The 288,358-nt window shown below is 37.1% G+C and overlaps 3 protein-coding genes, 1 long non-coding RNA gene and 3 pseudogenes across 11 annotated transcripts in view; 3 read left to right on the top strand and 4 right to left on the bottom strand.

Annotated features, from left to right (window-relative positions):
• Positions 1 to 14,980: 14,980 nt before the first annotated feature.
• ZBTB44 (zinc finger and BTB domain containing 44) lies at positions 14,981 to 92,390 on the top strand. 8 transcript variants are annotated; one of them, XM_074216294.1, is made up of 7 exons: positions 14,981 to 15,085; positions 17,951 to 18,094; positions 63,204 to 64,277; positions 78,400 to 78,484; positions 79,551 to 79,714; positions 81,063 to 81,363; positions 84,456 to 92,390. In XM_074216294.1, exons 3-7 carry the CDS (start codon positions 63,260 to 63,262, stop codon positions 84,736 to 84,738), a joined length of 1,851 nt encoding a protein of 616 aa, XP_074072395.1. In that variant the 5' UTR covers positions 14,981 to 15,085; positions 17,951 to 18,094; positions 63,204 to 63,259; the 3' UTR covers positions 84,739 to 92,390. The 8 variants fall into 8 exon arrangements, with proteins under 8 accessions (XP_074072395.1, XP_074072396.1, XP_074072397.1 ...); XM_074216293.1 differs by lacking the exon at positions 14,981 to 15,085 and adding an exon at positions 48,947 to 49,023 and having other exon boundaries at positions 15,559 to 18,094; XM_074216295.1 differs by lacking the exon at positions 17,951 to 18,094.
• Positions 18,101 to 51,834, top strand: LOC141508045 (trafficking protein particle complex subunit 6B pseudogene; annotated as a pseudogene).
• Positions 67,436 to 70,280, bottom strand: LOC141508046 (uncharacterized). Its single transcript, XR_012474329.1, has 3 exons — positions 70,077 to 70,280; positions 68,680 to 68,772; positions 67,436 to 67,847 (listed from the first exon to the last, which is right to left on the bottom strand). It is a non-coding gene; the product is annotated as an uncharacterized LOC141508046 (long non-coding RNA).
• Positions 92,391 to 110,060: 17,670 nt separating the features above from the next.
• ST14 (ST14 transmembrane serine protease matriptase) lies at positions 110,061 to 177,336 on the bottom strand. Its single transcript, XM_074216299.1, has 19 exons — positions 177,223 to 177,336; positions 137,835 to 137,994; positions 137,028 to 137,155; positions 136,704 to 136,774; positions 135,292 to 135,449; positions 134,783 to 134,818; positions 128,320 to 128,560; positions 127,288 to 127,427; positions 124,372 to 124,469; positions 123,429 to 123,538; positions 123,009 to 123,139; positions 122,295 to 122,399; positions 121,205 to 121,315; positions 120,701 to 120,814; positions 119,059 to 119,181; positions 118,160 to 118,346; positions 112,611 to 112,885; positions 112,151 to 112,287; positions 110,061 to 111,862 (listed from the first exon to the last, which is right to left on the bottom strand). Exons 1-19 carry the CDS (start codon positions 177,286 to 177,288, stop codon positions 111,701 to 111,703), a joined length of 2,553 nt encoding a protein of 850 aa, XP_074072400.1. The 5' UTR covers positions 177,289 to 177,336; the 3' UTR covers positions 110,061 to 111,700.
• Positions 124,476 to 127,277, bottom strand: LOC141508048 (U2 small nuclear ribonucleoprotein B'' pseudogene; annotated as a pseudogene).
• Positions 177,337 to 182,059: 4,723 nt separating the features above from the next.
• Positions 182,060 to 182,599, top strand: LOC141508049 (large ribosomal subunit protein uL23-like; annotated as a pseudogene).
• Positions 182,600 to 203,179: 20,580 nt separating this feature from the next.
• APLP2 (amyloid beta precursor like protein 2) overlaps positions 203,180 to 288,358 on the bottom strand; it is a 99,088-nt gene continuing 13,909 nt past the window's right edge. Inside the window, exons 2-17 of the mRNA XM_074216300.1 lie at positions 238,845 to 239,018; positions 237,407 to 237,536; positions 226,507 to 226,619; positions 225,020 to 225,210; positions 224,477 to 224,697; positions 223,169 to 223,336; positions 218,811 to 218,941; positions 217,548 to 217,622; positions 216,364 to 216,522; positions 215,523 to 215,651; positions 211,976 to 212,075; positions 211,329 to 211,481; positions 207,546 to 207,628; positions 206,696 to 206,770; positions 206,072 to 206,227; positions 203,180 to 204,685 (exon numbers count right to left, since the gene is read on the bottom strand). Coding sequence (XP_074072401.1) covers positions 204,584 to 204,685; positions 206,072 to 206,227; positions 206,696 to 206,770; positions 207,546 to 207,628; positions 211,329 to 211,481; positions 211,976 to 212,075; positions 215,523 to 215,651; positions 216,364 to 216,522; positions 217,548 to 217,622; positions 218,811 to 218,941; positions 223,169 to 223,336; positions 224,477 to 224,697; positions 225,020 to 225,210; positions 226,507 to 226,619; positions 237,407 to 237,536; positions 238,845 to 239,018 — 2,160 coding nt within the window. The 3' untranslated portion in view covers positions 203,180 to 204,583. The remainder of the gene's footprint in view (positions 204,686 to 206,071; positions 206,228 to 206,695; positions 206,771 to 207,545; positions 207,629 to 211,328; positions 211,482 to 211,975; positions 212,076 to 215,522; positions 215,652 to 216,363; positions 216,523 to 217,547; positions 217,623 to 218,810; positions 218,942 to 223,168; positions 223,337 to 224,476; positions 224,698 to 225,019; positions 225,211 to 226,506; positions 226,620 to 237,406; positions 237,537 to 238,844; positions 239,019 to 288,358) is intronic.

The raw sequence follows: 288,358 nt of genomic DNA on the forward strand, positions 1-288,358 counted from the left end.
TCTTTAAATGGAAATGATTCAGTTTTCTGGCATGATGCCAGATTGTCCAGGGTTCACAGTCATAAAACATTAAGGTCAGCACAATGATTCTGTAGACCTTCAGTTGGGTAGTAAATCAAATTACTCTTTTCTCCCAACTTTTTTTTGGGGGGGGTTATAAGGCAATAGGGTTAAGTGACTTGCCCAAGGTCACACAGCTAAGTAATTATTAAATGTCTGAGACTGGCTTTGAACTCAGGTTCTGATTCCAGGGCTGGTGCTCTATCCACTGAGCCACCTAGCTGTCCCTCTCCCACATTTTCTTTAGGAGTCTCCCAAACACTGATTTAGTTCTGGCAACATGTATGTCAACCTCATTATTAATGCATACCTCCTTGGAAAGTATATTGCCAAGGTAAGTGAACTTAACCACAGCATTCAAAACTTGCTGCAACCAATGACGCCACATATGGAGCACCTGTGTTTTCTTGGCATTGATTGTTAGGCCAAAATTAGCACAAGCAGCAGAGAACTGATTCTATTTTGTTGCATCTCAGCTTCAGAGGCTGTATGCTGTATTGAGTGCACAATCATTTGCAAACAGAAGATCATGGACCAACACTCCTTCCATATAGGTCTTGTAGTCTTTTCAAATTAAAGAATCTACCATCTCTTCATAGTTGACCTTAATGCTATATTAATCCTCAGTGAAGGTGTGGCTGAACACATCATGGAAGCAAGGACCCAGCCTTGGTTTCACTCCATTGTTGACTGGGAAATCAAGAGAGCATGGTGCACTATCCAGAACCTGGGCCAGCATGCTGCCATGAAGCTGACTTACAATACTGATGAACTTCTCTAAGCAACCAAATTTTTATGTAATTTTCAATAAATCCTCACAAATGACAGTATCAAAGGCCTTGGTCAGATCCACAAACATTATACAGATCTGTGAGCTTGACTATTATCCCTAATCAGAATATTTTTCCTTAGCTTCTTTTCTGCCTAAATTTTGTCTCTCAAACCATTTTATGTGGTCCCTTTTCTGAAGTTGAAACAAAACTTCCTGCCTATAATTTGAATTACTCCAAACATATCCCTTGGAATCATCCCCACTGAGTTAATAATTAAAGTTTCCATCACAGAGTCTCTATAGGAACATTTGCTTATTTTATCTTATTAGATTATGGAGACACATAAGTCTTAGGGTAGAGAGGCAATAAAAGGCATATGTATTGTAGTAGCCCAACAGCAGGTCACCACAAGCCCATGGCAGAAGAGTAGAGGCAGGAGAAATGAAAGAAACTTACCCTGCCCTATGCCAAATACAAACAAGAGAGGCTCAAGGCTCACAGGCATCTGTGGTTATGTGCCCTGGTGACTATGGTAATTTATATATGTTAAGGCCCAATAAAAATTGGTTGATTACTAGACTAAGTTAGAGGTGGAGAATAGTAGTAGAGAAAGACAAAACTAAAGGGTAAAGGAGATAAATAGGAGATGAATACTTTAAAATTACAATGAGAAAAAGAGAAAGCTTATAGTGAAAGGATAATTAGAAAGAAAAATAGCTTTATTTTTATTCTGGGTCACTGTCTTGAATTGTAAAATCTGGGGGGGGGCAGAAAAGGAAGATGAAATTTTGTCTGCATTTCAATTAGCACAATACCATGCATAGAAATAATAATAATATTTGTATAGCTCTTTACTGTATATTTAAAGTGAAGAAATCAAAGTGAAAAGAGGTTAGGTGACTTGCCAGGGTCACACAGTTAATAAGTGTCTTCAGAAGGATTTGAACTCAATTCGACCACTTTATTGCCACTTGGCTGCCCCTACACTTGATGGACAATTCAATTAAATTCACTTCAACAAATATTTAATGAGAATTATATACATTCTACTAGGCTGAAGCAGATAAAAACTAATATACTTGTAACGAACCCTTGTCTTCAATGAGTTTATAATCTAACAAGGGAGACCCTCAATTAATTATTCTACTTAAAGATGTAAGGTTTAAGGGAGGCTAGGCTAGGCGGCGTAGTGGATAAAGCACTGGCCTTGGAGTCAGGAGTACCTGGGTTCAAATCCGGTCTCAGACACTTAAGAATTACCTAGCTTTGTGGCCTTGGACAAGCCACTTAATGCCATTTGCCTTGCAAAAACCTAAAAAAAAAAAAAGATGTAAGGTTTGTGAAGTCTTCATATATGATATCTTACTTGATCCTCACACCCTCGGAAATGGGTTCTATTATCATTCCCATTCTAAAAATGAAGAAAACAAAACACAAAGTAAAGGTCTGAGGCAATATTTAAATTGAGGTTTTCCCAACTCCAAGATATATATATTCTCTCTACTATGGGGACAAGTTGTGTCCAAAGGCCATCCTACTTTTAAGGATTCATGAATATAGATATTCCCTCTACTGATACAGATTATGACTCATCCTAAGCAAGTTGCATCCTAATTCTCTTCCTCTGGGTTTAGAAGCTACCCAACACTATTCCCTCACTCTGGATATACATGAGTTGCTTATAGTTCCTTTTTGTGAACCAGACATTTCCTGGATTTAACTAAATCCAACCAGATGCAGTCCTAGGTGATGGGACCAAAACCCAAGGCAAAAAGAGCTGTCCTTCCCTACAGAAACTCAAGTTTTATTGAAGAGATGTGGTTTGAATACAGTATACATAGTCAACAGCTAGAAATCATGGAAGGCTCTAAATGCTTATATGAATAAATTAGAGAAAGAGGAGATCAATGAATCGGGTATGCAGCTAAAAAAGCTAGAAAAAGAACAAATTAAAGATATCCAAATAAATACCAAATTAGAAATTCTGAAAATCAAGAATGAGATTAATAAAATTGAAAGCAAGAAAACCATTGATCTCATAAATAAAACTAAGAGTTGGTTTTAAGAAAAAGTCATTAAAATAGATAAACCTTTGGTTAATTGGATTAAAAAAGAAGACAATCAAATTACCAGTATCAAAAATAAAAAAGGGTAGAATAACCACCAACAAGGAAGAAATTAAAGAGATAATTCAGAGTTGCTTTGCCTAACTGTATGCCAATAAATTTGATAACATGAATGAAATGGGTGAATATTTACAAAAATATAAACTGTCTAGATTAACAGAAGAGGAAATAATATACTTAAATAACCCCATTTCAGAAAAAAGAAATTGAAGAAACCATCAATAAATTCCCTAAGAAAAAGTCTCCAGGTCTAGATGGATTACAAGTGAATTTTACCAAACATTTAAAAAAAATTTTTTTTATTTCTTTAAGGCAATGGGGTTTGAGTGACTTGCCCAAGGTCACACAACTAGGCAATTATTAAGTGTCTGAGGCCACATTTGAATTCAGGTCTTCCTGACTCTCAGGCCAGTGCTCTCTCCACTGTGCCACCTAGCTACCCCATCTACAAACATTTAAGGAATAGTTAATTCCTATTCTACATATACCATTTTTAAAAATAGGAGTTCTATCAAATTTCTTTTATGACACAAACATATGCTGATACCTAAACCAGGAAGAACCAAAATTAGACAAAGAAAATTACAGACCAATCTCCCTAATGAAAATCAATGCAAAATTCTTAAATAAAATTTTAGCAATGAGATTACAGCAAATTATTTCTAGGATAATACATCATGATCAGGTAGGATTTATACCAAGATGGTTCAATATTAGAAAACCCCTCAGTATAACTGAACAACCACAGAAATCATATGATTATCTCAATAGATGCTGAAAAACTTTTTGAAAAAATACAACATCCATTTCTATTAAAAACACCAGATAGTTTAGAAATAAATGGAGTTTTCCTTAAAAATAGTAATTAGTATCTATCTAAAACCATCAAAAATATTATATGTAATGGGTATAAACTCAGAGCATTTCCAATAAGATCAGGGGTGAAATAAGGGTGCCCATTATCACCATTACTATTCAATATAGTTTTAGAAATGTTAGCTCTATCAATAGAGAAGAAAAAAGAAATTGAAGGAATCAGAATTGGCAATGAGGAAGCAAAGTTTTCACTCTTTGCAAATGATATGATAGTATACTTAGGGAACCTGAAGAAAGAATATAAAAAAACTCCTTGAAGCAAAATAGCAGGATATAAAATGAACCCACATAAATCATCAGCATTTCTAGAAATGAACAACAAAGCCCAAGAACAAGAGAAAGAAAGAGAAATTCCATTTAAAGAGACTGTAGACAACATTAAATATTTGGGAATCTACCTCCTAACAAACTCAGAAACTGTATGAACACAATTATAAAGCACATTTCACCCAAGTAAAGTCAGATCTAAATAACTGGAAAAACATCAACTGCTCAGGGTTAGATCAAGTTAATATAATAAAATTGACAATTTTACCCAAATCCAGTGCCATACCCAACAAACTACCAAATAATTATTTTACCAAGCTAGAAAAAAACAGTAACAAAATTCATCTGGAGCAACAAAAGGTCAAGGATATCAAGGGAACTGATAAAAAAAATGCTATAAAGCAAGAGTCATCAAAACTGCCTGGTACTGGTTAAAAAATAAAGTAATGGATCAATAGATTAGGATAGATTCAAAAGAAAACAGTAGTAAATGACTACAGTAATCTTCTGTTTGACAAACCCAAAGACATTAGCCTCTGGGATAAGAAGTCACTATTGACAAAAACTGTTGGGAAAACTGGAAAATAGTATGGCAAAAACTAAGCATAAACCCATATCTCATACCCTATACCAAAATAAGTTAAAAATGGGTATAGGATTTAGACATAAAGGGTGACACCATGAAACTCATAGACCAAGAAATATTCAATCTATCAGATCTATGGAAAGGGGACTGCCAAAATTAGAAAGCAGAAAGCTGAGAAACAATCTTCATAACTGAGGGTTCTGATAAAGGTCTAATTTCTAAATTTTATAGAAAACTGCATCAAATTTATAAGGTTGCAAGTCAGTCCCCAGTTGATAAATGGCTAAAGAATATGAATAGACAGTTTTCAAATGAAGAAATTAAAGCTATATATAGTCATATGAAAAAATGCTCCAAGTCATTATTGATTAGAGAAATGCAACTGAAAACAACAATGAGGTATCACCTCATATCTATCAGGTGACGAAAGGGAAAATGAACAGTGTGGAGAGGTTGAGGGAGGATTGGGACATTGATTCATTGCTGGTGGAGTTGTGAAAGGATCCAACCATTCTGGAGAGCAATATGGAACTATGCCCAAAGAGCAATAAAACTGTTCATACCCTTTGACCCAGCAATTCCAATTCTAGGCCCATATCCAGAAGAAAATCATAAAAAAAAAAAAATGGGAAGTCCCACAAGTTCCAAAATATTCATAGCAGCTCTTTTTGTAGTGGTAAAGAATTGGAAATTGAGGGGATACCCATCAACTGGGGAATGGCGAAATATGATATGTGAATACTATGGTATGTGAATACTATGGAATATCATTGTTCTATAAGAAACCAAAAATAGTTGGACTCTAGAGAAGCATGGAATGAATTACAGAAACACTACATTCACTTTTTTTTTCTTAGGTTTTTGCAAGGCAAATGGGGTTAAGTGGCTTGCCCAAGGCCAAACAGCTAGGTAATTATTAAGTGTCTGAAACCAGATTTGAACCCAGGTACTCCTGACTCCAGGGCTGGTGTTCTATCCACTGCACCACCTAGCTGTCCCCTACATTTACTTTTTAAAAACTGTCTCATGTATTCCTTCCCTTAATCTGAATTCCTCATACCAAAAATGGCTAACCTGTAAATATGCTTAATACAAATGTGTAAGTACAATATCAACCTGTTAGCCACTGAGGAGAGGAAGGTAATTAGAGGGTGGGAAGGGAGGGTGGAAGAAAATTTTGTAACTTAGACATAAGCATATGCATACGGATAAATGTTAAAAAAAAAACTTTCATGACATGTATTAGGAAAAGTAAAATATCAATAAAAAATCAGGGAAGGTTCTCCAGAAGGGGAACTTCCTGCTTTCAAGTCACGCTTAATAACCAGCTATGGACTATTTATACCCATCCAGAGTCTCTAACAAAGATACAAATGACAGTTGCCTTCTGCAAGCAGCCTCTTATATGAGAAGACCTAAGATCACAAGGGAGGACCTTGTGCCTTCCACCTCCCGTGGGGTTCAATGGGTCTGTACCCAAGGGAAAGCTGCAAAGGGCCAGGTGGACTGTCTTCCACTTCCTACAGTCCCCTCATAGCCAGCCTTCTCCTCAAGTGAGATGACCTCAGACTGCAGAGAGGGCCCAGGACCTTCTACCTTCTCCTGGGCTCAGCAAGTCTCTTGAGAGAAGATCATAATCACCTCTTTCATGATTCTCACAGAATGAGATATATATTACATATGTATATAATGTATATATATATATTTATGAATATATACATATTACAATTAAAGATCATAACTGTAAATGGGAATGGAATGAACTCACATAAACAGAAGAGGACAGAATAATGGATTCAAAAGCAGAATCTCATAATATGATGCTTACAAGAAACAAATTTGAAAGATAACGATTTATATAGATAAGGGGCTAAAGAAGAATCCATTATGATTTAGGTAAACTGAAAAAATCAGGGAGTAGAAAATTATGATTTCAGACAAGGCTATATATAGAAAAGAAAGTCAAAATAAAAACATAAACAGAGAAACTACATTATGTTTCAAGACATCACAGATTAGTGATACCAAGTTCAATTAGAAACAGACTACTAATCCATTCAAAAAGATTTCTATAGGCTACATCTTGATTGAATTTTTAAATATAATCATTGTCTGTTTTAATGTATATTTATTATATTAAATACTTCTCATTTAAATTTTAATACGATTTAGACCATATTTTAGCAACCTGAAAGCCATGTTTTGATACCTTTACCATTGATAATAAATCAATACCAATACTTTACATATATGCACTAAAAAGCATAGCATCTAAATACTTAAAATAAAATTAATCAGATTTCATGAAGAAATAGTAAAACCATAAAAGTGGAAGACTTCTAGGTATGTCTTTCAGATTTAGACATATCTAACAACAAAGAAGTTAGGGACCTAAATACAGATTTTCAAAATTAGAGATGATAAATCTCTAGGGATCACTGAATAGAAAGAAGTTTATATATTTCCTCAGACATGTAAGACACTTCTGCAAAAAAAAAATAAAAATAATATATCAAGGTATAAAAATCTTACAATAAATACTGAAAAGCAGAAATACACTTAATAAAGAACTTTTGAAGTAAGAATTGAGAAATGACTACAATGGATAACTTACCAGTATAATAACAATCAAAAATTTATTGTATAGGAGCAGTGCAGTGGACAGAGCACCAGCTCTGGAGTCAGGAGTTCAAATCCAGACTCAGACACTTAATAATTACCTTGCTTTGAGACCTTGGACAAGCCACTTTACCCCACTGCCTTGCAAAAACCTAAAAAAAAAAAAATCATTGTATGTTGGAAGAGAAAGTAATAATGAAATTCACCCAGAGAAACAAAAGGTCAAGAACATCAAGGGAAATTTAAAAAAATGGAAAAGAAGACCTACTAGTATCAAATCTCAAATTATATTACAAAGCAGTAATCTTCATAATTATTTCATATTGGCTAAAAAATAGAGCTCAATCATTAGAACAGATTAGGTGCACAATACACTCAAGCAAACTGAAACTGGAAGCATAATGTATAAAAAAATCCCAAAACCCCAACTCTCAGATTAGAATCTATTATTTGACAAAAATTATTAAGAAAACTGGAAAAGTCTAGCAAAAATGAGATACAGACCATTATCTCACACAATGTAGCAAGATTAATTCCAAATGGATATGTGAATATAAAGTGAACATTTTTTTTAAAACAATTAGTGGAGTAAGGAAGGAATTGCCTTTCAGATCACTAGATACAGGAAGAGCTTGTGACTAGGTAAGGGATAAAATTTATCAGATTAAATTTTTTGCACAAACAAAACAATTGTAGTTCAAATTAGAAGACAAGTAACTGGGGTTTGGGGAGCTTTGTAGGACTTTGTAGCAAATTTCTTTACTAAAGATTTTATTTCCAAGATTTACATAGAACTGATTCAAATTTACAAGAAAAAAGCCATCCCTCAATTGATAAATTAGTAAAACCACAAAGAGGTAATTTTGTAAGGAAAAAATCCAAGCTATCAATAGCCATATGAAAAAAAAAACTTTCCAAATCACTAAGAATTAAAAAAATAAAAATTAAAGTAACTTTGAGGACCTATCTCACACTCTTAAGAGTGGCAAAACAGATAATAACAAATGCTGGAGAAACTTCAAGAAAATAGACACATTAATACATTGTTGAAAATGTCAATTGGTTCAACCATTCTGCAGCAGTAATTTGAAATTATACCCCAAAGTTACCAAGATGTGCATATCCTTTGACCATATTACTAGGCCTATATTCTAAATAAGTCGAAGAAATAAAAGAATTTTTGTGGTTGTAAAGAACTGGAAAATAAGGGAGAATGAATGAAAATACTGTAGTATATAAAGGTAACGGAATACTATAAAATAGGAATGATTTCAGAGAAACCTGGGATCTGACATAAAGTGATATGAATCAAACCAGGAACATTGTACAGGCATACCTCAGAGATATTGTAGGCTGGGCTCCAGACCATCACAATAAAGCAAGTCCCATACTTTTTTTGGTTTTCCAAAGTTATGTTTACACTATACTGTCATCTATTAAGTGTGCAATTGAATTATATCTGAAATACCTTTATTAAAAATACTTTATTCCTAAAAACTGTTAACCATCATCTGAGCTTTCAGTGAGTTTAATCTTTTTGCTGATGGAGGGCCTTGCCTCCATGTTGATGGTTGCTGAGGAAAAAAAAAAGGAGGATAATTAAGATAGCTCTTTTTTAAATGTAGGAACAGAACAGATATAAGGTCAGAAAGAAGCACAGGCAAGTAGGACAACTTTGGGAGTTTTAGGTTGATTTATTATATTTTGTTAGTTGAAATGAACTTATGTGGAAACAATCCTTTAAAAATAATAAAGTTTATTGAAAAGAAAATGTATACATATAGACAATATGTGAATACAAAATATAGTCAGGACTATTCAGCTATCTTATATTATTCTAAAAATAAAGTTTATAGAATAAGAGAACTTACTGGCAACACTGTACACATAAAATAGCAAGAATATCACCTATCAGAATAGTGGGAATTTGTACATCACTTGCTGAGTAATGGGAATTTTATATACCATGCCCTTCATTCCCCCAAATGTACTTCATTCCCCCAAATGTACTTCATTCCCCCCAAAATGTTTTCCAGTAGGTTTCCAAGTTTTAGACTACTGCTAAAACCCTTTATCAGGTGCTCTCACAACTTAAAATTTAAAGCAAATTGAACATAATAAAGATCTACAGTTTTATGTACAATCTTCTTTTTCTGTTAAACTATGTATATGGAAATGTGCATTTTGTTTGATATTTTTTTCCCAATAAAAATAAAATTAAAAAAAACCAAGTGCTTACTATTGTGCTAGATGTTGAGGACTCAAGAGAGGCAGATCAAAAGAAAGTCTAATGTCTAGTTAAAGTGAACTAATTTAAAGTCAACTAATATAAATTCAATAATTTACTAGGTACCTTTCAGTGGGCAAGTATCTTATCTAATGTTCTTTTCAATCTATTTTATTATATATTACATATATATATATATATATATATATATATGTTTGCACATATTTATTCACACACTGCCTCCTCAATTAAAATGTAAGCTTCTGAAGGGAAGGAGGGGATTGGTATTTGCCTTTTTTATATACTCTAATACTTAGCAATATCCCTATTAAGGGATTAATACTTATAATTTAATATTCTTCTGGCAATGTGGTGCTGTGGATCATAGAAACTACAGTTTTCGAAGAATTACATTAAGAATCAATGAGTAGGGGCGGCTAGGTGGTGCAGTGGATAGAGCACTGGCCTTGGAGTCAGGAGTATCTGAGTTTAAATCCAGTCTCAGACACTTCTGTGGCCTTGGGCAAGCCACTTAACCCCGTTGCCTTGCAAAAAAAAACTAAAAAAAAAATCAATAAGTAATGTAGAGTCTTGAGTAGGTAGCAACATAGTACAAAACAGAAATTACTCAGAAAAAGGAGCATAGAGAATGTGCTTGGAGAAATGTATGATGGGGGAAAAAAAAACAAAGGTTGGTCACACAGCTCATTTCTTATTTTCTACATGCTGAGTCTGAGATACTGGTTTGAAGACCAGATGAAAAGATTTAGGATCACCTGCCAATCTCTCTGCCAATAGAGTTGGGTCAATGAATTGATGAGACAAGTAAGAATAATAGAGTGATAGGGAAAAAAAGCACCTCAAAATCAGTTACAGAATCCTAGAGTTGAAATGGACTTCTGTGTCTAAATAAACGGAATCCCCATTATAGCATATTCAACAAAGAGATGTCCTACACCTTCTTGCAGATCTCCTAAAACACCTTTTGGACAGCTCTAGTCACCAGCTTAAACTGATCAGCTTCTCAATTTCTACCCCAGTGTTGCCAGTACAGCTCCCTGGGACCAAACAAAACATTTTATGGTTCTTCTATAGGGTAAGTCTTCTAAATATATGAAGTAGCTATCTTGTCTTCCCTTGGGTCTTCTCCAGGCTAAACATCTCCAGTTACTCATCCTTTCCTCATATGAAATGGACTCAAGGCCCTTCACTATCCTGTGGTTCTCTTTTGAACTCTGTCCTTCTTATTTGTGTTCTTATTTAATTATGGCACCTAGAAATGTAATATTCTAGATGAAGTCCCACAAGGATATAATCCAGAGGGACTATCACCTCCTTATTCCCTGAAACTACATTCCCATTTAATGCCACTCAAGATTATATTAACTATTTTGGTTGCTTGCTGCATTATACTGTTGACTAGTATTGAGCTTCATTCAGTGGACTAAAATCCTTAGTTTCTTGGGGGTGGGGGTGGGGGTGGGTTTCAGAGCTGCTGTCTCACCATCTTATACTTCTGAAGTTTTTTTGATCCAAGGACAAGACTTTACATTTGTGCTTATTCTTAATGTCATAGTCCTCAAAGAGAAAAAAGGAACAACAAGAACAGAATTTTATCTACAATCAAGATCATTCTGTATCTCCTTTCTGGAGTTTGCTATCCCTCCCAGCTTGTGCCATCAGTCAATAAACAAACTCCAATGAAGTGTTTAGCACAGGAGATACAAAATAAGGCAAAAGGCATTCCCTAAACTCAAGGAGTTACAATCTAATGATGGCATCTACAGATTTGAAGTGCATACCATCTAAGTCTTTAAGTTCCTGATTAAAAATAGTAAACAGTACAGAGCTAAACATATCCCTGAGACCTCTGACCCAGGAGACTACCAAGTACTCCTTTAGTCCTGACCATCCAACCAGTTCTGAATTTATCTGATTGTACATTTCTCCTCTTCTCCACAAGAAGAGTGTAAAATACTTCATGAAAAGTTTTACTAAGGGTGGCTAGGTGGTGCAGTGGATAGAGCACCTGCCCTGGAGTCAGGAGTACCTGGGTTCAAATCCGGTCTCAGACACTCAATAATTACCTAGACACTTAATAATTACCTGTGTGGCCTTGGGCAAGCCACTTAACCCCATTGCCCAGCAAAAACCTAAAAAAAAAAGTTTTACTAAAATCTAGGTAAATTAGGGGCAGTTAGGTGGTACAGTGGATAGAGCACCGGCCCTGGAGTCAGGAGTACCTGACTTCAAATCCTGCCTCAGACACAATAATTACCTTGCTGTGTGGCCCTGGGCAAGCCACTTAACCCCACTGTCTTGCAAAAACTAAAAAAAAAAGAAAAAAGAAAAAAATCTAGGTAAATTATATCACAGCACCTTCTAGTCTATGGAAAATTATTTAGGACTGGTAAAAAGTAAGGGACATTGCAGAGGCAGTCTTCTGAAGGAAGAAGAGAACAAATGAGAAGACAATCGATGAGCAGGCTGAGAGATCTTAAAAGAATCTGGGGAAATATCCCAGGTTGCTGGGTTTATATGTTTTTTGAAGAATTTATGGGAAAGAATTGTCCAGGATCATAGGGGGCCTGAAAGCTTCTTGGAGAGGGAAGAAATCAGGGATCCACCAGGAAAGCCAGCTAAGTTTGCTAAAGGCCTAGAGCTGTTAAAATATCAACCCAAATATTTTCAAGGTCAAGACACCAATTTACACAAACACAAAATCCTTTAGAGAAAAACAAACTCATAGTAGACTAGTTCCTGAACAATAGCAGTCAAAGATTTGTAATTTATGGAAGAAATACTAACCCCACCCTACTTCAAAACTAGGGAGGTATCTTTTTCAGGATCAGTTCTGAGGAAAATTAAAACATGTTTACTGTCATCTGACCTAGAGCTGGGAAAACTGGCTAGCTCTATTTCAAGGGAGTTCTTAAGATAACAAGATTCAATTCAATTCAATTCAATTTAACTGGCATTTACTGAAAATTATTTTGAAGAAAGAAAAGGCAGGGAGAGAGGGGGAAAAAAGAAGAGAAAAGGGAGAGAGAGAGAGAAAAAAAAGGAAGGTAGGAATCTATACTGATGAAGGCAAGAGGGAACCTGGATTCTCTGGAAAGTCGGGAATGAATTCCACATACTTTTTTTTTAATGTTTCTGCAAAGGCAAATGGGGTTAAGTGGCTTGCCCAAGGCCACACAGCTAGATAATTATTAAATGTGTGAAGCTGGATTTGAAACTCAGGTACTCCTGACTCCAGGGCCGGTGTTCTATCCACTGTGCCACCTAGCTGCCCCTTGAATTCCACACACTCTTGACTCAGTTATAGGGACATGAAGGCTTAATACATATTACTGTGGCTTAAATCTAATGACAAGTTAAGAAATTAAGCAGTTATAAGGGTAGCTCTCTTAAGGAAATATAGCAAAACTAAGAAAGTAAAGGTAGTTGCAAGATTATTGCATTTGGGTTGATCCCCTGAGGCGATAAGCAGCAGATAGGGAATTTTGTGAAGTAAAGGAAAGTAAGGACAGTTTACAAGAGTGTGGCAACCAGGGGAAATTTAAAAGTTAGAAAAGTTACAGTGATTGCAACTAGGCTGAATCAGGAATCCCTGCTGGAGTAAAGGTAGAGGGGGATCAGTAGTATGGTATAATCGCAGGAAAAGGGTAAGGGAGGAGTTAAGAGTATTTGTATCTGAGAACCCCCTTTTAGATGGGATAGCCTTTGGGGTTAGTTTGGGAAAGGAGCTGGATACTACATCTCAGTACACCTTTTTTGATGGGAGAGACTCTGGGGAGCCAACTTCAAGAATGTTTATCTGGTATCTTATTGTCTGATCTTGCTATTTCTTATACTTTTTGTTTCTTCCTTAAGGATATGATTTCCCTCTCATCACACTCAATTTGGATCAATGTACTACATGGAAACAAAGTAAAGACTGACAAATTGCTTTCTGTGGGGGGGTGGGGGAGGGAAGTAAGATGGGGAAAAATCGTAAAACTCAAAATAAAATCTTTAATAATATGAAAAAAAGAACGTTTATCCGGGTGGGAGAGCCAATCAAGACAGCCTTCCATGTTTGGGTCCAGGGGGGACCGGAGAATGTTTGTCCGTCATGACTCCAGGTAAATAATGGGATGGAAATCAGATGCACACAGGTTGTGCCAGGCCAGCACACAAGCAAATAATATTTGGCATATTATTTTTCTGTATTTAAGATTTCCTCCTAAGTGCCCTCAGTGAACTTACAGATTATTTTTAATTAAAAGTGGGTTTGGGAAGAATAGAAGAAAGCACATATATTTGGCATAGTCTTTTTCCCTATTTAGTATTTCCTCCTAAATACCCTCAATGAACTTACGGCTTATTTTTAGTTAAAAGGGGGAAGAAGAGAAGGAAGCGCATAGCCGGGTCTGGAGTACATTTCTTATTATTCAGGAATGGCACATTCCGCTCATTTACAAGGAAGAATAAACGCGCCTGTTTTCGAGGAACCCGGGCGGCCCAGAACCGTGGAGGTCCAGGGGACTGTGGCTCCCGGGAGGAAGCCCCCTCGAGCGCCCCGACGCAGGTCTCCAGACCCCCCAGAAACGTCCCGGGATTGGAGGCTCCGCTTCGCCTGGCGAGTCCGAAGGCTCGTTTTTTTTTTTTTTAATAAAATCCGTTTAAAAAGTCTTTCCTGCGTTGGCCCAGGTAAGCCGCCCCGCTCGGCACGGGACGCGGCGGGCCGCAGCGACCCCGGCCGCCGCCGCCGCGCTGGGGAGGCCCGGAGAGCGCACGCGGCCCTGCGAGGACACGCCCCCGGGCCCAGGGCGGCCGCTCCCCACGTGACTCCGCGCGAGGCCGGCCGCACGTGTCGGGAAGCGGAGGCGGGAGCAGCCGGCCGCCCCCGCGGCTCCGGCGGCCGGAGCAGCCCGCGGCGCGGCCCCCGAGCCCGAAGCGCCGAGCGGAGCGGCCCGGGCCGGCGCCTGCGCCTGCGCCGTCCCGCCCGCCCCGCCCCCCGGCGGGCCCCGCCCAGCTCCTCCGCCTCCGTCGCTCTCCCCGGCCCAGTCGCCCGCGCGAGGCATTGTGGGACACAAACAAAGTGCCCCCCAAACAAGCCGGAGTGAGCGGAGCAGCGACGGCGGCGGCGGCGGCGGCGGCGCCCGGGCCCCGCACGCGCCGCGACCGCCTCCCCCTCCCCCAACCTCCCCCTCCCCCTCCCCTCGTTCCTCCCCCCTTCCCCCTCCCCACCCCGCCGGGAAAACGCGAGGCGCCTCGGCTCCCCCAGCCGCAGCCGCCCCCCACCGGCCGCCGGCGCGAGCGCGCCGCCGCTCCCGCCGCCGCTCCCGCCGCCGCCGCCGCCGCCCCCCGCCGCCGCTCTTCCGCCCATCCGCCCGGCCGCCGCCGCCATGCCCGAGCCGCAGGCGCTTCACGGGCCTAGGCGCGGCGGCCCGAGATAGGGTCCCCGCCGCCGCCGCCCGGGGGAGGAGAGAGGGAGGGCGAGCCCGCGTGCGCTCCGCCCCCTCCCCCTGGGGCCGTGGCCGCCGCCTCGCCGGGCTCCTCGCAGGTAACGGGGCGGGGGGGAGGGTCGCGGCGGCCCGAGCCGCGTGGGCGCGAGGTGACACCGCGCCGCGCACGGGGGAGGCCTGCAAAATTCCTCCTTTTTTTCGGGGGGCGGGGTGGGGTGCGCCCCCGCCGTCTCCCACGGTCTCGGGTCCCGTCTCACCTGGATGGGGGGGCGCCTTGCCTCCCCCCCGCAAAGGCGCAGCATGGCACTTGTTAAAAACAAACCCCCCGGAAAACGCGCCCCGTGGCCCCTTCCTGCGCACCGGATCGGAGGGCGGCGGTCGATCCCAGCGCCGGGCGGGTCTCCGGGAGCGGCTACCTGGCAGCGCGAGTTGGCACGCGCGCGCCGAGGCGCCCTTCCGGGGGCCCGGCCGGCGCGGGGCCCCATGCCGCCGTGTCATCCGCGGGGTGGGCAGCGCCAGCTCCGGGCCGCCGGCGCCGTGCCCCCGTGGTGGCTGGCGTGCACGGGGCATGCCCTCATCCTAGAGTTCGGAGCGGGGTTTCCGGTGGCCCTCGTCCGTGAAAAGTGGCGAGCAGAAAGCTGTGCCCACCCTGGGTCATCGGCCCCGAGTCCCCGCAGAACTGAGGCACAGGGGCACTCCGCACCTTGGCAGCTCTTGGTGCCCTCACTCGTACCTGGCTTATTTTCACACACCTCCGTTGCGGGGAGATTCTGTTCAGTGGATGAGGATGGCTATTTTTGCAGACTGGTAGGGAACTTCCTTTAAAGCTCTGCAATGGCACAGTGATCTCCCAAGGAGGTGGGGAAGAATGGAAAGGTTATCGACTTCGGAAAATCAGGGATTTTCTTTTTTAACTTCATTAGGTTCAGAAAACTGTACATGCAAATGTAACTTGGAAATCAGTCTTCCTAGAAATATTTGTAGCGTAAGGAGTTTGTGAATTTGTTTACTTATCATAAAGTATAAAACTGACGTGTGTGTTCAGTACAAAGGAGTTGTTACATGATTGATAAACACAGTACAGATGTTTTGATTGTTGGAACTGAGAGAAGGAATTCAAAAATTTGTGGTTCCAAGTGTTGCCTTGGATTTAGGTTTATGAAGCACCTAATATGTGCTAAGTATTGTGCTAAAGGCAAACATTAGCTCGTTTGATCTTCTCAACCCTGAGAGGTAGGTTAAGTTCAAGGGATCAGAGGTTGACCAAAGCAGGCAAAGCCAGCTTAGGCAGTTCATCTGCCTTCAGTTAGCCAGGTGCCAAGAGGCTTAAGGTGTGCCCATATTCTCCCACTGCTTTGGTTCCTTTTATGATGGATAAGGTGCCATTATCTTTTTTGTTTGAAATATAAAGATTGGTGAAAGGAAGCCGGTGAATTAAATACTTAAAACTAATTTTAGGAAATCTATAGTAATAGTGTAGATTACAGTCTGCTAAATTGTAGCCCAAATCCTGTCTTTACCAGACTAAATTACCCTAAGTGTTGTGTTGCCTTTAGTAAGTTATCTACTAACTTGGAGCTACATTTACAAATTATTGCAAAATACATGTTAAGCAAAAGAAGTACTTTACCACTATCTGCCAATTAAAGGCTATTCTAATACCAAACTCTGATGAAGTGCATTTTGCAAACCATAATTCTCATTTTATCATTATTGTTTTGTGAATTGAATGCTTATTTTAGAAGCTGAAGTTAGACACAGATATGCTAGTGACTACCAAACCAGGACAGTAGATAGAGTATTGGGTCTGGAGACTGGAAGACTTATCTTCTCTCATCTGTAAAGAGATCTACAAAAGAAAATGGCAAACTTCTTCAGTATCTTTGCTGGGAAAACCCCAAATTAGTATCACAATGGGCCAGACACAACTGAACCACAAAAAAAAAATGACAAGTCTAGTAGAATCAAGACTATAATGTTATCAATTTTTTAAAAGTTAATATTTTGAAAGAAAAAACTTGGGAATTTTGGAAATTCTGGACCATTTTTTAAATTATCTTTTGTTGTTTAAATCCTTTTCTTCATGAGGCAAACAGGGTTATATTACTTGTCCAGAGTCTCACAGCTGTATTGAACTCAGAAAGATTGAATCTTGCTGATTCCAGGTCTTGCACTCAATTCAAGTGGCCCATCTAGCTGCCTTTTAAATTAATTTGGCAACCAGCAAAATCGAGGTGGGGGAAGAGGGAGGGTGTTTTTTTAGATGGTTCTCAACGACTACTAAACTTGTTGGGAGCTAGCTATTTTGCATGGAAATAGGTTAAGGACATTTTGTAACAAGGTCCACAGAAAGGAGAATTACACAAATTAATTTTTTTTGAGATTTCATTTCTCTTTGGTTTTAGCTTTGTTAATTATGTAAAAGGTGTTAACTGGCAAATATGCAACATGCCAAGTTTCCTATTGAAAACTAAGACTGGAGGCAGCTAGGTGTCCAAGTGGATAGAATATCAGTCTTGGAATCAGAAAGACCCTTCAAATATAGCCCTAAACATTTATTAACTGCTTGACCCTAGGCAAGTCACCTAACCCCAATTGCCCCCCCCAAAAAAAGCTAAATCTTATAGTCTTATTTTCCTAGTAGCAAAATAGTAAAAAGTCACAGAACAACAGAACCTAATTTTTGAACTCACATCATCTAACTATAAATATTAGATCTTCCAAAAGTCTGGTTTTTGTGTCGGTTAATACTTGATTGTTTAAATGTTCAATAGTTAATGAGATAGGAGCTATCTAGGTGGAAACTTAGTAGGAGAAGACCTGAAATCAGATGCTAGCTCAGCCTCTTAATACTTGAGTGGCTTAGACTTATCTCTTAACCTTTCTGGGTTTCAGTTCTTTATGTTTTAAAAATAGGGGGATTGGACCTTCCAACTTTCTTAATTCTTAATCCTAATCCTTAGTTTCAGGAGTTGCAGATTTTGACAACATAAAAAGAAACTTCCTAACAGAACTGCACAAGTAAAATGGGCTGCCTCTGGAAGTATACTGCGGTCTCTTCATTAGAGGTCTTCACAAAAAGATTTGAATGAGGACTTTGTTGTCAGGTATTGTTTTTTAGAGAGAATATTTGTTTAAAAAAAAGTCATTGTCTTCCTGTCTATTTAGATTCTATGATTATAGTTATGAAAACTTGTGATTTGGAAACTCTATGGTCTTTTAAAAATTTCTCAAAACTGGAAAAGTGGTATGGATATGAAATGTAGCCACAAAATTGGTTGTATCAAGCAATACCCAAAGATAACAAATGTTAAATTATGATTACCTTTCAGAAACATTGATAGAAGGGTACAAAGCAATACTCTTCTCAGATAAGAAATAACTACTTTGCTTTTGAAATATTTTATTGGAAGCTTTTTCTCTTTTTACTTCATTTGTTACTTGTCCCTCTCTCTCAACAAACCTTCTTTTGTAACAGTAATTGAAAATTATGCCCCCAAAAATCTACACATTGATTCTATTAATTATCAGTTTCATCCCCAAACTTCCATTCTGCCATCTTTCTGCTGAGGCATGAGACACATTTTTAATGTGAATCTCTAAAGTCATTGAATCATTTCAGACTTAAAATGGAAAGGACCATAGAGATTATTGTAATCCAGAACCTCTCCACTTTAATGATTTGATTAATCCAAAGAGTTGCAGAAGTGTGATTTGAACTGGGTCTTTGATCCAAATCCAGTGATCTTTCCACTACAGTGATCTTTCCACAGTGCTTGCAGCACCGTGGGTTTTTTTTGTTTTTTGTTTTTGTTGTTTCATCATTCTGTAAATTGCCTTAGGCTGCTTACTTTGGTCAGTATTCTCAGAATTCTTATTTCTATTCTGAAAGCCCTTAACTCAGAAAAATTGTCCCATTCAGAAGTCAAAGTTCAAAGGTAGTAATATATTCTTTTTTAATGATGTCTTCAAACATAGATCAGATAACTAACAATAGACAATGGAATTTGATTTTTTAGCTATAAATTGGATTAATTGAACCCACCTCATAAATTTTTGTCTTTTTTTTAAGTTACCTCTCAAGGGGCAGTATTTTTTTTTTCCTGGGCCATGATAAGTTTATTTTTTATTTTTGTTCATAGAACTGATCAGATCATAGAACCTTTTCTTTCATCTTTGTCTCTGTAAGAGATTCTTGCTTCTTTTCTTACCTTGGTTGGAAAAGTCCTTCACTGTGTTGTTTCGATACAAAGAATGTCTGACCAATATATTCAAGTCTTTTTTCCTCTGTATCCTTCCTCTTTTCTGTTTGGTTTTAGTCTCAGGGGCCAGGCTCTCAATGTACTTATATACATGAGTTTTGACAAGTTTTCCTGAATCTGTTTCAAACAGTTGATGAATAATCTCTGGGGGAAGGGAAGGGAGAAAGAAGCTGCTTATTAAAATACTGACAAATGGAAAAATAAAATAAAAAAAATACAATTGCCACCTCAAATAAAACACCAGAACTAGTGATATATCTTTCTTGTTGGAAATTATTAACGACGTTCCGTAGCTTAACAAAAGACTACATTGATTTCTGTATTCTGGAACTTTTTTTTGGGAGGGAGGGGGTATTCCTTCCTTGTATGGGATTATGATTGTAATGGTCTATACTTTGACTAGTTCATTTTTTTCCAAGTCCTATACTTCCAATTAAGTGTCCTTTCCCTAACCTTCTCACTTCAGTGACTGACTTTAAGTGCAAGGGACACCAAAAATCAAAAGTCAAATGTCCTCACCTTTACCAAGTTTACATTCTAACAAGAAGGAATGTAAATCTATGAACATATATAGAGGGTGTACAAAATTAATACTTTATAGTTTGTGGGGGGGAAAGAGACTAGTAGTTGTAGGGAATCTGGAAAGATTTCATGTAGATGATAATACTCCGTTTTGAGGAAAAACAAATTCCAAAGGGTGGAGATGAGGAAAGAGTATGTTCTGGGAATGGAGGCAGGATAGACTGTGGTAATAAAAATAATAACACTTCAAAAAGTGTTTTAAGGTTTATGAAGCACTTTTGCATACTTTAGTTTCTCATTTGATCCTCAGTCATCCTGTGAGGAAGGTGCTGTTAATATTCCCATTTTGCAGATGGGGAAACCAAGACTGCAAAGGTTGAGTGACTTGCCCAGGTCATGAATTTGCCCAAGTATTTGAGGCTAGATTTGAACTCCCAAGTGCAACTGGCTATCCATTGTGATATTTACCTGCCTAGATGAGTACAAAGGAGGTGGCATGCCATGTGTGATGAATAGCAAATGTGTTAAGATGGCTGGATAGGAGAATAACAGTTTTTTAAGAAAATGTAAAGGTAGGAAGGGGCTAGATTGTAAAGAACTTTAAATGCCATATCCTCAAAGTAATATAGAGCCATTGGAATTTATTGAGTAGAAAGGGTGATATGGTCAGACCTGCACTTAAGAAAAATCACTTTGTGATTTGGTGAGTAGAAACTCAAGATCTAGAGAATAAATAGTATAGCTAAGGGGTGATTAGGTAAGTAAGTAAGATAATGACTTGGTGATTACAGAGAAGGGGACAACATTGGGGGAAATCTTATAAAAAGACAAGATTTGGTAAATGATTGGAAATGTGGGGCAGATCAACAGGCAACTTTTAGTTTCCTATATGTCAGGCACTCTCTGCTAGGCAATGGGGATACAAGTTCAGAAAATGAAACAATACTCAATGAGTTTAAAGTCAGGAACCTGGGTGACTTGGAAGGAATGTTGGATTTGAGATGCCTTTATTGGACATCTAGTTCAAATGTCTGGGGTTGATGATCTGGTATTGGACAAGTTTAGGGAAAAGATTAGGACTGAATTTGTAAATCTGAAAGTAATCTACACAGAGATCATAATCAAGTCAACAGAAGCCAATGAGATCATCAGATGTGAGAGTGTTGAGAAGATAGAGCTTTGGAATATGTCCACATTGGGCAGTTTTCACATGGATGATGCTTTTAGAACTGAGAAGGAAGTGTCAAATAAGAATAACAAAAGAGTACAGTATCTTGAAAACTTAAAAGATGAGTTTCTAGGATGAGAAGATGGCTAACGGTATCAAATACTTCTGAACATTCAAAGAAAAAGATTTAGAAAAAAATCATTAGATGTGGCAATTAAGAGACTAACTTTGAAGAGAACCATTTCAGTTTAAGCAATGAAGCCAATCTGAACTTTGGAAGCTAAATTTGTAGACCCAAGAAGGAGAAATGGGGATAGAGAGGGAAGGAATTCAGAAATGAAAATAAAATAAAATGAAATATTTTTTTTTAAGAAAAGGCAATTAATCCTCCAGTGATCAAGACCTACCCCATATTCCCCATTTAGAACTCAGAGAGGGTCTTTGTGCATAGACTGTTCTCAAATATACTTTCTAGTCAACTTCTATCCCTTTGGGGCTTCTGGTTAGCCACATTTGGAAAAATTGACTTCATCCTCATTTGTTTGTTTGTTTTTTTTTGAACAATCCAAAATTTCTCTCTTATGCTGTAGATTTTTTTTTTAATTCCACCCCACTATCTCCCTTCTTTTCTATTATGTTCCCTTACCAGATAACTAGGAATTTTCTCTACTTTGGACTTTAATCTAACATACATTTATTCCATTCCCCTTCTCCTTTGGATGTTCCTTGCCCTTACCTCTGGGCCCCATTGGTTTAAGCATTCTACTTATTACCTTATTCAAATCAGGTCTGGGGTGGTGGTTGTTTTTGGAATCTCTTCCCTAATTGTCTTTCCAATAGGTATTTCTTCAATTTCCAGAAGATGAAACTATATCAGTCACTTTGATTGTTCTTCCTTTGACAGGTCCCTATTCTTTAGGACCTCACAGATTTGCAATATTTGAATAAATACTTAATGAATTTTTTTAGTCTCCATTCCTTAATCTTCCTGGTTCTCCTTTGATATTACTTTAATTTCCACAAAACCTAGAGCTAAATTTTACTATACTATTTTTCTCTTCAGAACTTTATTGAGGTGAGCTTTCTCCTGTTAAGATGAGGACCTGTTATTCTTTTCTGATTTAAAACTTGATTATCCCTATTGTTCTCCCAAGTTATACCTTGAATCCTTAGAGTACTTCCAGGATAGTATGTTCAAATTATACCCTGGGGTTACATGAGCAGGAGAAGGAAATGGCAAACCAGTCCATTATCTCTGCCAAGGAAACCCTAAAGGAGATCACAGAGAGTCAGACATGACTAAAAAAAGACTGACAAACCTAAACTTTTTTTTATTCCTATGTTGTTGCTGCTATCCAGTGGGTCTAGCAACAAGAGAAAATTGTCCTTTTTAAAAGTTTTGTAGAATCTCAGTACTTTAGATATACAGTAAAGGGGTGACTAGGTGGCGCAGTGGATAGAGCACCAGCCCTGGAGTCAGTAGTACCTGAGTTCAAATCCAATCTCAGACACTTAATAATTACCTAGCTGTGTGGCCTTGGGCAAGCCACTTTAACCCCCTTTGCCTTACAAAAACCTAAATAAACAAATAAATAAATAAACTGTAACAAGACAAATTTGATTGCAAGAAGGGACAATGTACTAGAATCTAGTTGCTAGATAGATGGACTCTGTTTTGACTTATTAAAAGTGTTGGGGGGGTTCTCTTCATATCTTGACATTCTGTAGTGTATGCTTTTCATAATTTGATAGGTTGTAATTCAATACCAGGCATATTAAACAAAAATATTACTAGTTCTATGAAATGCCACTTGACCTTAAAAAACAACAGTAGCCTTGCAGGAGGTTACTTTATGGAATACCATTATCAGTATGTTCTGAATTTTGTAAGTTCTGCCTGTAGAAGAAATGGACTTGGAAAAATGTATCAGAGGCCAGAGTACCCCCCAAAAAAATGTAAAAAAAAAGTCAGAGAATTCTACTCCCTTATCTATCCTTTGGATTGTTTTTTTTTCCCCTCCATTTCTATCACAGTACCTGCCCACCAAAAGAGCAACTTACTGAGAAGTTGTCTGCCTTAATGGTTTTTAAGTTGAACATGACCACTTTGGAGTGATCAGATCTTGAATTGACTTTAAGGATAGTTGGAATTTTGTCCTGTTCAGGTCCAATCATTTTCATTCTTGTCAGGGTCTTTGTCCCGTGAACTCACTGCCTTGGCATTAGTATGACTTTTGTTCTGAAATGGAGAACTTTGGGTGCCTCAACTTTTACTGAGTGCCTGAGTATCTAGTCAGAATATTTTCTAGTCATCTTTGGTCTCTATTTTGGGGATTTTAAAAGATGGTTTTAAAAACTATTTTGTTTATTTTCTTTTTTTTTAATATTCTCATTTTGTACAAATAATTTTTTATACATTAATAAAATATTCTTGTTTAAGAGTAAACAAAATACCCCCTCTCCCAAAAAATATAGACTTGCTTGAGCAATAAAGTAAAGGGAAGAGAAAAAAAATTAAAATTAAAAAAAAATAGTAATAATTGTAGGTATGGCCAGGTGACGCAGTGGATGGAGCACCAACCCTGGAGCCAGGAGCACCCGAGCCCATATTTGGCCCCGTACACACAACAATCACCCAGCTGTGTGACATGCAAGCTACCCCAACCCCACTGCCCTGCAAAAACCAAAAAAGAGAAAAAAAAGAACCAAAATAAAATAAAATAGTAATAATAGTAGGGGCAGTTGGGTGGTGGACAGAGCACTGGTCCTTGAGCCTGGAGCACCCAGGTCCAAATCCTGCCTCAGACACCCAAGGATCACCCTGCTATGCGGCCCCAGGCAGGCCACCCAGCCCCATTTGCCCTGCACCCCTCCAAAAAAAAATTATAATAATAAAAAATGTGCTTCAGTCTGTATTTTAATACCACCAACTCTGTCGCAGGTGGATCACATTATTTATGATAAGTCCAGCACAAAAGTTACTTCCATATTTTTCCACCATTGCCATTGCTGATCGCAACTCCCTCCTTTCATATTTCTCCACTACCATGTACTATATTTTCTCTCCTTTCACTCTGACTCTGCTGTAGGGTCGCTTAGTAGCACAGCAGACAGATTCCTGGTCCTGGGGCCAAGAGGCCCTGAGCCCCCATACCACCCCTTAGGCCCAGCTTCCACCCGGCCCTATGGTCCCAGACAGGCCACCCAATCCCAGCCCCTTGCAAGAACTAAAAAAGAAAATGTGTTACATCTGACCACTCCCCCATGGTCCATCCTCGACTCCTTCATTCACATCTCCCCCTTCCCCCTGTCCCCCCCTCTCTCCTTCTTACTCCAGATGCCTATACCCCATTGAGTGTGTGTGTATATGTGTGTGTGTGTATATATGTGTGTGTGTGTGTGTGTGTGTGTGTGTGTGTGTGTATATATATATACACACACACATATATATGTGCTGTTTCCTCTCGTAGCCACCTCTGATGAGAGTGAAGATTCCCTCATTCCCCCTTGCCTTCCCCTTTCCATATTATTGCAATAGCTCATTGTAATAAAGAAAAATCTTATTATATGAAATATCTTAGCCTGTTCCTCCTCTCCTTTTTCTTTCTCCCATTACATTTCCCTTTTATCGATTGATTCCATTTTTACACCACAATATATCTTCAAATTCAGTTTTCTCCTGTGTTTCATCTATAAAAGCTCCCTCTACCTGCTCTGTTAATTAAGAAGGTTCATGTGAGTATTATCAGTGTCATTTTTCTATGCAGGAATACGTGCAGTTCATCCTCATTCAGTCCCTCATATTTCCCCCCTCTCCTCCAATCTCCATGCTTCACCTGAGTCCTGTATCTGAAGATCAAACCTTCTGTTCAGCTCTGGCCATTCCAACAGGAACATTTGAAATTCCCCATGTTCATTGAAAGTCCATCTTTTTCCCTGGAAGAGGACATTCAGTTTTGCTGGGTAGTTGATTCTCAGTTGCATTCTAAGCTCTTTTGCCTTCCGGTATATTATATTCCAAGCCCTACAAGCTTCCAAATGTAGTTCCTGCTAAGTCCTGTGTGATCCTGACTGTAGCTCCATGGTATTTAAATTGTGTCCTTCTGGCTGCTTGAGTTTTTTTTGTTTGTTTTTAGGTTTTTGCAAGGCAAATAGGGTTAAGTGGCTTGCCCAAGGCCACACAGTTAGGTAATTATTAAATGTCTGAGACTGGATTTGAACCCAGGTACTCCTGACTCCAGGGCCGGTGCTTTGTCCACTATGTCACCTAGCGGCCCCTCCTCTGGCTGCTTGTAATATTTTCTCTTTGATTTGGGAGTTCTGGAACTTGGCTGTAATATTCCTAGGGGTTGGTTTTTTGGGATCTCTTTCTCAGGGAGATCAGTGGATTCTCTCCATTTCTATTTTGCCCTCTGCTTCTAGGATATCAGGGCAATTTTCCTGTAGTAATTCTTTGAAAATGATGTCAAGACTCTTTTCCTGATCATGACTTTCAGGCATTCCAATAATTTTTAGATTATCTTTCCTTAAATCTGTTTTCCATATCAGTTGTTTTTTCAATGAGATGTTTCACATTTTCTTCTAATTTTTCATTCTTTTGGTTTTGAAGTATTTGAGTCCTGGTTTCTCGTAAATTCATCAATCTCCCCGAGTTCTATTTGAAGGATTTGTTTTCCTCAGAAAGCTTTCTTATCTCTTTTTCCATCTGGCCAATTTTGCTTTTTAAAGCATTCTTTTCCTCAATAACTTTTTGAACTGTTTTATCCATTTGGTTTTTAGCATGCTATTTTTTTGGATTTCCTTGACTAAGCTGCTGGCTTCATTTTCATGTTTTTCCTGCATCTCTCTCATTTCTTTTCCCAGTTTTTTTTCTATCTCCCTCATTTGATTTTCAGTCTTTTTTGAGCTCTGTCATAGCCTGAGCCCAATTTCTGTTTTTCTTGGAATCTTTAGATGCAGGAGCATGTGCTTCCTCATCTTCAGACTGAGTATTTTGATCCTTCTTGGGCTCATATGCAAAATAATTTCTCGGCGGTGTTCCTCTTTTTTCTCTGCTTACTCATTTTCCCAGCCTTAGCCTGGTTTTGGCGTGCTTCCTGAGCTTTTGGGACACTCCCACAAGGGTCTCAGTGTGTGAGGCTCTGTCCTCCCTCCTGGTCTGTGAATGACCATATGTGCCCCACTCTGCAATGGGGCTGAGGTGGGGGGGGCCCTGCTGTTCTGTGGGGGGGGGGGGCTAGACTGAGATCAGGATCTGAATGTGGTCAGAGCCCCAGAGTTCTGTTCCAGGGGCAGAGGACAGAGCTCTGCAGTCTCTCTCTCCACTCCCCCCCCCCCCCCAACTCAATGGGCTCATGCCCTGGGGGCTCCTGCTTACCAGCTCTGCCTGCTTCTGTTCCTGGATCTGGGGGTGGTCATGCTGCTGGCTGTGTGCCCTGAGGGCTGGGCTTCATGTGCTTGCTCCTCCAGAGGTCCGTCCCCCCCCCCACTGTTTCCCCTATTTGTCCCGTTGCTCCCCGGGTAGTGGCTCAGGAAACTCCCCCGAAGCTGTGAGCTGGGGCTCCCAGTACCCTGGGGCTGCCTCTGGGAGGCTGAAGTTCTTTTGCTCTGGCCGGCCACCCCTCTGACGGGCCACCCCTCCTACCCAGGGGAGCAGAGCATTTCTGATCTTTTCCAGGTTCTTCTCCAGTAGGAGAACTGCCTCACTGGGGCCCTCTGTGAGTTCTGTCTCTCGAAAATTTAAAGTCCTTAGTTTTGAAGTTTCATGAGAGAGCGCCTAAGAGAAGTTCCTCTCTTGTCTTGGCTCCACCCCTTTGTTTATTTTTCTAACTGCATGCAGTGATTGTTTTCAACCATAATTTTTTGCAAGGTTTTAAGTTTTACATTTTTCTCCCTCCCTGCTCCCCCTAACAGAAAACAATCTAATATAGACTATTCTTGTAAAGAAGAAATATTGGTGTTATTTTTTTAAATGTCACTAACTTCCCAGTGATTCTCAGTTTTTCATTCTGCTATAGCCCTCCCCTTTAACAGAGAAGTGCAGTGGAGCAAAACAGATTTTCACATTTAGCCACACTTAAAAAAAATTCAACCTTCCACATCATTTGTCCAGGAGGAAATTTTTTTTAATTTGAGATTTGAGTTTTACAATTTTTCTCCCAATCTTACTTCCCTTCCCCCTATGGAAAGCAATCTGTCAGTCTTTATTTGGTTTCCATGTTGTACATTGATCCAAATTGAGTGTGATGAGAGAGGAATCACATCCTTAAGGAAGAAACAAAAAGTATTCTGTTTTTTGTTTTGTTTTTCTAAATTAAAGGGAATAGCCCTTGAAATTTGTTCAAACTCCACAGCTCTTTCTCTGGATACAGATGGTATTCTCCATTGCAGACAGCCCAAAATGGTCCCTGGTTGTTGCACTGATGGAACGAGAAGTTCATCAAGGTTGATCATCACCCCCATGTTGCTGATAGGGTGTACAGTGTTTTTCTGGTTCTGCTCATCTCACTCAGCATTAGTTCATGCAAATCCCTCCAGGCTTCCCTGAAATCCCAGCCCTCCTGGTTTCTAATAGAAAAATAGTGTTCCATGACATACAATATACCACAGTTTGCTGAGCCATTCCCCAATTGAAGGACAGTTACTTGATTTCTAATTCTTTGCCACCAATAACAGATGCTATGAATGTTTTTGTACAAGTGATGTTTTTACCCTTTTTCATCATCTCTTCAGGGAATAGACCCAGTAGTGGTATTGCTGGATCAAAGGGTATACTCATTTTTGTTGCCCTTTGGGCATAGTTCCAAATTTCTCCAGGAGGAATTCTTAATGACCAGTCTTTTCAACTGGAGTTTGATCCCTGAATTGATAGAATTTTGCTATTTTTCAATAGTTTTTCTTTATACTATTATGTAAATTGCTTTTTGGTTCTGCACATTTTTTTCTGTTCTAAATAAGGTTCTCTGAATTCTTCATAGTTATCACTTTTTTTGTGGGGAGATATTTCATATACTATGACATTCAGACATTCTCCAGTAGATGGCCACTAAGCTTTTTTCTAGTTCTTTGCTATTATTAGGAAATGCTGTTAAATTTTATATGGGATCTTTAGGCTCTTTGATCTTCTGGGATGATAACACTCAAGTAGCAGTCTCTTGTCATTTCTGCCCTTTCTGCTCTCTCCTCCCAACAATTTTTTTCACTTCTTTTGGAAACGGTCATTCTTGTTGACCTCTTCACCTCTTCTCTCTTATAACTAGCCTAAAGACTGATTTGGGTGTTGCCTCAGGTCAAATTGTGACCTAGGAAAGAGACCTTGCTTTTAAAAAGCCAAGGTCTCCTACTGCAACCAAGGTCATCTGAAGACCTGGTGCATGTCTGGCCACTGGACCCAGATGACTCTGGAAGAGAAAGTGAGACTGGTGACTTAGCACAGCCCCCCTCAGTCAAATGCAGTTCATGTGCTTGTCATGACATCACCTTCCTGATGTCATGGTTATTCTTTGAGAATGAATGAACAACATTTAGACTTGCTACCTATATAACATTGCATAAGTCACTTTAGTTCCTTGGGCCTCACATCTATTGCTTAGTTGTAAAATAAGATTAGACCAGATAGTAATACTATAATAATAACAATGAATATTTATATATTAGGAACTGTGCTAAACACTTTATAATTATTGTTATTTTATTTGACCTTACAACAACCCTGGGAGGTAGGTAGGTGCAATTATCCCTCTTTTACAGGTGTAGAAACTGAGGCAAATAGTTTAAGTGACTTTCTTAGAGTCACAAAGCTGGTAACTGTCTGAGGCTACATTTGAATTTTAGTCTTCTTGACTCCATGCCAAGCACTATACTGTACTACCTAGCTGCTTTTAGCTGACTTTTATGGCCCTTTACTGCTCTAAATCTTTGTTGTATAATCACATCATTTGAAAATTCCTGGGTCGACTAGGTGGTGCAGTAGATAGAACACTGGCCCTGGAGTCAGGAGTACCTGAGTTCAAATCCAGCCTCAGACACTTAATAATTACCTAACCCTGTGGCCTTGGCCAAGCCATTTAACCCCATTTGCCTTGCAAAAACCTAAAAAAAAAATAGAAAAAATTTCTCTGAAGTTCATTCACTTAAATGACAGGAATTCTTCAACTCATTGTAGACAGAATAAATAGAGTGATATATCTTTAAAGCTTCTATTCTTGGAATTTAAAAAAATTCATCTAAAATAGTCTTCCATAGGAGGTTAAACTTAACTAGACTTCACCTTAAAGTACTGCTCTTGTTATTAAATAAGTTTTATATAACCACAGACTTTTAGTGTAGAAAAAACAGCTCACTGGATATTGATAATAGTTTTTTAACTGTCAGGTGTGGTCTAGAAGCTAGCTCATCTTTATTTAAAGTGACCTTTTAATAAATTACTGAGTTATGTTATGCCAGAAGCTAATCTTGTAAAATTACAGTGATAATTGACACACTAGCTTTCCATTTTCATACAAAAGCTGTACTGCACCTTCCTTGACCTGACATTCAAATCTTTTTTTTTAAACTTAAACAAAAGACATTTATTTAGATAGCAAAGAAAGACCCATAGCAAAAACCATTCATTGCCCCTGTAAACCTGAGGCACATTATCTCACAAATATAGTGATAGTGAGTACAGTGGGAGCACACACAAGAATACACATAGGAAATACATAAAGTCAAGGTAACTCTTGCCTTCAGCGCTGCAGGATCTCAGTGTCTTTTTTAATTGTCATATGGTCTTCATTCCACTTCACCCTGAGCATTAGAAATCTTTGCTTGGTAGGTTACACACACAACTGGGTTCCCAAGACCTGCCTGCACCTCCTTTAATCTCCCCATGACTTCCAGGGTTAATTTTCTCAGTTAATTTAACCAGTCCATAGCTGGTTCTATTCACTATTTTCAGGGGTTAAATCTGCAAAAATCCTCTGCTAAATTGCTTCCAGTCTGGTAAAAGAGTTTTTAATTGACGTTTTACTTTTCCAAATACATGTTATAAAAGGTTTTTTTAAAACATTTTTCATATGCCTATGCAAATTTCTAAGTTAGAAAATTTCCTTCTCTACCTTCTTCTTACCTCCTTTCCCCTCAAGCAGGAGGTTAATATTGTACTTGGACATTTGCGTTAAACATGTTTACAGGATAGCCATTTTTGGTATGAGGAATTAGGATTAAGGGAAAGAAATGTGTAAGAGACATTTTTTTAAAAAAAGTAAATGTAGTGTTCCCTCAAATTCTGAAGGGTTTGGGGTTTTGGGGGGGGGGTTTGGTTTGGTTTGGGTTTTTTCCTCTGGATAAGGATAGCTTTGTCCATAGCCCTTCTATAATAGCTCTCTGAACTGCTGAGAGCAGATGCATCTATCAGGGTTGATCATCTCACAATGTTTTTGTTAATGTATACATTCTTCTCTTGGTTCTGCTCCCTTCACTCAGCATCAGATCCTGTAATTCATTCCATGCTTCTCTAGGGTCTGCCCATTTATGGTTTCTTACAGAACAGTAGTATTTCATAGTATTCTTGTACTATAACTTGTTTAGCCATTCTCCAATTGATAAAAACATCCCCTCAATTTCCAATTCTTTGCCACTACAAAAGAGCTGCAATGAATATTTTGGAACATGTGGGACTTTTCCCATTTTTTTTTTTTATGATTTTTGACATTCAAATCTTTTTTCTCTTTTTTAATTGTTTTCTAACAAAACTCTACTTTTAGAACTTTTTCCTCAGGAGTGTTTTTGACCCTATTCCCATAAAATAGAACAATGATTGTCAGTGTTTTTGACGTTTTAGATACACTGATTGTATCTAAATTGATTGATAGAAATTAAGAAATTATCTGTTTTTCTGCTCTCCTTTCTAAAATTATTTTTTTTTAAGTATACTAAAATTGGCTAGAGGCATTTTGTAGTAAGGTCATGTCAGAGTTGGAGTGGCCCATTAGTCATACGGTTCACATCATCCTGAAAAAAGAATCCTCCATACCCCCCTCCATACTATACTGAACAGATATTCAGTATTTGCTTGAAAACTTCCAATCAGGGAGAAACTACTATTTCTTGAAATAGCTCCTTACATTTTTGGATAGCTCTAATTGTCATTATGTCTTTTGCAAAATCAAATTTGTTTACCTACTGGCAACTCTGACCCCTTGTTCCTAATTTTACCTTCTACCACAAAGTTGAAAGCCCTTTCAAAAGTATTTTGAAGAATGTTATCTTGCCCTTCCCCCCACGCCCCCCACCCCATTATTTCTCTCCTCTGGGCTGTCTCCAGGTCTTTAACAGATTGGTCCCCCATATGACCTCAAACTAGAAAGCCCTTCCTTCCACATTGTTTACTTTCCTTAATATAGTAATATCTCTGTTCCCTTTCACCTAAATTACCATCTAGCCTTGTTTTCCCATCTTGTCATTATGAAGTTGTTAGTCAATTTTGTTCAACGTTTTAGCCCATCCAGATTTTTTCAGTTTTTCTTATCCAGAGTGTTACCCAATTCTTGGTCTTTTGTGTTGTCTTCAAATTTTAAAGTATACTATCTGTACATTTAGCCTATCATTAATATAAAATGTTAAAAGAACACAGATTTTTGGCACCTCAGGCTGGGCCACGCGTGCGGCTGGGCTCCCGGCCTGGCGCCAGCACCTTAGTGCAGTGAAGCCCACGTCCTGCCCGCGGCGTGGCCCCGGGGGTGCTGCAGACTTGCTGCCATGGCCCGCACCACCGTCCAGGCTCCGCCTTAGGGCCCCGGGGCCCCAGAGAAGCAGGAAATGGCAGATGAGGCGCTCTTCTTGCTTCTACACAATGAGATGGTGACAGGGGTACACAAGTCCACCGATCAGGGGTAGGTGGAAAATGGAAGATGCATAACTAAGTTGGAGAACATGGGTTCTAGAGTGGAACAAGGATTGATAGAAAAGTTTACAAAGGACACTGCAAGATTCAAGGATGAATTAGATATCATGAAGTTCATTTGCAAAGATTTTTGGACCACTGTTTTTAAGAAACAAATTGATAATCTAAGGACAAATCATCAGGGCATCTATGTACTTCAAGACAACAAATTTCAACTCTTGACTCAGATGTCTGCAGGAAAAAAGTATTTAGATCATGCACCGAAGTATTTAGTTAGCATTTACATGTGGCTTAATCAGAGGTGGCTTATCAAATTTGGGGATAAAAAGTATCATAACCGCTGAAGTGTCAGCAATGCCAGCATGTAAATTTCAAGTGATGATAAAGAAGATGTAGCATGCACTCAAATCCTTCTACAATGTAAAGACATTAAATTATTCATTTATAAAGATGTTTGAGTAGTAACTTTTGACTTATTGGCAATGTCATAATTGATTGCATTGATTTGTATAAGCTGTATGTCAATTTAATTTATTAGATGATGTAACTTATAGTCTGTTAAGATTAGTATAACATTAGTATTAGTATATCTATATCATCTGATGGAACAGGAGAGTATGAAAGAAAATTTTACTGAAACACTTAAGCTGTAGCTTTATATTACAATATATTTTATTTCATTTAAAATTTTACTAAATAAGCACAGCAACCAAGTGACAACTTTTTTGTGCTGATCTATTAATTCATGATAATATTTATTTGGCATTAAAAAATTAAAGTCTTAGCAGGCTCAAAGGAAAACAGGCTAGGTTGGATTAAAAAAGTTGGAAGTGTATGTAAAAATGAGCAATTTTCATATTTGTCATGGCACTACAAAAACTAAGACTGAAAAATTTCTGGGATCCACAAGGTTGGGAAAGAAAGGGGATAAATCTTTGAAAGAAAGAAATTAGATGAAGGAAATTAAGTTGATGGGATAGATCCTAGATTAGATACTTAAAGCACTATATCTTTTAAAAATATCCAAGACCCATCAGGATGACTCCTCACATGCAAAGGTTGCTTGTCCGAGTCAGTTTCACTACATTCAATTAATAATTGAGACTGTCCATTCTTCACCCATACTAGACAACAGGAATATTCATTTCCAGTAATTTTAAACATGTCACACATGTTAAAATTTCTTTTATATTAAGTATAATGGGTTTACCAGTGGTATGCAATAAATAGTTTGATTTCCTTAAAAAAAAACACAGATTTTTGGAGAACTCCAGTGGAGATTTACTTCAGGTGAACACTAATGATTATCATATAATCTCTCCTCCCCCACCATAAGGAGGGGAAAAAATGCTTTTCCTCATTTCCAAAGTCAAGATTAGTCATTATTGACTGATATGATTACTTGCCATGCCAGCTCTTGAGATTAAGATTCTTGAGGTGGGTCAGTAGATAAAACTGTTTGTATCCATCTTGTTGTCTCTAAAATTCTGCTTTTAATACTAAGTGTGTGACCTTGACCAAACTACTTAACTGCTCTGGTCTTCAGTATCCTTATCTGAAAAAATGGTTTGGACTCTATGGCTTCTGAGATCTCTTTCAATTTTAAATCTATGATATTTTGCTTCTGTATTGTTATTTATTCCCTCATTCCTTTTCCAGTTCTACAAATAGGCATGTTAATTTCAGATAGCTCGTTTGATCTGTTCTTTTGATAAAACATTCTAGAATTATCAGGAACTAAAGTCAGATCCATTTACCTATCATTCAGCTTTTGAATAAGGTACTGAATTATATTCCAGTTAGAAAATTTATTTCCAGGAAACCTCATGAAATCAAATGACTCTTTGCATTATACTCTTTTAGTTCATCTTGCTTCATAGCATTTTTTTCCCAACTGGCCATATTTTTTTCATTTGTGTACTGGAAAACCAAGGCCAAAGGTTTTTGACTGGTTCCTTCCTTGAATTTTGTCTTTTTATTATTACTCCACCTGATTCTCTCAAAACTTCCCACAGCAACTGTTCTAAAATTGTGTTCTCAAGTCTTCCATATCCCTTATGCTTAACTGAGAAAATAGAAATACTTCTCTATGAGATTCCTTTTCTCCAAATTCTGCTTCTAAAATCCCTTGATTTCATCTCATTTTCTCTTTTATGTCAGTGTCTGGTGAAGAAAAGGCTTTCTTTCCCAAGTCTAGCCCTTCTACTTTATACCCTTTATCTCCCACCCTTCCATAAATTTCCTCCACAATTCATCCCTTTTCTCTAATCCTTCTCTGACTTCTTTCCTACGAGCCTAAGCTCATTTTCTTCATTCTTTAAAGAAACTCATTAGGTGGATCCTTAGCAAGCTGTCATCCTATATTCTTTGCAGTCAAACTCCTTTTAAAAAACTGCCAATATTTATTGCTGTCACTTTTCTCAATTGCTTGATTCTTTCCTTTTTCTTAATGCTATCCTGAAAATATTATCTCCCAAGTTACTAATAATTTTTTTGTTTAAAATTTACTTATATTTTTTCTTAACAAAAATTTATTTTTTCTCTTTTCAACTTCTGAGGTGGAATAAGATGGGGTATGCATAGTCAATCATGCCAGACAAATTCTCACCTCTCATATATCTAAAATGTACGAGAACCTGAGGTGCTGTGGTGGTGGGGGGAGAGTTCTTGTGAAAAAGAACTGAGGGTAACTGAATAGCTACTGAAAACTCAAGAGTAAGACATTGAATTAGGAATCTCTCATTCTGTTTTAGTCAGACAGCATTTATTCTGAATGTACCCCAAAGTCCATTAACCTTAAGATAGTATGCTTCATGGTTGGGGCATTGCATTGATCAAAATTTTTAGTACTTTTAAAGCTTTTTTTTTAAATCAGTGATTTCCTAAAGTACATTGCTTTGTTTAACAAAATGCTCAATACTTCTTTACTGACCAACCTGACAGATAATTCAGTGACCTTTTCTCAAATTATCTTTCTTGACTCTCAGTTATGACTACTACTTCTAGGTTAGAGTTTGGGCTTGCTCTATCTGCTCTCTTGATTACTTTTGCCGTATATGACTATTCTTTTCTTAGTCTCCTTTGCTGAATCATCCATATCCTGTCCTTTTAATATTGTATACTCCAAGACTTTGCTTTGTTCTAGGTTTCTGCACTCTGTTTCAAGACCAAGACGGATCTATACATTTAGCCCTAGTCTTCTGCTGAGCTACAATTTCATATTACTTGTAGATGTCTGCTGGAAATTTTCTACTAGATTTCCTATAGGAATTACAAACTCAGTATATCTTTTTTTAAAAAAGTAACAACACAACTCTTTCCTCTCACTAAAATTCATCATACTTCTCAACTTCCTTTTTAAATGTATAGGATATGAGTATCCTTCTATTTACTCAGGTCTCAAACCTTCAAGTCCACATCAGGACACTCTCACTCCACCTTTTGTAGTCACTTGCCAAGAAACACAAATTTAAGACAAAAATGTACTTAGCATTTACCTAGGCACTGTGCTAAACATTGAAAATGGAGAAAATCACAACCACAGTCTGTGCCTTCTAGTGGTGGACATGGATAGAGATAACATTCACATGGTTGTTTCAATATTTGAAGGTGGAAGGGTGCTGTGACAGCAAAACTCACATTCTGATGGGGGGGGGGAGACAACTACTAACAACCGTGTTCATATAAGATAAATACAGTGCATATGGAAGGTCATCTCAGAGAGAATACACAGTATGTGTTTGGAGAATCCAGGACCAGAAAAGTGTACCCACAAAAGGTGGAATTGAGTTTTGAAAGAAGTCAGGAGAGAGATGAAGTGAGAGATCCTCCAAAGTATGTGGATAGCTGCTATGGTCTCCTACCTGCAGCAATAGATTGCACATCCATATCCCTTCACTCTAGTTCAGGCCATCATTTCTCGGCTAATATGAAATTCTTATATTTTGGTCTACCAACCTCAAATCTCTCTACCTTCTCAATTTTTTTATTTATTTTTTTAAAAAGTTACTTAAGGCAGTTGGATTAAGTGATTTGCCTAAGATCACTCAGCTAGGTAATTAAGTGTCTGAGGTCAGTTTTGAACTCAGGTCCTCCTCACTCCAGGGCAAACTCCTTTTACTTACATAATAATATCAACACACATACATACATTACTGTGTATGTTGCTAAGGTATTAGTAGCAGTATACTATTTGCCAACTGCTCAGGGTGGAATAGTTAATAAAAAAAATCTGCTCTGGGCACATACGTGCTACTAGCCCCTATCTCTGTAAAGATGGTATTGAAGGAGTCATCACCACTCCTCCAAGTCCTGTCATTGGACATGATAATTGGGCTGTATTCTATGCTGTAAGTCAGGTCTATCCAAAATTCAGCTTATGGGCCAATTTTATGCAGCCCCCAGGTTTACTAAATGCTTTAGTAAAAGAAGCTGCAGAGCTCTTGCTAAAATGGCAAATCAAAATATGTTTCAATAAAACTACTGTTTCAATAAAAACTTTAAAAGCAGGACAGCCCTGCTCTGAGCAAAATAATTCACAGTGGGCATTGCCCATATGCATTACAGCCTGGTGGACATAGATAGAGATAATGTTCACATGGTTCTGATATTTGAAGATGGAGGGGTGCTGTTGACAGCACCCTTTTTTTCTTTTTATACATACATATGTTCATACATACATAAATGTAGTAGCAAATCACTTTACGATTTGCATCAAACCAAACTTACCTAAGCTTTTTTCCCCCTCTCATTTAATTTTTAAAATTCTTGCAGGGGATGGTTAGTTTTATCATAACATTAATACATAGAAATTTGTTAAGCCATTCCCTACTCACCAACAGGTATTCTCTCTCCATTAGTTTCCAGTTTAGGAGTTTTACAAGAAGTTATTTATAAATGTTAGTATAAATAGATCCTTTTCCTTTTCTGATTGTCTTTGACCTAGTGTATTTGGTTTTAAAGGGTCAGCACAAAGAATCAGGAGAACATTGTACACAGTGACTGCAACATTGTGCAATGATCACCTGTGATAGACTTAGCTCTTCTTAGCAATTCAGTGATCCAAGACAATTCCAAAAACTCTCATGATGGAAAATGCTATTCATATTCGGTGAAGGAACTATGGAGTCTGAAAGCAGACCAAAGCATACTATTTTCTTTTGAAATAGAGGCAAATGGACATACAGTCACACACACATATATGTGTATGTACATATAAACATATATGTATATAGCTTCATGAGCTTTCTGATGAGACATACTTGATGAGGCAATGAGTTGAAGATTAAATTAGAAGGTATAAAAAGGGTATGTTGATGTACATACATACAGTATCTTCATTTTGTGAGTAGTTTTAATGTGAACTGATGCTGGTAAGGAGAGCTAAGAATAAAAGGAGTGGGGATTTTTTCCTTGATATTTCTGATGATGCAAAAATATTAGTGTGTCTAAGTCTTGAATTCAAGAATGTGTGGAGGAATGAACTGAAATGACCAACTCTTGACTCAGAAGTATTTAGGGACTAAAAGCTTTCTGGTAACAAAGTAAAGGGATTAAACAGTAAAGGAAATTTAATAAAGTAGTTAGGGACTGTTAGAACCATTGACTTATCAGCATCAGCCAGCTAGGGATAAGCAGCATCAAGAGAGCTGCATAAAGAAAGAAATTAGGGATAGTTACAAGGGTGATTGCAACTGGGCTGAATCAGCATCTGTAGGGGATAAGGACAGGGATTACATATTGGGCAGCAGTACTTGATGTAGCGGTAAGGAGGTATTTATATCTAAAGTATTACGGTATTTAGATGTAAAAATTCCCCTTTTTGATGGGAGAGTCTTCAAGTATCTTTATCTGCATATCAAAATATACCAAATTGGAGGTCCTCCCTCTCTAAGTGACATGCTTTCAGTGTTTGGGATCCTGGTAGCTCTACAATGAAAGCTATCTAGATAACTATGGGATGAAAATTATGCATGCACAGGATATGCAAGGCCAGCACAGAAGGGAACTTTGGCATATTATTTTTCTTTAATTAAGGACATATATAATAAGAACGTACCTATTTGCAGTGAGTTCAAGTCACTTAAATGAGTTAAATCTTCCAGAGGCTGGCAAGCTTTTTGTAATAGTTCATTTTATAGATAAATACACACTTTTACTGAAAGGGGTTAGGTCTGGCGGGGGTGGGGGGGGGATTTGGAGGCCATTCATTTACAGGAGGTTTGAATTCTGGTTCAGCCATTTACTGGCCAACAATAGTATTTGGAGTAGTAACTAGCTTGTTGCAAAGCTTATGCAAGAAAATATTAGTTTTTAAAATTAAGTTAAATTTATTTTGTTTTCAAGCAAGAAGTTTCTTCTCACCCTACACTAGAGAATGCCATTCTTCAAACTATATTGCTGTTACTCTAACATTCTCTTGGTTCTGCTTATTTCACTCATTTTATGCAAGTCTTTTCATGTTTTTCTAAAATCAACCTATTCATCAATTCTTACAGTGCAGTAAATATTCCATCACAATATTATCTTTTTTAATGTGACTGTGAACAAGTCAGTGTCGCTTGGGATCCTGATGATAACTTTAGCTGTTACTCCAAACTCTGTGCCATCTGCATATTCAACCAGTGTTTCATCTTTGACTTCAAGTAATGAAAGTGTTGATTGGGAGAGGACCATACATATCACTTCATTTAATCCACAGTTAATACCATGAAACTGGTTTGCCAAAATCTCAGAAATGCTGATGAGCTTTGTCTGGTATATAACCTGTTTATGATGAGTCCGTGGGTTAATGATTACTGCTTCTTTTTTTCTAAATGCTTACAAATCAACTCTTTCAATGGTGTTCCAGGATTTGGCCAAGTTTAGTCACAGATGTAGAATTAGATCAGTCGATCAATAAGCATTTATTAAGGGCCAACTTTATCATAAGACATCTACCTACCTCTTTTGGATTAAGCAGGAAGTGAAAATGATTTTTTTTTTTAAGCAAGTGGATGAGACCTTTGAGATCATCTGGTCCAACTATTTCATTTTATAGTTGAAGTTAAGTGACTTAAGCCCATGGTCACAGTAGTAGAGTAGTCTTGTGACTCCATATCCAATATTCTGAATCACAATACTTAACTGAAAGGTGCCAAAGGAGAGGCAAACCAGCCTAGAAAAGAAATGAAAGTCAATCAGACTGGCCAATATGACTAGAAAGGGCAATGATCAATGTTGGAAGGGATGTGGAAAATCTGGGATACTAATACATTGTTGGTGGAGCTGTGAACTCATCCAACCTTTCTGGAGAGCAATTTGGAATTATGTCCAAAGGGCAACAAAAATGTGTATCCCAGGTGGCTAGGTGGTGCAGTGGGGAACCAGCCCTGGAGTCAGGAGTACGTGAGTTCAAATCAGGCCTCAGACACTTAATAATTACCTAGCCATGTGGCCTTGGGCAAGCCACTTTACCCCATTGCCTTGCAAAAAAAAAAAACCCTAAAAAAAATGTGCATACCATTTGATCCAGCAATACCACTACTGGGTCTATACCCTAAAGAGATGATGAAAAGGGGTAAAAACATCACTTGTACAAAAATATTTATAGCAGCCCTGTTTGTGGTGGCAAGAAAAATTGGAAATTAAGTGAATGTCCTTTAGTTGCAGAATGGCTATGTATGTGATGGAATACTATTGTTCTGTTAGAAACCAGGAGGGATGGGAATTCAGGAAAGCCTGGAAGAATTTGCATGAACTGATGCTGAGTGAGATGAGCAGAACCAGAAAAACACTGTATACCCTAACAGCAACATGGGGGTGATGATCAACCTTGATGGACTTGCTCATTCAACAACCAGGGACAATTTTGGGTTATCTGCAATGGAGAATGCATCTGTATCCAGAGAAAGAATTTTGGACTTTGAACAAAGACCAAAGACTATTACCTTCAAATTAGGGGGGGAAAAAACCCATGTTATTTCATTATATAGTTTTACTATCTCATACTTTATTTTTCTTCCTTAAGGATATGATTTCTCTGTCTTTCAACTGAGATCAATGCATAACATGAAAACAATGTAAAGACTAACAGAATGCCTTCTTGGGGGATGGGGGGAGGGAAACAAGAATGGGGAGAAAATTATAAAACTCAAAATAAATAAAATCTTTCTTAAAGAAAGTCAAAGCTCCTGTGCTAATCAGAGTGGGCCTATGGAATCTAGCCCATCAGTAATCTTTGCTCTTCAAACCTAGACAGAAAAGGCCTCCTCCTTTAGTTCTTCTCTTTGATATTTTTTCCAGTTTATCATGTTATAGAGGGATGTGCTAATGTTTAACATCTCACTCTGGGGATATGTGTGTGGGGAAGAGAGGGGTGTGATAGCACTTTTAAGTTTAATCTGCATTATTAACAGTCAACAAACAAATTCTAATTTGTAGTTTATTGATTTCTGAGGTATAAAGGCATAAAGTGGGTTAAAAAACTAAGTTGAGCTGGCTCAGCTCATCTTTGCCTGCATTTATTTTTTTGCATGTTATCACTCCCTTTAGACTTGGGGGTCCCACTGGTGTTTTGTTTTAGTTTTTGCCTTTCATTGTGTCCTCAACACAATTCTGTGCCTGGTACACAGTAGGACTTAATTGCTTGTTAACTAATTGACCCAACTTGAAAAAATGAAATGTCTGGAAATGATTGTGGAACTCATATTCCTATTATTTATCATTTTGGTCAAACAAAGGAATATCCTGTACATTAATATTAAGTTACCATTAACATGCATTATGTTAACCATTCATTTTACAGATCTATACATAAAGATCTCTATATTTGTTGCTGTGCAGACATACATGTTCAGCTCTTTTGTAACCCCATTTGGGGGTTTTTTGGCAAGGATACTGGAGTGGTTTGCTACTTCCTTCATTTTACTGCTGAGGAACTGAGGCAGACAGATTAAGTGACTTGTCCAGAGTCACACAGCCCCTTAAGTGTGTGAGGCCAAATTTGAATTCAGGAGTGTGTGTGTGTGTGTGTGTGTGTGTGTGTGTGTGTGGTTCATGAGCTTTAAAATGTAGGCATATTAAATATTATACCATGATAATAAGCAGTTATGAAAATTAAAGTTAGTGATACAGTATACACAGGATCGTACAGTAGTGGCTACACAACTTTTTTGTGAAGCTATTGAGAGATGTTTGGACAGTGAATCTCTTTCCTCATACATATGACTATATAGCAAGCAATATTATCCTCATCTTGTCTTAAAACTTTTAAAATCTTGAAGTACCTGAATATCTTTTTTAGTATAAGAAAAAATATATTCAAGTGATAAAAATGCTTCTACCAATTGTTTCATTGTGAACTTCTTGTTTGACAAATCTTCCCTTTCTTTTGCAATCTACTTAGCTAACAACTCAATTAGATATTCATTATTTAAGGATTCTTCACTATTAGACTCAATAAACCCCAATCTGTGAATGCTGAGCCCCACTGAGTTATTGTTGGGACCCTGCTTGGTTCAGAGTGAATATAAATAGCAATAGTTTTGTACCTCAATCACTGAGAAACTTGAGGGTTGGGGTACTTTGTGACTTAGTGGATAGAGCACCAGCCCTGGATTCAAGGAGGACCTGAGTTCAAATCCTTCTCAGACACTTAATAATTACCCAGCTGTGTGACCTTAGACAAGTTTTGTTTTGTTTTGGGGAGGTTTTTTTAGGGTTTTTTTTTTTTTTTTGCAAGGCTGATGCGGTTAAGTGGCTTGCCCAAGGCCACACGGCTAGGTTATTATTAAGTGTCTGAGACCACATTTGACTCCAGGGCCTGTGCTTTTTCCACTGCACCACCTAGCCGCCCCCTTAGACAAGTTATTAATCCCATTATCTTGCAAAAAGAAACCCTGAGGGTCTTGCCCCTCCCTATTTGATTTTTTTTTTTAAGTCTGGCAAACTTGTTCTTTCTTGGCTTCTTACCTTGTCTTAATACCTTAATCTCAAACTGAGATTTGTAAAAGACTTTAACTCAAAAAGGCCAAATGTCTCCCACTGCATCCAGGGTCATCCCCAACTAACTTCATATTTGGCCACTGGGACCCTGTTGGCAGCAAGTGAGACTGTTGACTTTGCACAGCCCCTCCTCATTTAAATTCAGTTTTCTTAAATGTCATGATATCACATTTCTGATATCATGATCTTCTTAGAATGAAGGACAAGCATCAAGCTCCAGGACATCATTCTAATCTACTTCTAACTCCAGTTCTTGTGTTTATTTTATTTACAGTGTTGTTATATCTTCAAATATTTCATCTTTGTCAAATCCATGAAAATGGGGAATGATTTGCAGACACTTTTTTTGCAAACTCTTTTCATACTAAGGGGCAACTAGGATAGAGCACCGATTAGAGTCAGGAGGACCTTAGTTCAAATGTGGCCTCAGACAATTAATAATTACCTGAGAGACCTTGGGCAAGTCATTTAACTCCATTGCCTTGCAAAAAACAAAACCAACCCTCTTCATACTTGTTTCTATTCCACCTTCAGGCCTTAGCAGTATTCCAAATTGCCTGATAGTCTAGGATTTCCAGAAATCTTTCAATATCATCTTATCTTCATCCAAAGCTGCAATTACTCACCCAACAAAGGTTGTAATAATTAGACAGTGTTGAAGGTAACCACTTATACTTTAAAATCTTCTTGTTGGGGAGGATAACTTTTGAGGCATTATCCAAAATAAGTGGAATTGTGAAAGGAATGCTACATTACAAAACTTCTCTGGAATGAAGCCTTGTATAAACTTTTTTTTTTTTAAAGATGATAAGGGTTATTTGTGCCGGAAAGTTAGTGAAATAACACAGGTAATGATGACTTGACGGTTCCTTTCAGTGCTCTGGGATTTTCTGAATGGTGCACAAGAACAGATTTTAATTTGCAAATCCCAGAAGAATTCCCTCCTAGCGGAAGAATTATTGTTTTTTGGACTAGTTTTTCCCTCTACCAAAATGTACATTCACAATGGAAGTTCTTTAATAAAATAGGCCAGTTTCATCTACATTAAACATTAAAAACTTAGTCCAACAAGAAGGGACTTAAATTTTTTTTTGAGTTTTTTTCTGGGAACTTTTTTATGTTTCAGTATCTGCACTAGCAGCCCCTTCTGACACTTGCACATCATGGAAACCCTGCATGATTTTTAAATTGTGCAAGATCAACTGATTGTGCCTGGCTGTTGCACTATTGGTATGGGCAAGTCCATTAATGTTTATCATCACTCCCATGTTGCTGTTAGGGTATATACAATGTTCTGGTTCTGCTCATCTCATTCAGCATCAGTTCATGCAAATCCTTCCAGGCTTCCCTAAATTCCCATCCCTCCTGGTTTCTAATAGAACAATAGTATTCCATCACATACATACACTACAGTTTGTTAAGCCATTCCCCAATTGAAGGGTATTCACTTAATTTCCAATTTTTTTGCCACCACAAACAGGGCTGATTTGAATATTTTTGTACAAGTGATGTTTTTTACCCTTTTTCATCATCTCTTCAGGGTGCAGACCCAGTAGTGGTATTGCTGTTGGATGAGTTCACAGCTCCACCAACAATATATTAGTATGCCAGATTTCCCATATCCCTTCCAACATTGGTCATTGTCCTTTCTGGTCATACTGGCCTGTCTGAGAGGTATGAGGTAGTATCTCAGAGATAGCTTTTAATTTGCATTTCTCTAATAAGTAATGATTTGGAGCAATTTTTCATATGACTATGAATTGCTTTGATTTAAGAATCAAATTATTGAGCACAGGGAAAGGTACAGTATCACTCACTGTCTGCAGACAAGAGAACTTGACTTAGAGATGCTTCTCAACTTCCCATTACCATTTATGCTGCCCACATCATACAGAGTCTTATCTAACAAGTGTCTACTTTGAATAAGAATTTTTTATAATTTTTTTTTGGAATGCAGATTTCTTTCAGAATTCTTCAGTAAAATAGAATTTGCATAATGTGAATTTATGTAAAGTAAGAAAGTTGGTATGATTTAAACACACTTTTTTGTGTGGTGAGTAATTTGGTGTAGTAGTTTGGTACAATTGAAAAAACATTTTTGATTAGAGAACTTGAATTTGAATGCCTTTTACTGGAAATGCAATACTGAACAAGTCATTTAACCTCTATGGGCCTGTATTATCATCTCTAAGATGAGGGGATTAAACTAGCTGACATTAGAGCCTTCCAGCTCTAAATCAAGGTTCTTGTGCTTATAAGCTATATTTTTAGGAAGATTATATGCAGCAGTTTTCATAAGGATACTTGAGACTTTTGTTGATTGTCCAAGCATGAGATATTAAGCATCCAGAACTAGTGCACTGACAGGTAATGAAATGGAAAGGATGTAAGAAACTTGAGGGATGGAAATGGAAAAGAAAGGAACTAATGTGGGAAATCCCTAATTATAAAACTCCCAATCTTGCTATTGAGAGGTTAAATGAGTTGTTCATGGTCTTCTGTTCAGTTCTGAGCTGATAATGAAGATTCTGTCTTCATTCTCTTGTTGTGGGTGTTTGTGTATGCTCATATGGGTGTGTGTTTTTTTTTAAGAAAGATTTTATTTATTTTGAGTTTTACAGTTTTGCCCCCATTCTTGCTTCCCTCCCCTCACCCCCCACAGAAGGCATTCTGTTATTCTTTACATTGGTTCCATGTTATACATTGATCTCAGTTGAATGTGATGACAGAGAAATCAGGGTATGCCTTTTTCAAAGGTATTTGCAACTGTTCAGAGATGGTCCCTTGTGGAGTTCAAATGCCAAGGGGGGGGGCGTAGTGGGAGGGATTCCATCCAACAATCTACACACAAAAAATAAAATAGATGAAGTATGTTTATTGTTCAAAAATTTGAAGTTAGATATAATTTCTCTTTCTCTCATAGTATGGGATCCTTTGAAGTTTCTTATTTTAAGGAATTTCTCCTATTTGAAGTTTGGATTGAATTATCTATGTGATTAAAAGTGTTGTTTCACCAACAATATATAATCAATATAATCAATAAAATCAATAAAATCAATAAACAATTAACACAATGGAATCTTATATTCTTTGCACTTTTTAGTCCATGTGTCATTATAAAGATGTCTTTTAATGAAAGTCTGCCTTTTTACTTTTCATGCCTTCATCAAAGCATGATTTGATAATTGTATAAATTATCTTCAGATAGTTTTTTTTAGCTTTTAGAAAATTAGCTTAACAGCACCCTGATGAGTTTGGTAGTTCAAATACTATTTTCCTCATTTTATAGATTCATAAATTGTGGCCTACACTTGCCCAAGGCTTCACAACTAGTAAATGGAGTCAGGGAAGCAGGACCTTAAACTTAGGGGTGGGGCTTAATTTATGTCTGTTGTTTTCCAGATTTAAAGTGATTTGCTATTTTTGTAACAGCATGGTACATGATTCCCCCTGAAAATTAAAAAAAAGGAGAAAGAAACCATTTTCTAAGCACTGGAGCATTGTGCTGGATACTGAGGGAGAGAGAATTAGATAAGACACCTACTCTCATAGAACTCTTTGGCAAATACTTATTAAGCATCTATTGTCTACTTGCACAAAAATAAAATAGGTATAGATAAGAAACTCATGACACTCCCTAATCTAGTACACGAATAAAGCATACACTTAGTGTTGTGCCCATGGTATATAGAACTCTTAGCCAAATACTGAAAGATAGACAAAAGTCTAAAGAAGCCGCACATTGTTCCTCCAGGGAGTTTTATGGTCTTACAAACCTCGTTGTCTAATATAAAGCAGATTCCATTATTGGTATAGGCTCACCTTTTTTTATTCTTTATTTTTTAGATGTTTTCTAAATACAAGATTTCTGAGTTTTGTTTTTTATCCACTCTTTCAAAAAATTTATTGGAGGGCCGCTAGGTGGTGAAGTGGATCGTGTACCAGCCCTAGAGTCAGGAGGACCTGAGTTCAAATGTGGTCTCAGATACTTAATAATTAGCTAGCTGTATGACCTTGGGAAAGTGACTTTAACCCCATTGCCTTGCAAAAAGAAAAAGAGAAAAAAATTTTTTACTGGATTACTGTTTAATGAAGTTATAGTTATTGGTTATGATTGTCAGGACTCTACTTTCCTCCATTTCTCTATTGATATATTTTGTTTTTCTATCACTGTTATTTTCCAAATACATTCCACCTCTGTCTAAAAATAATGGCAACAGCAGCAACATTTATATAGTGCTTACTATGTGCTAAACTTTTTATAATTATCTCGCTTGATCCTCAAAACAACCCTACAAGGTGGCATATGTTATTGTCCTCATTTTACTTATGAGGAAACTGAAGCAAAAGAAGTTAAGTAACTTGTCCAGTCACATAGCTTTGAAAGTATTCAAGGTCAGATTTGAACACAGGTCTTCCTGCCTGATGCTCTATCCATTTAGGCCACCTATCAAGTAATCTGATGGTAACCAAATATTCCAAAATACAAAGTTTTTTGTTTCTTTTTTTTTTTTTTTGCTTTTGCATATTCTAGTATGCATCAGTTCATTATAAGTGTTCCAGTGCTTCTGAATTTTTCATGTTCATTGTTACTTGTGGAACAATAATATTTAAATACATTTTTGTACAGTTTTTTTAAAGCTGTTCATCAATTTATGGGTATTATTTCTGCTTGTTTGCTACAAGAAAATGCTACTGTGACCATATTGGTACTAGTGTCTTTGGTGCATTTATCCTTAATTATGTCTTTCATTTATTCTATTTATTAAGGAGGAAATCAAGTTTAATAGGTGGTTTCTAGACTCTTTTTCCCCTATAAGAATACAAACTTATCTTTCTCTTTTTAAATGTTATTGATTTTATTTTTGCCGATTACATACAAAGGTAGTTTTAAACATTTATCTTTTTGTAAGCTTTTGAGTTCCACTTTTTTCCTACCACCCCTCCGTCCAACAGCTAATTATTAGTCATGTTGTGAAAGAAGAATCAGAATCAAAGATGGGAAAACCATGAGAAAGGAAAAAAACAACATGTTTTGGGGGATTTCTCGGATTCTTTTTTTATTGATTTTTCCAATTATATGCAATGAACATTTTTCAACATTAATCCACATGCATATTTATGTTACACAATTTTTTTCTACCCTCCCTTCCCATCCATGTTTACATAGTAGTCATTTTCTGTATGAGGAATTAGGATTAAGGGAAAAGGAAAAAAATATCATGGGATAGGAAGGAAAAACATAAGAGAAATGTTTAAAAAGTGAACATAGTGTTCAGCCAGATTCTGTGGTTATTTTATGTTTTGATTTTTTTTCCTTCTTCTGACCATAGATGGTGTTGTCCGTAACAGGTCTTCCAGGGTTGTCCTAACTCTGAAGGAGGAGCTGCATCCATCAAAGTTGATCAGTTCACAATATGTACAATAAAACAAGTTTTAAAAAATGAAAATAGCATGCTTATAAGTTTCTCTAGATGTGGAAGGCATTTTCTGCCACAAGTTTTTTAGAATTGTCTTTGATCACTGAATTGCTGAGAGGACCTAAGACAACTACTATCTGTATCCCAAAGAGATCATAAAAAAAGACCCTCATGTACAAAAATATTTATAGCAGTTCTTTTTGCTGTGGCTAAGAATTGGAAATTGAGGGAATGCTCATTAGTTGGAGAATGACTGAACAAATTGTGGTTTAATAAATGTGATGGAGTACTATTCTGTAAGAAATTATGGGGGGGGGGGGCTAGGTGGTGTAGTGGATAGAGCACTGGCCTTGGAGTCAGGAGGACCTAAATGAAAATCCAGCCTCAGACACTTAATAATGCCTAGCTATGTGACTTAGGCAAATCATTTAATCCTGTTGCCTTAAATGAAAATTTTTAAAAAGAAATGAGCAAATGGACTTTAGAACAGACTTAGATGATCTGATACTGAGTGAAGTGAATAGATCCAGGACAATATTGTATACCTTAACAGCAATATTTTGTGATGGTCTACTGTAATAGTTTTTGACTCTTTGCATTTCTCTAAAAAACATTATGGGTGTTTTTAATTATAAATAGGTTTTGAACTGTTAGAAATCACATTGGAATTATCATACCAATTCTGTATTGATTTTGACCTTTACTTCAAACTCAAGAGATCATAGTTCAGGAATTTCTTCTGTAATATTTATGACAAATGATCATCCAACCTCCATTCAGTAACTAATTCTAGAGTCTCAGCCACTTTATTCTCTTCACTAGCCAGTTAATGTTTAAAAACAGAGAGCTCATTTTGTTGTTTTTAGACAAGTTTCTTTTTTTGTGGTGTATGGTTCTCATCATATCTGGCACCTTGTCTCATTGAAGAAAATATATAAACTTTAATGCCTTTCAGTAGTTTATAGTCATATATCTTTTCATTTATCATTCTCAGATCATGTTTTTTAGCTTAATTTTCACTTTCCACTCTTGTTCTTACCTTTGCATTGAAGTCACCAAATAACACTGTTTGGAAGATGTCAAGTTCTTGGAATTTCTCTACTTTATGATCTGCATCTAATGTTGGAAAATATTCTTTGAATATTCACATAGTGCTTTTATTCCCAACAGTCACCATGAACATTATAAAATGAAATGACTAAATGTTCTCTGAAATGTTTCTTGTTGCTTTTTGTCACATTATGAAATGTGAGTTGAACTTCCATTCATCTGTAACTTATTTATGTTTTCCAAGGTTTCATTAATGGTACAAATCTATATGGATCTGATTCAGTTTCATCTGTAATGTTTGGTTCTTAGACAAAGAACATGCAAATATATATATAGACTGGAATGTTTGTAAAAGGTTTAAGAACTGTGTGTTATAATACTTTTATTTCTTCTTTTCTGCCACCATCATTACAGAGAAGGTCTGTACATGATAGAGGGCCATTTTTTTTATTGTATTGTAGTTTTATATGATTAGATGAGTATTTTTTGTTGTTTTTTTAAAATTGCATCATTTGGGGGCCAGCTTTCTGATGCTGAACTTCTTTGTTACCAAGTAGATTGGTCTTCAGTAGGCTCTTCTGGAAGCCTTTCTGAGGCCATGGAAGCATGATTTTTGGTAATGTGAAAAATGCTACTACTTTATATTTATACATACTATTATCCCATAGGTTTCTTTTATCTCACTTACACAGATGAGGAAACTGAGGCTTAGAAGTGAACAGACTTTCTCAGGGTCTCACAACTGGTAAGTGTCTAGAGGCATATTCCAAGTCTAGTGTGTCCTGATTCCCAATTCTAGCATGCTTTCCTTCTTTACTATGTTTTTTTTGTTTGTTTTTTTGTTTTTTGCCAGAAATGGTTTTGATAATAGTGGGATTTATTGGCTCTGGTAATGGTATTGTGTGGGTGTTTTTTTTTTCCCCAAAACAGTAGTATCAAATTATCCCTAGGTAGCAAACAACAGAATGGGGCTTGTAGAAGCTAGCAGCCTATCCAAGATGGGAAATTCTAGATAGGCATTGTCAAAAAAAACAAAAGAGGCAAGAATAGGTTCAAGAATTCAAGAAACTAGGCAACTGGATGGCCAAATTAAATTGAGCTTGACTCCTTTTCCTATTCCTTCTCCTAATACACATCATCTTTAATTTTCTCAGTGTCTATTGCTTTGTAAAGCTTCCCATTGTTGTTAGGATTTTCCACTTGAATTTCCAAGGACAGCAGCTATATTACAAGTGTGCCTGTGTCTGAGCTGAAACCATGAAACTGAAATGGAGTTTAGATATAAGATCATTCAATAATAAGTACATTAGGGGTGTGTGTGTGTGTGTGTGTGTGTGTGTGTGTGTGTGTAATACATATATATATATATATATATATATATATATATATATATATATATATATATATATATTTTTTTTTTCTGTGTACCAAAGGTTGGAAAGTTGTGGGGATATTACTTCATGTATATCAGGTTTTTAGTATTTTTTAGTATTTTTCATTATTGCAGTAGTTGTGCAGATAATACTACTAAGACTTGACTTGAAAAAAATCTGAGTTTTGCAGATTTTTTGACAATACTTTGTGGCTACATCATTTTGTAGCAAGCAGGACTTGCCTGTTTTTTCATCATTTTGACAACTTAGAATAGTATTTACTATAACAAGTCATAACTTTTTTTCCATCACAGTCTGTTTTAGTTATATAAGAAGAGGTTGTCATTTGTAGTTTAATTTGAACAGATTGCATATGAAGATTAGAAAAATATGTTAAAAATTAGCATGACTGGAAATTTAATTATTTTTACAGTATTATTATTAAATCTAGTTTCACAAAGATACCAATTTGAAATCAGGAAGATTTGGTCATATTTCTCAAATTTTTGTACATATCATGTAGAAGCATTATACTATAGTGAAATAACAGCTCTTCTAGCTCAATAATTTACTTTCTACCTTGGTTTTTCAATTAAGGAGATAGTTCCCCAATTGACAACAATATGCAAGCTAACAAGTAAAAGACAACTTTGTCATTCTTGTTAATAATATGTTGAATGGTAGAATATCAGAGAGGAATGGGCTTTCATTAGGTCACTAATATAATTCAAACCCTAACTAGAAACTATTTCTTTTTCTTCTTTTGGAAACCCCAATAAACAAGTTTTTGGACAAGTCTTCCAGCCTCTTCTTGATCCACTATCTTCACTCACAGAATACTCATGGTACTTTATATTTTTATCATGTTTTTAAAGTTGAAAAAGCCCTTTGATTTTTATTTTATCATTTGGTCTTCAGGATAATTCCATAAATAATGAGGAAAGGTGGTATGATCCCTATTTTACACAACAGGAAAACAAGTTTCAAGGAGATTAAAGCCAAAGACACTGTCATTTCACAGCCTGTGAGAACTTAGGTTCTATGACTATCATAGGGTGGACCAGGTTGGTATAATCACATTCTCAGGGATATAGTATCCACTGACTTTGGTCCTCTACTTCTTAAGAACAAAGGATCGTGAATTTCAAGTTAGCAGAAATCTTAAAGACCATTCCCCTTTATTTTATAGATGAAAGTATTTGAGGTCAGTAGAGGAGGATTACCTTAACCAAGGTAGAACCAAGATTTGGATCCGGGTTCTGTCCATCTGCATCACATTGCCTCATCTTCCCAGCCTCTCCTGTTGGAGTAAATGTAAGCGAAGACTGCTATCACAGCTCTTCCAGTAATTTTTAATGTGAAGGCACTCATAAAAAGCACCCAACCTATGCCCTTATTTTCTATTACCCAACCCAGATATGTAATATTAATATATAATTGTAGATATACAATAATATATAATATTCAGAATGTCACATGAATGCATGATTTTTAGTGGAAGCTCCCTGTACCCTTTGTGGAACAGGTGTGCCACTCAGAGCAGTAAATTGTACAAACCTAACCTGTGTTCTTTTCTAATACTCATTGTACATCTTCCCCCTCTCTCTTCCCCCTCTCACTTTCACAAAGTGATAAAACTAAAACTTGAACACAGATCTTCTGACTTAAATTGTTAAATTTGAGTCTTCATGCCATGTATCATATTATTCTTCCACTACAAACCTAAGTTTTGATGATTTTGATAGGATGAAAATTGCTATTTTAGAAGACACAACCCTTGTACTTGACATTTGACCACTTTAAGCAACCTTAGTATCAAAATACTCATTAAACTCATTATTAATATATTTCATAAAATAGCAACACTATAAGAAGACTAATATAGTTGGACAACATGAGTCTGTACACATTGGCAATCAAAAACTGATCGACACTTGAAAATTAACACTATTAAAGTTTAAGACATTGTTTATCACTAATCATATGTTTAGGAACTTCTGATCAGTGATGTTGTATCAAAATTTATGTTATATTCTTTTCCACATTTTATAGACATAGAGACTGAAGACTTGGAGAGTTTAGGCGACTAGCTCTTGGTCCCAGTTTAAAAATGATGGAGTTAGGACTTCAAGTCTTTTTTTTTTTTTTTTTTTGGTTCTAAATCCAATGTTCTTTTTAACTACTCTACACTTCCATAGTAAACCATCATTAGTGCTTATGCTAATTCCTGGGCTGCTCTACAAAGCTCAGTTTCTTTACTATCCAGAGATCACTTAGAAAAAATCCTTACCCAAGTCTCTATCTAAGAAGTCTTTGGAGTGGAGTGGAGAGGAGTGGGAATGGAGTATGATCTCAGTTGGGATCTGTGTTTGAGTCCCAGAACTATCTTATACATAGGTGGAGTTAAATATTGAGAACATTTGAAAACCTGAGTGTGATTAATGGTATTCTATACTTTCTGATAGTCTTACAGTAAATCCTTGAAAATCCTTAGCAGACTATCTGATACATAGAAGACAATCTCAAGATTCTGAAGAATATATAATAACTTCCCAATACTTAGCACATTAAGTCCTCAATTCAGGCAGAATGTGGTCACTTTACCTTATTCAGTCCTTATTTGCCAGTACCCCTGCTACTCCAATTAATTTTGTTTGTTCACAAAACTAAAGGTTCATTCTCACCTTAATGCCTTTCTCCATGTATCTCTTGCCTGGATGGTATTTCTTCCTTCCTCTTTCAAGATCCTTCATAATGCCTGCTGTCCCTTATACCATAAGAACCTTACTCTCTTATACTATTTATGACACTGATTATCTATACCTATTAATGGCTTTGATCATGGACTGTCTTACATTCTCTAATCATTTACACATGTATGCTTCCTGATAAAACTATTAAGTTCCCAAAGGTACAATGTCTTATAATATTCCTTGAAAGCCTAGTACATTAGCACAGTTATTAGTCTAGGTGCTCACTTAATACTAGTTGAACTGAATATACTTCTGACTAACAAAACTTGAGAAAATTTAAACTTTTAACCTCTTACCATATTACTGACCATATATTAATTAGAGGTATACATTTGAAAGGGATTTATGCCCTTTGCATTTTTAGGTGATAGTTGTTCTTTGATTTGAATTGAAGTTATATTAATTTTTATTTGATTATAGAATTTTATATTTATAAACAAGATTTGTATTTCAATTTGACATTTTAACTTAGTGATCTTGTTAGTATTAGTAGGAATTATCATGACTAGTTTTGAGAGATGGGAATATTATAAATGTGATTTCATTAATATAGAGTATTCCCCTTGAAAATAATCAGTTAATACAAAGATACCTGGTCTGCAATTTTCAAGTCTTAGAGAGTTGCTTAAGTCACATAGGAGGTTAAGTTGCCTAGGATCATACAACCAATATGTTTCAGTAGAGAGTCTTGAAAACCAGGTCTTCCTGACTCCAAGGTCAACTAATTGTTACTATGCTAGAAGTAAAACTATATTTTTAATCATGAAAATTAACTCAATATAGTTTACATTTCATCTCTTTAGAGATTTCAAATTTGCATTCAAACACCTTATACTCAGTTAAACCACAAAAAAGGCAAATGAGACTAAGATAAAATATCGTGGGCTGGACTGTATCTATGACACCATTGAAGTTAAGAGCTCCTAGTGAGGAACTTCTCTACAGTAAAGAGAGGCATCTTTTCTGCAGTTTTTTTAAATTCTGCCTACAGCACTGAGAGGCTAAAAGTTACTTCTTCAGTGTCACACAATCAGTATATATCAAAGGTAGGGCTTGAATATAGGTAACTATGCTATCATGCCTCCAAAACAGCATTGTTTTTTCCTGTCTGTGAATACATCATTTTATTGATAAGAAAATATAGCCCAATGCATTAGGTATGACTTGAAAGATTATGGCAAAATAGATTTTAACTTTCTCTGCAGTCATATATATATGTATATGTATATATGTATATATATATATATATATATATATATATATAATAACATAGTGCAATGTTGTTTTTTAAGTGATTAAATCTTTCTCTTTAAAATTATGAAAATTGCTAAATTAGTTAATGAATTGTTATGTTAATATATGTAGCAAATAAGTGATAAGTATCTTTGCCATGTAAACCCCATATGTGGTCATGAAGAGTCAGTCACAACTGAATATCATGTGGTATATACACTTGCAGTGATGCATTAGTGTTATTGGTAGAAAAAGACAGGAAGGAATGCCTTTTGATTAATAAAAAATTGTTGAAATGGCAGAATTTTGTATGGTTATACTTCAAGTACTGTATTATTAAAAATATACACTACTTTAAGGTTAATAACTAGGAAGTTTGTGATTTACATACTATATATCACAAATAAAGCATGTAGAGTAAGTGAATTACTACTATAAGGTATGATTTAATAGATTATGGATTGTGAATTGGAAAGGACCTATAGTATTTGTCTCATTGATCCCCTTCAACTTAATTAGCTGAAGTTCAGAAAGGCTAAATGACTCATTAATAAATTTGCTTTATATATGGAAACAAATTGAACAGGATAATCCTTAGAAAGTCATGTAAGTTACAGCTCCTGGCTTCATTAAAGGCCTTTCCAACTCTAGTGTTATGTTGTTGTTCTTATCCATAATTTTTGTACTTAATAGACTAATTAAGCAGGTTAGAAAGCTAATTGGCTTATTGGAAAGAATGTCGAACCCAGACTTAGGACTTAACTCAAATTATTGTTATTTGTGTGATTCCTGTGCAAATCATAAACCTCATTTTCCTCATCTGCAAAATGAGAGTAATAGCACCCTATTATGAAGATCAAGTGAGGGTAACATACAAAATGCATTGAAAACTTTAAAACACTATTTAAATGTAGATTTATTGTGAGTCTTTACTTTGCTTTTTGACACACTGAAATATAATATTTCAATGGCCACCTGTACTTACTTTCTCATAAATTCTTCCATTCTCTTATCCTGTGTCTTTTCAATGTTTCTTAATAGCAAATATCCACCCAACAATGTAGAAGTCTGATTCTTATAGGTCAGTTTTATATTTTGGGGGGGAGGGCTCTTGACTATTATCTCTCTCTGTGGCCTTATAATTTAAAAAATATTTCCCAGAAGTTTTTCCCCCTATATGAGTTGGCTCAAAAATAAAAAGCACTAAGTCCTATATGGTCAGATTATCTTAATACAGTTTTTTAAATTTAAAAACTGATTAATAATTAATGAAATCTTAATTATTGCTGTTTACTTTTTTAGAGCTTCTCTCATTGACTCTTACCTAACCTATCTTGAGATATAGAATGGTTTGTTGTTGTTTGTGGTAGTGCTTCCTCTATTTAGTTACTTTATCATTTTTCTCTCCCTTTTGTAAACTTCAGGAAAGTATAAATTTTTATTTTTAAAATATAAAATAGTAACTTGTGATTTTTCTTCTGTCATTTCAGTGTCTCTAAAATCCTAACATTCATTGTTTGCTTTTTTCCTGTTAGAAACCATTTATCCTAACAGTGGAAAGTCAGACACAAGGTAGAAATCAGGATTAAAATAACAGCTTAATTTTAATAGGAAAAAAATGTGATTCTGGAAATTGTTTCAATTGTAATTGTTTTCCTGACTAGTATATTTTCATTATCAGGGTTACATTAAACATCATTAGTTTTCTATGTGACACTTTGACTGCATTCTCTTTTCCTATCCAACCTACACCTTAGCTAGCTATGATGTACATTGGTCTCTACCATGAAATTTCTGCTTAAAAGCCTACAGAATCCCTATGCTTTTGTTTATTTTGAAGTTCTGGACACTTAAAAGGCATTCAGTAAAAACTTGATACTGAGCAATTGTCTTGGTCAATCCTTTGAGCTTGGCTCAAAGAAACTGAACAACAAACAGCAGTCCCAGGACCAAAGGTAAACAACAACAACAACAAAAATTGCTGCTAAGAGAGCTTAAATTTATGTCCATTAGTATGAAGATAATGGAAATATTATAGTACTATTTTGTGCTCAAAAAAATCCCGTGTAGTTTAGAATATTGTGCCACATTTTAAGAGGAATATTTACAAACTTTAGCATGACCAGAGGAAATGAAGAGGGATCAAGGAAGTTGATTATGCATGCGATTGTAGCCTGGAAAAGAGAAGATCAAATTAGAAACTTCTGCAGATAGTTGAAGGATTGTTACATACCTGACACATAATAGTCACTTAATGTGAACTGACTAACAGTTGTTTCTACAAAAGGCCAATGGACCAAAAAATGACATAGAATCAGATTTTGGCTTATTATTAGAACTTTTTAAAAGCCTTAACTGTATAGTAATTGTAAGTGATTGCCTCAACTAATGAATTCTCTTATTCTTAGAAGTAGTAAAGTAGAAATAGAATGGCTATAATACGGGATGATATAGAAGAAATTTTTCTTTTTATCTGGGAGAAGTTGGAATAGAGCACCTCAGCTCCCTTCTACAGAATTCTGCAATTCCCATACAAGAAAATTTTTCTTTGAGGTTTCCATATAAAACCCTGATTTTTGTAGAGATTGATGCAGTTAAGGGAGCTTTTAAAAAGTAAGGCAATCTTATAAGAAATTATAGTGAAAGCACAATCTGGAAAAGAATGTTTAATGTTTTAAATTAATGTTAAGCTAGTTGAATAACTTAACCTGGATATTTATATATACCGTCATTATAATTTAGCTATACCAGTTTGTTTATAAACTTATATTTGTCATATTCTTACTGTCAGATCATTTTCCTTTCTACTGCAATATCTGTCTACCAGCCATCATCCTCAGCCTTCATACTTTTGATCTCTTTTAATATTATCCACATAATTCCCTAATCTCTTCAATTCTAACCTCCTCTCTTTACCCCTTCAACTACATAGCAACAATACCATTTATTGTATACTATAGGTCAGGCCTATAGGACAATTAGGTGGTACAATGCATAGAGCGTTGACCCTGGAGTCAGGAAGTCAAATCTGGCCTTTGTGATCCTGAACAAGTCACTTAACCCTATTTGCTTGTTCCCTGAATGTAAAATGTGCTGGAGAAGAAATGGCAAATCACCATATCTTTGCCCCCAAACTCCCAAATGATGTAACTAGCAGTAGTCCACAACTGAAGCAATTGAACAACAACAAGGCCAGATCTGTCTCTGTCTGATTCCGTGGTAGTGGTTCAAGTTCAAAATTGGACTGAATTAAAAATTACTCATAACCCATCTTAACAAAAGTAGCATGGAAAGGTAATTCATTTAGGTGCAGTTTCTCTGTCCCTATATTTATTATTGTGGTATGCAGGTGTCATGGAAGGAGCTTTTCATGTACTGGCTTTTGAACTTAGGCTACTAGGAAACTTCATCAATGGCCAGTTAAGTCTCCATATCTTTACACTAACTAGCCTGAGTGGAGTACATAGACCATTCACAAAATATAATGCAGCCTTTGTGGCAGGAATCTTAAGAGGTGCTCCAACCACACTTATTTTATAGAACTATTGACATTATTTCTATTTGAAATTTTCTGACTACAAATTTCTCTTCTTTCACAGTCTCCTGCCCTTCTCCCTTTCTCCCTTATACCACTTGTTTCTTTGTCGTCCTTAATCCTCTCAATTTATATTGATAGAGGGAATTTTCTCACCTCCGGGGTGTTTCTCTCTTTTTTTTTTATTCTCATTTTGTACAAATGGTTTTTTTTTACATTAATAAAATATTCTTGTTTAAGAGTAAACAAAATACCCCTCCCCCCATGAATATAGACTTGCTTGGGCGATAAAGTAAAGGGGAGAGGAAAAAAAATTAAAATTAAAAAAAAGAATAATAGTAGTAATTGTAGGTATGGACAGGTGGCGCAATAGACGAAGCACCAGCCCTGGAGCCACGAGCATCCGAGCCCACATCCAGACCCATAGACCCAACAATCACCCAGCTGTGTGACATGCAAGCCACCCAATCCCCACTGCCCTGCAAAAACCTAAAAGAAGAAAAAAAAAGACCTAAAATAAAATAGTAATAATAGTAGGGGTGACTGGGTGGCAGACAGAGCATTGGCCCTTGAGTCAGGAGTACCCGGGTCCAAATCTGGCCTCAGACACCCAAAGATCACCCTGCTGTGTGGCCCCAGGCAGGCCACCCAGCCCCATTTGCCCCTGCACCCTCCCCCAAATAATAATAATAAAAAATGTGCTTCAGTCTTTGTTCCAACACCAACAACTCTGTCACGGGTGGATCACATTCTTTATGGTAAGTCCATCACAAAAGTTACTTCCATATTTTTCCAACGTTGCCATTGCTGATCACAACTCCCTCCTTTCTTATTTCTCCACTACCATGTACTATGTTTTCTCTCCTGTCACTCTGACTCTGCTGTAGGGTTGCTGAGTGGCGCAGCAGACAGATCCCTGGTCCTGGGGCCAAGAAGCCCTGAGCCCCCATACCACCCTTAGGCCCAGAATCCACCTGGCCCTATGGTCCTGGGCAGGCCTTCCAATCCCAGCCCCTTGCAAGAAGTAAAAAAGAAAATGTGTTATATCTGACCACTCTCACCCCATGGCCATCCTCTCCTCCTTTATTCACATCCCCACACCTTCCCCCTGCTCCCCCTTCCTTCTTACTCCAGATATCTATACCCCATTGAGTGTATATGCTGTTTCCTCTCCTAGCCACATCTGATGAGAGCAAAGGTTCCCTCATTCCCCCTTGCCTCCCCCTTTCCGTATCATTGCAAAAGCTCATTGTAATAATAAAAAAATCTTATTATTATATGAAATATCTTGGCCTATTCCCCCTCTCCTTTTTCTTTCTCCCATTCCATTTCCCTTTTTTTCTATTGACTCCATTTTTACACCATATTTTATCTTCGAATTCAGCTTTCTCCTGTGCTTCAGCTATAAAAGCTCCCTCTACCTGCTCTATTAACTGAGGAGGTTCATATGAGTATTATCAGTGTCATTTTTCTATGCAGGAATACATGCAGTTCATCATCATTAAGTCCCTCATATTTCCCCCCTCTCCTCCAATCTCCATGCTTCACCTGAGTCCTGTATCTGAAGATCAAACCTTCGGTTCAGCTCTGGCCATTCCAAAAGGAACATTTGAAATTCCCCTGGTTCATTGAAAGTCCATCTTTTTTCCTTGGAAGAGGACATTCATTCTTGGCTTCATTCTAAGCTCTTTTGCCTTCCGGTATATTATATTCCAAGCCCTACGAGCTTCCAATGTAGTTGCTGCTAAATCCTGTGTGATCCTGACTACAGCTCCACGATATTTGAACTGTGTCCTTCTGGCTGCTTGTAATATTTTCTCTTTGACTTGGGAGTTCTGGAACTTGGCTATAATATTCCTAGGGGTTGGTTTTTTGGGATCTCTTTCTCGGGGGGATCAGTGGATTCTCTCCATTTCTATTTTGCCCTCTGCTTCTAGAATATCAGGGCAATTTTCCTGTAGTAATTCTTTGAAACTGATGTCAAGGCTCTTTTCCTGATCATGACTTTCATATATTCCAATAATTTTAAAATTATCTTTCCTAAGTCTGTTTTCCATATCAGTTGTTTTTTCAATGAAATATTTCACATTTTCTTCTAATTTTTCATTTTTTTTGGTTTTGAAGTATTGATTCCTGATTTCTGGTAAATTCATCAATCTCCCTGAATTCTATTCTTTGTCTGAAGGATTTGTTTTCCTCAGAGAGTTTTCTTACCTCTTTTTCTGGCCAATTTTGCTTTTTAAGGCATTCTTCTCCTCAGTAACTTTTTGAACTGTTTTATCCATTTGACCTAAGCTGGTTTTTAGCATGCTATTTTCTTCAGCATTTTTTTTGGATTTCCTTGACTAAGCTCCTGACTTCATTTTCATGTTATTCCTGCATCTCTTTCCTTTCTTTTCCCAGTTTTTCTTCCAACTCCTTCATTTGATTTTCAAAGTCTTTTTTGAGCTCTGTCATAGCCTGAACCCAATTTCTGTTTTGCTTGGAGTCTTTAGATGCAGGAGCATGTGCTTCCTCATCTTCAGACTGAGGATTTTGATCCTTCTTGGGCTCATGAGCAAAATATTTCTCAATGGTCTTCCTCTTATTTCTTTGCTTGCTCTTTTTCCCAGCCTGAGCCTGGTTTTGGGGTGCTTCCTGAGCTTTTGGGACACTCCCACAAGGGTCTCAGTGTGTGAGGTTCTCTCCTCCCTCCTGGTCTGTGAATGACCATAAGCACCTCCCTCTGCCACGGGGCTGGGCGGGGGGGGCCCTGCTGTTCTATGGGGGGCCTAGACTGAATGTGGTCAGAGCCCTGGAGTCCTGTTCCAGGGGCAGAGCTCTGCAGTCCTCTCTCTTCACTCCCCTCCCTCTGCTCAATGGGCTCATGCCCTCAAGGCTCCTACTTACCGACGCCTGCTTCTGTTTCCTGGATCCTGGCTGGCTCTGGCAGAGGTCCCCAGCTGCTCCCCCACTTTGTCCCCAGGTGCTCCCCGGGGTGCAGCTCAGGAGACTCCCCCGCTGCTGGGAGCCAGCTCCCAGCGCGCTGGGGCTGCCTCCAGGAGGCTGAAGTTCTTTTGCTCTGTCAGTCCACCCCCTCTGGCAGGCCACCCCTCCAACCCCGGGGAGCAGAGCCTTTCTGCTCTTTTCCAGGTTACCTTGAGTAGAACTGCCTCACTGGGTCCCTTTGTGGGTTCTGTCTCTCTAAAGTTTAGTTAGAGTCCTTAGTTTCAAGTTTTATCAGAGATCACCTAAGACTTGATCCCTTCTTGTGGCCATCTTGGCTCCCCCCCCCCCCCCCCAGGGTGTTTCTTATACCAGTAATCTTTGTTCTTTATGCACCTTACTCTGATTTCACTGTCCTCTATTCCTTTTTTTCGGCTTTGTCATTTTTAGTAATTAAATAATTTCTACACAAGAATGTATCACACAGGGACTTTTATATCCCTAACTCTAATTCTTCATCCTCAATAATCAACCACTAGTAACTGATTACTTTAGTATTGTTCCTAGGCTGCTGAGCATTAACAAAATTAGTAACGAAATGGAATAGATTGCCCCTACTATTTATTTAACTGTAAACCTTAGCTAAGTATTCTTAGCAATAAGTTAGAATTCTCTTGATATACTATTGAATCCCCATATTGAGGAACTATTGTGAAAAGGTTTATAGATATTTGCTTCTAATGATACTCTTGCTTGTCTCTCCTTCCTAGAGATGTCTTGTACTATCTATTCCCCCAGTTCTGTTCTTGGGGGAATGTGTAAATATTAGAAACTCTTACCCTATCAAAAACTACAGCCCTTAGTTCTGCCCTCTCAAGCCAAGGATGAGTTGTATGTTTTAGGATTACACTTTGTATACCTTCCTAACATTACACAGTAGATGCAATTTTTAATAATATTGGTGTTAGTAATACATTAGTGAATCCATTAATTTCATTGATATGAATTTCCTCCTAAGGTACAGATCACAACATTTTAATATTAAAAATATTTTGATAACTTTCTGTATAATTGATTTCCTTTGAGATCCTACATATTGATTTTTATGCATTCAGAAAAATTATTCTGATAATGGCGTTCATAGGTTCACTAGACTGACAAGTGGTCTGTGACACAAAAAAAGATTAATCTACTTTCCTTTATTTCATTGATAATTTATTTTGTGGCTCTAGTTTGGCAAAAATTAGGTCTAGATCATGCTTATATCATATAACACAGTAACTTCAAAATGATTATGTGACTAATATATTATGAATCATACTCTAAAAATTACAGAATTTAGATCGGGTATCTTTCACAGCTTATGGCTCAGGAATAAATTCTTAACCAAATAAAAGAGGACAGGTACAACAAGTATTTTTCACTACATAGAATTTTAAAATTTTTGCATGAACAAACTTTGCAATTCTGACAAGAGAAGTGGTCAACTGAGGGGAAATATTTGTATCTAAATATTTATGAGAGTCATATATTCAAGTATGTAAGCTACTTGACATGTATAAAGCCAAAAACTTCTTTTCAGTCAATAAGTAGTCAGAAGATATGAACATTCCTCAAAAGAAAAATTGCAAATTATTGACAACCATAGGAGGGGAAAAATGCTTCAAAACACTTATAAGAGGAGGAGTAGTCAATGTTGGAGGGCTGTATTAATGCATTGTTAGTGGAACTGAATTTACCAATCTGGAAAAGTTGGAAATTATGGGAAGAAAATGTCAAAAATGCTAATGTGCATATACTCTTAAGGAGGTCAGTGACAAAAAGAGAGACCTCATATATATATAATATATATATATACTTATAGCAGTACTTTTTATAGTAGCAAAGTTATTAAGCAAAGCAAAGGAACCATTGGTTGGGGAAGGCTAAACAAATTGTGGTATATGAATGACAATACAATTAAGAAATAATGAACTTGGGAAAACTTACATGAACTGATTCAAAGTGAAGTAAATATAACCAGGAAAACAATGACTAATAACATTGTAAACAGAACAACCACAAAGCAATTCAGACAGTACTTAGAAGGTACAATGGTTGAGCTGTTTCCTCTAAGAAAAGATATAAAGATACACTCCCTTGCTTTTTCCCTCTTTTTCCCCTTCTTAAAACAGATAACCATCCCCAAAACAAGAGTGAAGGAAGTATGTACTGGGCAATATAGGAGATGTAAAAACAAAAGTTTAGTTAAATAATCATTTTGAGTTGGTCAGTACAGCCCTTGGTGTATTTATTCTTAGGAAATAATTCATCTATTTTCTGAATAGTGTACCATATGCTATTCCTTCAATGATGTATTCCGTGGTAATAAATTGTTTTCTTTTTTTGTCAGTATTGATCTCTCCACTCAACACAATTTTGAATCTTTAGAGTTTATATTTAAATTCGCTATCATCAGTTTGTTTTAGATTTAGTTTCTGAGGCCAAAAAAATGATATATTAGCAAACAACTTGTTGATACTGGTTATCATTTAATTTTTGAAAATAAAAATTTTATTCCAGTAACTCTGTGTACTCATTTAACCTAAAGATTTTTTGGTTCTTTTTATTTTTAGGAAATAAAACTTTTTTCAGTCAGTGTGTGAGATTTTTTTTTAACTAAACCAGATTGTAGTTAGTACCCGTCTGCATCACATTTTCCTTGCCAGATGTCATTTATTTTGCTAAACCTATTTCCTGAGGATGGCCATTCAATGAGAATGTTCTTACTATATTTACAATATTTACAAGAGTATTCTTGACCTTCTATATAGCTGATTTAGAATGTGTATATATAGCTTATGGAGCCATTTTTCATGTCCCACAATTTCCCATAAGTTTCTCCCCTATCTGAATTGTCTCAAAAATAAAAAAGCACTAAGTCCTATCTGGTCAGAATACCTTAAAACTAGCTGTGATAATGCTATCTGTCATCCTTTGTTGGCAGTATAGATATCACATGAAAATGATCCAAATCACTTTGAATTTCAACTTTTATAAATAACAGTTTAAACTAGCAATTAATATTCTATTTTTATTATTAATATAATATTTGTATATCTTTTAGGACATTTCTGATTCATTTGCATCACTGAAGAGCATCTGTAGAAGAGGAAGGAAAAGATGGGTGTGAAAACATTTACTCATAGTTCCCCTTCTCACAGCCAGGAGATGCTTGGAAAGCTAAATATGCTTCGAAATGATGGACATTTCTGTGATATCACTATTCGTGTCCAGGACAAAATCTTTCGGGCCCACAAGGTGGTACTGGCAGCTTGCAGTGATTTCTTTCGCACCAAACTTGTTGGCCAAGCAGAGGATGACAACAAGAATGTATTGGATTTGCATCATGTGACAGTCACTGGATTTATACCCCTTTTGGAGTATGCTTATACAGCAACTCTGTCAATTAACACAGAAAATATTATTGATGTCCTGGCTGCAGCCAGCTATATGCAAATGTTTAGTGTTGCCAGCACCTGCTCAGAGTTCATGAAATCAAGCATTTTATGGAATACACCCAACAATCAACAAGAAAAGGGACTAGATGCTGGGCAAGAAAACAGTTCTAACTGCAATTTTACCTCTCGAGATGGTAGTCTTTCTCCAGTGTCTTCAGAGTGCAGTGTGGTAGAAAGGACCATTCCTGTCTGCCGTGAGTCCCGGAGAAAGCGTAAAAGCTACATAGTCATGTCTCCTGAAAGTCCACTTAAGTGTAGCACACAGACAAGTTCTCCCCAAGTGCTAAATTCTTCAGCTTCCTATTCAGAACCTAGAAATCAACCAGTTGACTCTTCCTTAGCTTTTCCTTGGACTTTTCCATTTGGAATTGATCGGAGGCTTCAGTCAGAAAAGGTTAAGCAGGTAGAAAATCCCAGGACTTTAGAACTACCCGGTCCATCTGAGGCAGCTAGAAGAATGACTGATTATGTGACATGTGAGAGTACAAAGGCTAATTTGCCTCTGGTTACTGAAGAGGATGTACGGGTCAAAGTGGAAAGGTTAAGTGATGAGGAAGTTCATGAGGAAGTGTCCCAGCCTGTCAGTGCATCTCAGAGTTCCCTGAGTGATCAGCAGACAGTGCCAGGAAGTGAGCAAGTTCAGGAGGATCTTCTAATTAGTCCCCAGTCTTCCTCTATAGGTATAATGTCTTTTTGTATTTTTACATGTTATAGTACTGTAGTTGTTGATAATGACCATTATTGTCATGAATTATTGGGAATTTGTGGGATTTTTTTTCTTTTGTTGTTGACCAGGTTGCTCTAAGTCATATTTGTTATTTTAAAAGAAAAGTGCAATTGAGTAGATTTCTATAAAACAGTAGCAGAATAGAAAGGAAGTAACTAAGGTTTCAGGTATGACTCTAAATACCATAATCATAGGGTAAAAGAAAAAGTCTTTATGGGACTTTTCCTAAAAAAAAAATACTCTTATGGATAACAGATTTAGCCTTCTGAGGTTTTATGGGTTTGTTGTTTTTTTTTTTGTTGTTGTTTTTTGTTTTGTTTTGTTTTGGGGTTTTTTTGGCTTATTTGAACCATTTGCCTCATTTTTCACATGGGGAAGTAAGCAAATTTGCCCATGGTCACACAATTAGTAAATTAATTAAATGAGAATTTAAATTCAGATCTTCTACCAGCATTCTGTTCACCTTATCAATTGTCATTGGCATTTCAAATCAGTAGTTATTGAATAACTGCTATGTGCGAAGTACTGATCTAGAAGTTGTAGAGAATACAAAGTAGAATAAGAAATAGTTTCTGTATTCAAGGAGTTTACAATCATTTTTGGAAGATGCACAAGATAGATATGTGAAAGGCTAAAATTTAACAGTACAAGTATTAAAATACAAAATACAGGAGACATCAAAAAACTATATGATTAATTTCTAAGTAAATGGAATCCAAATAATGAGTGGAACAGATTGGCCAGAGGAGATTTCTTTGTGAGTAGTGTGGGATAAGGCTTTAAAAGATAGGTTGGGACTAGGTTACATAGAGCTTTATTACCAGACTTAGGAATTTAAACTTTTTTCTAAAACAATAGGGAGCCTAATTTTTCTTTCTGCCTCCCTATTTTTTTTTATTTTTTATTTTTTGTCCTTGGAGCAGAAGAATGATGTGTGAAAATAATCTGGTGTTCTTTAGAACTAGTCCAGAGGACAACAGCCAACTATAAGATAGTAAAAGACCTGAACCTAGAGTGGAACCAGTATATCAGAAAGGACAAGTTGGATATATAACATAATAATAAAAGAAGATTTCCTAGGACTTACATAATAATGTCATTTGACTGGAGAAAACTTGGAGGAAAAGGTAAATAATTGAATTTTAGGGAGCATTCACATTTGAAAACAGAATACTAAATCATCAAAGGAGAAAAAGAAGTGAATCAGAAAAATTGAAGAATTAGAATAATGTATTGTAATGGTTACTAAGGGTAGGTTTGAAAATTGTTGGCCTTACAATCATAAAAACTGTAAGGAGAACTCAACCTTTAACATCATGCTTGGGAATTTGGTTCAAGATATCTGCTCAAGATGGCATAGTGGCAGATTTGGAGAAAGGAAGACCTGGGTTCAGATACTACCTCTCACATTCAACAAGCAAGGTATCTCTGGCTGGGCAAGTCACAAAATCTCTGTGCCTCAGGCAATTCCTAAGATTTATCAATTTTTAAATTTTAAACTGGTTGAAGTGTTTATTTGGGGAGGTGTACCCCAAATTGGGAATTTCATATGCTGAAATCACAACTTATGGATATATTAGCTCATGGCCTCTACTTTTTTCATTCTCAGTTAGTGCTTTTGTCCCTACACTACTAAAAATCAGTGACCTCTTTATTTTCACTTTAATCTGAGTTCTTTTCTCAATGCTCATTTGACCACTTTTACCTCTTAATTCTAGTGACAATCATTATCCTCCTGTGGTTTTCAAGATATGCTTCTTTTGTAATTATATTTCTTTCTCTTTGCCTAGTTCTTCTTCCTGATACCTTAACACAAGAAAAATGCCCAACATTCTGTCCTTGGTCCTCTCCCTTCATTCTTTCCCATGCCAATCTCTGTTAAATTCATATATTCTGTTATCATAAGTTGATTCAGTTTAAATTGACACCCATTTAATGCTTCACCCCCTTGCCAATATACTTACTACATGAGATTCCCATACTATTATCTCTAATCTAGATTTTTCACCTGATGTCCAAACCCAAGTTTCCTAGATTTTCAGTAAATTAATCTCATTTCTGTACTAGTCTACATATTTTTTTTTAATTTGGTGTCTTAGCAGAGGTATGTTTGTCAGATTTGCTTGTTAATACAAAGCTGGGGGAAATACTAGCATGGTTTCACACAGATCTCAACAAACTAGATTAAGAGACTGAATCTAAAGTATAATATATCCAGTACTTGGTTTTCAAAAATCTAATACACAGACATATTAAACAATCTTGAAAAAGATCTTAAGGATTTTCATGGTTATGATAGTCAACAATGCTCTGATCATACCACATATGTAAAAGACTTTAATTCTAGGTACCAATTTTAAGAATAACTGGAGTATATCCAGAGAAGGAATAGGATGATAAAAGCCTAAAGACTAGGCCATACAAAAATCAGTCAACGAAAATGACACTTTAGCCTAAAATAGAGAAAACATGAGAATTGTCTTCAAATATTTGAAGGACTGTTTTGTGGGCAAAGCTAGGAATAATGGAGTTGAAGTTGCAATGGCAAATTTAAGCCTAGTATAAGTGAAAGATTCTATATTAAAGCAAAAACAGATTGGACTTCTATAGGAGGTTGATTCTCACCCTTCAAGCAGAGAGTAGGTAATAATTTATTTGTGTCAATTGGAGGGAACCAGGGTGCCTAGTAAGCAAAGTCACATTACATGAGCCAGAGCCCAGTCCTAGTGGGGGACCTGCTTTACTGTGGCCAAATCTCAATACTTAGACCAGTGGTTGTGCAGTGAGCTGTGGCCTGACAGTGAGGGATAACAGCAACAGTATGACAAGCTTGATTCAGAGCAGGGCTTCATGACAGGAACATGGCTGCTTTTCCAAGCTCAGAGAATACCTGGTACTAGTCAAAGCAATTCAGTAATCATGGAGTTTTGCCAGAGGATGTGCGCAAAAGATTGTTGATACACCAAGCTCAATGCAAAGCTTGCTTGCTGGGTCTTATCTCTGGAAAACAGGGTATCTCCTAATACCCTGACATTTGGCCAAAGGGAAGTTGATCTGAAAGGGGTTATACCCTTCTGACTAGTGAAGGATATATAAGCCAAGGGACCAGTTGAACCAGCATGAACTTTTGTCCAGGGGCTTAGTTCCTTGAGAGCGTTTATCAGGGTAATGTGTCCCAGGTATCATTGCCAGCCATTTGTTTGCAAGGAGACGAGGGGAAGAAGGAACATGCTTGATCAAGGCTTAGTGATTGGGCATATAAACAGAAAGGAAAAGGACCATATAGTAGCTCTCACCTGGAATCTTGGAACAACTATTTATTCTGGGTCCCCACTAGATGAACCTTGAGGTCCCTGGAGGGTCCTGCCATCCTCCAGAGTAGGGGCTTTATTCAGATGATCCAGGAATAGACACCCTCAGGTTTCAAAACTGGGAGTAGTCAGAAGGTCCTGGTAAAGCTCTTAGAGGAAAACTCTGTGCATCAGCCTTTGAATCTGAGTTTCCGATCAGTATAGCAAAAGACCTTAGGAAAAACAACAAATAGAATTCTCAAAATGGACTAGTTCTGAGAAGAGAGATTTACATGTCACTAAGGTAAGCAAGAAAACTTAAAGCATATTGAAACAAAAGACCAAGGCAATACAATTGGTGATCATCAATTTTAACTCACATCAAGTCTCCTTCCTTGTATCCTAGAAACCAAATCTCTCCTTTTCACCAACACATTTTGAGTCCCAAATGTCTCATGTAAGTTATCAAGTATCTTGATAACTTTTCTTGGACAATAGACTTTATTTTTAAGACAGCCCTGAAAGGAGCTCTGCTCTTGATTCCAAATAGAGATTCCTAGATAATTTTGATTTAATATAATTTGTATAATCACTTAAATTTGGTTCTCCAATTTTGAAACTTCAGTTTGTGTAGCATTTGTTGTTTCTAAATTCTATACTTAATATAAGAATTTTTAAAAAAAATTTATAAGAGTACAACTGCACAATGAATCCTTCTGCCTTTTAAATTATCAGATATTTTAAAAATGGGAAAATAATTTCACTTAACCATTATCCATACAATTTATGTATAAAATCCAATATCTTGAAAATTTATTACCAAAACATGCTCAGAGCCTGAATTACCGTGGTATATAAATTTGGAAGTCAATCATATGTATATAGTTCTTAGAGAAAATAGTCTAATCCTTTTGCTTTCTCAAGTTTTACTCTTCTAGTTATGTAGAAAATTTTCACATTGTATCTTTATCTTATTATTTTATTTCATCATTTCCCCCTTAGGAGAATATATCCCTCTATTATAATCACAAATATAAGTTAAAATTGTAAGATATTCATACTTACATCCTATTATAATAACTCAGAGAAGTCCCAATAGTTACTATTATTTAATAAATTTGGTATTGTACTTAAAAGCTTCTTGATTATAGAATTTTGCTATAAAAGGAAAAAGAGGGGCATAGTTATGTATCATAATAGATGTTATATGTATTACATGTGTAATATGATGTATATGATGCCTGTTATGTATCATAAAGGAGGGAAAAACTCCCTTAGCTCTGTTTGCTTCCAGGCATGAGTCATCTAACAGCCAATGTTAGATGGCAAGTGTTAAAAGGCAAGACTGAGGATTAACCAAGTGAGGAATTTTCCTTTTCAGAAAGGAAATATCACAATGATTCCTTCCTAAACAATGCCACAGTGGTCCCCAAAGTTTCTCCCAGGCACATCATCCACTTTGGTAGTTCCCAGACTGCCCCACATGCCATTTTCTACTATTGGCTTTAGACAACTGTCCCTATAATCAAAACTCAAACAATAGTAAATTAGTCTCAAGAATTTTTACCTCCTTAACAAGCAAAGTTTTGCTAACCACAGCCTCAGACTTGGATATCTTTCCTGATATTTGCTAACACTAACTAACCTTTCGTTTATCTAACTAACCTTTCGTTTATCTTTTGCTTACAAATTAAAACTACCTCTATTCTAGGACTTCAGACATACAGTAAATATTTAATAGTTGATTCATCATTCATATGTTGAAGCTACATCTTTAAACTACAATTTCCTAATAACCAAGATTTCAAATTAAAATTTGTTATTTATCACTTTCTTTTAAAAGCCCAAATCATGTATAATAGCATTCAGATTAAAGAGGGAAGTTGTTTTGTCCAACAGCATTTGTTACAGTGATCTCTCAAATTTCATAATATAAGAGAATTTAGAAATTCAGTAACACAAACATCATGTAGCAAAACTTCAGGTGATATGAATCATTTCCAAATTATCTCAAAAATCATTATAATCTTATTAGCTTTGGCATTTTAAAACACTTTTTAGGTATCAGGAATGGAAATAATTATTCAGTTAAAATAATAATAATAATATAGTGTTTAGCATATACCAGTCACTGGTGAAGTACTTTTATAATCATTCCATCATTTTTATCCTTACAACATTCCTGGGAACTGGAATCGTTATTATTTTCCTTTTTTCAGATCAGGAAACAGGGCCAAACATTATGTAAGAGGACTTGCCTACGATTATACAGCTAATTTCTGCAACCACACCAGAGAAGAGTGCTCTCACCAAGGGCAAGAGACTGGCTGACACTGCCCACCCCATACCCATCTTGTACTGCCAGGAACACCAGGTTCTTCTTAGGCAGCAATTGGACAAGGCTTACACTGAAAATGCTGTCTGAGCTGGGGGGTAGGGGGAGGTAGTAAAGATCCACTGACTGCAGAATGGGAATCCCAGGGGTTGGGGTAGCTTCCTTGTAAGTGGTGGAAGTTACTAGTGGCAGGGCAAAATGGATGCTGGCCATGGGGTCTGATTTCCCAACCCCATCAACTGCAGTTTTGGGATCAGGTGGTGCTGGGGCAAGGTGGACAAGATATACTATACCTGGGTGATGCCCCCAGGCTTGCCTTAGAGAGTTACCAGGATGCCTAGGATACCATTATGCTAGGCCCTCTGCCAATGAAGGGTCCTAGTGCAATTATGCCCCTGACTCCCCATCCCAACTAGGTGGACCCTGGGCCCTGAGCTATACAGTTGGAAAAGTAGAAGGTAATTCAAGTTTCCCTAAATTTTTTCAGCATTTGTTTTTTAATACCTGCATTTGGGAATCTGATCTGGGATGGGAAAGGTTAGCAGCAAGAGGGTCTCTTGACCTGAGGGAGTCTCATAGGGAATCCCTGGTTTAAACAATGTTTTCTCTTTCTATGATCAGAAATGTTGAGGAATGCTAAAGAGGTTTCTATAAGGTAGACTTTACCTATTTGGGGGGGGGGGCAAGGCAATGGGGGTTAAGTGACTTGCCCAAGGCTTCACAGCTAAGTGTCTGAGTCTAGGTTTGAACTCAAGTCCTCCTGACTCCAGAGCCTCTGCTCTATCACTGCCCCACCTAACCACCCCTATTTTTTTCCCCTAAACTTTTAACTTTCAAACTAGGTGCTATTGTTTTTCCTTAAAACAAATTAAACAGATTAGAGTCCCAAAACTTAAGATTTTTCAGAAGGTTGTGTGTTCCAGTTCTCTCCTGCACTTTTATTATAATCTTACCTAGTAAGATGACTTTAGTAGTTCCACACCCCTTTAATTATCTGACTTGATTTCTGAAATTGTAACATAGCCAAAGCTGTAATGACTGAGAGACAAAAAGTGTCTTACAGGTTTTTATCTTTTCTTGTAACTTAAATCTCTCATAAGAAAGCCTAAAGTGGGAGTTAATACTGCTTACTGGGACAATCATGGAAATTAATCTTTCCCAGTGTTCTAAATTCTCTGACTTCAGCCCTCAGAAGTTTTTCTGTCTGGCTGCATTTTAAATCTTTTAACAGAATCTAGCTCACAACATGTGATGTAGACATTTTACGTTTTAAAAGACACAAACACAGACAATGCAACAAGATAGATACAGTCACAAAGCACACAGTCCATAGCCAGGTGTGTGTTTATTGATCCAACAGGTATGCAGCTAACTGATAGCAATTTTAGCAGGGGCTTGGGGAGTTGGGGGGGGGGGGGCTCAAGAAGTCAGAACAAAGAGGTAGGATCAGTCGTTTAGGAGAACAGATCACTCAGAAAGGATATCCTTACCAGAAAAACCCAAGACAAATTGGGTCACTGGAGGGCCCCAGGGTTATCCTCACCAAAAATGAAGAATTCAACCAGGGAGGAGCTTGAAGATTAGGGCAGGAACAAGGGCAGAAGACTGCATTCAAACAAATGTCTGGTAGCACCTAGTCTGTTTCTACTAGGACCAGAGTCATAACCTGATTCTGTATACTGTATACTCCACTGCTGACACCCATTAATGTCAATCAGACGGAACCAGCTTCTAACCTATGGGTGGTTAGACACAGGAGTATAAGGAATCAGAACTTTAAGTTCAAAGTGAAGAAAACAGCAAGGTCACATACATGTACCAGAGCCTTATCCCTAGTAGGGGATCTGCTTTACTGAGGCCAGATCTCAATACTTAATGGTTGTGCATTGAGCTGTGGCCTTGATAATGAGGGGTAACAGCAACACTGTGACAAACGATTCAGAGCAGGGCTTCATGACAGGAACATGGCTGCTTGTCCAAGCTCAGAGATCTTGCAGAGAAGAGTCTTGTTTGAATAAATGAACTTAAGGATCCTCATCTCCCAGCTTCCTAAAATAAGCATATCAGAGACATTAACTATTTTCAGATTTTTTACACCATAGATATTTTACTATGTATCACAAAGGACCACCATTTCCCCCTTTCTGTCCCCCCCCATGCACATACAGATTCACAAAGACACATTTTAACTTCCTAATAGATTCTTTGTCACATTCTCTGAAATCAATATTAGTTGTTGCCCTTAGTCAAAGTTCAGCTGCCCTTAGACTTAGTCAGGAGTTCAAATCCTATGTCACACTCAGTGTGAATCTGGGCAAGTCACTTTATCCTCTCAACTTAAGTTTCCTTATCTGTAAAATGAGAATTATAGGGCAGCAGGGTATCATAATGGATAGAACTTTGAGTTTAGGGTTAGGATGACTCAATGTTCTAAGTTCAACTGTGACCTCAGATATTTACTGCATGATCCTGGACAAATCACTTCAACCCTGTCTGCCTCAGTTTCTTCATCTGACAAATGAGCTGCAGAAAGAAATGACAAAACCACTCCAGTATCTTTACCAAAGGAATCATGACAGTCAGTTCAGACACAATTGAACAATAGCTTCTGTTTTTCAGGGTTGTGTGGATAAAAACAAGGTATTTTTTAAATGTTTGGCAAATCATAAAAGTGCTATGTAAATGCTAGCACATTATCAATTTGCAAATAACATTGCAAAATATCATCAATTTACTAATATTTTTCACTCCAAATCATTTTACATGTAGTTTCCCTTGCTTCCCTGAATCCCTTACAATGATTATTTCTTGGTAGTATTCCTTTTCCATTCATTTATATGACACATTTTGTTAGACATTCTCTAAATGATGGGTAATCACTTGCTTTCCAGGTTTTACTAAAAGGGCCCTTATGACTATTTTGCCTTATGTAGCTTCTGATATTCTTTCTTTGACTCTCATAAATTAAATTCTCCCTAGATATAATACAACAAAGAAAGGATGTGTCATCTAGTTTTAAGAGATATGATAATTGATTATATTATATTTGACCATAATGTTTTTGCTTTTCATTGCTGACTACTTCATTATAAGTCTTCCTATATTTTCCAGAGTACTTCATTAAGTATCATGTTTTAAAATTCAACAATTTGCTGTTGAATGCACAGTGTGTTCAACCATTCTCTAATTGTTGGACACATTTTTGTCTCCAGCTTTTTGTTTAAACTTTTTTATTTGTTTTTCCATGCAAGTAGTTTTCACCAATGTTTTGGTGAAAGGTTTTGGGTTCTACATTTTTCTTCCTCCCCCTCAATATGACAGAAAGCAAGCTAATATAGGCTCTACATGTGTAAGTATGCTAAACATAGACCCATATTAATCATGTTATAAAAGAAAAATCAAATCCAAACAGAAGAAAAAGTATTACTGAGAAAAAAATGACATAATAACATGAGACAAATTTTAAAAATTGAAGATAGTAAGCTTTGGTCCACATTTAAATTCCACAGTTCCCTCTCTGGATATGGATGGTATTTTCCATTGCAAATCTTTTAAAATTTTCTTTGATTATTGTACTGCTGAAATGAACAAGCCCATCATAGTTGGTCATCACCAATGCCAGAATTTTTAAATTATTAATAATGCTACTATGTGTGTGTGTGTGTGTGTGTGTGTGTGTATGACATTTTCTTGCTGCCATTCATCTTCTTTTGGGTATTACCCCAAAGGTGTGGAGTTTCTGGGTCAAAGGGCATGAATAAATCTATTCTTAAATAGTTTTAAGTTTGGGGTTTTTTTTAGGTTTTTGCAAGTCAAGTGGGGTTAAGTGGCTTGTCCAAGGCCACACAGCTAGGTAATTATTAACTGTCTAAGGTCAGACTTGAACCTCAGGTCCTCCTGACTCCAGGGCCAGTGCTGCCACCTAGCCACCCCGTTTTAAGTTTTTTTTACCTGAATAATTGAACCAAGTTACATGATGGATGAACTCTTACTTGTCTTAACCACAAACTTTATAATAATGGCTTTTCCTAGTCATAGGCAGCTAGGTAGTAGGCCTGGTATCAGTTAGGAAGACCAGGACTCAAATTCAGGCTCAGACACTAGGTAGTTAAACGTGAGCAAAAATAACTTTTTGCTTCAGTTTCTTCACCTGTAATATGGGGGTGACAATAATAGCACCTACCTGGCTGGGTTATTGAAATAATATTTATTAAAATGCTTATTAGCCACAGTGCCTGACACATAGAAGGCATTTGATAAATGTTTATTACTTCTTGTCGCATACTCCCTTTGCTCATTTGATTGTGAGATGATTTGGAATTCTTATCTGTCATCTGTTCTGTGCTTGTTCCAGTTTGTCCTCTACTCTGCTGCCAGATTTTCTTTATATAAGGACTAATAATGTTATTCCTATTCAGAAATCACTTAATGGCTTCCCTATTGCCAATATATGAAGTTCAGAATTCAACCTGATAGTCCTTCATAGTCTGGCACTATCCTACCTTTCCATCTTTATTTCATACTATTTTCATCCATATTCCTACTTTCTAGCTAAACTGGACAGTTTTTGTTGTCACTTGTGCACCTAGCCCATACTGTCCTGCCTCCCTCTGCTTGTTGTACTTTCTTCTTTCTGCATTTCAGCCTCTTGAAATCTACCTTTCCATTGCTAGCTTAACTGCAATGAAGTGTGAAGCCTCCTTCAGTAGCCTCAATTAAAAATTTCCCCTCTGCCAGCCTGTGAAACATTTGGCTTGACCTTAACCTCTCATAAAGGTTTATGTATCATTTTGTAGTAGTTATTCATACATGTCATGTTCTCTTCTAGACTGAGCTCCACAAGGATCTGGACCAAGTCTTGATCATTTTTTTATTTTTCCTAGCACATGATAGAGCAATTTGCCACATGGTGGTATATACTTAATAAATTATTTTTGAAGTATTGTTAAGTCTGAAAAACAAAGTATTTTTGTATATCTTTGTTTTTTGAAAGTGCAGAAAGCAGGGAGAGAGCCAGGGCATCTTAAAAAATCTTTTAAATTCTTGAACTAAGATTCTTTTGACCTGAGATTAGCACAGAAAGATAGATTGGATCCAGCTTTTGAAAGATTTTCTTATATTCAGCAGTGGATTTTATGTTTTATATTAGAAGCAAATGGGAGATGTCAAAGTTCTTGAGCAGACCAAGGTCAAGATTGGATATTTTAGAAATATTAATTACTGTGACATTATAGATGATGAATTGGAGAAGTCAGGAAAGGGGCTTGATACCAAGAACCTAATTGAAAAGTTTTTTTGGTGATTCAGTTGAAAGGTGATAAGGTCCTGAATTACAGTAGAATCTGTATGAGTAGACAAAACAGGGTAGATGTAGAATCAACAAGATTTACCAGTTCACTGGACATGGAAGATGAGGAAGAATGTGGTATCTGAGGTAATAAATTTAAGCAACCAATTATCGAAGTCGATATGGGGGCTTAAACGATAGGTAATGAACTCTGCTTTTGTTGAATTTGAGATGACAGCATAATAATCAGATGAAAATGTCCCACAGGTAGGTAATTGATGATTTGGGGTTACAGCCTTGGAGAGATAGATACATTTGGGAGTAATTTGTATAAAGATGATAATTGAACTCATGAGAACCAATGAGTTCAATGGAGAGTCTAGGGAGAGAAAACTCAAGACAGATCCCTGGAGAACTTACTTGAAAAGGGGATAGACATGGAAAATGATCCGCAAAGTATACTGGAAAAGAGTTTGTTTTTGCAAGGCAATGGGTTTAAGGACTTGCCCAAGGTCACACAGCTGGGTCATTAAGTATCTGAGGTCAAAGTTTGAACTTAGGCCATCCTGATTCCAGGGCTGCTGTGCCACCTAGATGCCCCAAGATGTACTCTTAGAGAACCTCAGGAGCAGAAACTATTAGATTTAGAAATAAAACTACAAAAGGAAAATATTGTTTGGGAGTCACCTTTGTATCCAGTTCTTTATTTTTCTGAATACAAAGAGAACTACACAGAAGTCAAGATATTGAGCCTAAGTGATTAGAATTGTAGTACTAGAAAAGTATTCTCTAATAAAATACTCATCTGAAATTCCACTAAAGTGTAACAATTTGGATTATCTGTGGAGTACACTATAATGGTATCTTAACTTCTGTTTCAAATCGTGAGATTTTTATTCCCCTTTGCCTCCTTTAAGGATGCCTTTAAAGCTAAATAGCTATCTGTGGCCTAGAATAGAAAAGAAATATTAATTTGACATGTTTGAATTCAGACTTGGCATGTACAGATATTCAAGCTGAAGTTAAGTAGGAGAGGCCATTGGAGTTAGGAAGACCGGTTCAGATCCCACCTCTGACATTTCTATCATTGAACCTTTGTTTCCTTAATTGTAAAATGCATACAGTGACTCAACAGGACTGTTATAAGGATTGAACAAGATAATTTATATAAAGCATTTTAAAATTATGAAATGTTAGCTGGCTATTATTGAAAATAAGTCATTTCTGATAAATGGTTGTGGTTAAGTAAAAGTTTCTTCTTACCCTTCATCCTCAACCTTACTTTAAGGCAGTGATAATAAATTGCAGATCAGATTAATCCAGAGAAAGCCCTTTTACATTTCATTAGCAACAGAAATGAGTCAGATGGGTGAGGGTAGAAGGATAACTAGGGAAGTGATAAGAAGAAGCTGGAGTTTTCCTAGAACACATTCAAGAGAAATTTCTTTTTTTTTTTTAAAGGTTTTTGCAAGGCAAATGAGGTTAAGTGGCTTGCCCAAGGCCACACAGCTAGGTAATTATTAAATGTCTGGGGCCAGATTTGAACTCTGGTACTCCTGACCCCAGGGCCAGTGCTCTATCCACTGCACCACCTAGCAGCTGCCCCTCAAGAAATTTCTAGAGTTAAGAGTTAGTTAAGAAAAGTATAACCTAGATTACTTGACAAGCATACCTTTTTGAGCAAGGAGAATTTTTCTCCCTAATCCAGCTTTCTTGTTTCACAAGAAAGGCAATTGTTTTTTTTTTCTCCTTTTTTTTTAGGTTTTTTTTGCAAGGCAAATGAGGTTAAGTGGCTTGCCCCAAGGTCACACAGCTAGGTAATTATTAAGTGTCTGAGATCAAATTTGAACTCTGGTACTCCTAACTCTAGGGTTGGTGCTCTATCCACTGCTCCACCTAGCAACCCCCTAGAAAGACATTTGTTAAAATTTCCCTCTTCCACATCTCTCTTGGCAGATTCCTTTGAGTAATCAAGAAAATTTTTGTTTTGATCTTTTATCAAAATGTTCCTGCTCCAATAAAAGTTCTGTTGAGTTAAATTGAATTCTAAACTGGATTTATGAGGTATTTTTTTTAATCATTTCAGTTTGCTCTATGATGAGAATCCATATAACATCTATTCTGTGGTTAAGATTTGACAGATGCTCTGATTATATGTTGGATTTTCTTTTTCTAAACTAAATTAGTTCAGAATGGTTTTTCTTTCTGGCTTCTGGTACATTTAATATAAATATGCATTAAAGTGCTTCTGCTTTTTGACTACTTGATCTGTTAGCTAGGTAGGAAATATATAAGGGCAGGAAAGGACATGGTCACGGAAACATGATGCCATATTTGAAGTCTCTAGACATGCTGATTCTAATAGCTAATTCATGTTCAAAAACAATGTTAAACCAATTCATAAGTAAAAGAAGTTGCTAGGCTCTTAAAAGTGTCATAAAAGACCTCCCTGATTCTCTCTGCCCAGGAAGAGAAGCAGTTGTAGCAGTGCTTAAGGAAATTTGTGAGTTTAAACTTTAGAATTAGTTTTTCCTATTTGCAAAATCAAATATTAAAACACTTCATCTATTCAGGGATTACTTAACTGATGATCCCAACCAGCTGAAACAGAGCCCCAAACCAGGAAAAATGGAACTGTCCTTGTGCAACCAAATTAGATTCAATTGCATTGAAGTTCATGAACTCTTTGTATAGGAGAGTTTTTCAGGCCCTCAGTCAGAGCCTGTTTGTACATGTTTTTAAACATGACTTTGGTAATCTTGGTTTTCTGTTTTCTCAGTCCATAGCAAATTAGAAGCCAAATGGGGAACTGCTAGAGGAGCCATACTGGCAGCAGCAAGAAATGCTAGCTTAGTGAGGGAAAAGGTAAAACAACTTTTAAAACAGATATACCTCATAAACATAGCAATCTGCCATTGAATTTTTAACTGCAAAAATTACTTTGAGTCCATCACCATATTAAAGCACCATTAAGTATGTCAGTTATTACTAACTAGCCCCTTGAACTTAGTTGATATTAATAAATGTTTATTTCATTGAATTATGGCCACAGACATCAGCCTGTTACAGACCAAGAGAAATTGTTTACAATTACCCATTGACTTTTTCTTACTTTAAACATCTGATTGCTTCACTGATGGGTATTGTCTTTTCTTTTTTACAGGTTCAGTAGATGAAGGAGTCACTGAAGGGCTACCTACACTTCAAAGTACCTCCAGCACTAATACACATGCAGATGATGAAGATCGGTAAGTATAAAGTTATTAGGGTACCATGGTCTCTTCCACTTCTGCTCATTAGAACTGCTACTAATCTCTGCCCATTTCTTTACACCTGTGCAATTTTTATACAAATAAGATCCTTTTAGGTATTTCAGTATATATGCATCCATAATTTATAAGTTCTGTTACATAACAAATAGTGCTAAAGAACAGTTTCACTATATTTGTTGTAAATTTATTATTAGTCCAGGTGTAGGGGGATTAATCATGTTTCCTAGTGATCTTTCAAAATTACTTACCAAATTCTCTTTCTTGAAATTGTTGTGTTTTATGTGTCTGAGGGAATAACATAGGAACTGAACGTATAAAATAATCCACTCATTAATTTATCAAGCATTTATTAAATGCTTACTCTTTGCCAGGAATACAAAGAAAAAATGACATACTTCCTCCCCTCAAGAAACTTAGGTTCTAATAAAGAAAACAAAAAATGTAAATACATGAATATTGAAGAATGTAGCTAAATTGTATCATGGCATTTGTGGGGGGCGGCGATTAGCAGATATAAATCTTTAGTAAAAATAAATGCTAAAGGGGGCAGCTAGGTGACCCAGTGGATAGAGCACTGGCCCTGGAGTCAGGAGTACCTAAGTTCAAATGCAGCCTCAGACACTTAATAATTACGCTGTGTGGCCTTGGGCAAGCCACTTAACCCCATTTGCCTTGAAAAAAAATAAAATAAAATAAATGCTAATATTCACCTGAGAAACATCTGGCTCAAGGAGAAACTTAATAAAATTAATTAATAAAATTAAAGGAATGAAAATGTCAAATCCTTTATGTATGTCCTGTAATTTTAGACTCTAGTTTAACTAGTAATTCTGGACATTCTTTATTCCTAGTTTAGAGGAGTTTTTTAAAAAAATTTTCATAATGCTTCATATACTTTCTTATCAATCATGAAAATAAGTTTGAAAGTTATTTAAAGTTGATTTGACTTGCTTAAAATAATTCAATTAATATATATTTGCCCAGCCTTAAAGTGAAAATATGGATGCCTTTTGTGGTTCTTGGTTTTTTGTTTGTTTTTTAGATTGGAAAATGTTCAGTATCCCTACCAACTCTACATTGCTCCTTCTACCAGCAGCACAGAACGACCAAGTCCAAATGGTCCAGATAGGCCTTTTCAGTGTCCAACTTGTGGGGTCCGATTCACCCGCATTCAGAACCTTAAGCAGCACATGCTCATCCACTCAGGTAATGTTAGCTTCTCTGAGGTCATTTAAATTATGATGATTCTTAACACTTGTGTACATTTTCTAGTCAAAGTGAATTTTATTATTCAAAAACTAGGTGTTTCTAGGCTTGACATAAAGCTTTCTTTCTAGGAAGACAAAAATCCCAGTGTTGGAAGGGATCCAGACCAGTTTATAACTGAATCTTTTCTATCATAGATAAGCATCCCTAACAATTTCCATTTGAAGACCTTAAATTTATGGGAAACAATACTACTTCCCTTTTTCCCCCTAGTAATTCTGATCATTTGATTTTGTTTGTTTTTTCTTGTTTGGAGATAAAATTTTACCTCTGCTTCTCCCCAAAACCATCTGTAATTTTTTTTTTCTCTTTGAGGATCAAGTAAAATAGACATTATATCAGCATTGCCACCAGACTACCATCTAACCCATGGGCTTTCTTTTTTTAGGGTTTTTTGTTTTCTTTTTTTAGGGTTTTTTTGCAAGGCAAATGGGGTTAAGTGGCTTGCCCAAGGCCACACAGATAGGTAATTATTAAATGTCTGAGGCCGCATTTGAACTCAGGTACTCCTGACTCCGGGGCCGGTGCTCTATCCACTTCACCACCTAGTCTCCCCTAACCCATGGACTTTCCAAGATTCTTCAGCACACTAAATAGTCTCAGTTCTTTTGATCAGACCATATATACATCAGTAGAACTGAATGCAGGACAAGTACAAAAGATTGACAGGATTTTCACCCCCCTTATTTTATGGACAGTGTGTTTATATAGGTGGTTTTGCAGGGGGATTGTGTGTGTGTGTGTGTAGCAGTATATTAAGCAGCTTCTCCATCACCCAGTGCTTATCTGATCGAAAGTTTTAAATCATTGGAAATTTTATATTATTGTAGTTAATATCATAGATTTGACTCTGGTGTATTGGAAAGACAGTTTTGGATTTTGTTTTATCATTCATTATATTAGTTATCCCTACCAACTTTGTATTATCTGCAAATTTAGCAAATTGGCCATTTATCCCCTTTAAGTCACTAATAAAAATTGTGAATATGGCCATAATATACCGCATCTGCAAATTGAAACTTATTCTTGAAGTCATTTGGCTTTACCATGACCAACAGTAGTAGCCCACGTCAATAATCTGTCTCCTGTTTCTGGAGAATTCTGAAGGATGTTTTTTGCTAATAACTTAAGATCTACATGTGGCATATAAGGTACATAAGACAAGAAAATTGCATTTTAAAAATGTTTCAATAAAATTAATTAAAATCCCTTTTATTTGTCCCTGATATACCTCCCACCACCCTCAAATTGCTGCTTTTATAGAAACATATTCTTTTTTTTCCCATAGGCATTAAACCATTTCAGTGTGACCGCTGTGGGAAAAAGTTCACCCGGGCTTACTCGCTAAAGATGCATCGCCTGAAGCATGAAGGTAAACGCTGTTTCCGGTGCCAGATATGTAGTGCCACTTTCACTTCCTTCGGGGAATATAAACACCATATGCGGGTTTCCCGGCACATTATCCGCAAGCCTCGGATTTACGAGTGCAAAACTTGTGGCGCCATGTTCACCAACTCTGGAAATTTAATCGTTCACCTGAGGAGTCTGAACCATGAAGCGTCAGAACTAGCAAACTACTTCCAGAGCAGGTGAGGTCCACAACAAAAATCTAACTAGGGAAACTGCTTTTCTAAACTCTCTCTTCCTACCTTCAGGGCAGCCTGCTGTGCTTCTTAATCAGGTTGCCAGCTAACTGCAGTCACATTCACTTTTAACTCCCACTCCACTATCCATACTCTGATCACTTCTGAATTGTATAGATTTTAAATGCTCACTTTTAAGATATTTTACAGTAATCAGAACACTTTAATTTTAAAATTTATTTCTAAAGTAATAGAAAGCTAGCAAAATAATTCTATAATACCAATTTATTTGCATAATGGACTACAATACAGTTAACCATATGAAATAATACTTGAATCAATTTAGCCACTTTGGGAAGGAATAGATTTTTGAACTTTGGAGAAAACTCTTTAAGTAGATCAGTTGCTTTTATTTCCTATTTACTCGTTTTTCCTTAAATAGCCTGCTATAAATAATTATTTTCAAATGAGTTAAATTGTTTTCCTCCATTCTTTTAAATATTTATTGAAAACTGTCTGTGTCCTGAGCTCATAAATACTGTAACATTCTTAACCTTCAAGTTAACATTTTTGGCAGTATTCCATTTGTTACCAAAGTTCCTTTTTTTCCTGAAAGCAAAACATTCATATTTTAGGGGTATTTTCTCCCAAATATTGATCTTTTGCTTTTAAAAAATATTTCTCATTCTTTGCTTTGAAAAGGCACAGTGGCCAAGTTTTAACTATCCTTTCATTGGTAAATTGAGTTTTTTAAATATATATCTTTATAATTGTTACTACAGAAATTTAACTGTACACATACAGTTTTCTCTTAAACTAGAAGATTCTAATTGATTATGTGAACCAACTAAGCTTACTTAAGGCATTATACTTTGAAGAGTAAATAGATTTTGTTCATTTGCCTTTCTAATATCATTTTAAAAGATTTTGTTAAAGTTTTATACATTGGATAAATGTTTAGGCCTATGCAAATTTTCATTGTACTTTCTTTGATTACTACTAAATAATTTGATATAAAAATGTCCAGTCATGGCAGAAGTTATATCTAACAGTGAAATTTTCTTTAATCAGACATGATTTAAATAGACAGCTAAAAATTGATGAAATAATTAAAGTAATTAAAAATTTTGAAGCAATGGTTTTTAGAAGTCAAAATGTATCCCCATGTAGTGATATTTGCATAAAACAGCTAGCTAGCTAGATGGAGCTGCAGATAGAGCATTGAACTGAAGTTCAAATTCCAAGTAACTGTGCTCAAGTCTCTTAATTCTTTGACTCAATTTTTTCTTCTGTCAAATTAGCACCTTCTTCCCTAGATTGGTTATTGTGAGGATATTATAGAATAATATTTGTAATGGGCTTTATTACCACTGCTATTATTGCTTTAAAATGATGTTGAAATCTGATTGAAAATCTTTTTTAGAAAATTAATTCATAAGTCTTTCTTAGTGTCTTAAGATGAATTGATTTTTTATTTTTCTACTAGGTAAAATATTCCCCTACCCTACTACACAATGACTTAAGCCCCCTGATTTTTTGTCTAGTGTTTTTTTTCTTACCCATCAGAGTAAGAAGCTAAAATAGATACGACATTTCATTCAAAAGATAACTTGTTTTAAATGGATATAGTGATAGAATCAGTTTTCTTTTTCATAAAAGGTAGGATATAAACTGTCTCTATTGGCAAAATAGTTTTAAAACATTCCCATAAATACAGTATTTTTATATTACTATCTGTATAAATTGAAGAGTAAAACTATCATTCATTCACAGAACCATTGTTTTTGTTAGTATGAGAATGTATTTACTGACTCCTCTAAGTATTTAGAAACAATTTTCATATCCTTAATTATAACACTTTTTTAATGTGACACTGTAATTGTGGCACTTGAATAAAATGACTGAAATGTTGTGTTGGGTTTTTTTTTTACAAATTTCTAAATTCTCTAATAACCGAAGAAATTATTTTTTTAACCTTCATTGTTAGGTAAAATTGTCCAAAATTCCCAGTCTCCACAAAGTTTTAAAATAAGCATTTAGAATAGTTGAGTCTTGTATTTACGCAATTAGGCATTCTTTCCTTAATTTTACCCATTAAGCAAATAATGTTCTGTCAGTGGATATTTAACAGTATTTTCAGATATAAATATTGACCTAAAAGATGACAAGCCCATTCCATTTTTTAAAATTATTTATTTATTTTTGGATTTTGCAATTTTCCCCTAATTCTCGCTTCCCTCCCCACAGAAGGCAGTCTGTTAAGGCAGTCTGTTAGATTTTACATTGTTTCCATGCTAAACATTGTTCTAAATTGCGATTCCATTCTTAAGTATTTTTTTAGACAGTATATTCACATTCGTAGCTTTTTAAGTACTTTGATGATTATATATGCCATGTTTATTACCTCATAGCTGTGCAGATAAATTTTTTTTTAGAGAAAAATTTAAGTGTTTTGATATATAATATGTTGGTGTATTGTTGGGTTTTACCAATTAAATAGGGAAGCACATCTGAAATAGAAGGTTGTGGTAATTACTCCAAAAACCAATTATGTAGACTTTATTTTTCCAATAAGTGGACATTGCTTTGAAAGTATTCTTCAGTCCCTTTACACATTTTAACATATTTGTCGGTATATTTATATCTACTTATATTAACATCTTCTCTCCCTTTTCCCTAAAAAATCTAGTATTATTTTCACTATCTCTGTAGTCTTGAAATGTATGCATGCCTATTATCATTTAATTTTTTTATTAATTAATGTAGGGATTCATATTCTCAGTTTAACATTTTCATAGATTTGAGTGTGGAAATACCCTAAAGCAGCTGAAAATAAATCAGATGTGATTATGATAAACTTTAGAGAGGACAGTAGGATGTAAAACTACCATAGAATTAATTATAAGCAATATAAAATGCCATGTTTAGTTTCCTTTATTTTAATTTTACTGAGGAGCAATACTATTAAAAAAAAACTTACGTTGCAAATCTAATTTTTTTCATTAAATTTTAGTATTAATTTGAATAGGAGAAGGATTTTACTATTTACTGCTTCTTTGAAAAGTAACTTTGTATTTTGTCATTTGCTCCCCATTTAGTGATTTCCTAGTACCGGACTACTTAAACCAAGAGCAGGAAGAGACCCTTGTTCAGTATGAGCTTGGAGAACACAGTTTTGAAAGCAATTCGTCTGTCCAAATGCCTGTCATTTCACAGGTCTCATCAACTCAGAATTGCGAAAGCACTTTTCCCTTGGGTTCTCTTGGTGGTCTGACAGAAAAGGAGGAAGAAATGCCAGAGCAGCCAAAGACCAATGCCAGTACTGAGACAATTAGAGAAGACCCCCCAAAATTGGAGCTGTCTTCTATTACTATTGAATAATTTTATGGTTTGACTTTTTTTTTGTTTAGTTTTGTTTTAGAAAGTGCCTGTGCTTGGTCCTGTACATTTTTAATTTAATTTTTTAAAGAAGAAAGGGTTAATGGGGGGAGGGAATCCTTTTTACTTTGTTTAGCTATCCTGTAATCAGGACAACAGAGATTGCTTTAAGACTAAGTGTATATAATAAGATCATGTCAAGTCATAATAGAAGCTGTAATACACTTAAGGAAAAACTTAAGTTTTGAGACTCACTCAAAACATACTAATTTCTTCCACCATTAGTTAGGTTGCCTCTTGTCTGCAAGCCATTGGGTAAATCAGAAATCGGAACACTTCAACTAAAATGCAAATATACACCAGAAATAAATTACCATACAACCCAATATCCTAAGTAGATACTTGTCCCTCTACTCAGGACCTTGAGCAACATTTTGCCTACTATTTTTTTGAAGTGTTTTCAGTTAAGTTTTTGTTCTCAGATTATTATGGTAAATATGGTATATATTATATGGTAAATATTTCTGAAACTTAACAAAATTGCCTTTTTGAAGCTTGGTCATTCTTTTTTTTATGGTACTCCATCCTCTAATATTTACCATTATAGAAACACTCCTCCAAATACATATTTCTTGCTAATGTGGAGGTCTGCAAGAAATTATGATGGGGGGGGGTTAAAGTTGAACTGCACATTTAGAAATTGAGATGTAAGGAAGGATAATAATATACATCTTGTCTTAATATATATACTAGTCTACACATCTTCATGCCGCTTTTTTGGCTGAAAACTTGTTTACCTGAGCTGTGACTGTTGACATTTGGCTATATTTGATTTTCTAAATCCATTTCTTCTTGCCCTTTCTTCAGTTGTATTTCATTTTTCAATTAGCAAATTTACTGAAGGAAAAATATGTTTATACATATCTATGTACATTGTTAGGGATTTTTACTATGGTTTGGTGTAAAAAAAGGAATTCTCTGTAGAGGCCAAGTTCTTAACCCAACAGGGGGTTGTTTACAAAAAGTCTATACGACAGTGATAAATTGTCCTTTTTTCCCCAAAAATATTTAAACTATTGCCCTATTTATTAAAGACACCAGTTACTAGAGCTTATACAAACCATTAAAAGCAATAAAGTAAGAAGTTTGTGGTTCCAGCTTTCCAGCTTTAAAAAAGGTTCAGTTGATGGTCTTATATTCATGAAGGCATCTGCAACAGATCTGACAAGTACCATTGGGATAACAGTAACATTAGAGCCTTAGGTGGATATTCCTCTTGCTGCTATGGTGTTCAACTCCCTGAGTCAGAGTTGAAGTTTCTGTGATGCTAGTGATTATGTTCTCTAGCACATCTAGTGCCATTAAAGCATCACTGATCTTGAGCCTCCAAAGAACATATATGTTAATTCCATGAGTTATGAAATTTGAAGCAATCCTTTCACCTTTATAATTTTATAATTTACCAAAAGTAAATTATAAAAGCACATAGGCAGAATATGAAAAGAAAGTGTAAAAACAAAACCCTGATTAAAACAAAATATTTGCCTTGTTGCCAGGTAATTGTGTAGTTCTAATTTTATTGAACTAGTTTCCATTTCAAAAAATTGACTAATTCAGTGTCTAAATTAAATCAAATTGGGGCAGCTAGGTGGCGCAGTAGATAGAGCACCAGCTCTGGAGTCAGGAATACCTGAGTTCAAATCTGGCCTCAGATACTTAATAATTACCTAGCTGTGTGGCCTTGGACAAGTCACTTAACCCCATTGCCTTGTCAAAAAAAAACCTATAAAAAATTAAATCAAATTGTGGATTGTTTCTCTTTCATAGCTTTCTTTATGAAGGTAGAAATGCTATTAGTTAGATTATAAATTATATTCCTTTATAACAGAACCAAAATAAATTTGTTCTAAAGGATTTTCACATCAGATATTTTCTAATTTTTACAAACACAAAGATAGGCTAAAGTTATGCAGATTTTTCTTAGAATAAAGGTACTTGCTCAATCTTCTTCAAAGTGTTCTTATTCATCTTCCAATCTTGCTTCCATCTCCCTATTTACTTTGCCTTCCACAAAACTTGCTTTCAATTTTGTTCTCAAATATAGGACTTACTTGTGAACTTTTTAGGAAGAGAAGTGAGGAGTATACTACCAATTACTCATCTTTGCTTACTGAGTTTGTTCCTTTTTGCAATAGTTTGTCAACTTTTTGAAATAGTGCTGTATCCATACTAAAGAAAATGCTTTTAAATTTATTTTAATGTATTCTATTTTTTCTATTTCATAATGAATGAAAGTGTTAAAGACTATTTTAAAATCAAAGTCAAGAGGTGTGCTCTCCCCCCTTTCTCCCCACCAAAACAATCAAGGAGTTAATAGTGGTCTCATTGCTTTGAATGGGCACATATGAGAAAAAAATAATTATTGAGAATATGAAGCATTTTTTTGCCTTGCTTTCTGACATTTTATTATCTCTTCCTTTTTATTTAATATCTATCCACAGCCACAGAGTGGGAAAAGCAGTGTTTAGGGAATCATCTCATGCTAGGTATTAAATATTTCATAGGAGAACATTTTAACTAAAATCCTTGATTTGTTTTTGAGGAGAGATAATTTCCCTGAAATACATTTGGTACAAAGCTATTTGACTTAAAATAAGGAAATTAAGCTATAAAATTATTGCAGACTATATTGCAGCAATATATTATTACAGTATATATAATTATGTTTATTTCTAATTCCTTTTAAAAAAAAGGCCTGAAAAATTTTTGCCATTAATTTGTAGATCACACAAATGGTTGAAAAATACCAGTACTTAATTTGTTTTCCCCCAGAAATTACCACCACATAACCTAAGCACTAGAATGTTTTGATTTAGATTATTTAATATAGTATCCTTATATCCCCAAAAACATAGTGCTAGGTTTTAAAGGATGTATCATAAACTACCCTTTTAAAACTGAGAATTTTTACATAAGAAAAGTCTTTATTTTCAGTCCTTTAAACTTCTAAATAACTTTAGAAATGAGCAAAAGTGCTCATAAACTAACCCCCCTGATGCTAGGTGTCAGCATCATTATTAGCTCATTCTGTCTTCAGTCTATTCTTTCCTTTAGCAACGGTGAAAGTTCACTGTATGCCAATATGCATAATATCTCTTGGACAACCTTTTGGCCCTAGTTCATAGAAAGCATCATAGCTATTTTAATATCATCAATGTTTTTCTTTCCAGTATTTAAGTTGTAAATTCATGTAAGGAAGGGAGAACATGTGGAAATCTGGGGGGAAAGGGAAAGGAAAAATTGATATTTTGTTATTGTGTATTACATTTTAATTTTTCTATGAGAGGTTGTAGATGGGGATTCTATTAAATATTATGATGAACACAATTTTTAAATAATTTAAGAAATTGTTGGATTGTTCTCAGTTTGAATTTTAAATAAGATGTTTAATCAATCCAGTTTTTAAAGTTCTCATGTGCAAGTTGACTCAAGGAGTGGTTAACCAAAATGTATTCAGTCTTACAATTTATTAAACAAAAATATTTAATATTTAATTCTGGTTTACAGTAAACATACTTCCAAATCTGTCCAAATGAACAAAAAGCTTCCATCTTGCCAAAATATTTTTCAATAGGTTAAATCTTAATAAAATGTTTAGCAAATTTAATTTGCTGTTAAGTGCTCAACTGAATTATACCTCCTGAGCCAAAAATTCCTCATTAAGAGGAGCTCCTTAGAAAATAAATTAGCTTTTTTCATTCTGCTAGGGTTAAATTAATTTCTTTGTTACACTAAGATCTTATTGACCTCAGAGTTAGTGCAGTAACCAAAACTATATTAGGATCTTGTTTATTGGTTCTCATTGTGAAGATTATTTTTTAATGCTTTAGTCTTTCTGATTTTTTGTAATCAGCCCCTCCCCAAAGTTCCATTATAGTATATTACAGGAGCCATTCTGCCATGGCCATTCTGCAATAGTAGTAGTGTAGTAGTGTAGTAGTAGTAGTAGTAGTAGTAGTAGTAGTAGTAGTAGTAGTAGTAGTAGTATAAAAAAAGGTTATCTTTAACTAAAGAGTTTTATGGTTTAACTGAGAGGAATTTAGGATGTGGTTTAAAAATCAATTTATTGACATCTCTTTCTTGCTTTTAATGACTACCTCATGTGAGTAATTAAATAATTTTTCAATTAATTACATGGATTTGAAAGAGCATTACCAGTATAAAGTAGATATTTAAAAGGAAGAAATTATCAAACTGACATTTCCTTTTAATTTATGTTTATTTATTTAAAACATTCAAATACTAGCTTCAGATTTAAAGTTGGTTTGAGAGATTAAGAAGAAACCTAATTTCCTTTCCTTAGGCAGTAAAACAAGATTAGGAAGCACATGAAAAATATGGTATTATGGGATATATACTTTGAGGAATTTATAAAATATGAAAGTTCTATATATTCCTTAAGTAGGTTATCAAATTTTAAGACATTAAATTGGGCCTCCATTAGACAGTCCATCCCTGTTTCCCCCATTTAGTTTCCAAGTTTGAGTTATAATGTGGCTATTTATTGTGTTTTCTTAGGAGTCCTTCAATTAGCCTATAATATTTAGTGGGCAGTAATTCAGTTACTCTGAATTAACTATTTGCTGGATCAGAACCAGTGAAGAGAAAATATCATTTTGCATTCAATGCAACTAAATCCCTTAGTTATTTGAGCCTTTTAGCAGTTTGTGGAAGAATTGTTAATAGTAGTCTTATTTTCTTTTTCAGAAGTAAACTTTGTACCATCACCCTACCAAATTCAATTTTACACTTGAACCTAGGCACTGCATTTTTCTATTTTGTAATAAACTGATGCTCTTTATTAAATCATAATGAATATAATTTTTGTGGAAGAAAAAAGTACAAAAGGCTTTGAATATGTGAAAGTAAGCTTCTTCAAACAGAAAAACTTCTATGATCTTATACACTAAATTCTCCTGATAACATTTCCATGTTTATATAAAGAGTAATATATTCATAGTCTTCATATAATGTTGCTGAGGTACGTAATTTGAGATTGTCATAACAAAGTTCATTTCATGCCCCAGTAACTAAACTCCCCCTCTATAGGTTCCAAGTAGGAACTACTTTATACCAAATTTCACTCAATAGCAAATACTATTATAGTGAAATTCTAGTGTACATAATAATAGCTTATAGAGAGCTTAGGATTTCAGATAGTTGATTGCAAATGTAATTTTTTCATACTTTTGAAAAATAATTTTTCAGTTTTTTTAATTTTGAAGTGCCTGATTTAAAACAAATACTTCAGTTGCTAGCAATTTTTTAAATTGACTGCATTTGATGGCCTCTGGCCTTGATTTTAATTAGGATCTTCTGACATGCTATCACATTGTTCATTCAAATTTTAGTCTTGTTATTAAAGTTCTTCGTTCTATACACACACACACACACACACACACACACACACATCAGTATCTAAGCATAACTTAATCTGATGATGCAGTTTAAGAAAACTCTTAACTTTCATGCTTCAGTATCTGAATGAATGAAAAAATCAGTTTCTGAGCAAGTTAAAAATCTCATGTTCTCATACCAAAGTACATCTGCTGAGGGAAAAATGGTTCTTCCCTGCTTGTGAGGAAACACTAATCATCTCTCTCTCTCTCTCTCGATGTACATTAAGTTCCTGTTAGCATTAGTAGAAACTATGTTCATTTTAAGAGAAGTCTGTCTCTAGGGCCCTAAGAGCAGATAATTCTTATAGCAAAAATCTCTGTTGTTAAATTATAAATGTTGTATTTCCTTAGGAGGCATATTCTGATTTTCAATTTAATTCTCATGTTGAACAAATGCTATTTTAAAGTCTCTCATACTGAGAGAATAGCAAAGTTTTGAAAATTGCACTGTTTTTCAACTTTTAGATACCTGGTATGAATGATTCACATTGGGTATTTGGAAGGAATAAGACCACGAACTTTATTCATTTTTTCTCCTAACATGTAATGACTTCCAATGCTTATATTACAAGAAATTTTAAAACATTGTTTTAAACTTAAAAAAAAAACTCTGTAGTCCCCCAAAACTTGGTTTTGGTCTAAGTTTCCAAGACTATTTAATTTCTCTGGTTTCTGGTGCCTCGTGGTGCATCAGATATTGCCTAGCCTCTTTTTAGGGCATCTTTGTGGCACCTTATATCCAACTTGGAGGATAGTATATGTTTCAATTGCACATATACCATCTTTTCAAAAGCCATTTTATAAAAGTCCTAGTATTTTAATATTTAAATATATATATTTGTGAAAGATACTTTTAGAATGAACCCCTTTTTTTTAAAATTTAAAATTCCCATTTTTTTAGAATAAAATGAACTTTCCAAGACTTCCATTGTCTTTCTCTATAGCAACTTAAAAAGATAGTCAAATTGAGGTCAAAGGCCATATATGACCCGACTATCGTAGAAGAAATCGGTAGTGGTTAATGCAAAACATTATGAAAAGCAATGACCCTTAAAGAGACACATGAAGGAAAAAATTCGTAATTTTAATGCAAGAGAACTAGATTTTTATATAAAAACTGCTTTTTTTTATGATTTCCTATTTGCTGCCATAGTAGTTAAGTGTTTTACAGAGTTAATAGAACTGGCCCCACCAAAAAAAAAAAAATTGAAAACTACCCTACTGTCTTCCAAATGGTTGACTGTTTTGTTTAACTGATGCATGCTTTAATATTTTGCCTATATCCCTGGCAACAAGGAAATTTGGGGTTGGTTTCTTAACCCTGCCATTTTATGATTTTCTGGGCACTGGCAGTTTGTGAAACCCTTGAGATAGGATATTGCTGGAGGAAAAATGTGAATTAAATTATGTGGGTGGGTGTTGTATAGTCTCCCACTTCTTACCCACACCCCCACCCCCTGCTCCTAGCAACAGTAAAACTTTTAATTGTGCCAGTCCCCAATCACCAGCTCTATATCCAGTTGTCATCTCATTCAAATATAGCTTCTTTTGGTGACAGTGGCCACAGCTAAGTTGTTACTTGGCATGTTTGACTTTCAACAACAGAAATGGTTTTTGTTTTGCTTTTGTTTCCTTAATGTGTACAGTGTTGAAAAGTTCACATTTTATATACTAGTATCTGGCTATTAGTATTTTTCAGGAACATAGTTCTTGGGTGGCTATATATGTGTATATATACATACATATATATATATATATATATATATATATATTTTTGTGACTTTTTTGTAAACTAAGTGCCGTTTGAATGTTACAATCATTTTTAGAGTTATTGTAATCAATGTGAATATCATGTTTTTTCAAATCTGTTCTGAGCCTGTATTGTTTGCTTTGTGATCCCACATGTACTGTATATATTCTGTATAGTAATATTGTACTGAAATACTAGCTTGTTTGATATAAGGAGAGTTATGTATTGAGTACTTTTTTGCTAGCCTGGTTGTTTAATCTTTAAAAAAAAAAGTTTTAAAATGCAAAAAGAAAAATTTCTCCAAACTGGTCCTTATTGAGGTCCAAAATTGAGGTGCAGTTGGACAAAAAGGGCAGGGAAACACTAGTTTTTGAGTGTCTTTGGATAGAAACTTGAGGCTAAGATTTTTTCATTAAAATATATTATTAATGTTTTATGGAGTAAAATTTTTTCCATTTGTTGTTATTTAACCAAATTTTTCTCACCTCCATGGCTCAACAGTTAAGTGGTGAATGGTATCTAAGGGCAGAGAAATGATAAGCATCATTCCTAATTTGTGTCTCTGAAAAAAGAAAAGGACCTTGCTTGACCTTGGGCAATTCACTTAACACCACTGCCTTGTAAAAACTAATATATATATATATAATCTTAAATTACTAGTCCATTGTCCATTTCCATCAGAAGTTACAAGTCACATAAAAGTAGCTTGAGAAACTGTGGAATATATTGCCATCCTGCAGCAATTTCATTTCCTTGGAAAAAAAGATATCCCCATATAGCATACATCTGTCCTTTTGATCTTTTTAATTTTTCCTGGCATTCCTTGTTTGCCTTGTGAACTAGAAGTCCCAGAAGAGTCTTTAATTAACTAACTACATGCAGTTTCTTCAATCCATGCAAATACTTGATTTAAGTACACATCCATTTTACATATGAGTTCTTTCCCCTTACAGCACGGATTCTTTTCCATATTGGGAACTCCAGTTATATCACTTAACAGCCTGAATAACGGAAAATTTACTTAACCTTTTGGCCTCATGTTCCTCATGAAAGATAAGTAGATTTGAGACTAAATATCATGAGAACCAATGATGAGCAAATTAATTCCAAAATTTTTAGTTTCCATTAGATTAGTATATTAATAACTCACCCTCATCCTGCTGCCACTGTTTAAATCTAATTCCTTACTAGTTAATTGAATTAATATCTCTACAGTTTAATATTAATGACTGTCTTTGGTTTGAGTAAGTAACATAATCTTGTTTTCAAATTTCAAAAAGACCTAAAAAAAAAAACCAAGTTAAGTAAAATTTAGCCCCAAGACAGGTTTAGATCCAGGAAGGCTACAGTGGATAATCTTAGGACTTAAAGATCAGACCAAATAAAAATATTTTGAAGCCACACGATACAAAAACAGGAAAGTTAACTCTAAAAGGCCACTTTTATGGTTTGCTTGTAAGAAGCTACAAGAGATAGTTAACCCTGGATGACAGAATGAGGATCTAATAAGTCATTATGTCCCAAGTACTTGGAATAGCCAAGAGGCTAGTGTTGCCCTATCAAAGAATATATGGTTGAGGTGAGGTGTGAAAACCAGAAAGAAGTGGACTAGGTTATGAAGAGCTTTGAATGCTAAACAGCATTTTCAGTTTGCTCCTGAAAGCAAGGGAACTACTAGAATCTTTCAGACCATTGCAACATTAACCAGTTTGAGTATGTTCAGATTAGAATACATGCAATACTAGCTTCAGAAGTACAAGATGAAGAGGAAAGAGATGATAGGAGTTTTGGTGAGTTATGTTTATGAGCATTCAGAAGGCAACCAGACCAATAAAGGAACTCTCAAAAATCATAACATGAGAATTAGTTTTAGCTCTTTGTTTGGGGATAGTGCATAATGCTGACAGTTTATGAAGGGCTATCACAATGGAAGAGAAGAATTAAGATTAATTCTTCCCTTAGTACCAAGAATGAGAGCAATGAATGAAGTTGCAAAGGGACAAAATTAGGTTTGAGATAAGAAAAAACTTCATAACCGCTACACAAAAGCAGAACAGATATCTCAGGATAGTGGGCTTCTTCTCCCTGGAGCTCTTCATTGTTAGACTGTAGAGGGAAATTTTATTCAGTCCTTAATAATTTTGTTATTATATCTGCTTAGTTCCTTTGGTTTGCAACAAAATTGACTTCCATCTACAGGTTTCTTCTCATAATCTTGAATTGCTATATGGTCCACATAAATGGGGAGTTTCTTTTTCTACAATTCAATTACCCAAAGGAGACAAAAATGAAAGGGCAGAAGGAGTTGAAGAGAAATAATAGTCATAAAAGTACTTGGACCTCTAGTGATTTGTTTGCCAAGTTCTGGTGGTCTGAATCTTAACAATAAAGAAAAAAAACAGATTTAGAATGAGCAACATTTCTGCTCCAACTCTGGTACAAAGACAGCATTGTTGGAGAGAAAGGAATAGGCCTGCATCCATCTCTCATATTCAAGAGAATAGGAGAAACCATGTAATAATTGGGGAGGGGTACAGATTTAGTATATTATGTTTTCAAAAGCACTGTCTTTGAACTTTTTAGGCCGTGTTAGAGGGGATTAAGTTTTAATTCTATTCAACCAGTACTCTTAGCTCATTCTCAAAGGGTTTTCTTCTCCATGTTTTATGGATTGTCATGCTCATAGCAAATCCTACCACTGAGACTTCAGTATGACCAAGAAATGTGTCACAAATTAGTATATCAAAATTTTTGAGGTAGCTCACAAGGGAAACAACACCAGAATGATTCTTACCAAATGCATAGTTTGCTTTCAATACTTTGCTTTTCACATAATTGTATATATAATATATATAATATAGAATGAAGTGTTAGTGTAAAGATGAGGCTTTCTACAATGTTGAAAAATATCAACTTAAAAGCAAATATTAACTGAAAATAAACCAATACAACATGCAATTCGGTTACCAACCAGACAACCACCTAAGGCTGGAATAGGATCAGAGATAGGGCTAGGTTCTCTGGGAGCAGGTCTAAAACAAATTTGAAAGCAAGACTCTTAGAATCATCAACCTGGGGCCAGAGAACACCAAGGGAAAAAAACCTGAAAAATATTAAAATGGGAACAAGAAAATGCACAAAAGAGATCAGGATAGGGGGCAGCTAGGTGGCATAGTGGATAAAGCACCAGCCCTGGAGTCAGGAGTACCTGGGTTCAAATTCGGTCTCAGACACTTAATAATTACCTAGCTGTGTGGCCTTGGCCAAGCCACTTAACCCCATTTGCCTTGCAAAAAAAAAAAGATCAGGATTAATGCAAGTTTCGATGGAAAATTTTGTTTTCTTGTCCAAAATGGCAAAAGACCTATTAAATGACATCCTTCCAAAAAAGTTATACCTACCTAAAATCTTGGACTACAAATACTTCTGAACTGAGTAAAATCTGATCAAGTTCTAATGTCTTGTTATCAGCTTTGAGGAGAAGCTCAGAGACAGTGCAAAGTATGGAATCAAGATCAGAAAGAGGAAACTAAAAAGGATAGTAAAAGTTATTTTCCTCACTTTACCATCGAAAGCAAAGGATACAGAAGTTAACTGATTTGGGAAGGGAACACCTAAAAGTATCTGAAAGGAAAGAAAAAAGTAGGATTTCTGGACCACAACTTAAAATACAGGGATTATAAATGCTTGGCAAGGGATTAAATATTCCTAACATTCCTAAGAATGTATTTACCTAATGTCTTGAAAAATCTAATCAAAGGAGTTTTAAAATGAAAAGCATGAGTGAAGAACTAATTTATCACTAGAAAGCTACAATGAAGCAAAGGTACTCAGAAACGCCCAGGAGGCAATACAAAGAGAAGAGTCGATCTAGGATCTCATGTACGCACAAATATTCATGACTAAACCAAAAGCAGGAATTCCTAGAGATCCTAGTTCAATTCAAGGAGTGGTGTGAAATTCCAGGATGAGCCAATATGGCATGGTAGAGAGAGGAATAGAGTCTGCGGAGAAAGCTGATTTGGCTTTGCAAAAGATGGATAAAAAAAATAGAGGATATAACCAAGATAAGGGAAGAGATAAGATGGTACCTAATTTCCCTTGATGAATGAGTCCCCCGGCTTAGATAAAAATATATATACTGAAAGAACTATCAGAAATTATAGTACTACTATCAATATTTGAAAAATAGTGAAAATAGGGCAGCTAGGTGGCATAGTGGATAAAGCACTGGCCCTGGAGTCAGGAGTACCTGGGTTCAAATGTGGTCTCAGACACTTAATAATTACCTAGCTGTGTGGCCTTGGGCAAGCCACTTAAACCCATTTGCCTTGCAAAAAATAAAAAAAGATAGTGAAAATCAATTTCAAAAATCAAGAAGGCAAATGTCTCAGTTCTCAAAAGGAACAAAATTGAGAAGGGAATTACAGATCAGTGAGTTTGATTTTGATTCCTGGGAAAATTTTAAAATACACCATTTAAGTGGCTGGTTGATGAACATTTATAAAGGGAAGCAATAATCTAAAAATATGGTCTCCACCAAGAAAGAGCCATGCCAGACTAGCCCTATCTTTTTGCCAAAGTTACTAAATCATAATTTACCCAGTTAACCTAAAAAGCAATGCATTTGACAGTACCTGATTATTATCGTGGATAAGATGGACTATATGAAATCAGAGCTGATTGAAACGACCAGACTAGCCATTAGTAGTTTGATATTAGTTTAGCAAGAGGTCTTTAGTATAATTTTACAAAGAACTATGCTTGGCTCTATTCCGTTTAACATTGTCATAGATGACATTAAATTTGTAGATGACACAAAATTTGTAAGAAGAGCTGATACACTGGATCACAAGTTGGTATCTAAAAAGAACACTTGAATGTGAAATGAAATTAAATAGAACTGAAGAAAAGCTTATGATTTGCACATAGCTTTACATATTTTCATTTGACAAATATAAACAAGGACAGAAGATCACTTTCACAAGTATATGCTGGTGAACACAGCAGTTTGAAAAAAGAATTTGATTTTATTGACTCCCAATTCATTGTAAACATCTAAGAAATCTTAAGCTCTTGGGCTGTATTGACTCGAGCTTCCAGAAATAAAGAGATAGTAGCTTTTATGTTCTCTGAGCTGATCACACTTGGAATATTGTATTTAATTCTGAGTACCATTGGCCCAGAAGAGGACAGCCACAGTGGTGAAGGGCCTTTAGCTAGTGTGGTTAAAATGAATGGAAGAGAAGACAGTGGGGGTGGGGAGCCGGCATGATTCAAAGGGAATCAAGAGGAAGACTTAAGCTTATCCTGTTGGACCTCGCTAAAGGAGAAGCAGGTGAAAGCTGTTAAGGCAAAATTTATAAATAAGCTTGAGGCAGGAACATAACAGAACTTGAAAAAAGTGGAATAAGCTGCCTGAGTAATGTGTCTCTCTTTGGGTCTTCAAGCAAGGGCTAGAGGCCTTCTTGGCTGGCATGCCATGGGAGAGGCCTTTCATGTGGAAGTTGGGCCAGGTAAACATTGAGGCCCCTTCCCCCTTATAAAATTCTGTGAATCTTACCCACTGTATCTCTTCACCAAAATTATTAAAAACTATTCTTTCTTAAACTGGCTCAGCCTATTTTTCAGTTGTAACCTGGTTGATAAGACTAAAGATCTCACTTGGGTCTCTACAAGCTGACACTTGGGGTCTAGTTATTAGGGTACAGCTATAAGAGGATAGGAAAATGGACAATTCTGAAGGGTTTGGTTTTAGAGACCTCCCTCAGATCCCTGGAGTGGAGGCTAAGATAGAACAGACCATGACTAAAAAAAAATTTTTAAATACAAACACCTAACAACAAAGAAATCCAACACCAAAATGTTTCCAGGTCTAATAAGAGTTCACTGCTGGAGAAGTGTGTAGGAAGCATAATTCCCCTGTGCACGCCAAGCAGCCTGACAAACCATCATCACTGAGAGTCCTTAGAAAGTCTCAGGCCAAATGCTGGCAAGCAGCTATGGGTTTTTATTTTAAAAAAAAAAAAAAAACTTGGCAAACATTTATTCTCTGCAACTAAAGTTTTGCCTTTTATAGACTTTGGATAATTTTATTCATTAAATTTGTTTCTTGTGCCCTTCACTTCTAATCCATCCACATGACAAGTTTAGACAAGCATTACTTTCACACACACACACACACCCTCTTTTAAGGATTTCATATAGATTTCTACTTCCACTTTCTGTGTCTTTCAGATGACGCAAAACTGAAAATGCCTAAAGTCTGGGAGACTGAAAGTCTTGTTTGAGGAAGACAAGGAAGCCAGTGTCCCTGGATCACAGGGCACATGAAAGGAAAGACAGGTGTAAGAAAACTGGAAAGAAGGGCCAGAGGTTGGAATACCAAACAGCATTTTTCTGTTTGATCCTCAAAGTGATAAAGGATCCCTGAAGTTGATTGAATAGGGGAATTACATTTGATACCTGGGTGGAGGATGAACTAGAACAGAGAGACAAGGAGAACCAAACAGTCTGGACAGTGATCCAGACTTGAGATTGTGAGAAGCCACAGTAGCAGTGCCAGAGGGAACACAGATCAAGAAGGCAAAATTAATTAACAGACCTTGGCAATCGATAAATGGCTGTATGGAGTGAATGAGAAATCAAGAATAATACCTCTTGCTGAGTGTGGTTTATTATAGATTCAATAATCCCTGTCCTCAAAGAGCTTAACAAGCCATGGATGCTGTTAGTATAGAAAACATTTCTATGTTAAGGGCTGCTTTAAGTGATGGATAAATACTATCTAAAATAAGAGATGATTCCTGTTTCTCTATGGAGAGTTTGCTTCACTGGTTTTGTTAGGGAAGGTTTTTAGTAAGGTACAATTGAGCTGAATTTTAGAATTTCAATAAAATAAAAAGATGAATCACAGATGTTTTTAGAACTAACGGAAGTTTAAGAGAGCATCTTAATCCAATGCCCTCATTTTATAGATAAACAGACCCAGAATAGAAAAGTTATTTGCCTGAAACTAAAGACTGACAATTAGAACTAGTTTAATAAATTATTCACCCTTTCCATTATGCCATGGAACTCTCTCCTGACAGATGTTCCCATGCCGTATAAGCATACCTAATTCAGCTGCTTATAGACAATGGATTTAGGCTTCTCAGTAGTCACAAGTCAATATTGCCTGCACATATTAAACAAGTATATGTCCCAAGAAACCATCCACAGGCATCTCCACTGGGTTAGACCCAACTTGAGGCAGGTTTCTTCTAGTTGATGCTGAAGAGAGATGAGTCAGCATAGTTTGGTCACTTATTGAGGAAGCTTAAAGATGAAGGACCGATCAGCGAGGGACCTGAGGAATTGTCAGCACATGCTTATTGCTTGGTATGAAAGGATGGTTTTATTCAAATAGGACAATATTAAAAATACTAAGCCATCATTCGGATTTGTCCCTGACTTCCCATTAGCAAGGAAAAGAGACAGTGAGAGAAGCATCTTTATGCTAGATCCATCAACAGTTGAATTGTGGGGGCAAGTTTGCATTTCTAGTCTAATAGTGACTGCAGAAGAGGCTTCTATGTTGGGGATGTGATAGAGAGGATCCTTGATAGGATGAGGGTTGAATGTCCTCAGAAGGTTCTTCGAAGTGAATTTCTCTCATCTTTGATACACCCATCTTTGGAATAAGGTGGACCTTAGTGAGTCCCAGACTTTTCTAATGGGCTGCTGTTACCATCTCCAAGTCTCAGAACGGCTGTCAGGCCACTGTGGGCCTGAGGCTCCCACAGAGCCCCAGCTCTTCTAATTGCTCCTCCATTACGGCAAAGAACCAAGTGCCCTCACCCCCCCTCCTTTATCCTCTGGAAATTCAACAGGCACCCAACTGAGTGAATATACCCCCATTCCAGGTTTTCTTGCCATGCCTTTTTTTCTCACTAGTCACTGAGCCTAAATGTCCCCACTTCCACCCCTTCCCCCCAAAAAAGTATTATTTTCTTAGTGCTTGCCTGGATATTTGGAAAGCTGTGCCTCCTACCAGCCTCAGCCAACACAGATCTAGGTCCAGAATTGGGAAGTGAGGAGATCCTGTTCCCACTTTTCTCAGCTCTTTCCCTTTTCCACCTGGGCCTTTCTCCCCACACACTCGGGTTTATTCCAGCTCCTGTATGAGTCAGTGGATTTTCCAGTTTTCTCCCACTGTAAAGTCAATGTTGGGGGTGGGGGCAGTGGAGGGGCTGCAGCAGAGCCAAGAGCAAAGGAAAAAGTGACTCCTAGTTTGGTTCAGCCCAGCAACCCCCCAACTCCAATGGGAACCAGATGCCTCATCTGAGCCTTTGTTTCCTAACCAACACAGCAAGCACTTAACATCGCTATGGCTGAAGCCTTCGAGCAGGGTCTCCATTCCCATTCTCCAGGGCCACTTCAGATGGCTGAAATGAGCTCACAGCCTGTGTAATGTGCTCTGGATCTAAGGTAACATTTTGTTCTTGCACCCCAATGATTATCCTATCCTGTCCACAAATAATCTAGAGATACAGAATTAGGAATGATTCACCAAGCCCAAGGGCAACTAAAAATAACTAAGGACCACAGGTTGAACATAAGTGCAAGTGTATTACTATTAGGGTGAAATGAATTGTAATAACCAAAAGTTTACTTTTGAACTGTTCATCCTGTGGCAAAACACTTTTAAAAACTACATTTAATTCTGATATCCCTATTTTGGAAAGGATACAAGTAAAATCCCATTACAACAAATACAAGGATGATGGAAAATATAAAACTTCATATCCTGTAGTATGTGGGTGTATACAGCTAAGTATACATATATATATATATATATATGATTTGTGGAGGAGAGAGTGAATGAGCATGAACAACTAATGATCCCCTGCTGTTTAGAGGTGGCAACATGGGCTGAGATTCGAGGAGTGGGATGCAGGTAGGAAAGATGGGTCAGGGTAGCAAGGGATGAAAGTGAAGGGGAAGAGAAGGCTGCTCAGGAGTTTGGAGGAAAGGGAAAGAGGGAAACAGTGTGCCTGAAATGCCTTTCTTTGGCCCTATTGTCAGTATATTTATATATTTCAACTTCTCTGTGGAAACAGAGGCTGGACTGTTTTATCTCCACCCTCTGCAGACTGAAAATATAATTGCCACTAATGGTCTACAGTGAAATTTCCCTACAAAGAAAAAATGTGATACCCCTTGAATCATTGAAATTTATGCAAGTAGGATTTGATGGGCCCTTTGAAGAGAATGGAAGAGAACTCCAAAGAACAGTTAAACTTATATTGACAATGTCAGATTTAAGTTAAATCTATAAAGGCAAAACCAGTGTGCTCTGAAGAGAAGAAAAAACAGTTTGACACTTCAAAAATTACTCACTTTAGATACCTTTAGAGTCTGAGAAAGGATAAATTTAATCTTCCATGGTGCTTCCTGATGGCTAAACCACAAAACCAAACAAAATTTCAAATATACCATGTACCATAATGGTACTAAATGTTTTTTCATGAATTGGCTAATTTGCAGTTGCCCATTGCTGAAAGTTAAAGGGCAGAGAACAGGTTGATAGAGACATTTTGTATTAAAGTCTAGAAGTAAATAACTAAACAAATTTTATATATATATATGTGTGTGTGTGTGTGTGTGTGTGTGTGTGTGTGTAAAATGAATAAAAATATATAGAGAATGAATATAGAAATGAAATGAAAAGTAAGTGAAATGGGGGTGGCTAGGTGGTGCAGTGGATAGAACACCAGCCCTGGAGTCAGGAGTACCAGGAAACACTTAATAATTTCTTAGCTGTGTGGCCTTGGGCAAGCCACTTAACCCCATTGCCTTGCAAAAACCTAAAAATAAACAAACAAATAAAAAAATGAAAAGTTTCCTGGGAGATTTTTTTTGCTTAAGGCATGTAAGATTTTTTTTTTAAAAGGTACTGTATTTAAGGAAAGGTCAAAAGAGAGGGTTGTCCTAGTAGCTGTCTTCAAGGAGAACAGAAGAAAATGAGTAATCCCAGGGATAGATTGTGCCATTTAAAAGGGGGGGGGAGAGGGCACTGAGCCCCGAATTTGCAGCCATAACTCTGAATCCTGTTAGACCTACTAAGGTCTTGCCAAGGACTCAGGAAATTGCCCTTCTTCCATTAACACACCCTCTGGGCCCCATAAAGAAAGGTTCAGAGTTGACGTTCCAAGGCCAGGAACCGAAGTTGGCCATCAGGAATAAAAGGAAATATTTCTTGGAATGAAAATGCCATCCAGTTTCTCCAAGCCCTGGTGAGTGGATCATTTCTGGACCAACAACAGTTGCCCATGTGCCAGATAACATGGTGAGTGGAGGGTAGTTTGGGAGAGTAATGGGCGCCGCAGTGGCCTCTCCATTGAAGAGGTCATCCCAGCCCATCTTTAACCCTCTAGCAAGGACATTGGCCTTTGCATTTGAACCATTCAGAACCCAGGCTGTTGTAGAAGTTTTTGCATCATCATCTCCTGCCCCAGATTCTCATGTTCTCTGTGTGTGTGTGTGTGTGTGTGTGTGTGTGTGTTGGCAGCAAATGGCAAGGAGACGCAGTCCAACTTTTTGCTGCCATAGCCCCCTTTTCTCTGGGAGACATTTAAAAACAATGTCTGAGCGCCCTCTACTGATCTTACAAAAAGGGTCTTGACCTGGGCCAACCAAGCACACCCATATTCACCGGAGTGGGCCAGTTCAGAGCGGCACCCACACTTGTATGCTTTATAAAATTCTGAACAATAAGGAAATCAAACTGGTATAGTTTGTTTATGTAACAAACCTCACTCTCCTCTAGGAGGGGACCCTCCCCCCAAATGACCCTAAATTCTCAACCATATGTGTTTCCCCACCATCCAGGCAACACGCCCAGATTCTATCTGGGCCTATTCTATCTGAAGGATGGTCGGCAACACGGGCCCCGCTTCTGCCTCCGGCAGAGTCCCCTCCAGCAAAGACTAGAGTCTGAAGACCCTTCCCTGCTTTGAGCTAACAAACCGCAGCCCAGGGGACTACTCTGAAGTGTTCCGTGGCTCCAAACCAAAGCTTCCCCTGCAACTCCTCTCCTCCCACACATTGCTCCGGGTGGAGGTTCCCCCATCACTTTTGGCCTCTTCACTCCTCTGTCTGGCTCCTTTTTCCAGGGCAAAATAGCATCTGGAGAGGTGAGCCTCCTGGGAAGATGAAGGGGGCAGAGACTGGTCCTTCTGAATCAGTGGAAGGAACATGCTGTCCTGCTGGCCCGGACTGGGGCAGCAAGGAAACCTTGCACTGGCCCAGGCAGAGAAGTAAAAGGAAGCAGATGTCCTGGCCACCCTGTGAGGGAAACAGGCAGAGGACTGCCGGGGGAAGGGGTGGGGAGGGGAGTTACCAGCCCCAACTGGGGGGAGGGCGTAAGGGCAGGCCTCTGAGAGAGAAATGTTAGGGATAGATTCCTTTTATAGAAAGCATTTCAGGGTCCAGCTGACCCCTTGAACATAAATAAGTCTGAACCGGTGAACACCCCACCTGGCCTCAGAGTAGCAGGTGGAAAGACCCTCCCTCAGGATCAGCAGAGGCTCCTGAGACCTCTCCCAGCACATTCTCTCTCTCTTCCTCCCTTCTTCTCTACATGTTTCTTAAATGCTTTTCTTTTGAAGTCACAAGCGGGGAAAAGATTGGCACACATTTCTCAAAATTCCAGATCCAAGGCTGTTAACCTCCTCCAGGCTTTGGTTTCCTGGGGGGGGGGGGGATGCCTAGCAAGACTTTCTAACAAATACTAACCAACATCCTCTTAACACCTTCAATACATCAGGCCAGGACTCTGTGTGGGGGCATACAGTAGCCCCACAATCACTTGGGAATCAAGATACCTGAGTTCTGTTCCCAAATGACAATGGTGTCCTTTATGACTCATTTTTATTTTTATTTTTTAATATTTTATTTATTTTGAGTTTTACAATTTTTCCCCTAATCTTACTTTCCTTCCCCCATCCCCCACAGAAGGCAATTTGCCAGTCCTTACATTGTTTCCACAGTATACACTGATCCAAATTGAAGGTGATGAGAGAGAAACCATATCCTTAGAGGAGAAACATAAAGTAAAAGAGACAGCAAGATTGACAATGAGATATCAGGGTTTTTTTTCTAAATTAAAGGTAATAGTCCTTGGTATGACTCATTTTTAAGACAAGTTCTTGCTTCCCGGCCTTCTCACTTTTAAAAATATACTAGATGCAAAAATCTTGTACCTATAGTTAGAGAAATCTGAGTTATTATAGATAAATAGCCCTCAAGTTTGAATTTACTGTATTTTTATCCCTCCCCCCTAATTTTCCTAATTTCCCTCAACCAGGCTTCCCTATACCATTGAAGTTACAGATTCAGCCCTTTCCATTGACCTCTCCTCTAGGCTTGTGTTTATGTCTTATTTATGATCTTCAATGTCATCTGCCTTCCTGGATCCCTTCTCCCTTAGGTTATGAATTTTAAAATACTAGTAAAGAGCTTATTCATTTAGTAGAATTTTTTTGGGTGAGCCAATCTTGAATTGGATTCTTAGACTTTTTCTGCCCCTATAGTCTGTACTAGCTTGTAAAATTAGCAATAAATCCATGTCCTATCTCCCCCTTAGGTGTTTTGAAGATAATGTCTATACAAGAATCATCTATGACAACCCTCTCATCTTACATGTAAGAACACTGAGGCCTAGGGAAGTAACTTGCTCAAGGTCATACACCAAAACTAATTTTTCCCAACTCAGAATCTAGCATGATTATAACAATTGGTGCACCATCTAGGTAGGGCCCAATTGATGATTCTTTTTTGTTTGTTTTTACAAGGCAGTGGGATTAAGTGACTTGCCTAAGGTCACACAGCTAGGTCATTATTAAGTGTGTGAGGCCGGCTTTGAAGTTAGGTCCTCCTGACTCTAGGACAGGTGATCTATCCACTGCGCTGACTAGCTCCCCACCCCAATTGATGATTCTTAATTGTTGAGAAACCAGGGGCCTGACCCATCAATAAGAGTTTCAATCTCAGGGCTGTGAGCAAGGAAAAAGCCTACAAACTGGAAGCAAAAGAACAGTAGTGGAAGAAAAGTGAGGTCAGCCAAGAGGAAAGGGAAAATTAGGTTTGCATCCCAGGAAAAACCTATCACCCTTGCTGGAAGATTCTGAGACAATGGAATGGACAGACAATGGAATTGTTTCCACTAACCCCTGGAAAGAACTTGACAGTGATTTTAAGGAACAACTGGGGGAGATGTGATCATTGGAGTTAGACCTATGGAATTCCATGCTCCTAGTCCAGGACTGGGGGAAGAGCACTTTGACATTCAAAGACTGTTTTACATCCTTCAAGATCTGCCCAGGCCATCATCCGCATCTATCCAGGCTTCCAAGAACTCAAGCTCAGAGCCAAAGGAACTTCAAACCCTTCACCCATTAGGAAGGGGTGGGTGCCTGCCTGTCCTGCCATCCCACCTTCACTTCCACCCCCAAAGAAAGCCTGCCAATTTTGAGTCAGAGGTCCTTGAGTTCAAATCTCAGATTGACCAGACCACTTAGTAGCTGTTACATTGGGCAAGTCAGTTCACCTGTCTAGGCCTCAGTGTCTTCATCTGTAAAATGAGAATTAGGCTAAGAAACCTCTTCCTATTTGCAGTGATCCTATAAATCTGCCAGATGACATTCCTTCCTTCCTCTGCCTGGGTCCAAAGAAGTGGGAGAGAGGATAGAAACACAGCATCTCCAGAATCAGACAAATAATTTTAAAGACACAAAGTGAATTTGTGGCTTGATGCAGGAAATCCTAATAAATAAAACCTAATATAACCATAGTTCTGTAAACTTATAGACTGTAGCACAGGATTCCCATTGGAATGAGAGCAGCAAATTCTGGGACTTTATTCTCAGAATCTCCCTCTCCCTTCTCCCATCTCAAAGCTTCAGGAAAAATGGAAAATAACTGTCCCTCAGAAATAGCCACATTTATATGGTATTTTTAGGCTTACAAACTACCCTCAGATTAATGAGGTGGATAATGAATTATCACGCCCATTTTATAAAGAAACTGAGAGGTGAGGTTCCTTAAAATCATATAATGCTTATATTTCCAATCTAGCATCCATTCAGAATTGGAATACACTCTGATGGTTCTGTATCTGTCTTATATTTACTTACATGTGTACATTTTGTTTTTTGTCCAACTCCATAGAATGAATGGAAAGTCTGAAGAAAAGAACTATTTTCATTTCATTCTGTATAATATCTCACACAAGCATCCAGAACAAGATAGACAATAAATGTCTATTGAATTGACCTTAGGAGACTAAACTTCTCAGCCTTAAAAATGTAGTGACTTATCCAAGGTCATAAAAGCAATAATAGAGAGCTAGGATATGAACCCAAGTTCTCTGATACCCACTCTTTCCTCTCTTACCTGGCTGCATCCTCTATTAAGTGTCTTTATCCAAGATTCAAAGCCAGATTTTCTAACCCCCAAGTCCAATCTCTTCCCATTGCACACTGATTCAGAAAGACTAGGGCTCTTTAGCTTAGATTCTAGCTAATAGTGTCTATGAACCAAGATGAATTAAACTATGCTCAGCTGGCCAAGTAAGCATTTTTGATAATAGAGGCCAGATTCTTCTCCCCTCCACCACCACCCCTCAATGTAGAAATGGCAAGTGACCATGAGGATCTGAAAAAATTCCTGCTGTTCATAAGGCTCAACCCTGCCTGCCAAGGGATCAATATTTAAATGGAAAATTCTTCATGTGTGAGTTTTCCTTTCATTTGCACTCTTATCCCTTAGCTCACATGTCCAAATCCTCTCTAAATGTTCTATCTGACTTTAGACATGTAGGATAACTTCCCTGAGCCCAGTCTCCTCATCTGTAAAAAGGGTTTCAATTTATTGGCCCCCGAGGTCATTTCCAGCTGTAGATTTGTGAACCTATGATATTGAGCATCTCTCTGTCCATCTCTCTTAGGAGGAGAAGGGTGTTTGTATTGGGTGATTTTATTGGGTAAACTGGCTGTGAAAACAATGAAATGTCTCTCTTGTGATTAGGGGTCGGGTACAGGATAGAGAGCCTCCAATCAACTCTAGGTTTCTAATATAGAAACAACTTCTGCTCTCTCCTAATCTCCTCCAGGTTAGGCAACTTCAAACCCAATTATTCTTTCCAAGAACAACCTTCTCAATCTAGACTGAAGAAGAGAACCCTAAGGAAAGGGTAAGTGAACTGGGAAAGACAGTGCTAGGGGAGTTAGCGCTCCCTAAGAGGGAAGGTGTTAAGTCTGAGATGTTTTTTGGGAGTCGAGCCAGACATCTGAAAGACTCCAGCTCCTGATACCTATTTAGTCCAGAAAGTCTATCCAGACTGATTCAACCTCAGCTGAACTACTTAGCCCTCGGCTCAAATATGTAAATGCCATTTTAATTAGCATATTCTTTCCTGTATTCCCTTTAGGCCCATTTAACAAATATTTATTTAAAGTCATATGTGGGGGCAGCTAGGTGGCTCAGTGAAGAGCACAAGTCCTGTAGTCAGGAGTACCTGAGTTCAAATCCAGCCTCAGACGCTTAATAATAACCCCATTGCCTTGCAAAAAAAACCTAAAAAAACCCAACAAAGTCATATGTGCACCTATATCTAATTACTCACTGCCATGGGAAGGGGGGAGGGCAGGGAGGGTGGTAGACAAATGTGAAACTCAAAATCTTGCAACAAATTTAATATTGAATATAATTGGAAAAAATAACATTAAAAAAGAAAATTCATGCAATTTCCCTAGAACTTTCACATTTTAAGTAATGAGGTTATTTTGTTATATAGAACCTTACAACTAATAGATATGGATAAAAAATCAATTACATAAAAATATAAATTTAACTTTTAAAAAATAGTCACATACACAATGTACTGTATTGAATTGAACTGTTATGCTCCTTAAGGAAAAAGACTATGTCTATGTTGCTTTCTATCCCCCATACTTGATATTGGTACACAAGTGGTACACTTGAGACACAAGAATTTCTTTTCTGGATCAATATTTCCTAAGTTGCAAGGTTCCAGATTTTGCTTTTTTGGAATGCAAAGAACATTGATAAGCAGGCCCTTAATGAAAGTTTCTTGACTGGCTGGTAGACATTCCTGGGATCCAAAGCAAGCCTAACAGATGATCCCTTTGAAGATGCCAGGGACATCAGAAGTAATCCAGACTTCAGGGAAATTGCTTAAATTTTCCAGTTTTTCTTCTGGGGTATGGGCCATCCATTAAACACAATCCTCTAATGGGGATTCATGTGTGATCCATTCTGGTAAATGACTGATGAGCCCCTTGCCAACAAGGGGCAACAACCCCCTAAGAGATTCCTCCTGGGCGCCCTCACCCTGTCTGCATCTCCCAGGTTTGCTTCTGTAATTGCTACCAGCAGGTATGCTCTTCTAGCATAAACAGCAGGAAAGGTCATTCCCTTGCCTAATTTTCTACTGCCTATCCTTCCCGAACACCTCTGCACTTGGCTGCACTTTGCAGCAATGCTTACCCATAGTCCATTCCATCAGCCCCACTTAATAGAGGACCAACCCATGGCAGACTGGACTGGCCCTTGGTATTAGGGAATTATAGAGTGGCCAGATGGAAGAGTAGAGGCTGACCATACTGTTGCCCGAGGAGAGGACACGGTAGGGAGGAAAACCTCAAAGATTAATTGGATTTAAAATACATAATTCATTTCATGCCCTGAATACTGCATTTGGCTACAAGGGAGAATGCAATAATTAAATTGTGTTTTACTTTACATGCTTGGAGTGAAGTTTTTGGATTCAAAATGCAAATTTATGCCAAACAGGCAAACAACAAATTGTGTGTGTGTGTGTGTGTGTGTGTGTGTGTGTGTGTGTGTGAAATTAAAAAAATTTTTTTTTCTATCAGTCTTTCTCTGATATGGAGTAGAAAGCAAAGGTAAGGTAGGTAAACACTGTAGCTTCTGAACCTGTGCAGCTTCCCCAAGCCCGCCATCTCTTCCTCTTTCCTCCTTTCCCCACAAATAATATAATTAGTTTGAATGTTGGAGGGCTAATAGCTCCAACAAGAGAGAATAATTAGGAAATTTGTTAACTAGGGTTCAACTGGAAATAAATGTTTACTTAAACCAGGGAGGATTCATTAGGAGCATTAGTACCTTAGAAAGCTATTAATAATATGCAATGATATTTTCTATTTTTCACTTTAAGTCACAGGGAACTTTGGATTAGTCTTAAAACAGAGCACAAAGTTCTGAAAGGTTCTGAAATGAACCAAAACTTAGCTCTCATCTAAGAAACCTTGACTAGATAACATTTGTGTATAGCTGTTATATGTATATTCCTGTTCTTTTGAGTTCATATCTACCAGTACATGTCTTCTTTTCTCTACCCACCAGATTCCCAAGCAACTTAATACCCAAAAGTAGCTCCCATACTTGAATCAAAGGTTTAGCCTTTCTTAGCAAAAGTCTAAATAAAATAAGGGATGTGTGTGTGTGTGTGTGTGTGTGTTGTGTGAGAGAGATGTATGCATCCAGACCACTTTCTGACTCCTTTACCCCCCCCAAAAAAAAACCACCCCTAATTTTAACACTAAACACATGAACCTGCTCTGGCTCTTAAATTAACCTTTTCACCTGTAAATTGAGCCAGGTCTTTCCAAACCCAACCTGTCCTTCTCTGGTGGCATGCCCAGGGGTAACCCAGGCACTGCTAGCACCATTCTCCCATGCCAGAGACTTTTCTCCTGAGTTCCATTCTCTCAAACCAGGCAGTGTCTTCCAAAATATCAGCTAAACCATGTTTTTGAGAAAAAGCTGGGGAGCCCCCATGATCTTAGGAAATATATGCATTGTATTAAATCTGGAAGCAAGGAAGAAAAATAATAGAGAGGAAACATGGGATCATGAAAACTAGTGAGGGAAGAAGGTGGTGGATAGGCTGGTTCTAGGTCAACTTCCCCTCACTTCCCTCATCATACTGTTATAGAAAATAGAAGCAAAGGTTGCCTAGGAATGGGGTGCATTCACTCTGGATGCTGAGTTAACTACAGAGAACTTAGCAAACACACCAAGGGCTGAAATCATGTAAAAGTTTCCCCTTTAATATACATTTGGTCCCCAATTTCTTCCCTGGGGCTCTGGCACCTTAAATACATTTGACTGAGAAAGCCCAGAATAGGGCCATTATCAAGAACAGAGCAACAATTACAATAATAGACTGTACAGAGAAGTCATTTCTTTGGAAATCATTTTCTGATTCTCCCTACTATCTACCCTCCCCACCCCTATTACAGATCAAAGTCCTCTCCCTTACCCTGGGCCCTATTCACACATTTGTCTCTCAACCCCAGTGCTTGGTGGGGTTCAGTGTGGGTAGAACTATGGCCATTCTGCCTTCTCCTTAGAAACAACAGAACAAGTACAAGGGGTCAAACAGAAGAGAAAAGCAACAGGAAGACATTTCCAGGCCCTCAGAAAAAGAACCCCCAGTTTCTACCAGCCTTCTAAGCTCTAAGAGGGCAGGGATTGTTTTATTTAAATTCTGTACCTGTGTTGTCCACACTGGTAGCCCATTTAAAAATGTCTGCTGATTTGAATTAAAATAAACTTTTCTCTAACTCTAAGGAGCTCATCCAACACTGACCCAGTGGACCAGCTCAAGCATATAAAGCCAAGAAAATTTTAAATTAAAGAAACAAAGTTAAATTTTCTTCTCCGGTGCCTATGGTGGAGAGAATCCAAAGTGTGGGACAAAGGGAGATTGAGGGAGTCAAAATTCTAAAGGAAGATACTGTCCTTCCATCACTTGGTCTAGGTATGGACCCAGCAGCCCATTCATGGGAAGGGCACTAGCCAGCACACACGTGGGTCGTTATTTCCCCCTTCTCTTCCATCCTAAAGCAAAAGCCTCAGGAGGATAGCCTTGGTGCTTCCTAGAGGAACTTCTGTGTGTGGCCAAGTTCTAGGCAGGTACCACTTCCTAAAGACCCTATCACACCTGTGAAGCCTGTAGAATTTCTGATCTTCTAAGGTGCCACAAGAGAGATTACAGAGTTTGTTTGGAGAATAAGGTTAAGACTGGCCACTCTCCCTCTCCAGGGCACTGTATCAGCACAATGTGGCACTCCTGGGTGCCCCCTCCTCAACCCCACCCCTGAGAATGCACAGATTTAATAAAGGCATTTCTGAATTGGCGTGGAAGAGGGAAATCAACTCTGGTGTAAAATTATTAATTTAAAAAGTAACACAAACATAAGATCTGGGAGTCAAGAGAAACAGTTCAGCTTCCCGGTCCTCATTTTCTTCAGGGTCAGGCATGAACTGAGCCCCAGCGCCCCTGGCCAAGGTGCCGACCACATGGGACATCCTAGTCTGATCAAAGAGGGGAGGTGCCCTTAGAATTTCTCCTTGGGATGGAAACACAGAAGGCTTAGAAGAGTCTCTCAGATCCAGATTCAGGGATGGGGGAGATTGTGTCCCCAAACCTCAGATACTAAGCTGAGGCACAGCTGCCCAGTGTTCTTCCATGCCCCATTTCCCAGGAGTTTGTTTGAGGCTGGGGCTGGACCTGAGGTACATTTGAGGCTCCCCAGGGAGATTCACGGTCCTCAGAGACAAGAGGATAGAGTTCATATCCTGGAGGGGCAAGTCCATTGGTCCATCCTCATGAGGTCTTCATCTGTATGTATGTGAGGAGAGGACAGCACATATAGGGCAACCCCTATACTCCTGTCTTCTCTTTAATCCAGTCCCGAAGTACAGGGACTCTGGTATAGACACCTGGCTTGTTCCGTCGAGCACAGCCTTCACCCCAGCTCACCACCCCAGCCAAGAACGTTCGTCCATCATCTTCCACACTGGAGAGAGGGCCCCCTGAATCACCCTAAAAGAAAAGAAATTCCAACCATATGAGCTTCCCTACATAAGCACTTCATCTCCTAGACCCCCATTCATCACTGGCCTCCAACCCTGTTTGAACCCTCACTTTCCAAACACCCTCAAGGTCTCCTCACTAGTTCACCCCCTATCACACCATCATACACACATATTCTCTTATTCATTCTCTCTCTCTCTCTCTCTCTCTCTCTCTGTCTCTCTCTCTGTCTCTCTCTCTCTCATCAGCCCCTCTTGAAGGAACCTTCTCTTCCCCCTCAAACTGGTAGAAGCCTACCTGGCAGGAATCAACACCCCCAGTGAGGAAGCCCACACACATCATACGGGGGGTCAATTGATTGGGTAGCAAGTCTTCGCATGTTGTCTGATTGATCACTCGGATCTCCCCCTTTTGTAGGATCAATGCCCCAGTGCCTGGTGGTTGGAATGGAGCAAAAAAAACCATCATGAGATAATGGGCTCCTCTATTGTCTCAGCTTCCCACAGCTATGGGAGACAACTCCTCTATTCCACTTCCTAATAGCATCCTTCCCACCCCATCCTGCCCTGCCTCTTCCTAAAGAATTAGAAATCAGAGTCAATACCCACCCTGGGAACACAGGAGTTACCTGTCCAAGGAAGTGAACCTAACAAAAAGGTCAATGGGGAGTGAAAGAAGGGACATCAGGAGATATGTGATAGAAACAGAAGGAAAAGTCTTTCCAGGAAACCCTTAGAGCCAAAAGCCAGGCTCTCACCTCCTTCCTTAGTGTGCCCCCAGCCTGTCACCCAGATGGCCTTGCCCGCAGGGAAGGTGTGGGAGGAGTCAGGCAAGCAGATGGGCCGAATCACAGTGCTTAGATCGACAGGTTTGTCCAGTTCTAGAACTGCAATATCATAGTCGAAGGTGAAATCATTAAAGGCATCATGAGGGATGATCTGCTTGAAGCCCCTCTCTTCCACCCCTGTGGCACTGCGCTTGCTTTGATCATGCAGACCCAGGTAGGCTTTCCAAGTAGCTGGTTCAGAATATCTGGGAAACAGAAGCAAAGACAACATCTCATTCAACAGCATAGTCCTGGTGGGATCAAAGAAGTGGGGCTGAGCTGGAAAAAAGACGGTTCTGGTTGGAGGACTTAAGTCCTATGATCCTTGCCATCACTACTCTGGGCTTCAAAATAGGAACACTGATATTCAACAAATATTGATGCAGTTCCTGCTATGGTGCTATGTAGGAAGAATGTCGAGCTTGCAATACCTGGATGTAAATAATGCCTTTGATGCTTATTAGGCACCTAAGCATGGGTACATCAGAGCGGGGTCAGCAACTTCTGTTATCCCATCACCAATCCAAGCTCCAGAGTCCCTACACTTAACATCCCTGAGAAAACTGAAACCATATTCCTCACCCCTTGTCCTCCATCCTTCAAATCTTCTCAGTTTCATTACTTCTTTTCCTCTCTCATCACAGAAAAGGTTCACTAAAGTTAATCCCTCCAAGTATTTAGTCCCATTCCTTTGCCATCCTCCCTGACCTTGGTCCAGTACTCCAGAAGAGAGAGACTGATGACTTTGCACAGCTGTCTCACTTGAATCCAATATCCAATTCACTTGTAAGTCAAGACATCACCCTCCTGAAGTCATCTGTCCTCTTCGAATGAAGAACAAACAACAACAACTCTCCTCTACCTATCTACAAATATCTTCACATTTCCCCAGTGATAAAAAAGCTTTCATTTAATCCATCTGCTACCTTCTCATAGCTCCCTCCTGCCACTTTACTGTTTTGGAGGAATGTTATTTTATGTTACTCTGGTGTTACATAGAGTATATAAAACACTCTCACAAGTGTATTTGGACTACAATGATTAGCAATACACAATAGTGGTTCAAACTTTCTAAATAATGATTACTGAACAAATGTCATACTCTCTTACATGTTCACAAATTTACATGAAAAAATATTAAAAATTAGGCCTGAACTCTTGCATTTCCAATAGTTTTTTTTTCCCTCTTTTAGTTTATTAAGAAATGACATGCACTTTCATTTGCCAAAAAAGCAACATTTGTATTCTGGTAGTTACATGCTACTTCTATTATATAGTAAAGTGGACTCCAAAACTACAAAGGCAAGAGTTTGAACTTTTATTGAAGGAGGGAAATTGCACAATGAAACAGCAATATAAGAGTAAGAAAATTTTGTGCTTTCACAGATACTGAGGACTTCAGGACTGTATTTTAGAGTAGGCATATTTCATTTATTTTTTTGAGGTAATCAAGATTACATAACTTGCGCAGAGTCACTTAGCTAGAAAGTATCAGACTGGATTTGAACTTAGGTCCTCCTGACTCCTAGGCCATAGTTCTATCCATGGTATCATCTAGCTCCCCTGAGTAGGCATATTTCACCTCATAATCTTTAATCCTAAAACATCAAATTTGTTTCATTTTGACCCTATCCTCCCAAATTTCTCCTTAAAAGAAGCATATTAGAAGAATATTTGAAAGTTTTATGAAATAAAACACTTGAGCTTCATTTAACTATGTTTTCATATCTTCACTGCAATATACAAAAGTCACTTGAAAAAACTGTATTCAGATTTTTTTAAAAAATGAAAAATAGTATGCTTTAATTTTCATTCAGATTCCATGAGTTCTTCTCTGGAAGTCGATAACATTTTTCATCTTAAATCCTCCAGAACTGTCTTGGATCTTTGTAATAGTGAGAGTAAACATTCACTGACAGTTGATCATCAGACAATCCTACTATTCCTGTATACAGTGTTCCCCTAGGTTCTGCTTACTTCACTTTGCATCACTGAAGTCTTTCCAGGTTTTGGGGTTCAGATTTTTAAATACCAGATACACTTTAGTTCTCTACAAAACATAAAATGAAGCTATTAATTCTTTTCTCCAAGGGCACATCATGAAGACCAGAACAGACACAAATTGGGAAAGGAGTGTTCATGTGAAAAGACCATAAATGATTGATTTCCTCCATGGATTAGTTCTCTGCTATAGGAAATGTAAGTCAAGCTATAAAAAATGGAGATGTCTAAAAAGTTTTCTTGAGAGAAAGGAAGATGACACCCTTATTGAATTTTAATCTTCTGCCCTTTATGGTGCAGCATTATGTTCTCCTGTTCTGACTGATGACCACAATATTAGGCTGTCTCTAAGCAACTGCTTATTCATTTAGAGTATCAAGTTCTGCCTCATCAAGAGCCATTTTAGTCAATATGCAGATAATTTGTATTCTGGGTTATTAAGGATCTCCTAGTAAAATACAGAAAAGTTACAAGCCAGTCCCAGCAGAATTGGGTGTTTAGGTTGCATTTCTTTCTTGCTGAGGTCAAATGCTCATTTTATAGACCTTTAGATCCTTCTCTTTCTGATCTTACTCTCTGGATTAGTGACATTGATTATTAAAAACCTTTCCAAGAATAATTACAAGATGGTGGTGCAGATGGATTCCACTTTCTTCCAGTAGTCCTTGATCAGATGTACCCCCCTGTCATTGTTGCTTAGTGCTGGAAATTACCCTCAGGTTGACTTGTAGACCACACTCCCTCTCCCCCAGTCATGTAGCCCACCCAGAGCAGACTCTGTTCCTTGCTCCCTCTTCAATCAGAGCCTTCATGACAAGCCTTCTCATAACTCTCAGTCTGTTCAGTCAACTTGGCCTGGATCATCTCCATCTTCTCCATAGTGAACAGGTTTCAAGTGGGAGTGAAAGCAGTGGTGGTGACAGCAGAGGATGAGGGAGAGGAAGAAGCAGCACATGGTGAAGGCCAGAAAGAATCAATCCAGATCAAGAAGAGCTCCTCCCCCCACCTGGTCTCAGCCACTTTCCCCTTCATTTTTAAACTTCTTGAAAAAACTGTTAATATCTAGTATCTATTGAATCTCACTACTTCTTTTCTTTTTTTCCCCATTTGATATTTTACATATTATTAAAGTTTATCAACATTCATTCACATGCATATGCATATTTTTAAGTTAACTCCCTTCCTATCCCTGTTCCCCTCAGTAGTAAACCATCTGGTGAATATTGTACATATACATTCATGTTTAACATGTTTATAGATCAGTCATTTTCTATATGAGGAATTAGGCTCAAGGGAAAAGAAAGAAAACCATGAGATAGGAAAGAAAAATATAAGATAAATTTTTACAAAGTGAATGTAGTGTTCATTCAGTTTCCATAGGTTTTGTGTTTTTTTGTTTTGTTTTGTTTTGTTCTGTTTTTCTTCCTCTGCATGTAGATAGCCTTGTCCATAGCAAGTGTCCTAGGGTTGTCCTAGCTCTCTGAAATGCTTGAGAGGAGCTGCTTCCATCAAGGTTGATCAATTCAGTGTTGTTGTTAATGTGTACAATGTTCTCTTGGTTCTGCTCCCTTCACTCGGCATCAATTCTTGTAATTTGTTCCAAGCTTCTTTAGAGTTTGACCATTTATGATTTCTTAAAGAACAATAGTACTCCATAACATTCATATACCATAACTTGTTTAGCTATTGCCCAATTGATGGGCATCTCTTCAATTTCCAATGCTTTGCTACTACAAAAAGAGCTGCTAGGAATATTTTGGAACATGTGGGACTTTTCCTATTTTTTATTTCTTCTGGATATAGGCCTAGTATTTGGTATTGCTGGGTCAAAGGCTATGATCAGCTTTATTGCTCTTTGGGCATAGTTCCATATTGCTCTCCAGAATGGTAGGATCAGTTCACAACTCCACTAACAATGCATAATGCCCCAATCCTCCCACAACCTCTCCAACATTGATTTTCTCTTTTTTGTCATCTTAGCCAATCTGGTAAAAGAGAGGTGGAATCTCTTAGTTGTTTTAATTTACATTTCTCACTACTTCCTTTCCATTGTATTCTAAGACCATAGATGGCCTCCTATGTACTAAATTCATTGGCTTCCTACTAGCTACTGTCTTCTTCCTAAGTTTGAAAGAGGTTATCCTCTCCTGGTTCGCATGGCTGTCCCCACAGTGTCCTCATCTTCTTTCCCCTCTTCCTTACCCCATAATGTAGATATCACTCAAGTCCCTTTTTGATCTCCTTTTTTTCTCTCCATATTCTCTTTCTTCATCTACTCCCTTGTGTTATGACTTCCGCACAGACGTCTTTCAAATTTATACCTCCCCTCCCCACCTCTTTCCTGAACTGCAGTCCTATCTCACCAGTTGCCTACTAGACATCTCTGCCTTTATACCCTGTAGACATCACAAACTTATCAAGTCTAAAACAAAATTCATTATTCCCTCCCTCACCCCCTCAAAAAAAAAAGAGAGAGAGAATTCCACCTCCTACTTTCCTGTTGATGTTGTAGGTATCATTATCCTTCCATCTACCAAATCTCATGACCTCAGAATCATCTGTAACTCCCCCCCATTCTTGTTGTTCAGTTGGTTTCAGTTGTGTCTGATTTTTCATGACTTCAATTGTGATTTTCTTGACAAAGACATTGGAGTGATTTACCATTTCCTCTCCAGCTCAATTTATAGGAGAGGAAACTGAAGCAAACAGGGGTAAGTTACTTGCACAGGGACATACAATTAATAAAATCTTATTAATAAATAAATAATAATTAAGAAAGATGAATTTTGTCTCATTCCTTCCTCCAGCCATATCCAAATGGTTGCCAATTCTATCTCCACAATTATCTCTTGTATCTGTTTCCTTGTCTCCATTTAAATGCTACCAACTTTAGTTCAAGGTTCCAATCCTAATTCTCCTACTTACTAAATATGCAATCTTAGGCAAATAACTTGGGTTTCAGTTTCCCTATCTATAAAATAATGGTGTTGGACCAGATGATTTTTTAAGTCTATGATCCTGTGATAATAGCGTTATTCTTTTTTGCCTAGATTACTAAAATAACATCCTTCTCCAGTTCTCTCTTTCCATCCCTACCAAAATAATCTTCTTAAGTCATAGGTCTGATATATTTCCTAACTTGGTGGGTGTTCATTCTAAATCATCATTGCCTGCATGTGATCATGGATGAGATCAATATGTCACTCTTTGGTCCCCAAATTAAATCAGCTTGTCACCCTGTAGTTTTCCATCATATAACAGTATATGCCTAGCCAAAATCTCCAGAGTCTTTTCTAAAAAGTCTTGCCCTGTCCAAGAGCTGACATGACTCTGGAGATGAAAATGCTTCCATAAAGTATGTTATAAAACACAAAGCAATATCAGTCCTATTTTACAAGTTTCCCTCCTCCCCCACATCCCATCCCCATTCCATGCCTTCTAATCCCAGGTAAAGCCTCCAAGAGAATATAGTCACCTACCTGATTCCTAACTCGTCAATGAAGCAATGGGCTGCAGAGACAAGCCAGGTGGAGGAGATTAGTGAGGCACCACAGAGGTGACCCTGGCCCGCTGCATGTAGGCTCACCTGCCACGGCCACTCTCCTTCATCTGAATTCTGGCCTCCAACAATCCTTGACTGTTTAATGAATGACCGGAGTCCACAATCTGTTGAATGATGGGAGAGAACTCAGGTGGGATGTTTGAGCTGAGGAAAGGAAGTTCCACCCTGCCCAAAGACCTAGCCTGCTGGTTTCAAAGGCTTTTCTTTATGAACCATCTCTGATATAGACTGATCTTATAATAAAGCTATAGCCATTGGGGGCCCTAATATGCTCCTTTGAGTACATTCCAACTTCCTGGTCAATTCAGCTTTTCCCAGGAAATTTTAACTTCCATCCATCCATCTACCTCAGGAGACCCTTTTGAGGTTAAAGTTGCCTGTCCTCCCCGCCCCCCCCCCCATCCCGGCACTCACATGAATTTAAGAGAATTTCTGATTTTTAATTGCTTTTCATTTTCAAAGGTTTGAAGCCATTCCTCCTTTTGCCTATATTTATATATGGCATTTTAAGAGGCTCTAGATCTAGGAGGAAAAACAAATTCACTTAACTGCTAAAGTTGTATACAAATTCATGGCTTAAAGTACCCAAAAAGCAGCTCAGAGTCACAACCATGGAGCTGATAGGAAGGAGTAGAGGGAATGAACCTCTAAGAGTTGGGCAAGAAGGGTCATGTTCTGTTTTTCTCCCTTTCTGAGGGGTATAGAGGCTAATGTAGTAAAGGGGGGCTGGCTTCCTTCAGCTGTTTCCTACAAAGCAGGGGCAAAGAGAAACCCAAAACAAAGGGGCATGTCTGGTGTGGCCCTTGATGTCCATACCACAGTTCTTCTCATCCGAGCCATCACTGCAGTCCTGCTTCCCATCACATTCTGGGTTCCCTTTGCTCAGACACACTCCACTGCGGCACTTGTATGTATATTTGGTGCAGGGGACAATCGAAACTGACAGTAAAAGGAGAGAGGAAAAAAAGTCAAAGCTGGGAATGAGGAATAAGACTTGATTGTCAGCAGGTTGTCAGACCAGAAGTCAGCACCAAGGTGAAGCACCCAACCTATGAACAATGGGTTTTTGAGACTAGGTCTCCCTATCTCACTGAGGGGTAGATAGTCAGTGGCCACTCACAGGCCCAAACCCACCACTGATCAGCATGGAAGTTTTGACATGTTGCTTTTATGATCTGGGCTTAGTCTCCCCAGACAGTCTGGTAGCTCCCTACTCCTAAGGTTTACCAAAGATATGCATTTGGCTTTAACCTTAATGCATCTAATAACTTCCAAACTCAAGCTATCCATCAGTTTAGCTTCTCCAGTAGCAGGGATTCAGGCATTATAGTATGTACCACTATGCCCAGTTCATTAACTTCTTTTTTTTGGGGGGGGGGCAAGGCAATGGGGTAAGTGACTTGCCCAGGGTCACACAGATAGATAATTATTATTTGAACTCAGGTCCTCCTGACTCCAGGGCTGGAGCTCTATCCACTGCACCACCTAGCTGCCCCTTGTTCATTAACTTCTAATACAGTCTACAGCACCAACTCAAATCCTTGCCATGCCTCAAAACACTTCTCAAGATTCACCACTTCCTATTGGTCATTCTAGATACAAAAGCCAGAGGGCAATGAGACGCCACCTGTTGAATGTTAGAATGAACCAATTGCAAACATCCTATATTGTGACAAAATAATAATAGCAGGTACAAATAAAACATCTCCAAGAAAATAATATCCCTATAAATATAATAGCTAATTTCTTATTTGAAGATTTGATGGGTAAAGAATAGGAGATATGGATTGATTTTTTAAAATTTATTTATTTATTTAAGACAATGGGGTTAAGTGACTTGCCCAAGGTCACAAAGCTAGACAATTAAAGTGTCTGAGGCCAGATTTGAACTCAGGTACTCCTGACTCCAGAGCTGGTACTCTATCCACTGTGCCAGCTAGCTGTCCCTGATTGATTTTTTTTTACTTGTTTTGCTATCAGAACAATGCTATAGATGATGTTTCTAATTATCGATAGACAATAAAGTGGCTAACATCCAAAAAAAAAAAAAAGACTTGCCACCTTCAAGAAATCTTCCATAACTTCCCATTGGGGCTCTCACCAAGTAGTATGCAGTGTTGTCTACTAGTTTTAAATGGTAGTTAGATATGCTGCTTTGTATGCATCCAAATGTCATTGAACTTGCCCTAGATTCTACATGTCTCCCTGAGGGTCAGAGTCATCCAAAGTACAAGGTATTTACTCAAATCAAGAGTCCTCAAAGACTGAAGCAAGGGAAAAAGGATGAAGTGAAACATTCCCAATGCTCAACCCAGAGGAATTTTAGTCCAGGAATTTTTGTCTGATAAGGGGCATAGTCCAATATATTGAACCCTAAATTCCCAAGAGAGGTCCCCGCTCTCTGTAATGAGCCCAGGGTCAAGCCCCGTGCTAAGGCAGCTGTTTCTTCAGTCCTTACCACTGTCACATTCAGCTTCATCACTCCCATCTCCACAGTTATCTTTCTTATTACATTTCTCGCTCTTGGGGATGCATTTTCCATTGCCACACCTAAAGGTTCCATTTGGACAGCCTGGAAAAAGCACACCACTTCAACAAAAAGCTAATTGTTTCTCTCCATCCCGTGATATCCCACTATCCCAAGACCAGCCACCACTGTCCCAAGTGATACTGATGACAAACCCAAATAGAAATGGATCTCAAGGGTCACACATGGACTTGGGAGAATGACAAATTATCATTATTTAGTTTATTGTTATTTTACTGATTTAATTAAACATTCCCCAATTATTTTAACATGGTTCGGACAACATGGATGTTTGCAAGTCACTGAAAATTTGGCACCTCTCCCTTAAGATACTGAACAAAGGGGTTAGGCATCAGCTTTGTCTCAGGGGAAAAAATCCAGGCCCCTTCCCCAGGAGTCCAAGATGCCCAGAGAATCCTAAAGGGAATTACTTACTGCATTCCAGCTCATCACTTTTATCCCCACAATCATCCAGGCCATCACAGAGCCAAAAGCGGGGTTTACAAAAATTGTTCTTGCAAGTGAACTGATAGGTTGAGTTACACACTGTAGAGGGAATGAAATCAGAAGAGGTATTAACAGCAGGGTGATGGGGGAATGAGGGTTCTTTCACAACAGAGGATTTAGGGGACCTGAACTTCTGATAGTATGTCTGGTGATTCTCTAGGAAGGCTTAACCAAAGAATAACCTCCCTAAGTAGAAGGAAAAAGTAATATCTAGATTGGTCAGGGGCCTCAGGGCAAAGGCATTACAATTCAGACAAAAGATTAAAGAGATTTACAAATCAGACTGGGGGATTGAAGAAAACCCACCCTATAGAACTATCTCTTCTACCCCACAAAGGGTTAGAGGCATGGTGACAATCTGGAAAGTCTGTAAAATTTTTTGGCCCTCCCTTCATACCAGAGAAGCTGCCTGAACACTTATGTATTTTTTTTTTTGCAAGGCAATGGGATTCAGTGGCTTGCCCAAGGCCACACAGCTAGGTAATTATTAAGTGTCTGAGGACAGATTTGAACTCAGGTACTGCTGACTCCAGGGCTGGTGCTCTATCCACTGCACCACCTAGCCGCCCCTGAACACTTATGTATTAAAAAGATAAAGCATGTTGAAATTATGTAATACTAAACACAAATTTTATGCATTTGAGTTTCTAATTTTTTTTTCCTGCCATCTGCTGACCTTTGTGCATTTGTAGCTTCCACAAAACTCCTAAAAAAATTCCTATTTAATTTCTTATACTGATCCATGATATAGTGAAACCACAATGGGAAAAGTCATGGTATAGAAGGGATAAATGAACTTCTATGTAGAAGGAGATCCTCTATCAATTCCAAATTTATCCCATGATAGACATAGGGCAGCCACTTTTGTGGGGGGGGCAGGAAATGGCAAATTAAGGATTCATGGTATTGTACTCCCATATGGACAAAGCAAGAGGCAAGGTGAGTGGGCAGCTGAACTGGGAAAGAGTAACAGGGTCATCTTGGAAACCAAGTCATTTCCCATAACTCCTTCACGTACCACAATCAAGCTCATCACTGAAATCTGTACAGTCAGTCCAGCCATCACAACGCAATGTGTTATTGATACAGCGTCCTGTTTTGCAGGTGAACATGCCAGGGCAGGCTGTGGGGAAGGGAGTGGAAGAAGAAAAGTGTGTGTGGGGGGCACATGCTAGGCTTTCAGATCTCATAGAAACTCTACTAATCCTCCCCCAGCAGACTGTGACCCCAAAGATTGGAAGACACTTCCCATTTCACCCTAGGGCAAGGACTCCCTGCTCCAAATATAAAACTCCTGGTGCCATCAAATGACAGATTTCTGAAAACCCCCTACTCACTCAACAGCTAAAGGCAAAGATTATATATAACAAGAGATAGCCCTGGACACCACAGAATTCTAGTGAACCTTCTATAGAAGGTTCAATGACTTGAACCCCCAAAGAGACCCCAAAAAAACACCATGATAAAAGAGTGCAAGGTTGGCAACCAGCTCTAATCCTCACTTGCTACTTGTGCATCCTTAGGTAAATCACTTGACCTTTTGGGGCCTTAGACTTTCTCATCTGCAAATTGGGGAGTAAATATGCCTGCCTACCTTACTCACCAGATTATTGTGAGGACCAAATAAGATAATGGCTGTGTTGTACATTACAAACATGAAAAAAGTAGAAAGCTCATCTTGAGTCCATTTACAGACATACCCACTCTCCAAACCACCCCCTTCTTTACTCACGGTCACTAGAGTCATAGGAGAGGTATTCAGCGAAGAAACCTGTGTCAGTATAGGACTCGTCCGAGTGGAAATGGACAGTGATCTTGTTACTTCTACTAGTCACAACAAAATGTTTCTTCTCTCCACAGTACCTGGAGGGAGCCACACCACTATGACTATTACTGAACCCCAGTCAAAGAGAGGGAAGGGGCTATGGGGTCAGGAGGTTGGGTGGGATCCAGTCCACAAAGCAGGCTGGGGAAACTCACCTCTGGATAACCAGAATTAACAGAGTCCCCTAAGGAGGGAACAAAGTTGGGGCCTGGGGGGAGGCTGAGGATTTAGACCAGTTCTCCTCCACCTCCACCAAGGATGATTCTAGGTACAGAACATCTTTGAGAAGTCTCAGGGACCTCCCTATTTCCCCCCCAGAACACTAACCTTTCCCCATTGATTTCCACATAGTCCTTGGTGCAGGTACCCAAAGTTTCATGAGGCTCCACCAGATAGAAAAGCTTGAAACGAATCTTCACATTTTGGTGATGGGGGACCTATAAAGGGGGTGATACTCAGAAACTGTTTCATCTCCCCCTCTATCCCAAGGTCCTAGAAAAGGAAGTCCTTCTCTTACCCTGCTCCTAAAAAGATCTAAATTTTCTTATTCCCTTCTTTAAAATCTTCATTGTCTATCCTTTCCTTCCTCTGACATTTCATCCACTATTGGCAGCACCAAAGACATTAAAAATCTTGGATAATAGCAATTCAGCTTTAGGAGGTCCAAAGGTTTCATTGTTTAAGCTTTACTATCTTAAGCACTAAGATTTAGAGTGATTTCAAGTTCACAAAGTCCTTGCTAAAATTTGACTTTTTTATTTCAAAATTCACAAATGTGAAATAAAATGAATATTTTTATATACCATAAAATAGAAAAAGAAGTTTGTATATGAAATAAGGTCTACTATGCTTATTTTGATTTTCTTACACAAAGTCCTTTCTTTCAAATGAAATGATGGGTCAAAGATACCGTTATTTTCCCGTGGTCCTAGACCTAGGAGGAGACAGAGACTTAAAAGTCTAGGACTTTTTTTTGATTCTGACTGATTCTAACTTTCCTTAGCTTGGCTTGCAGCAGCAAGGTCATAGGTTAGATGTTTAACAGGATTTCCTAGCTGGAAAGGTGAAAAACCAGAAAAGATAAGGGAGATTAGCATTTCTAGCTCTAGAGGGTTTCTAGAATGAAAAAGACTAGAAAGATCTGGAGGACTCTCACTATCTTCTGAAGTCTTCATCAAGGTCTCTAACAACAAGAGGTTTTTCTCCTTCCTTCTTCCTTTTCTCCTTCCTTCTTCTACTAACTATTTAATTAGACATACCCAGCTCCTACCTCAATATCCCATGTGCAGTCAATATTGGGGGGATAGTGGCCTGGGTAGTAGGGAGTATTGAATGTTCCCTGCATTCCAGTTAGGCGACCTCCACATTCTGAAAGTTAAAAAACATGAGAAGCAATGTGAGGGATCCAGAGTCAAAGAGTTTAGATGAGAGACAGAAGAAGAAACCAAATCAAATGAATTCCTTTTCGTGGGAGCTTCCCAGTGAGAAGTCAAAGACACTGTGGTACTTTTTATTTTCTCCTGAGCAATGATCTGAGAGGATCTGAAAATCCTGTGTGGTGGTGGTTGTACATTCCAAAGTCTTCACTGACTTCCTTTAAGGCAGTGCTCTAAACCCAAGCTGCTGATTCAACCTTATAAACAGATAAAGAACAATATCTGAAGACTGGAATTTTTTTTTGAATACAAGAAAGTTTTAATTGTACAAAATGTCTATTGCATGTTGTGGTACCCCAGATTTGTAAGGAACACTGGAGAATCTCAGTTCAAAAAGTTTACCCAGAATGTTTTACTACTTTTAGTATTGCCCTCAGAAAGCTCTTCAAAATTTCTGAATTGTATCTTTTGAAAACAAAGGACAGGAGCCATAAATAAAAAGTCATTTAAAGAAAGTCCAAAAAGCTATTTCTTGGCATATATAATCTTCATAGCATGGGATGGTGTGATCTTAAATCCTTGTAAGGCATATCTGGCAGCACCAGCAAGTCCATCATTTTCAAACTCCACAAAAAGCAATGTCATGTTTCCCAGGTATCAATCTTACTTCTTTGAAACCAGAAAACTGATTAAACAGCATAGATAACATCATTTCATTAGTCTCTTCTGGCAAGTTATTTAGGAATAAAATATAATTCGGTGGGTAGTCAGGCACCTGAGGATTTGGGGTTGAATTTCCTTGGGTGTTAGCTGAATTTGGTGTAGCCTGACCAGGCTTTTTGTTTGCAGCATTAGCAGTTTGCTCCAGAGATTTTGCCTTTTTCTTTTCTTTTTTCTTTTCCTTATCAGCAAAAGTGCCATGCATTTTAGAGATTACATCAGAGCCTGTTTTTGCATACTGAATTCACATTGGTTTACCATAAAATGGAAAGCCTTGTAACTGTCTCAAAGCATTAGTAGATGAACCAAGTTCTTTAAATATAACAAATGCTTGTCTTCTCATCTTCATAGTTTTTAAAGCCACAATATCCACTACATGGCCAAACTGAGAAAAGAGTGCATACAATGATCTCTTCAGTTCTTTTTTGATTTTATCATTCATATTGTTGATATAAATTGTATGATTTGGTCTGACATCCATGTTTTGGATTAAATTTCAGAGAAGCCTGGAAGGCTTTCTCCCAGGGCTCACTGCACACCCAAACACCAGAAGAGGAAATGAAACTGAAGACTGGAATTCTTAGCCTTTTTTTCTCCATGAATCTCTTTAACAGACTGGTAAAGGATAAAAGAGTAATGTTCTTCAAATTCATAAAAGGCATATGATTACAAATATAATTATATTAAATACTGTCCTTACAATATTTCCTTAAAAAAGTTCAAAGACCCCAGGCAAAAGACCCCTGCACTAGAAGTTCCAGATTTCCATATTTCAAATCATTCAACCTGCCCCTTAGCTGGGCACTCCACTTTCCAGCCTCTGCTTTTTCAAGTATACTTGTGACCAAGGTTTCAACTGAATTAAGTAAACATTTATTCAAAACCTACTATTTCCTGGACACTATATTAGGAGTTGGGTTATAAAGACCAAAAATAGTCTCTCTTCTGTAGGAGCTTGAATTCTAATGGGGAAAGAGAAGTGGGGAGAAAGGGGAAAGAAAATATATGTAAAAATAAATCAAAACAAATCTCCAAAGTAAATTCAGGCATTTTGAAGAAGGGAAGCAAAAAGTATCAGGAAAGGCCTTATAGAGAGGGAAACTGAGCTGAGCCTTGAAAAAGGGAGCTCAAAATTCCAAAAGGTTGAGGTGAGTAAAAGACATATTCTAGGTTTGGGATGTTTGGGACAATTCATGCAAAGACAGAGAGAGAGAGAGAGAGAAGGACTAACAAGCTGTGTCTAAAGGCGTGCATGCAACCTAATCTAAGCTGGACCAGAGAATGCATGATGGGAAGTCATGTAAAATTAGTCTTATCCTACAGTCAGGGAAGAAATATTTTGTGTTACAATCTGGGAAGCCAGATTGCAAAAAAGCTTTAAAGGTCACACAAAGAGGTTTTTACTCTATGCTAACTTCAATAGGAAATTATTGCAGCTTCTGAAGCAGGAGAGAAATTTGGTCAGGAATGTTTGTGAGGAATATCAATTTGGCTGCCATGTAGAAAATAGCTGAGGGAGAGGAGAGGCTTGAACAGAAATCATCTGTGCTCTGGTTAAGCATGTCCTTTGTAGACACAGTATCTCCTAGAGAAGGAATTCTCCTGAACTTAATTTTTAATATTTTTATATTACAAATATAAATATAAATCCTATATATTTTATTTTATGAATTTAAAAACATTATTAGGAAGAGGGGTCCAGAGACTTCAACAGCTAACAGGGACCATGTCACACAAAAAATTAGGAATCCCTGCTCTAGGATTTCCATATAATTCCCACTTCCATCTTCTTGTGCTTTGATTGTTTTCCTTTATTTCTGACTCTTTATAAATCCTTTTGGAGTTTTCTTGGCACAGATATTGGAGTGGTTTGCCATTTCCTTTCCACCTCATTTTACAGATAAGGAAATTGAGGCAAACAGGATTAAGTGATTCAGCCAGGGTCACATAACTTGTAAGTATCTAAAGTCAGATTAGAATTCAAGTCTTCCTGACTTTGGCCTTGGCACTCTATCCACTGTGCTACCCTGTTTCCTACCCCAATCCCCATATACCATCAGCACTATCAACACTGCAAACCCTTTCCTTACCAGTCATCTTGGGTAACTGGAAGAACTTAGCCTTAAAACCAGGGTGGCGCCGGACAGTGTTGGTGATGAGGGTGACAAGCATGACGTTCTGAGAGGAGAGGAAGGTCAGGTTGTAGGAGGGAGCATAAGTACCACACAACCTGTGAGATGAGAAGGAAGGAGAGTTTGAGGGAAGAAGATGCAGGTGAGCCACCCCATGCACCCTTTCCAATCTCCAACTGGATCTTAACTGACTCCAACCACCAATATTTTAGTAGTCAGATCTAGAAAGTGACCATTGAACCAGCCAGGGCTCCACCTCTGTGTCTGACAATTGAGCTGGGATGATATCTTGTTTTGGAGAGTCCACTGATGAAATCACTTCTGAAATGAAACTCATTCCAAATACTGTACTTGCCTTTCTTTTTAACTGCTTTATTATTTCTTGCTTTAGAATAGGGGTTCTTAACTTTTGGGAGTATCTTGGCCCCCTTTGGCAATTGGGTCAAGTCTACAGAATTCTTCTCAAAACAATATTTTAAACATTTAAATACAGAGGATTGCAAAGGAAACTAATTATATTGAAAAAGAATTATCAAAACACTAAAAAACAAAAAAGTTCATAGACCCCAGGTTAAGAGCACCTACTTAAAGATAGCTAAGTGGTAGAAGGGACAGAGCACCTGGTATTAGGAGGCACTGAGTTCAGATCCAGCCTCAGAGACTTACTAGCTATGTGACTTTGGTTAAGTCACTTAACCACAATTGCCTCAAAACAACAACAAAAAAGGAGCCCCTGCTTTAGAAGTTAAGAGAATGGTTTTGAGCTAAAAGCAATGACATGACCTTCTACAATTTAAAACCAATGCCTCAAACTGATCCTGCAGATATTATCTCAATGCAGCAGATGAGAAGACATGTGTACAGTTGTTTGCAGCTCTTAGGGTTCCATATAAATGCTCACTAGTAAGACCACTCCATCTTATCATTTCCTTATCCACTCTCCTTGCAGAATCCCTCTCCCTCAAAGGGCTCCAGTAGCAGCATACTCACTGTACCACAGCTCGAGGCTCCACAGGACTCAGGGAGTCATAGACCATGACCACATCATTCCCATCATTATCACATGGTGCGACATCAAAACTTTGGAAGGTAAGGCTCAGCACCAGGTCAGCATCTCCACGCAGAACCCACTGGCAGCGAGCACGTGCAGGGTAGGGGCTGTCTGGGAATCCTGGGGTGGTGAAGCGGGTCACCTCCTCACCCCGAGCATGGAGGGAAAAGCTACAGCTGTCTGTACAGAAGAGAGTTAAAAAATGAGGAAAGAGACTGACGGAAAGATACAAAAAAGAAAATACATATAATATGTACTAAATAAATATAGGGTTATGGGGAAGACACTAGCAACTAGTAGGCATGACACAAATCAGTTAAACTTTTACTGGCAAAAGAATAAGAGCTGAGTTTTGAAAGAAAAAAGATTCCAAGAGGCCATGGTGAGTAGAAAGGTCTGGAGAGCGTACTTGGGAGATGGGAGTTGAAGGGTCTCATATGAAGAATAGCAAGAAGTTAACTATGGGAAAGTGGGTAATGTATAATAAGATAGTTGGAAAAGTGGATTGGCATAATAATGATGTTAGGGAAAACAACTTTAAAAGACTTCAGAACTCCGATCAAAGGAACAAGCAAATAATTGTAACTTCAAAAGATTGATGATGAAATGTACCTCCCACCTACTGGATAAAAGCTTATAAATTAGACTTACAAAAGGCAACCTGTATTCTCAGATATGACCCATGTGGTGACTTTCTAGCTTGACTACATAAATTTGTTTTAAGGGAGGGCTTCTTTTTGGGAAGAAAGTGATTTGTAAGTACTGACGTATAAGAGGAAAAGAAAGAAAAAAAAAACATCAATTAAACATTTTAAGTGCCCAAAGACAACAAAAAGTGCAAAAGGGGACATAAACTAAACAACTTTGTTATTCCCTATTAAATTTTGTTATAGTTTGCATAGTTTGATTTCTATATATAATTCTCTTTTGTATTCTCTATATATGTATATATATACATATATATAGTGAAATATTAGTGTTTAATTTGAAAAACTTAGAACTCTAATCAATGCAATACAGTGACCAACCAGAATTCCAAAGGACTGATTATGAGGCACCCTACCAACATCCTGAAAAGAGACATGATGAACTCAAGATACAGAAAGAAACACAATGTTTTCAGACTTGAGCAATGTAGTAATTTGCTTTCTATTCTGTTACAAGAGTTTTGCTTTTTTTTTTAATGGAGGGAAGGAGAAGAGATAATTTTTTTGTTTATTGAAAAAAGATTTAATTTTTAAAAAAGGAATTCTAATCAGTGAATTGACCAACCACAATTCCAGAGGACCAGTGATGAATCACGTCACCCCTAACTTCTGACAAAGAGATGGATTCAAAGAGCAAATGAAACATATATTTTTGAATCTGATAAAAGTGGGAATTAGTTTTACTTGACTATCCATATCTGTTACAAGGTTTTTGTTTCATTTTATTTTACATGGGTTGGAGAGAGAGAAAATAGATACTCGTTACTTGAATAAAAGTTCAAAACAGAAATCCTTATTTTTTAAATTTTTACAATAAAAAATCATGAACTAAGGCGGCTATGTGGCACAGTGGATAGAGCACCGATCCTGAAGTCAGGAGTACCTGAGTACAAATCTGGCCTCAGACACTTAATAATTACCTAGCTGTGTGGCCTTGGGCAAGCCACTTAACCCCATTGCCTTGCCAAAAAAAAAACCTGAAAAAAAAATCATGAACTTTTCTACAAAACTTTTTATAGAATTCTCTTTCTGTGGTGACAGAGAACTGGAAACTGAAAAGATACTCATAAATTGAGGGATGGCTGAACATGTTATAATATATAAATGTGATAGAATTCTATTGTGCTGTAAGAAATGACATAGAGCATGGATATGTGAAGTGATGCAAAATGAAATGAGAATAACGAAGTAATATACACAGTAATAACAATATTGTAACAATAATTATGTAAAACTTAGCAATTCTGACTAATAAAATGATCCATGACCATTCCAAAGGGCTCAAGATGAAAAATGCTATCAACTTCCAGATAGGGAACTGGTGGATTCTGGCTGCAGACAAAAGTATATGTTTTTCTCTTTAGTTTTCTTGTCTTTTTTTTTCATAACATGGATAATGTGAAAATATTTTTTGTATAACTTCATACATATATATAGTGAGCATTGTGTTTTTTACCTCTAGAGAGGGAGAAAGAAAATTCAGAAAAGAAAATAAATTTTTGTAAAAATAAAATACAACATAAAAAATTTATGAAAGAAAATAAATTAAGGTAAGCTAGAGTCAGGTTATAAAAAATTTAAAAGCCAAATAAACCTTATCTTTGATCCTAACAGTAAATAGATGGTATTTGCTAAGAAAAGGAGAGACATAGCCAGACATGTGCTATGGGAAAATCACCTTTAATAGCTTTGTGGAGAATGGATTAAAGACTGAAGACTTGAGTCAGGGGAAAAAATTAAGAGCTCATTGTAATAGTTCAGGAGAGACATATTAAGTATGAGCTAGACTGTTGGCTATATAAGTAAGGGAGATAGATATAAAAAAATGTTTATAGGATATGACTAAGGAGATATGTTTAACATAGTTATACATATATAATCCATCTCAGATTACTTGCTGTTAAGGGAAAAGGGGAGGGGGAGGAGGAGGGAGGGAGAAAAATGTGAAACTCAAAATCTTCCAAAAAAAAAGAATGTTGAAAGCTATCTTTGCATGTAGTAGAAAAATAAAGTGTTCATATGTATAAATACACACACACAAACATGTAGAAATGATAAAATTTGCCAATTCTATTGAGAAAAGAAAGTATAGCAGTCTTAAAGAAATCAGTGTGAATGCACAGAGATCTCAATGCCCAACTTGTTATTTTGGTTTTTTAAAAAAAAATGTACAGATGAAAACAACATTCCAAATACACCAAAATAATCAAAGCAGTACTTTCTGTAGAAACAAAGAACCAAAAACAAAGTAGATGCACACTAACTGGGAAGTGTCTAAACAAATTGTGGTAGACGAATGTGAAGAAACACTATTATACTATAATAAACAATGAATACGAAGTGTTCAGAGAAACATAGGAAGAGATATACACTGATACAGAATGAAATAAGCAGAACCAAGAAAATAACATACACAATGACCATAATAATATATGTGGAAAAAAAACAGAAAACATACTGGCTACCATATAAATTACAATAAATAAGTTTGGCTCCAGTTGAAAAATGCCCTCACTCTCCTTCCTTTGCAGAGCCAGGTAAAAATTAAATGTAAAAATTAATATTAAAATGAAAGAAAGAGAGAGCAAACAACATGATACACAAAGTGAAAAGAATACTGGATTTGAAGTTACAGTTCCTATTTTCAATTTACTTAACTTCTCTGGATCCCAAGACATCAGCAGGAAAATGAGGCAGCTAGATTAGCTGACCTCAAAGATCCCTTCAAATTCTAAATATGCAGTCCTATGTTGCAATCATAATAGCATGGATGAATATATATGAGAAAGGTGTGCTATAAGAATAAAGTAAGAATGTTAACAACAAGAATGAGTTGAAATTGTCAATGAATAAATATTAAGAACAATAAGAATGGCTGCTTTTTATAAAAGTTATACTGGGAATGAGAGAAGGATCTGTTTTGGTAGATAGGTCATTGATTATGGATAATAAATATTCCATAATTACTTGATGCTTACTTTGCTTCTAGTCCCACCCCCACCACCAAGGAATAGGATTAGGAAGGATACAATGGAAATAGTTAATAAACGGCTGAAATCAAAGATGAGAGAGGAGATGCTAACAGAACAACTAACTGTCTTAATGAGCCAACAAATATAACTGCTGAGCCTCTATCAATGATTTCTGGGAAAACTTAAAAGCATACAAGTATTGTAACCAAGATTAGAAGGAATACAGAAAATCGTAAAACAATTTTCACAGCTTTAAGAAATATTGAGCAGTAGGACTTTGGAAAAATCAGGAAATATAATTCTCAGAAACTTGTTTTGGAAATGCTGTCCACATTCAAAGAAAAAACTATGGAGTCTGAATGCAGAGGAAACGCATACTATGTTCACTTTTTAAAACTTCTTTTATATTGTTTCTCTCTCATGATCTCTTTTTTCCTCTTAATTATAATTCTACTTTCATGCCTAATATGAAAATATATTAAACATGATTGTACATGTACAACCTATATCAGATTGTTTGCTGCAATAGGAAGGGGGAAGGGAAGGGAAGAGAGAGAGTGGGTAATAAAATGTGGAATTCAAAAGCTTGGAAAAGATAAATATTGAAAATTATCTTTGTATGTAACTGGAAAAAAGGAAGAAAGGAGGAGATAAATTTTTTTTTCAAAGTGCCTTTTCTTTAAAAAAAAAAAGAAAAAGAATACAAGTATTACAAGTCTGGAGACAATAAAATTCCCCTAACACTCCCAACCAATTTTCAAAACAAAAATACAAGAAAGTAGAGAAGCTAATGTGCCTCAATTACTTATACAATTTAGAAAATATTAGTAAAGAGATAGGATATGAGCACTGAGGAAGGTAAGCACTGACTACTAAGAACCAACAGAGATGCATCATCAAGAACAGACTGTTCCAAACTAAATTAATTTCCTTTCTTAAGGAATTTTTACACTAGTAGGTCAGTGGAAAGCCCTAAACATAATACATGAATATCTTAGAAAATGATTTAACAAACTCTCCCCGATGATTTTGTGGATAAGATGGAAAAATGTGTGCTAGATGTTAGTATATTTACATAAATTTGAAACTAGTTAAATGAATGTGCCCACAGATTAGTGATTAATGGATCTGACATTTGGCTGGGGGGAGAGGGAAGATGTCCTATCAAATCGTACAAGGATTTGTCCTGGCAGCTGTCTTGCTTAAGATTTTTATCAGTGCCTTAGAGTTAATATATACTTATCATGTTGATATGACACAAAGCTAGGAAGTACCATTTCAAGAGAACTGGGAGCCAAAATGATAGATTAGAATAGTTGAATCAAATATGATGAAACTTAATACCCACCAATGGAAAGACCTACTCTTGAATTCAATCAGCTGTACAAGATGGGCAAATATGGATGAACGAAAATTTGTATGAAATTTTAGTGGCACAATAAGCCAATTTATGTGTCTGGCACATAGTAGGCACTGCATGATGTTTGTTGATTAGATGTTGGCTTCTCTTGCTGGGGAAAATGGCAGGACATGTTTAGAGCCTCGTGGTGACTGTTAGCAACTCATCAAATGCCAGGGATGGAAACTCATTTCAGGTTCCTATATCTAGGATGGATTTTAGTGAATTTTAGTGAACTGCCAGCTCACTATGAATCACAAAGCAGCCCAAATAAAGCTGATGCAATATTAGATTGCACTCATAGAATCATACTGTCCAGAATAAAGGAAACAATCATTCCCAGCTATTCTCTGCACCCTAGTCAGACCACATCTGAAGTTATAAGTCTAGTTCTTGGCGCCACATTTTAGAAAGCATATGGGCAAACAAGTACAAGCTAGTCTAGGCAATCATGACTAGGACAGAGTAAGAACAAAAGACCATTCCTTAGAATAGCTAGAAATTAGAAATGTTCAGTCTGATAGAGAAGAGGTAAGGTGTATATGATAGCTAATTTGAAGTAGGTGAAAGGTTACTACATGAAAGAATAATTTAACTAAGAACAACAAGTATAAGATGTGGAGAGGAAGATTTCAGTAAACCTGAAAGAAGGAAAGATACCCAAGCAGTAAGAGCAATCCAGAGGTGGAGGCTCCCGAAAGGAAGATGGTGGCCTACCACTGGATGTCTCCAAGCAGATACTGGGCAATCCCGTTTCGGGAAGGTCACATAAGGGATGCCTGTGCAGAGATCACCTAGATTACATGATCTCTATGGTCTCCTCTGGAGATCCTGAGAGCCTCTTATTCTGTGAGGTGAATGATTAGAGGACTAAGGAGAAATCCATAAGTATTTAATGTCCAAAGGCTTGTGTCCTTGGAAGCTTCTTTGTGTAGCATCCTCACTAAAGACTATGCCTGGAGGACAGCACCATCCTAGATACAGGAACCTGAAATGAGCTTCCATCCCTGACATTTGATGAGTTGCTAACAGTCACCATGAGGCTCTGAACACATCCCTGTTATTTTCCCCAGCAAGAGAAGCCAACATCTAAACAACAAACATCATACAGTGCCTACTATGTACCAGACACTTAAGTTCTGGCAATAAAAAGAAAGGCAAAAACTGCCTGCCCTCAAAAAGCTCACACTCTGACAGGGGAGACAATAGAAATACAACTATGTTGAGGAAAGGCTTCCTGTAGAAGGTCAGATTTTAGTTGAAGATGGCAGGGAAGCTGGGAGTGGGGAAAGAAAGTGAGAGCACTCCAGACAGTAATACTTACTGTCTCGTGTTGTCTGTGCTGTTCTGGCATCAGTGGCTAAGAAAGGAAGAGAAAAAGACTATTTATAGGGTCTGTGTATTTCCTCTCCCACTTCCTTATTACCAGAAGGGGAGGAGCTCCATCAATAAGCCAAAAACCAATGCAAGACTGTTGGATCTGTTTATTTTGTAAAAAAAGAATTCTAGGGGCAGCTAGGTAATGCACTGGCCCTGGAGTCAGGAGTACCTGAATTCAAATCCGGCCTCAGACACTTAATGATTACCTAGCTGTGTGGCCTTGGACAAGCCACTTAACCCAATTGCCTTGCAAAAAAAATAAAAATAAATAAATTAAAAATAACAACAACAAAAAAAGAATTCTACAGACTTTCCCTTGAAGGACAAATCTGAACCTGCCAGACTCTGATTCAGCCCTTATCTTTTCCCCATCCCTCCTTCTTGCCCTTCATTCTCTCTTCTTTGCCCCTCTTCACTCTGGTTCATCCATTCACCTCTAAGCCCAGAACTCACGGAAAGCCACAATTGAAGCCACGTTGAAGGACTGCAAGGCCCGGGACCTGGGAGGTAGTGTCAGGACATACTCTTTTGATAAGGTTCGCTCAACTTCTTCTACCCTATATTGGGGTACACTGAATTCTGACCAGTAATAGGCAATGACACTGCCCTCACTGAAAAAAGAGAAGGATATGAAAGTTAGTTTTGTCAATCAATTGTTTAATGACCAATTATGTACCAATCACTGGGATTACTGGGATTACAAAGAAAGGCAAAAGACAGTCCCTGCCCTCAAGGAGCTTATAGTCTAATGGGGGGGGCAATATGTGAATAACTATATAGAAATAAGATATATATACATCTTAGCCTCCAGAGTGCAGAGGAATCCAAGGACAGAGCCCTAAATCAGAGATGTCAAAATGCAACTGCCAAATGAAGCCCAAACCAGATTAAAATATAAATAGGGGTTAATCGACAGAGAGAAAGTCACTAGAATTAAAGTCTATGTTTGCAGGGAATAAGGTTATGGTCCTTACTCAGAGAGATGAATTCTGAACCCATCCAAACTGGATCAAATAGACCTTCAATTCATGTCCTGATTTGGAACCTCCCATCTTTTCTCTCTAGCTCTCTAGACAGGAAAGGTGGTCATGCCTCCAAGAAAGCATGGCAGTGGATAGAGCCTCGGGAGTGGACTCGGGAAGACCTGGAATTGTGCCTCAAATATTTACTAGTTAGCTGACCATGGGCATACTACTTAACCTCTCTCAGTCTCAGTTTTCTTACCAGTAAAATGGGGATAATAATGGTTCCTACCTCATAGGATTATTGTAAAGAACAAAAGCACTTTTCAAACCTATTATTATTACTGCTAATATTCTGGGTCCTCCTTCATTAAACTTTATTAAATAATAACTTTCATTCATGTAGAGTTTACAAAAGTGCTTTCTTTTCAACAATCTTCACAACAGACTCAGAGAAAGGAAGTGATTTTGCCCCCAATGACATGATTGAATAAGGTCAGAAATCAAAACTCTGATTAGAATAAGGTCAGAAATTTGAACTCAAATCTTCTGAATCCAAGCCTGGAACTCTTTCCACTATACCTTTTTGTCCCCAAATGGAAGATCACATCCCTGTTCCCCTGGGCTCTTACCATCTGGTATTGGCTCATTACTCATACCAGAGCTCAATCTAAGGCTAAGTAAGGTTCAGAATGACCCACTGTATCTCCAAACGAGAATAATGGTAAGGGCTCCCATACTGCCAATTTTCCCCATGTCACCTATATTGGAATCCCAGATGACTCCCACCACTTCAGTCCATTTCCAGAAGGGGCAGGTAACTCCCAAATAAAGAAGCTCTTTGCTTTTTCCCATTTGATCCCCTTGCCCCATATCCCATCTATCCTACTCCCAGTTCCTTACCTGAAGGCTGTTACTCCAGATTCCTTGTAGAAGGGTCCAAGGGCTGGAATTCCATTATATAAAACTTTCAGCTGCCAAGGAGAGCAAAGAAAATCAAAGAAGAGAGGAAGGTCACAGCAGACCCACTGACTGGTTTACACATTCCCTGCATTTCATACCCACCACACCCAGGAACTCCATATCTGTGCTCAGACACCTTTCCACCCAGTGCTCTTATTAGACTGATACTCAACCCCAGGGTCATTAATTGGATTGGAAAAAACATACAGCAGCAAAGTATCTATGTCTTCTTGCTTGGAGAGTTTTATCCTAAAAATGGCTTACCGCTTCTTTAACCTTGCTGGCCAGGTTTGCAAATTCTGTGGAGTTGGAATTCTCATAAGCATCTATAAAGTTCTCATTTGTAATCCTCAGGAAACCATTGAAGATTTTCTGTACTCGTACATTCCGATCTATAAGAAACCCAGAAAGGTAAAACAAGTAAGATTTGGATTATGCCTATCTTCTGTCAATTCACTGTCTTAGTCTCCTTCAGTCAATGTCCCACAATTATTATAAAATAAGGGGGTTGGACTAGATGAATTCTAAAGTCCTTTACAATTTTAGCTCTAAGACCTAGGGTCCTAGGACATTTGTCCTCAGGACATTGCCTGTTAGCATTGCCCGGAGACAGGGCAAAGTAATGAACCTTTGTCTCTCCCCCTCTCCTTAACCCATTATACCAACACTCTGGGGTCTCTTAACTTAAATTTCAGAGTCCAGAGGAATCCAAGGACAGAGCCCTACCTAGATCAGAGGTATCAAAATGTGACTCCCAAGTGAAGCCCAAAACAGATTAAAATATAATTGAGAATTATTTAATAAAATAAATAAAAATATGATTAAACATAGATAATATTAGTGTGTGGTTTTTTAGTCAATATGCAGCCCAGAAGGATCCTTATGTCTAAGTTAGTAGTCTCCATATCTATTTAAGTTTGAGATCATTATCTTAAACTACAAATAATGAGAATCTGCCCATCCTCAACCATTATTCTCTGGTCAACCAACATTCAGTTTTCCAATTCCCCATACCCACTGACCACTCCTTTTACCTATAAGTATATTGATGGCGCTTTTGCCAGTACTCACAATTAAAATGCCACACCAAGAATCCAACCATAAGGGATATCAGGATGAAGAAAATCAACAATGCCAACAGCACGATCCAACGCTTCGGTCCTCGTTTTTCCACCTTCCTTGAATTGTTAGCTGGCAAGAATTCCACTCCTTCCTCAAAACCATTTATATTCTAGGAGGGAAGGAAGAATCATAGAATCACCTGTTTAAAACTGGGAGAATTTCAAGGTCATCTAAAGCAAGCCCCTCAAATTAATAAATGAAAAAACTGAGACCAAGAGGGACAAAAGGGTTTGCCAGGATTTGAATTCAGATTCTCTGACTATAGGGCAGTGGCACAGTGAATAAAGGATTGGTCTGAAGATTCATCTGTGTGACCTTGGGCAAATCACTTAATCCTGTTTGTCTTAATTTCCTTATCTGTAAAATGAATTGGAAGGAAATGGCAAACCACTACAGGATTTTGCCAAGAAAACCCCAAATGGGGTCACAAGAGCTGGACACAATTGAAAACTACAATAAATGCCTGCACTGTGCTAATTATTGAGAATACAAAGAAAGGCAAAAGGACTTTTCAGTCAGACCAAGGACAAAGTCTCAGGGCACACCCATAGCTAGTGGGCACGACTTGGATCTAGTAACAGAACCAAAGTGCAGAAAAGTAGGAAGAGAAGCAGGAGATATCAGCTTACAAAAACCTAAAGAGAAGAAAGTGACCAGGAGAAGAGGGGGATCAAAAGTGTCTTTTTCTCCCAGCTTCCTTTAAGACTCAATTCAAATGCCCCCTTCTGAAGGATTTCTTTCCCATTCTCTCCACCCTCCTTTAATGTCATTCTCTGAGATTATCTTCTTTTATTTATTGTTGATTATATATGTATAATATGTACTATATGTTACATATTACCAAATACTGAACATATTTTTCATAAATACATATAAATACATATATTTATATTTGCATCGTCTTCCCCATTAAAAGTTTCTTGAAATCATCAACCATGATTTTGTCCCTTTTTTGAATCTCTGAATTTATTTCAATGCAACCTAATGGGGCTTAATAAGTTATTGTTGGCTTATAGACTCCAATAACTTCCTGATTAATCTTCTTGCTTCCAGCCTCTACTCCTTCCAATCTATCCTCGATGTAGGTTCCAATTCGATATTCTCCCAGGAGAACATTCTGAAATGATCAACTAGGATAGAGTTAGTTCTTCTCAGCAATGCAATGATCCAAAACAAGTCCAAAAGACTCATCATGGAAAATGCTGTCCACATCCAAAGAAAGAACAGATGATGGGAGTCTGAAAGCAGATCATAGCATACTATTTTCACTTTTTTTGTGTGACTTTTTTTCCTTTTGTTCCATTTCTTCTTTCACAACATGACTAATATGGGTATGTTTTATATAAGTGTGTGTATATATATATATATATATATATATATATAACCTATATCAAATTGTTTACCATCCTAACAAAAGAGGAGGAAAGGGAAGGAGGGAGAAAATTTGGAACTCAAAATTTCCACATAAAAATGAATGTTAAAAATTTTCTTTACATATAATAGGAAAAAATAAATTACCATCTACTGGAGTGGCTTTCATGAGGGAAACCAGATTGATTTTCTCTAAAGAAAGATCTGACTATATCATTCCCTAATTCAAAAATCTCCAATGGATTTCTGTCTCTAGGATAGTACAAAACTTCAAACTGGCATTTAAGAACCTCCACAATCATGCAATTTAATTTCATATTATTCCCATTTACACACCCTCCTTTACAGTTCAAATTCCAAAATCTAGAACACACTGGTACCTTTCCTTGAATTCAGAATCTGTAACTTCCATCAAAGCACAGCTCAGGTGGCACCTTCTAAGTGGTTTCTGTTTCCTCTATATATAAAGATTTTCTTCCTTTTGAAATTCTTTCATATAACATTGCACTTACTTATCTGTGTTTATATAGCATCAGATTCTGGAGGGACTCCCCTCCTACTACAGAAGAATGTAAGCTCTTTGAGGTTAGGGAGTGGTTTCATTTTTTCCTTTGAGCCTGATACATGAATATTTATTAAAACGAATCTGAAAACTAGTTTGAGCAAAGAGGCAAAGATCCAGGCAAGGGTAATAGAAAAGGGGAGGAAAGATTTATTCCTGAAGTTAATGTGCAATTTTCTACATGGGTCTTAAAGCTTGTTCAGAGGCCAGCGTCCTCATCTGTTAAGAAGAAAGAAAAGAGTGTATCACCCTCAGAAACAAATTTTCTCACTCTCAAAAATTCAAGTTCCTGGTTCCAGCTGGAATGGGTCACCTATTTACATTGTAGGTGAACCGTGTAGAAAGAGGTGGATCCCAGCTAACATTTAACAAGCCAAGAGGAAAAAGGCTTTATGGCAACAAACTAGCTGTTCTGATTATTCTGATTAGGAACAAACTGTTGATTTTCAACTCCATTGTCCCGACAGAGTTCAACATGAGACATAAAGCACAAAACTGTCACGAGTCATTTACGCCCAAAGGCTGCTATCTGAAAGAATGGGAGATACAGTAAAATATGAAGATGAATATGACCCTGACTGTGATCACCACCCCGGGTCCTGCTCATGACATAATCAGAATGGGGGACCAGGACAGATGCAGACTTACTTGTAAAGCCAAGGTCAGGAAGCATGAGAAATGTTCGAGTTGTGTGTGGTGAAAGAAAGGTCAACAGAAAGAATTATGGATTGAGAAGAACAGGGAGTGGAGGGGAAGCATTGATTAAGTGCTGAGACATTGTATTGAGTGCTTTATAATATTATCCCATTGGATCTCCACACTAACCCTGTGGAGTGGGTGCCAATATTAACTAGGAGCCAGAAGACCTGCGTGTGAATCCTGATTCTGTCTCTTACCATCATGGGCAAGTCACTTTACTTAGGGCCTCATTTTCTTCCTCTATCAAAGAGAGGATCTGATGAACTTGCTGATCCCTTCCTGCTGCAAATCTATGGTTCTCTGCTTCAAAGTGCTAGTCTCTGCTGCCCAAGAAGCCTCTGAAGACTTTATATGCTTAGTTTGAGGCATAACCAGGGCTATGCAACTTGTGTCCAGACTTGGCTTTCCTCTCCAGACAGACAAGACAACTACACCAAAGAAATCCAGGTAAATCTCAGGAGGGGGGGGTCCAAAATACTGGATCAAATTTCTAGGGGCCCTGGATATTGCAGTTCCCTCAGATCCATAGAAAGATGCAAAAATAATATCTTATATCATTTGACACAAGAGAAATACCCAGCTACCCATTAGGGTAGTATGAGCTGGATAAGGGGATAGGACATTGTAAGTAATATGGCCACTAGCAATAAATAATACAGCAATAGTAGCTACAACCACAACCACTACTACTACTACTACTACTTACTAAAATTACTATACTACTACTACTACTATTACTTATACTAATATTGCCAGTACTACTATAGTATTACTAGAGCTAGTATTACTACTACAAAGATAATATGTATAGAGAACCTCTCCATCCATTATATCTCATTTGATATTCACCACAATCCTGTAGATTTGGCAAGACATCTAAGCTTCTAGAAGGCTAATTGGTTTTGGTTTTTGTAGTCCCCTGGTCCCAAGTGCAATGTCTTGTAAGGGCAAGCCCTTAACATATGATTGTCAATTTGAAGGATAATCATCATCTTTATAGATGGGAAAAATGAGGCTCAGAGAATAATTTGCCCAGTAAATTACCCAGTAATTTACCTTACTCAGAAAGTAAAATTATGTGGACAGCTCTTCATCTGGTGCTCTTTGTAGTACAGCACAGAGCAGGAAGAGGGGGAAAGATATTCTCCCAACAGGGTCAAAGAGAAAGGATGGGATGCTAGGAGACAAAGCTATGTTTCAGGAATCCTCACCATAGCAGAACTCTACAAACTCTTCAGGTCTGGGATACTGCTTCTCTGTTCTGAAACCTGAGCTCAAGAGTTCAAGGTGGGTGGGCCTGAATTCTACAGATCTGTTTAATTAATAACTAAATTGTCTCCTTTTATAGAATAGGCTCCTTTTAAAATTTAAATTAAAACAACTGAAGGGGCCTTTACAGATTCTACCTCCTCCTTGTATTGATAGGAAAGCCAACTTAGTTCTTTCTAGCACATTACTCAATCCATCTCTCCACATCCCCCCTGGAGGAAGTGTTAACTTGGGCACTTCTCATCCAGTTCTTCTCCATAATACACATGGTACATTTAAACCCACTTTCAAAAGCTAAGAGGACTCACATATATGCAAATGCATACACAGGAAGACACACAAGATATAGATACAAAAAATAACACCCAGAAAGAAAACAGGGGGATTAGTGGATCTCTAAGAACACTCTTATAAAGCTGGATAAGATTCTCTGCAAGTAAAAGAGAAGCTGATGAGTAGAGAAGTCAGTGCATAGCCATTCCTACTCAACTTCCAAATTAGTTGAGAACAACCATAGTTGAAGGAAATGATCATTAAGCTGGGTAGAAGGGGAATGCAGAGCAACTAGGGGCAGTGAGAAGGCAAAGTAGAAAGATCTCTCAGCCTGGAGCCAGGAAGACTCTGCTTCCTGAATTCATATCCAGACTCAGATACTTACTAGCTATGTGACTCTAAGGCAAGTCACTTCACCCTGTTTACCTCAGTTTTTTTCACCTATAAAATGAGCCAGAGAAGAAAATGGCAAATGACTCCATTATCTTTGCCAATAAAACCCCAAATGGGGTCACAAAGAATCAGACGGGACTAAACAATAACAACAACAATGTAGAGCAATCAATCAGTTAATAAATCAATCACTCAACTAGTACTTAGTGTCTAAGAGTTGGGGATAAAATATAAAGAATGAAACAATCACAATGAATTTACATTATATTGTGAGTGACAAGTATATATAAAATATATATACAGCATACAAAGTTAATAAATACATGTTCTATATACATACATGTATATATGTATATTTATATATATACACATACCAAGTAATTCAATACAAGGTTGTTTGGGAGAGAGGCCCCTGTTAGGTGGGAGAAGATCACAAAGGCTTCATGAAGAAGATGGCTCCTGAGCTACACGAAAAATGAACTGCATACATGTATGTTTGTAAGTAGTATGTGTATATGTGTTAGAGTGCATGTGTTGTGTGGTGTTTATGTGTGTATTGTATATATATATGTGTGTATTTATTAAGCTTATAATTATAAAATTATTATTTATAGTTTTGTAAGTATTTGAAGGAAATGATCATTAAGTTGGGGGAAAAAGGAATGGCCTCTTTTTATATCCCTCAGTGCTTATTACAGTCCTTAACACATATTAGGTGTTTAATTTTGTCCTTTTATATGCAGTCTTAAAATAGTACCTGTCATTTAATAAATACTTAGTTGGAAAATGAGAAGTCCATCATCTGGGAAATGATTGAACAAATTGTGGTATAAGAATGTGATAAGAATATTACTGTCCTGTAAGAAATCATGAGCAGAAGGACTTTAGAAAAGCCTGGAAAGACTTACATAAACTGATGCTGAGTGAAGGGAGCAGAACCAGGAGAACATTGTACAAATTAACAGCAACATTGTGAGGTAATTAACTATGATGGACTCAGTTCCTCTTAGCAGTTCAACAATCACAGATAATCCTAAAAGACTTGTGATGGAAAATGCCATCCATACCCAGAGGAAAAACTATGGAGTCTGAATGCAGACCAAAGCATATTATTTACTTTTTAAAACATGCTTTATGTTTTCTTTTCTTTTTCTCATGCTTTCCCCTCCATTTAATTATGATTCCTCTTTCACAATATGACTAATATGAAAATATGTTACATATGATTATTCATGTATAACCTATATCAGATTACTCACTGTCATAGGGAGGGGGAAGGAAGGAAGGGAGGTAGAAAAATGTGAACTCAAAAACTTACAGAAAAAGATGAACATTGAAAACTAACACATGTAATTGAAAAAATAAAATAACATTTAAAAAATAAACTATAGCATAAATGATGTTAAATAAATACTTGTAGATTGAGTGATAAATTTATAACTTTCTGGTCATTTCCTCCAGTTTTTATTACTGTTCTGCCCACCTTCCAGGAAGTTGGTTGAGGATAACAAAATGTTAACCTCTTTGCCCTCCAGTATCTCCTTTACCAAAGGAAAGCCACAAATCTCAGCAAATCTCAGAGTCCTCTTACATACTTACTTTTCCCCAGGAAGATCATGCAGCTGGGGTTAGAGCCATAAATTCAACCCAAGACTCCTCACTACTAATCCAGTGTTCTTTTTATTTCTCTCAGCCTCAGTACTTTTTTATATTAGAAATTGCTTTGAAGGGATTTGTGCTGAGGCTTGAAAAGAAAGCACAGAATGCAGAAATAGGGAGACATTTTAAGCCTGGTGGACAGCCAGTGTTAAGGAACAGAGTTAGAAGACAGAGTGTTGTGTTCAAGGACCAGCAAGAACAGTTTGGCTAAATCATAGAGTATCTGGAGGGAAGTAAAGTATAAAGAGTCTGAAAAGGTAGGAAGGGGTAAAGTTGTAAAGGGCTTTAAATAACAAACAGGTTTTTATATTTGATCCTAGAAGTAATAGGAAGTCACAAGGGTGGGGGGAAGGTAACATGGATCAAATGAGATCTTTGTAAAGCATCTAGAACAGCTCTTGTTTGTCCTTGTGAAGAAGACCACAACAGGGATGTGATGACATGAAAAATAGGTATTATATTTGAATGAGAGCATGCTGTGCTGTCATCAGCCTCACTTTTTCCTCCACAACCATCTGGGTTCAGTGGCCAGATATGAATCAGGAAGTGACTTGCCCAAGGTCACACAGTTAATAAGTGTCAATGTCTGAGACTAGATTAAAACTGAGGTCCCTTCTGACTTCAGGGCTGGTACTCTATCCACTGCATTAGCTAGCTACTTAATAATAGTAAGTGCTTAATAAATATGTGTTCCCATCCCCTCCCGTTAAGAAGAAAATTATTTCTGCTCTGTGTGTTTTAAGTTTGAGCTATCTATAGTATACCAGTTCAAGATGTACAACAGGCAGATGGTGGTGTATAACCAGAGATCAAGAATGAGGTTAGGACTAGATAGATTTTATAATTATCTGCATAAAAATGACAAATACATGGGAACTGATAATAACAAGCAAGTCAAAATAGGATACAAGAGAAAAAAAAAAGAAGGCCCATGTTTGAGCTTTGGAAGATAGCCACCATGAATAGGCACAATCTGGATGAAGATCCAGAAAGGAGACCAAGGAAAGGTTTGACAGATATGAGAACTAGATATGAGCAGAGCCAGGAAATTAAAGAAAGGGCAGAGTACCCAGGAGAAAAGGATAACTGACCATGTCAAAGACTGCAGAGAAGTCAAGAAGAATGAGAAATGAGAAGACATCATAAGATTTTGCAAGGATGAAATCAATGATAACTTTGGAGAAAGCAGTTTCAGTTAAGTGATGAGGTTGGAAGTCATACTACAAAGGGATTAGAATTGAATGAGGGAAGATGTAGAGTTATCAATTGCAGGTAGTTTTCTTAAGGAGTTTAGCCACAAAATAGAAGAGAGATCTAGGATGATAGCTAATGGGGATAACAGAATCAAGTGAAGGTTTTTTTTTAAGGACAAAGGGGATTTGGATGTGTTTGTAGGAAGAAAGGAAGCAGCCAGCAGGTAGGAAAAATTGAAGATGATTGGGGGAGAGGCAGAAACAGGAAAGGGGAAAGAGGGAGAGGAGGAAGAATGATAATCTGTTGGAGAAGATGAGATGAAATGGAATCAGTGGTACATGCTGAGGGGTTTGCCATGGCAAGAAGGACCACGAGACATGAGGGAAGGAAGAAATAGTAGGAAAAGACGTCTTTATGATATGAGGATTAAAAGTGAATGGCTTCATTTTTTTTTTTTTTAGTGAAACATGAGGCAAGGTCCTCAACTAAGTAAAATAAAGGGTTTTCATAGGAGGTAAGAAGAAACATGAAAAGATATTGAACAGTTGATGTGGTAAGCTTGTTAATTGATTAAGAAATTTAAAACAAATGCTTTTGCTGTAGTGGGGCCCAGTTGAGATTATGTAACATGAACTGAATGTGGACACAGTCTACATGGTTTCATTATTTTCACCAGCTTTGTTCAATATGTGAATAAGAATGAAGGCAGTAGATAAGGAGAGCATCTAAGGTAGGAATTTGGCAAGTCATGATTGGCAATAGAATAAGGGCAAAATGGACTCCAGTGTAAAGGACAGCTAAAAAGTTGAACTGATTCTTCAAAGTCAAGATAGGGAAGAAAAGAGAATGTAACAAGGTCATGGGATGATTGAGAAATATCTGAGATATGGAATAATAGCTACTTAAATCAATTAAACAAGAATTTATCACCAATGAACAAGATACTATGTTAAGAGGTTGGGGATACAAAGAAGAAAATAAAGCAGCCCCTCATCTAGGACACTAAAAATAAAGAAAATGGATACAAATAAGTCATTGGGGCTGGTGGGGGAGAAGTAGTTTTAGCTCTTGGAAAAATCAGAAAGGTTTTGTGTAAAAGAGGGAAAGTTGATCGCAATGTTAAAGAAAAAAATTCTAAAAAGGTTGATGTGAAATGAGTATGAATTCTAAACATGGAGTGAAAAAACCAGAAACAAAATGATAATAATATTAATAATAACTAGCATTTATATATATGGTGTCTGCTGTGTTACAAGTATCATGCTAAGTGTTTTACAAAAACTATTTTATTCAATCTTCACAACTATCCTGTGAAATAGACACTATCATCAATCCCATTTTAGAACTGAAGAAACTGAGGCAAACCCCCAAAAAGGTCATAATTTTTTAAAAATAGAGAACAGAAGTCATAGTTATGATTAGGTCAAGTGTTCTGAACCAAAGAAAGGCTAGAGAGATGATCATAAAAGACAAAATCATTTTAATTACATAAAATTTTAAAGTGTTTACATAAACAAACTTAATGCAGATAGAATAAAAAAACCTTCAAAATGGAAAAAAATCTTTACATCCAGTATCATTGATAGAAATAATATTACCAAGGATAAATTGGAAATGTATATAAATTACAAAGCAATAATAACAATAACTAGTTTTTATATAGTTCTTTAAAAATTATAAAGCATTTTAAATAAGTTATATCATTTGATACAACAAATCTGTGAGATAGGTGCTTTATTAGCTGCTTTACAAATGAAAAAACGTGTCACTCAGAGTAGCACAGCAAAGAATCAAAAGGTAGGATTCATATTTACCTCTTCCTAACTCTAAGTTCAGAACTCTAGCTATGGTACCAACCAATCCCTAATAAATAAGTATTCAAGGATATGAATAAATACTAACCATAGAAAAACATGCTCCAAACTAATCACAATTAATAAGAGAAATGCAAATTAAAACACAGTAAGTTTTCACCTTGGGTGCAAATTGGCAAAAGCAGATCAAAAAATCACAAAGTCAATGTTGAAATGTTTGAAAAGACTGACTCACTAATATACTGTTATTGCAACTATGACTTTGTACAAATATTCTAAAAAGCAATTAGAACTGAGATAAGAAAAGTGACTAAACCATTCATACTGTTATAGATTTCGAGTTGAAAGGGGTTTTTAAACATTGCTGAGTCTGATTCCTCTTTTTGAAGATGAGAAAACTCATCATATCAAGAAGTGACTAACCCAAGGTCGCACAACTGCTAAGTGTCCGGTGGGGGTGCAGAGAGATAGTGACAAAAGGGGGAGAGGGAGAGGGAGAGGGAGAGGGAGAGGGAGAGGGAGAGGGAGAGGGAGAGGGAGAGGGAGAGGGAGAGGGAGAGGGAGAGGTGATAAAGGATTCAAATCTTTCTGTACTTAGGTCTGGTCATTAGGCTGCAGGGCTGACTCGATTAGGTATTAACTCAGATGATCTATAAAAGAGGCCCAGGAGAGATAATTAAAGACTATCATGTGCTAATTGATATTCTACTACAGCTGGTGTTTTCAGAGCCAGAGGTTGAAAAGCAGAATGAGGTCACTCACTGCAGAGAGTGGTCGACTTACTCAGACCTGGGACTTTGGACAAGGGTGTTTCAACTCAGACTCCACTGCTAACTTCTCACCTAGTAAGGCTTCTTTATACTCCCCCTTTCAATAACTGGCTTTATGTACCTACAAAATGGAATATTTAGAGAGGACTCTAAATATGAGATATCATCACTTTCATCAATCACCAAGAACCAAACTACTCCAAGAGAGGATTTGCTGGACAGGTCAGTATAGGTTGGGTTGTACACAGAACACCTAGGATGTCTCTAGCATTTTTGGATGCTGAAACCACTATCTTTTTTTTTTGAAAGATTTTATTTATTTTGAATTTTACAATTTTTTCCCCAAGCTTGCTTCCCCCCCCAGAAGGCAGTCTGTTAGTCTTTACATTGTTTCCATGGTATGAATTGTTGCATACTAAGTTAAATGTGATGAGAGAGAAATTATATCCTTAAGGAAGAAACATAAAGTATGAGATAAAGCAAAATTATATAATAAGATAACATTTTTTTTAAATTAAAGGTAATAGTCTTTGTTCAAACTCCACAATTCTTTCTCAGGGTACAGATGGCATTCTCCATTGCAGATATCCCAAAATTGTGCCTGACTGTTGCACTATTGGTATGGGCAAGTCCATTAATGTTTATCATCACTCCCATGTTGCTGTTAGGGTATATACAATGTTCTGGTTCTGCTCATCTCACTCAGCATCAGTTCATGCAAATCCTTTCAGGCTTCCCTGAATTCCCATCCCTTCTGGCTTCTAATAGAACAATAGTGTTCCATCACATAACACAGTTTATTAAGCCATTCCCCAATTGATGGACAGACATCCCCTCGATTTCCAATTCTTTGCCACTACAAACAGAGCTGCTAAGAATATTTTTGTACAAGTCATGTTTTTACCCTTTTTTCATAATCTCTTCAGTGTATAGACCCAGTATTGCTGGATCAAAGGATATGCATATTTTGTTGCCTTTTAGGCATAATTCCAAATTGCTCTCTAGAAAGGTTGGATGAGTTCACAGCTCAACCAACAATGTAGAAACCACTATCTTTTTTTCAAAAAAAAAAGAAAAAAGAAAACAGGAGCTGGCGGAAAAATTCTCTAGTTACTTTTACTAGCAAAATTCTGACTAGGGTTCTGAGTTTGGGGCTTGTTTCTGAATTCCCAGAAACATAATAGAGCATGAGGTCACAAAAAGATGACCAGAGACATGAGAATAGCAGGGAATGACTTTAAAACCTTGACTCTGTATTTACCAGATCTCAAGAGATCTGAGGTGAGCAAAGTCAAAAATTCAGAAAAGTCAGCTTATTTTTAATTATCAAGTATTTATTCTTTTCTCCTCACCCTCTCAAATAAAAAATAAATTCTGGTAATATTGATAGACAAACAAAAGTAATTTCCATATTCAATACATCCCAAATTGAGTGCTACATTCTGTATATTAGTTCATCATCTCTTGTCCAGATGTAGCTTCATTATCAGTCCTCTAGAATCAATCATGACTAATGATTATGTCAATTAGAGTTAAGTAGTTCAAAATCATTCATTTATCAGTGTTGATGCTAGAAGTTTTTTCCCTGGCTCTGCTCACTTCACTCTGCATCAGTATATGTAAATCTTCCCAGTTTTTTCTGTAACTGTCTTTCTATACTTTTTTTGTTAAATGGAATTCTGTTACATCCATATATCATAATCACACCCCTCTTCATTTCATTTCTTTAAGTCCCAACTTTATTTTTGCTAATTCTAAAGGGAAAAAAATCAAGCCTCTAACAGAGAGTAGCTTCTGACTTTCAGGGCCTCCCTAATGCTTCTGAGGCCACTTGAGTAATAACATTTCTATAATCAGATATTATCAGCAGAGCTAGACTATGGCTATGATTACATGAAGGAAATTCACTGGGAAATTAAGGTTTCCTTAGAATGGTATCATAGGAATGTATGCCAAAGAGATGGTGCTCTGCTTGACCTATCTCCTCTCACCTGTGGAAAGAACTGGTTACATAAGAGCCATCACCCTATTTTAGGCAAGTCACACAATAGGGACCTGAAAAATGATGTCAGACTTCAATACTCTAAGAAAGTACCAGTACTCTGAGAAACTAACAGTAGGCTATGAAAGCACCTTAGGAATCTGAGAGTCATCTCAGAGCTTCTTCAGGTTCACTGTTTCACTGGAAACATACATCAATCAATCCATCTATCCATCCATCCATCCATCCATCCATCCATCCATCCATCCATCCATCCATCCATTCTTCATTCATCTATTCTATAAACATTTACTAAGTGCCTACATTTTTCAGCCATCTCTACACCATGTATCCACATTTCAATCACCATCATCATTCTCTACTCCCCCTTCTCTACCTTGAACTCCACCCCTAGAACCCTGAGATCTATTAGATGATCTTTCACCTTATCTTACCTTATCTTAAAATCATGTCCATAAATTACTTCTTAACCATCTTGACACTATATCCTCTATTCCTCAACCCCTTGGTTGTTCCCCTTTGTTTATCTATGATCTTTCCCTATTAAAAAATTAGTCAGTTAATAAATATCTTCTCTCTCTCTTCTTCTCCCTCTCCTTCTCCCTTTCTGTCTCAACTAAATGCCTCACCATCCCTGAGATTAACACACACAAAACTCTCACCCTATATGTCACTTACTTATTCAATTCATAGACTAACACAGCCCTTTCCCTTAATTCTATTGATAGTCAGGCCCTTTGTTTATGTGGCTGCTCCTTAGCCCCTCCACCAAAGGATGAATTAGGAGGAACAAAGGTGAAAGGGAAGTCTTTTTTATTCTTTTTATCAGATTTATTCAAAAGCCTGACTCAGGAAGAAAATAAAATTACTGACCTCAAGTCTTTATTATTTGTGAATTTCAATGAACCAAACCCCTACTGGTTCTGGGACAACCAGGCCAACTAAAAGTGGATTGTACCTCACAATTAAAGAGACAAATCAATAACAACAACAAAATCTATCAGCTTTCTCACACAGCATCTGGCTGACCACCCCTCATTCTAAAGGGAAAGCCCTCAGGAGACCTAATTCAACAAACCTGGGGTATATTGTTTTTAATTTATCACACAGAAACTAAACCAGGGCCACTTAACACATCTACTCTAGTCCCACTACTGGTTTCAGGAAATAGTAAATTTTTACAGCCTTCATTCCCTTCCCCTTCCCTTCTCTTCCCAGAGATATCCCTACCCATATACATTGCCAGGAACACTTACACAGTCATATAGCCAATCATAAAACCAGGGACATACTCACAGCTGAGCACTATTGGGGAGGAAGGGAAGGGAAGAACAATAACAAGAAAATTAAAAGAGATAAAGAACAGTGGGAAAGATAGGATGTTTTATATTCATTTTCTTCACCCCCTCAATTAGGAGATAATGGATATAATTAAGGGAGAGGGGAACTCTGAGCTCAGGTCCATGTTTCTCAGCTCCCTAGTATTTCAGTGATCCCATCTGTAAAATGAGCTTAATGATTCCCTATGTCCTTCCTTGCAGAGATGCCACAAGATTTATTGCGTAATTGCTCTGTAAAGGAAAGTTGCTTATTACTGTCAATTAGTAATGGCACACTGCTGCCTGTCCCAACCTGGAACAAGTCAGTTTTCTTTTGGGGGGGGAGGGGTAGAGGAAGAGATAGACACAGTCAAAAGCCAGGAATGTTGGTTTAAAAATAAAACAAAAAATGACAGGAAAAGCTAATCTTGTGAAATTATCTAGAAGAATATTCAATTATCTATGACACATATCGTAACAAGCTCCCTGAGATCGCAGGACTGTTTCATTTTTGTTCTTTGTTATCTTCAGCACAGCACCTTAAAGATATTTACTGAATTTGCTTAAATCCAAGATAGTTCAAATCTACTAGGCTCACAAGTGTAATGATACTTCTATCCCAGATTGGTCAATAAGCACCAATCATCTTTCTGGGCCATAAATAGAAAAGTTAACCCCTCCTTCAAAAAGACACAATCGGGGCAGTTAAGTGGATAGGGAATTAGCACTGGAGTCAGGAGGACCTAAGTTCAAATGTAGCCTCAGACACTTAATAATTAGCTAGTTGGGTGACCTTGGGCAAGTAACTTAACTCCACTGCCTTAAATAAATAAAAAAAAAATGAGACCTATATTCAGATATGATCAATTTTTTTTTAAAAAAAGACACAACTAGTAATATATGAAAAGACCTCATCCTCTTCATCAAGGTTCATACAAATCATAATTTATCAATATGGAAGAAAATAAGCATCTATCCTCACTGAAAGACAATTCAAGATGGACCATATATATGGTCCATCTTGAATATATGTGTATAGGAAGGAAAAGGGAAATTTCTTTTTAGTCCCTCCTCACCCTTTCCAGACACCCTCTAAAAGTCAATGTACTGAATACATAGTCAACCTGGAGAATACAGTAAACCCAGAATTCTAGGGGTCACCTATTCTAAACTTTTGTAATTTGTATTCACAGAAAGCCAATTAAGGGGAGAAGTATCAATCTGAAACAAATTTTTTTCCTAATCACAAATTATTTTGTCTAGATTTAGTCCATGGACATTACTATGTCAAAACAACACCTGGAATTCAACCACCTGGGATGCTGTCTCAATATCTCTTCTTCCACGTCCAATTAGAAGTCCCAAACCTGAAAGTAACTGGTAGACTAGTCCTATTCTAGATTATAGAATTTATACCCCACCTTCACTCTTCCTACCTTAATCAACCCATCCTCTCTAACGATATATCAATTCCCACTTCCTGGTAAAGCTTTCACTATCCAATTCCATTCAATAAATATTAACTAAGCATCTATTATGAGACAGGTCTAGGTGCTACAGAAATAAAGATTAAAAAGTGACAGACACTGACTTCAAGGAGTTTTCTTTCTCCTAAGGGAGTTTTAACAATGACACACATGGCCACAGTAGGAGGTAGAAAGTGATAAGACTGAGGGGAAAAATCCAGACAAAGTGACCCAGGAAGACTTTGAGACTGAAAGGTCTACTTTCAGTGTGACTCCATGGAAAAAGGGGTAGCACCTGAGATGCTAATTTTTATTTATTTAGGGCAATGGGGTGGAGCAACTTACCCAAGGTCACACAGCTAGGCAGTTATTAAATGTCTGAGCTGGGATTTGAGCTAAATTCCTCCTGACTCCAGGGCCAGTGCTCTATCACTGTGCCATCTACCTGCTCCATTGAGTTGAATCTTGAAGAAAGAAATATTTTGAAAAGCGGTGATGCAGGAGGGCAGAGAAAGACCAGAAGGGGAGAAAGCATTTTAAAATCCAGAAACAGTTATTAGTCCAATTTGGCTAAATGTGGTGATTTGGGAAGAGAAATAATTAAAAAGAAAAATAGATTAGAGTTAAAGTACAGAAGAACTTAAAAGAACCTTAATGAGTTTGGTGGGGTTTTTTTTAATCCTTTAGGCAATGAAAAGCTGTGAAAGTCTGCTGAGGTTTCTTGTTTGCTTGTGTTAGTAGGAAAGAAACATGAACAATGCATTAGGAAGATTGCTTTTGAAGTTGTTAAAAGGATGAATTAGAAAAGATGAAAACTGTTGATAGGAAGAGAAGTTAGAGAACTGTTATAATACTCCAGAAGAAAAGTGCTAAGGGCTAGACATATCTGATGGTTATGAATTGAGAGAAAGAGAGAGATGCAATAGAAATTGGAGGGAGAATCAACAGAACTTGGCTATTTACCGGATGTTGGGGAAGGGTGGAGAAAGGGGAGGGGACAAGCTGGAAAAGACTCAAAAATATGAATGAGTTTTGAGTAACTCAGCATAGTGCCTAATGCATTGTATGGGCTTAATAGGTAGGTGTTTTTTGATTGACAGACTGAAATAAGGAAGTTGGCAGGACAGACTAGAGGGTGGATACAGGATACTTATATGAAGATGATGAGATGAAGATATGAAGAGTTAAGTTTTAGACTGTCTGAGGTCATGGCAGAAGATTTGGGTGGAGGTGCCTAGAAGGTAGTTGAAATGCTTTCCTGAAGTTTATAAGAAAGATTTAGAACTTGCCATATAGATCTTGTAGTCACTCACACAGAAGTATAATTAAACTTACGGGAGTTGATAACATCATCAAGTGATAGAGAATAAAGAAGAAACACCCACATTTACAAGAGTAAGATGATGAATCAGTGAAAGAAGCCAAGAAATACTGATCAAACATATAAGAAGAGAAACAGAAAGTCACAATTATCATGGATGTCCAGGAAAGAGAAGAGTGTATAGCAGGAATGAATGGTTTTTGGTGTCAAGAAGGTAAAATTAAGAAGGAAATATGAAAAAAGATAGTGAATTGATTATTAGAAATAAAAATTCAAAAAAAAATAAAAATTCACTGGTAGTTAAGAAATCTAAGAGAAAAATTTTATTAAAACAAATGACAATGGATTAAAAGAAAGTGGTAATAAGGTAGTAAGAAAGTAAAGGCAGTAAATGTAAATTGACTACCTCTTTGACAGTGACAAGGAGAAACATTAAATAACAAGAGATTGACAGGACAGCAAGGTTATAGGAAAGTTTTTTTAAAAAGATAAGAGAGTTCAGTTTTTATCATGTATACAGGTACCAGGAAAGAGTCAGAGACAGGGTGAGATTGAATACATTGGAGGACAAAGGTATGATAGATGAGCTGTAGTAGAAACTGAATATATTAAGGTCCCTACCATGCAGGCTAGGCTAATTATCCCCTAAAAAGGTAGTGAAACAGTCCTGGATACATTTTTGGCCCAGAGGACTTAACACATGAGTTACTGATATAGGTTTTATGGTGACCAAAACACAAAATCAAATGTAAGAAAAATCACTGGTTGCTACCTTAGGTTAGACACATACTGATACCTAATAGAAATAATGGCATGTCCTTGGTGCCCAGCTTTTTCATGCTACATCTAAGTAAAACTTTTTTTGTTAATTGTTAGATGGTCTAAAAGTATATATTTCATTTGCAGTCCCAAATATGAAATATTTGATTGACCTAGCCCATGAGAGGTAGCAAAATCAAAAGCACAAGTGAATTCTCTGAGCTTAGAGCGAAGGAGGGTTAGAGGGATAAAGATGTAGAGAGAATGGATAAGATCAACTCATCTCAACTTCATATTTTTTTTTAGTTTTTTTCCACGGCAAATGGGGTTAAGTGACTTGCCCAAGGCCACACAGCTAGGTCAATATTAAATGTCTGAGACCAGATTTGAACCCAGGTACTCCTGACTCCAGGGCTGGTGCTTTATCCACTGCACCACCTAGCCGCCCCAACTCATCTCCATATAATAGGAGGTGATGGTCTCTGCTGAGGCAGGAAAGTAGGTTTGCTAGAAAAGCCTGTCCAACAATGTTATTTCTAATATCTCCTTCCTCTCATCACCTAAAGTGCTAATTGTCAAAACATCATTCATTTAATTAATAGGAGCCTAAGAACCCATAAGAATGTAAACTCCTGGAGGTTAGGGAATATTTCAGCTTTTTCTTTGCATCTTCAGTGGCTAGTACATGCTTGGACTAATCAGTGTTTGTCAAATGAAGACAAATTTACAGCTAGACAGAACTTTAGAGTTCATCTGGCTCTACACCCCACCTATCTCCATTTTTACAGATGTGAGCTGCTTAGAGTAAGAAAGAGTAAGTCATTTGCCTAAATTCACATGGGTAGTAAGAGGCAGAGTTCAATCTTTTATTGTTTTGTAGAATGCAAACACCTACAGAGTGCCAAAATCTAATATAACTTTGCAATGTGCCAAGCATACTGAGAGGTATTCAATATATATTTGCTAACTGACAAACAGCTTTAGAAGTTCTTTCTAAAGCAAGCAAATTCACATATTGCAAAAGTCACTGGGCAGTTTCCAGTAACACCGTTTAAAGGTGTGCCCTTTCTCCTTCCCAACCCTCCAGGCTTCTCTTGGAGATAACATGTTGCCCAGCACCTCCATTCTGAGGTTTCTGCATTCGGATAGACATAACCCAATTCAATCCTGGCTGCTTGGTGGGTTCATCTGAGGACCACCTGTCTACTTTGTTTGCTTCTTAGAGGTAGGGTAGAAGTTTCCTTAAGGCTTTGATTCTGGGACTACTATTTCACCCCCACTCTCACTCCCTCCTAGCCCCTCCATTCAGACTGATCTATGAGCATAATTTTCCAGACTACTAAATCTTGCTCCTGAGAATCCCATAGGACTCAACTTATTTTGCTGATTACTGCCTAGGAACTTGGTTTCTAGCTCTAGAAGAAAGTGAGGTCTACCTGCCTGGTTTTCAGGGGGTGAAGTTAATACACTCTGACCCTGCCCCTCCTCCTGAAGCTCCCCTCCATCTCAGTCATTTCTAATTCCTGTTCTTCCTGTTCTTCTATTGCCAGGCTCAGAACAGAAGCCTGTGCCACTGGAAACTGCCATGGACTCTTGCTCCAGTGGACTCCCATAGAGACCAAACACAGAGAGAAAGAAAAGGCAGAAGAAGCATGACCAATTTTCACCAGTTTCCTTTCCTGTATCTGCTTGCAGAAAAGTAGAGAGATGAATAGAGACAGACAGACAGATAGATAGACAGACAGACAGACAGATGATACATAGCATGATGATAGTCCACTGTTTATTTTCACAACTACACAAAAGTAGTTTGGCAGAATTGCAGAGGTGAGATAGTGGGGAAGTCATAAGATCTCAGACTTAGAAGGGTCCTCAGAAGCCATCTGTACCTGAACAGAAACCACTCCCCTCACCCCACCCCCAACTCATTCATTCATTCAGCCTATGCCTAAAGAATTCCAAATTCCAATACCTCCCATGGAAGTCCATTCAACTTTGTGTTAGTGCTGATTGTTAAAGTTTTTCCCTATCATTTCTCCTAATTCTATCTTCTGGGACCCAGTAGGTCAAGTTTAATCCATTATACACAGAAAAGCTCTTCAAATCTCTACTCCCAGACCTTGACCTCAGAGACAACATTCCTACTTTCATAGGACTCATGCATACTAATTAAGTTACAAACCCAAGTTGTCCCATAAAACCACAGCTAGCTGTCCTAGGATCTAGATATGCAAAAGAGGCACAGGACACAAAGTATTGGGGGTCCTCCAGTACCTTTCTATGCCCTATAGCTGGAAACAGAAGGTAAGATTAGAATAGTCAGAACTGTTGAGCTGTTGAAAGGACTATGGAATCCTTCAAGGTCACTTAAGCCAACTTCTCAAGCAATGCAGTGATCACTTAGTTTCTTCTCGAATCCTTTCAATGATGAGCTCACTACTATATAATTCCACTGAAAAATAGCTTTTATTGTTAGAAAGCTCTTTCTTAGAGCTGCCTTCCTAGAATTTTCAGCCACAGTGGATAGAATCCTGGCTTTAGAGTCTGGAAGTCTTAAGTTCAAATCCAGGCTCAGACACTTCTTAGTCAGCTAATTCAAAATAAGTCAATTCTTCCCTCCTTTCTTATATTCTATAGAATTAAACCTCTAATTTACTTCTAACATGACAGTCCTCTGAAAGAGCCCAACTCCTTCAACAGCTATATATATGGCATAGTATACAGAGCCTTCATCACTTTCTTCTGAATTCCAGTTTATCAATGTTCCTCCTAAAAGTTGGAACCCAAGAACTGAACACAATTCCCTGTGTGTGGTTCTCAAAAGTACAGGGTTAGGGAGCAGCTAGGTGGCCCTGGATTTGAGCTCAAATCTAGCCTCAACATGTAATACTTAACTGTGGGTCCTTGGGCAAGTCACTTGACCCCACTGCCTTGGGGGGGGGGGCAGGTAGAACTAGGAGATTTCCTTGTCTTCTGTATCATTTGAATATTTTACAGCCTCCATATTAGATTTTTTTTAGCAGCCACATCCCAACCAATGCTGACTAATACTGATGAAACTCGTAGTCAACTACAATCTCTTAGTTTTTTCTCCTTGAACAATTGTGAAGTAAACTATCCTCTATTTTGTATATACACAGCTGACCATTTTAAAACACCATTTAATATATATATATATATATATATATTTATTTGTCCCTACAAAACTTTCTCATTTTCATTCTCAGCCATCAACCCTCAACAAATTGAAATTCCACAAGATTTAATTTCATAAACATTTATATTGAATGACAGTTTTGTATAACTATATAGTACTAGGCACTGAGAGAGTAAGAGATAAATATCCTTAAGGAGCAAAAATCCTCAAGGAAGTTCAGCAAAGAAGACAAGCATTTAACTAAAAAACAAAGCAGAATGTGAAAAGTTAAATGCATAAGAAAGGTAGAAAACAAAACACAATGAGAGTTCAGAGCAGAAACTGATTATTAGGCAACATAGAGAGGGAAGTTTAAGAAGAGACATTTAAGGTTCCAACAGATAGAGGACTGAGGGGAGAGAAAAATGTATCATATGCATAATGAATTTTGTGAGCAATGAGTCAAAGACCCCAGAGTTCACTATTATGTTCTGAAAACAGCAAGTAGTCTAGTTGATTAAGATGGATAATATTTGAAAGTCTGGAAAATCAGGTAGTGAAGGGGTCCTTGAGTGCAAGTCTAAAGAGGAGATACTTTAATCTGAAATCAGAGGATCTAAATTCAAATACCTAAGCCTTTGACAGATTACTTCCTATGTAAATTTGGACAAATCATTTAAACTTCCTCATTCTCAGTCTCCTCACCTGTAAGAAAGAGGGTTTTGAATTAGATGACCTCTCATGTCTTTTCCAGTTCTAAATCAACAAACCTATAAACCACCCTTCTCAGCTTTGTATCCTTAGCAAATTTAATAAGCATATCATCTATGACTTTGCTGAAATTGTAAAATATGTTGGAACAGGAAGGCCCAGTTACAACATCTTATGACATAGAACTAAGGCCCTTCCCTTAAAAATGCATCATGACTCTATAAATACCATTGTTTGTTTACTCATTTGTTAAGGCCTATTGTATGCAGAATAATATGGAAGTATTATAGGAAATACCAAGTTAACATGAGGAAGGGATGCTTTCTCCATAGAGCCCATAGTCTATAGTGGGGAGATGAGACATTAATGCATACATAATGGCCAATGCAGGGAAGGAAATAAATATTTATTAAAAACCTATTTTGTGAGTATTACAGTTAGCTATAGAAGATTACAGAGTGAGAGTGATATGAATAAAGGCTAGAAAAGCAGGATGGCACCACATTCTGCTCCCTTGCCATGAACCTTTAAGATCCCAGGACTCATGCTCTAATAAATGACCATGATTCCACAAACTGAATGCCAGTGACTTCCAAAATGTTTAGATATACCCCAGCATAGACACATTTCAAGAGCCATTTTTTGACCAGGTTTTTGTTTTGTTGTTGTGGGTTTTGTTTGTTGCTTTTTTTGATGGGGGTATGAATCTATGATAGATATGAAGTTCTTGATAAGCAAGACTTTTCTACCAATACAGAGTTGCAACTATTTAGAAGTTATTTTAGAGAGTTGCCTAGAGGCATTAAGACACACAGTCGAGTGTGTGTGTGTGTGTGTGTGTGTGTGTGTGTGTGTGTGTGTGTGTGGCTCCCGGTCCCTCAAGCCACTTGTATTTTTCCAAAATTCTCCCAATCTCTACAACTACCTAGATTCACTTGTTTTCTTAACCAATCTTTTTTGTTTGTTTGTTTTTGCAAGGCAAACGGGGTTAAGTGACTTGCCCAAGGCCACACAGCTAGGTAATTATTAAGTGTCTGAGACCGGATTTGAACTCAGGTACTACTGACTCCAGGGCCGGTGCTTTATCCATTGCGTCACCTAGCCGCCCCTTTTCTTAACCAATTTGACCTCTTCTCCCTAGGTCTGAAACTTGAATATTTTGCTAGGTACTGATCTAGAATCCTTGCTCCTTTGAACTTCTGCCACTGCTGATCAGAGAACCTTTATCCCTAAGTAACCCCCATCATGATTTCTCCACTCTTCCAGGGTTGTAGAATTGAGAGAAAAATCACAAAACTGAGCTAATTTCATCCACTACATATTCATGTTATATAACTTTAGCTGGGTTCCTCCTGCTTCTTGACAATCCTTCAGCTCTGTCCTTTCCAACTACCTATCTCATTCCCCAGTTCTATGGTTGCAATCCTTTTCTTCTCTCATCTCAAGTAACTCTATCCCATTGCAAGTGACCTAGTCTCCTACTTCCCTCAGAAGACTGAGGTCTTCTGATGTGAGATCTTACAGCTCTCTAATCCAGAGTTATAACTAACATAGGGCTAATAGAATTTTGTCTTAGAATACTGACATCTGGTGTACATAGGGATGGGGGGACATCCCTGTACTTTCTCCCTAGGAAAAGCATTCTTTTGTGCTATCCCTGAGTCTTGGTTTGTATCCTCAACCAGATTTCCATTGCTGACTCCTCTCTTAGGGTCTCCTTTTCCCTCCACTCTGAAAGGTGAGGATCAGACCATCCTTTCTTTAGGAGTGACTGCACCCAGAGTCCTCATGCCTCTGTTGCCTCTCCTCTTTCACTGACCTCTACCCTCTAGCCAGCTTTTTTTACTGCTAGATTCTTTTCATCCTTTGCCCTAATTCACCATTAAAAAGTCTTGCATAATTTTTCAATATAGTATGAAGGTAAGAGCATGAATCATATACTTTGAAAAAGTAGAGAGAGTGACTAAAGATTGATAGATGACAGCAAATGGTTCTTGTCCTTTGTTACCAAAGACCAAAATGACATCATCAAAATGACAGCGGAAAAGATAAGGATACCCTACATGGACCTCAAGACGGATGGTGGTAGAAATATGGTCAAGGAGCTACAGTGGGGAACAAGGAGCATATCTAGCTTTCCACCTAGCCCTTTTGTGGAAGGTGGGAAGTAGGAAAATGGCTTCCAATGGAGAAGGCTACAGTTTAGTGGAGAGGGTCACAAGGGACACAATTCCCTCAAAAGAATTATATGCCAAGTCAAACAAAGATAATGAAGGCATATTGGTTGAAAAGTTCAAAGACATGAAGAGTTCTGTGTGATTATAGTAAACACATAAAATAAGTTGGAAGATATGTAAACCATTTTAAGAATGGTCTGAAACAAAGTTAACAAAATTATAATGAAATCATAAATGAGCTAAACAGTTGAAAATAAGGGATGTAAAATTACAAAGAAGAAGTATGGCCCCACCGAAGAAAAATTAAAAAAACACTTCCTCTACCTCTTTGCAGAGATGGGAAGTCCATGAGTGTGGAACATTGCGTATGTTTCATATTTTTATTCAATTTATTGATCAGTTATGCTGATTTTTTCTCTTCTCTTTTTCTTTAAAAAAAATTCTGTTATAAAGGATGGACCAATAAAAGGAATGGGAAGAGAAATGAGAAGATTTTGTTGATGTAACAAAAATATCAGGGCAGCTAGATGGCACAGTGGATAGAGCACCGGCCCTGGAGTCAGGAGTACCTGAGTTCAAATTCAGCCTCAGACACTTAAAAATTACCTAGCTGCATGGCCTTGGGCAAGCCACTTAACCCCATTGCCTTGCAAAAACCTAAAAGTACATTAAAAAATAAAAAACAAAAATATCAATAAAAATAAAATAAAAATCAATAAAAATGTCAATAAGAATTTGTTTTATTTTTTCACTTATGTGGAATGATTTTTTAAAATTTTTTTAATTAAGGCGATGGGGTTAAGTAATTTGCCCAAGGTCACATAGACAGGCAATTATAAGTGTCTAAGGCCAGAGTTGAACTCAGGTCCTTCTTGACTCCAGGGCCAGTGCTCTAACCACTGCACCATCTAGCTGCCCCTTAAAAATTTATTAAAAAAAAAGAATGAAAATCCAAGAAACAGATAGATGTTCTTAAAAGTGGTGAAACTAATGCACCAGAATCAGGAGATCAGTACACTCTGTGGGTAAAATTAAAATGATAAGTAGCTAAGTTAATTCACTCTGGAGTTTAAAATAGAATTTTAAATGCTAGTATCTCCCAGTATACCTGTATAAAGTCTTAGCAGCACAGAACTTCAATTCCTTGATAAAAGGGATCCTGAATCAAGTAAGAATTCACCAAATTATACAACTCTCCCTTCCATATTGTGACTTTTTCCTATCACAGTTTCACTATATTGGGGATCAGCATATGAAACTAAATGGGAATTTTGCTGAAACCACAGACAATACATGAAGGCCAGCAGACACACAAAAAGTTCTTCTTCAAAAATAAATTATTATTTAACATTGACCTACATAAAGCCTATGACCAAATACTTTACTCAAATTTTGCACAAAAGCTCCATAAAATAAAAAGAAAAACTTCAAACATCTCTGGTACAAAGGGCTGGTCAAAAAATGTTATGTAGATTTTATACATTGAGAGAACATCATGTGAACATCATGTATTACCATCTAGCTTCCATTTCTTCATATTATCCATATGAAGATTATCATAAAAATCTTTGCTAGATATCTTGCTTAAAATAAGATATACCATTTCTATGGCATTCTACCAATATAATTGAACTTTCAGAGGAGGAAATTAAATCAGTCTGGCTTGGTTAATTGACTCTTAGAGATTTCTTTTTAAGCTTTCATAATTCATCTGCGAAATAAAGTATCCAAGAAACTTTCCAATGATCAAGATTAAGTCTGATTCTGCCTTGGATTTGATTGGTGCTTTGGTCAAGCCTAGCCCAAGTCTTCAACTCCTCTATTACATGCAGGTTTATAAAGTGCCCTTTAAAAAAAAGTAGAATAAGATAGTTATCTCGCATAAAAGATGCAAGAAAGAGCTTTTACAATGGAAAAGAGGATGGGGAGATAATGGGGAAACTGCTTGAACCTTATTCTCACAGGAATTGGCTCAAAGAGGAAATAATATGCACATCACCTTGGGTATAGAAATCTATCTTTCCCTACAGGAAAGTAGGAGGGGAAGGTGCTCATAGAAGGGAGAGTGAATTGGGGGAGAGAATAGTTAGAAGTAAAACACTTTTGAGGAGGGATAGGGTGAAAGGAAAGAGAGACTAGAATAAAACAAGGGGGAAATAGGATAGAGGGAAATACAGTTAGCAATCATAACTGTGAAAAATTTTTTGAACCAAGTTTCTCTAATAAAGGTTTCATCTCTCAAATATATAAAAAAAATGAGTCAAATTTATAAAAATAAGAGCCATTCTGCAAATGATAAATGATAAAAAAAAAATATGAAGTCAGTTTTTGGATGAAGTGACCAGAGCTCTCTCTCTAGCCATTTGAAAAGGGTGCTCTAAATCACTACTGATAGGAGAACTGAAAATTAAAATAATTCTGAATTACTAATTCACACCTGTTATATTGGCTAATAGGACAGAAAAGGAAAGAAATAAAAGCTGAAGATGTGAGAAAAATTGAGATAGGAATACACTGTTGGTGGAGATATGAACTGATTCAACGATTATATAGAATAATTTGAAACTCTAACAGTTCTTTTCCAGTGGCAAAGAATTAGAAATTGAGGAGATGCCCAACAGTGGGGAATAATTGAAAAATTTATGGTGTATGATTGGAATGGAATGCTATTGTGCTATAAGAAATGATGAACTAGAGGGTGGTTAGGTGGTGCAGTGAATAGAGCAGCGGCCTTGGAGTCAGGAGTACCTGGGTTCAAATCCGACCTCAGAAACTTAATAATTACCTGGCCGTATGGCCTTGGGCAAGCCGCTTAAACCCATTGCCTTGAAAAAAAAATCTAAAAACAACAACAAAAAAAAGAAATGATGAACTAAATGCTCTCATAAAAGTTTTTTTTTTAAGGCCTTAGTAAGGCAAGTGGGGTTAAGTGGCTTGCCTGCGGCCACACAGCCAGGTAATTATTAAGTGTCTGAGGCCGGATTTGAACTCAGGTACTCCTGACTCCAGGGCCGGTGCTCTATCCACTGCACCACCTTAGCCACCCCTTACAAAAATTTTAAAAGACTTACATGAACTAATGCAAAGTGAAATGAGTAGAACCAGTACATTATACAGAATAACAACAATATTGTAAAATGATCAAATATGAATGACAGCTATTTTCAGCAATAAAATGATCCATTCTGAAGAAATTTAATTAAAAATGCTATCCTTCCCCAGAGAGAGAAATGATAAAGTCAGAATTTGGAACGAATCATACTTTTTAATTTTATTTTTCTTGGATTTTTATTTGTTCCATGTTTTCCTTTACAACATAACTAATATGGAAACATGTTTTGTATGACTACACATGTATAAATTATATCAAAATGCTTTTCTTCTCAACGAGGAGGGTGGGGATGGAGGAAAAGAATTTGGAACTTAACTTTAAAAACAAATGTTGAAAATGGTTTTCATAATTGGGAAAAATAAAATACTAAACTAAAAAAAAAGCAAAGAAAAGAAATAAAATGCCCCTTAAGAAGCTAGGGCCAGACAGTGGATAGAGCACCTGCCCTGGATCAGGAGTACCTGAGTTCAAATCCGGCCTCAGACACTTAATAATTACCTGGCTGTGTGGCCTTGGGCAAGCCAATTAACTCCATTTGCCTTGCAAAAAACCTAAAAAAAATAAAAATAAAAATAAAGAAGCTAAGGCCAAAACAGAGCAAAGGAGCCCAATGTTGGGCAACAGATCAGAAACCCTCCACCTAGCCAATTTCCATAATTCCATGACACTAAACAATCATTAAGTGCCAGATCACTCCTAACCAACACTCTCAAGAAAGTATAAAATGAGCAAATTATTCTATAGCCTACTGGGACAACTCCCAATTGGCCTGGAGGGTAGTTTGCCTGCACATTGATGCTACCTGGGAAAGGCTGACAAGAAGAGGAATACACATTATCATCAGAGTACCATTTATTTCACTTAGCCTCATACTTCACAGAAATATACTAATAAAATAAATACAGTTCTCTGGAATGCCCTCAAACATCAAGCCAACTCTCAGACTTGGTAATACATTCCTCCCTATTAGCATGTTGGTGATTAAAATCATCTGTGAGAGATAGGGGACAGGGGAAGAAAGTAGGGAATCAGGGGTTTCAATCTAGCCTCTGTCATCAGCTACCTACATGATCATAGACAACTCATTTGACTTCCATGGGTTTCATATTCCTCAACTCTAAAATAAGAGGGTAGGATTGACTTCTATCATCCCTTCCCATTCTAAATCTATGACTCTATGAACTTTTTCCCCTGCTGAATCTTTTGATGTTCAAGTTAGCTTATTCAGAAAGCTTGAAAGTCACTAAAAGCCAAAGGTCCTAGGTCCTTGGCATGAAAGAAGAGGACACAGCTCATTCTTCCTCCTTCAGGTCTACTAACATGTTTTCCTAGGACAGAGGTGAGCTAACTTTTTGGGCTGAACCACAAACCAGAGGCAGACAAATCTAACAGGGAACTGAGAAACCACAATATCCAGAGAGACAGACAGTCACAGATACAATTCCCACAACAGAAGTTGTTGTCACTGATGAGTTGCATCAAAGGCTGAAGATAGATAGAACAACATATCTTAGACTGAGTTTAGCAGAATTTAGGGTCCCATGATTATCTGTGTCAGAGACAGCTGCTGTTTAAGGGATAGTAGGCTAGGAGCCAAAACTCATGGGTTCAATATGCCAGTTCCTTCTCTTCTTAATGCCTCAGTTTTTCTATATGTTAAATGGATATGATAATCCTCTCTCAACCTACTCTTAGCCACTAAGTATAATAAATAGAGTGTAAGACCTGGAGTCAGGAAGACTTGAGTTCAAATCTAGCCTCAGACCCTGGTGAAGTCACTTAACCTCTTTCTATCTCAGTTTTCTCATCTGTTAAATGGTGACACTAATAACTGCCTATCTTCCATAGTTGTTGGGAGGATCAAATGAAATAATATTCGTAGAGTACTTCATAAACCTGAAAGTATTATCTAAAGGTTAATTGTTATTGTTATTGCTATTCCTGCTATAAAACCAGAGAGAAAAAAAGTCTAAAAAGCTTCCAGAGAAAGCAAATACCCAATCCTAACCCAATATGTGATGGATCACATATGATCCCAGCTACAAAAAGGAATATTTGCATGTGTCTTTCATAACCTGGGAACCAATCAGCTCCCAAACCTCACTGTTTCTAAGAAAAAAAAAGAGATGACATGTCTATGGTCAGGGTGACTTCCTCTACTAAATCATATTTGGAGTACTGTGCTCTGTCTAAGGTGCCATTTTTAAGAAGGGCATTCAATGTTAAGGCTAGAGAGCTGAAGCACATTCTATGAAGATAAGGAAGTATCACAATAATCTTTAAGTTCTTCAAAAATTGTTCATGTAGAAATGAAATTTGTTCTGCATGGTTCTAAGGAAGGAAAACAAAAAACAGTGAGCAGAAAGGTACAAAGAGGTAGATATAGTTTTGAGTAAGAAAAAATTTCCTAAGAGAGATACTCAAAAGTAGGATGGCTTATTTTGAAAGGTAATAAGTTTCCCTTCAAGAAGTCTTCAGGCAAGATTTCTAGGAGAGCTGCTCTCCTAATGGTCTCCAAAAAGGAGCAAATGTTTAAAAATATAATTAATAAGATGTGAACCCAGCATTGACCACCCCCAGTCTAATCCATCACAACCCTCCCTCTAAGCTTATTCCAAAGTAGTCAATATAGCCAGTCTTCAGTTTCTCTACAGATACAAGGTGAACTCATCTACCTCTTTATTTATTTTAATTTTATTTATTTAAGGCAATGGGGTTAAGTGACTTGCCCAAGGTCACACAACTAGACAATTATTAAGTGTTTGAGGCTGGCTTTGAACTCAGATCCTTCTGATTCCAGGGTTGGTGCTCTATCAACTGAGATACCTCACTGCCCCTACCTCATCTATTTCTGTACTACAAGGCTATCCGACTTATATTTCATTTGCAGAGTTAGCTGCTGCTCCTTTTACTCCTAGAGTTTGCTCAAGTTTACTCCTAGTTACTTCTGGAGTTTTACTTCTGGAACTATTACATCTGAGTTCTGAGTCTAAGACTGCAGCAAATTTTCATGGAGAAAGGAACAACTAGGTGGTTCGGTGGGTAGAGCACTGGCCCTGGAGTCAGGAGGACCTGAGTTCAAATTTGATCTCAGACACTTAATAATTACCCAGCTGTGTGACCTTGGGCAAGTCACTTATCTCCATTGTCTTGTAAAAAAAATCAACTTAAAAATGTTTTTCGTGGAGAAAGATTAGCTCTGGTCATTGCCAAGTTCAGTTCAAGTCTGGTTTGGGAGGAATTAAGCAATGTAGAAAAAAAAAGCTTGTCTCTAACCATCAAGTGACCTGCATGATTCAGGTTATTTTTAGTAAGGCAAAGTCTATAGTTCTCCTTAACAAGTGTACACATTGGCAAGTATAAACTTGCCAAGCAACACTCAGTGTGAGTCAGGCCTCAGGGCAGTCAGGTCTTAGTATCTGTATGAAGTTGGGAAGAGAGGCTAAGTCCAGGATCTGACAGCCTCAACTGTCAGTGGGAGACACCAGCTCAGGAAGGGAATCTGATATCCTGAGTTAAAGTTTCTGAAAATACATAAATATGGCATAAATAATACCTAATATAAATGTAAAACATATAAAATAATATAAAATTTATAAAGTACCTGATGGTTTAGAAAGTACTTTAGTTAAGTCCTCACATTTGAGGCTCACAACAACTTTGTGAAAAACAGGTAGGACAAGCATTATTATCCTCATTTTACAGATGAGAAAACTGAGGTTTAATGAGGTAATGTATCTAAGTATATATTAAAATTAGGGGTCAGGACTAAATAATAACAGCTCTAATTTATAAAGGTTTTTCCCAGTGCTTTTCAGAAAAACTGAACCAATTCACAATTTCAACCAAAGCAATTTAGAATTATACTTGGAAATAAAGTTTTAATAAATGTCCTCATCCTCTGGCTAGAGATCCTAATGTGAGACAAGTTTGTGAAGAAAATCAAAGGTAGAAGAGTCCTATATTCATCAGAATATTCACAGAAACACTTCTTAAACCAAAGAACTAGAAACAAAGTATACGAGCATAGACTGCAGAAAGAAGACACATCCTGAGGTACAGAAATGTAGTAGAATATTTCTGCACCATAAGAAACAACAGATAGATGACTACAGTGAAATCTGGATTTATGCAGAGTCAAAGCAGAACCAAGAAAGAAATGTACACAATGACTACAAAAATATAACTGGCAGGGAGGGTGGGAGAGAGGGAAGTGGGGTAGGGAAAAGAAAAGAGAAAGAAAATGAAAGGAAGAGAAACATTGTTTAATTACAACCAAGTTTGTTCCTAAAGAATAATGAAAAAATAGAACTTCCTTCTTTCATTAGAGGTAGGGAATTATGTATGTAGAGCATTGCTTATACTCAATTTGATGAATTGATTATTGCTTTTTCATTTTTATTCTTTATTGTAAGGCTCCCTGGATGTTTGGGGCAATATAAAAACAAAATACATCAATAAAAATAACAAATATTTTAAAACAAAATTTTAAAAAAATACATACACACCAAGAACTTTCCTCACTACCTGTTCTTGAGCATAAGCAGTGCATGTATCATTTTCCTGCTTGAAAAATGAAAAAAGTGGGGCATAGAAGTTGAAATGACCCACCTGAGTCCGCATAGCTAGGAAGTGGCTAGGTCAAGTCTCAAACCCAGTTCTCTTGACCCCCAAAGCCAGGCCTTTTGCTACTTTTATTTGGTCTATTAGTTTCTAAAAGATTACAAGTCTTAAGATTTCTGAATGTGGATTTCTTAATTGCTATTTAGAGTTTGGAGAAGAGAAAGATTGGGAATAAGAACACTAAAGTTACCTTGAAAGGGTAAATTGCTGATTGAGTCTAAGAGATTGGACAAGTTAAAAGGGACCAATATTTCAAATAAGATCAAATATAGAGGCCAAGGAGGCAGTCTGGTTCAAGGACCTTCAATAGAAACCTTCACATACACATGACAAAAGGATGGCATCATATTTAGTTTAGAACACACTTTGGTTTTTTTGAATGGGTACATCTTGGGTCCTTCTGAGAACTTCAGAACCACGATCATCCAACCCATTCAAGAATCATTTATAGGATGTAGAAATAACCCTTTATTAATCTCTTTTTTATTATGTCACCCAGATTTCTATCAATATCATTTTCCCTTCCATTTTAGTCACTTTCTTAACTATAATTCCAAATTGCTTTGACTGAAATTGTGAATTGGTGCAACCTTTCTGAAAAGCATTTGGCAAAACCTATATAATTTATAGCAAATAGTTTTTTTCAAGGAGGAAAGGATCAATAATGATTAATATACTGATTAATATATTGAGGAAAAATATAACTAGTACCCATGGACTTCTCCATTTCTGCAAAGGTGTAAGGGAAGGTGTTTTCTCATATCTCAACTTTGGGGTCATGTTTGTTCTTTGTAATCTTGGATTGTTTTATGGGTGGTTCTTTCCATTTATATCATTGCTGTCATTTTATAACTTGCTTCCTTGGCTCTGCTTACTTCATTGTACATCAAGTTCATGCAAGTATTCCCAAATTGCTCATCATAATCACTGTTTCTTACAACAAAATAAAATTTTATTACATTTATGTATCACAATTTGTTTAGCCATTCAAATGGGTTACAAAGAGGTAATTTAGGTTTGATGTTAGGTAAGAGCCTTCTAACACTAAGAGCTTCCCCAAGGTAGAATGGGCTGTCTCTATGTATCATGGGGTCCCCTCCCATTACTGTCAATTTTTAGGCAAGACCTGGACAATCACTGTCAACATGATGGAATGAGGGATTTTTTTTTCCATGTTAAATTTATTTGGATAGCTGCTGAGGTCGCTGAAATTCTGTGATTTTAGGTCGTATGCTCCTAGAGGGTAGAATTCTTCTGTTTAACTGGGCAAAGTAGAATCCCAATAGGTTTCTAGCAAGTGAATCTGATCCAGTAACAATCTGTAAATGTTTACAGGTAGCACTAAATGTAAAAAAAAAAAAAACCACACCCAAGACATAAGAGCAGCTGGGCTGTCATCAGAACAGGTGGGTACATAAGGTTAAATATTCCACATTATGCATAAGCACTAGTTGTATATATATGGATTTTTGTTTGTTATTGCATAGAAACAGAAAAGTGAAACTAATGGCTTAATAATCAAGAAGAAAGATGAGGATTGAGAGTATCTTCAAATGACTCTCTAAAAAAAGTAAGATTTGAAGACATTTTTGACAAGAATTTTTATGCTCTTCCATTATTATAGAGGCATAAGATATGGATTCAAGTGTCATCTATCATACATCCCAAAAGGCAAGAGATTTAATCTTTAAGACAAACTGAATGGGGCAGCTAGGTGGCATAGTGGATAAAGCACCGGCCTTGGAGTCGGGAGTACCTGGGTTCAAATACGGTCTCAGACACTTAATAATTACCTGTGGCGTTGGGCAAGCCACTTAACCCCAAACTGAAGATGCCAATTTTCATCTAGGAAGGGGGTTTCCATTATTATACCTAACAAAATAAAAGATTTATCCTACCTAACTAGCATCAAATGATAATATTTGTCATTCATTCCCAAAGTAGACCATGACATCAGGGAGGTGATGCCATGACAAGCACATGAATTGGATTTGAGTGAAGGTTCCTGTGCTAAGTCACCAGTCTTACTTTCTCCTCTGGAGCTATTTGGATCCAGTAGCCAGATATGGATCAGGACAAGTGGAGATGTCTCTCTGAATTCAAATTAACCTGGTTAAGCACCAAATATAGCTACTGATTATACCATGTAAGTATTTTGCCATAGACTATGTTGATCTCTAATTGTTAGTGTTTACAGGCTTTAAATTCCCAGATTGGATGATCGAATGAAAATTATTTGGGACAATTCTCTGGATTTGTTTATTCAGTATGAGTTAGACAAAATGATCAGTATAGTCAATAGAAAGAAAGACGTACTGGGAATCAGAGGATGTGGGTTCAAATTCCAGTTCTGTTATTTAATGATGTGTGTGATGTTGGGCAAGTTCCTTGACTTTTCTGGACTTATTTTCTCATCTGTAAAATGGGTTGGCTGAGGTGAAATTTCTTTTCACTCAAATATTATCCAAATCTTTAATAATCCTTTAGTTACCATTCCTTCCCCCACCCCCATTGCCTAGGACAATGCTATTCAAATCTATTTAACAAATATTTTCAAGCACCATATGATACACAAATTACTGTGGGAGATGCAAAAAAGGTTGGGAAAAGAAATAAAACTGAGCTTATGCCTATCTCCTCTTGGAAACTAGAAGAGGAAGCTAGGACCAGTTAAAAGAGGGTGGGGGAGGAGTTAGAATGTCTTAAGTGTCTTAAAAGAGGTATGTTATAAGAGTCCAGATGATGGTCAGTCAGTCAAGTCAATAAACATTTATTAAGTTTAATATGAGTCAGGCACTCCAGTAATCACTGGAGATAAAAAGAAAGGCAAAATGAAGGTACCTGCTCACAGTCTAATGAAAATAACTTCATACAAACAAGTTACAGAGGAAAACTGGTGAAAATCTGGATGGGGGAAGGGACTGGCTTTAAGGGAGATCAGGGAAGCTTTCCAATAGAAAGTAGGATTTCAGTTGGGATTTGAAGAAAGTCAAGGAAGTCAGGAAGTGGAAATGGAAAGGTTATTAGAAAATCAGGAACAGCTCCAAAAAGATGGCACCTTATGAGCTAGACTTTAAATGGAAAAGATAATGGTGAATGAAAAATGTTAAATAGTTTCCTTTTGTGAAGAGGAAAAAGTCCAAACTCCTTTACTTGACCCCCAGGACCCTTTATGATTTGGTTCCAAAATATAATTGTCACCCTTAACTTCCAAAACTTTCCCTCACGTATTCTATACTCTAATCAAACTGGACCATCCAAATACATGCCCAAAATTTTTTCACTTCTTTACTTTTGTTCATATTATTCTTTCCACCTGAAACATCTCTCTCTCCAGCTCCACCTAATTCCTATCTTCAAGGTCTACTCGGTTTAAGTGCTGTCTCCCCTCATTCAAGCATATCCTGATTTATCACAGATGGAAGTAATCTCATCAGGACTTTATACCTTACCAAATTGTACTTTTAGATTTTCTTGTGCATTAGAATTATATCTACTACCACTAATAAAAAGGTTCACATGTATAAAATGCTTTATGATTTCAAAACATTTTATTTTTTAGTTTTCACAAAGCAAATGGGGTTAAGTGGCTTGCCCAAGGCCACACAGCTAGGTAATTATTAAGTGTCTGAGGCCAGATTTGAACTCAGGTACTCCTGACTCCAGGGCCAGTGCTCTAGCCATTGCACCACCTAGCCACCCCCAAAACATTTAATTCACAAACAACCCTTTAGCTAGTATTTTATTGTTCCCACTTTATAGATGAGGAAACTGAGGTACAAAAATGACTAGTCACCTTTCAACCCTTTCATCTATATCATACTCCTAGACAATAAGATTTAGGAGATTATGGACTCCTGCTTTTTAAAAAAAATTTTATTTATTTTATTCTGAATTCAAGAAATAAAATGAGCATTTTCACAACATAGTAGAATAGGGAAAAAATAAGAACACCCATAAAACTGCAAATCTATTATGAACAATGAAGACTCCTTCTTTGTATTTCTCATATCAATGTACATAATAGATGTTCAGTTTACAGAGTTGGTTGAATAACTGAATGGATGGACTTGCTTCAGTGGAATGGAAATAAAACAAGGTGCATCAATTGATAAGAAAAGCTAGGGATAGTTAAAGAGGTTTGCTAGTGAAGGCAGTTTAACAATGACCTTGGATGGCAAATGAAAATTTATATTCTAATATATTGTGAGGAAAAAGGAAACTAGAGGGTTAGTCTCTGATAGAGAAAAGCATGATTCCACCCACCATAAAAATGACAGATTAGTCTTTGATGATGATGATAAGGAGGAGGAGGAGGAGGAGGAGGATCAATGAAACAGATTTGAAACTGATACCCAACTTTCTCATTTTTCAGAATTTCTCAGCTAACATTTTTCTAGCTGTGTGACCATAGGTGAGTCACTTGATTTTGCAATCTCAGTTTCCTCAGTCTTTCTCCAGGGGTGTTAGAAACAAATAATAAGCAAAAAAGCATTTTTGTACAACTTGAAGGACTATAGAAATTACTATAATTATTAGTTGACAAGTTATATTCATCCTGTACTCCTAATATCTCTTGGATCTGTCTCTATAGATCATAGCCTCTAGGGTTATATACAATATATATGTAAGTATATGTATATATGTATATTTAATCACATGTTTGTGTCATGTGTATATATAGACAGACAGACAAATCATCCAGTCCAATGGCCTCATTTTCACAGGGAAGAAGCAGAAACTCAAGAATACACAAGTATCCGTAATTAGCAGCATCTGGATTTCAAGTCAAGTCTTCCAGCTCCAAATACACTATTTGTATTATCCCACCATATTGCTGCTTCCTTTCTGTTCTCATTGCCACCACCCTAGTTCAGGCCTTCATTACCTCCCACTTGAACTATTACAATATCCTCCAAACTAGTTTCCATTCCAATCCTATCCATCCTTCAAATAAATGCATATTAGTCTTTGGTATGATGATGAAAGAGATAAAAATAATAATCAATAATATGTATATATCATTTCAAGGTATCCAAAATGTCTTACAATCACTTGATCCTTGCAACAACCAGAAAATAGATGTATCACTATCTCCATTTTACAAATGATGAAACTAAGTCTTGGAGGGCAAATGACTTAATAATAGTTAGCATTTAAAGGTATCATCTTATTTTATCCTCACAAATACTGGGGAATAATGTGCTATCATTATTCCAATTTTGCAGATGAGGAAATAGGGATTAAATGAATTACTAGAGTACTGCTTCTCAAGTCATTCCCTTTCTCAAAGATTTTCAGTATCTTCTTGTTGCCTCACAAAGTTTAGCCCAACAAAGGTTAAACTCTTAATTAAGCTTGTCATTCAAGACCCTTTACAATCTGATGCCAACAAACTTTTCCAGTCATATTTCACACTTTCCTACATGCATGTTATTTTCTAACCAAATGAGCCTTTGCCCTTACTTTTCCTTACACTAGAAATATCATTTTCTTCCCCAATATACCTCTCCACTCAATGAAATCCTACTTCTCAATGGCTAAAGCAGTTCTTGCACATGAATGTAATAAACATTATCAGTATACTGTAAAACAAACAAAAAAAAAACCCATGTTGACTCTGATGAATGGAAGGTTTATATGAAATGCTGCAAACCAGGAAAAGAACACACACAATGACTACAACCATGTAAATAGAACAAAACAATTGAAACTAAAAGCTATTAAATTATGACCAAATTTAGTCCCAAAGAAAATTTTTGAAAAGGTCCCTCCCATTCTTTTTCAGCATGACTGATTAGGGTGGGAGCAGGGGACAATAGATATGGAACAGTGCATATGACAGATTATTTTTGGATATATTAGTTTTGTTGCATAATTTTTTATTTCATTGATTATTTGTATCATAGTTCTCTGGAAATGCTTTATATTCATCATCTTAGGTAGTTCCCATAATAACACAGTGTAGAGTATGTACTTTAAGGATATACTATCAAGGGTTGATAATATAAAAACAAAAGATGTCCTTTAAGTGCATTTTTTTAAGCCTTCAATTATAAACTCCCCCTAAAGAATTCCTACTTCTTCTAGTCCCATTTCAAGTATCACCTCGATAAATTCATCTGGGATCTTCCCTCTCACTACAAGCTGTATGTCTCATGTGGTTAGTTTTATTTTGTTATATTTTATTTGTTGAATGCTTCACTTGATTATATAGGACTTTGTATCTCATCCAGCACCTAGCACAGTATTCGAGAAAAAAAAGCAAATGTATAAGTAAATATACTGAATTGAACTAAGAGGTTATAAAGAATAAGTGAATCCAAAGTTTCCCATTGTCAGCAGGAAGCAGTCCCCAAAGAGAAAAGATGAGAAGAACAGATGACTTGTAGGTACAGGAGAAAAACAACCTAAAAATAACAAATAACCAGCCCTTTGCTGAGAAGGCAGAAGGCTAAAGCCCAACTAGGCAATTATCAGGAAATCATAAACATCACAATTACTTTAAGGAAAACAAAAAAGATAAGTGAGTATATGTGTTGTACTGCAAGGGTGGAATCAGAACAGAGAGAGGCTAAAGTCTATCTGGGGACTTGTTCTGATCACACTTCCTTTCTTAATTATTGTGAAAGAAAACTGCACACTCAGATTTCAGCTTCCCTCAAGATTTGTGTAGCTAAGGTAGCCTTAGAACCTAGCCTTCCATAAGCTCAATATCTCAGGATGCTATTTGGGAGGCAGAGTAAAAAATAACAAGATCAGAAATGTTTCAGAAACCTGCCACAGGAGCTAGAGCCCAGAACATCATGTTCGCCACCACAGAAGAGGAGACGCGCGCACACACACAAGAGAGCAAAGGAAGAGATGAGTGTGGCATTGTTAACTCTCCCATCCCTTATACTGTAGCAAAGGCTCCTAGCCTAACTCTAAGGTCTGAACATGTATCTCAAGGTTCTCACCCAGAGTCCCAGAGAGACAGAGAAATGTTAACTTTGATTATTACCTGGATATCATATGGGACTGGGAGTGAGAATGCTCTGTCTACTTTGAGAATGAACAGTCCTTCATTTTTTTTCTTTCTATAAGTATTGTGAAATAACAGATAAAGATCAGAAAGACCTGAATTCAAGTTCAGTCACATATTGATTGTGTGATTGTAGAAAATTTGCTTTCCTGATTGGTGTCTCAAGCAACAAAGACTATAAATTGCAGAATAAGTGCCTCCTTATATTTCTAGAGAATTTTTTCCCACCAGGAAATCTATCCTGGGGGACTTAAAGGGGAAAGCAGAATAGAAACTGCTACCCAAGGGTTAGGTGGCACAGTGGATAGAGCACCAGCCCTGGAGTCAGGAGGACCTGAGTTCAAATTTGATCTCAGACACTTAATAATTACGCAGATGTGTGACCTTGGGCAAGTCATTTAACCCCATTGTCTTGCAAAAAAGAAAAGAAAAGAAACTGCTGTTTCCTATCAGAAAGAAAAAGTTTTACATGAGGTTTAGCTGAAAGACCTGGACATGTTTAGCTTGGAAAGGGGGGAGGGGAAAGAGATACATGTAGGTACCTATGTTGAACTGTTAACCCCAGAGGGCAGAACCAGGAACAATGCGTGGAGGCTATAAAGAGATAAATCTAAGTTTGGTGTCAGGAAAATTTCCTTAACCATTAGGTCTGCCTCCAAATGGAATGATCTGTCTTTTAAGAGCAGAATTCTCCCTCATTTGTGGCCTTCCAGCAGAGCTGAATATGCTAGATAGGCTTCATGTACAGGTTGGATAAGATGGTTGCTGAAATACTTCCAACTCTGACATTCTATGATTCCATTTAGAGAGCTTTGGAGAGGGAGGTATTCATCTTTTCAAGTTCAACCTGCTTGAGCTTTCTCCCTTAAATCTTATTTTGCCTTCATGAGGTAATAGGTTCTCAGCCTTCGGAATAGTTATTTCTTTTCTTTTTTTTTTCGGTTTTTGCAAGGCACTGGGGTTAAGTGACTTGCCCAAGGCCACACGGGTAGGTCATTATTGGGTGTCTGAAGCCGGGTGTGAACTCGGGTGCTCCTGACTCCAGGGCCGGCGCCCTGTCAGCCACCCCAATAGTCCTTCTTCGGCTCCCCAGCACCCCTGGGAATTCGGGAAGGTCGATGTGTGCCTCAGAGTGACTAAGACTTTCAGTACAAAGTTCGGCATCAACTTTTCACACAGGAAGTTCCCCGCGGCCGCAGGTTTGCGAGCTCTTCCAGGGTTGGCAAAGGGGCCAACTCTGACGAAGCTGCCCGAAAACCTCCTGGAAGAGAGAACTGGGCGGCACTGCCATCCCCTCGTCTAGGGTCCCCTGCTCCCACAGCGGCCATGCCCAGGCCCCCGCGGCGGCGAGGCACAGCCCCCGCCCCAAGCTCCGGGGGGGGAGGATTCTGTCACGGTGCACACTCAAGGGGGGCCTGCACAGGCCGAGGGGAGCCTGGCCCTGTCCCGCTCCTGCCTCCCCTCCCCTCCTGCCCCAGGGGCCAGCCCCGTCTGGGCCGCCCGCTCCCCGAGGTCAGGCGCAGCCCCGGGGCCGCCGCCGCCGCGGTCCTCCCTCCCTCCCTCCTCCCTCCCTGGCCAGGTAGAGGCCGGGCACCTGCCAAACAGGAAATTCCACCTGTCCGGCGAACAAAGGAGGAGCGCGCCGGGGGCTCGCCGGCCGGGCGGCTCGGGCCGCGCTCTCACCTGGGCCTGGTGGCTGTACTTCAGCCCCGCGCCGACGTCCTTCTTGCCGCCTCTGTTGCTCCTCATGGTCCCGGAGGGCCGGGGGCGAGGCGGCCCCCGCGCTGCCGCGGGCCCGGGGTCTCAGCGGCGCGCGCCGGCTCCCATCGCAGCCGGGGCGGCGGCTGGGCGGAAAGCGCGCGAGCCCGGCCGGGGCCGGGAGAGCCGGGGAGCGGGCCGCCCCGGGGGTGCTGCCCCGCCGGGCCGGGCCTGCGCAGCGACGCGTCCGCTCCCAGCCGCGCGCCCAGCCGCGCGCCCAGCCTCGCCTGCCCGCGCGAGCGCTCACTCTCTCCCGACTCTCTCAGGTAGTTTCAGGGTGTGGCCTCCTCTCGCCGGGCGGGGCCGGGACACGCCCCCGGGCGGCGCTCGATCGCGCTTCGCCCCGCCCACGGCCGCGCCCCCAGGACGGCGCTCCATCCAGCGTTGCCCAGCCGGGCCACGCCCCCGGGAGGTGCTCTATCGCGCTTCGCCCCGCCCACGGCCGCGCCCCCCAGGGCGCTCTGTCCAGCGTTGCCCATCTGGGCCACGCCCCCAGGACGGCGCTCTATCGCGCTTCGCCCCGCCCACGGCCGCGCCCCCAGGGCGCTCTGTCCAGCGTTGCCCATCTGGGCCACGCCCCCAGGACGGCGCTCTATCGCGCTTCGCCCCGCCCACGGCCGCGCCCCCAGGGCGCTCTATCCAGCTTTGCCCAGCCGGCCCCGGGAGCCGCGCCCCCGGCTGAAGCCCGGCCCAGGAGCCGCGCCCCCGGCTGAAGCCCTGCCCCCTCACGAGCCCGCCGCAGTGACCCAGGCGCCCGACCACCTGCGTGTGCCTGAGGCTCCTCCAAGGACCCTGCGCCCCACGGCCTCACTCCAGTCTCCGAGCAGCCGCTCCGCGAGTCCGGCTCTGCGCGCTCTGCCGAGTGATCCGGAGACAAAGGCAAAAAGGAAGGAAGGAGAAAGGAGAAGAAAAACCCAGTGCCCGGCCTCAGGAAGGGGGGAGTAATGGCATCACAGCGCCAGCCTGAGAAGGGCCCAGAAAAGCCTCCTGAGATGACGGGGTTTGAGCTGGAGCTTGAAGGAAGCCGAGAGGCCAAGGTGAAGAGACACCTTCATTGCAGGACCGACCTGAGCTTTAGGAAAGCCGAGTCCAAAACGGAGAGACTGGAAACAAGGTCACGGATAAGCCTTGACAACAGACTGGATGAAGGAATAATGTTAGACAAGTATTAATGTTCCTATTTTATAGATGAGAAATTGTCCCCCAGAGTAGCCAAGTGACTTAGCCCACGACAACAGGGCCAACAAGTGCAGGAGAAGGTGGCGCAGTGGATAGTGCGCCGACCCTGGAGTCAGGAGAACCTGAGTCCAAGTTTGACCTCAGACTAAGTTTACCCAGCTGTGTGACCTTGGACAAGCCACTTAGCCCCACTGCCTTTCAAAAAAAGCTAATTAAAAAAAGTGCAGGAGATAGAGTTGAAACTCAGAATTTACTTCTTCCGAAGCTCAGTAGGCTATGTATATATAGCCTCAGTGTATTAAGCTAGGACACCTGCCAATCAGTTGCTTGGTTCAGTTTTATCCTGTGAAGTCACTTTGCATTATTTTATATAATTAATACATTCTAATGCAGAGATCTTTCAGTATTCACTTTGAAGTATATATCTTGTAGAGGTATTGCTGGATCAAAGAGTGGCAAAGTTTAATAACTTTGGGAGGTATAATTCCAAATTGCTTTCCAGAATGGCCAAACCACAATTTATAACTCCACCAAATAGTTCATTATTGTTCTTGTTTTCCCATAGGCCCTCCAACATTTGCCATTTTTGTTCAGCTTCAACAATCTGGTGGATGTGAGATAGACTCTCAGAATTGGCATTTTTCTATTTATTAGTGACCTACAGCATTTTTCCTTATGACTATTAATGGGCAGTTAGGTGATCCAGTGGATTGAGCACTGACTGGTCCTGGAGGTAGGGCGACCAGAGTGAATCCAGATTCATTTGACACTAGCTGTGTGACCTTGGACAATCCTGATTGCCTCACATCCAGGGCCATTTCCAGTCATTCTGATTCATATCTGGTCACCAAATCCAAAAGACTCTAGAAGAGAAAGGTGACACTGGTGACTTAGCACAGTACCCCTTCACTTAAATTCAATTCATTACCCTCCTTGACATCATGATTGATGCAGTGCTAGGGGCAAGCTTTTATTTCTTCCTTTGAGAATTAGTCATATATATCATTCATCAATTTACCAGTTAGGGAATGGTTCTTGAATCACTTCCTTATATATCTTAGAAATGAGAAGTTTATCAATATAGAACTTTTTTTTTAAAAAAGAGTTCAGAAGTGAATTGTTTATTAAATCATTCTCATTTATCCACTTTGAGGATTTTACTTAGTAAATTTTAAAATGGCATTCTAGTTTGTTCCAGTCACTTATTCCCTGTGTCAGTGGTGGTATATCAAGGAGATTTTGGCTCTAAATGTAAAATAACATTCACCAAAACAGCTACTATGATTGCATTTAAGTCTCCAATTGAGGTGACAACCTGAAATATACATTAAATTACAGGATTTAGAGCTGGAAGGGTCCTAACCTACTGGTATCCAATGCCATAATTTTTACAGATGAGGAGAATAAGTTAAAATAAGGTGACTCAAGTAAAAAGTCACAGAGGGGACCAAAGCCCAACCTCTACTTCCATAACCCGGGTCTCTTTCCAACACATATTAAGTCACCTCTTTTATACTCTATTTAATGCTAGTCAGGGCAATACTACTTAATACTAATTTAATAGTAGTTGGGGTAATAATATCTGACATTTGAACTTAAGGTTTGTAAAATATTTTCCATCATATATTATTTATTTGAGCACTACAAAACAACTCCAAAATACTACAATCTCTAATTTACGATGAAGAAACCAAGGTTGAACGTGGTCAAATATATAGCTAGTGACAGTCAGAAGTAGGACTTGAATTCTAATTTTTCAGGTTCTAAAGACAGCATTTCTTTGTGCTATGCCTCTCCAGAAGAAAAAGGCATATTGAGATGACATTTTATAATGAAATCTTTTGGGGGTGGGTAGGCGGCACAGTGGATAAAGCATTGGCCCTGGAGTCAGGAGTACCTGGGTTCAAATCCGGTCTCAGACACTTAATAATTACCTAGCCATGTGGCCTTGGGCAAGCCACTTAACCCCATTGCCTTGCAAAAAAACCTAAAAATAAAACACTTATAATGAAATCTTTTTGTGGGGTCAAAAAATCATAGGAGCAAAGATCTAGAAGCTAGAAGAACTCTCAGAGACCACCAAGTCCAATAGGAGGAAAATGAGACAATGGAGGGTTAAAGTGACTGAACCAAAGTCACCAAGGTAAGCAACAGGGTCAGGATTGGAGTCTAGATCTGACTCATCAGTGTTTTTTCCCCATGGATCACACTGCCACTCCTTTCTTTATACCTATTCTTCTTGAATATGCTAAACTTTTAATGATTTCTGATCCACAGGAAATAAATTTAATCACTTTTAAAGAGTAGGTGGGTAAAGGCTGATTTGTTCAAAGTCACCCAGTGGCAGGATAATTTGAACCCAAGATTTGTGACTCTGACCTTCAGCAATGATGTTTCATCAACTTCTGCTCCCCTCCCACCTATTCCCTTAGTACTCCCAAAACTTTGACCTCTGGCCTCTTGAATAGAAGGAGTGCCAGGTTGTTCTTGAATAGAAGGCTAGGTGCCAAGTGTGAAGATCCTTTGTAATTCCATTCTACTGTAAGCTCCAAAGCTAGAACTGTCTTGCTGGGACCATGGTGAGCTTGCCCTCATCACTTACCACATCAAACATTCAAGGCTACTGAGAGTGTCTAGGACATTCAGACAGAGTGATAATACCACCCGAACTTGCCACTCTGTAGGTATTGCTGGCTTTAAAATGGTATTATCGATCAGTGATGTGACTTTTGTGACTTTGTCAAAACCCTGACAAATCCTGAAGATGAAAAGGAAAAAAAAAAAAGCCTGCCTTCAAAGTGCTTACATTTTAATGGGAATAAAATTAGAAGACTGGACCAAATGATTTTTTAAGGTCTTTTCATGTTCTAAATTTATAATCTTGAATTTCCTCAAAGATGTATAATCATATAACTCTAATGGATCTATGAGATCTAGTCTTCATCCTTCCTCTTATAGAGGACCAAGGACATAGTTCTTGCATATAAACTGGATTCAAGTGAGACAGAGTTGCACAAAATCATTAGTCCCACTCTCTTCCAGAGTCATTGCAGTCCAGCGACAAGACAAAAAGTCAGGATGACTGGCAACAAGTAGTAGATGAGTGTAGTGTCTTCACTCTCTCACCAAGTCTAAGCACTCTACAGCCCCTGCTTCAGTTGCTTTCATGGCCAATAGAACAAATTGTTCTCATCTGCCCATTCTGCCTGAGGAAGTCTTTACATGCTTGGGGTGGACATCCCCCTAACCAACCTTCCTGTAGGAGGTCTGTCAGTTGCCCTCAAAGCTGGTTTAGCCTATCTGCTGAATCATTTTTGCCAGGATGTGGTCACCGTATATGCTATAGCTTTTTTGGAGCCACAGATGACAGTTGGTGAATCAGGTGGACACCAAAGGTTGAAATAGCCCTGCAAAGGACTTGGCAGGGCCTCCCACCAGAGGTGCTAGTCCTCTCTGGACACCCCATATAGCCCTATGAGACCATAGCACCTAGCTTGCCTTAAAGGATTACCAATGACCAGCTTGAAAGATATCCGTTAAGATATCTGAAGGAGATAAGCCTGTGAGAAGCAGCACGGAGAAGACCCTTTCCCCCAAGATGGCACCGAAGGCCAAGAAGGAAGCTGTCGCCCCCCCACCAAGACAGAAGCCAAGGCCAAGGCCTTGAAGGCCAAGAAGGCAGTGTTAAAGGGCGTCCACAGCCACAAGAAGAAGATCCGAACCTCGCCCACCTTCCAGAGATCCAAGACGCTGAGGCTTCGCAGACAGCCAAAATACCCGTGGAAAAGTGCCCCTCGGAGAAACAAGCTTGATCACTATGCCATCATTAAGTTCCCTCTGACGATGGAGTCTGCTATGAAAAAGATTGAGGATAACAACACCCTGGTCTTCATCGTGGACGTCAAGGCCAACAAACACCAAATCAAGCAGGCTGTAAAGAAGCTGTATGACATTGATGTGGCCAAGGTCAACACACTGATACGGCCTGATGGAAAGAAGGCCTACATCCGGCTTGCCCCAGACTATGATGCTTTAGATGTTGCCAATAAGATTGGAATCATCTAAACTGTCCAGCTGCCCTGCTTCTTCACCCACAATAAAAAAGTTTTCCAGGAAAAAAAAAGATATCTGAAGGAAAATCTCTTACCAATCTCTTCTCTCCCCTCACTTCTCCCCTCCCAAAGAAAGAAAAACTTTGGGCAGACCTACGATAGAAAATTTGACCTCGTCTTTTCATAATTTTCTTGCCTTGCTCTCATTCATTTTTCCCAATCTTTCCTTCAACACTCTGATTTTTAAAATAAAATTTTAACTTCTTGTTTGGCTTGTGCCAAATTCAAATTTCTTATTTCAGGTTTTGCTTGTAGCTGTTTTTAAATCATGTCTTTGTCAAACCCCGACAATAAATAACCAAAGAGCTCACAGAGATACTGTTAACTCTGAAAAATTAAACTAAACCAAATCAAAGAGCTAACAGTGGTTATAAGCAAAAAGCATTATTGGAGGAAGGAAACTAGACATACATGCCTAAGTCTGCTTTTATACTAAGAAGACCTTCTAATAGTAAAAAGAGAGTAGTAATGTGAAAATAAATATATAAATCATTAAAACTTTTTTTTAAAAAAAGACTGCATCAAACATAGAACACTGGTGCTCAGTATTGAAAAAAGAGAGGAGTGAAAAAGTGGGATGGTCTTTCATGAGAATCCTGACAATCTTCTGAATTTGTATCCTGACCTTCCCAGTCACCATAGAAGTTTTTTATGATCAGGTTCTTTTTTGTTGTTTATTAATTTTCCCAGTCTATTTCTTGACTTTGAATTTTATGTTAAGGTTAGATGCTGTTCCCAGGGTTGGGGTAAAGGGAGACACTGTCTATGGGAGTGAAGACTCACACGAGGTAAGAAGGCATAGTTGGGGAGAGGGGCATCTTTAATCTACATTATTGGAAGGAGTGTCTAAAAGAAGAAAGTACAGTGACATATCTCTAGGGAGTGCAAAATGCTTCTTCATTGATTGATTAATTCATTGATTAATCAATCAATTTGATATAGCCTATAAAATCTGATCACATCTGTAAATTCCATAAGTAAATACATATCTATTAAGAACTCACTCAGATGGGGTGGCTAGGTAGCACTGGCCTTGGAGTCAGGAGTACCTGGGTTCAAATCCGACCTCAGACACTTAATAATTACCTAGCCATGTGGCCTTGGGCAAGCCACTTAACCCCATTGCCTTGAAAAATCTAAAAAAAAAACTCACTCAGAATTATGCCCAAAGGGCAACAAAAATGTGCATACCCTTTGATCCAGCAATACCACTACTGGGTCTATACCCTGAAAAGATAATGAAAAAGGGTAAGAAACATTACTTGTACAAAAATATTCATAGCAGCCCTGTTTGTGGTGGCAAAGAATTGGAAATTAAGTGAATGTCCTTCAATTGGGGAATGACTTAACAAACTGTGGTATATGTATGTCATGGAACAACACTATTGTTCTATTTGAAACCAGGAGGGATGGGAATTCAGGGAAGCCTGGAAGGATTTGCACGAACGGATGCTGAGCAAGATGAGCAGAACCAGAAAAACATTGTACACTCTAACACCAACATGGGGGTGACAATCAACCTTGATGTACTTGCTCATTCCATCAGTGCAACAACCAGGGACAATTTGGGGCTGTCTGCAATGGAGAATACTATCTGTATCCAGAGAAAGAATTATGGACTTTGAACAAAGACCAAAGACTATTACCTTCAAATTAGGAAAAAAACGTGTTATCTTATTATGTAATTTTACTATCTCATACTTTATATTTCTTCCTTAAGGATATGATTTTCCTCTGTCATTACATTCAACTTTGATCAATGCATACCACGGAAACAATGTAAAGAATAACAGACTGCCTTCTGTGGGGGGTGGGGGGAGGGAAGCAAGAATGGGGGGAAAATTGTAAAACTCAAAATAAAATCTTTCTAAAAAAAAACCTGAGTCCAGTATTATTCAAGAGTCTTGGGGAAACATAAGATGTTTAAACTAATGGTCTATGCTCTGGGAGTTTATAAACTAAAAAGATCAAAAAAGACACATTTTATTTACAAAGATACAAAGATTTATAGAAATACAAGAAAAACACTAAAGAATGACACAAGATATTGCATTATCAGAACTAGATTGGGTGGCACAAACTATCATTGCTGCCTTCTCCTGCCAGGGCTACAGCAACTTCTTCCATTTATTGGTGAATTCCTTGTCATGGGCAGTTAGTTGGTGCAGTGGGTAGAGCGCTGGCCCTGAAGTCTGGAGGACTTGAGTTTAAATTTGACTCCAGACGATTATTAGCCGTATGACCTTGAGCAAATCACTTAACCCTGATTGCCTGGCATCCAGGGCTATCTCCAAACGTCCTGATTCATATCTGGACACATTGGACCCAGATGACCCTGGAGGAGAAAGTGAGGCTCAGTATCCCATCACTCAAATCCAATTCACCTCTCTGATGTCATGGACTTTTTTGGAAATGGAGTTCCTTGTCAGAACCTCAGGTACCCATGCTAACCAAGCTCATCTCTAATTTGACTCAACTTCTTAATCTGTGAATTATTTATAACCTAATAGGATAGCAAGGTGGACTAAACACCAGGAGTGGAATCAGGAAAACTGGTCCTCACTGGGTTAAACTTTGGCCTCAGATATTTACTAGCTCTGTGACCCTGGGCAAGTCATTAAGCTCTGTTTGCTTCAGTTTCCTTATTTGTAAAAATGAGTTGGAGAAGGAAATGGCAGAGCACTCTGGCATCTTTGCCAAGAAAACCAAATGGGGTTATGAAGTGTTGGACGTGACTGAATGTGGTTTGACATGACTTTTCTACCTAGCCTATGGACAAGTACCTTCCCCCCCTTTTGTATCTCTCTTTTATGAGTAGTCTTCCTAATTCAACAGCAATTACCCTTAATCTATTTTAGCCCATTTACCTACCAAAATGGCTTAGCTGGGGTATGACCACTGCCCAGAGCTACATGGAGTGGAGTCATGGGTGAGAATTGGGTGACAGGAGGCTACAAGCCAAGACTAAAGTCAAGGAGAGTTGGAGCTTGACTTTCTTTGCAGATGATTGTGCAGCCAATGCAGCTTCTGAGGCTGAAATGCAACAGAGGATGGATCAGTTTTCTGCTGCTTCTTATAAGGAAACAGTAATTCTCCATCAATCACCGTTTTACTATCCATATGTGAAACCATCAATCACAGTAAATCAAGAAATTTTGAATGCTATGCATAAAGTATTTATTTGGCAGTATTCAGGAGAGGGAGAAATAATTTTTCTTTTTGCAAATTGTCAGGAAAAAAGGCAAGACTCAATCAAGATAAGTCATAAAATAAATTCAGAATCTGGACAAAAAGTGGGGTAGAGAAAAGACTTAATTTTGGATTCAGAAGACCTATCTAAAATCCTTCATCACTTCCTTCTTATGTGATATCTGAGTCTGAGTTTCCTCAGCTGAAAAATGAGGGGGATGGACTGGATGGTATTAAATCTGTGATCCTATGTTTGTTAGGGAGGAGAGAAAAAGAGGAGAGAGGGAGAGGGAGAGAGAGAGAGAGAGAGAGAGAGAGAGAGAGAGAGAGAGAGAGAGAGAGAGAGAGAGAGAGAGAGAGAGAAAGAGAGTGTGTGTGTGTGTATGTATGGAAACCTGTCTAATGGGGAAAACTAAGGCATAGTAGGAGATGACAACAGAATGTCTGAGGCAGCTTCAGTTGTTGGAGGACTTTGGTCTTGGACCTTTCCAGTTCTGAATCCTATGATTCTTTGATAAAAACTAATATACTAAGTTCTCATACTAGTGGAAATAAACACTTCAGCCATCTCTTAGGAAAACTAATATGAAGCAATGTGTAATACAGATTTGGGAATGGGGATAAGGAAAGGACATAGGGAATAATTAATCTCAAACCTTTTGACAGTAATCTAGGCAAGATGAACCAAGAATGGGGAATCAGGGGTCTAGAAATATAGATTTGATGTTTGTCCTTTATTCTTTTTATTTTTTTAGGTTTTTTACAAGGCAATGGGGTTAAGTGGCTTGCCCAAGGTCACACAGCTAGGTAATTATCAAGTGTCTGAGGTCAGATTTGAACTCAGATACTCTTGACTCTAGGGCTGGTGCTCTATCCACTGTGCCACCTAGTTGCCCCCTGTCCTTCATTCTTGAAAATCATGACATCAGGGAAGTGATGCCATGACAAGCAAGTGAACTGGATATGGGTGAAGGGCTGCTGTGCTAAGTCACCAGTCTCACTTTCTCCTCTGGAGTCATCTGGGTCCACTTCTAGATATGAATCAGGACAACTGGAGATGACCCTGGATGCAAGGCAATCAGGGTTAAGTGACCTACCCAAGGTCACACAACTAAAAAGCATCAAGTGACTGAGTCTGAATTCGAATTCCTGTCCTCCTGACTCCAAGGTCAATGCTGTATCCACTGTGCCACCTAGCTGGTTGAGAACCAATAGTATATAGGTAAGAGTGGAAGAGAGTTGATAAGTCTTCTGAAAAAAATAAAATGTAGCAAGAGAAAGCAAAGGTACTGAATATCCACACCGAGGGAATAGGAGAAAAAAAGAACAGTCAAAAGAAATAAGGACGTCAGGAAATAAGAATCTTCACAACATCTTTGAAAAATTTCGATAAGTAGAATGATCAACAGTGTCAGATTTAGCAGTTTAGAGACTATTATAAACCTCATGTGGAATATTTGACCAATCAATGAATTGCATTAATAAAACATTGGGGGGGGCCCAAAACCAAAAATAGACCATCCCCCCAAAGGTGCCCACATTCAAATGGAGGAGACAAATGTATGGAAGGGAATAGGGATATGAATCTCCTTCAGGTCAGTTAATGCAATCACAAAATAGTCACACATAGGACATTTTAAATGTATATAATAAGATGGCTTAAGCCTTGTGAACCCCTTTGATTGAGTTAAGAAAGAACAGCTGATTAGTCAATCAAACAAGCAAACCACATTTGTGGAGACTGAAAAAGCTGGAGGCATTTCCACATTTGGGCAATGCAGCAGTAGAGGATTTCATTGGGGGAACTGGAATTGCTTATAGGGAAGAAGCTCTCATCTCCTTTCTTCCTTACCCTATCCTCTCCCTCCCATCCTCCATCTTTTTTACTGCTAACTCCTCACATTTTAAAAATTTTATTTTCAGTTTCAAATTCTCTCCTTCACCCTCCCTCACCCTTTGAGAAAGTAAAAAAAAGTTACATATATGTATAGTCATTAAAAACATTTTCAAATTAAGCTTGACCAAAAGAAAGAAGAGTATACTTCATTCTCTACTCTGATTCAATCACCTCTATTTCTAGGTGGATAGCATATCTCAACATCAGTCTTTTGGAATTGTGGTTGGCCATCATGTTACTTTGTCTTTTGAAATTGACTATTTTTATAACATTGCTATTATTCTGGTTTTCCTCATTTCACATTGCATCAATCCATACAAGTCTTCCCAGATTTTTTTGAAACTATCCCCATCATCATTTACAGACCAATAGCATTACATTGCCTTCAAAAGCTATAAATTATAATAGCTATTCCCCAGATGATAGGCATTCCCTCCATTTTCAATTCTTTGCCACACCAAAAGAAATGCTTTAAATATTTTTGTCCATTTGGATCTTCTTTCTTTGGTCCTTTTGGGGATAAGGCCCTGATAATGGTATTGCTGGTTCAAAGAGATGAACTGTTAAATAGCTGCTTTTGAGCAGAATTCCATATTGTTTCCTAGACTAGTTGAACTAGTTCACAGCCCCATCAACAGTGAAATAGCATAGCTATTTTCCCACATCCCCATTAGCATTTATTTTCCTTTTTTGTCATCTTAGCCCATCTGATGAATGTGAAGTGGTGCCTCAGAGTAGCTTTACTTTTCACTTTCTAATTCTTAGTTATTTTTAAACATTGTATGGCTTGAATTTCTTCCTTTGAAAACTGTCTACTCATAGTTCTTTCACCATTTATTAGAGAAAGGCACTTATTCTTGTAAATTGACTCAGCTCCCTATGTATTTGAGAAATAAGATTTTATGAGAAAAACTTAACAGCAAAGATATTTCCTAGTTTTCTTCTAATTTTAACTGCATTTTATTTTATACAAACCTTTTTAACTTTATGTAAGCAAAAGTATCCATATTTGCCCCCTGTGAATTTTTACATCATTTCTTGGTCACGAAATCTTCACTCATAGATCTGATGGGTAATTTCTTACATGCACCATTGAATTTGCTTATGATGTCCCTCTTTATATTTAAATCATATACTCATTTTCAGCTTTTATCAGTATATATTGGCTGGTCTATGCACAGTTTTGTCCAGACTACTTTCCAGTTTTTCTGACAGTTTTATTGAATAGTGAATTCTTGTCCCAATAGTTGAGCTCAAATACTGGGTTAGTATGCTCATTTGCATTTATATATTTATATATTATGTACCTAATCTATTCCATTGATCAGCCCCCTTTATTTTCTATCCAGTACCAAATTATTTTGACAATTAAAGCTTAGAAGCTAGTTTAAGATCAGCAACTGCCAGGACCTCTTCCTTCCAATCCCCCCCCCCCATGATTGATTCCCTTTGAGACTCTGTTTTTTTGTTTTTAGGTTTTTTGTGTTTGTTTGTTTTTTTTTTTTGGCAAGGCAAATGGCGTTAAGTGGCTTGCCCAAGGCCACAAAGCTAGGTAATTATTAAGTGTCTGAGGCCGGATTTGAACTCAGATACTCCTGACTCCAGGGCCAGTGCTCTATCCACTGCGCCACCTAGTCACCCCTTCCCCTTGAGATTCTTAACCTTTTTGTTCCTCCAGATGAATTACTTCTATTACTTTTTCTAACTCTATTAAAGCAATTCTTTGGTAATTTGGTATGGCACAGAACAAGTAAAATAATATAGGTAGCATTTTCATTTTGTGATATTGGCTTAGTCTGTCCATGAGCAATTAATATTTATTAAATTTTATAAACTTTGCATAAAAAGTCCTTTGTAATTGTGTTCATATGATACCTAGTATGGCTTGGGAGATAGAAAATTGTCCTTACATATAAATAGAAAAAATGTTATTTGTATCTATGCTTATTCCTTCAATTTCTTTTTCTTGTCCTATTGCTATTAGGACATTTCTGGTTCTATATTGAATAGGAGTGGTAAAATAGAGTAAAGAGGTGAAAGTGGACATCCATGTACCTTCTGAACTTGTTAGAAAAACTTCTAAAGCAAAGATAATATTTGCTCTTGATTTTAAAGAAACACTACTTATCATTTTAATGAAACTTCTATGTTTCCTAGTGTTATTTTTTCAAACAGAAATGAGCTTTCTATTTTGTCAAAATCATTTTCTGGATCTATTGAAATAATCATCTGATACATTTCTGATGTAAATCCAGCCTGGTCATAGTGTATGATCTTTGTGATATATTGCTACAGTCTCCTTGCTTTTGCATCAATATTTTTCAGAGAAATGGGTCTACAGTTTTCTTTTTCTAGTTTTGTCCCTCTTTGATTTAGTTATCAAAACTATATTTGTGTCTTAAAAGGGTAGAGTCCTCCCTTTACCTAGTTTTTGAAAATAGTTTATCTAGTGTTGCAATGAATTTTTAATTGCTTGACAGAATTCAATTGTAAAGGGATCTAGTCCTGGTTTTTTTTTTGCTTTGGCAGTTTATTTATAGTTTGTTCAATTGCTTTTTCTACAGTAGGATTAAGGATTATATTTCCTGTTCTGTTCTTCTAAGCCGTTAATATTTTTATAAATATTCATGTTTTATTTAACTTGTCAGTTTTCTTAGTATAAAGTTGGGTGAAATAGATCCTGCCAGAGTTCCTCATTGGGGTTGTAGCCCCAAACGGTTGTTGCTTATATAAACAAGCATATATAAGATTCATACAGAACAGAAAATTTAACCATAGGAACATTTGCAACTAGGGGAATCTGGAAAGGTCTCCTGTAGAATGATGCATCTAGGAGGGGGGGAAGGAAACCAGGGATTCTACAAGGTGGAATGAGAGAGAACAATTTGAAGACAGAGACAAAGCTAGACAGGAGATGGGGGGGTCACATATAAAGAATGGTAATTAGACCAGAATAACTAAACTTTAGAGTCAAAAGAAGACTGGAAACGTCCTAAAAAATAGATGAAGATACATAGATAGATAGATGATAGCTAAAATGGAAGGAGCTACAGTGTTAAAAAAAAAACAACTTTTAAAACTAAACAAAAGGGATTTTATTTGATGCTGGAGGTAATATTGAGCTTCTGGAGTTTACTGAGTTGAAGGGAAGAAAGTCTGAGACATGATTAAATTTCTGCTTTAGAAAAAAAGTCTACTGGCAGCTCCATGGAGAATAGATTGTGGTGAGAAGAAACTTGAGGCAGGAAGACCAACTGGAAACCTAAGAATCTGAACCAGGGTGATAGCTATATAGCTGGAGTTCGGACGAGGTATAGAGGTGGAGATGATGTGACTTGACCTCTGACTGGCTGGGGTGTAAGAGAAAGTGAAGAGTTGAAGACATCTTCTGTCCTGGTAACCTGGGGACTAGATGGATGGTGATGTCTATAATGATAACATGGAAATTTAGAAGAGGAGCAGATTTAGGGGAAAGAATCATGAGGTTTTTTTTGGTCTTCTGTTTAAGGTATCTTTGGGACATCCAGTTGACCATGTCCAATTTGGGTTTGTTTTTTTTTTAAATACGGGGCATATGGGGGTGGCTAGGTGGTGCAGTGAATAGAGCACCGGCTCTGGAGTCAGGAAGGACCTGAGTTCAAATGAGGCCTCAGACACTTAATAATTACCTAGCTGTGTGGCCTTGGGCAAGTCACTTAACCCTATTTGCCTTGCAAAAAACTAACTAAATAAACAAATGAATGAACAAATAAATGAACAAAAAATAAATACAAGGCAAAGGGGTTAAGAGACTTGCCCAAGGTAAGTATCAAGTGTCTGACACTGGATTTGAATCCAGGTCCTCCTGATTCCAGGGCCAGTGCTCCAACCATTCTGCCACCTAGCCGCCCCAAAGTCCAGTAAATAGTTGATGCACATGGAACAAGGAACAGAACAAGGCTGGGAAATACCAGCATAGGATTAGTAATCAGATCACGGAGTCCCAAGGAAACTGGTGATGTCACCAAGGAAGAGAGTACAGAGAGAAAAGAAAAGAGGGCCCTAGGGGAACACCCACATAGTGAGAGGGGAAGGGAAGAACAAGTTTTTATTAGGCCAGGTGCTAGGCACTTCACAAATATCTCATTTGATCTTTATGACAATACTACAAGTAACCTACTTATGAGTCTCTTATGAGTCTCATTTTACAGCTAAAGAACATGAGACAAACAGAGCTGAAGTGATTTGCTCAGGGTCATATAGCTAGCAAGAGGCTACATCTGAACTCAGGTCTTCCTGGCTCTGCCCACTGTGCCACCTCACTGCCTTGAGTGGGCATAATAGAGATGAAGAATCAGCAAAGGAGATAACAGAAGGAACGATGGAACAGGTAGGAGCAGAGCCCATCCAGGACAGGAAGGTGATCAATAGCAAAAGCAGCAGAGACATCAACAAAGGTAAATTTTGAGAAAAATCCATTAAATCATTGATAACTTGGGAGAAGAGTTTCTCAGTTGCAGGAAAGAAACCGAGTAAACCAACATTTAGAAGAAAGTAAAAGGAAGAATTGGAAACACTGAGCACAAATAACTTTTTCAGGGAATCCTGCAGATATGAGAGTTGGCAGGGAAGGTATGATATGAGTATTTTTTTTTAAGGATTGGGACATATCTATAGGCAACAGAGAAGAAACCAGAAGTTATGAGGTGGGGAAAGGTAGGTTTGTGTGTGTGTGTGTGTGTGTGTGTTAGACAAACTAGGAAAAGAGAGAAGAGAAACAAAGAGAAAAAGAGGGGAAGTACAAGGAGGCGGGGGTGGGGAGAAAAGGAAAAAGGGAGAGAGAAGATGGAGAAAGAGAAAGAATGAATCAAATCTTTTATAAAACTACAAATCTGGGGACAATCTATAGGAAAATATGGATACCAGCAAGGGTGCATATTTATCAATAGATGAAACTGGGTGCCCAAGGAGGGAAGATCACTTCTTCGCCCTTAAGAACCTTAATATAGTCTATATTAGATTATTTTTCTCTCAGGGAGAAGGGAGATGGAAAGAAGGGAGGAAGAAAAATGTAAAACCCAAAACCCTTGCAAAAAAAATTGTTGAAAACTACTGTTGTATTTAAATACAATATTTAAATTAAAAAAACATGTAGAAGAAAAAGCTGGAAATAAAAGTTGGGCACAGACTGTGAGGAGTCTCGAAAACCAGGTTAAGACACTTAGGCTTTGCCCTGTGTTAACATTAAGTTTCATAGAATTGCAGAATATGAGGTGGAAAGGACATTAGAGGTAAACTTATCTGACCTCAACTGCAATCCTACCCATTTGTGACAAGATCAGGACTCAAGAGCTGATGGTTAACTGGGAGCATTTCACTTTAAATGGGTAAATACTACAAATTGGAACTTGATTTGCTGTGCTGTTAAAATTCTAGACCTAAGTAATGGAGAAAATATTAATAATAACATTAATTAATAACAAATCAAACTTTAAAATGTACCAACATACTTTTATTTTATTTTTTTCAGAGAGCCTGTTGATAAAACATTTACCAACACACCGCAAATCAATATCCTGACTCCTGTCCCATGCATTTTTTCTTTAAAAAAGTATTAAGAAAAAATTCAAAGTTGAAGGGATGATCATCAATGAATGGCTGAACAAACTGTGGTATATGAATGTAATGGAACATTATTGTTCTATAAGAAATCGTAAGGGATAAAACTTCAGTATAGCCTGGAAAGACTTGCATGAATTGATGCTGAGTGAAGTGAGCAGAACCAGAACACTGTACACATTAACAACATTGTGGAGGGGCAACTAGGTGTCGCAGTGAGTCAGGAGGACCTGAGATCAAATTCAGCCTTGGACACTTAATAATTACCTACCTGTGTGACCTTGGGCAAGTCACTTAACCCCATTGCCTTGCAAAAATTAAAAACAAAAAACAGCAACATGGGGTGATTGACTGTGATGGACTTGATCATTTCTGTAGAACAATACTAAAAGACTTGTGTGACAGAGAATACCATACATATCTAGAGAAGGAACTGTGGAGTTTAAACACAGACCAAAGTTTACTATCTTAAATTTTTTAAAAAAGTTATCATATGGGGACAGCTAGGTGGTACAGGGGATAGAGGACCAGCCCTGCAGCCAGGAGGACCTGAGTTCAAATTTGACCTCAGATAATCTGGTCTAATTTAATTATCTGTGTGACCTTGCTCAAGGTCACACATTGCATTGTAAAAACAAAAAAGTTATCTTATGAATTATGTCATTTTTTCCTAATTTTTTTCATTTGTTTGGATGTGATTCTTGTTTTCAACGTGAATAATATGGATCCATGTTTAGCATGTAGAACCTATCCATTGAACATTTCCTTTAACTGGTGAACAATCTATGATTGCCTCATTTAGTTTCAATATCTAAACTAGCCAGGGAACAGTCTGAGTCACGGCCAACTTAGCAGCTGTAAGCATTAGGAAATTCTTTGCATTCAACTGAAATCTACTTCCTTATAACTTGTACTTATTGCTCCTACTTCTGCCCTTGGGGCCAAGGAGAATATATCTCAGCCCCTCCCAGTGCATACAGAAACACACAGACGCACTCACACTCGCACACACCCATATCTTGGCAGGCTGCCCCAGTTTCAAAGGTCTCCTTGGGTACTGCCTTAGCTGTTTCCCAGTCTTATCCTGACCATTGGTCCCTGTGGATTTCCTGGTTTCTGATGACTCAGGTGACTTCTGGTTTGTTTTTTGGTTTGTTTATTTTTGGGTTTTTTGGCCTTGCCTTCTGGTATCTATGCTTCAACACTCTAGTCTCAGAGCTGGTTTCACTAATTTCTTTATTCACTACACTCACGGGCAGGGAGAGAGTTGAGGGAGGCCAACTCTCCAATGCAATAGTCCAGGCATGAGGAGATGAGGGTGAGGTGAGGAGAGGCAGAGAGCATATTTGAAAGATGTTGCAAAGGTGAAATGGGCAGGTCTTGGCAACAGAGTGAATGGAGGAGAAGGGGCAGCCAGAAGTAAGAGTCCAGGAGGACTTCTAGACTGCAGGATGGTGTAATCCTCTGGGGAAGAAAGGAGGAAGGAAGGTTAGAAAGAAAGAAAACCAACATTTAGAACATATTGCTTTGAACATATTGTTTAAGATTTTTTTTTGGCTATACTCCCAATTTCCCAATATACCCCAATAATAAGAAAACAAATTAATTGAGCAAAACTGACCGACAGAGCAACTCTCTTGCAGCATGTGTAATTTTTTTATATCCACAGATTCCCTAAGTCTCACGGCATCTGCATTGTATTGTGCTATTATTGCAGCTAGATGGTGCCATAGTGCATAGAAAACTGGGCCTGGAGAACTGAGATTAAGTCTAACTTCAGACATTTGCAAACTGTGTGACCCTGGGCAAGTCACTTAACCCCTATTTATCTTTGTTTTATCAATGGTAAACTTGTGATAGTAACAACACCTACAGCACCAGGGTGGTGAGGATCAAGTGAGAAGAAATCATTATAAAGCTTAGTAGAGTGCCTCATAAATAATGTTGTACAAATGTTAACTATTATTATCTTGTTGCTCTGATTCTATGTTTTTTGTTTCACATCAATTCAAATGGCTGTCTCCTGAATTCCTCATATTTGTATTTCTTAAAATGCAGTAATATTCCATATTTATATAATTTAATGAGCCTTTTGTCCAATCAATGGGCACACATTTTATTTCCAAGTACTTGCAATGACAAAAAAGGCCACATTGAATTGAATGTGTCCCCAAGTTTTCTAAGATCCTCATGGTATCATCTTGGCTTCCTTCTCCATTCACACTAAATTCTTTTGAATGCATTTCAACTATTAGTTGGAATGGACTTGCAAAATCTAGTTGAGAAACTCTCTTAGTAGCTGAGTGGCCAGGTGGATAACACACAGGACCAAGAATTAAGAAAACCTGAGTTCAAATCCTGTCTAGAACTAGTTTTGTGACATGAATTTGTCTGCCTTAGTTTCCTCATCTGTGAACTGAGGATCATAGTACTACCTACCCTTAAGGGTTGTGTCGAGGATAAAATGAGATAATATTTGTAAAGGATTTGGCCAACTTTAAAGTACTTTATAAATGTTATTTATTATTAATGCAATCTAGCATACAAGACATTAAGAAGTTGTGCGTTGTACTTACTCAGGATTACCCTGGAAACAAAAGCTTTCCTGACTCTGAGGCCAGCTCTTTAACCATTCTGTAATACTGCCAATTGCAACTTGTCTCTCTTAAAAAAAACGAACAATATGGTATGTGTGGTCTGACCAGAGCAGAGGAAGAAACCAGTTATCATTTTTCCATTTATTTATGTCTACAAATAAAGCTTAAGATTGTATGGGCATCTCTCAAGTCTCTGGCACAGTATTAAGCTTGTGAGCATACTCTGATCCACAGATCATCTTCATATGAACTATTATCTAGGCATTTCCCCCATTTGGTACTTGCAAGTTGTTTTTTGAACCTCAACAAGGGACTTTACTATTTAATTCTCTCCCAGCTATCCCTTATTCTCCACTAAAATGTGTACCACATCATCTCTTATTTTAAAAGCCCTTTGTTTCTTTCAAGTATCTCCTATCTAGGGGATGGCTAGGTGGCAGAGTGGATAGAGCACTGGCCCTGGAATCAGGAGTACCTGAATTCAAATCCAACCTCAGACACTTAATAATTACCTAGCCGTGTAGCCTTGGGTAAGTTACTTAACCCCATTGCCTTGCAAAAAAAAAAAAAAACCAAACCCAACCACCAAACAAAACAAAAAACCCACGTATCTCCTATCTCCATGTACCAAGACAATCTTCTTAAAGCACAGATCTGACCCTTTCTCTACCTCAGCCCTGACCCTGTAATTCTCCTGTTCAAAATTCTTTAGGAGTTTACTATCATCATTAAGAGAAAATACCAACTTTTTAGATTTTGCCCATAATTTGGAAGTCTTGTTTTGACTGACCTTTCTGGACACCTCCTTCATGTAATCTATGTTTCAGTTAAACTGGCCTATGCTACTCTCTGAAGTTGAAAAGCCCTCTTTCTGGCACAGTGGATGGAGCACTGGTGCTGGAGTCAGCACAGGATAACCCCAGACATGTCATTTAACTCCATAAAAAACAAATCAAAAAATTTGGAAAGAAAATTGCATCTTCTGCCTCTGTCTTTGCCAAGGCTTAATTCAGATCCCACCTCCCATCGTAAAACCTTTGTGTCTGCCCAGCTGTTAGTATCTCATAGTTAACCATCCCATTCCCCAATAGAACTTAAGTTCCTTGAAGGTAAGGCCTGCTTCTGCTGCTCCCTACATTGGAGACAAAGTCACTTAAATTCTCTGGGCCTTCTAGCTCTTCCAATCCTCATTGTACCATCTTACCCATAAGGATGTTGTCACAATCCCAAACACTTGTAGCTCCTTCTCTCCTAAGTTATTTTGATGCACTCCTTTTGAGTCTTGGGGTGATAATGGGGAAGAAGATTTGACAATTTTTGATGCACATCTATAAAGAGAAATCTAAAGGGACTTATAGTTAAAATAAACCAGGCCAACTTGGAAAGGATTGAAATTTTTCAAAGGAAAAGTGAACCTAGTGATGAACATAAGGACTGAAAGTGGCAGGGGGAGGAAGGAGGGAGAGATTCTTTTATTCCTACCTTTCTTGCCTGTTCATGATCATTTTTTTCCCCCTCTGAATCCAATTTCTCACTTTTTCAAAGTAAAAAATAAATCAAGCTTCCTGATTTATGCCTATTTACTCCCTAAAACACAAATTAATGAATCAAGCATAAGTTCCCTAATTGGGCTGTGATCCTTCCATGATAGGTACAACTCATTTCTCCATGAAAACTAGAGTTCCAATTTAACAAACGTTCTCTGGAGTCCTTCTTATGAAGAAAACTAATGTTGGCTCAGCAGTTGCTTGCCCAGGATGCATATTTATTTAATAGATGTTATACAAAATATAATCACCAGTGGCAACCTACCTAGTTTCCCTAAGGACTTTTCCTGACTTGCATTTTTGTTTTCCACATACCTACCATCCTTACCTCTTCCTCTTAGGAAGACAACTATTTATTTCTGACACTCAATCAAAGACAAAAGTGAAAATATCTCTGCTCTCAACCAATCAATTTAGTGCACTGAGCAGTGGCGGGTAACCTTTTGGACAGCATTAAACTTAATCAGCAAGCACAGTGGCTCACTCCAAGACCTGAAAGTTGGGGAGTGGAGAAAGTTCTATTACTTTTTACTTTTCTATTACTTGGAATTAAGAGGGAAAATATTTCCAGGGTGATTTACAACATGATTCTAATCACATCTTAGGCAAGTTTAAAGAAAATGTTGTTAAACCCCATTGCCTTAAATAAATAATATATAAAGAAAATGATGTTTAGAAAATTACATCTCCAAAATTAGGCAACTGAATATTATCTTAAATTCCTTCTAGGTCCAAAATTATATGACTTTCTTATCCTCTTATTCCTGGTCCTTCTCAACTACTAATTTACTATAGTTTGAAATAGGGACTATTCCCATGGGAAGAAGATCCTGAGTCAGGTTAATCAAAAGTGTACATTTATTATAACTCTTAATGTCTCAATCCAAACTAAAATTCAAGTTTACCATCTGAAATCTAAGCAACTGGCCTGTACTAGAGTCCACATGAACTGACTAGAACATCTGCTATAACTCTGGTTTATTAACAATTACAGAAGGAAAAATTCAGTCTGAGAAATCTGTAGGCACCTGAGACTGGCAGAAGGTGGCAGGGCCACATTCTTTTAAGATCAGAGCATGCATGAATCATACAAACAGAAACTTCTAGTCGATGAATAAACTTTTCTTAATACCAGATTTGGGGAGGGAGGCAGGGCAACTATACTATTAGGTTAGCACCTGGCTTAAGGCAAAGTAATCAGATTTTCCTGGAGGATGCATATTCACTCAATGTTACAAACATTTTTATAGTGATTGACTAGATAAACGTAAAAATCTATAATTTCACTATGTGAATCATAGAGAAGGATTGGCTCACAAGTGGGGTAAAGAAGGCTCATTCAGGAAATTATACCAATTGGGATAAGACTATCTACAGTTTTACCACAGATTGGGAAACACTTGGGCAATTTAGAATGAGAAAACTTCCTAGTCCATTTAGACTATTCTCTCCCCCAACTTTAACAATAAAGAATCTAATATCCCATTATGCTGACTACTGTGAGAATTTAGAATTCAGGTCTATGGGGTAAAATTCAATTCTCTTTCATCACATTGGCCTATGAGCTGTCCCTTACCCTATTCTCATTTTGAAAAAAAAAAATCCAGGTATATATACATGAATAGCAATGCAATTTTGTCAACATCTATTTTCTATATAGCACCATTACTCACATCAAGTTGAAAATGGATCTCTGAAACCCTAGAGTCCTGTTGGATAGGAATTATAAATCTAATTAGAACCCCCAAATTTATTCCAGTTTACAACAGAATTGCAAAGCTATGGAACCAATTAACATCCTGGATGTCTTTGATATCAAATAAGCAACACATTCTCTTAGGGTCAACTAACACCATCTCTGGATGTGAGGTCAGCCCTTCCCAGGAATGTCCCTATTGTTGGTTGGGAAAGCCTTTATAACCTTCATGGCTGGCCTTAGAAGTGGCCAGTGTAGGAGGGAGGGAATGATGTGGAAACACTGACAAAACTTGTTGGACTGGTTCTCAGTTAAAGTTCTTCCTAGTTGAAGTCTCAAATTGCATGCTCCCTATTTTAGGGAAGCTTCTGAATCCTCATTATCTAGCATGGGGCATCTATCATAAAGGTTAAGAGTGGCTTCTCTGAACTCTCAATTGATAACTGGTTCAAGGATGATCAGCTTTTCAATGCAAGAAATTTAAGGTATCAAAAGTCATGAGACTCATACAGATGCTTAAGTAGAATCAGCTGAATTCTCCCAACACACTTCCTTCCCAGTTTTAAAATAATCCTTCAAATAAAACTTGGGAGCAGCAGACAAATAGTGAAGGTGAAACAGTTTTCCGGTCTAATCCAACTCCAGTCAGGAGCATAGAGAAAGTCTTAGAGATGGCTGTGGCTTTAGCAAGAACAGCTTTAGAAGCTCTCGGCACAGAGATATTAAGGGAATTGGATAATTGGTCCAAGAGATTGCAGGAGACCCTTTGCACAAGGCATAACTGGTGCTGTTTGGTAACTATTGCCTAGAAGCAGTTCTGGGTCTCAGTTACAGGGTAGAGAGGAGTGCTTGGGGCCAGTCATAAGGGAACAGAAATCAGTTCCAGGGCCAAGAAGAATGGTAGCATTTGTGATTGTAGGGGATCAGAAATGTTCTGGGGAAAGACCAGAACAGTGACCATATCTCTTCTTAAATCACAGTCCCTTGGAAGCATTGAAAATATGCAAACCCCAAGAACTAGCTCTGCCCCCCCCCAAAAAAGCCTTAAGCTTGGGACAGTGATTCCCCACTTTCTCGAGTGAGCAAATCTCCAGGGCGGCTAGGTGGTACAGTGGATAGAGCACGGGCCCTGGAGTCAGGAGGCCCTGAATTCAAATCTGACCTCAGATTACCTAGCTGTGTGACCTTGGGCAAGTCACTTAACCCCATTTGCCTTGCAAAAACCTAAAAAAAAAAAAGAATCAAGTGAATACATCCCAACATTAACATAAAGGACAAAAATCAAGAAAAAGGCTCAAAAAAATGACCTTAATAGCAAAAAATAAAAAAGAACTTGACCATAAAATGTTAATGTGGTAGCAAGGAACACCAAGATACAAACTCTAGAGAAAAAGAAATGAAAATATCTAAATTCAATATATCAAAGAAAACTGCTTATTTGGATCCAAAACCAGTAGGAATTACTGTAAGACTAAAGAGATAAAAAGGCAAAAGGCAAAAGTAGGTAAAGAAATTAGTGGTGGAAGAACTTAAGTAAAGAGAACCAAAAGTTTGGTTAAAGCAGCACAAAAAATTCTAAAGAGAACATCTAATTATGTCCAAAAGACAACAAAAAAATTATGCCCAAAAGACAACAAAAATGTGCATACCCTTTGATCCAGCAATACCTATTACTGGATCTATATCCTGACAAGATTACAAAAAAGGGTAAAAACATTACCTGTACAAAAATATTCAAAGCAGCTGTTTGTGGTGGTGTCAAAGAAATGGAAATTGAGGGAATGTCCTTCAATTGGGGAATGGCTTAACAAACTGTGGTATATGTATGTGATGGAACACTATTGATCTATTAGAAACCACGAGGGATGGGAATTCAGGGAAGTATGAAAGGATATGCATGAACTGATGCTGAGTGAGATGAGCAGAACCAGAACATTGTACACCCTAACAGCAACATGGGAGTGACGATTAACCTTAATGGACTTGCTCATACCAAAAGGGCAACAATCAGGCACAATTTTGGGATATCTACAATGGAGAATACCATCTGTATACAGAGAAAAAATTGTGGAGTTTGAACAAAGACCAAAGACTATTACCTTTAATTTAGGTCTACAGGAGAATCTAATAGGCCTTTAGCCTAAGTTTTCAAAGAAAAACTTTTAAAGTCATAATCTCATACAAAGCAAAAGCAAAAATAGCTTAATTAAAAGGGATAATCAGGGAAATGCTTTGCTAAAAAAAATACCAAAAACAATGAATATAAAAGAGTTCTACAGTGTGTTTCTGATAAAGGTCTCATTTCTCAAGTAACTAAGGAATTGAGTCAAATTTATAAAAACATAAGCCATTTTCTGATTCCAAAAAGGTCAGAAAAAAGGGGAAAGGACCTACATTTACAAAAATATTCATAGCAACTTTTTGTGGTGATTAAAAAATTGAAAATTTAAGGAATGCTCCTCAATTGGGGAATAGTTGAACAGTGCATATGACTACAATGAAATAGTGTGCATTAAGAAATGATGAAAGAGGGGCGGCTAGGTGGCGCAGTGGATAAAGCATGGGCCTTGGAGTCAGGAGTACCTAGGTTCAAATCCGGTCTCAGACACTTAATAATTACCTAGCTGTGTGGCCTTGGGCAAGCCATTTAACCCCATTTGCCTTGCAAAAATCTAAAAACAACAAAAAAAATGATGAAAGGGTTATTTCTGAGAAATCTGCAAAGACTTTATGAATTGATAAAGTGAGCTAAGCAACAAAAATAACAAAATATTATAAAAACAAACCACTTTGAAAGAATATAATATAATATAATAAATATAATATAATAAATATAATAAACCTGAACAATGATCAACCACAATTCTAGAAGACTCATGATAAACATGCAACTCACCTCTTGGCCTTAGACAACAGATCCAGAATGCAGATCTAATATTTATTTTTTGAATTTTGCCTATGGGGTAATTTGTGCTTTAACAAGGGCTTTGTTTTTCTTTCTTTTTCAACTGGGGTGGGGGGAGAGAAGAGGGTTGGTTTTTAGTTCAATGAAAAAAGTAAAATTTAACCCCCCTGTCAAAAAAGAGTGGACTTGGGGCAGCTAGGTGGTGCAGTGCAGTTAGGAGGACTTGAGTTCAAATCCAGTCTTAGACACTTAATTAAATAATTATTTTACAATAAAGTAGTACCAAACAGAAATCAATTAAGAACAATCACTTAGCACTCCCATAAGAAAGCATAGAAAACTTGGAAGTCTTGGGAAGCTGGATTTGAATCTTGATTCTCCTATATGTCAAACTCTGTGCCACTGGACCAGTAAGTTTTTTGGGGCCTCTGTTTTCTTTCAACTAGATGATTTTTGAGACCTCCTGTCATCTGGTAAGTCTGTGTATGCATGGAATTTGTGGAAGGTCAAAAATGCATGGATAAGATTGAAGCCCTCTAGTGGCAAAAGGCTACAGAAAAACTCACAAAACAATCAAGAAAGTGCTTTACAAACCACTGCTGAAATCCAAAAATAGGTCTTGTTTAGTCTTTCAGGAATCATGCCCTAGAATTCCAAGGAAATATTTCAAGGTGAATATTCGTGAAACAGATTTTCCAGTTTTTTGTTTTTGAAAAAGGCAATGTTAGGGGGCAGCTAGGTGGCTCAGTGGATAGAACACCAGCCCTGGAGTCTGGAGGACCTGAGTTCAAATCAGGCCTCAGAAACTTAATAATTACCTAGCTGTGTGGTCTTGGGCAAGCCACTTAACCCCATTGCCTTCCAAAAAAAAAAAGTGTTAAAATACTACCTCTGACATAGTGTGGATTTGGGTCACTTAAGTCCTTTATGCCTCAAATACTTACTAATAATCCAAAGGTTGAATGTGAATCTGCATTAGTGAGGGAAGTTCCAATGCTACCCAGATCCTGTGTATTCTGTGTGGAAAAATGCCCCACCCCACCAAGAGCAAGAGTTCTTTGTTATAATTAGACTGATCTGATACCCTCCTATTAAACAATCATTTTTCATGAAATGGTAAAAATATTCGGATAGAAATAAATGCCAATGAATAATGCAAGGATTCTCTGTGGAAGTTAAGTGTTTATTGATGTGTTTAAACTTTGTACATTCCCCACAGACCACACTAAGGAGTTTGCAGGTTAAGTTTAATCTGTGCATAGTGGGAGAGACATGGATGGGTAGGGGAAAAGGGAGAAAACCCAAAGTCACAGGAAAATAGAAAAAATACACCACAGGTTACCAGAACCTCCAAATTTAAAAAAAGCATCAACATCAACTATACAAGCATTACGAAGACATGATGGTGAATGCAACAAAAATTGTCACTGCTCTCCATGGTGTCTACAGATCCAGTTTTCTATAAAAGTTGCAGTATCCTTTTTCCAAATGAAAGCAAACATTCAAATTCCCCCTCTCCCTAATGATTAGGGGAAATCTAAGGGGAGAGTTATAAGCAGCCTAGCCCCACCCCCATAACTATAAATATTCTTCAGGTGGACACCAAATAACCAGTGAAAAGGGTAAGGGAGAGATAGTGAGATGAAAACATGTTTAAAAGGGCAAATGCCAATGAAGGCAAAAATTCAAAGTTTTGTTCAAGGAAGGAGAAAAGTCAGACGAACTTGATTTGTTTGGGGGGAAGCCAAAGAAAGTTACAAATCAGACCAGAGAAGAATGGCATTGAGCAAAAGCATTGAGCACAAATGCACAGACTTAAAGGAAAACAGACTATGAAGGAAAGTAGTTATGGTCACCCACCCTATCTGTGAACATCATGCTGGCAAAGACATCACTCAAAACACTCCCTCAGGTTCTTCAAATGCCTCAGTGTTGCAAACACTAAGTACCCCAGCAGTGGAAGCACCAGATCTCTAAGAAACTAGTTCTTTAAAAAGTAATGTTGAAGAGATGCCACACAATGTGCTACAGGGTCCAGCACCACATCTCTATCTTTCATTTGATCAGTTTGCAACTTTCCACATGTTCATTTAAAGGAATACTGCTTTTATATATAAAAGCCAGAATGATAAATGAGCTAAAAGTTCATTTATACAATGCAGTTGGTACAAACGACCTTCATATACAGTCTATCAGAAATAAAAATCAACATCTCTTCCTTTTATATAGAGAGCTTGAGTGAGACAATACAATAGAATTGGATTTTCAGATTAATTTAAAAAAGAAAAAACTACAGTCATATATCTGCAATAGATCAATTTTCATTTCATTTAAGAAGATTTATATATCATATAGTTATATTATCATTTTTCACCCATTTAAAAGAATGGAAATTGCAACTCTACAGTAGTACTTATAGTCTTAATGATCCAGGAGTTCTGAATGTAAGATGAAATCCTCTCGAAGCAACAGTTGGTCAGTAGCTGATCCAAAACACTGGACCCCTTTTGGCCCGCCTTTTACCACTTCTCCTTTTTCCACCAGGAGTGCTGCATTTTCACCTCATTTAAATTTGCATCTGTTCCAGGTATTTATAAGTTGGGTTCTCATAACCATGGTTCTGCATCTTGTTCAGATGGCGCTCCTCAGGAGTGAGCATTGGGTCAACCTGAAAAAAATGTTGCACAGCAAGAGTCAAGGATACATCGTCTAAAATAAAATAGCTGAACCTTTGAAGGTCTAACAGTAGAAAGACACCACCAAATAGTTGTGAGTCTGAGTTTCCTCTGCTCGAGGAGTTTGTTTCAAACAACTGAATTCAAGATCCTATAGATAGATATAGATATATATCTATATATTTGCAGATATATAGATCTATCTTTATTTTTATTTTTGCAAGGCAATGGAGTTAAGTGACTTGCTCAAGGTCGCACAGCTAGGTAATTAAGTGCCTGGGGTCGGTGTTCTATCCACTTCACCACCTAGCTGCCCCTAACACTAAGATACTATTTTTCACAAAGGAGCAGTGGAAAGATGAGCCAATTATGAGTTAGGAAGAATGCTGATTATTCCTTTGTACTGAATTATGCTTCTAAATATCAGTTCCATTTTCTTCTCCTTGGAAAAAGAAGCACTGCTGATTTTCAATGTCAATTTTACAACATAGTCCTTCTCTCAACCTGCTTCTCCACCCCTCAAAAAAATGTATACTACATAACTTAGAAAAATTAAGTAATCTCTCAGCCAGATAAATACCTTTTGACTTCATGTTACCATTTCTACAGGCAAAATCAAAGTGTCAACTAACATTTGAAGTTCTGATCTTCATGATATAATATAGCAACTCAAGCAAATCTTAGGGAGCAGCTACTCTGCTGGGTAAAGAAAGGACTTCCATCAGATCCTGAATGGGGATACAAACATGAGAAGGTTCCTGACCTGGGACAGAAAGAAAACTTCATAGAAGACTTAGCAATGGGGCAGCTAAGTGGCACAGTGGATAGAGCATGGTATTGGAGTCAGGACAATCTGAATTCAAATCCAGCCTCAGACACCTGATACTTACTAGTTGTGTGACCTTGAGCAAGTCACTTGACCCCATTGCCTCACACACACCCACACACACACAGTGAGCATTCCACTTGGGATTTAAAGGATGAGTAAGAAATTCAGTAAACAAGGGGAAGATATTCTGAGTATAGAGAGCAGCATGAGACTGCAGGCTCAAGATTTAATAGCTAGAACTCTATTCTACAATGCTAGTTTTGCCTTCCAGCTCCAGGTAGAGCACACTGGATAAGCAGTCCTACCTGGTTCCCATGGATCATAGAGAGGGAAGGTTAGAGAAGTGAAACTGTACTTATCACAGGGAATTAAGCTTCAACTTCAACTAGGAGATTTTGAGAATATGAGAGTCATGATTAGAGATCTTCATAAAGATAATCAGTGTAGCAGAGTCATGCAACAGGAAAATAAACAACTCAGTTTAGGATATACTGTGGTAGGCTTTTACATGAGGCCTAATAACCTCATAACAGATAGTGTGGCTCCTTACCTCCACAATGCCATGGCTAATGGTGCCATACTGCCTTTTCCTCAGCATCACCAGGCTGATGACGATGACAGTAGCAATGGCTACTGCAATGACCAGCAGACCAATGAGAGCACTACTGCTCAAACTGAAGTCATCTCGCAGTGATCCTTCGGGCTCCTGAAATAACAACCCCCCAAGAAGGGAAAAAACCAGCAAGAACCCTCAGGTTACCTTCTGTACAGAATGAAAACTTTCCTAGGAGTAGTGCCTCAGTGAGGGCACTCAAGTAACATCGATTGAAAACAAATTATTACATTTATCCCTTAGATATACAACGCAACACCAACACACACCAACACACACACACCAACACACACACACCCACACACACACACACACTCAATTAAATGAACACATGTAGACATTCTTGTACCAAACTCCAACTATGTGCCCAAGTGTAAGCCCCTACAAAGCTTTTAAATGAGTTAACTCCCAAAGGTGTGAAAAAAACAAGAACTAACAAAGCACTAAAAGCACGTTAGAAATAGGTTCGATCCAAGTCTCCTTTTCCAGCTCAAATGAAGGAAGGGGGACTAGAGAAGCCTCAGAAAGAAGTGGCACTAAGCCCTGGGACTCCATACATACCGGCTCTTCCACAAGTCCTCCAACTCTCTCAGCATTGAAAATCATTTCTTTAACATCCAGGGTTTCGTCAATGACCTAAAACAGTCATGAAGGGATCAGTGACTGTGCAGAAGGGGAGGTTTACTATGGAACACTTGGGAGATGTTGTTTATCCTCTGTACCAAGAGGAATGTGACAGAGGAAGTCAAATATATCCCTCTGGACACCAGCCATTATTAGCACTGCCCATGGAAAAGTGTGTAGTCAAGACTATGCTGCAGCTGTCCCAGTGCTTTTGAAGTGCTGGCTCTCGAGTCTGTCATGAAAATTTTTCATTATCATGACACTGCATTAAGATTACTTGAAAAACTAACCACACATCGGAATAGTACAATATTTTGGGATACGTGATGCCAGGAGTTTTGGCTTAAGTATCAAATTTCAATGAACTCAGTCCAGGATGTAGAGCTTTATGGAATAGGGGCAAGAAAACAAGACAAACCTCCAGGCAGTCTGAGAGTCAAACCTAACTTTTGCCCCACAGTCATTTGAACCTGGCTTCTATCTAGCATCTCTCAGTTTTCCAGCTATGAAATAGTTCCCCTCCCCCCATAGTTCAATAAGAAATAGCAAGTGACAAGATCTGCAACTACTGCTAGAATAGAGGTTCTCTACTCCCTCTTCAAACCCAGAGGTGAATCAGCATAGTAAGTCTGTAAGCAGCTTCAGCCCAGACCTACTAAATCTTCTGGCACCATAAGGATAATGCGCACATGATTGTTCATCTCTAAAACATTTGAAACAATGCTACTCACTTTAATTATATTCTTAAAATGAAAATGAGAGGGGGAAAAAGAAAAAAAAGGCTCACCACATTTTCATCCACTTTATTCTTGCTGTTAATCACTTTCTCTTCAGCACCAATCAATCCATCTAATTCTGCCACACCAGACCCTAAGCACAAAAAGATTTTTAATAAATTGTCAAGAATTTGCTAGCCTTACATAAATATTATAATCTTAAAGACCACCAAAGGAATAGCTGAGCCTGTCACACACAATTATTATCACATTGCTTTTTCCCCTTACTTTTAAGGAGATGCACTATGAACTTTAATGAAGAATGACAGTGGTGCTTTTTGGAAGACTGATATGGTTATGACGGAAGTGAAGACAGCACTGACCTAGAAAGGTGGAAGCTGAAGTCCTGAGAGATTCCCAGGATATAATGGATACCCTACATAAATAACACAATCTTTCAAAATGCAGATCACCTTCTATCATTCCCTGACTGCTCCTGCAGTGGCATGCTGGTGCCCTTCAGAATGACTAGTAATGCAATTCCATAAGTGATGAATCAAGCCATTGACTCAGAGATGGGAATACACCTAAGATAAAGGTGATGGGGAGAATACCCTTTCAAACATAGACTACTACAATCCAACTTTATACATTTATAGTGCTATGATACACTTAGTATCATAGTGTGAACAAACACAGAAAGGGAGCAAATTCCCTATTATTAGATTTAAAGATTTAAAAATAAGATAAAGATTGATTCTATATTGAGGGAAGGAAAAGGAGAAAAGAAAGGGAAAAGAGAAGATGAAGGGGGGGAAGTATATATATATATATATATATATAGACAGGATAGAGGGGGAAGATTAAGAGATGAAGGTACAAAGGAAAGAAAGGAAAAATAAGAGTTCTAAACCCCCGAGCCTGTTAGTATATTGTATAGATAAAGTAGTTCAGACTCAAATACCAACACTTGTAAAGGTATTGTCCTCCTTGGAGAAAAAGACAATGAGGCTTTAAGTCAGGGAAGCAAAGCTTTTCAGCTCACAAACTAAAACAGTACTTAACATTCAGCAATTAATAACAGAGCTCCCAGAGTTGCTGAGATTGCAGCTTTGCTAATGCATGACGCATTAACTCATTATACTGAAACCAAAGCAGGCACAATTTTTCACAAGCCTCCCTTTAAAAGAAGAACTGCAGACCTGGCTGTTGGTTAAGTTAAATAAGGGCAGGTTTTATTGACTCAAAAATGCCAAGGAGTCAGAAGTGCTATGCTCCAACAATTTGAGAAAGAAGAACCTGGAAATTTATTGCCTCAATGAGGATGCTCATTCTTAATGAATTATCATTTTAAAAGCTCATAGTTTATGAAGCTAGAGTCTTAGAAAAAGAAATGGCAGCATTAAGCTAAATGAGATAAAAAAAATCCTAATAAGCAACTGAGAATGGCATAATTCTTTTTGTACTGCAACTTAGTATTAATTTAAAATGACAACAATTCATTTTGATTTTCATTATCTTCAAGAGTCAAACAAGTAATTTCTAGGGAACAAAAGTTGGTAATACCTTAGAAGAAAGTCAACAATTTAGTTAAAAAGATAATTTAGGAAGTAGCAAATTAATATCTTAGTACTGAAGAAGAAAAAAATGTAGTGATAAATTGATGCACAAATTCCCAAAAAACAAACACTAAAAATCTTAGTGTTCTACCACCTAATTAAATTACGACACTGATCTCCAATAGGAAATTCACATTAAGATACATGAGGATCCACTCATATCATTACATTATCCAGATCTACCCAGATGTTCTCTAAGCACCAGAATGCTTATGAGCTGCTCCTGTTTACATAAAGATGCCATTCAAGAACATTAGTGAATTCTCCTGAGACAGACAGATGCTACCAAAGGCTGTTCAGAGAAACATAAAGGATCCTACCACCACCAATTGTTCCAAACAGTAGAGAAGTCTAATATAGGGAAAAGAGCCCAATATAGGAATCCAGAGAAGTTAAATTTTGAGTACCTGCTCTTGCATGACCAAACAAGTTCCCATTTCTCATTCTTAGTTTCTTCAAGAGTAGAATAGGTATCACACTTGTACTACCTAAAAGTGCTCAGTAAACCTAAAAGCAACACATAAATGTGGAATGTTTTTGGAATGATTTACAATAACAAATAACTGTCCTGATGTGGTCAGATCTTGTTACAGAAACTCTCTCCATAGGTGCAACAAATTAATAAGCAACACATAATTTACAGTTTTCGAGTTACCTGTGATAGAGTTTATTCGGTCACAAAGAAATTATTTGTTAGAGGCAGGCCTGGAACCTAGGTCTTGCTGACTCCAAACTAAATCACAGAGAACCTCTAACAATTACACCATACATGCCTCTCAAAAGCGCTAACTCAGAAAGTCATTAAATTTCAGGTCATTTCCCAAGTAAGCCATTTCTTCAATCACATTTTTTTTGTGTTTTTGTAAGGCAATGGGATTAGACTTGCCAAAGGTCACATAGCTAACATCACAATTTACTAATAATATAGGTTAAACTACAAGTCAGTGAGAAAAGTATTTTAAAGAATTTCTAAAAGGAGAATAGGAGGATAAAATAATGAAGAAATGCTGAACAAGAGATCAGTGATTAAGATTAATATTTCTTGCTAACAAAAATATCCCTCAGTTATTCAAAACTTAGTTCAAAGACAAATAAATGTCCATAATTCTCTACATCATATATGCTCTAGAAAACTAAACCAATTCCTGAGCACTATAAAATGGAGCCCCATTTGGTTGCCCTCAGTGCCATAACTGAAAAATGAGGTGGGCGGAAAAAAAATCAGGTGATGGTATGAAACATAAAATGAAACTACCAACACACTGAGGAAGTGGAAAAGTGATGGAAGGCTTATAGGGAGCAGCTTTTACAAACCAACCTTTTTTCATTGGGTGGTACAAATCCGGCTGGGTGTCTAGCAGAAGGGAAAACAACAAACACAAAATAGCAAAAAAGAGGAGATTAAGAAAAAGAAAATGTCTCTACAAGATTCTTGTTTTAGAATTTGCTACTTCTATTAAGAACAAGGGGCTTTGTTTTAAAAAACAAGACAAAAATGTCATTCTTCCCTAAAATAATTCCCAAAACCTTCTAATACTAAGACCCAAAGATTTATTAAGAGAATATTCTGGTGGAAAAGAGGGGAGAGTTTGGCATCTCTTGCGCCATTGACAGTAAATGCAAGATAACACGCCCATTAAAAAGATGGAGTTCAGAGTACAAGGTAGAATTCCTTGGGGAAAAGAGGGAGAAATGTAAATTAAAATTATCTGTGAAATAGTGACAAAGTAATATTGTCACCTCTAGGTACCCAGTTAGCTGTATAGCTAAAATGATGTGCCCTTAGAATATGAAAGAACCATGACCAACAAGAAAGGTGTACATTTCCAAGGGGTCATGGGGGTATATGGTGGGAAAGAAGTGGGATATTCTTAAATGTTGCTTAATCAAATATCTTTGTACCACAAGAAGATTGGGGCAATGGGAATATTCCTATTGCTCAACTGAGCTGGAGACAAAGCCCAATTCTACCCTTCTGGTAATGGAATTAAGGACTGAATACAATGACTGTGGCCTGTGCTCACTTGCACATATAAGCAGCCTGTTGACAATACTTCTCGGTGGGGCTTGGTCCAGGAGCTTATTTACTTTCCGTACACATTCAAAATTTTTTAAGTTCTTTATGGAGACACACAACTCTCTCTACTTCCCATCAAATCCATCCCACGGTTCCAAAAAAGTGAGCTCATTGTCCTGGCTATACAAGAGGGGGGTCACACTTTCAGCCATACACACCTTCATTCTCAGCTAAGGATGGGAAAGGGTGGAATGAGTGAAAAGGTGGAACCTCATCACTTTCTTCAGAGCTAACTCGGACATCTACTGGAGACTCTGAGATGGAGGAAGTAAACTGATCCATATCAGCCCGCTGTTCCTGAAGTAGTTCATCTAAAAATAGACAAAGAGCAAAGTACAATTACTTTTTATAAGTCTCTAGTTTTCAAAGATTTTTTCAAAAAGCAACTGTTTGTAAGGAATAAACAAATATGATTTTAGAGGGACAGATGTTTCTCAGTTTAGTTGAAGGGAAAGGGAAAAAAAACAGGACTAAGAAATAGCAATTGTGAAGAAAAAAAATTTAACAGACTTACTTCCTGTACCTCTTGCTATGTAACACCCTAGATTTTCTTTCTGTATTCAAATTATTACAAGGTCAAGAAAACATTTGTGTATCAGTCATTACAACAACTCCTATGCCATCTTCCTAAGTTTGGAATGTAGATTCTAAAAAGAAAACTTTATTTTCAATTTTCAAACATAAAAGTATTGATATAATCATTCTCAGTTACTCTCACTCATTTCCATACTCTTTAGTTCCTTCCCACTGCAATTAGAAACAACTACTACTAAAAAGAAAGGGGAAAAAATTACTTGCTACCTACCAATTTCTTCCTGAATTTCCTGGGCCACATAAGGTACTTTGTATAATAGAGACAGGCTCTGATTTCTTCTCTCTTCGATCACATGGAGATGTGTCATTACCTAACCAGACACAAATATAGTTAAGCTGATAACTCTCATTTTTCAACAGCAACCCCAAATGTCTATCTCCCTGGAAGACTACTTCCAGAACATTCAAAATCTCAAGCACTTACCACATCACCATTAATGACTAAACTAATATTTTAATAATACAACATAAAATTCATGCCCAGAAAATAGGAATTTAAACAAACTATTGCTAGGTGAAAGTAATCCTGCTTGTTGCTTAATTTTAAACCTGAGATATATACTAATAAATTCACATGGTTGAGGAAAAGAGGTTAGTCTAGCCAATTCACCTAAAATACAGAAAATCTTATCCATACTGAACTCCAATTTTAGTGGGCTCAAAAATATCCAAATCATGGATTATACCAACTCCTTTATTGCCTTAATTCTCTTTTCCTAGAACTGCATGTTAATGTTTATTATCTTTACAGTCTAACAAAAGAGATAAAGGTAAACAAACTAATTTTAATATCTGATTCAAAATACTAGATCTGATAAAAAGTTACAAGGGAAAAGGATGAAACTATTGCTAAAAGTAAATTTTATGATTATGTCACTCCAAAGCAAAATTGTTTCTCCAGATTGAAAACATCACAGTATTCCAGTATTAAAATCTATAATAAGGCCACATTTTAGAAAAATTGTTGACAGTAGGCATTTACTCTAATGATTTTCTAGGGTCAAATATAAATGTTATGTAAACATTCACCTTGATAATGAAAGAAAAGTCACTTTTTTAACAGTCAACAAAGAAAATTATGGTCCACTTTCAAAAAATAAGTATTATATTTCAGAAATCACAATGCCTACCTAGGGAGTCCATGAAATGACTGAACATGTATTAACAAATTTTTCCCTACAGAGGGTGCTCCAAGACAAGAATCCCAAATAGCTGAACTGGAAAAATTAAGTTAAATGGAACTGCTTTTATTATAGATTCAAGTCTCTCTGACCTTTAAAAGCAAGGATGAAAGCAATTCAATTTTATATTTGCCAGGTTGTCAATCACATAAATTTATGTAAAAGCAGAATGCCTGGGAGAAATAATGAAAACTGAAATGGAACTTAAACATCCCATCTTGCTATAAATGTGTCGATGCTTTACTTTTCCAAATGAATTAAAGTGCAATAAAGAATACATCAGCAAGAACACTACAAGAGACAAAAGCTAACAAATTAGTTTCTTTGCACATAAACTTAGGAGTAGGTTCTAAGGGTATAAAAGCCAAGTTTATCATCTCTAGGATCCTATGAAAATCAAACTGAATGACCACAGAATGACAAAATGGAGGCTATATAAAGCAGAAATAACAGAATGGAGGGTGAAGGGGGATAGCTCGGTGGTACAATGGATAGAGCACTGAAGTCAGGAGTACCTGAGTTCAATTCCTGCCTCAAACACTTGGTACTTAGTTAATAGCTGTGTAACCTTGGACAAGTCACTTAAACCCAATGACCACAAAAATCAAGGGGCAGGGGAGCAACAGAATGTTTAATGCATTTGGTGGAGCCAATCAAGAATATGTGAGGTTAAGAGAAATAAAGGCTAATTGAGCACATAACTGCTGCTCTGTCAAGCTAGCCACACTCTAGGGAGAGACTCCCTCTCCCTTACTATGCTTGATTCTGTATTGTAGCCTGATGACTCATCTTAGAAAAATTAACTTAAATTTAACACAAAAGGAGGCAAGCATGGCATGGCTGATAGAAAGTAGGTCTCAAGAGTCAGGAAGAAGACCCTGTGTTCTAATCTAGCTGTGACCTTGGGCAATTCTCAGTAGCCTTGGGCAACTCAGCTGCATTAATAGAACACAATCCTCACTGGGATCATAGTGTATTAATGAAAACTCAAGTGCAGAAAAAAAAGTGAAATAAAAAATACTGATGAAAAATAACAATGAAGTCTAGTCTTACCAAAGACAGGGCAAGAGTACAGTACAATTCTCTGTGTTTACTTATCCCTGTCTAATAAGCAGTAAAACCAAAGAAACAGCTCTGTTCATTTAAAACTTTGTGGTACTAAAAGATCTACATAGAAGACCTCTTTCCAATTATTTCATAAATGTGCTTGTCAGGACTTCCAAAATGTAAAAAATGAAGAAATGCTACAAAAAGAAAGAAATCAACAAGAAGGTCCCACAAGGAACAAGTTGGAGCAATTATAATCTATAATTAGTGAAGGTAGTACCAGGGAGGTGACAGATCAAAGTATTTAAATAATATTCCATTTAAATAGTATATTTAAAGAAAATGAATACAAATCAGAGAAATTTATGGTTGGTCTATGAAATATACATAGTTACTGCCTAGCCCCACAGGTCCCCTTCCTCTCCAGGTTCCTGGTATTATTCAATCACTAAATGAACATTAAAATGGTCAATGTCAGCTAAAAATAATTTTAGAGTTTTGCACTCTATCTTATCCTCAGTTGAATGCTTAGTCCTGTAGACTGACCACCTTCTCTCCTTTTTAAAGAAGATTCTTGGAAATGGCAAAGTACTAATTTTCTTAAGTACCTTTTAGGTATTGAGTATCCACTATTTTAATGGCACTGGATTAATAGCTGCATGAGAAATTAACCAAGGAAAAATGATTTAGCTGCAAGGCCTGTCCTCCATTAAAATACCTCTGTGAGAACTAGGATGTCTAGTTTGAAGAGGCATCACCAAATTTCCAAGTTAAAAATTTATTGACATAATGAAGTTTCTATCAACAGATTCAAGTGAACAAACTATAAGTCAAAGCACCAAATTACATTGGCATCATAGTAATCCAATATCCAAATCAATCGAGGCTAAACCTATGCTGAAAAACTCAAGCCAATTGTGAAATTGTTTCTTTCAAATATAATCATACATGTATATACTTTTTTTTAATTAAAGAATTTATTGGGGCGGCTAGGTGGCATAGTGGATAAAGCACCTGCCTTGGAGTCAGGAGTACCTGGGTTCAAATCCAGTCTCAGACAGTTAATAATTACCTAGATGTGTGGCCTAGGGCAAACCACTTAACCCCATTTGCCTTGCAAAAAAACAACAAAAAAAAAAACCAACCCCCCCCCCCCAAAAGATTTTATTTATTTTGAGTTTTACAATTTTTCTCCCAATCTTACTCCCCCCCCATATATACTTTTGTTCATTGGCGTTTCATATGAAAAACTAAAAACAATTCCTTACCAACAAACAAGACATATATCAAATCTCATTATCTAGGGATTTAACATGTCAAACTATTGTGGCTATCCAGTCAATTAACTAAAAGAAGCGCTAAATATGAATTCTTGAATAAATTTCACCAAGAATCGTTCTCAGTGCAACAATTTTTCTTAATATTTCTCTCTTATTTCATATGATTATGGAATCAAAACATGCCATTTCCATAACATGGTATGAGAAAAAAGATGACTACATATTACATAATAATTTTATATTATTATACCTGTGATTTCATCTGAGCTGCCTTTTCTGGGTCAACTGCCAATACATGCTGGTAATGGCGGATGGTATGCAGGCGATCCTTGTTCTCAGCTCGAACATAACGTCTCAAAGCCTGGAGGATTCGATGGGGCTGCAAGGGAAGAATGCAAAAATCCAGTAACTAAAGAACTAGAAACAGAAAACAATAACTCAAAGGCTAAATGTGTTTTTACTTCTGTATGTTTATTCTTATGCTGAAAGAATTTGAATACTATCCACTAAGATGGAAAAAGCTCAGTCTAGCTTTTTATGGGCACATAAACTATTCTTCTCCACTATTAGTTTGACTCCAATCACTTCTATTTTTCTTGTCCTGTGACTGAGCCACCCCCCTGTACCCATCAGTTTTAATTAACTCTTAATTTATTAATTCAGAAATATAAAAGTTAAGAAACACTGGTCAAAATTCTCAAACATGTGTAGAAGGTAATAGGGATAGAAAAATGGAATGGAAGAATTTAAGATCACGGAAAGAAATCCCTCCCACTTAAAGATACTGGCTTTTACAATCAGCTTGAAGTACTCATGCTCTGTATCTCTTACATGAAATGGTAGGGGAAGATATTAGGACATTAAATGCTTTTGATTCAATTTAGAAGGGCTGTTTCCATCCCTTTTTTCTTTATACTTCAATCTAAGTAAAAAAAAAATAATATAGGGACACTTTTAATGATATACTATATCACATATTCTTTTAACCCTGCTTCGCCATACTAAGTCACAGGAACAAATCAGTCTCTAAAATAGGTAACTTCTTTAACAAAAACGTAGTTCAGCAAGAATTAACTCTGAACACAGCTCACCCGTGGTGGGTCAGATTGCAAGGCAGCCAGGTAATTCTCTAAAGCCATACGACGACGATCATTCAGCATAGCTTCCACTCGAGCCAAATGAGTCTCAACCAGCTGCTGCTTCTCACTGGCTGCTTCCTTCTCTAATGATTTAACCATTGCTTGGAAGTGCTAAATCAAGAAGTAAGAAAAACTATACAATTTACTAGAAATCAAAGGTTTGCAATAAAATCAGAAGATATACACAGGTGCACAAAATATACTTGTATTAAATTGTATTCACCAACTAAAAGGTACAAGATCTTTTTTTTCTTCTGGAGAACCTATTTGTGATGTTAACGTTAATTCTAGAACATTAGGAAAAAGTTTAATCTTTTTCATAGAATATTTTGCCCACTTAAGACAAACAATAAGATCCATCTACCAACAGGGATAATAAATTATGCAAAATCATTCCTATTCACTTGTAGGATTATGGCAAGAATCTATAGCTGGCCAGATTTCAGATGTAGTAGTAGCAGGAGCTGAGTAGTTAGTATTCCATGAAAAACTCATTGATGCACACTGAAATTAAAATCTTTAACCTTGGACTCCTGAGTGTCATACTCATTTTAAGTCACGGCAGATCCATATACTGGAAGCGAAGACAAAGCTAAATTACTAAGGATCTAAAATAAAAGTCTTGAATAAAATAATTGTTTTTAAGATGACAATCAATAAAAATAATTATTTCAATCAACCCATATGAAATCCTAAATAAATATGTAGTAAGAATTTCAACTTCAAGCCAGATAGTATTTTGATCTCAAAAAGAGGACATGCTTAACTATTGTCACTTTAAAGTTATATTCTTAGAAAGTTGGAAATCATTATTTCCTGTCTTTTCAATAAGTATCCAAAAAATAAGATTCAATTCTGTAAGCAAAAGTTACGGTCTAAAACATGAAGTGTCAAAAGACGTCTTCGAGAAAAGCCTAACAAGGGAGAAAGTCCATCTTGTTATCAAGAGTTCAGCTTCTCTCCACCAGAGGTGAGCAGGTCATAGTCACACCAGAGATAAAAACACTAACTATGCAAAGCACATTAGATTTTTTTTGTAAGATTATCTTTCCAAATAACAGAGCTATCAGAATTCCTTATTCCCATGGGATTGGCAAAAGAACAAGTTCTTTTCAAAGAAAGAGGATCTCTCCTACCTGAATCAGGGTCTGTCTTTCTGCCTTTGGAAGGTTCTTAGCTTGATGCTCTGCTTCTTCCCATTCTTTCTTTACCTACAAGGCACAAAATCAAGGAATATTTATCTTCTGCTTTCTCTTCCCTTCCTCTACTGAATATGTTTTCCTCTCAAAACAAGGAGAACTCCATGAAAGAACACCCATAGGCTGGTTATTTCCCTACAGTAAAATAAGGCTGTTGGATTATATTGTCTCTGAAGCTCCTTCAACTGTTAAGCCTGTATAATTGTTAGTATTTCAGAAAATTTTTTTTTAGAATATTTCTTTGCATCCACAATCTAACCCCGCACTCCCTTTTCCCCTCAGACACACTGAATCTTCAAAGCCTTATACATACTCAGTTGCCCATTTTAGTTTGAGCTCAAGCTTTCTGAATTTGAAAAATGTTGGGAGTAAAAACTTCATAGAGGTTGTTGCACAACTTTAAAAGTTCTAGTTTTATTGGCCATCTCACTTAAATTCTGAGCCACTATTTTTCCTAAAAACACTTCCAGGTGGGGCAGCTAGGTGGTGAAGTGGACAGAGCACCGGCCCTGGAATCAGAAGGACCCAAGTTCAAATTTGATCTCAGACACTTAATAATTACTTAGCTGTGTGACCTTGGGCAAGTCACTTAACCCCATTACCTTTCAAAAAGGCAAAACAAACAAAAAACACTTCCAGGGATGACTTTTTCATATGGAAAAACTATGCACAACTAAATTGCCAGATCCATCATAACCATCACATCAATAATGCTTTAATGTTTGCAGAACTGTTGCCTCAAAATGCCTTTATGCTTAATCAAAGAAACAAAAACTATGACTAGATCAGAAAAGTCTAATCATAGTTTTTTGTTTATTTTTTTAATGGCCATAAGCCAAAATAATTTGGAATATGAGAAAGGCAATTTTGTTTATGGGACTGAGGCTTGTGGGTCTCAGTTTTCTCTTGAAAAAATGCAGGGGGTCATTTAGAGGGGCAGCAGTGACAAAGTGGATAGAGCACTAGCCCTGGTGTCAGGAGGACTTGTATAAGTTCAAGTCTGGCCTCAGACACTTAATAATTACCTTGCTGTGTGACCTTGAGCAAGTCACTTAAACCCCACTGCTTAGCACAAAAAAAAGTGTGTGTGTGGGGTAGGGGTATAAGGATAGGGTATCTGAGATTTTGGTTTTGATTGTGGAAAATTCTATTAACAGAGTATCAAATTGATATGGTGATAATCTCAGGTCTTTGGCTTACTCTGTCCATGCGATTGCGATGTCGAATTTCTAGTTGCTCCTTGGCCTTCTGAAATCGAGCATGTTCATTGTCATCTGCGGAGGTCTCAAAATACACATCAACATCATTGGTTGGCAGAGGAGTTGGAGGAACTGAAAGAAAATTAAAAGGAAGGTTCTGAAATAAAGACCTAATGTTAAAATGTCTGCTCCTCTGCTATTGGGAGAAATGAAAGCTTAGGACCTGCAAAACTGACTTAGGTGGTCTTAAGTTATACTAAGGAATGTAGAAGTTCCTTTTTTGCCAAAACTTCCCTTTGTTATATTATAACCAGTAATTTTTTTACACAGAAATGTTAGTCAACTATGTCAAATTACTATAGATATTTAATGATATTATCAACCATCTAAATTATCTTCAGCAATAGCAGAGCTCCAAGTTCATGAGCTTCGGAAAGAAGATTTATTTACCCTATACTTTTTTCCAGAGTTTCTTGTAATATAAACTTTTGGGGGTTTTTTTGTTTTGTTTTTGTTTTTTTAGATTTTTGCAAGGCAAATGGGTTTAAGTGGCTTGCCCAAGGCCACACAGCTAGGTAATTATTAAGTGTCTGAGACCGGATTTGAACCCAGGTACTCCTGACTCCAAGGCCGGAGCTTTATCCACTACGCCACCTAGCTGCCCCGTAATCTAAACTTTTAATTACTATTTCAAAATTCCCCTAATACAATCTAAACTAACTTGGATCTAGATGGAAAAGCTGTGACCTTATGAAAACCAAATCTGCCAAATGAACACACATTTGAAGGTTCTGACTTTGTTTTTCTGTTCTTCACATTCCTATACCATTTTCTCACTAGTTACCTCCTATATAGGACAGGCAAGGTAAAAAAGAAGAGTTAAATGTACAGAAGCCCAATTATGTTTTTGTTTCATAGGTTCTCTGAGGAAAGAAGTTGAAGCAACTAACTAAAAGTGAAGATGTGTACTGCTGAGAGGCATTCATGTTATCCTAGTACTTACAAAGAGCATAGAAAAAACTAAGTTTCCATATTGATAGGAAACGCTGACTCTTAAGTTGTAATTTGAACTTATAAATTTATAAATCTAATTAGCATCCCTCAACATTTGAGTAGGAAACAAAATAAACTTAAAAACAAAAACATACTTCAGTAAGTAAACTATTAGTTGCCCCATGAAAGTGGATTATCTTTCTGCCAACATGCTAAGAAAAAAAGGATCAATGAAAAATAAATTCGTTTGTCTAACTTCTCAGGAGAGTATTTATAGATGATGTTCATGAGAAACTATTTCCTTGAAGATTTCACAGGTTAGGCAGAATAGTTCTTGAATTGCCAGCATAATTTTGTAATGCACTTATGTGATAAATAAACCATAATGGAATTCAAATGCAAAAAATCTAAATAATGATATAGACACAAAACCCTGTAAAGATTTACCTACTTCAGATATCATAGGATTGTATCAATTGAGTAACAAGAACTTATTCCAAACTGACACAAATTTAACAAATTATTGCAAAAGGTTTTTGTACTTTGTCAGGCCAGATCTTTTTAAATAATCTTTTTTCTTTCACTTTCTTTCATAAGATTATCTGATTCAAATGGTAAAAACACTCATAAGAAACTTTTAAGAACAAGCAATCTGGAACATTATTCTTCTAAAGACAAGATTTATAAGATAGAATATGGCAACCCACTATATAAATACATGTATACATATATATATGTGTGTGTGTATATCTTCTCTCTCTCTTTTCATATATACATACATATATATGAAAATAAACTGGAAATATGATATATAAAATATTTCTGCTCTTATTAGTTGAGTCTAAATCAGACATCTAAGCATATTACTATATCACCTGGAAAGTACTTCACTAAGGCATTGTAATCAAAGCCGCCTTTTTACAAATGAGGAAATTGAGATACCTTGAAGAGTTTAAATGACTTCCCCAAAGTTCTACTTCTTTAAACTATGAAGAAACATGTGCAGCTGTTATCACCAACCATTTCCTAGTTTGATTCCAAAGACTTGTAATAGTGGAGAAAAGAGATTCAGATTTGATTCCTAAATCTAACTAGGATGTGACAGTTGTCAATTGAGATAACACTAGCAATAAGACTTATCTTCTAAGGTTGTTGGGAAAAATCAAATGGAAGGATGTATAAAAAGAGAAAAAAAAGCTAATATTTATGATGCTTTACCATTTAAAAAGTATTTTCTTCAATTATGGAAAGCAGGTTGCACAATTATCAATCACAAAGTATTGATGAGGAAAAACTCAAAGGTGACTTGGCTATGTTTACAGATGGGTCAATAGGGTTTTAAACCTAGACTTGGTCCCAAGTACACTGCTCATCCACTAGAATGGATCTCCCTTTCTCTATAATGAAGTACTCTTTGATCATGAAGAACTGTTAGATTATTGTTAATTCTGTTTCTGCTCCAATCAAAGGCAATCTGCTGAAAACACCTCTTTTGCAAACAAGCCACACACACACACACACACACACAAACACACATGGCATAATTCACTACTACTACTTGGAATAATGTTATGGACTAAATTGTCAGTCTTGAATCACTGAACCCAACTTCATCTTATCTCAAGGGTATCTTGGAGAGGTAGAGGTATCACTATCTCCATTTTAGTCAAGCTAAATTTCTGTAACATCTTAATATCCACTTTCTTAAAATTCCTGACAGTCTAAATAAAAAATAGTTTTAAGACAGGGTATTTTTTTTATATTTGTGCAACCAATTTTTTTGGAATTATAAAGATTTTATTTGAATTTTATAATTTCCCCCCTAATCTTACTTCCTTCCCCCCCCCACAGAAGACAATTTGCCAATCTTTACACTGTTTCCATGGTATACATTGATCTAAATTGAACTGATGAGAGAGAAATCATATCCTTAAGGAAGAACCATAAGGTATGAGAGATAGCAAGATCAGACAATAAGATATCAGTTTCCCCCGCCTAAATTAAAGGTAATAGTCTTTGATCTTTGTTCAAACTCCACAGTTGTTTCTCTGCATACAGATGGTATTCTCCATTGCAGACAGCCCCAAATTGTCCCTGACTGTTGCACGGATGGAATGAGTGAGTCCATCAAGGTTGATCATCGCCCCCATGTGTGCAACCAATTTTTACAAAATTACTGATAATTTTTAAAAGAGAAGAAAAAAAGCATTAATGATATAAATAGATTGTACTACTTATCCTAAACTTTGCATTTCAATGTCTAAGTCTGAGCCTACTTCTGGACTACTTTAAATACATTTTACATTACAGTATTCTCAATTTCAAATCCACATCCCAGCTAGAAATACATTCTTAACATCAAATCCCCCAAGGCTATTCTCCTCCATACTCGCCAATTATCAGTCCATTAAAATAAATTACATGTATAAAGCTAGAAGAAAAAGAAAATCAATTTAAGCACAAGCTGAACTTTGAAGTCCCCCAAATACAAAAACTTTGGATGCTTAATGGCAGTTTTTAAGAGAAAGTGTTAAGAGATTTTTTTCTCAAGTTACCTAGAGGTTGAGGTAGAAGAATGTTACATTTGATTAAAAGCTATCAGAAGCTAGAATTAAACTCCTGAAAGCAAATTACAAGATCAATTAAGCTACTCCATCCAATGAATTCCAGAACACAAGTCAGAATGACCTTGGATATGTTCTAAGACTATTAATAAGAACTGCAAAGTAAGAGGGGAAAATATAACAAAGGACATGTCATGGCAATCTTCTTAACCCAATCTAGAAAAGACCCAGCTCATCAACCTGGATAACTTGAAGCTTTTTCATTACATTAACTTCTTAGAGTGGTACAGGGGACTCTTCCTCTATTGCAAATGCCAAGAACCACAGAAATCTAGTGATACCAACATCTAAAATAAAACATGAGCAGTGAAACCTCAAACACAGGCATGTCCTGATTTCACAGTTTTCCAAGCTAGTATCTTAAGTTTCCAGGCATATTCCAACTAATGAGGAAATCAATACAACCAAGTCCTGGGTCTACAAACCAAAATGCTAAAAACAAATCTACAGAAGGCTAGAACCAAACCAAAGAATATGCCATATCATCACCACCACCACCACCAGAAGACAAATAAGAATGGGCACGTGAAGAAACTGGGTCTTGCAACTGTCAAAAGGAAAGTGAAGTCTAAAATCTAGGAAGCACAGAGATGAAAAAAACAAAAACAAAAAACAACTGCGAACATCAGAATCAGCAGGGCACGCTACACAGATGTGGTCACAGGGACTGGCCAGAGAAGAAGAGACAGAACGCTGGACAGGACAGTGGCGCTGCACAGAGCCAGCTTGAGGCGGGACTTACTCATCGTTTTACACACAGCCATACAATAGTCCTCAGACTCAAAATTGTTCCTGTTGCCTCCGCAGCCGCCATATATAAAGCGCACGCATTTTCCCTTGGAGAGGTCGAAGTACCAACGGGGCATCACGGCCCGGCAGGGCCCTGTCATCGCTTCCTGGGAGCAGACAGCTGTGTGGAGATGGGTGAGAATGTCAGCAGGCAAGAGGCAGCAGCTTCAAAAGCTTTTAACATGCTACAGACCAGCAGCCCTTTGGCAAAGCTAATGTATGATATGCAACATCAAGGAAGGATCAAAACTGAAGAACCAGAGGCAAATACTTGATCATCTCCCTGACTGTGCACAACCTCAAAGGGCTCCTAATTTAATAAGGTCAGCTTATCAAAGAACTGCAAGTTAAGTCATTTGCACTGTACATATCTATGACAATGTCATGAATAGATGGTGATTTTTGCAAAATGCAGCTAGAGGTCAGGATTCTTCAATATTTCTTCTTCCCAAAAAACAGACATTTGACTATGATCTAGTTATTCTGCAAGTATGCCTGTCTCTCTTTTTCAGCATTACAACGGACCCTAACATGCAATATTCTCCAATTTCAGGCAATTACCTAATACTCAGTACACTATTAAAACTGTCAGAGCATTTTTACCTTAGAAATTAAAAAATTTTGCCCAGACTCAATAATGTGTAAGAAAATGAATTTTGCGATCAATACTTCCAACTCTAAAAATGTTGCTGTGAACACCGACAGCAATTGAATAAAAGAGAAGGTAAAGAAATTTCTATGAACATATATATATATATATATATATATGATTTTGTGTTTGTGTGTATGTGAGGACAGAAATTTTACCCTTATGTCAAATGTGTGAGATGGTATGTTTAACATATGCTTAACATATTTATTAGAGCAGACTATCTTACCTCTCATTTTCTAGTAAAAAGGAGCAAGAGGTCTTAAAAAAAGCCCCCCAAAATCTCATTATTACAACTGATGGCAAGGTCTTAAAACATTCCTATATCCTATTCTAAAATTATATTTCAACTAAGAAAATTGCCTGTGATTCAAATTAGCACCTCTCTCACTAGATGTGTCAGTTGCTAAGGGCACCTTGCCAAGAAAATTGCCTACCAACTGTCAAATGGGACAACCAAGGATCCTGACATTTAATTTTACCTTCAGTGCATTTAAGCACTATTCTTTAATTTCTAATTCAGTCTTTAAAGTTGTTGAAATAACAGTAATGATTCAATTGTACATAAATTTTAAGACCATGGCCCTATCCATTAACACGCCAAGGAATTACCTTTAACATCATGAGTTATTTCCTTTTCAGAGAGAGTTCCATCACTACTAGGTTCAGTTGGAGTCTCTTCAATGTAACCATCTACTTTGTAGTTGTTATCATAGTAATAATCACGATCTTCTACCACTTCTTCTTCTTCCTCTTCCTCATCCCCCTCTTCCTCTTCATCTTCGACAGCTGCTTCTGTAAAGTCTTCAATATCTGCCTCAGTAGGAAATTCACTGAAAAACAAAAATTAGAAATGAGGGGTAATTTTAAATCCCTTACGTACAGATTCCAATGTACCTACCTACCCAATGACTTTTGGTATTCTTTAAGAATTCATATAAAGGTTTCAACTGTCAAAATATGGTGATATGACTTGAAACAGTAATATTAATACTAAGATTCTATAAAACTGGCTCTGAAATTATTACAATTAGATGCTTCAGGATACAACCAAAGCAGCTTCTACATTCTCCTTCTAAAAGTGACATGGAGCCACTTGTGTGTATACTAACAACAACAAAAAAAAAACATAATCTAAACTCAGAAAAATATTACCTTTTATAAATGTCATAGTCTTCATCTTCTTCTTCATCTTCATCCTCATCATCCTCTTCCTCTTTTGAGGAAATGGATTCAATTACTTTTGTTTGAGGACAGCACACATACTCAACACCATGAAACTGGTCCAGCCCACAGGGTAGCAGCATTCCATAACGGTACAAGGTCATTCCCTGAGACATACATGCCTATAGAAGAAACAAAGATCAACATAGTTGTATAATTTTACAATGATCTTAGTTCTAACATTTCCCTTTTCCTAGCATTTCACTACAAAAAATGTCTTCTGAAATAATTAAATTTTATCAATACCTAAAATTGTTGAGAACCAGAGGAACCCTGGAGAGAGATTAGCTAGGTTCAACCTATTCTATGATTCTGGTTTTTTTAAGGGTTGTTTTTTTTTTGCAAGGCAAACAGGGTTAAGTGGCTTGCCCAAGCCACACAGCTAGGTAATTATTAAGTGTCTGAGACTGGATTTGAACCCAGGTACTCCTGACACTAGGGCCAGTACTTTATCCACTACGCCACCTAGCCACCCCATGATTCTGTTTTTTAAAGCAAATTAGAAAACTGAGATCTGGTGGGGCAAAAAATGGTTTACCTAAGGTTACAAAACAATTTAGGGGCAGAATCATAATTTAAATTCAAATCCTCCAAATACAAGACTCTTTCCACTGGACCTGCTTCAATGAATTTCCAGAAACGCACAATAGTTTATGTTATTCTGAACAAGTTATCACTGAAGTGTTGACACAGCATCCACACTCAAAACTTTCATCTTGTCATCAAAAAGTAAAGCTGTATACATATCACTGAGGGAGATTCACAAATTTTGTCATAATTTACTATGGAGATGAACATCTAGAATCAGGTTTTTTCACTATTTTTTAATATTCAATTTTTTAAATTTTGAAATTTTTAAAATATAAATATAATACAAAATAATCATATTTGATTATCTTCTTTTGCTCCTCCCCTCCCCATCTTGAATTCTTCCAGGAATTCTTTCACTTACCTTAAAGAGAAATGGGAACAAGAAAACAAGATTTCTTTTTTTTTTTTCAGGTTTTTTTTGCAAGGCAAATGGGGTTACATGGCTTGCCCAAGGCTGCATAGCTAGGTAATTATTAAGTGTTTGGGACCAGATTTGAACCCAGGTACTCCTGACTCCAGGGCCGGTGCTTTATCCACTGCGCCACCTAGCCACCCCAAAAACAAGATTTCAAATGCTAGCTATATAGACTTTAACATATTTACTGTTAGTGGCTATCACTTGTCAGCCAGGTAATCTGCAATTAATAAGGACTTAATATTTGCCAGGTATTGTATTTCAACCACCTATCATGCTAGGTCTGTTCACAGGGATTAATAGATTTCTTCTTAGAACATTCATATCATGACAAAGTATAATAATAAACAACTAAAGTACAAGATCTTAACTCATTAATTCCCATTTACACCTAGCCTTAGTCTTCTTTTACCTCTTTTGTTACAGCGTGCCAGTGCTGGTGATACTCGCACACATCAGTTTTTTCTTTATGGAAGAACTGACACCTCTCTGGGACCAGCAGAACATCACTCACAAACTCGCCCACTGAAAAAAAGAAAAAGAATTGTCAGAGACAAATTTACTCTTCAGATCTGTTGATGAAAATAAACTACCAAGGGATCACAAATACTCAAAGCTATTAAAGGAATAATGACACCTCTATTACTAATTCACTTCAAAATTACTTTACACTCCTGTCACCCCAAAATAAACTGGTTTCAAGTGACTTTGCTAGTCTAGCAAAATTTAAACCTCAACTAACATCTCTCAACAAATACCATAATAAGCTCCAAATGGATAGAGAACCAAATATAAAAGGCCACATCATAAACTAATTAGAGAAGTAAGAAAGAAGACACTTTCTGATATACTTCAGATGGAAAAATTTCTTGGGCTATCAAGGGAGAGAATCAAAGGAGACAAAATGAACAATTTGATTACAGAAAAGCTAAGACTGTACAAAACAACATTACTATACCTAGAACGAAAAATAAAAGATGACCTTGAGGACAAACTTTGCAGCAATTTACTCTGATAAAGGACTGATATTCAAGATTTATTTATTGTAGAATATAGGTCAAGAATTATTTATTGTGGAATATACATAAATACATAGTCAAAGGATATAAAGAGGTATTTCTTAGAGGCAAGCTATCAACAACCATATAAAAAAATAGCCCAAATCATCAAATAAGAAAAATGCAAATTATAATTATGAGGTACTATCTCACATCTGTCAAGTCTGCCAAAGATGATGATAATGGAAAACGAGAAATGTTTGAGGGAATGTAAGAGGAAAGGCACACTTCTGGCATTCGTGGTAGTTGTGAATTGGTACTGACATTTCAAAAAAAGTCTAAAAGTTAAAAGGAATGGATTAGAGAAACCTGGGAAAACCAGGATAAGTGATTCAGAATTGGGGAGATCAGAAGAACACATAAAATTAGAACCAACATAGTAAACAAAAGTAACTTGAAAATACTGTTGGACTTAAGCAGGAGGAAGAGGGCTAGTGATGCCAAATCAAGTAAATAATATTGTTACATTAATGAAGTACTTTTCTTATATGCTTAGAACTGTAAAAATAACAACAAGGGGTACAGGGAATGGGAAAGTGACTTACAAAAAAAAGGTGGGACAAAAGTACCTCAAGAGTCCAAATAGTCCAATTAAATCTAAAATTACAGCCCAGTGTGTCAAACATTCTCAAAGTATATGCTGATCAACTTTAATTTTATACTTTTTATTTTGGAGATGAATAGATTCAAGCGTGTGTGAATTCAATGACACAGAAAATTCATGGAAGGAGGAAGTTCCTTTATTAATGCAGGTAAACATGTTCGTTGCAAAACAGAATCTTCTTTTTATATTTATTGATTCCCCCCATCTCCACTCTTTCCTTTCCACTTACCCCTTGAAAAATATAATCCTTGTAAAAATATGCAGTCAAGCAAAACAAATTCTCACATTGGCCAAGTTGTACCATCATGCTTAACCTTTGATCTTCTAGAATCATGGATGATTTGAAATGACCAGAGCTCTCATACATTTGAAAACTGTTTAGTCTATGAAATGCTGTAGATCAAATTGACAAAGTTGACCAAAAAAAGAAAATGATAAATGCTGACATAGGAGAACACTCTTTAATGCATCTCTTACTGAGGTGTGAATTTGTGCAGCCATTCTGGAAACCAATTTGGAGCTATACCCCTAAAGTTATTAAACTGTACTAACCTATGACAGCATAATAACTGCTCTTAGATCTATACCCTAAAGAGATCAAAGAAAGAAAGAGCTCGTTTACAGAAGTTCTTTTTAGCAAAGAATTAGAAATTGAGGGGATGTCCATTAAATGGAAATAGCTGAATAAATTATGCTCTATGAAAAGGATGTAAAATTATTGTGCTGTAAGAAATGATGAGGGGGCAGCTGGGTGGCACATTGGATAGAGCACTAACCAGGAGCCAGGAGGACCTGAGTTCAAACCAGGCCTCAGATACTTAATAAACTGCCTAGTGGTGTGACCTTGGGCAAGTCACTCTTTTTTTTTTGCAAGGCAATGGGTTTAAGTGGCTTGCTCAAGGCCACACAGCTAAGTAATTATTAAGTGTCTGAGACCAGATTTGAACCCAGGTACTCCAGGCTCCAGGGCCGGTATCTATCCACTGTGCCACCTAGCCACCCCAAGGGCAAGTCACTCTTAACCCCACCACCTTAAATGAATAAAATTAAAAAAAAAAAGAAAGAAATAATGAGGGTGGTTTCAAAAATACCTAGAAGATTTTAACACGAAAAGCAAATTAATCATAAACACGAGAACAATTTATACAGTAACAACAATATTATAAAGATAATCAACTTTGAAAGACTTAATTAACTTTGATCGAAACAATGACTAACCATAATGCTAAAGGACTCAATATGACAAAATATGCGTGATGGAGTCAAAGTGAAGACTAAGGCAAAGCTTTTGTTAGACATGGTCAATGTGGCCATGGTTTGGGGGCCTTGTATATGAAATAAGTTATTTTAGAATAATTTTTAAAAATGCTATGTTAAATAAATTGTTCTCCTGGTTCTGTTCACCTCACTTTAAATTCATATAGTCCTTCTAAGATTTTTCTGAAATTGTCTATGAAAGTTTCATCATTTTGTATGGCCAGTAATATTCATTATAATTATATACCATATTTCATTTAGTGCCCCCCCAATGATGGGCAATCCCTTCAATTTTTATTTTATTTTTGCCAATATAAAAACCTCTTGTATATATGGATCCTTTTTTTTCCCTTTCTTTTTTTGGTAGCTTAATAATTACTTTTTTCCAAATTGCTTTGCAAAATACCTAACCATTCATAGGACCTGCAGAACATTAGCATGCCTGTCTTCCCATACCTCTTCTAAATATTTGCCATTATCCTCTTTTGTCAATCTAGATGCTTTAATTTGCATTTCTCTAAATGATGTGGAACATTTTGTGATATAATCCTAGATAATTTAGATTCTTCCCCTCCATTTGAGAAGTAATTCTCGCCAATAAATTATGTGCTTTCTATGAAAATCTACTGGGCCTTGAGAGTCAAATTTCCTATGACAGTAAATTTAAGTATGACAGAACATTGTTAAATGGTGTGATTTGCCATTGAGCCATTATTCCCAGTAAGAATGAAATCTTTAATTTATAGATCAACTGTCCTAAATAAACCAAGTTTACAGATGTAGAAAACTGGCTTTGAGGATGAGTTTTGATGGACTTTAAAATTAATCATCCCAAAAGACAGATGCAGCTAGGAATCAATTTAAAAGCATTTATTAGATCACAAAGGTTATATTACACATACATTCAACCTTACTTTGCTAGCCAATAAATCAATGCTTAGAAATAATTACTTTTTCAGTAAAGAAACTTTTACTTTTGTTTCTACCAACCACCCCCAGGTGTATCATTCTATTACCTTTTATTGATATAATTCAACAAGAATTGATAATTGGGAATTTAGGGAAAGCTAAAGGCTACTATGTTGAATTAAAACTTCTACTTAAAATACAGTAAGTTAAGAAGCAATTTCAGTTTTCCTGAAGAGTATTTTAATATTCTTTCAGGGATCATGGAAAAAACTTCATAAATTAGAGAAGAGAAAAAAAAGTCTAATATAGAACACTTAAGATTACTTTATTTCAGCCACTTCAGTTATCAATGTCCTTAAATCACTTTCAAGCATGGTAATCAAGGCAATATTTCCAGAATTCTAAACCTAGCAAAATCAGTACTCTAAAGCTTAGTCAAACAATTTGTGGCACCCAAACTGACTGATGGAGCCTCTTTGCCAATCAAGTATAGCAATTTTCCTTCCTCATATTTTTTGACTTTTTCTTCTATTGTTCCTTCTCTTTCTTTCCACTATCAGTATCTTAAGACTTTTCAAGAACAATCACAGTCACCGCTAGCCCACTGACAGAGTAGTTTAAAGAGTATTTTGAACACCAAGGGTAAATTCATTTTGATCCAAAAAAAATCTTTTATTAAGAACCAATTACACATAAAGCAGTATACTAGATACCAAGGAAAGAACATAAAAATGAATAAATACTTTGTCCTTTCCTCCAATAAGTTTATAAATCACAGAGGAGATAGTCAAATTCAAACATAAATAATACAAAGTACAGTGTGAAATATCATAAAATGTTCGAATGAGAAAAAGAACAAAGATCAAGGAAAATTGATCCTGAACCTATGGCTCATAGCAGAGATATATATAGTATCTTCGCTTTGTTTCTATTAAATAATACTTTCTTTTTTTAACTTTCATTTTTTAACTTATTTTTTTGGTTCACTTTGTATTACAATAATCTAGTTGTTAGAGTAAACATAAACCCTCCTCTCCCTAAAAAGATGAGAAATCTAAAGAACAGTGAGAGAAGGAGGGGAAAAAAGCATATTTCAGTCTGTGTTCAGATTCCAACAGCTCTGTCTCTGGAATAAGTTGCCTTCTTTATCATAAGTTCACCAAAGAAGTTGCTTCAGCAATTTTCCCACAGTTGCTATAACTAGCTGCATTTCCCTCCACTCTATTCCTTCCCTCTCATTTATTCTATTCTCTCTCTCTCTCCTTTCAGCCTGTATCTGAGTACCTCCCCACATTCCCGCCATCCCATCCCTTTCTTCTCATTTTTCTCTAGGGTAAGATAGATTTCTATACCTATTAAGTGTGTGTGTGTGTGTGTGTGTGTGTGTGTGTTATTTCCTCTCTAAGCCACTTCTGATGAGAATGAAGGCTCACTCATTCCCCCCTCAGCTTTCCCTGTTCTACTCCATTGAAAAAGTTTTTTTTCTTGACTCTTATGTGAAATATCTTAGTCCATTCTTCCTCTCCTTTCTGAAACTTCCTCCCAGTGCTTTCCTTTATCACCCACTGACTCCATCTTTTTACTATATTATACCATTATATTCAGCTCCTTCCTGTGCCTTGTCTATATATGCTCCTTCTAACTGCTTCATATGAGTTATCAGTATCTTCTTCCCATGCAGTAATATAGACAGTTCAACATCATTAATTTCCACATAGTTAGTCCTTCTCTCTATGGTTCATCTAAGTCCTGTACTTGGAGATCAAACACTCTGTTCATTTCTGGTTCTTTCAATAGGACAGTTTGAAAGTCCCTGGTTTCAATATGACCAGAAAGAAAAATGATCAATGTTGGAAGGGATGGGGGAAATCGGGGACACTAATACATTGTTGGTGGAGCTATGAACTCATCCAAATTTTCTAGAGAGTAATTTGGAATTATGCCTAAAGGGCAACAAAAATGAGCATACCCTTTGATCCAGCAATACCACTACTAGGTCTATACCCTGAAGAGATTATGAAAAAGGGTAAAAAAAATCACGTGTACAAAAATATTCATAACAGCCCTGTTTGTGGTCGCAAAGAATTGGAAATTAAATGAATGTCCATCAATTGGGGAATGGCTTAATAAACTGTGGTATATGTATGTGATGGAACAACTATTGTTCTATTAAAAGCCAGGAGGGATAGGAATTTGAGGAAACCTGGAAAGATTTGCCTGAACTGATGCCAAGCAAGATGAGCAGAACCAGAAAAATATTGTACACCCTAACAGCAACATGGGGGTGATGATCAACTTTAATGGACTTAGCTCATTCCATCAGTGGAACCATCAGGTACAATTTTGAGGTATCTGAGATGGAGAATACATCTGTATCCAGAGAAAGAACTGTGGAGTTTGAACAAATACCAAAGACTATTACCTTTAATTAAAAAAAAAAAAACTGTTTCTTATACTTTAGTTTTCTTCCTTAAGGATATGATTTCTCTCTCATCACAGTGAACTTAGATCAATGTAAAAACTAACTGACTTCTGTGGTGGGTGGGAAGAAGGAAGCGAGATGGGGGGGGGGGGTGCTTGCAAAACCCAAAATAAATAAAAAAAGTTTTAGAAAAAGAAAGTAAGTAAATCCAGGTTTCATTGAAAGTCCATCTTTCCCCCTGAAAGATGTTGTTCAGTTTTGCTGGGTTGTTGATTTCCAGTTGTAAACCAAGATCTTTTGCCTTCTAGAATATCATATTCCAAAGCATACAAGCCCTTAATGTAGATGCTGCCAATCCTGTGTAATCCTGACTATAGAGCCATGGTAGTTGAATTGTTTGTTTCTGGCTGCTTTTAGAACTTTCTCTTTGACTTGGGAGATTTGGAATTGGGCTATATTATTCCTAGATCTTCTTTTGGAATCTCTTTCAGGAGGTGACCAGTGATTTCCCTCAATTTCTATTTTACCCTTGGCTTCTAGGATGTCAGGGCAATTTTTCTATATTGAAAAATGAAGTCTTGGTTCTTTCCTTGTCTTGACTTTCAGGTAGCACAATGAATTTTAAATGATCTCTTCTGGATCTGCTTTCAAGATCAGTTGTTTGTTCCAATGAGAAATTCCACATTTTCTTCTAATTTTGGAGTTTTTTTGGAATGGTTTTATTTCTTCCTGATTTCTTGCAAAGTCATGACGTCCTTTAGTTCCATTCTACATTTGAAGGAGTTGTTTTCTTCAGAGATCTTTTTTATCTCCTTTTCCAGCCGACCAATTCTGTTTTTTTAAGGAATTTTTCTCTTCATTTGCATTTTACATTTGGCTTAAACTGGTTTTTAACATTATTTTCTTCAGTATTTTTTTTTTTTTGTATTTCTTTCATCAAGCAGCTGATTTGGTTTTCAATGATTTATCTCCATCACTTTCATTTCTCCTCCCAATTTATCCTCTACCTCCCTTAATTGAAAGCAATCTTTTTTGAGCTCATCTATAGCCTGAGCCCATTTTCTATTTTTCTTGGAAGTTTTGGATACAGAAGCTTCAATTTTGTCATCTTCTGAGTATATATTTTGTTCCTCCATGGGACCAAAGTAATTTTCTATAGTCAGATTCTTCTTTTTCTTTTGTTTGCCCATTTCCTCAGCATTTCCAAGGCTTTGGGAGGTTTTTGGGACAACACACTGGGACCTTAATTCCTCCAAGGTCTTATGAGAGGCTCTGATTGCTCTCTTGCCTGTGCTCTAATATGTGGATGACCACAGGTCCTCCCCTCTGCCCTGAAGCTGTGAGGAGGGTCCCTGTTCAGGCATGGTGGTATGGAGCCCAGATCTGGATCTGTAACCTGGATATGAGCATGGGCCAACAGCTGAGTCCTGCCCCAGGGACAGCAGAGAGACCTCTGCAGTTTCCCCAACTCCCTTACCATATGTGGGCTGCACTCTGCAAGTACAGGCTGGCTTCCCTGCCTCCCACTACAGGTTCTCACTGCAGGGCTGCCTGAGGCTAGCACTTGTTCCACACTCATTCTGCTTCAGCAGAGATCTCTCACCACCCCTTCAAGTTGTTCCCAGTGATACCAGGGGCCAGGAGGTCTGAAAACCATCTCCTCTGTCATGGACTCAGGCACCCCCAGGGATGTAGGCACCTTGTCTGACTGCGCTGCATTGTGGCTGAGCTTGTAGTGGCTTCTTCCAACCCCTGGTCCCGATGAAACAGACCTTTCTTGCGAAACTTCTAAGTTGTCTTGGACTGGGAAATTGTATCACTAAGAGTTTCTGTGGGTTCTGTCCTTCTAAATTTTGGTTAGTCACAATTTGATGGCTTTTGGAGTTTTTTGGGGAACAAGTTTCAGAGAATTCCTTCCTTCACAACACCATCTTGGCTCCATCCCTAAATAATACTTATAAAAATAAGAATATAAACAAGGCTTGTGGTTAGCAGTTATCAAAGTCAAGAGCACAGGGATTCAGAATGGTCATCAGCACCTAGATTGTAAGCCAAAGTGGAGAAAACTTTTCCCAACAGTGTCCAAAGTAATCCTCCTTTATTCAAGGGAACAGATAAGTAATATTTTGTAGGACCCTGGGATTCCATGAAACAATCCCAAAAACTTTACCAGAAAACCTACTGAAGAAGTCCCACATAAGCATTACTTATTTGAAATCTCATAGTATGTATTGCTCTATTAGATAAAATCACTCGACTAACATTTTTGATTCAGTATTTAAGGAACAAGTGTTGCTTTAAAAAGCAAATTCAAGGGAGAAATTGTGGACAGATCATTATATTTAGAGATAGAAAAGATCTTAGAAAATATTGGTTCTCCTATGCCTTCTTCATGTTTAGAAGAACAAAAAGAGGCCTGGAGAGGTGAATAAGAAGTCTGAAAGGAACAAGCATAGTAGACATAATGGGTAGAGAGGAAAAGGGTATTCATGTCAGTAAATCCTAGCTTGTTGACACTCCAACCTTTATGCTTACAGCAAAAGGCCATGGGCCAGTTATAAAAGCACTTAGTCCCTGTTCCCCTCCCAGTCTTTTATTTTAAGTTATTTATTTATTTTCATCCATTTATATGTGCCTATTTCCAAGTTACAAAATTTCCCTCTACCCTTCCTTTCTCACCTCCTGGTTCTACTCCCTTCACTCAGCATCAGATCCTGTAAGTCATTTCATCTCATACTTCTCTAGAGTCTGACCATCTATGGTTTCTTATAGAACAATAATATTCCCTAGTATTCATGTACCACTCTATTCATTTTAATGTTTCCCCTAAAGTCACCAAAGATATATTGAGTGGACCTGAAACTGCCAACTACTCAAAATACCACCCCCTCCTAATCCCTTTCCCCAGCTCAAGTTTTTGTGGGTCTTCAGTAATTGTTCTAATTATTCTATTATACAAAGATGCTTATGAGAGACTTCTTTAATAGGTCTTCTGGTGAAGTTTTGGGAATTGTTTCATGGAATCCTAGGGTCCTAAAAAAATATTTATCTCTTCCCTAGAATGAGGGAGGATTACTTCTGAACTGTTGGGAGAAGTTTTCCCTTCTTTGGTTCAGTAAAATAGTCAGTACAACCGAGATACTGATAACAATTCTGAATCTCTCTGCTCTTTATATTGGTGACTTCTAATGACAGTATCACTATTTGGCTCTATACCTTGGCTCTCTGACTTAGTCGGTGGTCTTGAATAGTTGCTATTACTGAATATTTCATTAGGCAACCTAGCAGTGAGTCTCTCTACCTTAGAGAAAGCTAACCTTTAGTTGTTACTGCCTGAGGTCTTTACTCCAAGCCTTACTATCTTTTTTTTATTTTTAAGGTTTTTGCAAGGCAATGGGGTTAAGTGACTTGCCCAAGGCCACACAACTAGGTAATTATTAAGGGTCTGAGACCGGATTTGAACCCAGATACTCCTGACTCCAGGGCTGGTGCTTTATCCACTGTGCCACCTAGCCGCCTATAAGCCTTACTATCTTAACAGAATCTGCCAGACCTTGAAGTCTACTGGCATAATCATTAAGAACTCAGGGTTATCTCCAATTGATAAAGTAGTGCATGATGATTTTGTTAGCAGTACTGTTAACAATTTGAAAAAAATCAATAACTGTTTGATTTGGCAAATGGATCAAAAGAGCAAAATGTTTTGGTGTATACGAGTCCACATGCAAATCCTTTCTTTTTAATTGGTGGCAATAGTATTTTCAAGTTAATCATCAAGAAAAACGTCATCTTATATTGTTAAAAAACAGATACAAATGTCAAAGTCAAATATAATTTTCAGTTGTGGCAAAAATTATTTTTTTGGGGGCAGCTAGGTGGTGCAGTGGATAGAGCTCCAGCCCGAGATTCAGGAGGACCTGAATGCAAATCCAGTTTCAGACCCTTAATAATTACCTAGCTGTGTGTCTTGGGCAAGTCACTTAACCCTACTGTCCTACCAAAACAAATTATCTTTTTACAGAATTAGAGACAACTGGGACACCCCTTCCTTGGGACAACTATTGAAACAAATTAGAAATTTGTGCAAAATTACTAAATGTTACTGGGGTGTTAGTTTGCCTGTATATGCTTATATAAAATTGACTTGCTAGTAGTGGCTCCCCTAAAATTCTGAACAGTGATGCTGTTCTGCCTGTAGGCAAAGAAATCTTCTATGAACTAATGAAAACTTAAGTCTATGTTTTCTTTAATAGTAGTATGGTGGAATTATTTCCAGAGAGCAAACAAAGCCTTTTAATGAGCTTTATCCATAGAAATATTGTATTTAAACTAAATATCAAAACACACAAAATTATCCCTTCCCTTCTCCATTCAATAAGAATTAACTAAAAGAAACTGTTATATTTCTTGAATTTCTCTTTTCCCTATTATGTAAAAAGTGATTTTCACTAATCTAGTTTTTAAGATTAAGTCCAAAATCAGACTATCAACATGGTAAGTACAATGAATTACTTCAGAAGATGAATGACTAGATGGTATAAAACAATGGAGCACTTGAACTTACAATCCTGTTTCCCTATAAACAAAATGTTAGTCTTGCTTTAAAAATAAAAAGAACACTTAAAACAGTTTCAAAAAGTCAAAAATACCTTGCCAATTCTTAAACCTACAATATTTCAAATGGGGAAGCACACATATAGTGTCCATTCAGTCAAAAAGGCAGATATCACTTCTTTCCATTCCTAAATCAGATACTAGAATGTTGATCTTACCAAAGAAAAATCAATCTATATGTATTATTTCAAGATATCAGCCTCAAATAAATCTGGGGATATAACCAGATTGTTTTAAGGGCAATATGGTTACATAGTATCATGGAAAGGGAGCAATGTGTTTATTTTAATTGCAAAGGGAGAATTCAATAAATACTTTGGAAGGGGAAGCCAGATAGCAAGCTCTGCCAAGAAACAAGTTGCACTCCTCTTCCCCCTCCCCCAACCCATTTCCCTTTTAAATCAAGAGAAGACAAGCTTAACAGGAGAAAAGCAGAAAAAAGGCTTACCTATGCACTTGTAGGGAATAACAATATGAGACTTAGGCTTGCACTGCTTCTTGCCTTTCTTGCACCAGTTGTCAATAACAACCCGATTGTTTGCTTCCATCACATTGGTGATTTCAAGTTCTGGATACATCTATCAAGGGGAAGGAGGAAGAAGAGAAATGACTAAACAATAAACAACCTTTGAAGAATGAACATTCAAAGCATGCAAACCTACAAGTTGCAATAAAAGCAAAGCCTTTCCACCTTTTATTCCTCAAATCCCTACTTTCAGGTGACATCCATATATAAGGAAATATACAGGCACAAAAACCAAAAATGGAGTAATTCTTACCATCAGGGAACTTATACCCTATTGGAGAAACAAATCATATATGTAGAACAAGTATCAAGATAAAAAAAATCAAGTAATTAAGGAGATGGTAATTTCAGTTTGGGGGATAAAGAGAGAATTTGTATAGAAAATGATACTTGACATGAGTCTTGAGGAAAGAGCCAAAGGAGACTAATTTGGGAAACAGTTACATTAGTAACTAAAGATTTTATATACACACACACACACACACACACACACACAGACATATATATGCATATGTATGTATTAGCAAAGCAATGTATTAGCAAAGCACAGTATTATGAAGACACAAAAACAATCTGAAAGAAAACTGGTGGGGGTGGGAGTCGCAGGGGGAAAATCACACATAATAACAAAGAAAACCTTAGATTTTTATTCCATTACACATTTTTTAAATGAAGAACTGTAATATTCTAAATTAAAAGGTTTTAAATTAGAGGCATACAAATACAGTTCTTTATTTCATACTTTCCCTATATTATTCTATTAAGATACTATACAAAGTGTTTATATTTATGTAACAAAATTGCATCTCAAATTTTTTACCTTTATGGTAGAATTCATATTATTGAATTAGAATAAAATCACCCCATTCCACTTTCTAAAGTAGGATTCAATGAACTCCGCCCTCCCCCCCATCCCACTGAATCATTTTCTAGGCCAACAACTGAAATTTTCTAGGTTAAATGCTATTTTTGACTTCAACTTTAGACACCGAGACAAGGAATTAGAAGCCTTTATCCACCACTACACATTAAAATATACAATCATGGGGGTTTCCTGGAAACCAGGCCATCTTTAGATTATCGAATCCTTTTTAATAATCCTGGATTGAAAACTAATTTAGCTGAAGTGAGGCCCAATCCACCCTAATTCTGGGGAATACTGCAAAAGTACCACTTCCAAAATAGAGTTTTTAAAATACACAGCTAAAGCTCCTATGAGGACTCAATAATAAGACCAGTAATAAAAGGCTGAGGTCGGATTCAAATGACCAATACTGAGGTACTTAAAATCTATGTCTATTTATATAAAATCCCAAACTGTAGTAAAGAAGTAAATGAGCAGAAAATTCCAACAACTTACCTCCTGACAATACTGAAGAACTTCCTCTCTTGTTCCAAAGCAGGTCTTGGTTCTGGTTGGGTCTGGTTCCCATTTCCCAGTCTGAATGTTGACATGCATATTCAACTTTCCACAAAACATTGCAATCTGAGGCTCAGCTACAGCGAATCCTGTTCCAGCATTTGCTGCAAGTGCCTGCAAAGAAAAGATGAATTTACTTTTATTTTTGCCTTTTAAAATAAATCTTCCACCTAGTCTGTTTGATATATATCTCTTTCTGGCACAAAGATGACCTTTGATTCTTGAAGACTTTCATACCAGAGTATAAACTCTGGCAGGTTCTACAATATTGGAAGTGTTTCAAAAATAGATCTGGCAAAGAGACTGGGTCAACTACCAGAGAGTAAACTTAGCTAAGTAAAGACAGTTTCATCATCAGCATGGTTGGCAACAAAGGTGATAAATTAATTGGCCATGGCAACCCATGAAAAGAGGGGGAGGGGGAGAAGAATGAATCACTAAGACCTCCTCAGTTTTCACAATGATGGTGATTTAATGGCAGAAAAGGGAGCAGAGAGTAGTAAGAATAACACAATTTTAAAAACTGTCTACTGGCTCTCTAAATGAGGTCTCTGCTCAGTGATCAATGAATCAAACTATGATTGAGACTGAACAACCTACAGAAAGGCCTTGAAAAATACCTTGGATAAAACCTACCAAGAAAAAAAAATAGTACATGATTTCTGTTCTACATCAATGGAGGGAATATCTACAAAGGAATTCGATATCTACTTTTATCGTCTAAGTATAAAGCAAATAAAATAAGCTACATTAATTCAAAGTTGAATTTCACTAAAGCAGCATCTTCACATTGATCTGGAAATTAGACTAGTCTCTCCAATTGCAAACTCTAGAGGAACATTTAACTCAAATTCCTTTCCTTGAAGTAATTTTCTCCATAATTTGGAGCCTATAAACAACTTCAGGCTATTAAGAATTCTTAAAATCAAAGTTGCTATAAAGTCATTTTTCAAACTACCAAGAACTTTTATGTAAAAGACAACGATATTCTGAAAAAAACTTTTCTGGATAGCAGTACCTTAACTGCCAAACAGAACAAAAACAACTATCCAGTCCACTGCCATTTAACAAATTATAGACTGAGAAAACAGTGTAAGCATTTTAATGACAAGATTATTGTAAACCAGTGCAGCTAGCAAACTCTGGCCCCTTTTTATTGTCAGTAGTAGCAAAACACTGACGGCTACACTCTTATGGCAAGTCAATTTCAATAATAATAATAATAATAATAATAATAATTCCTTTTTAAAAAAGCAAGAAATCAGGCCAAATTAGACAAAATCTTAAGTAATTTTTTATACCAGAACTTTTTTTTTTAGGTTTTTGCAAGGCAAATGGGGTTAAGTGGCTTGCCCAAGGCCACACAGCTAGGTAGTTATTAAGTGTCTGAGACTGGATTTGAACCCAGATACTCCTGACTCTAGGGCCAGTGCTTTAACCACTGAGACCCTCCAATGCGCCACCTAGCCACCCCTCCACTGTGCCACCTAGCTGCCCCTATACTGGAACTTCTTAAAAACACCACACACCTAAAACTTCTTCTTGAAAAAGAACAGCAAACATGGTCTTTGAAAAAAGCTAGGACAGGAATCACTGCCACAGAGCTTCTTCATAACCAGACAAGCAATTTATATCTATTTTTAAGCACATGTTTGTCATTATATTGTTTCCTTTATCTTCTTCCTAATTTTATATAGGATGAAATTTAAATTTGAATTCCATGACTAATGAAACTGTCAGTTATGACAGGTGTCTCAGAAGCAGAACATAAGAACATATTATAAATTTGCTAAAAAATTTTAAAAAGGCACAATTTCCAAAACAGTAAAGTATTAGTTTTAAAACAGAACACCACTTTTGTCATCTTCACACAATGAATGTCATACAATTGAAATAATAAGTGACTTCATTATGAAAATGCAGTAAACTATTGACAGAATTAGGCTCCTGCCAGATACAAAGACATGATGAGAAAAGATAGTGATAAAATCAGAAATTTAAACACCTAGTCATCTACAGGCTACACTCTGACCCTTCAAATTAGATTAGAATCAACAATCAAAGTATAAACTGGGGTGGCTAGGTGGTGCAATGGATAGAGCACCTGGAGTCAGGAGTACCTGAATTCAAATCCGGCCTCAGACACTCAATAATACCTAGCTGTGTGGCCTTGGGCAAGCCACTTAACCCCATTTGCCTTGAAAAAAAAAAGACCTTAAAAAAAAAAGAAAAGAAAGTATAAACTAGATGAAAAATAATGAAATAATAAAAATCATCTTCATACATAAATCTAAAATATATTTCTCTAATCTGAATTCACACTCATCTAGCCTTTTAATGATCATTTTAAGAAAAAATCTTGACAGTTTTTGTGCTGAACGACTTTGTTGAATTGTTTTTCTCTTCCACTTAAAAAAAAATCTTTGTTACAAGAAATAGTTATCTGGGAGAACAATGAAAAGGGATACAGAAGGGAAATCTAAGCAATGTTTTTTTTTAAATCAAAGAAATATATCTTAGAAAACAAATATTCAAAATCCCATTCTAATATCTCACTAAATGAGAGTACTTAAATACTTGAATGCTATACCAAGCAAAGCACCAGTTCTAATCAAGAGATTAAGATTTCAAGAACAAGCCAATACAAGAGTGCCCATTAAAGGAATAGTTCAGATAAATTACATTAAGGTTTATTATAGCCACAAAGTTAGCTGCTAAAAATGATAGGCTATTTTTTGCTTACATATAATTAGGTCCATAGAAATTGGCTAAAGAAAGACAAATAAAGGATTTTACAGATTTTAATAAAGTAAAACATTTTACAGGATGTTTATTAATTTACAGTTGAGCTTAAGCAAAACAACTACATTGAATATCACCATATCATATCTGTGGCAAAGGAAAAATAGAAAAAAATTCTATGAAGGAATTAAAAAAAATCTTTCAAAAACATGCCTTAATATTTGGTCACTTTAATTTGAAGGTGGATTTGAAGAAGAAAATTGAGCTTAGGACCAAGAAATAAAAAAAAAGACAAAAGGCTTGCCTATTAACTAAGAAATCTCAAGTCTTTACAATTTAAGAGTGTATTAAAAAGTACAATAAGTTGCAAGCATTAACAATACAAAATAATTGATATCTTGATAAGAAATAACTAGTTCTCAAAGGAGTAAAGTGTATAGTTATAAAAGACTATTTAGAAGCAAAATGTCACACTGAATACCAAAAAAGGAAAAAAGATGAAAAGATACTATGGCATTAAAGAAGTTTCAGCCCATGTTAAGTATACTACTGAATCAAAATTTTAAAACAATGCTATTATTTTAAGCAACACATGGACTGCAAGAGGTTAAGAGATTAAACTGATCAACATTTAGAGAGAAACATGGAACCTAAGTTAACATTAGCATTACAGTGGGGCAGCTAGGTGGCCCAGTGGATAAAGTACCCACCCTGGAGTCAGGAATACCTGAGTTCAAATCCGGCCTCAGATACTTAATAATTAACTAGCTGTGTGTTCTTGGGCAAGCCACTTAACGCCATTGCCTTGCAAAAATAAAAAATAAGAAACAAAAAACATTAGGACGTTAACAAAAAACATTAAACAAAATAACATCTCATTAGAAAGTTAAAAAAAAAGCTGAGGTGATCACCCTTGGAAAGAGTTTTAGTGTGGGATCCAGCTAAAACTAACTGCCAAGAGTACTTGTAGATCTCATAGTACTTGTAGGACAAAAGAAAGGAAAAAAACAGCAAATATATAACAATATTTTAATAGTCATTTACCTAGCCTAAATGACAGTGAAATTATTTGCATCTAACTCTAGAATCTCAATGCCCATTTTAGAAGGTTAAAAAAGACAAACTTTGAAAAGTTACGAAGAGGAGTTATACGAATTCTGAAAAAGATGAGCTAGAGTTGACTATGTAAGGAACTCAAGAGAATCATTTTCAAATTATTTAAAAGAGAAGATTCCAAAATAATGTACAGACAAATGGTACTTCTATATTCCTGCCTCCAATGAGTTAACTGGGAATACACCTATTTTATCCTTAAATAAAAAATGTGAAACTGATTTAGTTATCTAATGACACTATCCTTGACAATATGATAAATGGAATACAAAGATGTCTTTTGTGTGGGCTGGTCATGTAGAAAGACAGACTGTACAAGTATTTCACTGGTTTGCCAAACATTTTTTAAAAAGGTCTCTAGTTACTTGGATGGATTTAAAGAAAAACATAGTATTCATCAAAAAGAATTGCAACTTGTACCAGAAAAAAAGCATCAACATGGATGAATAAAAACATGGATTCTTCTAAATATATTTAGAAAAACAGGATACAGCAGATACTAAGAGAATGAGAACAGAAAAGGCGAGAAGGAAACATTTCTGAAAGGTAGTTAAGAGCCTGTACTTGAATTTCCCTCTTTTTAGATTAACTGAAGTCAAGAGGAGTTGAGTTCAAATTTAGCCTCACACACTTAATTACTTAGCTGTGTGACCTTGGGCAAATCACTTAAGCCCATTACCTTGCAAAAACCAAAAGGAAAAAGAAAAAAAAAGATCACAGGAAAAAACTACACTAGCTAAACAATGATATCATTAATTCTCACCTGTTTCCTTGCTGTTTTATATCTGTAATAAGAAAACAAGCTACCATTACTAGCTTTCTTCTGGTTTAATATTAAATCCTTTTAAAATACAAGACAGAAGTGAATATAATGTTAATTCTGAAAGAGGAATAGATCTCATTTAGTTAACTTGTATCTCAGAGCCATAACCCTTAAAAATGGCCAAATTTAGTGGAGGCAGCTATAAATCACCCTAAAAGATTATGTTTCAAATATCACTTACTCATTATGGTTGTGACCAAAAGACCACAAGAATTCAAAGTGCATAAATGTTTAGTTTATAGGTCAACCACCAAGGGTCAATACACCAGTGGTAAGTGCTTTGATACTTGTGCCGAGATGGTCAGTTATTATCTCCCCTAAAGAGATTCTAAAGAACCAGAGATTAGAAGGCAGGAAGAGGCAGACAAGCAACAACAGATCTTCCCATCAGTTATTATCAAGGAAAAAAAAATTACATCTGGAATCATTCCAGACAACTAATATGCTATAGTGATTCACTTTTGAGTTCAGAGAGATTAATCCTTGTGGGCATGAGAGACTCTCAAGGAGTTATCATTTGAAACATAAAAAGCCTCAATGGGCCACACACATCTAGGAATCAACTGGTCAAACTTCCTCTTCCTCACTAAGGCTACACAGAAAGATAAAAGTTAATTTTTCAATTATGCTTCCATTTTTCCCAAAAATGTTCTGCTATTAAATACTAAATTTTTTCTCCCCATTTTCTCAGGAATGGTTGATATAGCCCATTCTCTAATCTAAAATGTTAGAAATATTAATTCAGTGTTAAGGCAGAATTTTTGATGTCCTATGAACCTGGAAACCTCTAAGAAAGAAAATTAATGCTATTATTTTTGGTTCTTGGTGTTCTTGTGATCTCTGCAGATTTCAGCATTTTTAAGAATCTAAAAACAGGGGCGGCTAGGTGGCATAGTGGATAATGCACTGGCCCTGGTGTCAGGAGTACCTGGGTTCAAATCCGGTCTCAGACACTTAATAATTACCCAGCTGTGTGGCCTTGGGCAAGCTACTTAACCCCATTTGCTTTGCAAAAACCTAAAAAAATAAAAAATAAATAAAAAGAATCTAAAAACAAACAGCACTCAATTGCTTCATTGGTCCAGTACTTCCATTTTAGTTAATAATTTGGTCTCAAATTTGAAATCTCATTTTATAATGTAATCAGACTTGGAAAACCAAGCTTAGCTACCCCAAAACACTAATCCATCTTTCTTTTGTGCTTCTGAAAACTCAGGTCTTAAAAAATTAGGAGAAATTAAGAGAAAATAATTTCAGTTTTAAATCTCATTCAAATCTTTATTCAATTCAATATAAAAACAAAACCAAAACACTGGGATAGGTACTGGGCATAATAAACCAACACAAAAAGAAACAATCCAACCCACTCCAATCTCCAAAAAGAGTTACGTTGTAGGGATGATTTCAAGATGAACACAAACAGAATACAAAGAAGTTTCAAATATGAGAAAACATTAACTGGAGAAAGGGCTCTCTTTCCTTTAGGTAAGAGACAGCACATGCTTTGAAAGTAGCTAAGAATTTTGAGTCAGAGTTAGAAATGAAGCACATTCCAAAAGGAAGCATAGAGGCACAGGGGCAGGAGATGAAAATTTATTAAGCACCTACCACATATTAGGCTCTGTGCTGGAGATTAACAAAAAGAGAGAGAGAGAGACAAAGAAGGTATCCTGCCCTTGACAAGCTTTACAACCTAATGGGGGGGACAACTCTCAAATACAAATAAAACAAGCAAAACAAGGATTGAATAGGAAATGATTAACAGAAGGAAGGCATTGGAATCGAAGGGTTGGGAAAAGCATCCTGGAGGTGGGATTTTAGTTGAAATTTAAAGAAAACCAGGGAAATCAGTAAGTGAAATTAAAGTGGCAGAGTTTTCCTGGCACGAAGAAAATGGCTTAGAATCAAGAGATGGAAAAAAGGAAAGAAATATTAAATAAGACTGGAAAACTAAGTTAATGACCAAACTGTAAAAATCTTTAAATTCTCAGTGAAGGAATTTCATTTTGTTCAAAAGATAACCGATTATTGCAAATTTTTCAACAGAGGAATGACATGGTTAGATCTTTGTTTCAGGATATTAGGCAACTGTGTAGAGGATGGACTGAAAAGGGAGGAGACCAATTAGAAAGCAGCTGGAGGAGACAGTAAGGACCCAAGTTCAAATTCTTAACTCTGCAACATGAGGCAAGTCATCAAGTTCTCTTAATTTCAGTTTCCTCATCTGTAAAATGGGTGCAATAATAGGACCAATCTCACAGATGGCTCTAAGGACAAAGCAAGATAACATAACTGAAGTACTGGTGACTTAGCACAGCAGCCCCTCACTCAAATCCAATTCAGGTGCTTGTCATAGCATCACCTCCCTGAAATAGTGGCTTCTTCAAAAATGAAGAGCAAACATCATCATCATCATCATCATCATCATCATCATCATTGTTAGAGAAAAGGGGACTCTAAGAAATGTGGTCAGAGGAAGTAAGCCGCTGAGGTGAAAAATTAAAGAAAGGCTAACATGAACCAGCAGTATAATTTAATGATCAAGACTTGCTTGACACTGCATGAAAAGAAAGCACCCCTATCTTCTCAGCAGGAGGTAGGATTAGGAAAATGGGGCTAAAGGAATGGAACTGCATATATTGACAGGCTCAGGTGGTGTCAGTTTGACTGAATTACTTTTCTTTTCCTTTTAAAATGTTTGTTATAAGAATGAGGACTCCCGAAGAGATGGTAGGAAGAAGGAGAGTATATCGGGAAATGATGGTATCTAGCTCCCACATGTTGCTCCCACTGAAAATCAGAAATTAAAATGAGAACAAATACTGATCCAGAATCCCAATGAAAAGTCACAATTTCTGCCTCCAAGAACTGCACAAAGTGCCTGGAAGAAGTCCATGGACAACAGGAAAGGGTGCTTCTAGCAAGACCCTAGCAAAGAAGATTGCAACCTCCTGGGAGACAGAGATAGGCCACAGAAGTTTTACCTACAAGGCTAGATTTGGAGGCAATAAAGGGGAAAAGGCCACTGTGATAAAAACCCAGGAAGGTCAGAGGACATTGAAATGAAGAACTTGGAAGCCACCAAGAGCATGAACCTAGGCCAGGGGGTCAAAGGATCTGAGATATCCTTGAAGATACCTGGCAGCCTAGTGAATCCAGGTAAACTACAAGGAAACCAAGCAACATCCCATCCAAAAGTGCTGTATGGGACAATGTATGGTCTTGGCTCAAAGTCCTAACTGAAGAACTAAAATTGGACAGCGTAGTAAATCAAAGAAAACACTAATCAGTATCAAAAAATTGTTGGGAATCTAAAGATTTGCCCAAATCAAGAGGAAGCAACTCCACAATGACTACAAGCATAATCCAAAAAAATGGATTTTCCAGCATCATGGGGGCGATGATCAACCTTGATGGACTCGTCATTCCATCAGTGCAACAATCAGGGACAATTTGGGGCTCCGTACAATGGAGAATACCATCTGTATCCAGAGAAAGAACTGTGGAGTTTGAACAAAGACCAAGGACTATTACCTTAAATTTAGAAAAAAAAACTGATATCTTCGGCTGATCTTGCTATAACTCTTATACTTTATATTTCTTCCTTAAGGATGTGATTTCTCTCTCATCACATTCAATTTGGATCAATGTATACCATGGAAACAATTTAAAGACTGTCAAATGTAAAAGTCAAAATAAATAAAACCTTCAAGAAATGGATTTTCTAGAAGTACCACATGAATATCTAGGAAAAATAAAGAGAAATTGTTAAATGAAAAGTAAAGTAAGTCTAGAGAAAAGAACTAGAAGAAATAAAACAAACTGTAAACCTTATCCAAGAAACAAAATTTCTGAAAACTAGACTAAACAAAATAAAACAAAAACCAGCAATTCCATAAGACAGTAAGAAAATATTACAGAATGAAATGCAAAGATTGAATTAGAACAAAAGACAGCTATTTTAAAAACTATGGTAAAATGGTTAAGGAGAGATAATCTAAGAATCACTGAACTCAACTGAACTCGGGGTGGCTAGGTGGTGCAGTGGATAGAGCACCGGCACTGGAGTGAGGAGGACCTGAGTTCAAATCAGACCTCAGACACTTAATAATTACCTAGCTGTGTGGCCTTGGGAAGCCACTTAACCCCACTGACTTGCAAAAAAAAAAAGAAAAAAGAAAAAAAAGAATCACTGAACTCCTTTAAAACTGTGATGGGGAGAGGGAGGAGGTAACAGATGCTTGGGACACAATATTTCAAAAATTATAAATGAAAACATCCCCATTCTTTTAGATGCAGAAAGTAAAAAGAATCCATCAAACAACTACCCTCTGAAAAGAATTCAAATTGAGCAATTATTTGAGCAATTTCAAAGAACTGTAACACTATAGCATTAACATTCTAAAAGGGAAAGAAAATACAAGGGTCTCTTCAGAACCTAAGTGCTTTCAAAGAGACTTGATTAAGTGGGACAGAAAAGACATAGGGTTGGATTAGTTCTGTTCTGAGAATTTTAAGAAGGGAAGGAAAAATAAGGGAAGGGGCAGCTAGGTGGTGAAGTGGCTAGAGCACTGGCCCTGGAGTTAGGAGGACCTGAGTTTAAATTTGACCTCAGACACTTAATAATTACCTAGCTGTGTGACCTTGGGCAAGTCACTTAACACCACTGCCTTGCAAAAACTAAAAAGAAAAAAGATAAGAGAGAGTAAAAAGAATATACTTGTATACATAGGAAGGTAGAAGTGGAACTTGTTCGTGATTAGGGTATGTAATAAGAGAATAAAAACACTGAAGAAGGTAAGGAGTGGGAATGACATAAGATGAATATCAATGTTCTCTGTGAGACAAAAGAAAGGAGAAAATATGCTCACCTGATGTAGTCAAATCTGTTCTGTGGAAAGATAGCTTTTATACCTTTGTGGGGTTCAAATTGAAGAAGGGAGAGACTGAAAGCAGGAAAGACAACTGGGAGGCTATTTTAGTAGTCCAGTCAAGTCAAATACTCAAATCTAGCACTCAGGTGTAATTAAATCCATTACACCAGTGTACACTCTAAAAAATGTGCTGATATCAACTAGTCACTCAATTTAAAATGGCTATAAACTTTCTGAGGGTGCTACTGAATTTTGTTAAACATGAAATGGAATCATTTCTAAGTAACTTACTACTGTCTTTCAGAGAAAATATGAGCAAAGACACTAGCAACACTATTAACCCGGCAGAAGCAGCAGCTCTTCTAAGTTTCACTTCACTCATCCGTCACACACAGTAGAACATTGTGGACAATTCTAAATCTGCTATCTTTGACTTTTGTTCACTATAGAACCAGACATAAGACAATTGAATTGAGTCATATTCAATATTTAAGACAGGACTAATTTATAAAGCATCAATCCAACGAATTTAGTTCATTGTTTCTAAACTACGTTACATGAAACACACCTGCTGTCTGTTATGTGAATGGCAACCTATGATAGAATTTCTTTGCTAACAATATTTTGTCCTCTAAAATATTGTGTAAGAAACCATCTATTAAAATTATCTATACAAAACTAATGAAATTGTTTGCTGTCTTGGGGAAGAAAGAAAAGAGAAAAAAAGTTGGAAAAAATTTCAGAATTTTACAAAAATAAATATTGAAAACTAGTTTTGCATGTAATTGGAAAAAAGAAAATTCTATTAAATGTCAAAAAAAAAACCCCTTTATCTTCAGAAAAGTTTATACCATGAAAATAGGTATAATTTTCCCTGCTGTTCTTCTTTATCTTGTGGACAAAGAATTCCATATCTCCACATCTCCCAAACAAGCATGTCACTCTCCTCAATGTGAAACATCCCAAAGTGTTTTAATTGTCCTCTTAAGATCAGAAAAATCTTATGTTTATATTCATAATACTCATTTAATAAATTTAAATTTTATCCACAACTCTATTATGCACAACTCCATTATGCAATATGAAAACTAAAACCTCTGAAACACTACATAGTTAGACATGTATCATTCTAGGTAGTTTCAAAATGCTGGCTACCCTTCAGAGTCCTAATAGTGTCTAAGTGAAGATTTAAATTTTGTGCCTAAAAAACAAGCTTGAAACATTCATATCTAACATGTGGGAAAATGTCAGGATTCATAATAATAAAAAAATATTTCCTTCATTAGGAAACCAAGAACCCATTCTTAAAACTGAAAGTTTTGTATCACATCAACTTGAAAATGCTAAATTTTTCTTACATTGTAACCTAATTCTAATTACAAATGTCTCTAAAAAACCTCAAACTATAAAATACTGATTCAATGACTCACCCACTGAAATCTAACAGCTGCTAGCTACTTTTATGGGCCTAAAATTTACACAATTAACCTCTGCTTTTAATAGAGCATTAAATATTTAAGTATAAATGAAGTATCATTTCCAAGAATGAAAATGGTAAGGGCCGTCGCCAAAGCTTTTTATAGGAACATGATAATCTGTCCATCTGGATCACACTGAGAAGGATTCAAGGACAGGATTCAAAAGAGCATTGCCTTTTTAGTGTCTGGTCTAAAAAGAGGCTTCTTTCAAGAACAAATTATTGGGAGAAGTCTAAAAAAAATTTCTGCCCTCTTTGACATTCTACTTCCTAAGGCTTTAGAATAGACAGCTGTTAGCACAAGTTTAAAAACAACTATACAAGCTTAAAAGCCAAATAAATTTTCATCCTTTCTCTGAGGATTGCATTAAAACTTAATAGAGCATTTTTTATAATATGAAAATGGCTTATTATAAATCATCCTTTCTTTATCCTCAGAGCATTCTATATGGCTGGATCCCCCAAACTAGCTTTCCTGAGACCATAAATATAATAATTCAAGCTCCAAAATACTCCTTGGTTAAGGGCCTTTAAACTTTACAGATATAGAATTTCTTCAGTGTGCATGCAGACTTCTACCAAAGAGACAAACACCAATTCCTGTATCTTATTTCTAGATCCTCAAGATCAACTGGGTGATGAGCTAAGACAATATTTATTTAAAAAATCACCAATCATTCAAGGCTCAGTTTCCCTAGAAGACTTCCTGCTGTCTCCAGCCTCAAATTACCTTGTACTTTTCTTATCTATCAATGTAATATTCTTCTCCTTCCTTCTCTTCCCAAATATAACTAATTATTTGATGGCAAAGGCTAAGCTTTCCTGTTTTTGTATGGCAGGTGCCTAGTAAAATTACTAGTAGAAGACTTTTTTCTTTTTTTTTTAAGTTTTTTTGCAAGACAATGGGGTTAAGTGGCGTGCCCAAGGCCACACAGCTAGGTAATTATTAAGTGTCTGAGGCCGCATTTGAACCCAGGTACTCCTGACTCCAGGGCTGGTGCTCTATCCACTACGCCACGTAGCCACCCCTAAAAAAAATTCTTAACATAAAAACAGTTCCAATGAGAAAAAAATAAAGAGATTCTTTGGGATATTTTTAAAGGAAATATGCAGAAGATGAAAACAAGGTTAGGTAACATAAATATAGTCCTAATTAAAAAGATAAGTCATGCAAAAGCCCAAAATTGAGGCTGGGGAAAAGGTAAACAATAAGTTTTTGCTTTTATTTTAAATAATACTAGAACCAAAAGCAAGACCAATGAAGGGACAGGATCACTGTAGTGAATGGAATGAAGATAACTGACAAGAGAAAACAGAGCTAATTCCAGTCTTCCATTACTTCTATTTTCTCCACAAAAGAGAATCTCCTTTACATTAGAAGTGACCAAACAAAAAAGGACTAACAAGAATTTGATGCTCAGAAAAAACAGGCTTGTAAAAAGAAACCTGAATAAATTCCAGGTCTCCCTGGCCCAAATGAACTACATCCTTATTTGCTATTGAAAGAACTGACAAGTCTAATTCCTGGGTCACTGTTAATGTTATTTTTGAGATTATGCAAAATAACAGATACACCACAGGGGTTTGCAAACAGCCCACATAGGCTCATTGAGAATGTCAAATTAATTGGAACTATGCCCAAAGGGCAACAAAAATGTGCATACCCTTTGATCCAACAGTACCACTACTGGATCTATACCCTGAAGAGATTATGAAAAAGGGTAAAAACATCACTTGTACAAAAATATTCATAGCAGCCCTGTTTTTGGTGGTAAAGAATTGCAAATTAGGTTAATGTCCTTCAATTGGGGAATGGCTTAACAAACTGTGGTATATGTATGTCATGGAACACTATTGTTCTATTAGAAACCAGGAGGGATGGGAATTCAGAGAAACCTGGAGGGATTTGCATGAACTGATGCTGAGTGAGATGAGCAGAACCAGAAAAACACTGTACACCCTAACAGCAACATGGGGACAAAGATCAACCCTGATGGACTCGCTCATTCCATCAATGCAACAGTCAGGGATAATTTGGTCCTGTCTGCAATGGAGAATACCATCTGTATGCAGAGAAACAACTGTGGAGTTTGAACAAAGACCAAGGACTATTACCTTAAATTAAAAAAAAACCCGCTATCTTACTGTCTGATCTTGCTTTCTTAAGGATATGATTTCTCTCTCACCACGATCAATGTACACCATGGAAACAATGTAAAGACTGACAAATTGCCTTCTGTAGGGTGGGGGGAGGGAAGTAAGATTAGGGGGAAAATTGTAAAACTCAAAATAAATAAAATCTTTAATAAAGAATAAAGATAAAAATGAAAAAATGATACAGGAAAAAAAAGAATGCCAAATTAAGTTCATTTCCCCTTTTTGGGGAGGGGGTGTTGTGAAGGCTAACAATGAGAGGATTACCAAACTAGTAGATAAGAATGTTATGACGGGTTTATAAGGTTATTCTTTTTTTAAATTGTATTGTATAGTTACCTAGATTTTAGCTGGTCTCTTGATAAAAGTACAGCTAAGGGAAATGGAGACAGAAATTAGATGATAATAGAATCAGATAGTTTCAAAGCGGATTCAGATAAGTTAATTGTTACATACCAACATGCCAGGATATCTTTAGTGAAGTATTCTGATCCCAGTGTGGTCCTGCACTGCAAAACATTTTGTACTGGATTTGTGTAAAGTGATTTAAGGACATTTATTTACTGCCCAAAGCAAGGAGGGTTAACAAACACAGTGAATGGGGGACTTGGGATTCAAAAAGATCATAACAAGTTTAGATTCAATAAGGATAAATGGGAAAAAACTTTCATTTGAATACCAAAAAAGGGTCAACTTCTCAAGGATAAAAAATGAGGAAAAGGCAAAACAGTTCAAAAAAGATCTGGGAGTTTTAGAATACAAGGAAGGAAACAAACATTCATTAAGTCCTTATCAGATTACATGCTGGGGATACAAATATATATGAAAAAGACAGTCCCTGGGCTCAAGTAGATTACATTATAATGAGAGAAAACAAAGGGAGCTGAAGAGGAAGTGAGGAAAGTAAAAGTGAGCAGTTTTGAAGTTCAGAAGACAAGGCTAGAAAGGGAAATGCTATTACTCTAGTGGTACAAACTTCTCAAGTGCAGACATGTCAGGTGGAAGCCAAACAAGCTAACAATCCTGAAGGAGATGAAAATCACATTATACCTGTACTCTGTCCTCATCAGACACTGAATGGCATAGTGCTTGAACTTCTTGGGGTTCAAGAAAGACTTGACAAGCTGGGATTTGCCCAGGGGGATGGCAATGGCTTGGTGAAGGACCTCAAGTTCATGTCAAAGGAAGATTGGTTGAAAACAAGAAACAAGGTTATACTCAGCAGAGATACAAGGATACAAGAATATGGCCGGGGGGGGGGGGGGGAAGAAACGACTCAGACACATGATAGCTAGGTTCCATTATCTGAAAGAATTTCACATGAAAGGGAATTGATTTTTCTTCTCCTCTGGTCACATAGGTTGGAACCAGGAGGAATGAGTAGAAGTTTCAGGGAAACAATTTTGCACTTCTATCAGAAAAAACTGCCTTACAAGAAAAGCTGTCAAAAACTGAAATAAGCTACTATGGAAAGTGGTAAATTTCCCCTGCTTTTAGGTCTTCAGGAAGATGACAATCAAAGTTGTGAGGTGTGCTTAATTGGGATTTATTTTACCTATTAAATGAATTAAATGGCTGCTGAGGTCTCTTCCTACACCCAAATTCTGAGATTATGTCAACTTAATTTAAAATGTAGGATGGTTTAATCTCTCCCCACGTGTACACTTAAATCTAAAATATAATTAAATAGGACATTTTGTCAAGTATTATAACATTCTATATTAATGTCTGAATTTTTAATTCTAAATTTAATTTCGCTTAAATCAAGTAATTCAATGGGTATTTATATGTGTGTGTATGTTAAATATATACATATAAATTAATTCAACCCCAGTTTTTTTTTTTAAGTCCATTCATTTTGAGGAACCAATAAAGAGGCCAAGTCCTAGAGAAATGGAACAACTACCCGTTCTGACTTACTCAGTTTTGGCTTGGTTTCTACTTGGCAAGGAAACAAGATGCAGCCTCCACTGGCAAAGATTGGGTAGTGCAACAAAAACCCACTGCTTCCAACTTTCATTTCAGAAGAACTGATTGAGAATTAGCAAGGACCTATTAGAAATAGTCCTGTAACTGAGTATGTAATATACATAACCCACACATTGAAAAACAGAATAGAACATAATAAAGATTGTATTCTAATCAGGTTTCTCCTTACCTTCTCCCAATGTATCCCAAAATACCATACATGATAAACATAGGACATTTTCAGAACACTTTCTCTTATAGTACCAAAAGCAAAAATTTCTGGATACCACAGTCAGTGAATTTCCCATTAAACAAGTCAATAAAATAGCATTAAGTTTATATCTGGCATTCCTTAAGAGATATGCAAAATAGTTTGGGAAACACCAGTTTCTCTGAATATAGCTTTCACGCAACTTTCAAGCTTGCTTGTATTTAAGTAGTTTGGGAGTATGAAACAATATAATGAGATGGTGGTTACAAGGTGGTTATTTCATATCATTTTTGTTTGCTTTTGTAATAGGGTTAGGACTTGCCCAAAGTCACACAGCTATTAACTATCAAGTGTCTGAGTCTGGATTTGAACACAGATCCTCAAACTTCAGTGTCAGTGCTCTATCCACTGTGCCACTTACTTGGCTGCCCCCTATCTCATATCATTTTGTTCAATTTAAAGAAAGAAATGGGCACTCTGACTATCTCATATGCCAGTTGTATGGCAGGAGAATAAGTTTGTTTTGGGGTTTGGGGGTTTTTTAAAAAGTGCTTTCTTATATCACAACCTGTGAGGCATGTTTACTTATCCTATTTCAAAGACAGGGAAAATGAACTTGAGCAGTTAAATTTAATTCGGCAAAGGGAGCAGAATCAAGAGAACATTATAAACCTTGACAACAATATTGTGAGTTGATCAACTTTGATGGCTGTAGCTCCTGGCAGCAGTTCTGAGTTAGGACAACATTGTTATTCACACACTATGAATATCCAGATGAAGAAAAACAACAAAAAAAATAAACTCTAAATGAACACTGTTCAATTTTTTAAAAAAAATTCTTATGTTTTTCCTTCCTATTCTATGGTTTCCTTTCTTTTACCTTAGTCCTAATTCCTCAAAATGTCTAATATGTAAACATATTAAATACAAATGTATGTGTACAATGTTCACTAGACTGTTCGCCATTGAGGGGAGGGGGGTGAGAAGGGAAAATGGAAGGAAATTATGTAACTTATAAATATGCATGGAGATGAATGCTGAAAAACTTTCAAAACATGTAGTTGGAAAAAGTAAAATAAAATATTAAAAAGAAAGAATGAAATTTGGCTCAGGTAATACAAATTGAAAAAAAAACTAAGATGAGATTTTATTGTAAGTCTCTGATTCCAGATTCAGTACCCTAAAACCTCAGAGGTTTTTATATAGAATGATTTCTAAGGTTCTTTTTTCCAATTCTCTGTGGTATGAAAAAAAATTTTAAAACTCAAAAGTGTCAGAAGGCAAATTATTTTTATTTTTGCTAACTGAATTGTCTTTATTTTTCTTTCTATTAGTTATGATTTATCTACTGTAATTAACTATTCTTCTAAGAAAATATTACATGTCAGATAGGAAAATGTCCATAAATTATCCTAAACTACTCCAGATTTTTTTGGTCACTCCACTGAAACAAACCTAAATATGAGGCTGAGAGCCACAAGGAAGAGATAAGTGATTACCATAATGTCAATGGCATTCTTTTCATTCTCTTTCATCCTCGAAAGTAGGAAGGTCTGAGTAATTTTGATGACAAGCAGAAAAAGCATGTACAAATCTGGCAACTGCCTGCAAACTTATTACCAATCAATTTCTATTTCTAGTCTTTGTATTTAGCCTATTTAGAGCATAGTTTGCCCTTGCATTCTTTGGTCCAAGTACACCAACTTCTTGTGACCTGTAGTGAAATTAAAATTGTTTCCAAAATTATAGATCATCAGGTTACAAAACAATTCTCTCAAACAAATCTGTTGAGATTGTATTACACAGAAAATTCTTTTTCCCCAAACTCTGTAAAGGCTCTGACTTACAGTTGTTAGAAAGTTAAATTTGCAACAATCTGATTCTATTGAGAATTCTGGTTTATTCATTTTTCTATCATCACTTCACGATTAAGATTTTTCTCTCTATTACAATGTTAGATCTGTGCCAAGACTGCAGGCACTTGCCTTGGCTGTACTTTTGAATGGGGTAGTAAGCTCAATTTGGCCTAAGTCCCCAGGTTTACTGTGCTGACCGCTCATATCTAGCTTATGCCTCCCAGATCTTTCAGATTCAAAGAAAATTTAGGGCATTCTCTTAGTCTTGGGACAGTATCAGTCAATCATTAAACACCATTTATGTGTCAGATAATGCAAGAAATACAGAAAGCTCAGAATTTCTGAATCTGGCTTGTCCAAGTGAATGCTTTATCCTGCCATTCATACGTACTGGTCTTTCACTCTTTCTGCTTCCAAGTCTTCTTTGCTTGCACTTGAACTCCCTTTTATATTGCCTGGTAGCTTCAGGCTGACTTTTTTGTGGAAAGTGTCACTTAATACAGTTTCTCACTGAATTTCTTTATCATTATTCAAACTACCTAGATCTTCAGAGTTTTGCTAGAGTAAGCTGGGTGATCAGGGAACCATCTTGAGCAAAAAGATTAAGTTTGCTCATTTATAAATATTTTTAAATTTTTAAATAACTAGCATAAACAAAATTTATAAAGTATTTAATAGGAAAACTATAACTTAACTATTTCAGATATACCCTTTACTAACAATATGCATGGTAAATTCATTCAAAATTATTAACAGAGTATATATCCAGGAGTAGCTCTTCTGCCAACACTGTCAGAAATGACTATTTGGCCAGTTTAATCATGTATCACATTTCTAATTTTGTTTTTTCATCAAAGACCTCTACTAGGTAGAAATATTAAAATATTAAGACTATTTCTACTTAAAAGCACTATTATTATGAAGAATGTGCAGAATAAATCTTCAAATCACACCTATTTAAATGCCATACATTTAAAAGTGAGTTAAATTTATTTTAAGGCTGTTTTAAGCAATAGCCAAAAACCTGAAACAAAGTATTTTGAAGTAGATTAGATGATTTCCACCAGAACTGCTAGTCTGGGATCATTTCTCAGGCAAGGTAAAAATTCTAACAACTAAAGGAAATATCATGTATGAAGAAAAACAAGAATCTACAAAGTTATTTTTAAACTGAAAAGTAAAATTGATCAAATCTCAATCAGCACTACAAAATTCTACATTCAGGATTACAAATTGCAAGTTCCATAAAGCCATTTTTAACCAAAAAAAAACAACTTTACAAAGAGGTTCAATATTATAGGAAAAAAGAGGAAGAAATACACAAATCGTGAGCTATTGGTGGTCAAAACTCACTTTTGTTATTCCGCGGAGTAGTAGAAACAACTATAGTATTAAATTCAAAGGATGCAGAATCTGCATCTTTCCCCTGATTTATGTTAAGATTAAAATTCAAAAGAAAATACAAGAGCATATTATCATTTCACAACAGAGCTACATGCATACAATAATTCTTGTCTTGGACCCCTGCCTGTGTGCATTATAATAATTATTAGCGATTTTAAAAAATAAAGCAATAAGGCTAGAGATGAGCTATTCAACTGAAGATTTACTACCTGCTGTAGATTTATTGCCTGTTGTGTTAGTCATTAATTAGTCTTCCTAGGTTAAAGCCACCATGCTACTACATGAATGCAAAAAAGCAGGAAAGAAACGGGGGGGGGGGGGGGGGGGGGGGAGAGTCACACTTAGAGATAATAAGCACAAATGGAAAATTTTATTCCTTTATAAAATATAACCACTTTAATCATTTGTGTTTTAGAAATGCAGTCCTCACTATTGTTTTCTTAGAAAAGGGGGGGGGGGCAGCTAGGTGGAGCAGTGGAGAGAGCACCGGCCCTGGATTCAGGAGTGCCTGAGTTCAAATTTGACCTCAGACACTTCATAATTACCTAGCAGAACCAGAAAAACACGGTTTCACCTAACAGCAACATGGGGGCGATGATCAACCTTGATGAACTTGCTCATTCCATCAGTGCAACAATCAGGGACAATTTGGGGCTATTTGAAATGGAGAATACCATCTGTATCCAGATAAAGAACCATGGAGTTTTGAACAAAGTTCAAGGACTATCCCCTTTAATTTAGAAAAACAAAACTGATATCTTATTGTCCGATCTTGTTATCTCTTATACTTTATGTTTCTTCTTTAAGGATATGATTTCTTTCTCATCACACTCAATTTGGATCAATGTACAACATGGAAACAAAATAAAGACTGATAACTTGCTTTCTGTGGGGGATGGGGGGAGGGAAGTAAGATGGGGGAAAAATTGTAAAACGTAAAATAAATAAAAAAACCCAATGGGGTTACAAAGAGTCAGACACAACTGGACAACAATTCACACTATCTGAAGTTACAGTATAAAAAATATATATTAAAAAAAAATAAAAAAGAAATGCAGGTCTCCAAGAAGAGTGTAGGGACTATATCAAGCTACTAGAGGCCTCCAGGCATTCTGACATACAACATATCTACAGAAAGTTATTATATGCTTTGAAATTTAATGCAAACATGAATAATTCTAATGATTATTTACCAGAACCTTGACTGTTATGGTAGCAAGCAGAGCAAATTCTTCCTATGAATTCTGGGGCAGTGTTAGCTTGCATTAGTCACAAGCAAGCAAGGGTTAAATATATGTTCTGTATCGCCAGTAGTTTAGAAGCTGATTTAAAGACAACCAACTCAATGTCTGAGGAAACATTTAAATATATTAGGATATACAAATGTGTGATACAAATAATACCATAAATATAATAGAATAACATTGCTATAAGAAATATAAAAAATGAATACACAGAAAAGCAAGAAATGATAGAAAAGCAAGCAGTCCGTAAAACAAAAATGACTTGCAAAATAAATTTGGCTCTAAAGAGAGAGATAAATGAACACACATTTACCCCACACATTTCTTTGTATAAGTGTTTTTGTGTTGCAAGTTGAGGAATTTGTGAATATGTATTATTAAAGATGTCACTTCTTTTCAATCATTTTGTTCATTTTTTTGTCTTCCTATTTTTAAGAATCCTTTACTCTTTGTGGAATTAGAGATCAAAATAACTAGATAAATATTAATTGTTCATGAGTAATTTGAACTAATATAATAAAAATGGACAATACTATCTAAATTTATTCGATGCCATACAAAACTATAGAATAGGAATAGAGTGCTAGAAAAGGTAATGAAAATCATATGAAGGGAAAAGAATCTCGGAGGAAAAAAATGGGCAAGAAAAAAAATTAAAAACCACTATCAGACCTCAAATCATACAATGAAGTAGTAAACATTCAAAATGATTTGGTCCTGATAACAAATAGAACAGATCAGTGGGACAGATCACCTATACAATGAACAAATGAAAATAACCTAACAACCAGCGTTAGATAAAGCCAAAAGGAGCCACTAAGGTAAGAATTCATTATTCAATAAAAACCAGGGGCAGCTGGGTGGTGCAGTAGATAGAGCACCAGCCCTGGAGTTCCGAGTACCTGAGTTCAAATTTGACCTCAGACACCTAATAATTACCTAGCTGTGTGATCTCGGGCAAGTCACCTAACCCCATGGCCTAACAAAAAACAAAACAAACAAAAACTACTTGAAAACTGGAACACTTTTGCAGAAACTAGGTTATGAGCCAACAAACAATATCACATGTCAAGATAATCTCCAAATAACTAAATGACCTAGGTACAAAGTTATATCATAATCAAGTTGGAAAAGAAATGAAGATCTATGGATACTAAAAAAGTTCAAAATCAAAGAATCACAAAAGATAAAACTGACAATTTTTATTAAAAATATTTAAGAAGGGAAATGAATAACCTGAGAGGAAAAATCAAATTAGCTAATATATGTATTATTTTCCAGATTTGAAATTACTTTTCAACTGCACTTAAGTCATTCCCCCCCAAAAGCTCAAAGGATATGAAAAGAGTTTAAGAGAAGAAATTTAAATTTTCAAAAATCATTTGAAAAATGTTTGGAGGTTCAACCTCATACCCATCAGACTTGCAAAGTTAACAAATAGGGGAAATGATAAATGATGGAGGTACTGAGAGAAAACAGGAACACTTATTCTCTTGGTGCAGCTGTAAATTGGTCCAATCATCTAGAAAGCAATGTAGAACTCTGCTGGAAAAATGACTAAAACAGTACCTCTTCTGATACAGCAATAACACTACGAGAATAGGGCTAAACCCCAAAAAGATCAAAGAAAGTATATGTACAAAAATATTTTTTGCAGATCTTTTGTTAGTGACAAAGTATTAGAATTTAACAATACCCATCAATTTGAGAATGGTTATCAATAAAAGTAGAGTATGAGTGCCCATGGAATATTATTATACCAAGAAAAATAATGAAAGGAATCATTTCAGAGAAACCTGGTTAGATAAGTACAAACTGATGCAGAATGAAGAACTAGAACAGTTTATACAAACTCCATTATTATGAAGGAAGTCTGAAAGCTTTAACAACTCTAATCAACCACAATTCCAAAGGACCAATGGGAAAAAGCATGTCAACAACCTTCTGAAAAAGAAGTGATAGACTCAGGAAAAAAAAGAGAGGTTTATTTTATTTGGACACTGCCAATCTTGGGAATCTATTTTATTTACTATGTATGCTTGTTTTTTCTCCCCAAATGAAAAGGCAGGTGGCTAAAGGAAGTCAATATTTAGTTGTAAATATCAAATTATTTTATAAACAATATTATAAAGAAGTTAGAATATTTATAAGTTAGTATAAATAATAATCTTAAAGTTGGTACAATAATACCTAATTGTGACTAATTGAAATAACTAATTTGATTTTAGGAAAACCCTGAATTTTCCTCAAAATGTTGAAGGAAATAGTTACATAAGCAACTAGGTTAAAAAACTTTTTCCAAAAATGAATTTATCATATTTTTTAATCCTCTCTAACAAAAGATTGTTATATATAAATGTGTTCTGACGGGGGGGGGGGGAGTGGGGGGCTGTCAAGGTGACGTAATAAAACAAATCATACAAATTTTATATTTCAAAAACATACCAATTTCCATTCAGGAAAGAGGAAGCAGACTCTTGAAGGAAGTATACTTATTAGTATACTGACTGTTTTATGGAACTATATTTGTTAGGATGAGGAAAGGAGGAATTGGATGTCAGAATTAGGAATTGATGGTAATTATTTTTTTTTTGCAAGGCAAATAGGGTTATAAGTGGCTTGCCCAAGGCCATACAGCTGGGTAATTATTAAGTGTCTGAGCCCGGATTTGAACCCAGGTACTCCTGACTCCAAGGCTGGTGCTTTATCCACTAGGCCACCTAGCCGCCCCTTGGTAATTATTTTTAAAAAAAATCATTCAAAGAAAATGTAACCTTATACATACAAATATAAAATTCTACAATTGGGAAAAAAGGCCAACAATATAAGAACACAAAAGGCTAGACCTTAATTGAAAAAGATCAAAGAAGAAGTCATTAATTCCAAAGCAAAATGGCACCATCCAAAAATAATGAATCTCTCTAAGCAGTGTGTATGTCCTTTGATCCAGCAATACCATTACTGGGCCTGTATCCCAGAGATAACAAAAATGGGTTAAAAAAAACTTCACATGCACAAAATCCATTTAAAGCACTCTTCATTGTGGAAAAGAAATGGAAAATGAGGGGATACCAATCAATTGGGGAATGACTGAACAAACTGTGATATATTGTGATGGAGCACTATTTTTCCATAAGAAATCATGAGGGAGGCAGTAGAGAGAGCACTGGCCCTGGAGTCAGGGGGACTTGAATTCAAACCACCTTCAGACACTTAATTATCTAGCTGTGTGACCTTGGGCAAGTCACACACAAAAAAAATAAAAACATGAAATCACGAGGAACAGAAATTCAGAATAACCTGGAAATACTTGCATAAACAGATGTTGATCAAAGTGAGCAAAACCAGAACACAGAACATTATTGACACCAATAGCAACATTAAGTAATGATCAATTATGATAGACTTGTTCATTTCAGGAGTATAATAATCAAATCAATCCTAAAAGACTTGTGTTGGTAAACACTATTCATATCCAAAGAAGAAACTATAGAGTTTAAATGCTGACCAAAGTTTACTATCTTCAATACTTAAAAGTTGTTTTGGGTGTTATGGTCTTTCCCCCCCCTCTGTTTTTTCCCCCATTTTGGTATGATTCTGCCTTCACAGCATGCTTAACATGAATCTATGTTTAGCATGGTTATACACATATAGCCTACAATATTATACTTTTCTTTTTTCTTTTTCCTTTTAATTTTTTTTTTTTAGAATTTTCTTTCAAGGAAGACAGAGGGATAGAGAGAAAAATGTGAAACTCAAAACCTTGCAAAAAAAAATGAATGTTGAAAATTACTATTGTATGTATTTGGAAAAATAAAAAATAGTCATAAAGAAAAAAGTTATGTTCTTTTTTAAAAAAAGGCACAGTTTTGGGGTATCTGCAGTGGAGAATACCATCTGTGTCTACAGAAAATGAATTGCAGAGTTTGAACAAAGACCAAAGACTATTACCTCTAATTTAAAAACAAAACATCATATTATGTAATTTTGCTGTCTCTTTTTTTTCCTTAAGGATATGATTTCTCTCTCATCACATTCAACTTATATCATTGTATACCATGGAAACAATGTAAAGACTAATAGACTGCCTTCTGTAGGGGGTGGGGGGAGGAAAGCCAGATTAGAGGGAAAGAAATAAAAAAAGCACAATAGTGTGAGGGAAGATACATTCTAACTTTATTCTGATCACATCTCAAATGGCAGTTTAGTTTTGAGAAACACATTTTAGGAATGCTATTGACAATACATGCTTCCAGGATAACCAGGTTGGTAAGAGTTTGATGTGTTGAAGCTTAAAGAAATATAACAGGAATATAACTTTCCATGTATCTTGAAGGCTACTAATTTAAAAAGTTATAATTCTCTTTCCTTGGCTCCATAAGGCAGAATTTAAACAATGAATGGAAGATTATAATGGCAGAGTGAAAGTGAACATAAAAATTTTCTCAATAATTTGAGCTATTCAGAAGTAAAATGGACTAGCTTCTGAATACAGTGAAATTATCACTGGAGGGCTTCAAGAAGGAAGTTAGATGGCTCCTCATCCAGGTTTCAGAAGAGATTTTTCTTGCTCATATGCAGGCAAGATTAAAACAACCTCAAGACATTTTCAGTGCTAAAAGGCAGGTACACCCAGACTATAAGATAGGCTCCTAAAAAGGTTTTTACCTGGGCATCTAGGTGGTGCAGTGGATAAAGCACCGACCCTGGAGTCAGAAGTACCTGGGTTCAAATCCGGTCTCAGACATTTAATAATTACCTAGCTGTGTGGCCTTGGGCAAGCCACTTAACCCCATTGCCTTGCAAAAACAAAAACAAACAAACAAACAAAAGGTTTTTACCACAACAATAGGAGTAAAGCACAACACAGAAAGAAGTCAGAACACAGATTAATGAAGTAATCCCTTTCCTATCACAGGGGGTCAAAGGGTACAGCACTCCCTAGATTTGGAAAATGACTGCAAAATTTTCTGGTCTTCCCTTCATATTGCAGAGTTATTATGATAATAAAAGACAAAATGTTGATATTATACATTATGCATGCATTTTATGCTCTTCTGAGTTTCTAAACTTTTCCTGTATCATCAGCAGGGGTCTGTGGTTTCCCAACACTCCCACAAAAAACCCCCACTTAATTTCTTATGCTGATGTATGGTATATTAAAAAATCACTATGGGGGAAAATGATGTGGAAAGGATAACTTTACAAATAAAATGTACAAATTGTGATTACAATTAAGTTAAAGGCATGCCACCAACTTAAGAGAAAAGCAGAAAATTATGAAACATACAGCCAATGTATTTGTTGCTTGACTGAAAGTTTTATTTAAAAAGACAGAGAAATTAGGAATGTAAAGGTTATATTAACTTTTTTTCAAAGGAAAAGAAAAGATAGGCAAAGGGAAAAAGTGGTACTAAAATAAGCAAAAGGATACAAAAAATAGTCACCAAGCTGCTAAAAATGTGAGAAACAAAGTTAAAATTCCAGAGTGAAAATTCTCCCACCCTTCAAGCACTTCACAACAACATTTCTCCAGAAGAAGGATAAACAAATAAGGATGGACAAAATGATTCATTTTTTCATTTACTTGTACAGTGCAATATTTCTGTCTTTGTTACTTCATCTGTATTTACTCAGAAGACAAGTTCTAAGAAAAGAAAGTAACTGGGCTTTAAGAATATTTCTACTCTATTCTATAATGTATAATGTGAAGAAAGAAAACAGAAGAACAAGTGGTTGATAATTCTGGGTTAAGGGAGCACTGTGACATATCTTGGTAGAAAAGAGCAGAAAGATAGGCCTGCTATTTATCTTCCAGGTACAGGTTTCAAAGATTCAACAATAACAACAAAAAACTGCCCAAAACTAGTCAAAGGGATGCCCAACCATATCTTATTGTTCATGTTAGTCCAAATTATAATGCCAGAAAGAATCCATAAAGCACTACTAAAGTGCTTTAAAGCAGTCTTGGACAAGTATTAAATTAGAAAGCTTTGGGAAATGGGGCAGTTTTAAAATTTTTGACAATCACTCCCTCAACTCAGGGGATTTTAGAAAAGAAAGACAAATTGTTTAAGGCAACAGTAAGGCTAAGAGGATGTTATGAACAAAAAAAAAATTCTCAAAAGAAAAATAGTGAACTTACTTATTAACTAAAAAGAAAAATGAAAATGAAAAGAACCCCAAGATCTCACCTTACCCCCAGCAAATAGACAAGATAGCAAAAGATGGAAATAGTAAATGATGGGAGTTGCATAAAGGTTAAGAAACACTAATGCCTCATTGATAAAGTAACTGCAATTTTCTTTGACAATGTACTGGGCTACTATACTTCTCAAGGAGGAAACTACTAAGAAAGTCCCCAAATCAAGAAATTTATAGCAACACTTTTTGTAAATAGCAAAAAAATTGAAAACAAAGTAGGTCCATCAATTGGAGTAATAGCCTAACAAATTGTGGTACAAACATATAATAGAATATAACTCTTCTGTAGGGCACAATCAGTATCAAGAATATAGAGAAGCATGTAAAAATCTAAATGAACTGATGCAGAGGAAAATGAGCAGTCAAGAAAATATATACTGACAACAAAAATGTAAACAGAAGAACCACCAAAAAAGAGTAAATGTTGCAAAATTATAGAGAATATTCACAGATTAGAAGACCCTCCCAATATATCCTTTTTATATGGTAAGAGGTCCATAAGTGTTGTATTCTGCAAATATCTTCAGACATTTCCCATTGATTATTTGATTATTTTTTTTAAATGCCATTTATTATATGGGGTTATTTTTCTGGAAGGGAAAAGAACACTAAGAAAAGTTATGAGCAGGTTAAAAAAAATCACGAAGGAGAATTTAGTTTGCTTTTTTTTAGACCATGAACTTAAAAACATGAATGACAGGTTTCTGGACAGGGATGAAATATACCCAACAAGGGCTGGTAAAAAATACCTATCAAGATTACAAATATACTTGAAATTATTTTAAAATAAAAAGAATGGGAGAAAATCACCAAGATACATTAAAGGGAAGATAGGGTATAAAAAGATCAGAAAAAGAAATAACCAAAAATTCCTAGGATACAATCTAAGAAGAAATTTTTTTTTAATTTTTTTGCAAGGCAATGGGGTTAAGTGACTTGCCCAAGAACACATAGGTAATGAAGTGTCCGAGGCCTATTTTGAATTCCTGACTGCAGGGTCAATACTCTATTCACTCTTTCACCTAGCTAACTTAAGAAGGAAATTAATAAAAACTTACTGCCTTGTAAGTTCACACACAAATGTACACTATAGATTTTTTTAAAAAGGTTAGATAAACTAGAGATCTGACTACAGGAAACAATCTGATCTCATCATTGAGGCTTAGTGAATTGATACCAATCATTAAAATAAGATTTCTACATACATCTTATATAAAATAAACAGCATAGGTAAAAAGGAATGTTGGGGGAAAGATGTTTAAATTTCCAAATAACTCAAAGGTTGTCACAAATGAAAGAGAAATTAGTAAAGTCAACTAAGAGAAAATTTTTAGTCTTGATATATGGAGTAACTTCCTAACACTTTAAACCTGCAACAAAGTAGATTACAGGTATTAAGTTCCCTATAAAAGATATTTTCAAGGACATGTTGGATAGAGGAATTCTTGTTTAGATTTAAATTCTACAAATCCGGGGGCAGCTAGGTGGCATAGTGGATAAAGCATCGGCCCTGGAGTCAGGAGTACCTGGGTTCAAATCTGGTCTCAGACATTAATAATTACCTAGCTGTGTGGCCTTGGGCAAGCCACTTAACTCCGTTTGCATTGCAAAAACCTAAAAAAAAAAAAAAAATAAACAAATTCTACAAATCCTTTGATTCTATAACCCTAATGACCAAACTGACTGACCAATATCAGATGTCATTAGACCACAATCAAATCATTGAATAGATTTTGTTTGCCAAATTAAATGCTAACACTGGCATTTGGCCTGGCATTTAAGGTTATCCACAATCCATCTCCAATCTATATTTCTAGTCTTAGATACTTCACACCCTCTTACTTTTCTTCTCCTGCTTTTTTGCTTTATTTCATGGCCTTTCCTCAATCTGTACTGCAGGTTTTAATGATCTCACATACTGCCCTAACAATACCTCTATCAGGCGAAATCCTACCTTATCAATTAAAGGTCAATCTCAAATGGAAATTACCCTATGAATACATTCTTTGCTCATTCCACTAGGTTTGAGTTGGAATCCTGTCTCTGACATAAAAGGTATTATTTGTAAAGTACTTTGCAAACTCAAAGTACTATTTAAATATTATAGAACCCAGAAGCAAGTCACTTAACCTCAGTCATAATTTACTCATAAAAAAGGAGACAATAGCACCTCCCTCACAGGACTGTTTGAATAAGAAATTTGTAACTGCTTTGCAAATCATTTACTGTTTACCTCTTCTGAAGATTAGATTCCTGATCCCTAGGGGGTAAAAAAAGAATAGCTAAAAACCTGAAGTACAAGAAATCATATTCCTGGAGCAGCTCAGTGATGTATGGATAGAGCACTAGCCCTGGAGTCAGGGTGACCTGAGTTCAAACCCAGTCTTAGACAATAATTACCTAGCTTGTGACCCTAGGTAAGTCACTTAACCCCACTGCCTTGCAAAAAAAAAAAAACACAAAAAACAAAAAAAAAGAAAGAAAAAAGAAAATGCAGGTGCTCCAACAGCCAGCACCACACCATCCATATATGGAACCATTGATGTGGCGTCATTGAGTACAACAAATGGAAAACTTGTGAGTACTATGGACAAGTTCACTGACCTAGGCAGGCATCTTTCCGGGCAAATTAACCCCCTGGAAATTGACAATGAGGTAGACACTGGCATTGCCAGAGCTCGCTCAGTATTTGGGAGGCTCCAAAAGAAGCGTGGGACAGAAGAGTAAGTATTGGAGTGACATCAAATTGAACGTCTACAGAGCCATTGTGCTAACCTCATTGTATATGTCTGTGAAACCTGGATAGTTTACCAACATCATGTCAGAAAACTGAATCACTTCCATTTAAATTGTCTTAGGAAGATTCTGAAGCACCTGGCAGGAGAAGGTACCAGACACTGAGGTCCTTTCTTGAGTTAACTTGCTTAGCATTCCAACATTATTACAGAGTTGTGCAACTATGATGGACTGGACACATTATTAGAATGCCAGATGTACACTTGCCAAAAAGACTATTCTATGAAGAACTCACACAGAACAAATGTTCACAAGGGGGTCAGAAGTGATGCTGGGACATCCTGAAGAAGTCTCTCTTAAGAACTTTAAATTGGGGGCGGCTAGGTGGCATAGTGGATAAAGCACCGACCTTGGAGTCAGGAGTACCTGCGTTCAAATCTGGTCTCAGACACTTAGTAATTACCTAGCTGTGTGGCCTTGGGCAAGCCACTTACTCCCATTTGTCTTGCAAAAATCTTTAAAAAAAAAAAAAGAACTTTGATGTTGTTTCGGTATTCTTTGAACACAAAGGACAAGGAGCAACCAACTTCTTTCTGAAATTACTTTGATAGTTTCCTAAGTTAAATTGGTGGTTATATATAATCTCTCCTCTCAAATCCACAATACACTGTGAAACCATTATTTCTAAAACACAAATCTGATGATTAAATAATCATATACATTGGATATCAATTACTTCAAAGATAATTTCCAACTATTCAGCCCGACACTTCCAAATGTCTTCTAAATCACATTCTTACTATTCCAATCTTGCTTCATATTATTCCCGTAGAGCTAGGGGTCCAGTCAAACTGGCTTCCTCTTCCTCTATTTATAATATTCCTTCTATTACTTCCCTGTCTTTGACTAGGGGTAGCCTCTCTGACATGATAATAGCATTTATTTACACAATCTTGCACTGCCACTACTGGTATGATCCTGGACAAATCCTCTGGCCTCAATTCCTCATCTATTAAAAAAAAAAACTTAGATGGGTCATATTGACCCATCTCAATCTAAATTTATGTTCCTATAAATTCACATTTTAAAATTCCTAACTTCTTTAAAGAACAGACCAAGTGCTCCTCTATACAAGATCTTTCCCTCGCAGTTTGTTAAAGCTTTTTCCCTCTTAGAATTACTCTGTAAATTGTTATGTCTTTTTTTAATTAGTTATACATATGCTGAATTCCCCCCACAAAAAATAAATGTTGGAGGATTTGCAGGATAGCAGGCATGTTGAAGAGGTGTGAATTAGTCCAACCATTTTGGAAAGTAGGGAAGTGACTAAAATATCCATATTTATTCTATTTCAAGGCACATAGGGTTCAAGAAATTAAAACAACAGAAAAAGATTCCATATTAACCAAAATATTTATACCAATTTTCTATCAAAAAAGAAGAGGAAAAAAAGTAGATGCCCATCAATTGGGGAATGTCTATAAACACATGAATGTAATTTGAGACACAATGAAGATTCATATTAACTGATGGCAAAGTAAAAATACGAAGCAGGAAAAAACATACAAGTTAAATGGAAAAAGCCTGAAGTGAATATTTGAAATTTCTAATAGCATTTATGTAGTGACTTTTTTCTTATTAAAGATTTTATTTATTTTGAGTTTTACAAATTTTTCCCCATCTTACTTCCCTCCCCCCAACCCCCAGTTATGTAATGATTTTAAGTTTGCAAAGAAATTTTACAAATGATCAATTCACATAACAATTTTGGAAATAAGTGCTACTTCATTTTTCAGCTAAGGAAACAGAAGTAGGTAGAAGTTAAGCGGTTTGCTCTGGGTTATATACAACTGGTACCTGATTCAGAATTTGAATTCAGGTCTTCCTGACTCCAGGTCTACCACTCTCCATTGTGACACCTGGCTGGCTCTATAACCGAATTTGGCTCCAAGAAAATATGAGAAAGTACCTCTCCCTGCTGGCTTTGGAGAAGCAGGGGACTTATAATTATGGAACATTACAAATACTGACTTAATAATGTGGTTAATTTTCATGGGCTCTTTATAATGTATTTCTATGAGAAAGGGATGAGAAGTGAAGGATGAGTGGGAAAGGTAGGTGAAAAAAGATATCAGGGGTTTTTTTTAAAGTAATATCCTTGGGTGGGGATTTTTTTAAATTAATTTTTATCATGTTTTAAGATTTGAATTCTCCTCTCCCTCCCCACCCCACATTAGAGAGGGTTACCATCTGACACAAGTGTTTGTATGATTCTGTGTGTGTGTGTGTGTGTGTGTGTGTGTGTACATAACCATACCATGCATACTTCTATCAGTTTTTTTCTGGAGAATCAGCATCTTCCTTTATATATCCTTTGTAGCTGATTTGAGTGTTTATTATATTTAGAACATTGAATTGTTCAAAATTATTATTCAAACAATATTGCTGCTACTATATACAATGTTATCTTGGTTCTGGCTCATTTCGTTTTTCATTAAGCCACATGTTTATATAAACATAGTTTACCTAAAAATCAACCTGCTCATTTCTTACAGTGCAGTAGTATTCCATCATAATCATATACAACTTATTTAGCCATATCCCAATTGGTGGGCATCTTCTCAATTTCAAGTTCTTTTCTACAATAAGGAAAGCTGTTAAGGTTCTTTTTCTTTTTTCCCTAATCATCATGGGAAACAGAGATATTAGTGGTATTGCTGGATCAAATGATATATGTACAGTTTTAGAACTCTGTGGGCATAATTCCATATTGTTCTCCAAAATGGTTAATCAGTTCATAGTTCTAACAATGTGTCAGATTTATAAAAATAACCTAATTATACCAGATTTAAAATTATATTATAAAGTGCCAATCATCAAAACTAGCTAAGAAATAGAGTGATGGATCAGTGAATGAGATTGAATACAAAAAAAATAGTGATAAATGATCATCTACTGTTTGGTAAACCCATAAACTGCTGAGAAAACTAGGAAATAGTATTGCAGAAACTAGGCATGGACCAACATCTCACAGATAAGATCAAAATAGATATATGATAAGCCAATTAAAAGAACAAGGGGAGGGATGGCTAGGTGGCGCAGTGGACAGAGCACCAGCCTTGGATCAGGAGTACTTGGGTTCAAATCCGACCTCAGACACTTAATAATTACCTAGCCGTGTGGCCTTGGGCAAGCCACTTAACCCCAATGTCCTGAAAAAATCTAAAAAAAAAAAAAAAAGAACAAGGGGAAAAAAAGAGAACAAGGATAGTTTATCTGTCAGATAATCATCTGTCAAGAGATGGAAAAAAAATTATGACCAAAAAAAGAGTAGAGAACATTATAAAATATAAAAGATAATTTTGATTACATTAAATGAAAAAGGTTTTGCATAAATAAAACCAATGCAACCAAGATTAAAAGGAAAGCAGAAAGCTGGGAAAAGTAATTTTTATAGCCAGTGTGTCTGATTAAAGGGCTCTAAAATATATAGAGAACTGTCAAATTTATAAAAATACAAAATTTATTACCCACTTGAAAGGTCAAAAGATATGAACAGGGCACTTTCAGATAAGAAATTAAAGCTATCTCTAGTCATATGAAAAAATGCTCTAAATCCCAAAATACCACTAACCAGATCACAAGAAAGGGTAAAAACTCACATGTATAAAGCAGCTCTTTTAGTAGCAGCAAAAAAAAAAAAAAAAGAAAGAAAGAAAGAAAAGAAAAGAAAATTGAGGGGATGCTCATCAATTGGGGAATAGTTGTATTTGTATGTTGTTATTGCTAAATTAATCCTATCACTTTCTTCTAGGGATCTTCTAAATCCTTTACCTGATGTTAAGACTTAGGAGATCTAGAAAGGACCATACAGTTCGCCCTTAGTTGTATGAGAGGAAAATGAGACCAAGAAAAGTTGTAATTACAGATGGTCATACATCTTTATAAGGGATTCTGCTGGAATTTGGACCTTTGTCTCTTAAGTCTTTTAAAATCTATAGTTTTTAAAGAGAAAAATATTTGTATTATGAAGTTGACAAACATCAACAAATATAAATGTTCCTTTGAAAAAAAGAACAGAAAAATAATATTTATATATCACCGAATCTCTATTACAAGCAGTCTGGTATATATTTAGTTTGATGGCTCCAGCATTGCCTTGATTTTCAGTGTTCCATTTTTTTTTTAAATTTTTGCAAGGCAATGGGGGTTAAGTGGCTTGCCCAAGGCCACACAGCTGAGGTAATTATTAAGTGTCTGAGGCTGCATGTGAACTCAGGTACTCCTGACTCCAGGACCAGTATTCTATCCACTGCACCATCTAGCTGCCCCAGTGTCCCATTCTTAATTTCTGTTCTCTGCTGTGTATTTTTAAATTATTTGACCTTACAAATTTCTATTTTTTTCTATTTCTTCCTTTTGAGTTTGTTGATTATAGACACAAGATGCTAACTTTTGTGGGGTTTATTTTATATACTGCTACTTGACTGAAGTATTTTATTAGTTGATTTTTAAATTGAATTTTTAGAATTCTCTGAGATATTTTGTATATAGATGACAATACTGAGAATGATTCTTGAAAGGAAAGCACACTTTTGTGAACCTTTCTGGAGAGCAGCTATTACTTTCCTTTGTAAATTTCAGATAAGAAATTAAAGCTATCTTTATTTATATGAAAAAATGCTCTAAATCCAAAAATACCACTACCAGATCACAAGAAAGGGTAAAAAAAAACCCCACATGTATAAAAAAAAGGACAGAAAAATAATATTTATAGATCACTGAATCTCTATTACAAGCAGTTTGGTATATATTTAGTTTGATGGCTCCAACATTGCCTTGAATTTCAGTGCCCCATTCTGAACTTCTGTTCTTTATTTTTTCCTCTTACTTGATGAATTTTACTTTGACACAACCCACACAAGAAATTTCCCCACTATAGTATATTTACTTAGCAAAGCAGTAGAAAAGTTGAGACCTTTAGATGTAATTCTGTACTTTAATTTGTCATGTTAAAGGAAAGGAAGGCTATATATAAGCCCATAAATAATTAACAAAGTGAAGAGGGAAGGAAATAAGGGACATCATTTTACTAGTTTCTTTATTTTTGTATTCTGAATAAATTCTAAGTACTTAGTTGCTCTAATCTAAGTACCTTAAGATACATAAGCTATGTCCTCCAGTAAATTCCATCATGCTTGGGGCATAAAATCATCTGCCTAAGTAAATCTTTAGACAAATTAAGATTCTCCTTGTCCTAAAAAGTTGTTATGGGGTTTGATTCAATTGTGTGTCCAATTCAATTGTGTGTCGTTCTGTGGTTAATGTTGGAGACTAAATCTCTTTAGTGGAAAAGATAACCTTGAATGACACCTTAAGGACAGGTAATATAAAAATCAGCAGGTAGACATAATCAGTATGGATCTATGTTTAGCACCGTTATAAATGTAGTTTATATCAGATTGCTTTCAGTCATGGGGAGGGGAGAGAAGAGAGGGAGGGAGAAAAATGTAAAACCCAAAACCTTACAAATAAATGATTAGTAAAAATTACCATTGCATGTACTTGGAAAAACAAATAAATAAAATATAAAAAAACTTTCAAAAAATCAGCAGATAGGATTATAGAAAACAAATTAGCAATAAATTCAACAGTAGACATACAGGATGGGGAGAAATAACTAGACAACAATTCACAAAGGAAAATAATAGCTGCTCTCCAGAAAGGTTCACAATGGATCAACAATGCATTAGTATCCCAGTTTTCCCACAACCCCTCCAACATTCATCATTTTCCTTTTTGGTCATGTTGGTCAATCTGATAGATCCAAGGTGATGCCTCAGTTTTAATTTGCATTTCTCTAATCAAAAATAATTTAGACCATTTTTTTCATATTCATATCAATAGTAGAATGACTTGTACCCATAAAATTGACGTAGTTCTCTATATTTTTTAGAAATAAGGCCTCTGGGGAGGCAAGATGATGGCATGAAGAGGCATCATTTTCTGGGAACTCCTTCACCCCCAAACCCCAAAAGCCAACAAACGATGACTCGAGTCAAAATTTAGAGGGGCAGAACCCACAGAAAGACTGAGTGATACATTTTCCCAGTCCAAGATAACGTAGAAGTTCAGTGGGAAAGGTGTGTTTCACCAGGACCAGGGGTTGGCAAAAAAGCCCTGGCCACAGCCCAGCCCAGCACAACACAACACAACACAGAGGATCACTGGCAATGGCTTGAAGGGGCAGGGAAAGAACTCTGCTATACTAGAATGAGTGTGGAGTGAGGAGCACCAACCACAGAATCTACAGCAAGAATCAGGAGAAAGCAGCCTGCACCCCCAGAATCAGTAAGGGGTCAGGGAAGTCTGCAGAGATTTTTCTGCTCTCCCTCGGGATAGGACTCTGCTGCTAGCCTACACTCAGATCCAGGCTGCAGTCTGGGCTACTATAGTAGCCAAGTAGTCAAGCTGGATCCCTCCTTATAGCTCCAGGGCAGAGGGAAGTACAGGGGCCATCTACATATCAAAGCAGGGCAAGAGAACATAAGACCTGGAAGGAATAAAAGTCCCAGTGGAGTGTCCCACCCCAAAAAAACCCCAAAGCCTTGGAAGTGCTGTCTTGGGCTGAGGAAATGAGTAAATAATAGAAAAAGAAGAATCTGACCAGAGAATTACTTTAGTCCCATGGAAGATCAAAACACATACTTAAATGATGACAAAGTTGAAGCTTCCATATCCAAAACCTGCAAGAGAAATAGAAGATGGGCTAAGACTATGGATGAGCTCAAAAAATACTTTGAAAAGCAATTAATGGGGATGGAGGAAAAATTGGGAAGATAAATGAGAGTGATGCAGAAAAATAATGAAAACCAAATCAAAAGGTTGGTGAAAGGTATATAAAAAAATACTGAAGAAAATAGTATGTTAAAATCCAGTTTAGGGGGGCGGCTAGGTGGCACAGTAGATAAAGCACTGGCCCTGGAGTCAGGAATACCTGGGTTCAAATCCAGTCTCAGACACTTAATAATTACCTAGCTGTGTGGCCTTGGGCAAGCCATTTAACCCCATTTGCCTCGCAAAAAAACCTAAAAAAAAAAATCCAGTTTAGGCCTAATGGAAAAAGCAAAACAAAAGACAAATGTGGAGAAGAATGCCTTAAAAAGCAGAATTGGCCAGCTGGAAAAGGAGATATAAAAGCTCTCTGAAGAAAATAACTCCTTCAAAAAAATAAAAAACAACAAAACCTAAAAAAAAAAAACTCCTTCAAATGCAGAATGGAACTAAATCAAGCTGATGACTTTGCAAGAAATCAGGTAGAAATAAAATTCTTCCAAAAAAAGCCAAAAATTAGAAGAAAATGTGAAATATCTCATTGGAAAAACAACTGACCTCAAGAAGAAATAATTTAAAAATTATTGGGCTATTTGAAAACCCCAATCAGGAAAAGAGCCTAGATTTCATTTTTCAAGAAATAATACACCAAATTGCCCTGAGATCCTAGAAGCAGAGGGTAAAATAGAAATTGAGAGAATTCACCAATTCACCTCCTGAAAGAGATACCAAAAGAAAAACTTCCAGGAATATTATAGCCAAATTCAAAACTCCCAAATCAAAGAGAAAATTCTAAAAGCTGCCAGAAACAATCAATTCAATTATTGAGGCTCCAGTCAGGAATACACAGGATCTGGCAGCATCTACATTAAGGGCACATAAGGACTGGAATATGATATTCCAGAAGCCAAAAGATCTTGGTTTACAACAGAGAATCAACTACCCAGCAAAACTGAACATCCTCTTTCAGGGGAAAAGATGGACTTTCAATGAAACAGGGACTTTCAAACTTTCCTATTGAAACAACCAAGAAAGTCTGATCTCCAAGTACAGGACTCTGATGAACCATAGAGGGGGAGGTGTAAGAGAAGGACTAACTATGAGGAACTTAATGATATTGAACTGTTTGTATTCCTTCATGGGAAGAAGACATTGATAACTCATATGAACTTTCTCATTTATAAGAGCTGTTAGACCAAGCATATATATATATATAGACAGGACATAGGAAGGAGCAGAATATTATGGTATAATATAATATAGTAAAAAGATGGAGTTAATGGGTGATAAAGTACTGGGAGGAAGAGAAAGGAGATGAAGAAGCTAAGAAATTTCACATAAGAGTCAAGAAAAAAGCTTTTCAATGAAGTGGAAAGGGGTAAGGCAAGAGGGAATGAGTGAGCCTTCATTCTCATCAGAGATGGCACAGAGAGGAAATAACATACACACTTATAGAGTGAGGAAATTTATCTTACCCTACAGAAAAATGAGAAGAAAGGGATGGGATGGGGGGGACTGGGGGTAGAAAGGGGGGAATAGGTGATAGAAGAGAGGGAAGATTGAGGGAGAAAGTACTCAGATACAATACACTTTTGGACAGAGCCAGGATGAAAGGAGAGAGAGAGTAGAATAAATAAGAGTGGGGAGGAATAGAGTGGAGGTACATCTAGTTATAGCAATTGTGGGAAAAATACTGAAGCAACTTCTCTGGTGGACTTATGATAAAGAAAGCAACTCAACCCAGAGAAAGATCCATTGGAATCTGAACACAGACTGAAGTACTTTTTTTTTTCTCTCTCTATTCTTGAGCTGTCTCATCTTCTTGGGGGGGGGGGAGGGTTATTTTTACTCTTATAACATATTCAACTTACATCATTGTATAGCATAGAAACAATGTAAAGACTATCAGACAGCCTTCTGGGGGGGGAGGATTGTAAAATTCAAAAGCTTACCAAAAAATGATAGGTAGATACTACTATTGTATATAATTGGAAAACATAAAATTTTAATAAAAAAAAATAAAATAAAATGTAAATACTTTTTAAAATGTAGGCATCTTTATAAAAGCCTTTAAACTACAAAAAACGTCCTTTGGTAAGAAACATTGACTGCTGTCTTCCTTTTAATCTTGGTTGCATTTAGTTTTATTTGTACAGAAATTTATCAATTTAATGTTATCAAAATTATCCATTTTATATTTTATAATGTTCTCTATCTCTTCCATTGTTTAGAAAACTCCTCTCCTTTCCACAGATCTGACAGATTAAATTATTTTTATTCTCCTAATTGGCTTCTATCACCTTCCATGTCTGAATCCTATGCCCATTTTGACCTTATCTTTGTATAGGATGTGAGATACTGGTCTATGCCTATTTATTTTTTGCCATACTATCCTCCAATTATCCTAGCAAATTTTATCAAAAAATGAATTCTTAACCCAGAAACTAGAATCTTTGGTTTTGCTATTTGATAAACAGATTATAATCATTTATTACTGTTTTACATCCAATCTATTTCACTGATCTACCATTACATTTCTTGCCAGTTTTGAAGACTGAGGTTTAGAATATAATTTTAGATCTGGTATGGCTAGGCCATCTACCTTTGTATTTATATTCATTAATTCCCTTGATATTCTTGACCTTTTGTTGCTACAAATGAATCATGCTATTATTTTTTCTAGCTCAATAAAGTAATTTTTGATAATTTGATTGCCATGGCACTGAATAATTTATTTTAGGTATAACTCATTTTATATTAGCTTGGAATACTCATGAGCCATTGACATTTGCCCTGTTATTTAGATCTTATTTTATTTGTGTGAAAAGTGTTTTATAGTTGTAAGTTTCCATATAGTTTCTAAGTTTGCCTTGGCAGTTAGATATCCAAATATTTTATGCTGTCAATGGTTACTTTAAATGAAATTTCTCTTTCTATCTCATGCTGCTGTGCCTTGTTAGTAATATATAGAAATACTGTTGATTTATGTAGGTTTATTTTATATCCTGCAACATTGCTAAAGTTGCTAACTGTTTCAAGTTTTTTAGATGATTTTCTAGGATTCTAAGCATACCATCATTGTCATCTGCAAAGGGTGAGCATTTTGTTTCTTCATTAACTATTTTAATTCCTTCAATTTCTTTTTCTTCTCTAATGGCTAAAGCTAAGATTTCTAACACAAAAATGAAATACTTACATGAACTGATAAAGAGTGAAGTAAGCAGAACCAAAAGAATATTGTACACACTAACAGCAACATTGGGTGTTCAACGTTGACTAGCTTGTTCATTTTAGAAGCACAATAATCAAATACAATGCTAAGAGACTTGTGAAGGAAAATACTATTGCTATCCAGAGAAGGAACTGTGCAGATTGAAGGCAATTTTTAAGAGTTGTTTATGTATTAGTTTCTCTCTCTTTTTTTCTGGTTTTGATTTGATTTTTCTTTCACAATATTATTAATATGGACTTATGTTTAGGATGGTTATACATTTATAGCTTATGTTAGACTGCTTTCAGTCAGAGGGAGTGGGGAGGGAAGGGAGAGAAGGCAGAGGAGAAAAATGTGAAACCCAAAACCTTGGGGGAAAAAAAAAAGGAGAATGTTGAAAACTATCGTTGCATGTAGTTAGAGGGCAGCTAGGTGGTGCAGCGGATAGAGCACCGGCCCTGCCCTGGAGTCAGGAGGGCCTGAGTTCAAATCGGACCTCAGACACTTAATAATTACCCAACTGTGTGGCCTTGGGCAAGTCAACCCCATTTGCCTTGCAAAAACAGAAAAGAAAAGAAAAGAAAAGAAAAGAAAAGAAAAGAAAAGAAAAGAAAAGAAAAGAAAAGAAAAGAAAAGAAAAGAAAAGAAAAGAAAAGAAAAGAAAAGAAAAGAAAACTGCAGATTGACTATATACCATAATGTGACTTAGGTGCCAAAAATAGCTAATGCAATCTTAAACTCCATTAATAGAAGGCTATTGTCCAGAACAAAGAAGGCACTATTCCCATCATTCTCTGCACTATTTTTTTTTGCTTGTTTTGTTTTTTGTTTTTAGGTTTTTGCAAGGCAAATGGGGTTGACTTGCCCAAGGCCACACAGCTGGGTAATTAAGTGTCTGAGGCCATATTTGAACTCAGGCACTCCTGACTCCAGGGCCAGGGTGCTCTATCCACTGCACCACCTAGCCCCCCATACTCTGCACTATTGCAGCCACATATATGATATCAAATTCAATTTTGGACATGTTTTAAGGAAAACACTTGGCACAATGAATTATCTCCAAAAGTAGGCTGAGGGATCTTAGAACTCTGAAAACCACATCACAAGGTGTCTATTTCTTGAGTTTAGTCTCAAAAATGAAAATATTTAGGGGGACATGATTACAGTCTGCAAGTTTCTGATATCCAGTGAAAGAATAAGACTTTTATGTAATTACAGAGATAGGAACTTTGGACTAATATTAGAGAGGTAAATTCCATCTGAATTTAATCAGGAAGCACTTTTAAACAATGAAGTTCCACTCTGATGCATCACAGCTTGGAGGTCTGACTAGAATCTACAAATCTATTCAGGAAGAGCATAAGTTCTAGCAGGTCTTAACACACTTGTAAAGACTTTGCTTACAGGTCTAGTAACTGCTGATAATTCAAGGACTAGCATAAATCAGTCCAAAAATGTTTAATACTAGATTGATCAAGATAAATTTCAAAGCTGTGGTAACTCAGTGTCTTTCTACTAAGTAAATATTAATGCAGACTAACTTTTTTTCAAACTAACTTTAGAGTTTTCAAAAAGTACAATGGGTTGTCTTATCAAGTAAAACAGTCCCCCCCACACTTTTTTTTTAAGGTTTTTGCAAGGCAAACAGGGTTAAGTGCCTTGCCAAAGGCCACACAGCTAGGTAATTATTAAGTGTCTGAGACTGGATTTGAACCCAAGTACTCCTGACTCCAGGGCCAGTGCTTTATCCACTGTGCCACCTAGCTGCTCCCAACAGTCCCTTTTCAATGGAGATGCTTAAGTAGTATCTAGATCCAGTTATCTATTTGTTAGGTTATTGTAAAAAAAGGATTTGTACCTCTCATTCCTAACAATTATGAAATAACTTAAAACTGATCTTCCTGCCTCATCTTCTTGACTTCTACCCCCTTTCTCCATTCTAAACCATTTTTCAAACCAATACTCAAATACAGGCATATGTTGGAGGTATTTCAGGTTCTATTCCAGACTACCACAAGAAAGTGAGACAATTATTTTGCTTTCCCAGTGCATATAGACTACAAAAGTGTATTATATATTATTTAGTATACAGTGAATTAAGTGTGCAATAGTATTATGCCTAAAAATATAGACATTCCTTTATTAAAAAATACTTTTTTAATAAAAATTGCCAACTGTCATCTAAGCCTTCAGCAAAGTCATCATCTTTTTGCTGGTGGAAGGTCTTGCCTTAATGTTGACAGCTGTTAATTGATAGGGTGGTTGCTATGGCAATTTTTTAACATAAGACAACAATGAGGTTTGCCCCATCGATTGACTGTTCCTTTCACTTGAACACTTAAGATGTCAATGTAAGGTTATTCACTGGCCTAATTTCAATACTGCTGTGTCTCAGGAATAGAGAAGTCAGAGAAGAAGAGGATGGTAAGTTGGTGGAGCAGTCAAAATGCACACAACATTTATCAATTAAATTTACTCTTAATTGTGCCACCCCAAACAATGCTACAATAATAGTAACATCAAAAAACACTGATCTTAGATCAACATGACATATAACATAAAAGTTTTAAATATTGCAAGAATTACCAAAATATAATAGAAACAAGATGTTTACATGTTATTCAAAATATAGCTAACAAATTTGCTCAAAAGCAGGGTTGCTATAAACTTTCAATCTGAAAAAGAACAGTATCTGCAAAGCACCCCCCCAAAAAAAGTATGCCTATAATTGAAATTTGAAGACTTACCCTAATGGGGATCTCCAGGTTTCCCCCAGCATCCCTACAAATTACAATACAAATGGCTCAGCTAATCTAAGGCCTGCCTTCAATAATCCTGCACCAGCATATTTTAGACCTTATCCCTTTCACCTAGTTTGTTACAAGTCAAATTAAAGAATCAACAAATGCCAGAACTAGAAGCAACTTTTGACATTTATTACAAACCTTTTATTTTACACAAAAATAGATTATTTCTTCCCTAATCTCATCATCCTTTCTAACTCTAAGTACATGCACAGGTCTTTTCCTGTATTTAAAGTAAATTTCCTCTATATCTTCACTTGCTTCTGAAATCTTTCTCTTATACCAGTACTCAAAGCAGTGTCTTCTCTTTCATGACCTTGTTAAGTGAAAGTTCTTAATCATGCTTTTTCCATTTTGGGTTCTTCTCTACACCCATTTGTTCAGTCTTGTCCAACACTTCATGGTCCCATTTGGGCATTTCTGAGCAAAAATACTGAAATGGTTTGCCATTTCCTTCTCCACCTCATATTACAGATGAGGAAACCAAGGCAAACAAGATTAAGTGGAACTGACTTGCCCCAGTCAGAAAACTAGTAAATATCCGAGGTCAAAATTGAATTTGTGAAGATGTCTTCCTCAAATCACTGTGCCACCTGGCCTTAACATTTTATTGTTATTTATGTCCCATAGATTGGAAGCTCCTTGAAAAGATTATCATTCATACCTTTGTATTTCTAACACGATTATTACTAAAATTATAATTAAAGTTGACATTTAGTTGGAGATTATCAAAAATTCCCTTCAATAGTTGAAATAAAAGTATAGAAATGCAGAAAATATTCCAATTTCATTCTGAAAATTTTCCAATTTTATTCTGAATATGGTATTCCAGAATGCTTTGTAGCAATAAGCCAACCATAAAAATTGCTATTTTTATATACTTTCCAAAGCAATAATTACCAATTGCCATGCATTTTCATTTAAACACCAAAGGAACAGTTCAAAAATAACATTTAAACCATCTGCCCAAACAACAACCAAATAAAGCTAAAATAGAGCTAAAATTCTAATAGTCACAAGATACCAACTGAAAACAGAAAATTTTGCTATCAATTATGCCCAGTCTTGTTCTCAGAAATAGATTGATTATAAAAGGGATTTCTATTCATAGAGAACACAATAGGAGATATATAAACTAACAACCTCCTTCATTCAATAAACTCTAATAGTATTTGTCCTTCATTCTCGGAGAAGACCAATGACATCAGGGAAAAGATGGTATGACAAGCACATGAACTGGATTTGAGTGAGGGGTGCTGGGCTAAGTCATCAGCCTTACTTTCTCCTCCATAGTCATCTGGGTTCAGTGGTCAGATATGAATCAGGACTAGAGATGGTCCTGGATGAGACAATCAGAGTGATTTGCCCAAGATCACACAACTAGCATATGTCGGAAACTGCCCAAATAGCTCCCTTCTGAGTAACACAATTAAATATAAAATTCTAGTGGTCTTGGGGCGGCTAGGTGGCACAGTGGATAAAGCACAGGCCCTGGAGTCAGGAGTACCTGGGTTCAAATCTTATCTCAGACACTCAATAATTACCTAGTCCTGTGGCCTTGGGCAAGCCACTTAACCCCATTTGCCTTGCAAAAAAAAAAAATCTAAAAAAAAATAACAGTGGTAGTCACTGGATCCAGATGGCTCAGGAGGAGAAAGTGAGATTGGTGACCTTACCCAGCCATCCCTTGCTTAAATCTAATTCATTTGCAAGTCATGGCATCACCTTCCTGACTTCCTGGTCCTCTTAGAGAACTATGGACAAACAACAGACTTCAGGGGAATTTTACCAGCAGCAACTGTCTTTTGCTACTCTCTGTATTCCCACAGCTTAGCACAATAGCTATGTCGTAAAAAAAAAAAAAAAGTATTTGTTGATTGGTTTAGTGATTGATCAGTTCATTCTTTAACATATTCATGGGTTTTTTTTCCTTCAAATTAGAAATGCTTCAAAATCTCTGTGCTGGATAATCTCTATGCTGGATAGATCTCATCCATGACAATGACTAACATATACACCTTTAACAAGCATAAATCTCCTTGTTTCATTCTTCACCTGATTCTAATAAGCAGAGGGTCAGAGTTCTCAATGTTTTATGTTTCAAGAAATCTTGTATAATTTTTAGATTAACATGGTAGTCAGTTTATTGGAGAATAATCTTTGAGGCATTATACACTATCAAATAAAATGCTTTTGAAAATAGCAAATAGAAGGGGCGGAGCCAAGATGGCGACAAGAGCAGATCCTGTCTTTGGCACTCTCTCATAAATCTTCCAAACTAAGGACTTTAAATTTTCGAGAGACAGAACCCACAGAGGGACCCAGTGAGGCAGTTCTCCTACTCAAGGTAACTTGGAAAAGAGCAGAAATGCTCTGCTCCCCGGGATCGGAGGGGCGGCCTGCCAGATGGGTGGCCCGCCAAGCCAAAGAACTTCAGCCTCCCGGAGGCAGCCCCAAGAAGCTGAGCAGCGGGGGAGTCTCCTGAGCTATGCCCTGGGGAGCACCAGGCACAAATTGGGGGAACAGTGGGAGGGGGTAACCACCTCTGCCAGAGCAAGCACGTGAAGCCCAGCCCTCAGGGCACACAGCTAGCAGCTTGGCCAAGGCAGTCCAGATCCAGGAGTACAGGCCCCCCATAGAACAGCAGCGGCGCCCCCACCCTCAGCCCCGTGGCAGAGGGGGGGCGCGCTTATGGTCATTCACAGACCAGGAGGGAGGCCAGAGCCTCACACACTGAGACCCTTGTGGGAGTGTCACAAAAGCTCAGGAAGGACCCCAAAACCAGGACCAGGCTGGGAAAATGAGCAAGCCGAGAAACAAGAGGAAGACTATTGAGAAATACTTTGCCTGTGATCCCAAGAAGGATCAATATACTCAGTCTGAAGATGAGGAAGCACAAGCTCCTGCATCTAAAGACTCCAAGAAAAACAGAAATTGGGATCAGGCTATGACAGAGTTCAAAAAAATAACTCTGAGGGGCGGCTAGATGGCACAGTGGATAAAGCACCCTGCAGTCAGGAGTACCTGGATTCAAATCCGGTCTCCGTCACTTAATAATTACCTAGCTGTGTGGCCTTGGGCAAGCCACTTAACCCCATTTGCCTTACAAAAGCCTAAAAAAAAAAAGACTTTGAAAATCAAATGAGGGAGTTAGAAGAAAAACCTGGGAAAAGAAATGAGAGAGATGCAGGAAAAATATGAAAATGAAGTCAGCAGCCTAGTCAAGGAAATCCAAAAAACTGTTGAAGAAATTAGCATGCTAAAAACCAGCTTAGGTCAAATGGATAAAACAGTTCAAAAAGTTATTGAGAAGAATGCTTTAAAAAGCAAAATTGGCCAGATGAAAAAAAGAGATAAGAAAACTCTCTGAGGAGAACAAATCCTTCAGACAAAGAATAGAACTCAGGGAGATTGATGAATTTATGAGAAATCAGGACTCATTACTTCAAAACCAAAAAAAAAAATGAAAAATTAGAAGAAAATGTGAAACATCTCACTGAAAAAAACAACTGATATGGAAAACAGACTTAGGAAAGATAATTTAAAAATCATTGGAATATCTGAAAGTCATGATCAGGAGAAGAGCCTTGATATCCTAGAAGCAGAGGGCAAAATAGAAATGGAGAGAATCCACCAATCCCCCTGAGAAAGAGATCCCAAAAAACCAACCCCCAGGAATATTATAGCCAAGTTCCAGAACTCCCAAGTCAAAGAGAAAATATTACAAACAGCCAGAAGGACACAGTTCAAAAACTGTGGAGCTGCAGTCAGGATCACATAGGACTTAGCAACAACTACATTAAAAGCTCGTAGGGCTTGGAATATACCAGAAAGTAAAAGAGCTTGGAATGCAACCAAGAATCAACTACCCAGCAAAACTTGAATGACCTCTTCCAGAGAAAAAAATCGACTTTCAACGAACCAGGGGAATTTCAAATGTTCCTGTTAGAATGGCCAGAGCTGAACAGAAGGTTTGATCTTCAGATACAGGACTCGGGTGAAGCATAGAAATTGGAGGAGAAGGGGAAAATATGAAGGATGATGAACTGCATGTATTCCTGCATAGAAAAATGACACTGATAATACTCATATGAACCTTCTCAGTTAATAAAGCAGGTAGAAGGAGTTTGTATAGTTGAAGCACAGGAGAAAGCTGAATTTGAAGATAAAATATGGTGTAAAAATGGAGTCAATAAGGGCGGCTAGGTGGCGCAGCGGATAAAGCACCCGCCTTGGAGTCAGGAGTACCTGGGTTCAAATGTGGTCTCAGATACTTAATAATTACCTACCTGTGTGGCCTTGGGCAAGCCACTTAACCCCATTTGTCTTGAAAAAACCTAAAAAAAAATGGAGTCAATAGAAAAAAGGGAAATGTAATGGGAGAAAGAAAAATGAGAGGGGGGAATAGGCCAAGATATTTAAGATCTTTCTTTATTACAATGAGCTATTGCAATGATATGGAAGGGGGGAAGACAAGGGGGAAATGAGGGAAATCTTTGCTCTCATCAGAGGTGGCTAGGAGAGGAAACAGCACATATACTCAATGGGGTATAAGCATCTGGAGTAAGAAGAGGGGGGGACAGGGGAAGGGGGGGATGTGAGTGATGGAGGAGAGGATGGACCATGGGGGGAGAGTGGTCAGATATAACACATTTTCTTTTTTACTTCTTGCAAGGGACTGGGATTGGAAGGCCAGTCCGGGACCATAGGGCCAAGTGGATACTGGACCTAAGGGGTGGTAGGTGGGCTTGGGGCCTCTTGGCCCCACAACCAGGGATCTGTCTGCTGCGCCACTCAGCTACCCTACAGCAGAGTCAGAGTGAAAGGAGAGAGAAAAATATAATACATGGTAGTGGAGAAATACGAAAGGAGGGAGTTGCGATCAGCAATGGCAATGGTGGAAAAATATGGAGTGATGGACTTATCATAAAGAATGTGATCCACCCGCGACAGAGTTGTTGGTGTTGGAATGAAGACTGAAGCACATTTTTTATTATCATTATTTTGGTGGGAGTGCAGGGTAAATGGGGTTGAGTGGCCTGCCTGGGGCCGCATAGCAGGGTGACCGTTGGGTGTCTGAGGCTGGATTTGGACCCAGGTGCTCCTGGCTCAAGGGCCAATGCTCTGTCCACCACCCAGCCACCCCTACTATTATCACTATGCAGTAAAACACTATTCAAACCATGTGATTTGAACTGGAGATGCCATAACCAACCGAACCTTGTATAAAGTTTCTGAGAGTTACAGAGGGGTGTGAAGTCTAATTTATTGATACAAACCTCTTTTACTCTTACCTCTCTTCTATAAAAGTTGACAGAAAATTGAAGAAAAAAAAGAAAATAGTAAATAATAAAAATGTGCATTCCCTTTGATCTACCAATACCTCTACTGGGTCTATACCCTGAAGAGATCATGAAAAAGGCTAAAAACATCACTTGTACAAAAATATTCATAGCAGCTCTGTTTGTGGTGGCAAAGAATTGGAAATTGGAAATTGAGTAAATGTCCATCAATTGGGGAATGGTTTAATAAACTGTGGTATATGTACATTATGGAACACTATTGTTCTATTAGAAACCAGGAGGGATGGGAATTAGAGAATCCTGGAAGGATCTGCATGAACTGATGCTGAGTGAGATGAGCAGAACCAGAAGAACATTGTAGACCCTAACAGCAACATGGGGGTGATGGTCAATCTTAATGAACTTGTTCATTTCATCAGTGCAACAATGAGGGACAATACTAAAGTATCTTTGATAAGAATACCGTCAGTATTCAGAGAAAGAATTGTGGAGTTTGAACAAAGACCAAAGACTATTACCTCTAATTTTTAAAAAAACAAAACAAAAATGTTATGTAATTTTGCTCTCTTATACTTTATGTTTCTTCCTTAAGGATATGATTTCTCTCTCAACACATTCAATTCTGATCAATATATAGCATAGAAACAATGTAAAGACTATCAGGCTGCCTTGTGGGGGGGGGGCAAGATTAGCAGAAAACCTGTAAAATTCAAAAAGAAATTAAAAAAAGAAAATGGCAAATAACTCATAAGATCTATGGAATCTCGTATTGTTTATGTCTTTTGATGGTAAAGACTGCACAAAACAAATAAGACTTCAAATTAAAGGAAACAGTTAACTTGAGAAGGGGGTACATTATCTTGGCCAAAAGTTTCTCTGATGCTTCATTTCCAAAATAAAAAAGTAACTGATTCAAATTTATAAGGATAAGGAGTCATTGCCCAAATGATTAAGTGAAAAATCAATTTTTGAATTAAGAATTAAAGCTATCAACAAAAATATTTAAAATGCTCCAAAACACAAATTAGAGAAATTAAAATTAAAGCAACAAGAGATTCCATCTCATATTCATCATATTGATTAAAATGAGAACTGTTCAAAGGGCTGTGGAAAAACAGTTACACTCATAGTATAACTAAAAAAATTAGTCTAGTCATTCTAGAAAACAGATTGGAAGATTCAAAAAGTAATAAACTCTGAATACTACCTTTGACCCAGCAAAATCGCTACTAGGCATAGTCCCAAAAGAAATGAAAGAGGGAAAAGGATCTATCTGTTCAAAAATAATTACAGTGCTCTTTTTTTGTGGTGGAAAAAAATTGGAAACTTAAGGTATTTCCTACCTACTGGGTGGTAAAGGCTAAACAAATTATAGTTCATAATTGTAATAGAATATTATTATTATGCCTTGGATGAAAAAGATTGCTTCAGAGAAATCTGGGAAGACTTACATGAAATAATGTAGATGTTAAGTAAGCAAAATGAGAAGAACTCATGCAAAAACAACATTGTGAAGATAGTGTTGAAGATGATGATACTGATGATGAACAAGCATGTAACCTAACTGGGAGACATAACCATGGAGGAATTTATTTTTCTCATCTATATATATCTGCTGCTACAAAAGGTTGGCTTTTCTGTTTTATTTTTTTAATAGACAACGGAAGAAAAAGGTAGGAAATACAGGTTTTAGTTAACATTAAAAACAAAATATGATTTAAAATGAAAAGAAAGTAATTTAAAACTATGCCCATAAAGTTAATGAAGTATATATACTGTATATTCAGAGATCCAACAATACTAGTTAGTAAGAGGCATGTTCCCCTACCCAAAGAGATTAAAGAAAGAAGGAAACAACTTTTTATGTATAAAAGATTTTGTAGAGGCAAAGGACTGAAACTGAGGGATGGCTAAACAAATCATGGTAAATAGATATAATTAAATATTATTAAAGAATTAAAAATAATGAAAAAAGATGGTTTCAAAGAAATCTGGCCATATTTGTATGAACTGATGCAGAGTAAAGCGAACAGAGCCAGTACAACAATTTATACAATAACGTTACTGTAAAGACAAACAACTCTGAAAGACTTAACTGTGATCAATGCAGTGATCAACCACAATGGTGATGAAGTATGCTACCTCTTGACAAACACTAAAAGATGAACAAGAGGAAGACCAAAGTATGCATTTTTGGATAAGGCCAACAAAGGAATTGCTTCATTTGACTGATTTGCTTTATGGTCATCAGGAGAAGCAGTTTAAAAGTTACATGTTGTATACTTTAAAAAAAAAACAGCCAAGAGCAACATAATAGAGATCTGGAGTTTCATGTACACTATTAATTCCTATTCCACACTATATGAATATTTTATTTAGCATTTAAGATCAGAATTAAAAATAAAAGTTAGCTCTAATATAGCCCTCAAGTAAGTTCCAATGTGTATTTAGAGCCTCATAAAAATTGTATACAGAAAGAAAAGTAGACATTAATGT

Source organism: Macrotis lagotis, chromosome 1 (genome assembly GCF_037893015.1).
Source record: "Macrotis lagotis isolate mMagLag1 chromosome 1, bilby.v1.9.chrom.fasta, whole genome shotgun sequence".
NCBI classification, from domain to species: Eukaryota; Metazoa; Chordata; class Mammalia; order Peramelemorphia; family Peramelidae; genus Macrotis; species Macrotis lagotis.

Coding starts and splice junctions, on each gene's coding strand:
- ZBTB44 (XM_074216294.1), top strand. CDS start 63,260: ATGGGTGTGAAAACATTTACTCATAGTTCCCCTTCTCACAGCCAGGAG. Junction 79,715..81,062: donor GCACATGCTCATCCACTCAG/GTAATGTTAGCT, acceptor TTTTTCCCATAG/GCATTAAACCATTTCAGTGT. Junction 81,364..84,455: donor GCAAACTACTTCCAGAGCAG/GTGAGGTCCACA, acceptor CTCCCCATTTAG/TGATTTCCTAGTACCGGACT.
- ST14 (XM_074216299.1), bottom strand. CDS start 177,288: ATGAGGAGCAACAGAGGCGGCAAGAAGGACGTCGGCGCGGGGCTGAAG. Junction 120,815..121,204: donor AAGTGATGAGCTGGAATGCA/GTAAGTAATTCC, acceptor TGCTTTTTCCAG/GCTGTCCAAATGGAACCTTT. Junction 118,347..119,058: donor CTCGGATGAGAAGAACTGTG/GTATGGACATCA, acceptor ATCATTCAACAG/ATTGTGGACTCCGGTCATTC.